General features: G+C 42.8%; 6 protein-coding genes across 12 annotated transcripts in view; 3 read left to right on the top strand and 3 right to left on the bottom strand.

Annotated features, from left to right (window-relative positions):
- Window positions 1–1,186: 1,186 nt before the first annotated feature.
- PCNX4 (pecanex 4) lies at window positions 1,187–17,956 on the bottom strand. 4 transcript variants are annotated; one of them, XM_054828883.1, is made up of 12 exons: window positions 17,429–17,956; window positions 14,670–14,722; window positions 13,290–14,016; window positions 11,470–11,649; window positions 10,864–11,378; window positions 9,937–10,037; window positions 9,664–9,786; window positions 9,060–9,423; window positions 6,193–6,296; window positions 4,692–5,728; window positions 3,700–3,886; window positions 1,187–3,341 (listed from the first exon to the last, which is right to left on the bottom strand). In XM_054828883.1, the coding sequence occupies exons 3-12, from the start codon at window positions 13,976–13,978 to the stop codon at window positions 3,090–3,092; spliced, it is 3,552 nt and encodes a 1,183-aa protein (XP_054684858.1). In that variant the 5' UTR covers window positions 13,979–14,016; window positions 14,670–14,722; window positions 17,429–17,956; the 3' UTR covers window positions 1,187–3,089. The 4 variants fall into 4 exon arrangements, with proteins under 4 accessions (XP_054684858.1, XP_054684859.1, XP_054684857.1 ...); XM_054828884.1 differs by lacking the exon at window positions 17,429–17,956 and adding an exon at window positions 16,671–16,970; XM_054828882.1 differs by having other exon boundaries at window positions 13,290–17,956.
- A 28,484-nt stretch (window positions 17,957–46,440) lies between these two features.
- LRRC9 (leucine rich repeat containing 9) lies at window positions 46,441–85,164 on the bottom strand. The gene is given in 28 exon segments (XM_054827960.1): window positions 46,441–46,532; window positions 47,308–47,475; window positions 47,990–48,173; window positions 52,631–52,670; window positions 56,428–56,567; window positions 56,912–57,018; window positions 58,658–58,790; window positions 59,313–59,435; window positions 60,132–60,145; window positions 60,148–60,348; window positions 60,725–60,871; window positions 60,874–60,901; window positions 66,679–66,810; window positions 69,133–69,165; window positions 69,168–69,263; window positions 69,266–69,322; window positions 69,784–69,852; window positions 69,854–69,904; window positions 71,854–71,975; window positions 72,965–73,110; window positions 74,170–74,308; window positions 75,798–75,914; window positions 76,377–76,561; window positions 78,012–78,134; window positions 79,473–79,669; window positions 81,742–81,810; window positions 84,226–84,366; window positions 84,922–85,164. Coding segments are annotated over 28 exon segments (3,297 nt in total).
- A 27,783-nt stretch (window positions 85,165–112,947) lies between these two features.
- Window positions 112,948–233,315, top strand: RTN1 (reticulon 1). Of its 2 annotated transcripts, XM_054828031.1 has the most exons (9): window positions 112,948–113,539; window positions 180,229–180,966; window positions 185,312–186,094; window positions 227,987–228,194; window positions 229,293–229,431; window positions 230,327–230,396; window positions 230,785–230,831; window positions 230,922–230,980; window positions 232,515–233,315. In XM_054828031.1, exons 1-9 carry the CDS (start codon window positions 113,350–113,352, stop codon window positions 232,555–232,557), a joined length of 2,277 nt encoding a protein of 758 aa, XP_054684006.1. In that variant the 5' UTR covers window positions 112,948–113,349; the 3' UTR covers window positions 232,558–233,315. The 2 variants fall into 2 exon arrangements, with proteins under 2 accessions (XP_054684006.1, XP_054684007.1); XM_054828032.1 differs by lacking the exons at window positions 112,948–113,539; window positions 180,229–180,966; window positions 185,312–186,094 and adding an exon at window positions 216,385–216,749.
- A 43,568-nt stretch (window positions 233,316–276,883) lies between these two features.
- On the bottom strand, window positions 276,884–281,152 carry JKAMP (JNK1/MAPK8 associated membrane protein). Of its 3 annotated transcripts, XM_054828478.1 has the most exons (7): window positions 281,033–281,146; window positions 280,726–280,817; window positions 279,840–279,994; window positions 279,132–279,338; window positions 278,516–278,697; window positions 277,736–277,812; window positions 276,884–277,432 (listed from the first exon to the last, which is right to left on the bottom strand). In XM_054828478.1, exons 1-7 carry the CDS (start codon window positions 281,043–281,045, stop codon window positions 277,214–277,216), a joined length of 945 nt encoding a protein of 314 aa, XP_054684453.1. In that variant the 5' UTR covers window positions 281,046–281,146; the 3' UTR covers window positions 276,884–277,213. The 3 variants fall into 3 exon arrangements, with proteins under 3 accessions (XP_054684453.1, XP_054684454.1, XP_054684451.1); XM_054828479.1 differs by lacking the exon at window positions 280,726–280,817 and having other exon boundaries at window positions 281,033–281,152; XM_054828476.1 differs by having other exon boundaries at window positions 280,726–281,066.
- Window positions 281,153–281,257: 105 nt separating this feature from the next.
- On the top strand, window positions 281,258–285,020 carry L3HYPDH (trans-L-3-hydroxyproline dehydratase). The gene is made up of 5 exons (XM_054828613.1): window positions 281,258–281,831; window positions 282,135–282,304; window positions 282,628–282,750; window positions 283,606–283,747; window positions 284,524–285,020. The coding sequence occupies exons 1-5, from the start codon at window positions 281,288–281,290 to the stop codon at window positions 284,643–284,645; spliced, it is 1,101 nt and encodes a 366-aa protein (XP_054684588.1). The 5' UTR covers window positions 281,258–281,287; the 3' UTR covers window positions 284,646–285,020.
- A 1,441-nt stretch (window positions 285,021–286,461) lies between these two features.
- GPR135 (G protein-coupled receptor 135) overlaps window positions 286,462–288,358 on the top strand; it is a 2,821-nt gene continuing 924 nt past the window's right edge. The window contains exon 1 of the mRNA XM_054828614.1: window positions 286,462–288,337. Coding sequence (XP_054684589.1) covers window positions 286,666–287,946 — 1,281 coding nt within the window. The 5' untranslated portion in view covers window positions 286,462–286,665 and the 3' untranslated portion in view covers window positions 287,947–288,337. The remainder of the gene's footprint in view (window positions 288,338–288,358) is intronic.

Raw genomic sequence — 288,358 nt, forward strand, 5'->3', positions numbered from 1 at the left:
GCATTTCTTTGCTTTTTCTCTAACACAAAAGCACGAGCCTTTGTGCTCAAAGAGAAGGTCACTTCTCTTGCTTGAGTTAAGGACAGCTGCTGCTAGACATGTAAATGCAGACCCACCTTCATGGACTGTGCAATTGCCACCACCAGCAGGAAAAAGAATAAGATGGAAGGAGTGACGGTAGAGATGATGGGCACCAGGTGGTGAGGAAATTCCTCTTTCAGAGAGGAAGTTGTGTTCAAGGAAAAAGCAGAAAGGATACTTTCCAAAAAGGGACGAAGCATTTGCCATTTGAAAACTTTGCCTCCCTAACACTTCGTTCCATTAAACTGATTCCTGTTGCTTTATGGTACACAAATGGGACAGAAGCAGTCTCCAGGACTTCATGTTTTTTGTAAAGGCTCAAAAAAAGGGGGGGTGAAAACCCTTTAGTAAGCACTGACCATTTGTTAGAAAAGTACTTTGAAACCAGTATTGTTAAAAAAGGGTTCTTCTCCAAAGCCGTGATGTCAGTGTCTTATGCTTACCTTTGTGTGATGAACCCGTGATCCGTAAAGCGGGAAGGTGTCAGTAAGAATTACGGCAAAGCTGCTGCGCACACCACGTTAGAGAACAGAGCAGTTCTCCCGCAGTCACACTGGAAATGGGGGGGGCCTGGCCCAAGCTCAGCCCCCGACATTCAATCCAGCACTGGTATTCCATCTGTAATCCAAACAGCTGTATGTACTACACACTTATGAGAGCTGCAGGCAAGACCAGGCTTGAGGGTGCTCTAAATTCCTGATAAATCAGAGAAATGCTCCAAAAGAAACAAGATACAGTTCAGCAGCACACAAAGAAAACACCACACTTCACAGGGCACTCAGCTGCACAGATTTGTGATCCAGAACGAGAGGCTGTAACTGGTGGTTCTGCAAAAACAGAGATAATCTAAAGAGGGTTTACAGAAAATCGTAACATGAATTGGGGTCATACTGCAGCAAAACCCTGAATGTGTGAATGAGTGGGGGCTGTAGGACATGCTGCCTGCCACAGCAGGGACAGGATGTTCCGGCGTTACAGCCCAACTCCACGTTCCTGTGCGCAAACAGGAATTCTGCACATAAACCAGTTCTGTTCCTCCATCTGGTACCACCCAGGATCTCTGCTGGAGAAGGCAGCTGGGAACCAGATGAAGAGAACCAGAGGAAAGTGAGAGAAAAGGATCACCGTTCTCTGCAATTTTTTCTCAACTATTTTATTTGGTTTACAGATGATAAAGGATGAGGGCAGAAATTATAACCATCTTCAAATAGAAGACTACTGCTGCTGCAAAAAAAAAAGGTAATTAAATTTTCTGTGACCACACAGAAGACAAGTAGTAAGAGGCTTTACAATGGGGCAGGGAGGTTTCATTAGATTTACGAAAAAACCCAAACTTTCCAACAGCTGCAAGAACAACAAAGAACTGAACTCCTTGATGAGTTCACCATACTCCTGGTATTGAAAGTTTGAAATCAGATTAAACGTTTGCCAGGAGTAGTTCCTATTGAGAGGGAGCTGAAATCAGTGCTCTCTGAAAGCCCTTCCAGATCTGTTTCCCTGATGCTGCGCTTCCAGATACAGTTCGTGGCCAAGCAAGGTGATTTTAGGTTATCAGCAGTTTGTTATTTACGCTCCTGCGCACCAACCAACCACTTTCTAAAAGCTGCTTCCATTGATGTTCTGCATGAATTTCATCCTGTACCTTAGAGTGTTACACCATGGAGTCTGGCGGTGTTTCCTTGTCGCTTCTGGATTCCACTACAAGGTCTGCATATTTCTTTAAAATCAGTTATGGTCACCGATCAAAAGAAACAGCTAATAGCCAAGTACACAGCACATAGTCCTGTGACAAATTGTACTTAAAGGTGAGGAGTAAAAGTAATAAACATGCTCCAAATTATACACTGGGTGTCCTAAATCAGTACTAATTCAGTTATGGAGCAGATCTGATTTAAATTGATTCTACAGGTTAAAGACAGACAATTACCTACACCCTGCTCGGCATGTGCCAGCAGTAATGACACTGTAACTACACATTTATGTGCTAATGACTGGTGGTAAGGAACAGGATAAACAAGCCACTGGAGAGATGACCCAGACCTGTTTTCAAGGAGACCTGTAATATTGCAAACCAATTGCCAAACTGCAAGGTTAAAAAAAAAAAAAAATTACTTCTGGCACAAGGAGTTGGATTTCTGCCTCCCCTCCATCATCAAGCTCTCACTGTATTTGTGGAAGACTGGTTAGTGATGTGGACATCACTTGCAAACAACATGTGTGCATATATATATATACAAAATATATGGATATTGGAAGAAGGAACTAAAATTTAATCCATTTGGACTTAAATTCCTTCTCTAATTATGCATGTTGACTTTGATCAGTAGGTCACACAGGCTATTAATGTGTCAGAACACATGCTGTTTTATATAAATGCTCTTTGCCCCCCAAACAAGTACTTTGGTAAAAATCCTCCCTTCCGACTTTGCTATAGCATAGCTGGCAACTTACTACAACTAAGGAAGATCAGCTGAAGTCATAACAAATGCTAAAATTGAACTCAGTCCAATATAAAATGGCTGGAATAAAAAAAAATCATATAAATAGTCATATGTACATTTTGGTTACCAACTCTGTGGTTGACGGTACTACAGTGAGCTGTAACCTGACACTGCAAGTCACCTGTCCAACTATTAAAAAGAGAACAAAAATATAAAAAAAAAATCAGAATGCACAAAAAATAGTTAACATCAGAATTACGCTGCTCTTCTCTAAATGGGAGAAGAGAATTTCAGCACCTCCTGGCCTGTCAGCCACACAGGCAATGGTGTCTCACCATTGTGTTCCAGCAGCAAGAAAACAGTTCAAAACTTCCTGCCCGCTGAAGGTTCTGGCCAGCACCATTTCTGTGCAAATTGCGTATGCTGGCTTGGCACTGCCATCCAACGCCATTTCGAGTAAAATCTCACTTGTAGCGTATAAATGTAGCATGAGCATTTCATTCCCAACACGCAGATGGCAAATACAAAAGAATAATAATAGTAATAAAAAAAAGTGCTACAGACATTCTAGAACAGAGGCAGATGCAGAACTTCAGACGAATAAACAGGATAGCCGAGAGGTGGGTCTGCAGCTTGCACCGTAAGGTTTCGCAGGAGAACTGGGTGCGCCTGGATGCTGTAGCGTTCCTCATCATCATTTGTAGCATATAGCAGCTCCCAGGACAGATTTGCCCACTGACCTCGGACAGCTTCATCATTCAGTTTTCCCACTTGTACTAACAATTCCTGAAGAGTGAGGACTCGCCCAGTGTAAATTCCCTTTAAGAACAAACAGATGAAAATGTTCAGTACGTTCTCCGAGCGTTTTGGTTACAAAACACTAAATCAAGCTTTGGGGCTACATGCTATCAATATCGTCCCTTTACAAATGGCAAAGTCTATAAGCCAGTCTCCTCAGTTCAATTCTTCCATCTAGGAAGATAATCAGGGAAATACTGCTGCATCTGAAGAACAATGTGCTGTGATTTTCAACAACAGTCATGTCAGCTCCTCTCTACTACAAACATAAGCTTTGTCTGCACAGCCTTCATGTTTTGGAACACAATTAAAAAGAAAAAAAAACAGTGGAAAAGAAAACCAAACTTTGACTTTGCTTACTAGTGATGTTTCTTCTTACCATGTTTGGGTCATGCCCCAGTGAAAAAAGGTATGGCTTTTCCTGAAGAATTGCTTGCTGCCACTCAAGATCTGATACCAGTCCAATGTACCAATCGTTTTCATATTCTTCCAGATAGTTAATCAGCTCTTTGAAGTTCTCAACTGGACCCAGGCTTGCTTTGTCAACCATAAGTTTAAAAGCATACCTGAAAGGTGCAGAAAGCCATACAGTTAAGTAGCGTGGCAAAGGACAGGAGAAAGAAATTCTCCTTGGGCTACAGGAGGCAGAGAGGGAACAGCAAATGTTACCAAGCACAATCAACTTTGTAAGATACGGCTTGTCAGCTGAGTCACTGGAAGTTGGCAGGGGTATGCTTCTAGCTCACCCAGATGGAAAACACTGAGCTTAAACATCTTTCATTCACCTCAAACACCATTACCGCTGCCTGATAACAGAAAGTGCCAAACATCTAACTCCATCACAGTTCTCTTAGATTAGGGGGACAATAAAAATGGGTTGGTTTGCCCCACTTAACACAGCGTATTTCCAGTGCTGGAGACAGCTGCTGTAGGGACGGGAAGAAGGAAGGAATCTCCAGATCAGTCTTCACCACCGAGGGTTACAGGCAGTATTTATGTAGGAAGAAGCTACAAATATATTTAAATGATATGGTTTTAATAGACTCATAGAATGGTTTGGGTTGGAAGGGACCTTAAAGCCCATCTAGTTCCAACCCCCCTGCCATGGGCAGGGACACCCTCCACTAGCCCAGGTTGCCCAAAGCCCCATCCAACCTGGCCTTGAACACTTCCAGGGATGGGGCATCCACAACTGCTGTGGGCAACCTCTTCCAGTGCCTCACCACCCTCACAGTAAAGAATTTCTTCCTTATATCTCATCTAAATCTACCCTCTTTTAACATGAACTACTCTTAGTGAAGCAATACATACCTTCAAAGGATAGGACTCTTTACATCATTTTTATAATCTGAGGGAATATTTTTCTTTTACCTGAATGCTTTTAATGCAAGTTGGAATAGCTCCGGTTTGCCAGTTAGCCAGTCCAAACCAACAGACCAGGGAATACCACCAGTGTACGCTCTGAACACATGGCTCGGGGCAGGCACAGTGTTATCTAGTCCAAACAGACCAAAACAACATGACAATACTCCATGGATGTACAAGTCTTTCAAAATTTTATCTTTCATAAGGTCTTCAAGTAAATTGGAAGGCTTTTCTTTCAGATGAAAAAAGTCCAGTTGACTCAAAACAAAGTGGTACCATTCTTCTGGAAACCTCTGTCTCATTTCATTGACTTTGGAAGCAGGCACCGGGGCTGTTCTCCATTCTTCAGGGATGCTCAACAGCTCCGAGTAAGAGCAACTAAACTCAACCCGAGATAAAACTTCTTGCTGTTTCCCTTTGTCTACAGCAGGAAGCCCAAGCACAACGGCCCTGTATAATTTCTCTTCTGGTGACATTTCTTGTGGGACATCTTGGCTCTGTGTTTCTACAGATCCTGGAATAGACAGATGTACTTTTGGTGTAGTTCCCAGCTGCCCAGGTTCTTTTCTGTCTTTCATTCTGCCACTGGGTTCAAGATCAAAAATGTCACTGTCGTCAGTCCAATCCTCAATTGTATCGACACTGAAGCTGTCTTCTTCCCTCAGAGGCCTGGATCTCTCTACTGCGCTGCTACGCTGATTTTCTGGAAATAATCCTTTTTTGTTCTTGTCAGCATTGCCAGGGCTTTCCTGCATTTTTGATTTATTATAACAATACTGGACTAGCATCCACACAAGCACTTTAATGAAATCATCTTTCAGGTGCTTTAAATTCTCATGAGAGTCAATTATTCCAGACAACACATTTCTGGCATCAGAATACAGCCGCACAGGTAGAACAGTACAAGGAGTCAAAATGTGTCCAAAATGGCGATTAGGAGAGAGAATCTTTGTGTGCTCCTGATTTTCGAAGGCCATTTCAAAAACTTCATCAACTCTGTGAGCTTCAGCAGCGTGACAAGATGTTTCCTGCAATTCCAGTCCCTAAAGCATAAATGAAAACAATTTGGCTTTAGTCTTCACCAGTACGTATCCTTAAATGCTAGCGAGCTGCTTTCTTGCAACAAAATTGTTCTGAACAAATAAAGGTATGTTCCATTGTCAGTATTTCCACAACTGAACCTACAAATCTAACGAGAGGTAATAGTAATAGCAAAGCACTCACTACAATATTAGACACAGATCAATGTCTTAAAAAAATAAATCTTTGTCCCATACAGATCTTCTTACTAGCCAGCTTATTAAAGATGTTCTGTCGTGAGCAAGATGATAAAAAAAAATCATGTCCGCTAAGCATGGCAGTTGCAAGACTAGTTAACATAGCAATAACTCTCATCTTAAAAAAATTGTGACATCAGGTAAATCAGTTACGTTCTTGAAATGTTATACAGCAAAATGTTTGCATGATTTCAAAACACGAATATGTCAGTCCGTCAGCACACAGTTACCTTAATGTTAACACCACAGTAAGTGAAGCCTTTTTCTAGCACCAGTATCCACATCAGTCTATCCTGAAAACGGCACAAGTAATGTGATCCAGGTAGAGAGAGACCTAGACAAGAAAAAGTCAAAACAAACCCTATGGTATTACCGAGGCATTATATCGATGAAAACCTTTCCTATGTGCCAACGGAGGAATTCAACTGCAAACACAAAATAGTTCTCTGTCAACAAAGTCAGTTAAAACTGGCTAATTAGTACCCTAGAATCTTAAAGGAACAAGCTGCAAAGCTGGATCTTGAAATTGTAGTGCTGTCTTAGAAAAAGCTGTGGAACGCTGGGAAACCCTCACAGAACTGCAGAACTACAACATTCATACTGGACCAGGGTTAGCCAACCCCACCCTCAATTCCCTTTGTAGAGACGACTTTCATGATTCAAGATCATCTTTGGCTGCATTTCCAACTGCGCAGTTCCCACTGGTGTCACCTGGGGATCTAAAATTCTTATGACTGCTGAATACATTAAAGAATCATCATTGAGCACGTGAGTATCTTAATGGTCCCTACCTGCTGTGGAATAGGAAGTTTATTTGTTATGAGAGAAATAAAAATCTAACTCAATAGGATTTGTTACCTACATCACCAGTTCCTAAATTGACTTGTTTGTATTCCAGAATGATTAGAAAATATGCCTTAGGATGCAAAATCCAGAGTGTAAATGATTCTGCTCAAGTGTCAGCTTACCAATGACATAACATCACACCCATTTTACAGACACATAAATAGAGGCAGAGAGGCAAAGATCTACGTTTTCAAGAGCACCTGCTTATCTTTAAAGATTTGTGACTCAGTATCACACACATTGAACACTAACAGTAGATACAGTGGAAATCATCTGTAGTCTTTCTGCAATACCTTTGTGTGTGAGGGGGGGGGAATAAATCTGATTCCACTGTCTTCAGTTTGACATCACCAAAAATACAGCCACAGAAAATAAACTGGAATTTGAAGATCAAGTCCTGAACAACTTCAGATCACACATCAAAGTAATTGGCACTCAAAAATCCCACAATCTGGCTCTCACCGTAAAAATTAGATGAAACTTATGTCCAAAGAAAACGGTATTTTTTCTCTCTTCTACCTATTTCAATAAAAAGTGCAATGCCAAACTTCCTAGCACTGGCGGTTATACTGTATTTCTTTTAAGTTATAGCCTACTGTCAACTTCTCCAATACAACAGTGCTGTTCTTAAACATGACATTTGCTGCCAGCTTATGACCTGCTTCTGCTCTCACTCACGTCCAAGTGATCACTCACTTGCACTGAGAAATTTAGTTTTAGAATGTTGTAAGATGAAATCAGTGAAACCAACCATTAAGCTGTAGTTAAAATTTAAGTAACCTTTTCTATCCCACTGAGCTAATGAAGTGCATTTTCTTGCTAACATTTTGCAAAGATTTTAATTCTTTTCTTGCTAGCTGTTAAAGCTACTAAACCTCCTTTACATAAGAAAAATAAGGTTTTAAATTAAACTAGAGTCACACAAAGTAGTACCTCTTCATTTTGAGCTCATCTGAGACCACCATGTTTTTTCTTGCTTGAAGACATTCATTCACAGATTTTCCCATTAAAGAGGAGACTTTTTTCCCCCTCAAGACTGGTGTTTAAATAATTTAATCTGAGGCATACATGCCACCAGTGTCATGATGGCAATGGAGAAACATTTAAAAAAAAAAGAAAATACATATACATATAAAATAGATATAACAGATGTCTATTATATAATAAAAATATATTTATCATATATATAAAACATACATAGGCTGACGCAGTAGACAAACTGAAGTGTCTGTCTCCTTTAGAGGAAAAAAGCTTCCTTGTTTTATTTTTCTAATACCTCTCTCTACACTAGTACTGTAAGTGCTGCAAATGTTGCCTAGTAAAGCACTTGCATATACTCTCCAAAGTGTGATAAAGATTAACTTCCACTCTCTTTAAATATTAGTTCATTTTTTCTAGTCATAATTCATTTTCCAAGAGGTTTATGCAAATATTTGCCTCTTGTCTAAGGGCAGTGATCTTTTGATTATTAACAAAGACTGTTTCTCAAGAAAATGAGCTTGCAATTTTAACAGCTATTCTATCTCCAGCTGGGAAAAAGACTCAACATTTCTTCACCTCCATTTCTGTAATTCTGTGAAACACCCATCATGATGCCTTTCACAGGTTTCGAGACCACAAGTGCTGTTACAACCCTACCCTGACTGCCTGCACAAGATACGACATTAAGTCTTATCAACTGGTTCTGTTCTCAACTGTTTCCCACTAGCTAGGCTACATTGTGTATTTTACAAACATTCAATCCTTACAAACATTCAATCCTTATTCACATTCCTAATGAACACAGCCAAATTAGCAAAGTCATCTTCTGGATCCTGAGTAATGGCCTGATGCAGAGAAAGACACGTACATACACAACCACAAAGAGCAGTTTGACACACCTCCTCCTCTCCACTCACTGTCAAGAGAACCCCTCAATTTACTGCCTCCAATTAGGTGCAATGAATGCGTACCATCCTTTTTTCTTCAGTATAAAAACGTTAGGATTGATACTGTTTCATCACCATTTCATCTGTCCTTATTTTAAAGATAAAGCAGAATTATTTTCTTACAAGAATGTAACAATTAGAGATGTACAAGAAAGAGAAGAGTAATCACTTTTTCCTCAATCGAACAATCTCTGAATATCAGATTTAAGCCACGTTTCACGGCGTAGGTTAAATCAGATGCTACGTTTCTCCTGTTCTCCAGCAAAATCACGTTTCCTAAAATACTTAGCTACACTCCTTCACAGTGTCGCTAGTGTACCTACCTAGGCTACCGGCTGCTAGGGCAGACTGCAGAGCAACAGCCAGACTTGGAAGCATCTGCTGGTAGTACACAGTATCGGTGCAAACACAGGCTGTAGCACCCACAGGTCCTGGCCAGCTTCGGATAGGCCTAGGAAACCCAATCAAAAATACTGGTAACGTGAAGAGTGGCAGCAAGGGAGAAGAAAGGAGCGCAGAGATGGCGATGAAGGTCAGCAGGATCGGGAAGAAAACAACGTTGAGTGTGATTAAGCTGGCAGCAGATTTACGGCGTTGTTTTTTCTCTGTCCATGACGTCAACAGAATAGCTATGGCAAACTGCAACTTTGAGACAAACTGAAGCAGTCGATCCCGTAGGATACCAACCTGCAAGATACATACAAGCACGTTTATTCGTATCGCGTTATACTCAGCACTGCCAAAGCCGCTTTATCTACAACAATTTTAAGAAAAGGAAGCGTGATTATCATTGACTGGTATTACAGTGTCTATCTTAGTACAGTTATTTAGCTTCTGTTTGCTAAGTCCTGGACTCACTAATAGTGGAAGGCAAGGAAACAAAGACTTTAAGTGAGAACTATCCGCTTAAATTTACATTACAATTACCAGCAAGAGTCTGATTCCTGTATCAAGGCTCCTGTTCCACCAGAGGTCTGGATTAAACACCAACATTTGTGCTATTGACACAACCACTATGTCCAGTAGGGCATTTTCTGTATTCTGCCAGACCTAAAATAGAAATATGTTAGACATACGTTTAAAAAATGTTTTTATTGATCTCTGCTTTCATGACCTGGAAATATTTCTTCCAAGTCACCTTATTACTTATATCATGTAGGAGAGAATTGCTTAGGCTAACGTATTTAAAATTCAAATTACCATCCTAAATATTCTTGTGAATCCAATGCAAACAGACACAGAATGAAGGTTTTGTAGCGAACGGTCTAGTGACAGGAATGCTATCATAGCAAACGGAGACACTGTAATCGAAATAAAAGAATCATTGATTTCCTTTCAAAAACATAATTAAAGTCTACAGAGGTAAGCAGTCTTATTGTGGAACAGAAATCTTAGTGTAAAAAGAGAACTCTTCATTATTACAAACTCCTCTTTGTATAACGCTTCCAGGATATCAAGCAGTGTATTTGCACTAATGGCCCAAGATAACAAACATTTATGTCAAGGCTTAGTTGTTACTTGCTATTACTTTTTCGTTGTTTGTTTCCCCAAGAAAATGGAAATACTCAAATAAGTAAAAATAAACATGGGAATAGCACTCATCAATCCACTTCCCCAAACTGATGCTTCTTTATAAAATTAAATAATTTAGATCAAATTTTGGTTCCCCCAAAGTAGATACATTCGTCCCTAACCTACCAGAAAGGAGACTGTCCCCTTTACTAGGGAGTTGTAAGAACCAAATATTTAGTCAGCTTGAAGACTCTCAACAAACTTTTGTTTCCGAGTACCTTTTAAAAATTCTGAAAGAGCCATGTTTTCAAAAGTGAGTACTGATGTTATAACTAAAATCCTTTAAAAGGCCTTGCTTTGAGCTGGACTTTTTAAAAGCTCAACTTTTTAGGTTTACTCCTAAAAAAAATAAATAAAAATCACTGATCGCTTCCAAATATTCTCAACCAGTGATTTTGACCTCAGTGCACAATTTAGCGAAACATCAACAAATATTTCCAGCTACTTGGTTTTTCTTAGCTCATTCACAGAATCTTGCACATACAGTAATTCTAGTGCTGTTTCAATCTTCCTACAAGCATCATCTAACAAACAACAGACAGTGCGTATTCCTACCTAGTGTTAGTAAAATCCTCCTGACAACACCAACTTTCATTAGCCTTCTTTGCTTCTCCATGAGCACAGTCACAGTCCTGACATCCTTTGGATAAAAGGGGTTTCGGAAGACTCCAAACAAGTACACTCTCTGAATCTCTCTAAGAATCCACATAATTATAAGTAATATGATCAGAACGTAACTCGCTACAGCCTGAGGACTGGCTTTGGAAAATGATGAAAAGCCTGCAAATTGATGCAGCAGGCTAGCTTCTATGAGAGCAAACGTCAACACAGTCAAATAAAAAATAAATTCCCTCCACCCAAATTGTATTCTAAGACCTCTGTGCATATTTTTAGATTTGCTGGAGCCTAAATGGCTGATCATGGTGTGTTTGAAGGCAAAACCAATCTCACTTAGGTTAAGACTCAGTATGAACCCAAATCCAGTCATGAAGAGGATCACACCGAGAGTGCTGGGAATGAAATACGATGCTATTGCTGTTCCAGCAGAAATGAGAAACATTACTAATAACCTGTGAAGGAGAAAATAAAAAAGATTTGCTTGAAAAGAAAAAGGTTATAATCAATATTGATATATTTTACAATTATATAAACAACATTTACTTTGTGTTACTTGACATAGGTGAACCTCCTAGGCCAAACTCCAACAGTTGTTCCATTCCCCATAGAAAAAGTGCGTCAAGTGGGGGCAGAATTCCCATTGCCCACAAGAACGGCAGAAAAAGAAATACGATGTGCAAAATCTGGTTTGTCTGTTCTAGAATGGCTGTGTTGACAGCAAACCTGGATAAAAGAAGAAACGCATTTGACTTCTGTGAAGAAAAAGATAACTGATGTGTGGGAAGACTTTTTGTTTAACTGCTACAGTAAATCCAGAAGTACAAACATTACATATTCAATCTACAAAACCTCAAGTAGTATCTTTTAAAAGGAAAAATAAGGACATACATTTATGCTTGGGGCAGTAATATACTAATTAGAACATCAGAACACAGGCTAATTTTTCATTCAAAAGATTCAAAGCCTTCAGATTACACAGATGAATCAAGTGATGCAAGTCACAACAGTATCAAAACAATTAGGATAATACACTCAAGAAATACTTGTGCAAAAAGAAAGGTTCAAAGGCTCTAAGACCTCAACCATTTAACAACAACAAAAAATACTAAGTATTCTTTCAGAATTAAAAAAGTGAAACTTTATGCAAGTCCAAGACCTAAGATGTAAGCCTTAACACTGAAATAACTGGCACGTTGCCTGTACACCAAAAGATAAACTCTCTTTAGGAATATGAAATGTTATTTTCTACATAACAGCATTAAAATCTTCCTGTAAAAACACAAAGATCAGCGTTAGAAATCTACATAAATTCTAAGCCATCCATAGTTCACCAGCTAGCTAATTAAATTAAAGGTGTACTGCTAAAATATTTGGTTTCTCTCTCCTTCTTACTAAAGAAATTAGTAAGCTTCAGAAGAATTTTGTCAGGAATTTAAAGAATGCCTGAGTTTTCTCCTCAGGAAATTAGAAGAATTTGGGGTCCAAGACCACAAGTATAATTTCCATATCATAACTGAAGATGCAACTAGGGTAAACCATTAACACAGACATCTCCAAGTGCAAAACCAGTAAAATCAAACATGCGCCTTTTTTTTTTTAATGCATTTGAAGTACTCCAACCATAAAATATGTACATGTGACAAAGTGATATAAATATCACCTGACAGGGAGAAAGTAATCTAAAAGCATCTTGCTTTAAGAGATTCTACAAATACTTTAGCTAAGACACTCATCTGAAAAGAAATATAAAAGTCTCCTCTTTGTAGACCGACACAGTTCTTTTGTATTACAAAAAGCATTTAAAAATCTAAGTTCAAAACCCATATAATAAAGATACAGCAACGTTCACATTTGCTTATCCACTCATTAAAACCAAATTTGTGGTCCTTTTTTGCCTGTAATTTATAACCCTCTGTAATCACTTTGTAGAGATTAAATTAGAAAATGTTCCAGGATGAAATCTGGATATAAATCCAGTGCGCCTGAATTGTGCAGTGTTTAGATCTATAGTTCCAGATCAGGAACGTGTTTTTCAAAAACATATCCTTTAAAAGGATGTTGATGCAAATGCTCTTGCACAAAAATACTGAAATTGACACTAGAAGATAATTTTAGCTGTCCCTTACGTAGAAACTGCTTTTCCTAATTTACGTGGAATGCTATAAAAATTTAACAACCACCTTTTATGCACAGTGTAAAGCATAAGTTTTTACCGTACACTCTTCTAGCTTCTTTCTTTGGAGTTCCTACGGGTGATTAGAATCTCAAAATAAATTTCCCTCAGAAGAATCATTTCATCCTTCTCATCAAAAATATAAAGAATAACCATTACTTTTATTAGCCGAATACTGTATTAGGTTTACCTGTGTGCAAGATCCACTGCAATAAAGAGAAAAATATAGAAGGGTCTCATCAGAGCAGTGATTTCGTAAGTATCCAGTGCTTGGAAAGTAGCTGTTTCGGTAGCTGTATTTATGATTAACGAATACTCTCCTATACATATAGTCACCCAGCCAAATACAAAGATCATAACAGTTCCTCCAATGTTGCTATACAGCAAGGTTATTCTGTTTGGCAGCAAATACCAAGTTCCCAGCCCACACAATACCCCTGCCAGAAGGGAATGAAATACAGTGTTGATTATATACTTCTTGCCAGGAATAATAAATTTTACTGTCTCTGAACCTACACAGCTGGAAAATTCAAACTCATCTTCATCTGTCAGGGTATTCTGAATTTGCATTCTTTCTACTCTCACTGTTTTCTGTTTTGCATATAGATTTGTCATCTGAAGAGTAAGTGCAGTAACAAACATCAGTCCTCCTGAAAGTGCTGCAGTATAATAGTCTTTCATAATGCCTAATTGGTACAAAAGTGTTCCCACTCCTCCCAAAACCCATGGTGTCAAGAAAAGAATAATCTGATTCACATATATGTAAGGAGGGGCACAATAGCCTAATTTAAACCGGGGACCTCCCAGCACAGTCTGTGGAAAGCGCTTCAAGAAGAACTCCTGTTTGTAATCATTCAGCAGAGGTACATCTGGACCCATTCTTATTATTCAGGAATGCTGGATGAATATCATTTTTCCTGTAAGAGACCAGAAAGAAAAAACCAGAAACATTACTGAATCTGGAACTTGTAACTTAACCAGGGAAATTCTTTTGTCCTATTTTCATTTACCAAGTTATATTGAAATTCTGACATGTTAGTGTTAACAGACGTCATCCTAAAGCACCCACAGAATCTGCTATAATACAACTACTAAGCAAACACCTAAAATGGAAAAAGACTATTTTAAAATAAAGAATACATCCATGATCTGAAGCTTTAGGTGACAAATAAAACATATAATCTGTTCTTAAGATATGATAAAACCAACTCATCCCCACACCAGAACACCTTCCTAAAAGTGAATTTTTTTCTGTGCTGCATCTTGCCACAGACCTCTAATTCCAATTAATTCTGTCAAGGATATCCATGTACAAAGAGAAGAGTTCGTGATTTCAGTGAATAGCCACATAAGAGCAAGGATACAGTCACACCAAGGTCCCTCTGAAAATCAAAGCCTTATGAAATAAGCTAACTGTAAAAAAATTGTTTTCCACATCAGCATTTTTACTGCCCTCCTACAAAGCCCAGTTGCAGAACAGGATCTCACTGTACTAAGCACTACACAAGACATAAAACAGTTCACTTTCTGCTACCTAAACCACATAAAATAAAAAAAATAAACACAATACTTGTGAGTTGTAGCAGAATTGGCGCATATTCTTCTGTATGTCAATGGAAAAAGCTGAAAAAGGAAAAGATACCTGTAAATATTTAAAACGAATCATCAAATAGAAATCAGATATGAATACTCATTTAGAGAGGATCAGACAATGTAGAAATAATGAATGTATGATAGTAACTATGATATTCAAATATAATTTTATGCTACTAGTCACAAAAGCAAAAATCCATGAATGACAGATAGGAATACTCAAGCTAAGAAACAGGGTGAAAAAGCAGCACAGAAATGCAGTGCCAAAGAACTTAATTAATAATAATTCTAAAAAAGACATGTTGGTGTGCATTAGGAGATGTGAAAGTACTGAAATTCTGACTTTCTTCTACTGAACCTGTATAATCTGATGAATACCTATCTGCCACCATTGCTGGTATAGTCAAAATGAAACACTCAGCTGCCATGGAGTTTCCAAACTACTGCAATCTCTTCCTTCTACAATACCAAATGCTTTTAGATGCTTCTGAGAACAACTTACTCCTCACATTTAAACAGATTATCAGTCACTTGGCTGTACATAGATACTGGTCATCGGGGACTAAGTTAGAAACAGTGCAAAGGAGAGAGATTAAAAGCCATTCATATGCATTATCACGACTGCAAATTCACATTCAGGGTCCACTAGTGAAAATCAAGACCCCACAGGCTCTGTAACTACTCTCCATGTAGGCTGTGGAATTATTATTAAAAATTCCAATTTGGAACAACTTGGAATTCTAGTTTGGAATTTTTACACATAGAATGCTGAAAACAGATAGGTTTTTTTTTTGGTTATACTACTTCAAGCCATTGAAAGTTTCCTAAGGGAAGAAGGTGGCAGCAGTCAGTCTTAATGGAAAAGACACATGTTGACAATGGAGAGGGGAATTCAGTGCCGTCAGCTCAGGAATTTGAAAATATTATGGGGACACACCCAACCAAAAAAATTCCAAATGTAATTAAAAAAAAAAAATCGCAATTTGGCCAATCTTGTTTAGAAAAAGAAACACTGTTTAGAGGGCTACATAGGCATGGAACTAAGTTGCTGCAAAAGTTACAGGCAGTAGAAGATTTATGCGAACATAAATGATACAAGATGAGTTTTAAAAGAAATGGAGAACCAAAAGGTGCATAGTTTTCCTTGAAAAACAGTTTTTGGGCAGCTGTGTTTTTCTGCTCTGAGGAGGACTCTTTTTGTTGCATTTGTGTTTGTCAGTTTATATTGCTAACAAAATGTTAACAAAACATTCCTCTTACAGTTTCTGTGTAAACAATAGACATCTTTGTGTGAGACACAAAAATCTACGCACATAAACAATATCGTTCTACTTGGCTATACTCCAAAATGAGGCAGAAAAAGATGTGGATTTATTTATAAATGAAAATCCCAAGACTTCAGCTCACGAACTACGGAAACCATACCCTCAACTATCCTCCTGGCTTCCAAATTGCCAGGTAGCACATTAGGACTTCAAAGAGGTGCTCATGCGTGTCTCGTTATTTCTGTGCAAAGCCCTAGCAACAAGACTCCACACATTAGCGACTGTTTACAGGACCTGGCTTCAATATACATTCCTAACATACAGGCCTGGCCTGACTTTGACAACTTGCCTGGTTACCCAAACAATCCACACCACAACAGTTTGTCATCACCAGCAGGGATCCACGCGGCTTAGATACTATCATAACAAGGATGGTAACAGGACTTTAACACCATAAAGTCATTTAGCATGTTTCCCCCACCCCAATATTCTATGTCCTTATCACAAAAGGAATCAAAGCAAATCTTGCTCATTCAGGCAGAACCTCACAAGAGGGCGTGAATTTTTGTCTAAATGAACATCATCCTTCAGGGCCACTGATGGTGGATCAGCTCAGTGCGGTTTGGGTTTATTTCAAGCAGATTACAGAAGAACACGTGTACAGCTCTCAGCCATCTAAGCTGCTGAATCACATAAGGCTTAAAAATACTTACCTCAGTGGTCTTCGAGGTCTTTTTGCGTGAGGCTAAGTAACGGTTATAACCCACCTGCTAGCACAGGAGGGAGGAACGCCAGCGCCGGGGGCGCGGGGGATAGCTCCTGTCCAGGCAAATCCACACGCACCCCCCGCCCACCTCTGTGCCCAGACACCTGCACCTCTCCTCCAGGGTTAGATTCAGCTGTGCTGCAGGCCAGCTTCCAACGCAGGAGCCAGACGGCGCAGGCCGATGCCCTCCCGGTGAAGGGGGGACGCGGCTTTCAGGCCAACACGCTCCATCCGGTCACGGGCAGAGCCCCCCCGCGAGCAGGCTGGAAGGCCCGCAGACCTCCCCCGCCCTTCCCGAGAGACCCCTGCACCTCACCGGCCGGGCCGCCACCACGCTTCCTACCCGGCGACCTTTCCCCCTCCCCAGTCTTCTACAGGAACGGAATTTGAAATAACCAAGCGACCAAAAATAAAGCCTCTGCTATTTTCAACTCCGGAGGGGAAAGGGAGCCAGGGTGGGCAAACCCGCGGGGAGCAACGCCAGTCAGGCAGAGCCAGACGGGACGGGCTATCCCCGCAGCGCCGCCTCCCCGCTTCGGGGAGGCCTTAGCGCCTCGCCTGCTCCGGTGAAGGGCCCCACGGCGCCCCGGCTGCTGCCGCCACCGCGGGGTGGGGGGGAGCGGGCAGGTGGGTGCCTGCACCCCTGCGGCGAACGGCCGGGAATAGGCAGCCGCGGTAAAGAGCCTCTACGAGGCGGGCACCTACCTCTGGCCCGGGCTCGGAGCAGGTCAGGGGCTTTGCGGGGCGGGGGGAGAAGGGGAACGGAGCTGAGCCTGCGGCGGGAGGAGGTGGAGGAGGGAGGATGGCGGAGCGCTCCCCCCTCTCCCCCCCCGCCCCAAGGCTGTCCTGAGGGAGCGTGAACGGCGCAGGTCGCAGACAGGCGCTCCTCCCCGCCGGTAGTGCCCCTCCGCTCCGCCGCTGCTGCTGAGGACGGCGGGGAGGGAGAAGGTGGAAGTGGTGGCTAACGGTGGCGAGGAGGCCCAGCCTCGCTGCCGCCGCGGCGGCGGCCCCCTCCCCTCCGCACTCCACCCCTCTCTTCCCTCTCCTCGATCACTGCCGCCATTTTGCCCGCCTGAGGCAGCCGGTGGCGGGGGGACGGTGTGGGGGTCAGCGCTGCCTGTGGGAAATGGCCCTGGCCCGTGAGATGGTGGCGGGGAGCGTTTTTGTGGTGGCGCCGGCACAAGAGCTGCGAGCGGCCGTGAAGGCGAGGGGCTGCTCCAGCTCCCCTGCGGCGGGGCTTACCCCCACGGCACGCCGGTGACCCCCCCCGCCGCCCTGCCCACCCGATCTCCCTCAGCAGTACGGGTTTTTACAGCTGTGCTTTCCACTGTCTTCCCCTGTTGTAAAATTAGGCGGGAGGCATGTCTCTAGCTGTGGCCTGCCAGCACCTTCCCGAAATGAAGAAGAAAAGAGAAGGGTGAAGAAAATCCCTCAGTCCGCAGAGGAGCTGTGGCAAGGCAGCGCAGGCTACCTGTGGCCGCCATCGCCAGCCATGAGCCGGCCTTGTGCAGCCCAGGCCTCCTCTGTCCTCACGGGTCAGTGCCCCGTTCCAGCAGCGCTGCCTTTCGAGGCTGGTCCCTCTTTAGCTGATCAATTCATCACCCAGACATCTTTGGTTTCCTCAAGTTTCTTTCCATCTATCTGAGAGCTGGTATGGAAATGTTAGAAGCTGTTTTTTCATTGGTTTTAAAAGTCGTTTTCATGATCTTCCCACATTAAAAGTGCAAGCCCAACCAAATTAGTCTGTTTCTTTAATTATCATGACATAGAACATTCCATACACAACATCTTAGTATTCTATTAAAACATTTAGCACAAATACTCAACCACAGAATTCTGATGTGATATTAAAATACTTCTAAAAGTTTCCTTAATCTTGAATGTTAATGATCTTTCTCAGTGTATGTATAACTAATTCAAGAAGTCCTAGTCTCAGGTAGAAGCAAATGCATTCTCAGTTTTCTTTTAGGTTAAATAAACTTGAGCATTCACTGGCAAAATGAAATGTAAACCCAAATACTGCAATACTACTTACAGCTTTGAATTACACTCATTAAACATTGATGATATTTAATAGTGAGCATGCTTAATAGAATTTAATAATGCTAAAATGTATAACTCACTGTATTCATTAGAGCACCAGGGCATGCATATATCTACCTCAATAAGTGTTACAACAATCACCATATACATTCTTACAGTTACATCCATTTTGATCTGAATCTATAATAAAATTTAACACACAGGCATCAATTTAATTCTTACCCGAAGCATCAGAACTTTTTGTAGGTGTATTAATCTTTATTTTACAGAGATAATAACAAAGCTGTTTGATTGGGGTATCTGGTGTAAAACCTTGGAAATGCTACCAAAGAAAAATGCTCATTTACTGAGTTTCTTTTGAATGAAGTTCAGTGGCACAAATGATACTGGAGTCCAGCCTGCTGGAAGACAAACAAACTGGGTTTTTTTTTTTGAGGATCCTTGACTTAAGATTTACTCACCCTGTCCTTCAAATAATATCTTTTGCAATCTTATTAAAATTAAGTATTTATATGCCCTATAGATACTCCAAGGTAAATAGCATCTCTGTACAATTCACTAAAGGTTGACAGCAGGTATTCACTTTCTGGTTGACAAGTTTCATCCTGTCCCGGTTTACCAATTCAGTTACGATTTTGTGAAGATGATGATTCTGTTCTGGAATATGTAAATCCTAAATAGCAATGGCAAGGGGGAAGCAGACGTCAGCTTTGTTTCTTTGCAAACTCTGCTGCTTGCGTTTCAAACCTCAGAGATGGCTTCTTGCCTCTCCTCACTTCCTACCACTTCTCCCTTTCTCAGAAGAATAAACCAGAATTTCACTTAGTGCAAACTCCAAGCTGTTTACTGGAGAACAGACCATGCTAATTTATTTCTCTCAAGAGTTCTAAGAATTTTCTTGGTCAGATAAAACCTGCTAACAGCGTAAACTGTCCTGGGGAAATTCTGCCAACCTCCAGCTGTCTTTTGCAGATTATCACACAACATGTAGCTGCAAGCATGTGAACTATCCTACTGAAATTAATAGGACTCCTCATCTGCTTAAAATTAAGATACACGTAAACTATTTGCAGACTTGGAACTTGGCTTTTGGCTTGCTTCTTTTTAATTTGTGAAAGGGCTATTTGTCCTGACTCCCCAAATAATCATTTTGCATATTTCCATATTTTTAATGTTTACTTTGTTTAGAATGATGCAAATATTTTTCTTACTGACCTTTCTCCTCTTTGAAGATAAACCGAAAAAGTGATTTCTGTTTTGGAATGCATCTTTATATACAGCACTAAGAGTAGGAGAAACGGATGCTTTATTGCATTTACTTACTATTAAGGAAGACAGAGCTTGTAGGAATTTTTTTTTTAAAGAGAATTAGTAAAAAAAAAATGGTTACTTTCAAATCAGATCACAAAAGGTATTTATTCTCTTTTTCCTGATGCCCAAGGTTAATTATTGGTATATTGAGATCTGTGAGCTGGCATTCCCAAACAAGATGTCAGAGTGAAATCTGACTCCCTGTTTTACTCAGTCTTTTTGTTCTCCATCCCAGAGCAGACCCATCTGCATTTATCTGTGCAGCTTCCTGGAAAGCTGCGTGTGTGGATGTATGTCATCCACGACTACACGTCTGTGGCTCCCTGAGAAACAACGCCTTTCGACAATATGGCCTGAGGCTGGCAGGAAAACGTGACATACAAAGGAGCTTCCTTCTTTCTGGATGGCTTTATCCCTTTAAAAATAAACTTTATGAAAAGGTACCCTGTTCCTGCATGTGAAAGATACCTGTTTTCCTGAAAGCAAAGGCTTTTGATGACAGGTCTGAGATACCATTAAGAGTTCAAGGGTAACAGTCATCCATGTCATGAGTTTTATCAACTCCCATTCAGCTACCCTTCCTGTATGCCTGCTAAGCACATGCTTCGAATTACTTCAGAGTTGATACCTGGCTATTTATTATGACATTAAAGCAAAATAAAAGTATTTCTTATCAGTTTAGTTTTCTATGTAATATGGTTCGGATTTTATGAGAGCTGTATTCTTCTGATATTGCTGCCAGTGAAGGATAAAACAGTCTGAGTTTGCAGATTTCCTTTTAGTTTGTGTAGGATGTTCTTAAAATCAGGAGCTGCAAGCTGAATTTTTTTTGTTGTTTAACAAAGCAAAGTTTTCCTTTTTTTATCTTCTTTGCATTTAATGCCGAAAATGTCTTGATTATGGAAGCAATCTAGTTAAATATTTTATGTTTTGGGAAAGACTCACTTGCCTTGGAAGTCTCTTTCAATTGCTGTGTTTTAAGAATCTATCACTGATCTGAGGAGAAAGGGACAGAGAAAGAATTACAAATTGCAAATTTGTGTACTACTAGAATCGTAAGTGACAGCCCAGAATTGACTATGGGATATTCAGCATCTTTAGTCTGACAGGGTGCAACAGTCCTGTGGCCATGCAGACTTCACAGTTGTCACTTATACCACAGTCCGTGGCCACGCAGATGTGGTTATAAATGGAGACAGATCATGTGCAAGATGATCCACTCCAGCAACACACAACCCTTTACTGCTGGAGATGGACAATTTGTAGCTGGCATAGCAGTATTAAAGTTTGTATCTTCTACATGCAAGGCAGTGTATCCTATGTCCTTGAGCACTTCACTCAATTGAGAATGGTCATATTCACACATGCTAGCTGTTAAAGACTAGGTTCCACCATCAGGCATCCAACTTTGGAATGACTTAAAAAAAATTCTTGACCCAAAAAATGAACTCAGAGATCTAAGTGAGACATTTGGGCTTTGTGCAAGATTGGGAACAGAGCAAAGTCAGTGTCTCTGGAGGATAGTTTGGTGCTTACTAAGTGGAGAGCTGCCGACGTTAGCCATTAGCAAACATCACTGCAGGAGCAGGGCTGAGCTGCTGTCTTAGTGCATCTGATTTGCAGTTGTGTGTAAAGTGCCTCCATCCACTTGGAACAGTGATGCCCCTGTCAGGGCTGGTACCTGCTTAAGAAGGACTAAAAGGCAGTGGCGGGGTGGCAGGAGCTGCCTTTTGTGCAGTAGGCTAGTGGCTGCCTACCCCAAGAGGAGGGAGGCCAAGGACCTTCTTAGCCTGAAAGAGTCCAACTCACTGTGCCACTCCGTAAAAGATGTCCTAACCATGAGGCTACAGACAAGACTGTGGAAGAGCCAGTATGTGGCCAGATTCTTCTCAATGGTGCCCAGTGACAGGACAAGGGGCAACGGGCACAAACCAGAACACAGGAAGTTCCATTTCAACATGAGGAAAAAACGTTGACCAAGCACTGGAACAGGCTCCCCAGAAAGGTTGTGGAGTCTCCTCTGGAGATGTTCAAAACCTGCCTGGACGCGATCCTGTGCAACCTGCTCTAGGTGATTCTGCTTTAGCAGGGGGGTTGGACTGGATGATATCCAGAGGTCCCGTCCAACCTCGACTGTTCTGTGAATCTGGGATTATCTGCTCTTCTAGTAAATCAGACTAGAGAGGGAGCCTGATCCTATCATCTAAGGACAAGCACTTCCCTTGTGTGCCTGACTTAAAGTATTAATTAGTCCTTACCTGTTGCTTCTAATGATGTCTTCAGAAAAGCAGACCAGCAATGGAAGATCTCAATGTGCAGATTCTTACATGAACTTTCCACAATATTGAGGAGTTCAGCTGTAGTGTCTTGGTATACACCGGAATAATCACTTGCTCCTACAGCACTACAGGCCATTAGGTCTGCTGATGACCCTCCGACTCAGAGAAAAGATTCACTGCCAGCCATCAAAATGCTTCCCAGGAGCAGAGCTGGCCCTTCAGCGCTCTTTTGGGTGGCAGAATTGAATAGTAGGCTTAGATGGCAGAGGAACATTTTGGGTGAACTGGTTGCTCTTGAGAAGAACTTGTGAGCATGCCTCTGTTTAGGCCTGTCCAGGTCTGTCCTAAGTAGTAAAACTATACATATATATATATATACACACACACACACAAATGGTAAAGTACTGTTCTGTGTGGGTGCTCAGCACACTGCAGTACTGTTAATTAAGCTTTGTTAGTTTGATGTCCAGTTTTTCTGACATGGGTTTTGATCTAATTTCGCAGAATTCTAAAACTCTGCCCTTTTTCTTTGTATGTGCAAGTACATTTAAAAAGTATTTTCATAATTTCTTTGTGTCCAGCTTCTCTAATAAGGTTGGACAGATTCTCACAGTTTCTGTTGCTAATATGATTCCTGGCAAATAGAGCAGAAGGTTCAGGAGAACAAAAGAAATGATCTAATTTTAGTAATGGTGCAGACTGAGTCTGTCATTTTTCTCTCTTTTATCCCCCTACCCTTTCTGAATGTCAGAACCTCTCCCAGCACTGCCTCTTTTCAGTTTGAATTGAATTCTTGTTCTTCATCAAGGACTGGGCACGAGGAGTTTTTAGATACTTCTCTGAACAGAAGATGTAGTATCTGAGAGGCTTATCAGTGAATTCTGACTTGTCACAGGTAATTTGCTAAGAACGAACCTCTTCCAGCAGAGCTGGTTTTGCAAATTAGAAAACCTTATATATGAAATTTCACTTAATATGTATGTCATATTTCTATTATCCATTTTAAATCTTAAATTGAAGTTGGAGTCTGCTACAGTATCAAGACAATAAAGGAATTTAGTTTCTGAAAGACAAAGAGAGTCACATTTCGTGTAGTAGGTCTGCTCAGCTTGCAAGGTGCTCAGACCGCTATTCAGTGAAGTTCTTTGGCCTGTGTGTAGTTGAAGTATGAGAACTTCTATAGGAGCCTTAACATAAAATGTATTCTTTCAAAGGCAATGGAAATACTAACATGGTTTAAATTAAATATCTGCTTACAAACTTTGCTAGTTTGGGATCTCAGTGGATTGTTCTAGTGAACAATTATTCTTGTCTTTGTTGATCTTTATTCTTGTACTCCTGTTTTGGATGTGAGAAGGAAACAGGCTGTATCTGCAATTTGGAGGATGGCAATTACAGACATCTGATGTGCAGAACTGGACAAGAAAGCAAAGAGTAAAGAATAATATGGTTTGAAGTGAAAATTATTTGAGCAGTAACAAAATGCGGAGGACATCCTTTCTCAGATGTTAATTTATTGAGTGTACAACAAAAATACCAGTATGGTTAGAAATAAATTACAGATCAACATTTAGAGACATCATATATTACAAAATGAAAAATAGAGCCAGCCTAAAGATTAATTTTGTTCCCAAACAGGTCTATTTCAACAACCATGTCAAACTTGATTAAAAATGTGCAATCATTTTTCAAAATAAGTCCTTCCTTAGTACCTGGCTCCAGTGTGTTTCATTTCATGTCATCTATGTAGAAAGGCACAGGCAAGCATTGCAATTGAAGCTATAAAACCTAAAATCATATTCATGTTAAAATGACTTCCTGTGATTGATGTAACAGACCACACTATTAGTCCTAAAACTGGGCTTTGGAATATACTTCATATGCTTTGGAATAGTGTTTTCATCTGCAGATGCTCAGTAAATAATTAGGCAGACCTCCTCCCCTAACTTACCTGACAGACTTCAAAACTAGGCTGAATGATTTTGAGATGGAAGGAGTATTGCTTCTCAGCTTTGTGTCTTTAGGAATTATATTTACATTGCTTTTTCTGAAATCATTAGGCCTGAAAAAAATGAAAGCTTAAATGTATTCCAGGAACTGGAGCTTAAAAAAGCCCTCTGCCAAATAGGCAAGGTTTGCAATGAAATCTCCCTTATCTCCACCAAGCAGCTCATCGTTTAACCAGGAAATGGAAGGGAAGGACCATTCTCTCTCCATTCCTGTTTTCCATGCACAAAGAGGTTTGCATGGTTCCACCCGCTGCTCAGCTGAACACAGCGTTCAGGACAATGTCCGGTAGCAGCCTGAATGGTGGTGGGGAATGGCAGCACAGCTGTGTGCCTGCCCACCATGGCACAGTCCTCGGTGCCCGTTGCACCATGCAGCGTTAACGTGATTCAACTGCCCCCTTCTTCCTCTCCTGCCACAGTAAGTACTCAGTCTTGCTTATCCCTCATCTCTTTCTGCTCTGGTGCCTGGCTGTTACTCCCATTCCACCTACAGTCATGGAATAGCACAATATTTCTGTTTAAATCAACGTTCCTGAAACGCTTCTCGTCCAGGGGCTGGGTGGAAGACTAGAAATGGACAGGAGGATCTGGGGGTCACTGACAGTTTTCCCCAGAAGAAGGTCAGCTCTCCCAGGCTTCTCTGTTGGGTGTGCTATAACCACCTTCATAGTTCTTTCCTATATCTGGCACGTGTTTGTCACAGGATGATGTTCTGGCTGGGCTAAGGCATCCGTACCCCTTTTGGTGCAGCAGAGCCTGCAGCACAGGCTCAATCACCATTTCAGCCAGCCGTCCCATTGCTATCACATGCAGCTCTTATCAGGGTGCTAATACTGTGGCTAACGATGTCTCTGCTCTTGAGGCACGTTAAGGAATCTGGCATATAGCCCATGGCTAGAGCTCAGATTCTGCAACAATAATGTTTACATTGGCAGGCCTTCGAACAGAAACTCACATTCACTCCAGCTGGCTGGTGTGATTCTAGCAATTAATTCAGCTTTTCCAGTGGCAAGGTTTGTTGATACAGCTTGTTGCTCTTCCTGTTGCAAAACACATCAATAACTTGGAAAAAAAACTGGCTAGACAGTCACAGAATCACAGAAGCGTTGAGGTTGGAAGGGACCTTTGGAAGTCATCTAGTGCAAGCCCTGCTCAGAGCAGGATGAGCAACAGCAGGTTGCTCAGGCCTGCGTCCAGTTGGGTTTTGAGTATCTTCAAGAATGGAGACTCCACAACCTCTCTGGGCAGCCTGTTCCAGTGTTTGACCTCCCAGTAAAAATGTTTTATGTTTAAGTGGCGTTTCCTGTATTTCAATGTGTGTCCATTGACCCTTGTCCTCTCACTGGGCACTACCAAGAAGAGCCTGGCTCTATCTTCTCACTCCTTCATATCAGGTGTTTACCTACATTGATAAGATTCTCCTGAGCTTCTTCAGGCTAAACAGCCCAGCTCCTTCAGCCTCTCCTCATATGTCAGATTCTCCATTCCCTTAACCATCATCGTGGCCCTTTGCTGGACTCAGTCCAGTATGTCCATGTCTCTTGTACTGGAGAGCCCAGGACTGGATGCAGCACTGCAGCTGTGGCCTCACCAGTGCTGAAGAGAGAAGGATCACCTCCCTTGACTTGCTGCAGATGCTTTTCCTAAAGCAGTGCTGGAGGCTGTTGGTCAAAGTCACTTTGCTGGCTCACAGTCAGCTTGTTGTCCACTAGAACCCCCAGGGCCTTTCCTGCAAAGCTGCTTTCCAACCAGTTGGCCTCAGCCTGGATTGGTACTTGGGGTTATTCATCTCTGGGTGCAAGACTTCGCGAATCTCTTTGTTGAACTTCTTGAGATTCCTGTTTGCCAAAGTCTTCGTAAAGAACCATTTGGGAAAGAGCTGGAGGGATGGAAATTTAAGTGTCTCAGGTTCCTGCAAAATCCACATATCGTTAGTTACCAGATTTTTTAACTCATGAGCCTCACATCTATAAGAACAAGTCATCAGCCTGAGGTCTGTAGGCTGTCGCAAATCTGAAGAGGAGAAAAACAATCCATACAATGATTAGCTTTCTAAGTTTATACAGAAAGAGGAACTGCAGGTATTTAATTCTCCGTGTTGTAATCTGAGTCCTAAAATTTTGTATTTATAGCATTTCTGTTTTAACGACAGGAATTCTGCCCCAAAAGAAATGTGTGTAAATGGAATCCTCTTGGTTATGAATAAACCACTTATTTTCCATATATTTATATAACTGAAATTCATAGTTTCCTCTGTATACTATGTTTTTTTCTGTAAGGTTGTTCTTTCCAAAAACAAGGCCTCCCCACCTCTGCCCTCAGCTCACCTGTGGTGAAGAAGTAGAGTGTCCGTGTTGTTTCCCGGGTATACAAAATACAGCGAAATGCTGGCTGTGAAATGTCACCAACTGGAATCACCATTGGATTGCCAAATCTCCTGAATACGTTGAATGTTTTCTTTGCCTTTATCATGTTGCCTGTTAGTTTTGGGGGTAGAAGGGACCTAGAGCCTCATGGAGCAGTCTGATAGAGCTCCTGGTTTCTTCCTTTACTTTTGCCGTTCACACTGGGCAGTCATCAATCCACCACATGGATTTACACCCAACTGTGAAGATTTGTTACTTTGGGCCCTACCCTACCTTGAATCCAGACTTTCCGGTCTATAATGGATGGCTCAGACAGTGCATTAAGGACATCAGGAGCATAATCCTGGTTTCTGGGGAGTCAATAATGAATACGCCTTTGTGTTGGAGGCAGCCTCTTTTTTTCAACCCATTTGGAGGTCAGGAGTACCCAAGCCTGTTCTTTTATCCACACCGAAAAATTGAAGCCCATTGAAAATCCTCTAGCCACCTTCCTTTACCCAAACTCACTGAGTAATTTTTAACAGATAAACAGAGTTTACTTACTTTAAAAATCTACTTATTTGGTTTGAAATTTCTATGCTTTCCTTCACTTTTTATGTTACAAATTTAGCAATAACTCCAAAAAATAGATTTGTCAATTTGTGCAACCATAACAACCACATTATAAAGTGGATATAGCTAGGAAAGGAAGTAGAAATGTTGCTAAAATTCATTTAGGGTATTTACAATTCATCTGCTCACTCCTAACTTCACTGTTGGAGCAGGTCAGGGCAAAGGGTCTTTATGGTATGGTAGGATGAATCTCTTTGGGTTCATGGAGATATTAACGCCTCAGCTCCATTCCCTGCATGGCTGGACGTAGCCCAGTGCCTTGCCTGGGGCTGCCTTTCTGTCTGCGTGCCCTGCAAATACAGCGCGCCACACCTCCCCGCTGGGATGCTTTGATTCACAGGGTGGAAGAATGGGCTTGTGTTTAAGTTACTGGATTGAGATGCTTCCAGGCTAAAAAAAGTGAAAAATTGTTTTCTTTAAATCAACACGGTTTCACCTGACCTTCAGTAAATCTACTAACTTCAGCTTTCCCCCTGCGAATTAGGTACTGTCTGGCTAAGTTGGTTGGAAACCAGGTGGTAGGAGGGAAAACATAATTATTTAGAAAACCCCAAAACAAATCCTGTTTCATAGACAGAGCTCATCTCTTATAAGTAGGTCAGAGTTGTTACAGAAAACAGCGGTAGTCATACTAACGATAGGCTCTGGTTTGTTTAATAGTTCCTGTTAACATTTAAGACTTTTTTTCCCCTTTTAAAATTTCCTTTTTGAAGTCAGATGATTCATGATAATACTTCTGTGGTTAATGTTGACCCAGCATCTCGGCAGCAGCACTGGGAAGCTGTGGTCAACGGTGAATCCAGGTCCTCACGTCTCTGAAGGAAGCACCCATGAACGGGTCCCTGGGATTAAGGAGGAAGCAGAGGTTTTAATGAAGCAGTCTTCATTCTTCGGAGGGGTGAAGGGAGGTAAGGGAAGCTCCTGTTGCTTATGTGATTATTGCTAATTACTGTAATTGAACATCCTCATGACAGGAATATTTGGTGCCTGAGGTAAAGCTTGTTTGCTTCCATTCCTTTTTTTTTTTAACTGTCTCGTGGTGCCCTCTCGAGGTAGGAGCACAGCCTGTTTTATCCACTATTTTACGGCAGCTGGAGCACAAACTGGAAACACAGACCTGGGTGAGGAAGCTGAGAAATTGCTGTTTGCTTTGAAAAACAAATTAAATTTGCTGTAACTCCATACAAAGTCAATGGGTTTTTTTCGGATTCCCATTTAAAGCAGCACACCAATCTCTTTGCCTCCAGCTTTTCCATGAGATCAAGCACTAGAAAGGACAGGAAAAGCATGGAGGATGCTTCTTCGCAGTGCCCTGAGGCCACAAAGGTGCATTCCCCCCCCCCCCCCCCCCCCCCCCCCCGAGCGGGAGCCAGCGGATCATTGCAAGGTTAAAGCCTGTCTGTTTCCACGCAGGAAGGGAACGCGTTTCCCACAACATTCTCTTGTGCCCTTGAAGTTTAGCACAAAATGCATCAGGAAATGATGACGTGTTTGGAAAGTCAAGTGGATTAGGAAACCTTAGGAAGGCCAGCCTTTGGGTTCAAGTCAAATTGAGGGTATTGTGCTTTTGGGGAAGGTCTGTGAGTGAGGTGCCTGTCCCTCTTGGTTGGGGGGAAGCCAAACACCTTGGATGTCATCACCACCTTACTGTGAAGGACTGCAAGCTGTAGGTTTCTCTTTAAAAGTGGCTATTAGTCTTGAAATATCTCGTGCCAGGTGACAGCAGACTGTCCTTCCAAAAATGCCCCATCTTAAATCCAACAAGGAGCAAGGATTGGCAATACGGTGGGTCCTCAAGAGTCAGTGAATTAATCACTTTTGTTTTGGACTGGGATAAGGCTGATGCTGAGTTTTTGGGGCAAAGACAGCCTGTCTGAGATGAGCATGCTATGGCTGCACACTGATTTATTAGTAGTCTCCCTTACTGCTGAGTAGGATATATTTAACCTCACTGTGCAGCCTCTGCTGTTACCTTTTCACAGGATCCTACTGAATCACGCCAGGCTGTTTCTATCTGATCCCATTCAATGCTGGTATGAGGGTTTCAGGAGATTAGACACAGGAGGCAATTGCTGCTGTATTTTGTCAAAGCCTGAGTCCTTTCAGACCTCATGCCCCTTCCAGGTGCCCTAATAGCAACAGTCACTCTGAAGTCTGCTATGTCCATTTGACCAAAACCTCTGTTTCTTTGTTTCCAATGTACTCTCAGAGAGGAGCACAGAGTGCTTGATCTGAAGTTATGTTCAGACCTGGGAGCAAACAGAGGCTGTGGCACCCCATGGAGGTATTTCAGGCAGTACCTGTGCATCCAGGAGGTCCACCAACACGGTGGGCTGATGAATGCAACTCTACTTGGTTGTCTTAGCAAGTGGCGTGGCACCTTTTCTCCTCCTGATAGCACGATAGCTGGGATTTTCTGAGGCACCTGAACCAGTAGGCACCTGGGGAGCAAGATTTTCTCAATGAAGGGGTTTTTGCTCTGATTTTCCTCTGCTGCTATAATAGACTGTGGACTTCATGAGCTAGAGCCCCTCCTCCATCCCGTCTTTTATGTGCCGCTCAGTTTTGGAGTTCGGAAAGCTTTTCATGTGTTGATTTTGTGCCCATACTGGATACATTTTAAAAATACTTTTTTTTTTTTAAACACCTCTGGTTCTCATAGATAACTTTTGATGGGGACAGTTGGAAATAAATGTAAACAAATGCTTAATAACATGCTGAATCTGAAGGCATAAATCCCCTCCACAGAGCTGTAAATTGAAGACTCAAAGCTCCTGTTGTGTTGAAAAGAGGGACTCTTGGGCCCAACAAGGGGTAAGATGTTAATAAAACCTTTGTTCACCTTACAATAGGAAACAGCTAAGTGTGGTTTGGGGTTTCTGCCAAGTTAACCCTAACTTATTCCCATTGTCACAAGTACTGCTAAGAAACCCCTTAACATGTTATTAAAGATAAAGAACGAAAAACAGTTAATACTTTTAATTTTCAATGTTGTATTTAAAGCAAAAGCTTTCATTTTAAAAACATCCTTTATTCCCTTTCCCTGTTGCTAGCCTAGAGGCTTTAAAGACAATTCACATTTTATGTGACATTAACTTTCTTTCTGTGGGGAAAAAACAAAGTTAGCTTAAATGCTCTGAAACTGGCACTGTCTTTAATGTTATTGGAGTCTTATTCTCTTTAAGATGAAAGTGCAGGTGTTCTCAGTCCCCCCGAACACATGCTAACCTGGCTTATTTGATTGTTTCCTTTACTGTGGTCTGTTGGGCTCTGCCCATCCGTGGTCTCTCGCCCTGTTGTTGTCAGCTCCTTGGGGCAGGAACCTTGTGCAGCACATTCAGATCCAGGACTGGACAGAATTGCTATGATAACGTGAATAATAACAACAAAAAGTCATGGAAAAATAAGACAATATTCAATCAGCATTTCAACTTCTTATTTCTTCAGTGAAGAAAGGCAAAAGAGGGACAGCTTCTGTCTACAGCCCTGCCTTTCATTTGCAACTGTGCTGTTAGGACATCAGAGGCTACTCAATACATGGTTTTGGAAACCCTTTGGATGAGTATTAGGTTGTAGGAGGTGTTGTTTTAGGTGCATCTCCATGAGAAGCTGATAGTGGTATGATGATGGGTAGTGTTATCTTGACAACTAGGGAAGAAAGGAAGGAGAGAGGTGGCAGGTGTACCTGGGTCCTCTCTGGTCAGGTTAGGATGTCTTGAGCATGGGAGCCTCAGGGGTCCAGCGGTGTCATGTTTAAAAGCAGGCTGGCAGAATATAGGTGGTGATAGTCACATTTCTTCCAGCCCTCGTACCCTCCTCTGCTCTCCTTTGTGCCACCTACACATCTAAGGAAAGGTGGCATCTTTATTCTGGTAGAATTAACTAATCAAAATACACTGTTGATGATTTCAATTATAAATGTTTCCTCCCATTCTTAAAATGTTTCCACTTGTTTTCTTGGCAGGACTTTGAGGATCTCTCCCGAGAGTTCCTTTCACATAGATATGCACAAAATGAATAGTTTATCTCCAGCTCCTGCTGACTTTCATGAATAATTTGATGTAAAAAGCTAAGTTGGACTTCTGCTGTCTCGGATAACTTGGGAGTACCGGCTTCTAATATTCCAGCCACAGACTGAAACAGACTTTCTAGTTTTAGAGGCCAAGGTGGCCTCACTGGCTTCCACTCACCTCCAACTTCTTCTGGAAATTTCCACTACCTTACTTTTCCCTCCTTTAACTACCTGGCTGCTTCAGGCTCCCCCCACAATGGGAGAGTCTCTGGGGCTTCCAGCTGACAGAACTGCTCTTCTGAATGAAAACTATTTACTTAAACAAAGAAGATTTGGTGGGACAGACGATGGTGATTTTTACTGTTTCTTGTTCACCTGCCCAGGTATATGCCAGAAAATACCGTGGTCACTCCTGAATGTGAGCAGCTTGTTTTATGGGGTGTTTTCATCTGCCCAGTCTCACTGAAGGCAAACAGAATCGCTTCTCTGAGTAATGTCACAGATGTGCCTAAATGACTGCAAGAGACTGAAAGGAGTTGGGAGGAGAAATAATAGCGCTACTTCATCTCGCACAGAGCAGCGCCAACAAAATAATGAAGCTGTATGAATAAAGAACCAACATAATAATCAAGGTCTAACCATTTTTGGAAAATTAGCACTTCTTCCATAACAGTAACGGCTGCTGGGAAAATGGTACAAAATATTAACTGTCAGGTTACGCACACCTTAATCAACATGTGCTGAACCCCACTGATGCATCCTCAAACCTGTCACTTAAGTACTTGTTAAGGCCAATTAAATAAACAAAATTTTAAAGCCTAATAGCATAAACAACATAAATAACATAAAAGAGCCATAATGGTTGAATGGGTGGTTGTTTAGTCCTTCTTGATTTAAAACAGTGAAGTGAAAAATGTTGGAGCCCTTGAAGGTGATTTCGAAGACGAGGAAGTGACTGTGCTACACAAACAGCAATCAGAGACAATTAAGAGAACTGGGACAAGTGCCTCATTCTCTCTGCAGACTGCATGGGAAATTGCGCTTTACATTTCAGTCTCGTTGCATTTCAAATAAGGCCCCCAGCTATGTCATTTTTCAAGTCCAACTCAAATCAAAAGATACTGCTTAAAATCTTCCTATTACTCCAGAAGTGAAAGGAATGATTGTCTATGCTGATGAGCCTGCAAGATTGTCTTGGAAAGAATTTGACAGTTTTGTCTCCCAGTCCCATTATAATGTTATTACTGCCCCTGAAGAAGACTGACAGAGCCTGAATACCGGCGTAAGTACAGGGGTAGTTTAGGATGGCTCTCTGCCGCTGCAGATTTCATGTTGTTTCTCTGCACAGTAGAGAAACTGTGCGCTACGCTGTGCATGTGTTTTCTTTTAAAGCTTAATCTGATGAAGAATCTCAGTGAGACCATATAGTAACAAAAGAGCAGAAAATACAAGCAAGCTGAAAAAAAAACCATAAAAAAATGGGAAGAATGAAAATAGGGAAATTTGCAAATAATTATCCATGTCTAATTATAACCCTATCCCTGTGCAGAATGCACAGCCCATGAGTGGTGCTTTTTCAAGAACTTTCTGGTAAGCATGAAAAGGTTTCAGTACGTAATTCAGAAATTTCCAGACATGCTGAAGTGGCCTCACTTTTGTAGCCTTCTTCGCAAAGACAGGAGTACATTGAGCTTTCAGAGCTCTTATAGCTGCTTTGGTTTGTCATAATATGCTATGGTGCCCAGAAACAAGCACATTAGTTTTTAAATGTGCTTAAATACTGACTTAAGCGACTAAGTTTCCCCTGGTACAAATGCTTGTCTGCATTTGTGTAATACAATAACTTTCGCTGGTGTTTATCCTGTTAGTTGTGAATAAGTAGTAATTGGGAAGTAAGATGAACATACTGAATGAAGTTACTAGAATATCAGTGCTTTTTTATGTGATGCATATGCAAGATAGACTGTTTACTTAAAAAAAACCCCAAACCAGAACAGGGGCTGGAGGAGGGGTTGACAGCAGGGTTGTGCTGTCTCAGGTGCAGTGCTCAGCTCAACGCTTGTGTCTCTGTTTCCACCTTGCTGCAGCCCAGGAGAGCCCAAACCCTCACGATGCCGCAGCCCAGGTGCCACTTGCTTCCCCTGACTCCGTGCCCAGCCACTGCTGTTGCCCCGGCACACGTTGGTATGCAGAGGGATGTGGGGGGACTCTGCGCTTCAGCTGACTACCCGTGCGGTGCCCGGTAAACCTTCCTTTAACCAGCTCTGACTTCTCTGCTCACCATCATGAAAACTGTAAGATGGAGCGGCTGTGTTGTATATGTAGAAGTGATGCAAGCTTTGCCTTACAGCAATTTTGTCAAGGAAGTATCAATGTCAATCTCATCTTCTTTGTGTAAGGCACTTTTTTTCCTTTAAATATTTTTTTAAATGAAAGAGGCTCTAAATGTAAATGTTCAATTATAAAGCTAATTAATAGAAAGTTAGTGTAAGATGTCTCCACTCAGATTCAGTCAACTCTGCATAAACCAGGTCATCTTAGAAAACAAGAACCTAAATCAATTATTTCCAGATTAAAGATTTAAACTTTTACTTTTCACTATATAACAGTTGACTGAGAGATAAATTACGGTTACAATGACAACCTGGTACTTGCTCTCCTCAATCCAGTACATAAGATATCCAGATCTCTGAAAAAACACCCCAATGCCTTGTTGATTTGTGAGAGCTGCAGAGCAAATATGCCCACTGAAATTAAGAGGAATTTGTGAAGGAAACAGACTGCTGCTGAGCCAGGGATTGTAGAAGTCATTGACAAATCTTGATGACCCCAACAAGAAGCCTTTCCCAGTGTGGTGTCAGAAAGCAAGTCCAGCTAGATCATTCACATATGATACTACACAAAAGAAAGAAAAATACTGAAAACCCACATCCATTGCTTTCAGAACCTTACCAAGAGTCATGATGGATAATGTCTCTAGCAGAAATCTCATCCTTTTCAGTGGGACGTCCTTGGAGCACAGTACTACTCAACTAATGATGGCAAGGTTGGGTCCTAACCTGCCTGTTTTAAAGCAGGTTTAGCAAAAATATATTTAGGGGCTAATTCTGGTCATAGTAAAACCAGTGGGAATTCTGTGACTTAGTTTCTGTATTATACAATGTAACTTTTCTTATGTTTTCATGTACCTCAAATATGTAACTCCTAAGGGAAGGAACACATTTTTGTATGTAAAAATGATCTATATAAAAATGCAATGTTTATTATTTTATATTCGCTAGTAACTCTGTATTAATATCTCTGTCTTTTTCTGAAACAGAGCCAAAAGGCCAATGGGAGCAAAACACCAACCTGAGATAGCAGTCTAGCAAGAAAAGCAATGCTGTCATCGCAGAGGGACTTCGAGCAGAAGAAGTGACACTTGCAGTTACTGAGACTGTCAGTCCAAATCCACGTTGCTTTGGTACCCCGGATAAAGATCAGGCCAACTTAAGAGCTGGCGACATGCCATGCAGACAGATGGACAGATTGGTGAGCAACACAGAGACCGTGCAGGAGCATCGTGTGGATTCTGAAGGCAGCGTTCACAGCTGGGAGAATCCAAACAGCTGGCCAGCCTGAATTTTTTAAAAACAATTTCTGTTTTAGGAAATGCCGTGTTGCTTGGTTCTACATGACGTAACATACTGAACAAAGCAGGGATAGAAAGGGGTATTGTTATTTAATATTGGTAAAATTGGCTTGAGCTGCACAAAAAGAAGGAAGTGAAGAAGGGGCATGCCCTCTGAGCCCTGGAGAGACTGAGGATGAGGAACAGTAATGGAATTTCTCTGTGCTTTTCTGTGGCAGTGCAAAACAGATCCCACATGCTGCTGAGCGGAGCAGCAGAGGGAGTGCCAAAGCTGCTTGTTGGGGACGGGGAGGAGAAATCTTGCCTTGGATTCAGAAGCTGGACTTCATCACCAACTCACACTTCAGCCTTCCTCTCCAAAGAGGATCAGTGTCGGGGTAGGGTGCTATGGGAAGACCTCTTTTGCTGGGACAAGAGTAGCATGTACTAGTCAGGATAAACTTGGACTGTTATTACAAACTGGAAAACTGAAATCCAAAGGTGAAAATCTGATGCCAGTGCATTTCGTTTTGAAGAAAATAGTTTAAAGGAGTTTATGTGAATTTAAATATTTAGCTTTACACAGTTTATTTCCTGGCACACCAAACTTTAGATGGTTAAATTAAATTATTCAACTCTAAGTAAAAATGGGGCTGCTGTATAAGAATTTGAATGATTGGTCCCCACACGCATCAGCATCCACTTGACTTGTCATATTTCATCCCTTCTGTTTTCAAAATGGATAGAGTTTTCCCAGGCAGATACTCTATCTGGACTGTATTATATTCTGTCTTCTAATAATCAATCCGTGCTGCATTTCAAACATGACTTTTACTCCATTTTCTGTAATTTGTTCATTATTTCTTTCAAAATCCTGGGTTGCCCCATGTGTTTTGCCAGTGTTGATGCATATTGGGCAGTCAGGTCTAGAGTCATCCCAGGTTACTCCTGTTTGTGTTACTCCTATTGTGAACTCAGCTTATATTTAACTTGGGAATAATTGTCATAAGAGGCCAACAGACCAAAAAAAAAATAATAAATGCATTCAGTGCACTCAATATCATGTCCAGTCACAAACTGGGTTAGAAAGGGACAGGATGAGTGAAGGGACTGATAAAGGGCACAAGTACCTCAGTTTGGAAGCGGTTTAGATTTGCTAAATCAGAAAACTATTACCAACTACAAGCACTGATTTATTGCTGGGTACATCTCTTCTGGTGCACTAAAGTGATAATAGAAGAAATGACACCAGCAGACACCCTTGTTGGTCTTTGGAGAAGAAAGGAGTATATTTACTTATGTGAAACTTTTGTTCTCACGCAGGCATATGATCAGAAGAATGTTGTGAGATCTGAGTGGGGCCGTGCATGTGGCAATTACAAATAACACGGGGAGTGTATTTCGATGGCAAAGAAAAAAGTTTAGAACAGCACCTTTAATAAATACTAGCATATTACATATTTTTTCAAAGTTTATGGAAGAAGAAACACCTTTCCATTAATGCGCTTGCCTAAGACCTTTGTTCTTCTATCAGAGACAACCAGTTCCTATTAATTTTGCACTGAGATGGGCATGCAGCTGCACTTTTTGTGCTTCTACAGATAATGCTTACAAGCTTAATAATAATTATATGCCTACAGTACTTTAAATAAAAGAAATACAGTGAAGGAACATGAAGGGTATAAGGATGCCAGCAAAACAATCGAGTTGTTTATACTTTAGAGTGAAATCTTCATCTGGGGACTTCAACAGTACAGCTAAACCAGCTGACGCATGAACGCTTCTAGTGCCATCTCAGGACAAGACTGTGACATTCTTCCATGGTCTCTATAGTTCCCACATAAAGGTAACATGCACAAAGGCTAGGTGGTGGTTGTGTTGCATTCAGGAGGGCTCTGATTTGGATCATCAGAGGCCCAGGACCACGGCTGTCAGTGTAGACATTATCTAACTGTTGGCCCTCTCATGGCTTGCAAAGATCAAGCGCAGAACATTGTGCACCACCAGCAGAGAGAAAGAAAACATTACCATGACCCCAGCTCTAAGTCAGTGATGTTACAAAGGGGTGAATCTGGATTTAAGTCTGCCTCAGCTTTTTTAAGGTCACTGATTCTCTCTAAAGAAACAAAACAATACACAGACTTGTGTGCGCACAAACACACACACACACTAATTAAAAGAATTAACACAGGACTTAGTTTGTGTTGCAAATCAAGATTCTTGTTAAGTGGAAATTTGCCATATGCTCTCCAACACTAGACACAAAGAAAAGCCATTCCACTAACTTAAATCTCAGTTTTGCTGTAGGATTGGAGTGCATGTTGCTGTCAATTGGCTTGTTTAGTTTAGACTATTAATGTTTATTATGGGGACTGTACACAAAGGTTACTTGGAAGAAATTTTTTGAAACTCTTTTTGTCTCAGGCTGCTGAGCTTTTATTTTGAGGAGAAAGTAAAAGAAATAATAAAATGCAGAGGTGCCAGTGGGCTTAGTGTAAAGACTTGGAGGTTTATATGTCTTCCTCCTCTTTTTTTTTTTTTTAAACAGTCCAATTATGTACCACATAGCAGCAACTGGGCTAACAACAGCCATATGATGGAATAGCTCGTAATCCGGTTGTGGGTCTAGCTCCATGAGACAGACTCCAAGTAGATGAGTTTTAAATCTCCTTAGAATTAAGAAGCGTTTGGCAACCAAATTAATTGTTTTGGAAAAATCCTGCTTTATGGATCATGAAGAGGATAAAAAGGGAAAAAACATGTCATCTGTACTGGTTAGTCAGATGTTCTTTTGGAGTTACAGCGATTTCCTCTCTAATTCCTCTTCTTGTTGACATTCCCGTTAAAAGAATAATGAGTACTATGTTCATTGCCTTAGAGCTACTCATCCCTGTGTACATTACGAAATCTTTGCATTAAGCTACCCAAATGGATTGAATCATATTGTAAGGCAGACAGTAAAAACAATTGCACTCAACTGTAAGCTTGCATAAAAGTGAAGTATAAACTGATACGCTACGATACAAGTGATAATAATTGCTGGTACACTGTACAGTAGTTTGTTTCAAAGAAGTGGTGGGGCCCAGACTCCTGAGAGCATGCATCAATCTGTTTTAGCAGGACTGAATTATTTTAGTCGTTAGATTTTTAATATTTATGTAGTTACCCTTTTACCCATGAGGTTGTGATGCTTTGGAAAAATATGTTATATGTATTATTAATGCCATGTTTAAATAATGGGAGACAATTAAACAATCACTGGATAATAGTTTCCCAGGTGTATTTCTATTTTATATATTTTGTAGATATAGAATGTATTGTCACAGAGGCTACATTACTTAATTACCCAATGCTTTTAAAGTATTTTGGTAAAAATAGGTGTGCAAAAAAAGGTATTATTATTTCACAGGTGGCATAAAAGCGGCTTCATTAAGGAGGCTGGTACTAATAGTCCTTTAATACAGAAAGCCAGGAGATGGTTCTTCACATGGTACATTAAACAGCGAAATATACCAATTTTGACTTGATTTCTATGCTCCTAAACTACCCCACATTCATTTGCTTCAGCTTTAAGCCCTTCCATTCTAGTATTCTCTAGCCCCAGTTACAGAATTGCAGCTTGCTTTTCACCTATCTTCTAACAGTTTAACATAGATGTCTGGGTCCAGTCCATTGTTCCAATTGTATATAGTTTAAAAAGCTCTGCAGTATTTTACTCTTTCCATTATATCTTGGCTTCCCTGAGCGCTCTGCTCGCTGCATTTTGCTTGTACTGGCTCTGTTTTCTAAACCCATTTATGGCTTTTTTTTCTGTACACACTTGTTCATTGGGGAGCTTAAATTGACTTCTCTCCATTCTGTTTCCTTAACTAAAACCGCACCATTAAGGTTGATTGAAGTCTTTTGAAAACACTTCATAAAAAATGAAAGGCCGTAAGAAATTAGGCTACCAGTGTTTGCAAATACCTGTTTTCAGCCAAACTGATGGGAAGGAATAAGAACTGAAATTTAAAAATGCTACTGATATATATGTGTTTGCTACTTATTTTTATAAGACTAGAAAAAGCATGTGTAAAGCATTTTGAGGAATAAAATATTGAGACATTAACAAAATATGCCATGCCATAGCTTTTTATTGCAGAAAGCTTTTCCTCCAAAAAATATCAGGCACAGTTCTGGAGAAAGAACATGGCAGAATGAACAGAAGTATCTGGATCAGTTATTTTCATGATTTTCTTTCTAAAAAAATATATTTTTTATTCTCAAATATTTATCTTCAGAGAATACTGCAAATGATTTCTTTCTCAGAGTAACATTTGAACCATGGAATAACATATTTATCAGGAACAGGAGGAGTTCTTAAGAAATTGCTTTACAAATGTGAGAAAAAGAAAGGTTAATTACATCAGTGAAACTTTGAGTCTCCTTTCAGCACAAAAACATCTGTGCAGTGGTTGAGGATATTAAGTATGTTTTACATTATGTACACATACACTTCATAAACAAAGCAGCCTCATTTCACAAATCGTCCAAAAGAAATAAGGAAAGTCATTCTGAACAGCATGCCGAATTGTCAGGGAAACTTTTATGGACATATGGAAATGCATCTACTTTAAAAAAAGAAATATGAAGAGGGATTTGCACAAAGTTAAAAGCAAAGCAAGTGCTTTAGAATCAAAAGTGATTACATTGAAAATGGCAGCTTACTTGTCAGAGCAGCTGAGACGGCTCACTCACCAAGCAAAATCCTAATCGTTCCAGCTGTTTCCAGGCTCTCCTAATACTGCTGCCTATCATTAAAAAATATAGAGTTTAGAAATGTGGAAAGCCCTAAAAGAAAAATTATTTGATTTTAGTTTATTTTTAGATAATTTTTCAGACAACTGTCAACCATTTTTTATTTACAAGATATAGTACTTGTACGGCTTTTTCTCTTTTCAGAAATATAGATATTCATTCTGACAGTCATCTCACTAAGTGGAGACATCTAAAATGCAGACAACTTTCAGTATAAAACTTATGTTACAGAACAGTAGCAAAAAAAATCTGCATAGTGTGCGTTTTACAGTTTTAATAGACTTTTTCCAACAAAAATAATCTTAATATGGAAAAAAACCAACCACCTAGCCCCAAGATCAAACTCAGGTTTGAATTCAAGATCAAACAAACTTGTAAATGAAAGCTGTTCCCAGACTTTGCCTTTAACATTACGATCCATTTAAGATTTTTGTTCCTTTTTATTTTATAAAAGCAATAGAATAAGCCCGCCAGACTTCAAATGCGGTAGTATTTGATGGTTTACGTGAACACAAATTGTAGTATACTGTATCACTTCCTTTAAGAATTCTCCCGTTAATGGAGGAAAAGAGCAGCGAGATCAACAAGAAAAGTAGCTAAGTACAAGGAGGTCATGCAGCAGCACTGAGTTCTGCAGCAGAGGTACAAGGGAACCCTGTCACTTTCCATCCCATTAAACAAGCTATGAGCTATGTGTTGGACTCGCTGGGATTACCAGCAAACCCCTACCAAGCTGTGTGCTAGCTCTTGCTCACATCCTCTATCAATTATTCAGTTCCTTTTATGCAAATAATGTTTCATAGAAGCAATGGAGATCCATAATGGGAAGAAGAGTAACATCCATTTAGAAGAATTAAATGGTAGATGAAAAGTGTGACACGTTGCAGGCGAAAGCTGTTGAAATGGTGCAGTACCAGTACTTTTGAAACGTCTGCATGCATGCACAGATGGGGAAATTCAAAGTTGTGTTTGCTTTCTTTTGATGATCAACTTTATACAAAATTAAATAAGAAGGCAACAGACAAAGACTCCTGCATTCACAGTTCTGCCCAGGGGACAGTTGCAGAAGCGAGGCCTCTGTAGCAGATCTGTCTGTGTTCTTCAGGCTCTAAGCTTTCATTTTGTATTTTACAGGGAATGTACGCAACAAGCCTGGATGCAAATGGTGTTTATATTAAAGAGAGGCTTCACTGTTCTTTAGAGTCAGCAGTCAGAAAAAAAAATAAGGGCCACTCCTGCATCCTTTTAGCAGGCAAAACATCCCACCGATTTCAGTGCATATATGGGATCAACACTTCTCTGCTGTAGCACCACTACAGTTCACTGCGCCAAATTCAGCAGTGGTGTATGCAGAGGCAGTTCCATTCCTGTCAGTGGAAGTAAGCCTGCTGAGTGAGATTCAACAAAGATCCTCCAAGAAGGCTTGCTTTATTCTGACATTCTTCCCACAGAAGAGACTGATAAGTAAATGCAGCCAAAGAACTGATCATGTCTCTGTTGCGAGTCTTTAAATCCTTGTCTGGGATTTTACTTGAAGGTTTATCCCTCTTCTTGTCCGTAAACTAATTATAGTCTTCCTGCTGAACTGTCTGTAGGCTGTTTGACCACTTATGTCTGGGTCCACACTGGCAAGTTTGGGAGTGGTGATACCCCACTAATGCCTCTTCCACTGCAAAGGTTGTGGTGGAGCTGCTTGTCATGAACATAAACCGCTCAGTGGGGGTAAGAAGACCTCCATCATCAATTAGAGAATCTCATAATAACCTTGAGTTTTATACCAGAAATCCAGCATTTAATATGGCAGCACAGAAATAGGACCACAACCTCAAGGCTTCTATCTCTGTCCTGCTGCAGCCCCTTTGCCACACTTTGCTAGTGCTCCTCTTTGTGTGCAAGGACTGTGACTGTGACTCAAAAGCAAACAAAATGTTATTAAATCTTTCAATTTACTTTGGGAGACAACACCTATATGCTAAGAAACTTCTCACGGCTTGTATCTGTATTTCCTTGAACTCACACGCTCCAGTGTTGTAACTATGTCTTCTAGACACGAAGACATCTCTTCTAAAAGCTTTGTTATGTGAGTGCCCTGTATATTTATGGTGCTTCTGCATTTAACTATCTTTAATTATACTGTTATTCGCAAAGGAAATTTTTTTATAAACAAGGAGAGACTGAAAGTGTGTTTAAATGGAGTGCAGTTAGTCTCCCAAACAGAAATATGCTGCCATTATAAAATTGTACACTTAAAAAGCCCTGGCAATAGGCAAAGGTGGAATTTAAAAACCCTGAAAGAGATGGAAATGTGAAAGAATATTACACACAAGCATAGATAAGTTCAGAGAAATAAAAAGAAGCAAAGCTCCAGGGGGTACACATATATTTCTAATTTCACGTTCTCCACATTGTGCTTTTACAGCCTACCGAAATGAAAGCTATTAACCTGTAACAGGCTGGCAGAGCAATGCTTTCCATCTCAGATGGAGGTAGCATGCCACAGAAGCTCCAAGTCCTGTGGGAAACTTTGGCTGCTTTAAAGCACAGGATATTTCTACTCAGGATTATACAAAGGGCTTTCTGTAGGGTTCAAAATTACACGGAGAGCACAAGAGCAAAAAGCTGCACTGAGCAGTCTCTGCAGAGAGCTATCTGAGCTCACTTGCATCTCTTTCCTCTCCCCTTATCCCTAGTTAAGGCCAGTTGTAAAGTCTTGCATTAAAATTGTTACCTGTGGAGGGCTGGCACTGACCTTGTACAGAGATCAGTCACACAAGGCCCTGAGTACCACATGCTGTGTGAGCAGTCCTACTCTTCTTTTTCCTCCACATACATTACAACCAGTTCATTCATAAGGGGCTATCTTCTGTTTCGTGTTGTTCCTCTGTCTCCATCAGATTCTCTCTCCTTTGGGCTCACCTTAGAGGTACAAAGTATTTTCCCTGACACTACCGTGTCCTTGTTCAGGTTGCTCTGGCTCTCCTGCAATGAACAAACCCGACTGCTAGCAGGTGACAGCCAGGCAGTGATCTTTAGGTGCAATGTGATCCAAGTTGTCTGTACAAAAACCAAACCAGTCACACTCAGACCCACTTCCCTAGATGTCAGGGCTCCAAATGAATCAGAAAGCAAAACGAATCTGACCCAAAGCCTGTGCTGCTTTCACAGACCCCTGTTGAGCTCTGCAACACTGCAAGTGGTCTTTCCTTGCCTTGACATTTCAAGAATGGGATTTAAAGCTTTGATTTATTCTGGTGCAAATCTGCCATAACCCGGCTGAAGTGAAGGAGGGGAGTCTCTGTTACCCTATGTACTCATGGCATGTCTTAGTAGCCCTGAAGTAGGAAATCAGCAGTACAACAAAGACATCTCGTGGCTGTCCGGCAAACCGCATGCGAGACAAAGACGACTTACTAGCCAGAACGGGGATCTGACCACATTGTGAGTGTCTGCAGTCTGGTAACAATCTTCACACTTACTGCCTGCCATCTGCTTGTAAGTATAATTAATAGTAACCCCTCTTTCAAATCACCTAGGAGAAACAAAAAATAATATATAGAAAATGAGTGTAATAATCTTTTGTCAAAATTAAATCATATAATTCATAGAAATTTGATGATGGCTTCCAAATTAAGCATAGAAACTCAAATTATTAAATCAAAAAAACCTCAATAACTGTAGTAGTAATTTAATTTGACCTGATATGAGAAGTGAATGCTATGAAAATTTTATCAAGTCTGGAAGTAAGCTCTTATAATAGAGATAGTACTCTAAAGTCTTCTAAGAACTTACCATGTTACTATGAAATTAAAAAGTTATCAACATTTACTTTTGATATACTTATAATTTTATTAGAAATCAGCAGATATAACATGTTTATAGTTTTGTATACCAGTATATTTTTTAAAACCCTATATAATCCTATACAGTATACCCCAAACCCCATATTTTTAAAAAAAAAAAAATGAAGTGAAATGTATTATTTTTAAAAGAGATGGAATAATACAGTCCATGATTACATTCAGATGTAGTTTCATTGCTATTCCTTGTATCAGTTCACACACATATATATGAGAAAGGCTCTACAGATACATTAAGCGCATCTCTCATAACGAAGTGAAAATTTTTGTGATTATCTAAACTGTATTTCTGAACAGCAAAACAAAATCTTGCCCAGTAAATTTACCAGCATAAAACCCTGATCTGATATGTACTGATGTTGTTTTCTTCCTCATTTCTGCATTAAAATTCATTATACTATAATCCATGATATTTTCCCAGTTTTGTAAGAATAAAGAGTAACTAATTCAGATCATGAAGCTCTTGGAAAAAAGAACGACCCACTGTGTAATAAAGGTGGAGAGATCAGATTCTGCCCTCCATTTTTTCAATACAAATCTGAAGAAATCATATTGAATTCGGACTTCTTGTCGACTACATTCTGAGATTTGATTCCTGATTTATACTAGAGTGAGTGAAAATGGAAGAAGTCAAAGGGATCTCTTTGTGTCCCAAAGGATCCAGATATTCTGCATGTGTGTAAATGGTTGCTTCACTGAATTAAATAATTTCATTACATAATTGATATTTCGTGTCATTCATTATACATTCACAATCACCGTATTAAAATCAAAGTACAAATGGCCAAATTCTCCCTTTGGTAACAGCACTTAAGTCTGTGGAATAATCCTCATGAAGATTTTTTCCTAGAATTTCTTTAATTTCCAGTTGTTTTGACTGTTATGGATGATTTAGCCAGGAGAGGCTAGAAACAATTCCAAGTCAAACCACAGGGACTTTATGTTTTAAAAAATAAATAATAAGACAGCCTGATGCCCAGTCTGTTTCCAAGCAGCGATCCCACCTCCTGGCTAGCTTCCCAGTTATATATGGCGCATGGCATCACATGGTATGGAATATCCTTCTGGCCAGTCCAGGTCAGCTGTCCTGGCTGTGCTCTCCAGCTTCTTGTGCACCTGCCAGGGCGTGAGAAGCTGAAAAGTCCTTGACTTAGTGCAGACACTACAACTACCCAGCAACAACTAAAAACCTCAGTGTGTCATCAACATTATTCTCATCCTAAATCCAAAACACAGCACTATACCAGCTACTAGAAAGAAAATTATCTCAGCCAAAATCAGGACACTACCACTAATATAGATAAGCCAAGGTTTCACCATGTACTTCAGTACATCCCTCTAAAAGCACTTTCATAACTTTTTTTGTTTTATAAAGAAGATGAAATACTGAATTCCCTTAGGATCAGATTTGTAAACATACTTAGGTATTGCTCTGTTAGCCCTGCAAGGCCTAAATATCTTGCTAGTTTTAATCCCACTGAAATTCAGTTATAATATTCCCCATACTAACAGGTGATTCACAAGTGACAAGCAGAGAAATATGCCATTAGTGGTTCATAAACATCCTGTTGCATCTTTTAACTCCAATCTAACTTGTTGATTTCTCTGTATAAGGAGAAATCTTTTAACCCTGTTCCAGTTATGATAACATGAGAACAGTACTGACCTAATACTAGGGAGCATGTGTCCCAGAATGTGACCTGAAAGAACCCGTAAGATAATAACTTATTATCTTATTATCACTCTCATCTACAAGCAGCTGATGGATGGAGTGACCGCCTACTGCTTTGTGCTATCAAAGGATAAAAAGCTAACACTCTTAAAACACAGGTGTTTCCATTCCAGTCCAAATTATCTTTTTTTAATCATCTCTTTTTGGTAGAATTTGCCTTCTATTGAAATATAATTTATAACTATAATATATAAAACTGAACAAAATTAATCCTGGAACATCTTTATATTCAAAAGGGCAAACAAATGTGATATTCTGTTTTGAGCAGGGGACTATAATAGAAACTCCAGTGGTAAAGCAAAGTTGTTTTGCACATTAAGCAAGGATTCAGACTCCTTCTTTTGTACATTAAACGGCACATTACCAGCTCTCTAACAGAATGGGAAAATTCAAGCAAATCCATTTGTTACTTTTTGAAATAAAATGAAGCGAAACTCTATCATTTAAGAGCCGTGCCTTCCTGTGTGGGTTGTTTCTCCTCTGGATCATAACAAAGGAAAAATACACGCGCTTTAAACTTTCAAGATATATTATATTTCAAGATATATTATATTTCAACATATATTATACATAAACTGTACCTGAATAAATTAGTTGGCAGTAAATTTAAGTTACTAATATAAATCACATGCAAGTGTTATGATTAACTAGGTTACACACAAACCTAGGACAAAAAACCCCATCCGTTAACTCCAAGGGTAACTCTCTTAATATGCGTCCACCAGCCACTGAACCTGTGGCCCCATGGCTCATTTTCATACAACAATTCCACATGTTGCAGTGGCTCACCAGCGTAAAGGTGTTAATTGAATGTTACCTGCCCTAAGAATTGTCACGGCTGCACGGTACCTTGAATAGCAGTAGAGCAAAGGACAGTGGGCTAACTTTGGGCATTGAAAGAGCATTGTCAAAAGACCTGAAGCAACCTTACAACTTTTTGGACTCAAGAAATCAGGATCTTCCTTCCTACATAGATACATAGTCACAGTTGAACTTACATTACCATACAAACTAACTCTTTGACTACAAAGATTAAGGAAGAAATACATGGGTTCATATGTTTTCTGGTGATGGAATGCAACTATAAATTTAGCTTAAATGACTCCTGTAGTCTTCCTGCTTTGATGTATCAGTGAATCTTCCTTGAAGTTCAAAAATTAAATACTGATTAAAGACAGATCCTGTACACAGAAATAATGAAAAGTATCACATAACATCTTTCTTGTTTTATTTTTACTTTAGGGTAACCAAGGCAACTCTGCAAACTGATTCCAGAAAGAATTACCTCACTGACTTACACAACTGATTTTGAGGGAATCTCTTCAGGTAGTAAATATCAGTAATCAAGATGGAAATGTAAAAGTCTTAGTGCCAGACCTGTTTGTTCACTGCCCTGTTGTGGAGAAATGTTTGATATGATAAGAAATGTTAATGTAACATTCAGTCACACACTGGCTTGTGCCAGCTGCTGGCAGTCAGTAATAGCAAGATACTGCTGTTTGTATCACAATTATCAGACATATTTAACCACAGAAACAGCTTTACCCTGCATTTCTGCTTCCATACTTAGTATTTTTAATTACTAAACAAAACTAGACTTTATGCAACAGAAAACAAACAAATGAACAAACCAACCAGAAAGTCTTGAGTAGGATTAAGCATGGATTTGGGAGATACCAGCTTATTTCTGTTAAACAGCTGCCTCCATTTTATAGTATAGTCATTGTTCTAATTGAAAAAGTTTAAATTGTTGTCTAGACGTTTTCTTAGATGCACTGGAAGCTTTATCAGAAGAAAGAGAGTAAACACATTATTGGTGGCTCTGGAAACTGAGGTAAAGAAAACACAGCAGCATTTAGAGAAAGAAAAGTAATGTTTGAAGAGAAGTGCTTTGGCTGCACTCCCCTAAGACAGGAAATACACAGCAGCAGTGTTTAGGGCTGGTAAGAGCCTCACCTGCATTTTCTGTCTTGCCCTGATGCAGTTGGCTGGTTCGAGAAGCAGCACTGCGGTGCACCAAATGGTTTAGAAGATTAGTTGCTGCTCCTTTGGCTTGCCTAAGAGCTCTTTCTGCATGGATGCTTCAAAGATTATTTGTTATAATTCCTGGGTTCTTAGACTTATCTGTAACACAAAATGCACATGGATGTGCTCCCTACACAGCCCCACCCCAGCTGCCAATCATCAAGCACTGCACTCATTCTTCTTTTCTTCTTAATTTGCCTCACTAGGACAATGTTACATCATTTCCTTTCAGTTCCTAGCATAGTTAAAACTTTAATTTACAGACTGAAATTGGTTAATAAATTAAAAAAAAAAATAAAACAAACCAACAACAAAACCCCAAAGCTTCTGAAAGCACTGAAAGGCTAATTCTTCTATCAATCACTTAGACTGAATCTGAAGATCCATCCTAGGGTGAAGAACTGACAAAGATATGTATTCCTCCAGAAAATACATTTCCCAGCTCTGGGAAGGTTGTGAGAAAGTTACAGACTTGCAAGATACCCAGGAGAGATAAAAATGTCCTTGTTAAAATGCTTTATATGGCCATATAATATGTAGCATGAACTACATACTATGGAACGCAACTGTGTTAAGTATCCACAAATACGTAATCCTGTTTCTTTATGCTTACTTTCATTTGATATATTTAGTAGAGGCTCTTCAAGTTCATGACCAAATACAAGATCAGAGCCAAATAAATGGTTAATGTTTTCATCTGGATTCCCATTTGTTATTCTGAGAGGATTATGTCTTCTAAACTTTGCTGACAGTGTGAGAAATCCAGAGTCCTCTGGAGAGTTTGTAACTACAAAACCCTTCATAAGAAAAGGAAAAATAAAAATAAAGATTACATATCTCAGTCTTTTTGGTTTTGCAGTAATATAAACAGTAATGATCAACTTTTTGTGAGTAAAGAACTGCAAGATCAGTTCTTCAAATTACTTTTGTGAGCTTAAGATTTGACTGTCGCACTTTCTAGATCAGCTGTCAAACACAGAAGCTATGCAAGTTGTGTACATTAAAAAGCACCAGTAGCTACAAAACTCAAATGTGTGAAACAAAATTCTAACTACTTCAAAGAACAAAGCTACTGTAATGGACTGAAGCTGTTTTCACTGAGAAAGACGGAAACCAATATATTTTCAAATGTAAACCCATTACAGTGGATGGCTGGCAGGAGGCTGATAAAAATTCAGGTTTGGAAGGATCTTTATTTATTTAAAAATACTTAGTAGTTCATAAGTCTCATGTTGTGACCACCACTTCTTGTAGCAACAGACTTAAGGCTGTGTGCCAGCTGTGCTTATTTGTTAATTTTGTTAAAACTGGGTACAGCACAATGACAACGCTGATTGATTGTCTCCTGTAAATCATCTCTAATTCAGCAGTGACAATGTTAAAAGAGATATAATCAATAGCATGAAAAAAGAAAATATTATGTACAGAGTGTTCTGGTGTCTACCTAAAACAGTACTAAATAAAGTGCTAGCCTACTTTCTGTTGGGAAAATCTGTTTTGAAGCTTAAGATCAAAAGCACTTTTTAAGCTTAAACAACACCATACGGTTTCAATTCTTGCTTTCTAACAAGCACTTTAAAAAGCACAACTAAAATGCAACTGACAAACTTGAAAAATCTTTTGTGTTGTTCCACTTGAATGATCTAATGAGAAAATGGCTCAGTTCTGTTGTAGCTAATGAGGTATAACATCTTCACTGAACCTGAATATAAAACAGAGATTTCTCTAAAGCTATAGTCTTAACATGCTTCTATTGCTTTACTCATTCTGCCATGTTTTCATTTAAGTGATGTCCAATGAATAAAAGCACAGGTCAGTTTTGAAATAAAACATTTACACATGAAATCCAAAAGTGCTTTGAACTCTGTATACAAGCATTGTTGCTTCAAGTGGGAAAATGTGTTTCACTAACTTACTAAGGTCCTAGGTCTGCAAACAGAGATATTAATGTAGCCAGAGAGAGATCTGTGATACCAGTTTTTTGACAGATGAAGTTCTGACACAGAACCCAAGCGTACATGGATTTTAACCTATCTGGTTTCAGCAGTGACCTACTATCAATGTGAAGACAGATTTGGCAAAACAGTGAAGATACCACTAACATCAGTATCAAATAATAGCATTTATTCTGGTAGTACCTAGGAGCTAATATCCTGTTAAAGGGCTTTATTTCTACAATAAAATATTTATGCCAAGAAATTTGTACAAGGATACAGTAAGGACATAACCCGTAGGAGTGGGAAGCATAAGACAACAGCAAAGGGTTAGATTCAGTGCATCAAGTAGCATTTGCAGCTCAGCAACAGTTTAGATGTGGTTGGGCATGGTGACAGCATTGTGGCAGTAAAAAAATTAAGGAGACAACTGGAGTAGAATAACCTTGTGGTGTATATGTCTACTGGTAGTGCTTCTTATCTATAAAGCAAAGAGGTTTGAGGAAAAGCTGGACAGGTTGATCAGGATGGGAGAATAAAACATATTGTACTGATGCCTCTCATCATCCTTAGTACATATGTTTCAGATGTGTAAAAGAACTGTTCCTGTGCTCCATAAATATGAAATGGAGACATGCAATGCATGCTTGCACAACACAGAGTGGGAACAGACTCTAGATCTCCTCATTACTCTATTGATCCTTCTGGGGAAACCGATGGTTAAAATGCACACTGCAGTCTTCTGAGCTGGAAGGAAAGAATTCTGTTCATCAAACAAATCTCCAGAGAAGTTTCATGCTGTGATACAGAAAACACAGGTCTGCTGTGGGACAACAAACTCTTTTAGTGAGTGAGGTCTTAGTGATAAACAGAACCACAGAGACAATGAACCTTCTGTTCGTAGGAGACACGTGCTGGGCTAGCCTCCTCTCTGACTCCTTGTTGTTGTTATTGTTATTCTTGTATTTAGGAAACCTAACAGTGAATCTTACTAAAAGTCTCTGTTGCAGTGAATTTATACTGTAAAATGAGATGAGGCACACCCAATGAATGCAGACAGACTGACAGATGGGTGAGCACAAGAAAATAATGAGCAATAAAACTGGTCAGTGTGACAGACAATGGTCATAGCAGATGTCCAACTGTTGTGAAGCTTTCTTTTGGTTTCATAGTCAGAATTTCAGGGCAAGGTCTGGAGGAAAACAAGGTAGCTTGTGCAGGGAACCCCTTCTCAACAAAAGGAGTAGCAAAGGTAGAAGCACGGCGGTGAAAAACAGGTGTTGATGACCAGTAACAGTGGTCAGCTCATGGTATGCAATTGCATCTCAAGGCATTAAGACGTGACCTCACTCTGAACAAGAAGCATGGGGGTAGGCAAGACTGAACCACAGCGATGGAGACAAGTACTTTGATGAGGAGGGACACTGAGAGCTAACACAAAGGAACAGGCTTATGGGCAAAGCAATAAATGAAGAATATTATCTGTGTTAAAGTATTTACAATGGATACAGATGGGACACGATAGTATCCTTCAAGATGAGACAATATGATACTGCGTTATCAAATTATAGCTGAATATAATTATGAAGGTAACTATCAGCAAGAAGAGAAACTGAGATCAGGTGTCAAGAATTCCATTTACCAAGAAAAGATGGACAGAGAAGTTATAATGGTGAATATTGCACTTTGAAATTACAGACTGACACAGCATTGCTGTGATACTGCATTATGTAGTAACATTATGAGGTAAGAGAATTAGGTTCCTCTGAAACTTTTATAAAAAAATTATCAGACACAGATACCCTGTGAAAGTATGGGTACTTCTGTTCTTTCTGGTTGTGTTCCACATGGACATACTTGCATGACACTAGTAATGCATCTTCTTAACCTACGTATGAGGATTTGGTTCATCAAATGTGCACCTGTAAATTTAATTTCTCCCCACGATCTCATTGTACCTGTAGTCTAGACTATCCAAAAGCTGTGTAAGTGCACAGGAGCATGAACTGAGGGTGAACCCTGCTTGAAAAAAATGAGTGGATTTGCTGCAGCGTGGAACTTCAGGGTAAGTATAAGTTACTACTCGGGCTAAATTTCACATTTCTGAACAATAAAATCTATGGTGTCATCTATATCTATAGATAGATGAGCCTGAGATTCTAATGGGTCTTTTATAGTTTTTAAATGTTTGGTTTGTATTGCAATTGCCTATCACAGGCACCTCGATGGAGACATCACAACACCCAAATAGTAGGCATCTTCCTGGCACGATGATAGAAAGAACCTGTTATAGGTTCTCACGCTCATTACATGGTGTGGTGAAGAAAGGGAGCAGATAGTATGTCTTTTATTTTTCCTGACTTTACATAACCTGAGGTTGCCTCAGAGGGTTTAGAAGGGAAATAAAAAAAGTATTTTAATGCTATGATAACCACATTAGGCACACTTCACAGGTGACATGAATATTGTCCTTGGAATTTGAATAACATTTGCTCTACTTGTTCCAGAGGCTGGTAGTCAGCTCTCATCCTCTCTTCTGCATTTACTAGCAGTCAAAACACAAGCAATGAACAGTAGTTCTTCAAAGAACCTTGTGCAAAGAAAATACAAAATAACCCAGAAATGGGGTCCTTGTCCAAGAGGTCAATCTATAGTATCTCGGTGACACCAGTAAATGTCTGAACCAAACTTTACACCAATGCTACTGTCCGAGGAACAGAATCCAAACTGTGCAGAAATGACTATATACATGTGAGCAACATTTTTTCAATTTTAAGTGCTCATGAATAACTGACACTTTGTACTGACAAAGTGGCATGCTGTGGGAAAATTTATAACTTCATCATCAATGTAGCCTGGACCACAGCAGCTTCTCATGGCCCTCAGCACGTTTGAGGATTTGAGTGCACTGTGTGCCCTGCAGAGACATCTATAGGCAACAGCCTTATAGAAGGCCAAGTGTTGAGACACAGGCTGTGCTGCAAACAGAAAAGGCTAGCAATATTTTTCTATTTTAACAGCCAATGTTATTGAAAATGACAGGTGATAAGGTATCTGAAGTGTGGAACATAGTGGTGGGTACTACCTGGTGCTTACTAATACACTGTGAGATGTACTTCTTAATGCCACATTGCACAGGATACAGCTGAGCCTACCACCTTGGTCCCCTTCAGGAGAAAGTCTAGGCCTGCAATTCTAAAGAAGGAAACCCTGGAACAGCAATTTCCCAAGAGGAATCTGTCTGTCTTTTTTTCCTTGTAAAGAGCATGACTATTCTTGCCATTACTGGGTAACATTCAGTTTGCTTGACATTCTCCTACCATTTCATCATCCTTTTCAGAAGCCAGTTCATTTCCCACCCTTTGAAAGTTGGTTTAAAACATGTCATAAGTGCAAAAATATTCTTTTGAGTCAACCACTAAAAACAGAGTGCATGACTGCACCACATGTACTACTGCTCCAACATGCCCTGCTTTCTCTCTCCCCTGTGCTTCTAGCTGTTGCTTTAGACCAGAAACTGCTGGTTTACAGTAAAAGGAAGTTAAGGGGCATTTAGAACTTGGATCTTCCACCTAACATTCAAGGGTCTATTTATGAAAACATGCCCTATGAACTATATTTTCAACTGAAATTTAGAAAGCCACATTTTTTTCTCAAAACTAACAATGAAAAATATATTTTTGTTTCCATTTATGTTTGATGCTATTTTAAAGCTCAGTAGTCCTAAGATACTTAAATACATGAAGCTGAGATCCTACAAACTTTCTTCAAACACTTGGCCCTACTGAGTTCCACTTGTCCTTTTATGGTTACTAGGAAAGCCTTTTCTACTGTGTGAAGGTGTTAGCTGTCTTCTGTCCCATAGCTATGTATTCATAAAATCAGAAAGGCTAGCATCTTCTTTACTGTGTTCTGATAGTTTGTTCCCAGGGATAAAAAAGGCAAACCAATAGTACTACACTGAAAAACATAAGCATTGCTGGAAAAAAAGAAACCTGAAATATCCCTTTGGGACTTTTTCAAGGAGTGATGTGCAAAACAACAAAGATTGCTATCAAGCCATTTTAAAAATAAAATCAAGTATTTCAGAAATCCTTTAACATTGTTTGATCTTTCTTCACAGATCTGACCTGCCTTGGAATATTGAGAGGACAGCCCATCACTGCAACATACTCATGCAAACACATACATTTTAAATTTATCTTGCATCACTATGAAGAACAGTATGCTGAAGAATGAGTGCTGTCTGATCACAGTATGGCTGTGACAGGCACAGTGAGGCAATGTCATCATCACACATACTATGAAGCTTTCAGCCTTAAAACAATAATAGCCGACACTTAGGAATTACCTGGTTATGGAGAAATTCTTAATAGTTTGAATGATTATAGAGTGCAAAAGCAAAATGAGCACAGAAATTTGTCACACTATGACGGAAGCCCACACAACCCTTAATCCATGTGTGCTTCTACCAATGTCCCTTTTCCCCAGACAATCTGAAAACAAATTCATGTTTTTCCCACATTCCAGATGCTGAGCATATGCAAAGAATGAAGACAAGAAGAGCTGAGTGAAGTCTTGAGAAGTATACACACAATAACTAGGTTTTGCAGGATTCTCTGATGCTCTGTCACTGTTACTTTTATAAAACTTGACCAAGGTATAGAGGGAATTCTGCATGGTGACTCTGCAATATTTGTCTGATATGATAAAACTGAATTTCACTATGGGTATTGCCTTATATATATGCAGAAATAAGTAAATGAATCTTGATAGGTCCTGGAAGTTTCAGGAGTGCACAGAAAGAGTGCACAGATGAGAAATGTAAACTGAAAGGTAATTTGAAAATGCTCTTTAGGACACAGGCTGATCTAATGTTGATGGCAAAAGGAAGAAGAAAGAAGTATGACCATCTCCTTCAAAGGATGACAAAAGGACTATCACTTCTGAAATGAGCAAAGGAAAGGAGGTTTAATGGCAGAATGAATGACTGCTTAGGCTACACACAACGTTGCAGAAGAACTTTGGGTGAATATACAAAAGCTTTCTTTATGCTCATAAAAGGTACTGAGCTGGCTGAACTCATTGATTCTAACAAGGGGTTGTGATGGCCATCAGAATACTATACATTGTAAGGCAGCTGAATTTTCACAGGTCAGGTTCAAGGGACTAAAATACTCTCTCAATTTATTCCTCACTATCTGAATATATTCCTAGTTTTGTAATGTTGTACAAATTTAAGTAAAGAATGAAAACAGAATATCAATGATCAATCTGATCAGAGATACATGTACGCACTCCCAGATCAAACCAGCAGCCAGAGACAGTGAGGCGGTTCCCTTACTTAAAATGAAATCCTTTGTAGGAAGGTGGAAGAACTTCAATGTATGCCTAACCAGCTATGCAATAGGATCCAAAGAACAGATGACAGCAGCCTGGTTGTCCTGGTTTTGTCTGGGATAGAGTTAATTTGCTTACTAGCAGTTAGAATACTGCTATGCTTGGATTTAGGATGAGAATAATGTTGATAGCACACTAATATTTTAGTTGTTGTCAAGCAGTCAAGGACTTTTTAGCTTCTCAACTGGCCTGCCGACAAGAAGGCAGGGGGCACCCAAGAAGCTGGGAGGGGGCACAGCCAGGACAGCTGACCCAAACTGGCCAAAGGGATATTCCATACCATATGATGTCATGCTCAGTATATAACTGGGGGAGTTGGCTGGGAGGTGGCATGGCTCAGGAACTAGCTGAGCATCGGCTCCAGGTGGTGAGCAATTGTGCTGTGCATCACTTGTTTTGTATACTTATTATTATTATTTTCTGTCCTATTAAACTGTCTTTATTCTCAACCCATGAATTTTACCTTTTTCTTTTCAATTCTCTCCCCCATCACACTGTGGGGGGATTGAGCGAATGGCTGTGTGGTTGTTTTAGCTGCCTGCTGGGTTAAACCATGACAGTCCTTTTGGTGCCCAATGTGGGGCCCAAAGGGCTGAGATAATGACGGATCTCACCACAGTGTGTTAAAACAAATTATATTAGTTTAATAATTTCCGGTCACAATGCTCTATTATTTGTTCGTATGGTTGTGTCATGTAAATCCTTACTTGCATTATGTATTCCCTACAGTGCTGTTTGTTTACCGTCTCTGGGAGCTGGATGAGGATTTTAATTTTGCCGCACTGTGTAATATCGGCTTACGATAAGATAACATTATTGGCCGTGAGAATAATTTGGTCTGTATATTCAGCATATAAAGCTGGGGGAAGAAGAAGGAAGGGGGCATGTTTGGAGTTACGGCATTTGTCTTCCCAAGTAACTGTTACGTGTGATGGAGCCCTGCTTTCCTGGAGATGGCTGAACACCTGCCTGCCCATGGGAAGCAGTGAATGAATTCCTTGTTTTGCTTTGTTTGCATGTGTGGCTTCTGCTTTACTTATTAAACTGTCTTTATCTCAACACACAAGTTTTCTCAATTTTACTCTTCTGATTCTGTCCCCCATCCCACTGTGGTGGGGGGCAGTGAATGAGTGGCTGTGTGGTGCTTAGTTGCCAGCTGGGGTTAAACCATGACACTGGTATAGTTAGTCTGATGAAGAAATGGCCTAACAAGTTGTTTGCAAAGAACATAGGAAAGAAAAGCCAACTAGATGATGCCAAACATACCATACAAGAGTGTGTAGTGATAGAACAACAGGTAATGGCTTTAAACTGAAAGAGGGTAGATTTAGATTACATACTAGGAAGAAATTCTGCCTGATGAAGGTGGTGAGGCACTGGAAGAAGTTGCCCAGAGAAGCTGTGGAGGCCCCACCCCTGGAAGGGTTCAAGGCCAGGTTGGATGGGGCTTTGGGCAACCTGGGCTAGTGGAGGGTGTCCCTGCCCATGGCAGGGGGGTTGGAACTAGACGATCTTCAAGGTCCTCTCAAACACAAACCATTCTATGAGTCTATGATTCTATGGTATGTGTGCAAAACAAACAAACGACATACTGGGTTTCTTCAAACTAGGAAGGGAAAAAAATAGGGACATCCAAAGCTACTGACATTGAAGACACCTCCTTTCTCCTCAGTGCAGTAAAGGAGAGATAAAAGTATATTTTAAAAAATGATGGTACTTGCTTCCTTTGGCAAGTCTTTGCTGTCCATAGACACGAGAAGCCACTTTTCAGTACAGCTGCTGCCTATTTGTTACCTGATTTGGGAGCTTTTGTCCAGGCAGCATTGATTCAATGTGACTGTAGTTAAGACACAATACCTGTGAAAAGGAAACATAATTAATCAAACAGAATGTTCCTCTGCTAACATATGAGCAAAACTGCCAATTAAATTTTTCTGTTTCAGAAATTTGATCTTTAGAATGACGATTGGTCAGTTTAAAGTGCTTAAAAAAGTTTGGTGCAATTCACTGATTTTGGATCAGATTACTGCAACAACACTGCAAAATTGAAACAGTGGTTGCAATCAGCTTTGCACTGATTGATTGCTGTTGTTACAAAACTCCACAAACAACAGTGTATTAAAGGAGATTAAAGACTATTTTCAATCAAAGGAAATTAGTTTATTATTAAAAAAATAGGAAAGACTGTGTCATGAACCCACCTTGGCATTAGGAAGGAAGATTAAACCACTGAAAGACATGAGATTATTGTTCAGTAAATTCACACTGCAGACATTTCTAAACTGGTCTGCTAACACCAGCTCTACAGCTCAGAATTAACTAAAAAAAGACAAATATGGATTGAGAATAAAAGTAACATGCAAAAGTAAGATAGAAAGGAGATATATAGCATGAGCAGATCCATAACATGCTGGCTTTGGGGTAAGAAATGCAACATGTTTCTATTGAAGAAGCACCCTAATGAAAATCTCACAACAAATTCACAGTTCTTTTTCCAGTAGTAAACAACTACTCTGATACTTGATCTGATTTGATTCTGACACCAAAGGCAAGGGCTTTCACCAGTATGCTCTGTTTGCATCTATATCACATTACTGAAATTGCAGTTCCATAGCTCTTAGGCTGTTTTCATTGCTTTCTAGCAGCACTGGAGCTGCAATTGCTCAGATGGAGTATTCCATTCTCTGCTTACCCCAAGGGCTGCCAAAGCACCACACAGATTGTAAATGTGTACCTCAGCTGCATCAAAGCCTGCTTACAAGGTACTTGTTACTACTTAATGGTAGAAGCAGGATACTCTGTTGGTCAGAGAGACACTCCTCAAGTATTTTTTAGGAATTCATAACTGTGCTGTTGATACATCTCTTCAAGAAACTCAAGGTTTGCAATAAATACCTTAAAAGGCACAGTCAGTGTTATAGTACTGCTCTACAACCTTTTACAACAAAGCCTCTAGGGAATGAATGTCCTTGCAGAAAATAATCCTGACAAAAATGTTTAAATACTTGTATCTGTCCTCACATCTTAAAACAGTCTCTTGAAATGATGAGTCAAACTAAAAGGAGTTACAATTTCTTTAGGAGCAAGACTTACTCAATTCCACTGGAGTATTGACGCTGATATTCCTGGCATGGTGATACTGTTGCTGAAGGCCTTCTAGGCTACCTAGGATCAAAAGATGAAGATCATGGACTGCACCATGAAAATTGTCTTCACATGTTGGATCAGGTAGGGACTTTCACTGACAGATGCAGCATACTGGGAAAGAATAAAATATACATATGTCTCTAAGAAGACAAATACATACATACAACTCATAGAAATACTTTCCTAAAGATAAGCATCAAGGATGATGTTTGCAAACAAGTGTGACTAGCAATGTGTAAAACACTTTTGTTGCAGAACAGTGACTGTCCCACTGTGTGCACATACTACTGTTCAGTTAAGGATGCATTTAATGCAACCAATCACAGGTCATTCTTGCTCTAAATTCCTGCAGATCTACAATGGACAAGGCAGCTTTTTCAGAAATCAGAAGATTGCAGAAGCAGCACTGCACATACATACATGTGTGTTCTCACTTGGGCCGAATTTGTTCTGAAAGGAATCAGATCGGATGGGTTTTGATCAAATAAAATCTCTCTTCTAGATATACTTAGTCTGTAGCCAGTACCCTATCTCTCCTACACACTCTTCTGTCAAACTGTGTGCAGGCAGCACCATTCCCTAAATGAAAAATGGAAGCATCTAGAGAAAGACTATTTCTTCAATGAAACAGTGGAAAGTAACACTTTGTGATGAAAAATTACACTACAGATCAGTCAAGGTAATTTGGCCTACAAATTCTAGGGAATTATTAGGCATATTTGCTAAACACAGATTTTCACACTCTAATCACAATATCAGATGCTACTTTTAATAGATAGTGCATTTCTGAAAATCACTGCACCTGATATCAGAGGTTGTCCAATTTAATTCTTGCATTTCTGTGAAGTTGGAATGTGCCGGTCTATCTGCAATCATGTCAGAGGTGAGTTTGCCTCCAAACAAATCTTTTGCCCTTTCTCCTTCTGTTGGCTCCTGTTAAATGCATTTGAAGCGATGTCTGCTATATTAACGCTGGTCTAGAACTATCACAGTGATATAGGCAAGAAACATTTTACAATTCAATGAATTAAAAAGGTTTTAAATCAAAGTAACTTAAAAAGTGTTATTTTGTCTTTATGTGAGCAGACCGGGGTGACTGTTTTCTTATGGAACAGATTAATGGAGACAGCCTGTGTTCTCTCAGTTTACAGTATAGATTTGTAAGTAGCGTACACTAATTTCAGAGGTGTTAGAAATGATTAAGCTCCCAAATTATAGTTAAAGCCTTGGGAACCCTAGCAATGTGCCAGGACACTATTGTACTAGGTATTATTACAAACAAAGGTAATTTCTTCCCCAAGATGACTAAATAAAGAAAGAAACAGACAATGGAGTATTACGGAGTACATGAAAAGATTACACACATATCAACAAGTCTGATCAGCTAGGTCTTGATTTGTTAAAGAACTGTTTTTAAAAAAGTTAAAGTAATAATCTGCATACAGAATAACTTACTACTGCGATGCCATCTAAGGCTTCGAGAGAGGGAAGATGGACTAAAACAAATAGTTGGTAGTGATCTTGTTTCCAGACTATTCTATTTCTACTCACGTCCAAAATTATCAGATTAGTTAAACCCTAAGCAGAAAAAAGCACAGGTTTATTAATATAACTTTAAAACATCCATATATAGGTGCATTCAAACTTTTCAGCTCCTTCTTCAGCCATCATCTGCATAACTGAGAAATCACTTAACAAAATCCAGATATCTTCATTTAGATTAATAGCACTTTTCAACACTCAAGCCACAAAGCAAGCCCTTAAAGTGAGTGAAAAATATACCAACATTGCCTTAAAAGCTTTTGTGCTCTCATGCAGTTTTACAGAATCTGAACATAAATAAGAATCAGGGCCTCAGTCTCCAATTAGTGTTTGAATCCAAAGTCTATAATACGTACATTAGCATTCCAGGTAAGCTGAAAAGAACTGGAACTGCTGCAGGTGTAATTGTTCGTTATTTGACACGAGTTGCAGAATTATTCCATGGTTTTAGCCTACCTGGTAGAAGTGATGTTTAAGTCTGCAGAATATTTTGAGCCTAATTCAGCCACAGGGTTCAGTACCGCCTTCTCAGGAGTGAGTATCAATCCAAAAATGTTAGACTGGGGTTTTCATCAGTTTGGGTTCCACTTTAAAGATGGATGACTGCAGTACCCACCAGCAGAACCTCCAATTATGTTCAACTATAGCTTCCTCTATACTTGAACAAGTGGGGAAACACTGCATTTCTAATGTAATAAGAAAAAAATTAGTTTTGCAATAGTAAATATTTACCTTTAAATGATGTTCTCTTGGCTGATATAAACAAAGTTATTAGTTATGTATAGCTCTATCAGGGAGTAAGTTTTCTTTAAACCGGCTAATGATGTGATTCTGTTGTTCTCAGTGAAAATGTAATGAGGATGAGACAGATTTTCAAGCACATGTCTTTTGAGGCTGATAAGATGGTTGTTTACACTATGTCTTGTAAGTTTGGTGAGCTTTGAAATTCCTTGAAAAGTAAGCAAGATGCACTAAGTATAAAGTGAGCTGTAATAGAAAAAGGTGACTGATACAGAAGGTCAAACACGTTACAAATGACACAGTTTGTGTTACTGGGTCCAGCCGTAACTAGATCAATTAGATCATTAAACATAAATAGGTACATTTTAATAAGAAATACTTATTCTGCTGGAACATAACTGTTCTGCCTTATTCCCTTTCTTCAGTTCTGCTAAAGATACACTCAGATTTTTTAATATTTGAAAAACTCACTCTGCTGGCAGCGAGTAAAAACTCACCCTCTGTAACATTTCACTACAAAGAAACATTTCTACTGTGTCCCAGCTTAACAGCCTGCATTATCACTACCATAGTAAATACAGTACCATCTAGTGTTGAATTGTAGCTTTCATCTAAAGTGAGTTATGTGAGGTTAAGACAAGACATTATTCCTTCTATTTGTGTGAGATTGTTGTTGTTAAATGATGCCCATCTTAAATGCTCCAATTTTTCCGAGTTGGAAATTCTGAAGAGTGTTGGTCATCCAGATTTAAGACAGTGATCTGTAATTAAACTCAGTATTAGAATTGAAAGAAACTGATCAGTCAATTGATTTGTAAATTAATTTCACCTATGTATTCCGTGCTCAGTTTCTATGTGTACATTTCCTTGGATGCAGGGTGTGATATTTCCCCATTACAAAATCATAGAATCTTTAAGGTTGGAAAAGACCTCTAGGATCATCAAGTCCAACTGTTGTCCCAACACCACCATGTCTACTAAACCACGTACCAAAGTGCCATGTCAACACGTTTTTTGAACACCTCCAGGGATGGTGACTCCACCACCTCTCTGGGCAGCCTGTTCCAATGCCTGACCACTCTTTCAGTGAAGAATTTTTTCCTAATATCTAATCTAAACCTCCCCTGGCAAAACTTGAGACCATTTCCTCTTGTCCTTTTGATGGTTCCTTGGGAGAAGAGACCAACACCCACCTCACTACAACCTCCTTTCAGGCAGTTGTAGAGAGCGATAAGGTCTCCCCTCAGCTTCCTCTTCTCCAGGCTAAACAACCCCAGTTCCCTCAGCCGCTCCTCATAAGACTTGTGCTCCAGTCCCTTTACCAGCTTCGTTGCCCTTCTCTGGACACGCTCCAGCACCTCACCATCCTTCTTGTACTGAGGGGCCCAAAACAGAACACAGTATTTGAGGTGCAGCCTCACCAGAGCCTAGTATAGGGGCACAATCACATCCCTACTCTTGCTGGCCACACTATTCCTGTTCCTATTGCAACAGAGCTACTCTTCTTTAATACATCTCAAAAAAGTTCAGCTTCTCCTCCAAAACCAAGAACTCTATGACCTAAGTATGCCAGCTCCCAAATGTGCCTTTGCAGTTGAGGCTATCTGAACATAGGCATTTTTTTCTTGTCTGCATTAGATCTTAGATAGTTTTGTTCAATTTGAATCCTTCTGCAATACGTGATTATTTTATTGGCTAGTCTGCTTTACACGTCCTCATTCTGCAACAGGACTTTAATGGAAACAGGATTTCAGCCTAACACTAAGGCTGGATATTTAGTCTAGAAGAGGCTGAGTGCAAAGTCAGAGCAGGATTTATCCTAACTTTCTAGATCTTCATGCTTTTTATAAACAAAGTACACTTTTCTCTATACAACAGATTAACAAATTCAGTAATTGTCTTGTTTGAAATATTCTTGAACAGAAACAAATAAATATCGATACCAAACATCTGTTTTGCTGCCCAGGTTGTGAAATGACTGTCTTACAGGATCTGACTTTAGACACCTGGCAGCAAGCTTCCTGTAAAGACAAAACTGCCAGTGATCCTGTCTATAATTTGTACAACTACAACTCCACCTTTCTGATAATACTACAGTATTTAGCCAATCATTGTACAATGAAGAAAAGATAAGATCAGAGTCCCAATCAAAAAATTCAAATTATCCAGTAGTGTATTGAGATTGTATCCAAGACAAATAATCACTTAAATATTCAGTATCATTAGATTGGCTTTGGGGATGACTAAAAAACATTTTTTGGCTATGTTATTTTCCAACATATTTATCATGCCCTTTATGAATCCCTTCTCTCTGATGTCACAAAACATATATGACATATGCTAAAGCATTGATTTTCCTGGCAATTTTTCTAAACATGAATTCCCTTAATGCACACAGAATGAAACGCCACACTTAGCAGCAGAAATGTGTTTTCCTCTAGCTATTCTATATTCTAATAACAAATTGAACTGACAGAGGAGCTTTTAACCTTTCATACTGGGTAGATTAACATGATTTCAGCTGATGGATCAGAACAGGTTAGGATGACCTTGGATATTCCTCCACTGACTCTTGCAGCTTTTTGCTAGCTCTGTTTCCTAAGGAAACAAGGCTAATGTGATTGTGCTATCTGTATATCCATCTGCTAGCCTTACCACTAATTTTTAAATCTATGGGTGAGTTTTGGCCCAATTTGTCAGACAAGCACTACTCGACTTCCTACAAAATCCATGAAAATGAGCAGCTGAATAAGAGGTATAAACTGACAATCCCAGTGAAGGAAAGTCTGCAATACTGGCTCAGCTACAATGACAGACACTAGAGGATCCAGGAGAGACCTGTTGTGGTGGGTTGACCTTGGCTGGATGCCAGGTGCCCACCAAGCCACTCTATCACACCCCTTGTCAGAAGGACAGGGAAAGGAGAAAAATAAGATGGAAAAAAAAAAGATGGAAAAAACTCATGGGTCAAGATATTTTAACTCATGGGTCAAGACAGTTTAATAAAGCAAAAGGCGGCATGTGGAAGCAAAGGAAAAACAAAAGATTTATTCTCTACTTCCCATCAGCAGGTGATGTTCAGCCACTTCCCAGGAAGCAGGGCTTCAGTATGCATAGAGGTTGCTTTGGAAGACAAACGTCATAAATAACAAATACTCCCCCTTCTTCCTCCTTCCTCTCAGCTTTTATTGCTGAACAAAGGTCATATGGTATGGAATATCCCTTTAGTAGGTTTGGGTCAACTGTCCTGGCTGTGTCCACTCCCAAGATCTTGCCCACCTCCAGCCTACTGGTGAGGGGAGGAATGCTGGAGAGACAGCCCTGACGCTGTGCTCAGCACAGTCAGAACACTGGTGTGGGCCAGCACTGTGAGGGCTGCTGTGGGGAAAATTAACTCCAGCTCAGCCAGATCCAATACACCTGTTCTGAATGATCTGAGAAACTCTGAGAGCTGATTAGGCACTGGATAACACAAAGACAAGGCTCCTTCTGAAGGCAAACCAATTTCCTTCAGCACTGCTGCTCAGCAAGTGACTGCTTAATTAGTTTATAATTTTAGGTAGTCTTTCAAGGTGAGAGATAATGTTCAAAGGGTTATTCTCCATGTTTGCTGATTTGAAATTAGACCTACTAGCTTTGTTCTTGCAATCTGTATTTCATATTGATATTTAGTAGTTCTCTATGAAAGTTTTAATCCTGCCTGATCACAGAAATGGATTAGTATAGAGAGTTCAATATGCATGTGGCAAAGCTCATTTGGCTTTAGCCATGAAATATGCCTACGCCTCTAAATTTTAGGGCAGGGTATATTTGAAGGGTCAGTATTTGAAAACCATGTTGCTATATGCATTAGAGAATTTATGTCTATAGAATTTATTAAGAGAACTAATGTTTCAACATGTTTCCACATTATACTTTTGTGACATCAGAAGAAAGTTGGGTTCAAAACTGGTGGAATAAATAAGCTAAGCATAGCTACTGAATTTTATAAGGAAAAATTCTCAGGGCCAATCTCCACTGATCAGGGAGAGAATGCAAAGGAGCTGGTTGCAGTTTCCTGCATCAGTCTGGTTCTCTCATTATCCTTACCACCAGTGTCCTTGCTCCTTAAAAAAATGCTCAATATTCTTGAAGCTGCACTGACACTCTCCTTTGAAATACTTCCAGAGTATTTGGAATTCCTGGAATCCTTAAATAAAGTGAGTAGATTAAGGACTTTGTCTTGCCTTGGGAGGCAATTCTTTAAAAAAACAAGCAAGTGTATCTCATAAGCACGTCCTTTATATGCCCTTGGTGTTTTAAAAAGGGCAATTTTCATATGCCAAAAGCAGTCACAAGCAAAATGAGTGACACAAAAACTTCAGCTAAAAAATATAAAGGCTAGTTAGGAGAGGTTTAAAGTTGCAGAAGGTTAAACACTAAACACTTCATAATTACACACTTTTCCATTTACAGTTAAAAAAATCTTCACCCTTTGAAGTTTACAGACTAAAGCAAATATTCCTGAGCCCAACTGGATCAGGCTATGGCCCTTTTATTCCACTACAGCAGAAGTGAGTGAAAAATAGGAAAAATGATAGCAGTGAGAATAAAACAGTTGTTAGAAACATGGATTGCTGAAAATGAAAACTAAAAATGTCAATGAAAATTTGATGGCTAATATAATCAGAGATCATAATCAGGACCTAATGAAATTCAAGCAATACTATAGGCTTGATCCTGTCTAAGGATTGTAAAATAGTAAATCAGAACACAGAAGAGAAAGTTTCAATGTGTGTTTCTCTCTGCCTTTGGGAAGAACCATGATGAGATACTCATAATTTAAATGGATAAAGAAATACTTTGTATTTCATTAATAACTAAAAAGAATCTAAAACTGGAACTACTCATGTTAACATTTTTAAAGGCATTTTTCAATCAAGGGTATTAATGAACCAGTTGAAGAACTTTCTGAACCACCCATCAATTCACATTATACAAATGACAGTATGCTTAGGAAATTCTAGAAGGTTATAAACAAACAGAAGTTATAGTAGTTTTGAGGATAAATAGGATGACCAGTCAGTTAGCTTGATATCATCCTTACGTAGCACAGAAAGGCTGATATGAAACACAGTAAATAATTAAAAGTTAATGGCCTAATTAATAGCTGTCAGTATAGTGCATTGGAAACAAAAATTATTATTAAATTGCTTTTGATTAAAATTTAAATGTATTGATAAGATTAATAGCTTCTGAGAATGTAATTAAAAAATAATGAAATCCAAAAGTGAAAGTAACTCTTGTTAAATAGACAAAAACTGGCTAAAGGATGGATCTCAAAATCTAACTATAGAAAGAAAATCATCACTTTACAGACTATTTTTATTGATGTTCTGCTCGAAATTCTTTTTCTCAATGACCTAGCAAAAAGAGCAGGAGTCCCTTCCTGGTAAATTAGGTGATGACATAAAGATGTTAGTAAGGTCAGCTTTACACAACAGTTTTATAATGACTACATGGTGGCTCTATTGAAAAAGCACATTTCTGTATAGAACAAGTTGTAAATTATGTAGGAACGGAGAAATTCACACTCACATGATGAAAGACAGTATCTCAGGAACACTGAAAGGACTAGAACTAATGACAGAAAAATAGAAGAATATGAGTTTGTACTGTTGCCACAAGGACACACATCTCAGTTAATATTTAATCGTTGGACTACTGAGTAGGATTAGGCAAGTGGAAAATCATTATCAGTCCAGTGCTGGAAGTTTCTGTATAGTTTTGTAGGAGGCCATACATAAAACCCATGTGGACATAATGAAACATGTTCAGAAAGGAACTAGAATAATGTCATGAGAAACAAAAAACCACGTTATAATGAGACACTCAAGAAGTTCAACCTAACAGTTTCTTTAAGATAAAAAGAAGTGGGATGATTTTGGCTAAATAAGGAAAAGACTTCTGATTCTTTAGAACATCGGGTTCTACTCCTTTAGAACACTGGAAAGAGACAAAACGAGACCCAGTGCATTAAATTTGATAATAGCCAAATTTGTATTAGAAACAAGGTAGACATGATAGAGAGATAGGAAAGGTAGATTCACTGTTACTTGAAACCTTAAAACAAAGACTAAAAGTGGGTTCCATACCAGCAAAACAGTATCAGCAGCAGACATATCTCCATCTGTGGTGGCTGGTTGGGCTTTCTGGTAGGATGCTATTCACTGCAACCTACAGTAACCCTCTGAACTGTTAGGTGACTCACGTCCCCAAACTATTTTTGTTTCTGCACTGTCTATATAAGGAATGTAGGGTGACTATTTCAAATGTGGTTATCTACACTGTAGATAAGCAAAGTTAGGCGAAATTCTTCCTAATCTGAATGGTTTACTGTAAAATCTGCTGTAGCTCAAAAAGAGGCAAGGACAAAACTTCTACCTTCACAGAAACCAGAAAACGAAATGTTTGTTAAAAAAATAGGTGCAGAACTGTTCCTAAAGTTTTCCTCTTCCATAGCACTCGCTATAATTTACAATAAAACAGAACATCAAACCTGGGTCATCTTTGATCCTGCAATATATTGTAATGCTTTTGCAGCTTCTTCATTAGCAACCAGGACTCCATCTACGTTAGTGAGCGCCTTTAACTCACCAATGACACTCACCTGCAATGAGGCAGGTTTGAAGAAATGTATGAAGTGTTACAATTTTTTTGAATTGCCAATATAGTTTACATAGAAGAAGGAGACTTGCATTTCCTTTCTGTTTAGTGTACTGTCATCTCATGGATGTCAAGAGCTAGAATTTTGCTATGATCTTCACCAGAGCCACTGTGTCATCCTTGCTTACATAGTTTGCTAGAAACACATGAGACAAGGTACGTTTGGGCCAGTTTTGATTGTCCTGTTTTTATGTGACACTGATGGTAATAAACTGCTCTGGAGTCACATGGGCTAACTCATAAGTTTACTAATCTTACAAAGCTCACTAATATATAAGATGCATTTGTATTTGTTTTTACAATCGAGGAGTTTCATTTATGACCTATAAACATTACAAAAAACAAAGAAAGCTTCATAGGACATGTGAGAAATGTTTAAAGGATTTAGAGGTGTCACCAAAACCTCAAGACATCACCACAAACTTATTCTATACATACGGCATGTATTAGGCTGCCCACTAATTTAAAATATAATGCACAAAATATACACCTCTCACATAATGAATAACAATGTCAATGGAATATAGATATATTTTGACAGCCAAATAAGCCAAATGCAATCACTTATGAGCTAGATGGTAGAACATCCTCTGAGACGCAGTGTCGTGGTTTAACCCCAGCTTGTAACTAAGCACCACACAGCTGCTTGCTCACTCACCCCCTTACTCCTCAAGGGGATGGGGAGGAGAATGGAAAAAGAACCTTAACGGGTTGAGATAAACACAGTTGAATAGGATAACAAAGGAAGATAACAATAACAACAACAATAATAAATAAAGCAAGTGATGTACTAATGAAATTGCTCACTATCTGCAGAGAAAAAAACCCCAGAAACCACCCAATGCCCAGTCTGTTTCCGAGCAGCGATCCTGCCTCCTGGGTAGCTTCCCCAGTTATATACTGAGCATAACACCATATGGTATGGAATATCCATTTGGTCAGTTGAGGTCATCTGTCCCGGCTGTGTCCCCTCCCAACTTCTTGTGCACCCCCAGCCTACTCGCTGGTGGGGTGGTGTGAGAGGCAGAAAAGGGCTTGGCTCCATGTAAGTGCTGCTCAGCAGTAACAAAAACATCCCTGTGTCATCAACACTGTTTTCAGCACAAATCCAAAACATAGCCCCATACTAGCTACGATGAAGAAAATTAACTCTATCACAGCCAAAACCAGCACAGGCAGTAAGGATTTTGTTTTGCTCTGAACTGAACTACCTAGACATTGTGGTTGGAGGCCTAAGAAACTCTGGAGAGGCACAGGTTTAGTGATGTGTAATACTCAAGAGTTACCATGTTGACACACAGAGCTGATGGCAAAGAACACAGCAAAATTAAAAGTTTACTTTGAAACACCTAAGTCATAACAACAAAGAACCAGAGACCGGAACTGGTAGTTCCCATTATTTCTTTTTATATCTTAGCATGTATTGAAAAGATTCACTGAAGCTTAATTTACAGGCCAAACAGACAAGGCAGCATCTTCTTGAATGCTTCCTGGGTGCCCCAATGGAGTTCTGTTTCTTGTGTGGCTCTGTGGTTCAAATATTTGAGAGAGAGATATTCTATTCAGGTAGTACTCTGTTTGCCTGACTTTGACTTGTACAAAAATAATCTGTTAAACGATCATTAAAAAAACTTTGTAAAGAGTCTTTCAATGCCTCAAATTTGTAAGGTTTAACTCTGCTGATTCTGATGGAGCCCTTTAAATAATGCTAAAATGTACTGATTCAAAGGGAATAAAGAACAGAGAGAAACATTTGTTCCAGAAGCTGGTTGGGCAATAGGAATGAATGAGAGTCAGTAAAAGGGCTGAGTATTGGCTTTTTCACCAAAGCTCTAGCCAACACAGCTGTGCTGCTGCAGACAGATACATGCAGTAACAGAGAGACTAACAGTGTATATGCAATCCCCAAGGCTAGGAACTGTCTCTGCTCCCACCCCTTATTCAGTGCAGCTGAGACAGCAAAATTAAAGCCAGGGCTTGGTTTCTGATATCTGGTGCAGGCCACCAATAAATATAATTCTTAAGGGAAGCAAAAAAGAAAGGAATTATGCCTCAGAGATGTCTCTGAGCAAAAATGCCACATGGCTTATTCACTTGGTTAGGCTGTGACTACAAAAAGAAGTGAAGGCCCTGTGAGAACAAAGATGCCATAAAATGATCATAAGGCTTCTTACATTGCAAGGGCCTTAGAATTAATAAGGTGCAGGCCCAGATTTTAAGTCTTTATAACTGTGGTCATGGTTAGAATGCTTTCCCAGGAATTTCAAGTGCTGCTATGTATCTCATGCCATGGGTTGTGTGTGATGTCAAGACCAAGTAACACTTGGGAGTGTGTTTATGTAAGATGTTTATATCTTCCCTGGACATTTTCAGCTGGTTCCAGCTCAGGCTGAAGAACTCCGGTTTGCTTAATGCCCTCTAATGCTCTCAAGGGTGACGACATGGTTATGGTTTGCATCAAAATATTCCTGACTGGGCTGCAAGACAACACAGGTTTGAAAATAGTTGTATGGCCAAAAGTGTCACAAAAGAAACTTTGGTTAAAGTAATTAGACACATTTAGTCTTTAAACACACTTAACAGGATCCAGTGCCTGGGACTCCCCTTGCTCAGTATTGGCTCTGTTGAGGGAGACCTAGTGCACTGCAACCATGTTACTCTATTTGTTAAAATGAAATGACCATTATAAAGGTCAGATGGTTGATAAAGTGATATCACTGTAATATTGCAATTCAAATTGGAGGCAATATCAACTGGCACCAAAACTGTGGGCTGCTAATAATATCACAGTATTCATGATCCTAGTTTAGTCCCCCATTCTGTTCCCCTGTGTGCATCCTAGCCCAATGCTGCCCTGTGAGCACACCCCACAAGGCAAGAATATTTATGCTAGTAAATGTTCCTTAGAAAAAAAAAGAATTAGAGCTTAATTTCTCACCAGGTTATAAATATTATTTAAGGAAGTAAATTCATTAAAACGGATGATAAGCTTTTGAAGTGTTTTTAAGTCTAGAGATGTCCTGCAGCGCGCTCAGGCTGTTTCCATTCAGATTCAAAACCTAGGCCAAAAAATAGATCAGTAATGAAAATTTTACTGGACATGCAGCCAAATTCTGTAATACTCCATATCTGTCTTTAAAATGAAAAAGCTTCAACTGATGGACTATAAATACTATCCTACTGGTAAATCATAAAAAGAGTATAAAATATTAATCCAAACTAACAGGAAATAGTGAAAAAACAATAAAGGCTATGATACTCTTTTTCACTTATTTGAAGGCTATTTAATCTCTATCTTCTCCCTGAAATAACAGTGACATGGGTAAGATGGGGAGTCAGACAGTCAATCGGTTCACAGGAGAAGGGAACAGATGCTGCCAACACTAAGGAACTGCCAATTCTTCCATTATGGGAGTCCAGTATGGGAAGAGTAGAACTGAGCAGAGACAGGCAACAGCTCCTTAGGAAAAGGCAAAGGGAGAAGAGAATTGCTAGTATCTCATTGCAAACACAGATCACTGGAAAGATGGTACTTTGGTAAAATAAGCAGAGAATTGTTTTTCTCCTCTTTCTTAACATTGCCTCTAAACGAGCTTTAGAAAAGAAAAAGTTTATTTGAAACTGTAAAAAAATGGGATTGAAAAAATAACCATCAAGTATAAGAAATAACACCACTCACAAACTAGAGTTAAAAATGGGACAGTTCAGAAACTATTTCACAGTTTCATGTATCAGATATTTAGCAGGGCTACTTCATCAGAAAAGGCACCTACTGAAGATGCTACACAACAGTTATGCGTATGAATGCAATGTCCGAATTATGCATATAAATGTCCACCTGAAGAAGTGTTTTTCTGTGCAGCTATTATAAAAATATGTATTTCTGAAGCTAAAATCTGTAGCCTGCTACAGTTTTGATGTGTTTTTTTTCCCCAAGCTACATTCTTGTGATGTCAAATCTGACCAAAAGAAAATCTTTTCAAGAACAACTGGCATAATGGCATGAAGTCATGTATTTCATAAAATTCAAAGGAAAGACTGATAGTTTAGGTCATGTCCTATTCTCAGATACATTTTTCTTAAACTGTTTATCATTGAAATTGCTTGCCCTTTACACAATAGGACATGCAATTAGGATTCAGCCCAATAATCGTAATTCACATTGCATAAAAACTGATAGACAGAGGAACACAAGTTTTAGTGTTGTTAAGTAAATGTAAGCAACATCATAATCAAGCCTGAATGGAAACGTTAATTTTTAACTTTTGTGTTTGGATAAGGTCATGGGCTAACCTGAATAACAAAGTAACAACTACATAATAAATTTCTTCTATCGAAAACTTGACAGCAATACTTCACCTGTACCTGATGAAATATTGGCCTTAGTCACTGAAAATGCTGTTCTGCTGGAAACTGGGTTTAATTGCCTCATAATCGAAGCATTGCATAATGTTTTTGCTTGTATGGGTTGTTGTGTACCATACAGAAATCTGGCTAAAGTCAAAAGAATTACACCTATGCACTGAAATTCCTAAAGTCCAAGAATCACAGTAGAGCAGCCTAACACTGGACCATGGGACCAGGCAGATGACTCATCAGTGAATTCGACTCTCTCCTGCCTTTCCCCAAAGCTGAACATCCCACTTCCCCATGCTCTCTTGTTTCTAACAGAGAGAGTAACTCAGAGTCTGAAGTGAGTCCTTCTACTTTGGCAGCAAGTTACGAAGTCAGGTGAGTGAAATAGCAGCATTATATGCTTGTAAAAATGAATAGAAGGAATCAAGGAAAAACTTGTTCAGAATACCAGCTGAGAATAAAATTTTTCTTTTTCTTTTTTTTCTCAAAACTGCACAGAATGGACAGAAGAGAGAATCAACCTTAAATCTGGGGCTTGTCAGGTTGTGTTAGTAGAACAGAATTTAATTTTACCTACTCTTTTTTTTCCTCTTGATCTGTGAAATCCAAAGCTTGCCTTCTAATATCACAGTAGGAAAGCCAAAGTTCATACCACTGTAACGCACTCAAACTCAGCAATGTATTCTGGCAGGACAAGTTCATGGTCAGACACAAACCACTCGCAATGCCAATGGCTGCAGCCACAATTTCTCTGTTCCAAGGAAGCCCACATTTCTAAAGTGGAGGAAGCAGGGTAACGATATAATTGGTTTTTAGCTAACTTTGGTATTGATTTCTGAATGTTAATGGGTTAAAGGTATCTCCTTCCATGAAGATGCATCAGTTTTACTCCTTTCTGCCATTAGACTTTGCCATACGGACTCACGCAGCCTAATAAAGGAGTTTAACTTGGCTGTTTAACATCCTTTGTAGAATAAGGCAGCTGTCAGATTCCAGCATGAAGAATGCAGCCTGTCAAAGACTAGCCTAGATCCTGAGAGCATGGACAGCTCTCCTGCAGTGCTTTCATTGCTGCACTGTCCAAAACTACTTCATCATATTATGGTGTGATCACCTTCCAAATTAGCTTTCATTTCCTCCCTTCTAAGAAGTCATAAACAATCCCTGTTCCTTTATAAAGAGACAGATGTTGCTTCCAGTTAGCATCTGAAAATTTGGAGGGTATATCAGAGTGAACAGGTAAAATTATTACTCAATTCCCACTCCGTTGTCTTGCAAAAAAATATGGTAAAACATAATCTATCACTCAGGGGATACATATGATACAGAGATTTAATCTGGTTACTTAGAGTTTTTCTCAGCAGTACTTATTTTTATTTTGCTTAAAGATAAAGGCTGTGGATTTTAAGGGTGAAGATTTCATCTCTGGTATACGTGTATTGCCTTTTGCAACACTTGCTCAATTCCACTGTACAAAAAGTGGGTATGAAGCTATGTGAAGTTGGCTACTTTTAGTGTGGACTAATGACTAAATAGCAGTGTGGCACAGGTCACTGAACAAGCACAAATATTTATTCAAAGAGGAATCTTCTTGCTTGTTATTGTCTTTGAAAAAATGCACTTCAGCTGAGCAGAGACTGTGTTCTGAGGAATGAAACCTCTTGACACAACCCAAAGTCGAAGAGGAGTTTAGAATGCAAAAGTTCATTTAAAAAAAAGTTAATTTAACCTTAACTTTATGCTAAGTGCCTACAAATACATACCATTGCCAGAAGTAGACACATCATTTTCTAGGCATTTCCATGGCCTGAACACTGAATTAGCTTCTGGGTAGTTGAATTGATGGATGGGATTCATTGCACAAGCTGGCGCAATGCAGACAAGGAAAACTTCTGCAATTATCACTTTCCTTAAGTGAGTGAGAAAAGACACTTCATATTTCTAATTCTAGCTTAGGGATGCTGACAGGATAATACAACAGTTGTGCTTAATGTAATAACAAACAGGATACATCTTGGGTTGGCAAATGAATGCTCTAATATGTATATAATACATATTAATAAAATTATATGGTTTTATATGTATTATGATTCTGGTTTTATGGTTTTTTTATGAAACAAATGTACATTGGCAAAAAAGATTACTTTGTGAAATCTAACACTTGTAGTCAGCTAATACTGAAAGCCAGTGAAATCAGAAATACAAGTAATTTCATAAACAGTGGAACCTGTGAGGCTAGGTATCATTTGGACTTGTGTCTTCCAACTTCTTTCTTCCATATTGCAGTAAACCCAGCTTCCCCAAGCTCCCTATGACACCAAGGCCAAGCAGAAGGTAGTATGTGCAGTGGCAAGTCTCAAGCCATATATATGCTGACAAACTTGCCCTAAGTCCATGCTGACTGCCCTGTTGCCTGGTGCTAAATGAACCCTAGAAAAGCTGAGAAATGTCTCTTTTCTTTGTGGGGAGAAGGAGGTGTCCTAAATCAGGTTAAGATTTCCAGAAAAATTATAAATACTTAATTACCTTTAAGACTTCTAATTTTATTTTTTTTTTCAAATTGGGTTGAAATTTGATTGTTTCCAAGTACTGCAATGAGAGAGTCACACAGCATGACTGTTTTTTCCCTTCTGTGTGCCCTGTCCTGGACATGAATTGACCCAATATATTTGTGTCTTTCCTCACTCATCAAGAAAAAAATCAGACATATCTAAGGATTTCTCACATGAGGACATCTCTCATAGATGCTTCAAACTCCTGCCTGGGAATTACTCCCAGTAGTCTAAGCCCTTTGTGGAGCTTCCTAATACATAGAAATGACACTGGGATGGATTTCAGCAAAGTTTTAGAGCTCCTTTCAAGGCTGCACATGCCACCTCATGGCCATCTGCTGTATTTACAAAATGTCCTTTCTGTAACAGTAATTCTACAAGCCATGCAGCACATATTATACAACATCTTTCCAAACTTTGAATTACCATGCTTGAATGACTTCTCAGGATCATAGCTGGTTTTGCCTTCTGCCTTAGCTTATTGTTTCAGAAACTCTGTTCTGGGACATCCACACATGCTTAGACTGTTACAGAGAAGAAAAGCTTTTTTTTTTTCTGTCAGATCTCTGCAAAGATTAAAGCAAGGGTCAAGTATCTTTATTTGACTGAGATCACCCCTTAAAAATGTACACAAAATTAAGCAGCATGAAAATATAGCCATGAATTACGCTAAGGGATGGCAGGCAGGGAAGGTGAAGAATAATGAGTAAGAAAATAGTTTATAGGGTCATTATTCCAACAGAATGACGGATACAAACAAGAAAATCAGATTGTTAGCTCTGTGGGACAGGGTCCATTTTCCTGTATGCTTATATAGCTTTTAACACCACAAAAAGGAATCTCAGTGGAGCCTCTGCAAACGAGGATGATATAAACAATAATAAAGGGAAACAGGACAATAGATACTTATTTGAAGGTACAATCTTGTCACCCCAAAATGTGATCTTTTTTCAGAGCAAAAAGAGAAGGGCAGGCATCCAAAAGGTTGGAAAGAAGAAAAGGAGAGCAACAGGGACCAAGGAAGAGTTGCCCTGAATTATTTTCCTACTCTCTATTCTTTTTCCTTCATAAGTCAGAATGAAAACTTCCTTACCTGAAATATCTCCATCCTTGGAGACATTCAAAAGCTGTCTGGACATGGTCCTGCGCAGCCTGCTGTAAGTGACCCTGCTTGCTCAGGTGGGTTGGGCCAGGTGACCTCCAGAGGCCCCTTCCAACCTCAACTATTTTGTGAAAATACTACTTCTGTTCATAATTTCTTACTCAGCATGAAATAATATATTCCATCTGCCTGGCTATTTTACAGTCTGGAGATGGAAGGGGTCACCGGGACAGTTTCTAGTGTTATGACTGGTCTGACAACTAGGATCCATGCCAGAGGGACCCTATGTTTAGGGCAGGGCATATAGAGATACCAGAGATAAACGGACTAGGGTTAAATGGAAAAAGGAGGCAGTGATTTAGAGTTAGGATCAGGTTTGCAAGCCAGAACCTGGGATACTGTATTACTAGAACTGAGACTGAAAGAACTGAAACCTCATGCTATGCTTTGTGCTAGCACTGGTAGAAAAAACAAAATAACAGCAAAATAATATTGCATTCAAACAAATACAAATGACAATTATAAAATAAATGGCTGAAGAAACCACTGAGCCAATGAGTTCCACAGGCAGCAAATACAGGTGCTGCAGCTGTTACGGTGGAGACTTCCAAACCAGTCCTACATCAGTCCCAACAAACTCTAGTGGTGGGCACTGATGAGAAGTGGTTAGTGAGAAGAGACAATTTGCCTCAAAAAGAGCAAGGGCAAGGAAAGGACAAGAAGATGATGAGAAAAACTGGAAAGCACTAATCATACCTCTGCCACAGATGGCATAAAGATGTGAAGAAGGAAGCAGAGGTAACACAAAGAAATATAATGAGAACAGAGGAAGAAAATAGAAGAAAGATGAATAGAAAAATGATGAAAGGAGGGAGGAAAAGAAAGCAGCATTTTTCTGCATTCTCTCTTTACTGAACAGCAGCATTCTTCTGTCCACAATGCAGCATACTGTATGCACTTCCAGACCCTGAAAACTATCCTCCAGCATTTGCAGCAGCTGCTTTTCCTTAACTGGCTATTCAGGGTTGCATACGTAAGAGAGAGATTCCATCTTTTCTTATTAAGAAACTACAAAGAGAAGACATAGAGAAAGACTCCAGGTTTTCATTATGCTGTTGCAAAAGCAGGCAAAAGACAAGAACAGACATTCTGACCATATAAAGTTTATACATTGCACAATATTTACTAAGGATAACAGACTATAATTAACAGAAATTCCATAATACTGATGTTCACAGTAATCATGAGATCCCTTGCAAGACTTGTTTTTCCCCTGCCTCTTTATAATCAGTAAGAGCAGTCTCCATGTTCTATATTACATTATAAAAAAAAAAAAATATCTGTTTATTTGCCTCTGGAACCACAAGTCTTGTCTTTCCTGAAGATCCCTAGCAGGAAGGTAGCAATAGCATGACAAGAAAGAGAATAGTACAATAAATGTTGACAGCAGATCCAGAACCCCATACTAATACTATAAAACTGTCGATAACTTATTTTCTTCTTGAAATTCTTTTTCATAAGGATGTTGTTTCTGGTGATTTACAACTTCTTTTTACAGAAATATTTGAAACTTCTCCTTAAATTTCAGCCTCAGAATTTCATCGTGCACTCTAAAGATGTGATTTATTTTCATTCCCATGATATTGTATGATCTGTAGTCCCAGGTACAAAATTGTAATTGAATTATATGACAAGAAGAACTAAACCTGTGTGCAGAAATGCACAGAAGAAAGCACTAAGTTAATAATATTTTCTTCTTGTTTTGCACTGATTTTTTCAGTGCTATCTACATTATTTTCTTCTATTTTCTATTCAGAAGAAAGAATCACAAGCCTCTATCCTGTTTCATTTAATTATAACTTTGTTCTCTCATGTGGAGACAAATAAATTTACCTTATTTTCTTCACATGCTGCATTCAAAGTTAAGCATCAAATATCAACATCTAATCATATGTGACTCACTGTGTTCCTTTTCTCTATATGCACTGTCATATTTAAAATCTGTTCAAATCCTTCTTCACTATGCAAATGAGCAGTTCCACTATACTAAGCACAATCATACATAAAGTGAGCATGCAAGAACCTACAACAGTTTCTGCAGTTAAACTTGAGAAAGAGGAGACAGTCCACTGGCCAGCAAGGAACCTGGGGGCAGAAGCTCACCTGTTCCATGTGGTACACAAGTCAAATCACTTAAAAATATGTGGCCATTTTCTCTGTGCCTGACTAGGAAGACAATAAACTCCCATATTTCCATCTGGTACTATGAGATTCCTTAAAGATTATGGAGTAACGAAACGCCTTAGAAAGAGAACCAATCTAGAAATGCAGTAGGTTCCCCAGTTTTTCAGTCGACTGAAGATTTTCTTAGACAATAAAATACAACAGTCAAAATCATTACTGCAACTAATAAAAATATTGCTCTTTCTCAAAAAGATTCTGTGCTAAGATTGCTCATCCAAAAACCTTTGTTTTGGTTTTCATCCCTGCAAGAGTAATTTATTAATTTCTCCTTGCCAAAACAAAAAGATCCTTGGCTTCAGAAAGTGGCACTAAAAGTAAGCAGAATGTTATTTACAAACAACCTCAAATGGAACCTGTAAGTACAGGACTACCTGCAGCTCTAATAAACATCCCTGAAGACAAAAAGAAGGCATACCTGAGGTGGACAAGCTTGGAGCACTCAAGCAGAAAACTGTCCTTGAAATACTGCCAGTCTAAATTTGAATCTCCCCTTAAATGAGCATCAAGGTTATTCATACAAAGATTATGTAAGCAACTTCTAATGCTTCTTTACAGGTAAAGCTGTGTAGGAACTCAGAATAATCATTATCACTGCTGTTAAACAACATTTGGATAGCTTATTCTTTTACCTTCCTTTTTAAAATAAAGGACTTCATAAATAGGAAATAAAAAAAACAAAGGCAACAAAAAAATCAGTCCTTGTGGATGCAAAGCTTCAGCCTAGAACACCACTAAGAGAAGGAGAGGGGAGAGAGTGTGTTTCCTTTCTCATCAGCTATCTGCAAATGGAGTCTGTGGAGCACTGATGCTTTAAAATACTCCAGATCCTTGTAATAAATTTGTTTTGTTAAAAATTATTAACTTGGAATCATAAGAAACAGGTATGAGTATGAAGTATCTTTAGAAGTTTACCATGGATTATTTGATAAAGCTTCTTCAACGTGAATGTTTCCCACTATTTCCAATTCCATCAACAAGAATAGTGCTACCACATTAAAACTTTTCTTCATTTCCACTTGGAAATCTTTTTAAGTTCTGCCTGGAACAACATAACAGGACAAATAAACATAATTTTTTTTTAAAGCAACAAATATAGATGAACAAATTATTACAGAAAGATTTTTTTTTTTTAAAATCTGAAAGATTACAACTGTGGATATACTGATCATAATATGTGGATATACTGGTCCTATACTGATCCATAACACCCAACTTCATCCACTTCACCCTCAGCGTTGTTCTGTAATCATTAACTTAAAAGAATCACCTCCTCAAGTAAGAGAACATCTTAGTTTGCTATTCAGTATCATAACAATGTCAATCCAAATTGCAGCACTAATGAAATCGTGCTGTACTTGGGTGCAGCGTGAGGCACTGGTATGAAATCCGTGGCAAGTAACAGCAACAAATTTCACAGTATGTTTAAATTCTCCCACACCTCCACCAGTTGTTCCATCCTTGAGATGATCAACAGTCTTCCCCTCTCTTTGTTAACAAGCTTTAAAACAGTACTACTTCTGTATACTATTCAGTATAGTCAAATGCAAAATCTAAATGATTTGATTCTTTTGGGGCCTGATGCATTACAGACTCTTTGTACTACACTGGTAGATAGCAACAGTGTTCATTGGTCTTAGACACAAAACCAGAGCAAGAACTGGCCAGCTGAATGGTATGTGCCTTAGCTGTCCTGCAGAACATCAGAGAGAAAACAGACAGCTTTCTACTCATCAGAAGAGAGCCATCCAATTCTCCCTTCATAAAAATTCTGTAGAATGAGCTTCAGACCCATGCTGGCATCCAACACTAGATCTATGGCATCACTGATATCCTCCACATGCCCTATTATGAAGGATTCTCTGTGTAGACTTTGTGCTGACCATTGCCTTTAGAGTGAATTTGACTCATGAAGTCCTAAGCTAGAATCAAGAATGACAAGAAAAAGAAGCCATTAAAATCACATTGGAATTACAGGGGAAAAAATCCCAACAACAAACAGAAACAAAAAAACCACAGCACTTTGCTGGATCTCTACTGTTTAAAGGCCCAGAAAACTTTTCCAAGCACTGGTCCAATATAACTACTCATCCCAGATATTTTTGTTCAATCCTTTTCCTATTTACTGAGATCACCAGTAATGGCAATGGCAGCATCTGTCTACTACAAGCTGGCCCGGATCCAGTAATTCAGACCACATAAGAGCTGCTACTTTCATGATATTTGCAATAGTCCTAATTTGGACCTTATAAAGAACAAATGTGAGACAGCCTTCAAGTCCTGTCATTAATCTCCTAACCACCAGCCACCATCATACCCAATTATTAATGTCTGAAAATATCAGAATACTCTTCTTGTACAATTCACTAAACATACTCATTCAGTTTTCTGTTCTGGAATGTTATTCTTTTCTCCAGTGCATTTATTTTTTCGAAGAATACCTTTTCAAGACATGTCTTTTCTGTATCTTCATTATCATGAACTGAATTATCGGTTTCCAGCTTCTTAATCCTTAGAGATTTATTACTTGATGTTTTACCCAACATTTGCAGCTTGGCCAATTCACATTCCAGCTGATAAAAAGACCACATTAGGATTCAGAAGCAAGAGGTTACATTAAAGTATAGCAGAAAAATTATCTTATTTGTGTTTCCTCAAAAGATAAGCCCTCTAGATATGTGCTAAAAAGCATATCTGAAAACATCAAAACAGAAAATTATTTTAATAAATTCAAACCCTTGATCGACAATAGAAAAAGCTGAATTACTTGCCAAAGGGACAGCTCTGCTCTGAGCAACCGCACATACTCTTCTGTTGTATACTGGCTCACATCCCAGTCCTATTCATATCAATTAGACCATTGTTTCACCCAGGCAGGACCAATCCCTCAACGTGACTTCATTACGATGCAAGTCTCAGCAATGAAAGGAGAGTTAGAGGGTACAGTTAAAATGGAACTACAGCTTTCCTTCAGATACCTAAGGGCAGGGATCATTTCTCTCCCCGTGTTTGACCACTGTGTGGCATAGCAATTACTCTCTGCTGTGTGGAAGCAAAACTCTTTTTGCATTCTTTTTTAAGAGGTAAATCTTTAGATGCTATACAGCTGAGATTAGGTAAAGCAAGAGAATGAACTTCTCATTCCTTTTGAATAACAAGGAAGGATTTGGCTCCCAAATATAAAATTTCCATAGAACTCTTCTTAAAGAAAGCAACTTACCTCACTCTGCCTACATACCCCAATGTGAATATTATTTAAAATTAACTAACTAGAGGCACTTCTGACAAAGTGATGAGGTGACTGAAGTTCATGTCTGTTTCCTAGATCCAACCTGATCTTCATATGCAAGCAAAGGAGGAAGATATGACCATAAAGGCATGAGCCTGCACTGGCAGTCTTTGGTCTGTGCACCCTTGATCAAAAGAACCTGTTGATTCTTGATCAAAGTTCTTTTAAGGGGCCCTATTTATGTAATCAGCAATATTTTTTCAGTTACTTGTGTATAGACATATGTGCAAAGAGCTCACTCAAAGTGCATTAAAGACCTACTAGGAATGTTCACAAAATGCTGTACAGAAAATCTGTGGCGGGTCTTTTAATTTTAGAATAACTGTGGTTGCATTATGTCACTTACACTGTTCTTAAAGGAAGGGGAACAGGCTAATCAATTGGAAATCAGAAAAAAACCTAAAACAACCAGTAACTTGAGAGCTGGGTGAAAAGAGCTTTAACTTGAGAGCTGGGTGAAAAGAGCTTTCTAATCTGCAAAGATTTTCTGTATCAGAACAAACACAGACCTTTCAGAAATGTTTATAGTATCAACTAGAATAGGCAATAACCATCATAATCTGGGAACTAAGCAGGAAGGTCCTCTGCAGATACCTGTACTGGATGACTAAAAGCAGAAACTTGAAACTCAGTTTACCACATTTGGTGAGTATCTTCTCTAGTCCACTGTTCTGGACTGTATCTCTAAGGCTTCCGTCTTGGTGCAGTTCCATTTAAGAGCCCATTGGTTGAAGCACTCACCTGAGGCTTGAGACACCAGGTTCAAATAATTATGAACGTGGCAGAACTGAAACTGGAAATGGATCCCCTGCAAGTCATTAAGTGTCCTAAAAACTTGGCTGTTGATTATTCTGAAGAAATGAACAATGACATCATACATACAATATATTATTTTCTACTTCCACTCAAAGTGTAGGGATAGCATTTGGAAGAACTTTTCATTACAGATAAAGATGAACCAAGAAAAATTAATAGATTCTCTAATATCTGCTTAGAAACACAGTCATTATTTACATTTCCATTTATAACCAAACAGGCTTGATTTAAACTAAAAGCCCTTTATACTAAAGGCAGTGAAAAATAAAAATAAATATATGCACAAATCCCACTGATACCTATTTTCTGTCTTCTTTGACATGGCTACATCAATGGAAAGGAGTTGGGAGTAAAAAGATGAGCCCTAGGGAGTTCTGACACAGAACTTTCGGATGATGAGGGCTGTGTATATTGGATATGACTCTCAACCATGCAAGTTGGTAGGAAATTTTTATTAGAATGAGAGAAAGATTAAAGCATGTACATAAACCCTTGGTAGTAATCAGAATGTTCATGCTAGAAATGCCAGAGTGGTATCACCTTCCTATTTCTTTCTACTAAGTTCCCACTGAGGTTGACCTCTTGCACATTCTGCAGAGTATGTAAACCCTGTGAATGTTTTAAACAGCACAGTTTTAATCTAATATAGCACTGCAAATGCTGAAGAGCCTGTAGGCTAAGAGGCAGATCATTCAAATGTAAAAACAAATTTGACTGGAGTCTAAACAATGTTGGCCTCTGTTGTAAACTATAGCTTTCTTTTGACATGGAAAGGGAGACTGCATTTCGCCAAAAGGGAATTAGCTTGGAAAGCCTCTGTAAATGATACTGCAATGAAAATAAACTAAGTCCCCCAGCCTCAGTTTCACAGCTGTGCATGAGAAACCTAACAGATCATGCCTCATGTCATGAGTACTCATTAGCTTTTGGCTGCAGCCCATGTCTTGGCCTCAGGATATCATGAGAACTAAATCACTGATGTCAATCATTTCTCTCCATGATGACACTGCAGTTCTTTGCATTGAGATGCCACTAGTCTTTGTAGTGTTCTTGCTAATAATAATAATTTCTGGAAACACTCTACAGCATTTACACTTGCACTTTGTCAGCTGTAATTTCTCAGTCTTTGCCTTCCTTCCCTATCATCGTGCCCAGCTTCAATTTCTCTCTCCTCTTTTTTATGGCTTTGAAAGATCACAGTGATTTGGTCTCATTCATCCCTATCAGTATGTCCTTCTGCTCCAACTACTTTTATCTTGGTATCAGTATCGCCCTCTGCCTTTTTTCATATACTCTCCCAAGGGAAAATGGACTGAGCTGCCGCAATTCCATCTTCCTGTAGGGGCACGAAGAGTCAGGTAATTCAGAAAGCTACATGATCTTTTGCTAGAAAGGGACATTTACACATTTCTTGTTCCTTTAAATGCCAAACTGCTAATCACAGAGCTCTCGCTGGTTCTGGACTAGCCTCCAACTCAAAGGTTAGCATGGGGAGAAACTAATTTTTCATAGGAGCTAATTTGATATATGACAGAATGAGAAAAAGCCAGGATAAAACTTCTCCTGAACAGGAGTTAATCTCTCCAAGTGTGTTGGGTTTGCGTGGCAGGGTTTTGGTGGCGGGGGGGCTACAGGGGTGGCTTCTGTGAGAAGCTGCTAGAAGCTCCCCCTGTGTCTGATAGAGCCAATGCCAGCCGGCTCTAAGATGGGCCCGCCGCTGGCCAAGGCCAAGCCAATCAGCGCCTCTGTGATAACATATTTAAGAAGAAGAAAAACACTTAGAGAGAGAGAGCTTTTGCAGCCGGAGAGAGGAGTGAGATGTAAGAAACTCTCCAGACACCAAGGTCAGTGCAGATGGAGGGGGAGGAGGAGCTCCAGGCGCCGGAGCAGAGATCCCCCTGCAGCCCGTGGTGAAGGCCATGGTGAAGCAGGCTGTCCCCCTGCAGCCCATGGAGGAAGGATGAGGGGGTGTAGAGATTCCACCTGCAGCCCGTGGAGGACCCCACACCGGAGCAGGTGGAGGCACCTGAAGGAGGCTGTGGCCCGTGGGAGGCCCACGCTGGAGCAAGTTCCTGGCCGGACTGGTGGACCCGTGAAGAGGGGAGCCCACGCCAGGGCAGGTTTTGCTGGCAGGACTTGTGACGCCGTGGGGGACCCCACGCTGGAGCAGTTTGCTCCTGAAGGTCTGCACCCCGTGAGAGGGACTCCATGCTGGAGCAGGGGAATGATGAGAGGAGTCCTCCCCCTGAGGATGAAGAAGCAGCAGAAACACCGTGAGATGAACTGACCGTAACCCCCAATCCCCGTCCCCCTGTGCCGCTGAGGGGGGAGGAGGTTGAAGCCGGGAGTGAAGTTGAGCCCGGGAAGATGGGAGGGGTGGGGGGAGGTGTTTTAAGAGTTGATTTTATTTTCTCATTCCTCTACTCTGTTTTGCCTAGTAATAAATTAGATGAATTCCCTCTCTAAGTTTGGTCTGTTTTGCTCGTGACGGTAATTAGTGAGTGATCTCTCCCTGTCCTTATCTCGACCTACAAGCATTTCGTTATGCCTTTTCTCCCCTGTTTGGTGAATGAGGGGAGTGAGAGAGCGGCTCTGGTAGGCACCTGGCCTTCAGCCAGGGTCAACCCACCACAGTCCCCACACCAAGTTATAAAAAAATAAAAATCTAAACATTAAAATAAAAATTACATGGCAACTCTTTACATAATACTGAAGTGCAGACAAAAATCTGCAGTTATAAGAAAACTAAAAAAACCCTTTTTCCTCATCATGAATCTCAGAGGTCTCTGAAAATGACTGATTTAGTTAACTCTGCATATGCAGAAAACCTTGACAGCTAATGAGTTCCAAATAATGTTTCAGCCTTAATTCTTATAAATCAAAGGTTAAAATTTTCCTTTCTGTTGTTCAATACTTCTAGAAGTTAGCTCTATTTATTAGACACATTCTTATACCATACTGTTAAAATACCACAAATTACACAAATTAGAAGAAAAGAAATCATAAGAAGGACACCAGACTCACCTCTGTATTCTTGATCAGGTTATTATTCAACCAAAGTAGATTCAGCTTTGTTAGGGCTTTCAGATTTTAAATCCTGGAAATTTCATTATGATAAAGCTTTTGCAAATTTACACAATTTTTAGACCATCTATTTTCCATTTTCTCAGAAGAGGTATTACTTTGCAGCACTGAACAACGAAACGTCACTCTCTTTTGTCAAGATGTCATAACTTGCACAGAAAATTGTTAGGTAGTTCCAAATAATTTGAGACCACACTCTCTGTGCAGAATTCTGCTGTTTTAGAAAGCTTTTCAATTAAGCCAACAAAGAAAAAGGAGTAGCAGCTACAACGGTTCATGGTAAATGATTGTAAGTTTTTAAATAAAGTTTTATTTTCATTAAAATGTCTTCCTGGAAAGGGTTTCAGTATAATTATTCTAGTTTTAAAAATTATTGTTTCCAATGAGAGACAAAAAAAAAAATCCAACAATAGGCTCTAAATTACAAAAAACCGTACTAAGTAACAGATGTAATTTGAGCTGTACCTACAATGGGATTTTTGGATACTTGAGTAAAAAAGTGCTACATTCTGACTCCTTTGAATAGTGCCTTCTTCCTTGAACAGACAAAAGGAGTATTTGTGGAAAAATATGATTATTATTGTAAGGGACTGGAAATCGTATAAAGGCTAGAAAGAAAACTCATAGTTAACTTACCACTACACAGCATTCAACAATTCATAGATCTTTGAGCAACAGGCAGTACTCTAGGTCTGAAATCTTTTAAATACTTTGGCCAATGAGAATGAGAGTAGCTATATTTGGGAAATGCTTTATGCCTACAATTCTGGGATAACTTGAGAAAAACATCTCCAGTGCTGTTGTTTTCAGTCTCTCTTGATCAATGATCTCATAATACAATCCATTACATGCGTACTGGAAACGGAATGTAACTATCATCTCTTTATGATGTAAAAAACACATTACACAGTAGAATGTCTTACTGCCATTACAGTCAATTAGAGATAGCTGCTTAACATCAGTTGTGTCTTTTAAAACTTCCTGTGCAGCAGAATGTGTTTGCAATTTTGGCCATGTTCAGTATAGAGTGGTTACGTAGCTTTCTCCTGCTCCCAAAGCACATTTGCAAAGTATTACATGAGTGCTTTACATCACACCTCAGAATGCACCTTCAATTTAAAACACAATAATTTGCCATTATGCTAATTTTAATGAAAATTAAAACCTGGAAATCTGTAACTTTATAAGCTAGTCTATGTATAAGTATACATATACACATCCATATACATACATATATGGATGAGGACAGACGGCACGCTTTATCAGTCCTGTAGTTTTCCACTTCTGGAGTGGTTGTATCAAGGAAATATAATAATAAAACCTTTTGGCCAGGAAAAAATAAAAAATTTAACATGGAATTTCATTAAGGGTGAGATTCAGTTTGAGATTAAGACATAAAGCAATAGGTACCCACACGTGTGCCTCTTGCCTAAGCTCTCATTTTAGTCAAGAGATTTAACCAATGCAGCCAGAGGATCCTGGAAAGCCATACAGATGAGAGGAGGTGTTTATGTTATGCTAAATTGACTTATTCTGTAGGTTCCCTTGATTGTATTGAGTAAGGATGGGATTCAGAATATCCGTTGTGATGTCAGAGACCTTAAAGCATCCTACAGCAACTGCTCCAGTAGGGTGCAGTTTTCTGTCTATCCTCTTAGATATGTGCAACGTCTTAGATACCTTGAGGCAAGTAAAATGGCACTAGACAGCTGTATCTATGCAGCTGAATCTTATCCTTGATTTCCACTGACTCTAATGAGAGCCAAGAAATGAAACACATGTGTAGACAACTACCTGCAGACACCTAAATGAAGGTGTCTTAAACTGCAGAATTTTAAAAATTCCAATCAGTTCATAGTAGAGAAATTTCCACTATCTTAATCACCTGATTCTGCACACAACTATCTATTGTCTAGAAAAATGCAAGACTGAGTCAAAACTACAAGATTTATTTTGATCAAATTTATGTAACAAGTTTGTTTCTTATACATGAATATTTCTGCAGGGCATTTCTCAAGAAACAGACAAAGTAGGGAATAGTACCTTAAAAATAATTTACTCTGAAGATACTCTCTTGAGAGATTCTCATTTCTACATCTTAACTACTAACGTGTTTTCCACGGTTCTGAAATGTTCAGATCACACAAACTCTTATTAATGCATGCCCTGTACCACCTTTGGGGCATTCCAGAATGGAGACAATCCTACAGATGGTATCTCTAGAGAAGCAAAACCAATTGTATATTCTAGCAAGGACACTGACATTTATACAAGTACTGAGAGGAGAAAAAAAAAAAAAGCTTAAAACCAAAACCAAATTAGTAACTTACCAGCTCAATTATTTCCACAAGGTTCTGGTTTTGGTTATCACTTGCATCATCTCTTGAGTTCTCAGCAGTTACTAGAATTTCTTAGTATCTTCTTAGAAAAAGTACAGTAATATTACCAGTTGTGTAGCCACCCACATAATATATGTCATGGGATTTCCAAGAACTTTGGAAAGAAGATCTAAATTCCGAACAGACTGAGTTTCAGAATCTGTATTTCTAATGGAATCACAATGGAGATTACAACAGAAGAACACTGAAATTGTCTGGAATACTTTGACTTGTTACTTTTTTTAATTATCTTTTTTAGAGTCTAAAGGTCCAGAAAGTAGTTTACCATAAGCTATTCTGACCACCTCCATAAGGAAAGGTGAGAAATTGCACCCACTAATCCTTGTATTTGACTTGGTAAATTGTATTTGCACAAAGCATTAAGATGCAGTAAAAACTAACCAAGGCTCATAATTCACCAAAAACCTCAAAAAAAGCCCCTCTGCATGTATGAAAAAAGATATTGGAATATAATTGAGTATAAAACCTCTGCTACGTTTTTTTAATCCAACAGCTGCTACAATTAATCTTTAGAACTATCAAATGCTCATTAGTATATGAGTATGATTGTTGCAGCAGTTGTTTTTTTTTTTTCCCTTTTGAAAGCACTTACGTGCTATATTAACCACAGTATGCACACACTACACCCTTAATATACCACATCCCTGCTGCTTTTGAATTTCTGCTACAGTATTTAATGACACCCAGCCCCTCTAGCAAGTAATTTAGGGCAGGAAATGAAAAATATATTTTTCCATTCACAACAGCTAAGGAAATTACATTAGACCTGAATTAGATTTTGGGTGGATGCCCATTCTTCTGGGCTCCATAGAAGAGCTCAGGGAACTGTTCTACCTTGTCTAGAAGGAGCATGGTTTTGTGAACATCTCTTCTGGAGCACTGCCTCCACAGAGAGCTTCTGTATCATAGAATCATAGAATGGTTTGGGTTGGAAGGGACCTCAAAGATCACCTGGTTCCACCCCCCCCCCACTGTGGGCAGGGACACCCTCCACTAGACCAGGTTGCCCAAAGCCCCATCCAACCTGGCTTTGAACACTTCCAGGGATGGGGCATCCACAACCTCTCTGGGCAACCTCTTCCAGTGCCTCACCACCCTCATAGTAGAGAATTTCTTCCCAATATCTAATCTAAATCTCCCCTCTTTCAGTTTAAAGCCATTCCCCCTTGTCCTGTCACTCCATGCCCTTGTAACCAGTCCCTCTCTAGCTTACTTTTAGGCCCCTTTAGGGACTGGAAGGTGTTCTAAGGTCTCCCCAGAGCCTTCTCTTCTCCAGGCTGAACAACCCCAACTCTCTCAGCCTGTCTTCACAGGAGAGGTGCTCCAGCCCTCGGATCATCACATAATACACTCCCACAGTGTAATGCCACCTATTTTCCCACTGCAGCCTAGCCAAGTCCTCAGCCCACAGCAGGGCTGAGCCCTCAAAACTGCCACCCAGAGCGCCGTGTGTGGGAGACCACCTTGCCCCGCCCACTGGTGGGCTGAGAGCCAACCAGAGGTGACTGTGTGATGAGGTAATCCCCTGCCATGGGCCAGGTGGGGCAGAGCACCAGCCAATCAGAGGTTGGGGCGGGACAGACTTGCAGCCGGGACTGCAGCTATGGCGGTTCCCTCAGTGAGAGGAGCCTGCAGGGGTCATTGGCACATCCCACAGGGCTCAGCACCAGTAAGCGCAGTGAAAGGGGACAGTGGAAACTGTGTACTTGCGTGACTTAGCCATGTTAGGCCAACAGTCTGACAGCAACACGCTGGAGACCTTCCTCATCCTTTTTCCAGGCACCTGGCCCAGTGCTGGTGATTAAGCTGCAATGACTTTTCCTCTTGCTTTGTTACTGTGTGAGGTGGTGGAGTGTAGCTGATAAGCTGGTTTGTGAAATGTCAAAAAAAAAGAGGGCTAGAGCATTTTATTCTGGCTCATGTGTCTCCCTTGGTCAGGGAGGGTGTCGTGTATGTGCAGCAGTTTATCTTCAGGGGGCAAACTGTGCCAAACTGCAGCACAGAAGCTTACTGTGGCTTAGCTTAAATCAATTAGAAATGACAGTGTGAGATAAAATAGGCCATTCTTAAACCAAAAGGACTATGTTCACTGAGCCATTTGTACTGGATTAATTTTATCAATTTAAGAACAATTATAATTAAATTAGTATGTTTGGTTGTTTTTGCATGCAGTGACACCAGCTGAATGTTTCCCAGTGGTAGAACTGCTCAGCGGAAAACTGGAAACTGATGGAAATGAATGTCACCAAAGATGTCTGATTTGTGAGTAAGGAGGTTAAATTTATTGAAAATTGCAAAGATTTCTGTTAAAAACTTTGTATTAATGTTTCTTAACATTTTTAATGGAGCGGGAGAAAATTGCTCAAGCAGCTTCTGTGGTTCTACCAACGTGGCTCAATCTGTCTGTAGCTCATTACTTGCACTGCTTTTTCTTGTCACCAGATGGCACTCCAAGCTCACATAAAGCAGGCAGCTTCCTTTTATTTCTACATTGTAAAAGGTGTTCTGGCTTGGTCTTAGACTTCTCTATTCATAGACGCTACATTTCACTTAAAGACAAAAAAAAATTTAAAATTATATATATATACCGCTTCTTTTAGCAGAAGTCTGTGACAAGTCTATGAGTCCAAATTTGCTCTCCTGAATTAATATATGTGCATAATGGAACAATTAGAAATTAAAATTGTTAATGCTCTGAAAACTGTCTACACTTTCTAATTCAAGGAAAAAACCTGAACCAATCATCCACTCTGAGCCTTCTTCAGAGAAATTTTTCATAATTTGCTTAAGGGAAGTGTGTTCTGTTACCTTTATACCACATCCTGCAAGAAAGAGGGTCTTGTTTAGCAAACAATTCCTATTTTTTTTCTTTCTCATTGACAAAGAATCTTAGGGGCAACCTTCTCAGTAAATTAGTTTAGGCAGCTAGGCCAACTGGTACCATTTTGTGACCTGTTTAATATTTTTTAAATGGTAATTGAATGAATTTGCATTAAAACCAGACATTGCATCCAAATTCAGATATTCATTGGTACTATCAGCAGCAAAATGCAACTGCTTTTGTTTCTGAGTGTGTAATGGAATGACTCATTATTGGCAGTGAGGAAAGCCAAATGATCTAATTTGGGTTTAGGGATTTCTGTTTGACTGGAAAGCACTTCTCTCTTACCAAAAGGGAATTATTGTAAAAATCAACATTTTTGTGAAACACTTTGGTCCTTTCTAGGTGACTGAATCATCTCAGAGCAACCTGCTCTGGCAGCCTAAAATCTGTGTGCATAATATTCTTCTTCAACTGCAGCAAACATGCAGGGCAGCATTATAATCATTAACTCAGCTCATTAAGAACTAGCTAATGTTACTGCTAGATAATCTCAGGTTGGTTTATAAAGCCATTAAAATGTATATTTACATGTACAGTATTTAAAAATGTGTGGCAGCAGTTGCTAGGTTTCTCTTTTAATGTAAAGGATTTTCAAACCTATCTCAGACTGAATTAATAATTTCAAGTGTGTTATCTTTCACCTTCTGCTATGGCACATTCTGCTCTAATTCTGCTAAAGCCTTTTGGTATAATTTGAAATTATTTCATAGCATAGTTAAAGCAGCTGTTTAAGTGCTGATGATGCTTTGCTGCTGTATATTTACTTTTGGAATTGTCCTTGTAGTTTTGCTGATTACCATAGAAACTTTTGAAACTGATGTTCATCAGATTCTCATGGATCACTGTGCATCATAGGCATGTGTTTCTGCTTCTGCCTCCTACTGGTGTTGATATTTTTATAGGCTAGTAGATGATTTGGTTTCACTGGCATTGCTAAACAGTGATCATTGTATTTGTTTGTAGAATGGTCTCCATCCTTAAAAAAATATCCTTTGTAACCAATGTACTGCTTTTTGACTGCTTCTGCTTTGTATCACTGGAATATTTTTGACTTCCACTGTGTCATTTATTAATCCAAGTGCTTCTGGTATCGTCTCTGCAAACTGGTGCATATTTAGATGAAATGTCAGATTAAGTGGCAAGAAGCAGTGATGATAGACCTCATGTAAATGAGAGAGATTACATTTTAGAAACCAGTCTTTATGCCTTACGCTTTTAGTATCAGGTACGATATACGAGATAGTTTTGGGGTTGTTTTTTCTACTAATGTTAGTAGTATAAATATTTTGATGTGAAACATGGCTATGGCTTTTGAAGTATTTAAAATAATAGATTTCCCATTAAGCACCTGGGAAATGTCACCCCTTCAGCTGTGATTGGAAGCAGTTAAGTTAGCAGGATAAGCACGGACAGTAGTTGGAAACATGATCTAGTTATACTGATGTCTCCACTTAAATGCAGAGTCCTCACTACCACTGAGGTCAAGAAAAATATTGCTGAGACAAGACTGAGGAAGGCTTCTAGGGTTTGGCCCAGCAGTGGTGATGCATTAAGTGTTTTCACAAGAGTCCCATGAGCTATGGGCACAAATAGGCGTTATTTGGGGACCATTCTGGCATGTATCCCTTGACCTGCAGGATCAAATGGGATAAAAGCGTGTTGTCTCAAGTATGTCACTAGTGACAAACAGTAACAGACAATCCAGACTCATGACTTTAAATGCAAATGGATTAGTGTTTTATCTAAAATAACTCATGAATATCTGAGCTGTGGGTGGACAAGGCCATTTCCCAGCAACTCTGGCTGCATCCTCATGCCACAGAGTGTATGATGCAGAATGGATGTCAGTGCTGTGGGACCCTGCTCTCTCTGCAGCTCACCTGGTTTTATAGACAACTGCTTACCTTTTTTCTACAGTAAATGAACTGAACAGAAGCATATAGATGAATATGTATTTCTGTGCTTTGTATTGTGCTGTATTTTCTCATGGCTTTGGATGACAGGCCATAAAAAACTGAGGAATGAACTCAGATGGGCACTGGGCATGTATATGAAATTCCCTGTGGAACAGGGCAAGCTGCTGCTTAGATATCTGTCAGTAACATGTAGGAAGGAAGACAGTTATCTCAAATGACTTTGTCTTGGGGATAGCTATTGAAAATCTCCTGTAAGGAGATAAAAATTCAAAACCAAACCAATAAAATTTCATTAGCGCTTCTAAAAACAATAGATAAGACATTACTTATAGAATGTTTTATTATTGCAGTAACTTCTTCAGCCAGCTCTGGACCGGATGTCATGCTAACAGACAGAAATGAGCTCAGCATCGATCTATAAATTAGCAGTTGCCTAGTGATTCATGATCCTGGCACACTTCCTTTATGCAAACAAAAAATAGCACTATGCAATAATGGATATATGACAATTTTTTGTTAGGGACATCGCCCCAGGGCTTACAGCAATTTTTGACGTAAATTTTGACAGGGAGAGTAACTTGGTAATGGAAAACATCAATGAAAGCAGGGAATCCTTCAGAAACCATCAGATAGGTACCCACAAAGGAATGTTACTGCAAACACTCTGCAAGGGAAAAAAACCCACACAGACTAAAATCTGGCCCAAAATATATGAAAATAAGTAATGTAGCATAAAATAGAATTTGAAGGGCACATATTAAATGGATTAGAAATTAGCTTAAAAGCAGATCTCAAAATGGGAAAAAATAATTTTCATTATTATTAATCAATTTAATGAAGCTATCTAATAATTTTATTGGCCATCAAAATGGTAACGTAGGTCTCTGCCAGTTAAATCTGTAGACGGCACAGGCTTGCTGAGTAGTAAGTAATGAAGTTACACCTACAAAATGATTTGAATCACCTAATTAAATGTCACAATCCAGCAATATGCACTTCAGTACCGCAAAATGCAAGGTGATACACTGGGGCTACATGGGCTACAGCTACATGATGAGACATCCCAGCTTGAAGTGGTCTGACTCAGGAAAGGGATATAGGGTCATCATAACAAACTGCTTCAACCTGAGCTCTCGTTGTAGTGGTCTACTTAAATTAACTAACATGATCTATGGTTTATGAAGTAGGTGAACAAGGGAATAAGCCAGGGAAGGTTTTTTTCTTTTGTATACAGCATCAATAAAACAGCTTCTGTAACAGTGTGTTCATTTAATGAACTCTAGAGAAGGAGGCCATAAACTTAGCCATGGACTGGAGACCAAACCTGATGACACACTGCTAACAGACCCTCATTGATGAAAGGAACATTGAGGCTGAACTAAATAGTAGTATATAGATACATATGGAAAATTGAAAGTAAATATACCATAGGATGTGGTGTCCTTACAGGCTCACAAAGTTGCAAGGGAAGTAATTTTGGCTCTACTCTGCAGCCCATGTGTACTCCTATAACTCCACTGAATCCCATAGAGTGATGCTAGTTTTGTGCCTGCTGGAGGCCACAACTATTTTATGGTCATATTCTTGCCTGCTATTGTGTTTATTCTACACATGGGGCATTAAACCCACCACCAGAGTAAGTGTGGAAGAATCATTTCAGTCTTATGAGGCATCCTTATGAATCATCTTTTCCCAGAGCCTAGTTACACTGAGATCAAGACCACTAGTTACAAAGTGGTAGGGAGAAGCAAACAAAAATGTTCAAGAGAGTTCTTGAGCATATTCTGCAGTCACACTAATGTCGGTTACCAGAGGTTTCTAGGAAACGTGAACCTCAAAAAGCACCGCAGAAGTAGCACTGGAACATTTTGTCTAATAGCTGGGGCAAAAGATCTGCACTTAAAAGCAACAATGAAATGCAGTGAGGAATTTTCACCTGCTTTTCTTTTCTTGCATTTTTCCATGGTGACTAGCCCATCTCTTTGTCTCTGATGCACAATGGAAATTGAAAACCTGCTGGACTGGAACAAGCACAGTCAGCTTTCCAGGATGAAATAATACCTTAATTGGTTTGTCTGCACGAATGAAAAAGGGCCAAGCCCGATCATCCCAGTCTGAGAGTTATGATGAGAAAAGCATTCTAGATCTGATATCAGCAAATCTTCCTTGAGCTATTTGTATCTTTTGATGAAGACACCTGGTAACATAATTCACAGAACAAGGATACTGTAAGACTTATGTATCAAAACATTGTTTTAAGCACGTAATGGACTTCCTACATAATCACCTTAAGGAAATCTTAAAAATATATTTTTCTTTCTCTTTTATTTCTTTTTTCATCAAACTTTTTTTCCTGAATCACATAAACAGGACTAGCAAGCACCTTGAGAAGTCACCTAATTCACCCCTTTCTCCCAGGCAGAAAGGACTTTTTCCAAACCTTCCCTGTGTACTATTTTTGTTATCTGTTTTTAAAAGCCTCGTGATGGAAATTCCAAAACCAAAGACTGATGGAAAATGTTAATCCCAATGAGCAGAGAAGGTTAGTGAGTGCAAGAGAAAATAGTGGTATGCTCAATGGCACTTTGATATTACATTACATTTTAGATTTTGCTGTGGGAGAGCAAGAACCTGGAGGTTTTTAAGGCTCAGCTGACTGTGTCAGGAGCTTCCATCATTTCTCTGAATTATTTGTACAAGTTTATTTCCCTTTATGTTGCATAAGGAATACATTTCTTGTTTAAATTCCTGAACTGAAGATTGATAGCAGGGAATGGAATGAGTATGCTTTTGACTTCTTATTGTGATACAGGAGAAACCCCTTGATTTATAGTTTTGAACAGGTTAATGTATCAAAAACCTCCAAAACATAAGTAGCAAACCCCTCCAAAACATAAAACCATTTTTGAAATCATCTACAGGGAATCGTATTTAGCTGTCAGTAGGCTCCCACTGTAAAAAAAATACAAGTTATAACACAGTCTAAAGGACTCAAAATTACTCGAAGTATAAAATTAGTATTCTAAGTTAATATTCTGAATGAATAAGTTAATGAAACATCCTAAAGGCTGCTACACATTGTTATACTTTGGGAAAAGGAAGACTGAGAAATGGTCAACTGGTTCTACTCTTCAAAGAAGGACTTAAGGATCTCTGTGTTATAGCTAATTAAAAAAATAAATAAATTGAAGAATTCCTGCCCAATTCTGAGAACCACAATTGATGTATTTCTTTTGAAAAGATGCAGCAAAAATATGCCTTTAATTCTTCTTCTTGTATCTCCATAGGTAAAAATGTTCTAGGGCAAAAAGATTATGCATGAATTTCTGTTATGGAAGTGACTATCTTCTGACAGGTTAAGATACTGATATTGCCAAATCAAAGGAGAATTTTGAGAAGCCCAAGTGACTGAGTCCATCTGAAATGTAGAATGACTCAGTCAATAGATGTGCCAGGCCTGTGGAGCCCCTGAGCATCAAGAGGCTTGACAACTGCCTTCAGTTGCTCTGGGACAGGGATTATGACTTCAGAAGTGCAGCTGAAAGGCTGCACTCACATTTCTGGAAAATTATTTTACCAATATAATTTACCAGTCTTTTTGAGCATATTATAGAAACTGGATAGTAGGGCTCAGGATACTCTTATCGTTTCATTTTTGGAGTGAAGAATGTGTTTTTCTCTTTCTGTGATATTTCTATTGGTTCTGTGACCTCTGGTGTTGAAAATTTCATGTACACACCATTTCCAGACCTGCATCTTACCACCTCTGTAACCATTTGTAGGAGTCACACATGGATCTGAATCTCTTTGCTCTTTCAAATGCAACTGGAAAAAGAACAGGTAGTAAACCTCCCCACCTATCAAAAAAAAAAAAAAAGGAAAAAAAAAAGCAAAAAACCCCACAGAAAACACAAAAACCACACATAGGGGCCACATGGCCTAGTGCCAGTCAACATTCATTCCCAGAGTAGGGTAAATCATGGGTGTGTGTCTCAGTAGAGAATTTCCAGCCAGTACAACCAAGAAGAGGATTTCTTCATTAGGATAAGAAACACAAACACTGATAGCATCAGATGCTTTGCTTCTTGCAGAAAAGAGGAAATCTGGCTCCCCAGAATGTTGATTGTAGTACTGCGTCATATTCTTGACCACATCTTGGCTCAGCTGTGATTCAAATTATTTCTTTCACTAAACTCCTTACAAGAAGCCCACTAGAGAAACAGTAGCAAAGGCTGCTTTGCTATGTACAGCAGTATACTCATGCATGCAGAAAAAGTGCCCTCTGGGATTAAGAGGGAGAGCAGACATAGTAAAGACAGCTGATGAGACTTGTTTCTTGGTTGTGCTTCCCACAGACCGAATTAATTCCAACAGATGAGTAAAAGATGGAAAGACATGCTATTTAGCAGCTTTTTTTTTAATGAACCAGTTCTGTCCTTCAGGATCTAATTTGCTTTCTAGATAAGGCTTATGATGTCTGTGCTTTCAGAAGCAAAGGTGACCAAGTTTCTGTTTCTCCAGTCCAAGGGTTCATGTATTTCCAATACTTGAAGAGAACTAATTCAGATTGATGAATATTTACTTATATAGTCCATACATACCCTCCAGATGATGCAAGACTTCTTTCACTACAGCTCTGGGCAATTAGATGGCACAATAGATTCTACAAAGACAGAGAAAGTAAAGGGAGCACAAAGGGTTGAAATTCATGGGTAAGACCATTATACCAGCATGGTGGAGAACAGTCATGGTTGTGAGACAATAAACAGAGGGAGAACAGAACAGGAGGAGTCTGGGGGGAGCCACTGTAAGAGGAGAAAAGCCAAGATCTAATTGCTTTGCCTACAGTTTATATGTTGAAGGAAGAAAACAGAAAATATTTAATGGAAAATATGGATGGAAGGAAAAAAGAAATCTAGAGAAATATATAAAAAAGAACTTAGCTAATTAGATTAAATTGGCTATGAGTATTAGATAATTTCCTGGAAAATATATGTGAGTAGTTGTTTGTATCGCTTCTCTAAATTTGGGGGAAAAAGGTACATATGATAAATAGTTGTGCTGGAAAAAATTGAGACCTAACACTCTCCTCTTTCACAGCCCAACACACTGGCTTTACTACCACAACACAAGTACTTTCAAAAATTCAAAGCCATGCTGGCAAGTAATTTCTTCCCAATTTTTATGCTGCAATTTGTAATCAATTAAGATGTTTGAAAACAATTAGGAAAACCATGAAGGAGGCTGAAATGCTAGTTCAGGGTCAGTTGTGTACTAAATTTTGCATCAAGTCTGACTTCATAAATACTCAGATATTTAAAAATAATGGGATGCTAAAATGTTCGCTGACTCATGACATCAATGAATAAAGCCACAGAGGAAGTGTATGGTACTGTACTCTAATGGTAGTAACATGTAGTGAATAAAGCCTTAAGGACTGTCTTAGCAAGTTTGGAAGACAAACTCAGAGCCTGCAGACCACAAAAGCAGAGGACAGAGGTTAATTCATTTGTTACTGTTACTTGGCTTTGGTACTGGTCAACCACAAAGGATGCATTAAAAAGGCCACCCAACACCCCAGCAGCTTCTCGCAGTGTGACAGATCTAGGACTGTGCTGCCACAGAGGTAATAAAGACAGGCTTGGGCAGCAGCTTTTCTCTTCCAAAACTCACATTTCTAAGGAAATACTGAACAAAATAGAGGGGAAAGAATGAGAAAGATGTTACATTTGTCAATGATAATGAAACTCTGCATATTGAGCTAGCATCAGGTTAGACCAATTCTTTCTTGCCAGGCAGATTTTATTACTTTTTTAATGGAATTATAAAATGTAATGGAAAATGGGAATAAAAAAATCTAACTTCTATTAGACAGAATGTATATTTAGAACTGATACCTCTCAAAATTTGAGGGGATTAGGTGGGGGGACTGTCACTGGCAGAGTGGTAACACCTGTATGAGATGTTATAATGAAACCGGCCATTGATCAAGGGAAGTGTTCAGCTTTGAAATAAAACAACAAAAGCTCAACTTACTGTTTTGGCAGATATTACAGAAAGTATAATATAGTGCTACCTCAATCAAATCAGTTACAGAGAGCACAGGAGTATCCAGACGATTGCTGCTTCTGCTGCAGGGGAAAGAATGGCCATGCTGATTTTCCTACCCAGATACATCCTGTGAGAGGAAACATCAAACACAGTCCACATTGTCTTGATCTGTTCCACTTAAAGTTATGGTAAAATTAATCTGCTTGCATGACATGTGTCCCTGAGGATTATTTATGAGATTATGGTGTGAGAGACAAATCAGAAATTGGTGATGTGTGGATGGGGAAGCAGCAAACAACATGCAACATGCTCCTAAATTCTGGTTCAATGGTTAAAACATTCACTGCTCACTGACTGCAGTGAGGTCTGGCACTGGTGGTACTCTTGGCAAAACCAAGTTCTTCTTTCTGTCCCTTTCTAATGCCTCTAGACTTTCAGTCACCAAAGGAGATAGAGGTCCAAGTTGGGTAGAAGCCAGGCAGAAAGCAACAGCTTCCTTCAGCATTAGTTTACACACTGTTCTTAGTCTCTAGTCTTCTGGGGTTGCAGCTGGATTCAAAAGATGGTTGTGTGGGTTAGATCCTGTTGCCCCTCTGCCTACTGTTCCACCAGAAGAGGAGGAGATGAGCCAAACTTCTGTTAAGACAGTTGTAACAAATCCAGGCAGCCTCTCCAGCTATTGGGACCTGCCTGCAAAGCTGCAAACCCTGTTCTCCAGCCTCTCCCACAGGACCAAAGTACCACTAGACAGAATCAGTGAGAGGTGATCTTCACCCTTTTGTGCAAAAGGAGTTCTGTCTCTCACCATGCCACCAGAGACAGATGAATGCAGCAAGGGTCAGCTTAGCAGACATGGAACTGATTCATGCATGCCTGAGTTTAGTGCTTGTGATGTGTATCCTCATTTGCTGTGCATGTGTGATGTGGTCTCTCTACACAGTATGCCATCCAGCCGTGACATGCCATTCCTTACTGTGCAGAAGCAATGGCTGCAGCATATCCAGAGGGCTATTTCCATTGCTGGAAAGTCAGAGTTTGAAGCAGGCTGATGCCACCATGCTCCATAAAAGGCAGTCTCCAAAACCAGAGGACACAAATGGCTAAAATTATCACTGTCACAGCAAAGTGCTGAAGTGTAGATTTTGTGCTGTGAGAAGAATTAGCAAGCTAGGTGTGAGGGAGGGAAATGGAGGGGAGGCTTAGTGAGCTGAGGGGCAGGAGAGTGAGAAATGATGGCTGAAAAGAGGAGGCACAGGGGCATGGTGTTCAATGGAGGGATCCTCCCAGTGATGTGCAGGGGGCACATGTGCTGGATATGTGCTGCTCGATGTACTCATAAATGATGTGGAAAATGGAGAACAGTGATGTGACGAGGATTACAAATGATGTGGAATTAGGTTAGTAAAAACAAAAGCTGCCTGCAAAGAGTTGCAAAAGGGACCTTATAAAATTTGAGCAACCGGATAGTGAAACAGTAGATGAAACTCCATGGTGATAAGTGCAAACTACTGCACATGAGGAGAAACAGCCATAACTACAGATACGCACCCATGAGCTCTAAATTAGCTATCACATCTCAGGAAAAAAGATGTCAGAGTCATTGTGGATAATTCAATGAAAATATCAGTTCAATGTTTGGGAGCAATGAAAAAAGCAGACAAAAAGTTAGAAACCACTGAAGGGGGATACAACAAAACATCGCACACTGCAGCAGCAAATCCCCAGTGTACCCACACCTTACATCATACAAGTAGTTTGGCCTCTTCCTAGTTCTTCCTTCACAAAATTTTTTTAAAAATATAATGAGAAAATGCTTAGAGAAGAGTACTTAACATGACTGGCATGGAATAATTTCCATATGAGGAGAGCCTAAATGGAAGTGCTCCCCTTGAGAAGCAGATGACTAAATCACAGAGGTATATAAAATATCAATAAAATACATATTTATAGATAAAATATATATTTATATATAAAAATATATAAAATATGCCACACAAGTTGCATGAATATGTAAATAGGGAACAATAGCCATTATTTCTTACTATACAAGCACATAATGAAATTGTCAGGCAGGTTCAGAACAAATAAAAGGAAGTATTTCTTCAAGCAGCCTATAATTACATTGTGGAACTCATTGCTACAGGATGCCATGGAAGCTAAAAGCATAAATGAATTAAAAATGTGATTAGACAAATTTGTGGATATACCTCCATCAAAGGTTGTTAAACAGAAGGATGCAGTTTCAATATCTGACTCAGGAAATCTTTCAGCAAAGATTGCAGGAAATCTGCAAGGATATATTGAGGAAGGAGGGCAGAGGATTTTCACGCCCTGTGAAAGGGAGTGATTTTTGCTCCTGGTTTCCCCACTCTGTGTACACGTTCTCTAATCAGCTGCAACTGGACCCTCTCAGAGACAGGATCCTGAGCAATCCTTTGGCTTAACTCATTATGGCTCTTTATAATTCTTACTTTATTTCCTTTCTCCTCTCCCTGTATCTGTCTTCAGTTTTTATAACCAAGCCATTGGATTAGCTGACTCTCAGTAGCATAGCTTCTGGCTGTCCAGACTTTACAACCCTTTTTGACTCCTGGGAGCATTGGACAGTTTACCCATGTCTTCTCTTAATGCTCAGCACCTGGCAAAATGGGGAGGATTTTTACTTATCTCCTGGGTACGAGTCATACAGTTTGTTTTCCTTGATGCATCCTATAAGTTTTTGAAGACACCACTAGGCAAGTGTGGGCAGTTGTCTGAAGCGCACAACAGACTGGAGTTACAGTTCTAATTACTGGTGATGTGCTCCTGGAATGACTGTGGTAGTGCAGAGTGACAATAGTTAGTGAGTTGAGCTGGGTTGAAAAAATCTGTATTAGAGCTACTCTTCATGAATGAATTTCTGTCATCTAAAAGAGCACTTAAAGGCACAATTAAAAAATGTGTAAATGATTCAGCTATGGAACAGGATGCAAACATGAATTGGGGGGGAAAAAAAGAGCGACTAGGAAATGGATTCTGGAAATTAATTTTAAAAAATGACCTCTCTCTTGTAAACTGATACATCTGGGAATTGCTCTGCCCTTCCTTCTCCCTATATTCCTATTCTCAATGGGAGGTGGAAATGTTAGTGAGTACATAGAAAAGCAGAGGTTAAGTGAACAGTAACAGGAAAATGAAATGACAGTGGTATATTGAAATGGAAATGGGGATGACCAATTTGATCTGCATATACAGAGACATTACGTCATGAAATCTCTTTTGATTTAACTGTAGTAAAAGCATGTCTGTGATACTGCAGCTAGTTTCAGAAGACTGTTAATAATAAAACCAGAACAAATTACACAAAGTTTAAAACCTTCAGCAAAATGAAAATAGGGAGTGACGTTTGGGAAGCTATGAATATTTCAGCAAACACCAGGGAGGGGGAAAAGTTGTTTAAGCTAAAGTACACTGTTGGCACAAGAACAAATGGCAGTAAACTGGCCATGAATAAATTTAGGCTGGAAATTAGAAGAATTTATCTAGCCCTAAGAGGACTGAATTTTTGGAACAGCTTTCCAGTAGAAATAAGAGGGACAGAACACTCTACCTTATTTTAAAATGGCAGTGAACAGTTTATATGATATTGTTGCCTGAAATAGAAAAGCCAGGAAGTCCCTTATATTTTTGTATTTTAAGCAATTCTGTATTATAAGATGAAGGTATATTTAAGAACATAAACATTTGAAGGGCAGAGGGAGAAAAAGTACTTTCTTGAGAAACTTCCTGAGTGTGGTTATGTAATATTTACTCAAAGGAACTCACAGATGACTCATCATTTGGGTTGTCTAAAATAAGACTGAATAAAGAAGTAATCCAGGTACTTTCATGATGTGCAACGTGCACTGCAGTGGCCAGTGTAATGAACAAGGCGATCTTAATTGGTGCGTCTTCATCATGAGTCATGTTACAGGGCCTTGAAGGTTAAAACCCTGACAAAGATATGATACGCAGGGAGATGGATTACCTGAACATTGCTGAAAAGGAGGAAATAGGACCAAAAGTCATGGCTGTTGGGCTGGGGACTCCTACCTGCTCACCTCAGCTTGCAGGTAAGTGGTGTCAGGTTTCCACGTTGGTATGAGCAGGGTCTGCATCCTAGAGAGAAGCCTGCAGGGAGATATACATTTCAAGAGCAGCTCCAGGACCAACATTTCCAGCTATGTGGTTCAAAATGTCATGAAAGAACCTCAGATTCTGAGACCAGGTGGCTTCAGGGAAGTTCACATAACTAAGGCCCTGACCATGGAAGTCAGCACCTAAAAGATCAGACCTCAGGTATAAGGACCTGATCAGAGGGATGGAGCACCTCTCCTATGAGGACAGGCTGAGAGAGTTGGGATTGTTCAGCCTGGAGAAAAGGCAGCTCCAGGGAGATCTAATTGCAGCTTACCAGTACCTGAAGGGGCCTACAGGAAAAATGGTGAGGGACTGTTTATGAGGGAGTGTAGTGACAGGACAAGGGGTAATGGGTTTAAGCTGAAGGAAGGTCGATTTAGATTAGATGTTAGAAAGAAATTCTTTACTGTTAGAGTAGTGAGGCACTGGAATAGGTTGCCCAGAGAGGTTGTGGATGCCCCATCCCTGGAAGTGTTCGGGGCTAGGTTGGATGAGGCTTTGGGCAATGTGGTCTAGTGGAGGGTGTCCCTGCCCATGGCAGGGGGGTTGGAACTAGATGATCTTTGAGGTCCCTTCCAACCCAAACCATTCTGTGATTCTATGATTCTATGACTAGCCAGAGCAGACTTTAAATTAACTTCCAATTTTAGTTTTATCTTTAAAGAGCTTACTACTTCTCTCTGAAGATGACTTTTTTTAATATTAAGCTGCCATCTAATCTTGTGTGAAGCATGATGTTGGAACGGCTCAAGGATCCCCTGTCCTCTTTCTCAGGCATGCAGGAGTGTTTTCTGTCATCTGAATGCCAAACATAGCAGTGGGTTTTCTGTTTAGAGCTGTGGGAACATTTTTTTCCAGATCAATGGTGAAAGTGATAGTATGGAGACTGGAACACGTGGAAGATACAGTAGGACGGAATAACAGGCCAAAATGTTTTTCTCTTACAACAGCCACCGATGCTGTAGTGCATCTTCAAAATAATAGCCAGGGTCCTTTGTAGTGGGTCACTGGCACTAGGCACAATGCATGTTTTAGAGAGTGTCATTATTACACCAACAGGTAATGGTGTCACAGTGGGGTTTTTAGTGAACTAGAACAGATCTTTAACAGGGGATGAAGATACAAATTCTAACTTCATTGATTGTCTGTTTTAATGGAAAATAAGCCATAGTAAAAGCAGGCATAGTTGGGAAATTAAACTCTCCTAATGAATTTTCTGACTTAAATCCAAACTAAACTTTTGATTCTTTACATTTTCAGACTTGTTCCCATGCATATCAGTAGAAGGTCATTTCATTGTCCTCAGAGAGACCTTTTAATTTGCCCCCTTGACATCTGCATTCCTTGGTAAAATAAATATGCACCGAGGGCATTTAGTATCTGACTGTGCCCATTTACACAACAGATGTCAAGCAGTTACCCTTTATTCTTAATATACAATGAAATTGCTAAAAGCATTGAAATTTTGGGCTGTGTCCAAGATCGATGGATGAATAATTAAAGTAAAAAAGATTTCAAGTTCTCACATTTCTTTTTCATGAACTCACTTGATGTAACTTTCAATACTGGGAATACCAGAGCTGGACAAAACCCCATCAGCAATACTTTCACCACTAAAAATGCAGGTTCAGAATCATGAAATGTCTCCTACTGATTCTGCTGAACTGCTTCAGCTGGGAGATCGAAATGCCAGTCCAGAATCCAAACCACTGTTTTGAGATAGTGTCATTGAAAACATATAACTTTCATAGAAGATATCATATTAACTAAACCTATTTCAAAATTTATTTTATCTAAAATAGTGAACATCTAAAGATTCAGAAGAAAACCCCCGTGTGTCCACTATTAATGAGCACAAAGGCAATTAAGCTAGTAGCTTGATACAGCTGCAAGTAGGGGATGTGAAGAAAGGTCTGAGAAGTCAGAAAAAAACAGAATCACAAATGATTCCTCCCTGCTTCCACAAGGCAAACCTCAACCTGCCTCTTCACAGCTTTTAAGTTTTCAACTCTATATTGAATCATGTGGTAACTTATTATGTGTTCATCTCATTTTAATTTCTCACCCTTGGCGGAGAGTCAGAGTTGCCAAGATTCCCCTCTTCCTCAGAAGCCTCTTCCTTACACAAGAATTGTGTATATGACACAGAGGAATCAATTGTGTCTTCCAGGTTAATTTTGTGAAACCTGTTCTACTAACAGCAGAACAAAGACACTGCTGACCCAAAATACTTTCTATTAGCATCAAATCCTTCCATTTGGAGTTAGCCTTTGTCATGCTGTCCTGGGAGCCCAGTTACCTCACTTTGTGTTTTTTCCTAGGCCTATTTCCAGTTTGCTTTGTTGATTGAGGTCCTAGAGCTTGCAAAGCTCCTGCTGCCTGGCATAGGTGACAGGATTATGGGAACATGCGGTCTTCCCTCCACTTGAAGGGCAGGGTGATCCTTAGGAAGGGATGTAAAACTTCCAAGTGTAAAGCATAGAAAGTATTCAACTTGTTTCACTTGCTTGAAGTTTCTTCCTCAACTCCCCAAGCTGTGTGAAGGGCAAAAGCTTATTTCCTCTTACAGCATCTTTCACTGGCTCTTATCTGTTTCTGTTTTCTTATCTATTTCTCTGCCATGTTCAGTGGTAATGAGTTGATAGGAATTCAGATAAGGAAATTACAATGAACTGGATGTTGTTTTCTTCTTGGGCATGATAAGGACAGATTCTTTATGCCTTACTCTGGGAAATCTTTCCTGCAATGTTCCTTGTGAGTGGCAAAACCCACTTTGTTGTCACAGAGATGAGTTGTAACCTGTAATTCTATTTTCATAAACATAATGTTGATGGCCAAAGTTGTATGTTGATCCATACTAATAACTTTCCAAGGCAGTGATTCATCTCAGTGTTTTGAGGAAGGTAACATTTTCTTCACAATCCAGCAGAGGGCCCTGGATCTGATTTCACCTTTTTTTTTTTTTTTTTTTTTTTTTTTTTTTTTGCAGAAGATGACTTTAATTATACAATGAGGCTGTTCACAGGAAACCAGCAAAGCCCTGTTTTAAGTTCAGGTATTGATTTTTGCAAAAGTTAAGTTACATTAAGAAGAGAACATGCCATAAGTTATAAAAACAAGTAATCAGACTTATTTACTTATCTACCCACTTCACTGCAAAATGTAGAGAATAAAAATGATGATTTTAGGGGTTATTTATATCAGGGATTAATCCTGCCTGGTTTTGTGTTTTCAGCACTGACATCAGCTAGAGTTTGGGGAATGTAGACTTGTGTTCATTGCAAACATTTAATTCACAAAATAAAGCCACAGATAAGTAGAGCTGTTAAGAATTTTCGGGTTGTTCTCTCAAATTTGAATAATGTGATACACAGAATGCACTACAAAGTGATTTTGAAAGGTAAAGCAATAATGTTCCCTTTGAAGTGCTGATATCAAGTGCTAAATGATATATCAATTAAATGCAAAAACAAATCCCAACCCTGCAAATATTATACAAAACCAGCTTCTTTGAAGTCAATGGGACTAATTACAAATATAAAATAGAGCCTGGTTCTACAGCACTTCAGTTAACTGGAGTTTAATTTCATGAATTTAATAAAAAATAGATAAAGGTCTTAGAACAACTGTAGCTTGGCTTCACACTGGCAAAATACAATCCCTGCCTGACTCAGCCATCTATTGGTCTCTAGCACCCAAACACCTCAGAACTGTGTTTAACTTTGCACCACAAAGCATTACCATTCTTATGTCATAGATAAGGTGTGTGGGCACCGAGTGGCAAAGGGATATATTCAGTATTACTGCCTAACTATTATTACAACACCTAACATTTAGGGAGGTAGAGCCAGGTCAAAAGGGCAACTACACACATCCTTTATTTGCTGTCTATTTTGATATAGAGTAGCTGTGCTCAGGGTTGACTGGGTATGAGCCAGCTAATGAACAGGCAATGGATTCTTGCTCAGATAACTTCTTCTCATAAGAAATATTTAAATGAATAATTAGAAATGGGGAGTTCTGAGCCTGATTTTGATTTATGGATTGGCCCCAGTGGCTGCTGTAAAGATGTTCTTGGTTCTCATTTGTATACAAAGCAAGAAAATTAGGTCTGTGCTATAAAAAAAGTGGACGAAAAGGCAAGTATGTTGCTCATTAGGGGAATATAAGTCCCAGCTATCAAGGTAACACTGAGGCAGCTATTGCAATGTTTAGTTTTATCATATGCAGACCTATCTGTCCTCAGACATCTTACATTAAACTTGACCTCTCAGGTTACGTATTAGCACCGTATTTTTAGATGAACCTAGGCATACACATAGATATCCTCATAGCAACTATTAGAAGCATTGCTGATTACCTCTAGGTGACAATTACTTAGAGGTATCTCTGGGCACAAAGCACTGTGTCCATCAAGAATGTGTTCCCTTTCACTGCAGTTTTGTCAATATTTGCATATTACAGCAGTTCTGGGTCTTAGGGATGGTGGCTGAGCCTCTCAGTTACACTATAAGGTGTAATCTCTTCTGTGTTTTAGAAGTGATTGCAGCTCTTATCTCCATGGGCTGATTCTCTGATACCCTCTGTGCCATGCCAAATCCTAAATGAAAGCATATCAGGCCATTTCTGTTTCTTCCAGCATGCAAGCTGTTATCTTTAGCATCTATGCATTTCCCGAGACGTGCAAATGGTACATAATCAACACTCAGAGTCTGATAAATGCATGTACTGTATCAGCATAAATCAGGACTCAAATGCTAACCTCTAATGGACTTGCTGCGGAGCTGTGTAAGTGCACAGAGCACTCTGTGCACAAATGCCTTTGGATGTAATGCAAAGGAATGAAAATTCATAAGGAAAACTGTTTCTGCTTCTCTGGCAGCTGCCTGTACCTTTTGGGTACCAACTGAACTGTCTTATGATAGAAGCAATTCTGGTTAGACCTTTGTCTCATTTTCTTCAGCTTCTCCCAAAAGCAAATCTGTGGATATTTTTATTGTAGTTCATTTTTATTTACTTTTGCTGTTTTACCAGTATCAACACCATTGCCCATATAAACTTCTGGCCACTGTATGATCTGTTTGGAACTCACATAGACTGTCTTGTTTGATACTTTCTTTTCAGCTGGATCATTAACAGTGAAATTAAATAGCACCAGACCTATTGGTGTCAGTCTGAACATTTTTCTCAGTGATGACTGGTCTCTGAAACTGCTCTGCCAGGGCTTGAAGAAGGAAGGCCTGTTCCATGCAGCTGGGAATCTCTGACAGGACAAATTCTAATGCTTCTTCTTTTAATAACCCTGGGCTGGGGTCCCAGGATGAGCACTGTAAACAGAGAAAAAGATTACTGTTCTGAAGATGCTCGTGAACAACACTTGCAATAGCACACAGAGATCCTGCTGCCGCATGGAGGATGTACTTGCAAATAATATCATCAGCCAAGATCATGGATTCAGATGCCGACTCCTGGTCTAGTGCCCTCCAGGACAGGGAGTCATTTCAATAGACATATATTCTAGCAGTGAGTGCAGAGCCTTTCAGACATAGCACTTAGATGGCAATTCAGCTACCAAGCGCTGCTGAAACTAGGCCACTACTGAATGTATCTTGCATATGCAGAGCTCCCACCTACTCACCTGTCTACTCTGCTCAGCTCTCTTTCTCTACAAAGAGGTTGAAGCTGGGTGGAAGTGGGAAACAGGCTGTGTTCATTAGAGGCCTGGTGGGTTTCCTCCTCTCTGACACCTGATACACACACATCCCATGGCTGTGCCTGCTCATGTGGTCAACAGTTTTGCTGTTTAAGCTCCTGTCACTGGATTTCCTTGTAAAACTCCCTTTTCAGAGAAACAGAGGTAATCCTTACTGCTCCTAGAGCAGCTGTGGATGTGGAGGGGGCTGAAGGACAAAGCAGTCAGTCAGGCTTACCCGGGGAAGGCACCACCTTTAATCACATTTCATTACAACTGGAGGGCTAGAGATGCTGAAAGCTCTTGCATGATGTGGGAATTAAAGGGCCAGACAGGGACTTTATATACTGCTGTGGTACGACGAAAGCCAGGCAGACCTCAGAGCAATGAACCATCTGCTAAAGACTGTGGCTGTGAGCTCTGAAAGTGAAGGAAGGTTAAATTACATAATATGCAGTAAAAATGCTACTATTTGGACTCTGGCATTTTTGAAATTGCACTTACTGGCGGCCCTGGTTGAACCAATCTCCTCATTTTACAGCATGTGGTAAGAGATGGCCCTCTCCAGGGGATCATCTTCAGAGCTGCAGTTTTGGACTAGAGTACCTGTCTCATCTCTGCAGTCGTTCACTACAAAGGAGAGCACACCCTACACAGCTGTTTGTCCGGGAAGGCTGTTACTACACCCATACTCAAACTTCTGTCTTTCCTGGTCTTAACCAGTTTTGTTGTTGCTTTCCTGGCACTGGGATGCTTGTGCTTTCAGTAGGAAAATTGGATCTAGGACCCACTTGCTGATGCAGAAACTTACTCCAGGTTACAAAGCAGTGCTGTGGGAGAAGCAGGCAGGTGGATGATGCCTTGAAGCTCTGTAGGAGGTTGGGGTACCTATTTCCAGAGAAGCCTAAAGCATTAACCTTGGCAGTTGTAGCAGTGGGAGGAGTAGATGAAAAGGACCCTGGAGAGGCTGCCTGGCCCTGCTTCATTGCCAGATGCCAGGGGGAGTTGTTATTCTCACCAGGAATCCAGCCTTGCCTTGGGAGTCACGATAACTCTCTGTGCCTTGTAGGGCAGGTGTGCGCCTGATTTACCCCGCAGCATGGCTCCTGGGGTTTCTACCTGGCTGTGCCTGAATGAGATCTGATTGCATGCTGTGGAAGGAAATTCATGCATGCTGGCCAGGCAGTGCTGTCATGCACTCCCAGAGGTTTGCTTGTTTGGGGGAGAGGTTGTGAGACACACGTGGAAACCAGGTGGTCTGCAGTGCAGATGTGGTCAACTGAAAACCAGACCATAGCTGCTACAGTGCTGGAGTCTTTGCTATGGGGTAGGGGGAGGTTGTTTTACTCATCTTTGTTTTCCCAGTTATGTCAAAATCCTCTTTTTTTTTCTTTGCTTTTTCCTATTGAAATTTGTTTATTCTAAAACCTCAAGAATAAAACCTCAAGGAAGAGGAGATGATTTTTTTCTATTGCTGAATCAGTTGATATACCCTGCCAGGTCCTTTGCTCTTTGCCAGTAATGTTACATCTGAGACCAAAAATTCCCTCGAGGTTCAAAGTTACTTTGGCCCAGCAGCATACATCAGCCCAAGAGCACAAAGGACTATAAAGGAAAGAGAAGCAATTTGTGTCTATACATTTTCAGACTTCGTATATTCAAAGACTTATAATGGCCAAAGGGAAGAGTGAGAGAATTAAATACCAATGAGCAGAAATAGATGAGTCCTGTGCAAGTCAGTTTTCAACACAATGCAATACAAACTACTGGGAGCTTTTGTAAATTTGTTGAAAACAGAAAGAAATCACCTTTGTTCCTTTGTGCCGAGTATTACTTAAACTCACACCTCTCCTAAGCACACATTTGATTAAATCTTCATCCATCCTGATCTTCTTGCGGGAATATTAAAAAAGCCTGTAAAATGTCTAGTGACATAACCTTATACATGACAGCCCAGGTTGTGCCAAGTTCAAAGTTGTCTGTACAAGCATGCAAAAATGGATCAATCAAGATTTCTGAGTATCTGTCTTGTCGTTCCAGTTGAGTTTTCTTTCATTCATCCTGGCAAACCAAAGCTTTGCTATCAGAAATGTATGTACCACACCCGTGATGGTGATGGTCAGTCAGAGAAATTGGACCTCTAGTTTCCCACCTGACTTTGCGTGGTGATGAGCAGGGCTGATTGTATTGCATGAGACTGTTCCAGGTCACCTGGGGACTGTACAGAAACTGGTGAAATAAAGCCCTGGGTTGTGCTACAATTGGGATCCCTGAAGCAAAAAACCACTTTTTTGCTTTATTTATCCCTGCTTGTCCCCATTTCTCTTCAATAAGCAGAGCACACAGTCCACATTCTTTCCTGTCTTTTACTATAGTAACGTTGTCTGTTTTCATGCCAGCAGCCTTCAGATCATGATAACCTTTTTGGTCTGTAGAAATGAATCATTCCTAGCGTGTGTGCACACATTCTGATGATGCTGCATTATCAGGAGACCTTTATGATCGCATATTGCTCACACAGCAAAGCTGTCAGGGGCTCGGTGCTCTCACAGGCCTTCTCCTGAGCCCTCCAGTCCATTACCGACTCACAAAAAGTGTCAAAGGGCCACCCCAGAGAGTGATGGACACAAAACTGGAGAGTCTGAACAAGGACGTGTATTAAGATCTATGGGAAGATATATTTTTGAAAACATACTGTATATCATTAACATCATTAATAGTAACTTAAGTCACCAGATTCTTGCCAGAATCATAATCAGACAATATACTGTGCTTGATGTGGTATGTCATGTGTGTGCCAAAGGGGGAACTACAAATTAGGTAAATTTATCTCCATTGCTCATGAGGTGAGCTTTAGGTGTGGGATCAGACAAGGAACTACTGGAGAGAGTCCAGCGGAGGGCTACAAGGATCTCTCATATGAGGAAGTGCTGAGTCTGTTTAGTCTGGAGAAGAGAAGACTGAGAGAGGATCTGATCAGTGCTTATAAATATCTAAAGGGTGGGTGTCAACAGGTTGGGGGCAGACTCTTCTCAGGGGTGCCCAGTGACAGGACAAGGGGCAACCAGCATAAACTGGAACACAGAAAGTTCCATCTCAACATGAGGAAAAAATTCTTTACTTTGAGGCTGACAGAGGACTGGAACAAGCTGCCCAGAGAGGCTGTGGGGTCGTCTTTGGAGATATTCAAAACCTGCCTGGATACAATCCTGTGCAACCTGCTCTAGGTGACCCTGCTTTAGCAGGGAGGTTAGACTGGATGATCTCCAGAGGTCCCTTCCAAACCCTGCCAGTCTGTGATTCTGTGATTTGGCAATACAAACATGATGGCTAAAATCATAAGCTACTGAACTGCAGCAAACACCATCCTATCTTGACATAAATAGATAAAATCCAATGAGCCTGTGTGTATAAGGCGGCTTGAACACACTGGAGGGCATATTTTCACCATTGTTCCAAGAAGATGGTAAATAATGCTTAATTAATAAATACTTTATGTGTGAGTTACAGGAGAGTCAACATTCACAAGGAGGGATTCAGCAGGGCTGCATGCTTCAAGCAGCTTTTTCCTCAATCAAAAAGCTTGAAGCTCGTATCAAAGATACATTTTCTGTCTATCTCAGGAGTATGGATTACCTGGAAATAACTCACAAGTAAAGCTGAATTTGATAGACTATGTTGTGTGACACGTCTGTCATTGTTTTTGCAAAGCAGTGGCTCAATAGGAGATTCCCTGGTAGTCATTACCCTCTGGATAGCCATATTTCAGCCAAGTGGTTTGGAGTAGTTTTCTTGTTCTAGCCCAGATGGTCTTGCATGCTGTGTTAGAGCATATGTTGCCCTGAAAGTAAAATGACCTATATAATAATTGCTGATCTTGAAATAGAGTGCAAAGCATAGCAAGGGGAGAAGTGGGTTTGATGTCATTGTCTTTCAGTAATTAATCACATTAGGGAGCTCACAAGAAGAAAGAAGTTGTTGGTGGTTAGGTTCACACTGTCTGTTGACATCTGCCTCGAGTACTAACTCACCAACCTATAACACAAGTTTTCAAGTGTGGCTACCAGGGCAGGCAGATCCTCAAGAGTCCATAGGACCTCGTGTGTACAAGTGCATTTGACAATGGTGTGTCATGAGTCATGTTTGCAGAAGCTGTCCCACAAGGCACCACAGCTTACAGGGCGGACAGAAGACAGTGCATTTGGTTTATAGCTACTTCTGAAGATTTTTTTTCCAGGGCAATACAGAAACAGCTGTGTGATTTCCCTTTTTAAAGTCAAATTTTGCTAGTATTAGTCTACAGTATCTCCACGCTAGAATTGTACCATGCAGCCCCAATCAGAATGATATCTTATTGTTTAAAATCACACTTGCCACTCAGAGCTTGAGACAACAGAGTTTATCTGAATTCACACCAGTCACTTTACTTCCAGTGTGATTTGCTAATTTTGAGCATGTTGCTCACACTGACACCTTTGGCTGCAGACCTCCAAAAGGACACCCCTGTCCCTGGTCTACCCCACTGTGCTGAGAAGTCCATCTCTGAAGGGCCACAGGGAGCTGACATTGAACAGGATAGACTCAGGCAGCAGCAAGACAGCTTCCACAAATAGATCTAGACTGGAGTGAGGATTAGGGTGGCAATTCCCTGGGAAGATAACACAAATGGAAATGCTGGATGCTACTTCTAAGACTCTTCATCTTGCAGTGTGGGCTTAACCTGAATTCCCCCCCCGGCTTTGCATGGAGAGAGTGGAAACATGGTAAGTTTTCAAACCCAAGCATAAGCATGCTGGAGCTGGAGAGGGTCTGAAGCATACCTGGGGATTCTGTGACATAAAGATCTGTTGCAGCAACAGGCAAAGAGCCAGGGTGGGGTGAAGTCTTCTGGCTGGGGCAATCACTCTTCACTTCATAGCTTGACTTGTCACATCACGAGAGAGGTCCTTCTGCAAGACAGTAAACTCCTTTCTTTGACCTGTCAGTGCCGGAGCTCCATGCAATGCAAGAATGATCCCATACCATTTACCTGACTTTGTCTCCTCATCTGTGAAAGAATGGCAAGGATACTGGTCCCCAGTGCACCTGGGAAGTGTCACAGATCCTGCCCTGTACTTTCACCTTTGCTATATCTCATGCCACTGCTGCTCTCACAAACAGCAAGGATCCCTGACAGTTCACATCACCTCTAAGAACACATTACTTCTGTGAGAAAGTAAGCAAGCAAATACAATGGCACAACACAAAAAAAAAAAAAAAAAAAAAAAAAAGGGCACACAGACACCTGCTGTGAGTTTATTTTGACAAGTGTCATTTAGATGCAATAAGCTGTGATCATCTCTCTGGTGTGGCTGCAAACAGAAAGGAGCCAACTGGGTAAACAAACCCAGGTACTTGGGAGCAGAGTGCGGATTGGGGGGCCAGTGGAGAGAGTGGGGAATGGGGAGCTTTTAGGATGCGCTTCGCCGTGGGCTGTCTTTCCCCTCTCCACCAAGCCTGGAGGTGCAGGAGGAGCTGCGCTGCTCCGTGGGATGCTCTAGAGAGGAGGGGATGCAGAGGAAGGGGGATGCGTGCTGCGTGGGGGAGTGCAGGACAGGAGAGGGGGGCGTGTGCCTGCCTCGAAGGGGGCATTTCTTCCCTTATACACACAAGCCAATGCCTACCCTGCTGAAGCAGTTAAACGGGGGAGAGCAGCAGCCAGGCTGGCAGATTCCTGCCCTGTGATATGCCAGCCACAGGGTGACGCAAGGGCTGGAAGGCTCCAACTAAACAAGCCATTTTCACCTGCGTAATAAGCGCTAGTGGAGATACAGCAACAGCAGCAGCAGCGGCTCCGAGTCTCCGCAGCCGGCCAGACTCCAGCGCGGCCGCAGCACCATCCAGCCCTCAGCGGCCACCGCAGCTTTTTCGGTGGTTCCTGCCACAGCCCGAGAGCCAGAGACCAGCGGCTGCCTTGCAAGCAGCATGTCAGCCCCGCCGGACCCCCAGGACCTGCTGCTGGCAGGCACTGGGGTGCACTGGGCTGCGGATGGAGCGGACCAGTATGCAGCTGGGGCTCCGCTGCGGGATGGAGATGGGGCTCAGCAGCGGGAACAGCTGGTTTTCGGCTCCGCCAGGGAACACCCGCCCGTTGCCATGGCGACTGCATCCCCAGGTAAAAGGCAAGGGGTACTCAGGGATGCTCAACAAAGGGGGCCTGGCAGCAGCATCTCCTGGTTGTCTCATCCCCGTCCCTTCCCTGGTTCGTCTCCCAGCTTGGCTGCTTGGAAACATTACTAACGAGTTAGTGAGTGCGTCTAGGAAAACAGAAAATAATGAGCAATTGCGGCCTTTGCAAATAATCTTTTTTGCTGATGTGGGGGAGGGGGGATGCAAGACCCAGCCAAGTTCCCTAAAGCTCTTTGCAGTTTGATAGGCACTGGACATCCAGATTTCAGTCAAATGTTAGAGGGCATTTTATTTCACCTGACTTGATGGGGCTCTGTCCTCATTTGTTGTACACCTGTACACATCTGGAGTGACAGATCTCAAAGGAGCTACTTCAGATATTCCCCGTGCACCTGGAATTCCTGCATGGCCCCTTCTGTTATTTCCACATGTAGCTTTTAATGGAGTGCCTATTCTGAAGTGTTGTGTATTTTCTGCATGCTTTTGAGACATGTCCATTTAATCATGGACTATTTAGTTGCTGTGTTTTCCTCCTTTTGCCTTTTTAGGTGCATTTCACTTAAGGTGCATTTAGTTCAGCTAGGGTCTGCAGTTCATTGATTTTCATTTTACTTTTGCGATGTACTTGATTTCCCTTGGTTTAGAGTTCATTTCTTTAGTGGATGTATTAAGAGCAGGTGTATATCTGTTAACGAACCCCAGAAGCCTTCAGTGTCCAGTAGCTCCCGGTAGAAATGTTTGGGGAAAAATGACTCTCTTTCTTTCTTGGTGACACTTCCCTACTTTCTTTCCCATTGCTTCCTATCAAAGAACTCAAATAACCAAATAACTGAGCTCTCGGGAAGCTGATGGGTCCTGTCTAGACTCCTCTTCACTGGGAAGTAGATGTTTCCATTATACAGCCTGACAGCATTAAACTTGTCTTGAGTAAGTTGAGGGTCAGGGCTTGGGACTGGAATCGGTCTCCATTATGCAATAGCTGCAGGAGCATTAGGAACTGCATTTTTGGGCTGAGTCCTTTCTAATCCCCTCCAGTCAATCAGCACAAAGAGTAGCTGGCCAGAAACAACACAGTCTGCGTGACTACATGTATTATTCCACTCATACCCATCTGTATGTTTTTTTCAGGGTCTGAGTGTGCAGCTGTGCATGTGTGTGCTCTCAACATGGATGTTTCCCTGGTGCTTTTCTGTCTGCTTGATGCTACTGAGTTCAGTAGTAAAATGGGATCTAACGCCCATCAGCTGATGTGGGAAATGTTTTGCTGTTTTGTAGCTTTGGGCAGGCAGCAAATCTGCTGATGTGCTGCTCATTCGCTGATCTGAGTGGTAGGTTGTGAAACGTGACTTTTTACTGGAGAGAGGCAGATGGCTTGTAATGTAAGGCTGTTCTAGGTGCAGGGGGTGTGTGTGTGAAGAGGGACAGGACTGAGGTCCCCAGGTAGGGTTGCTTCAACAGTATAATGACATGAAGAAGGAGGAAAGGATCTTGCGAGCTTTTGTTATTCACTGATGGATAAAAATATGGCCATGCTGAATCTTAATGTACAGAACAAAGAGGGGTGGTCTCTTAAATTGTGTAAATCCCCTTTAAGTTGAATGACTGTGATACTGCTTACATATAATGAAGGCTTTTTCAGGCTTAACCTGGTCTGTAAATTCAGGCTTATAGAATGCAGAATAGACAGAATGAAAGGAAGAAAGAAAAGGAAAGAAGAAAGAAAAGGAAAAAGAGAAGCAATAAAAATATTTTTTGGCTTTTTGAATCCTCTGCAAAGGGGCTTTAGACATGTTTGTTTGCATGTGTCAAACTCCGGCAAGGTGGAGATAAAGTGAGCAATACAGATCTTTTTTGGTGCTTGCTAGCTGTGGATTGACAGTCTGTCAAATTAGCAATATCGTAAGAGTAGTAATATATTTTAAACATTTCCCATTTTATTCTCCCTATTTAATAAAATAACTGTTATGTGGTGCTGTGTGTGTCTAGCTGACCACAGCAGACAGAGCAGCATCCCAACCAGTGCAGTCCTGCGCACGCAGTCTCCTTTTCTGTTTGTGGCTGCAGCACCTGTATTTCTTTTCCACGTTACCTCAACAGCTACAGCTCCTGATCCTTTCACCAGGGGAAGTAAATAATTTCCCTGTGTGTCCATGTGACTAAATATTCTTAAGTTGCTGAATAAGAGGTGTGTCATATTGCTGAATATCTAAACCTGTCAAGTATTTCAGAAAGTTCTTTAATTCTCCTGCTCAGAGGGGGATTCCTGTGTATTCCTAAGCTGTAGGAATGGACCCAGCGGGAGATACCTAGCTCCAGCAACTTACAACACTGCTATCAACTGCCATAAACTTAAAAGACTCCCTACACAATGGGGTGCCTGGGGACACTTCAGACAAGGAACAATGCATCCAAACAAGAGTGAACCGGACAGTATGTTTTCCAGGTAGTTTCCCAACACATCCCATATCTTCCTCCACACCTCTCAGAGCAGTCTTTTTTTGTGAAAAACATAGTTATGCTCTTTGAGGCAAGAGCAGGGTTTGGAGACTGAGAGATTCTCCCAGCATGAAAATAACTGAAAATAAATGGTGGGAATTTATCACAAGTTGTACAGAAGTTTTCTTATACAACCTAAAAATTTGCAAACTTTCCCTCATCTCAGCTTTTGTTTTAAGTTTGAAAACCAGCCAGGGATTGTTGAAAGGTTCGGGAATATTTTCAAGCTGGCCGTGGGCCCGGCTTTGAGCCAAACTGGCTTTGTGTCAAAACCTTGTGAGTGGTTTCTGAATGATGAAAAGAAATGGATTTCACTCCCCGTTCTTCAGATCAACCAAAATCGGCAATGATTGGGACTGCAGAAAAATTCCCACGAGGAGTGGAATGCTCAGAGATTTCTCAAGAAAAATCAGGGCAATAAGGAGCTGCAGATCCCACATCTGTTTCTCCTCCTGCAGAGCTACAATGAAGATAGACTCCAGTAGCTTCTGGGCAGGGACAAAGCAGTTTCTCTTGCTTTTATATTTGCTGAAAATGCTGTTCTCCCTCAAATGAAGTGTTTCTCTCCTTCCCAAAGATGAATTTGGTTCAGGGTGAGAGGAGCTTGCAGGCAGGTCTTGCAAGGACTGGAGACTGAAGCAGTCCTGAAAGGCTGGTGAGCAGTTGCATGTTGGTGAAGAGAGCCCCATGTCACCCAACACACCATCTGGTCACATATTCTGTTATTTATTTTTATACATCAACAGTGATTAAAATTCCTTGAAAAGAATTATTTCCAAAAATATTACACAGGCTACCAGGCATCTCCCAGGATAAATACATATGGTTTCCTTCAGAGAAATGGCAAAATGTAAGAATGGACTGTACCTCTACAGTGCAGGTGTGCTTAGGGGGAAAGAGGGGAAAAAGGGCGGGAACTCATACAAATGGTGATTCCTGTGTCAGGATCTGGGAAGCTGTATGCAGCCTAGTGCATTTGTGGGTATCTGTAGGGTGATTTACAGGCAGCAGTGGTACAGGCAGCCCCTACATCCATGTAGCTAAGACTGAGAGAGCTGCCAGTGAGCCCTGCCTGCTGATACTCATGCCAGGATGCTCTTTGCCTTCAGGCTGGCCACAGCAGTCAGGACATCCCTGGCAATCCTGACCCATTTCCAGCTGCCTCCAAAGACAGGTCGCAGGTAGGATTCAGCTGCCCAAAGGAGAGGTGGCCAGTGCCACAGGAGATGGCATTAATAACTGGGACGTGTCTATGGGGATACAACGGGATGACAAATATGGCCTATGGGAACCCTTCTGGAACAGCAGCCAGAGGCTGGTTGGGATTCCCCCGGGATGCCTCAGTGGCACAAAAGTCCTATGATTATGGGACTGAACACACCCATGTGGTATGTGCCAGCAAGGCAAGGTGGGGAGGAGGAACTACAAGCTGCTTGGATGAGGCGGATTTGTTGAGAAACAGCCTCTGCCTGCCAAGGAGCAGTGAGATACCAAATCCCAGGAGTGTTTCATGCTCTGCTGGGTGTAGATGTAGCACACAAGACCGTGAGTGGTCCTGGCTTCTGCTGCTCCGTAACAAGGACAGACTCTCTAGGCTCAGTGCTTTTAGTAAAGCCATTTTTAAAAAACCTTTCTAATTCACATGATTCGTAGAGGTCGAGCTTGAAAATGTGTGCTGTTTACCCACATGCTCTCACTATGAACTAACCCACCAACCCCCTGCCAGCAAGGGACTGCAGTGAGGTGCTCCTAGCATAAGCCTGTGTTTGTACTGATAACGCTTCACCTCTAAATCTCGGTTTATTGTTTCTTTCCAGTTACTGGAGAGGGTGAGTTACTGGCAGCTTTACACCTCAACATGAGAGAGGTGTTTAATGGTTTTCAGGCAGCTTGAGAGCCCTGTGGTTCACCTGAGTGGAGAGAAGTGGGTATGAACGTGAATGTCTGCACTGCTTGGGTTTGACACTGACACTTTTCGGAGAATTCAGAGCACGACCAAATGCAGCAGGTTCCCCAGGGCAACTGGGGAACCTGCTGCATTTGGCCTTCCCACCCCTTCCCAAGTATTGCTTTAGCAAGAGGTCCCCCTCCCTAAGCATCCATGGCAATGTACTGCTCAAGGCCATGTGCACTGTAAAGGCCAAGATCCAAAACCTGATTTATTAAGTTGCTGTAGAAGGAGTCTTGATAGGGTGGATTCACTGACCTAAGCATGGGCCACAGGGGAGCCTAAGCAGCTGTTTGGAAATACGTCCTCAACTGTCAGGCAATCTTGCTCAGATTTAGCCAACTGAGGCCAGATTTAGTCTCACTTTGGAAGAGTACATATTCATGCCAATTCTATTATTGACATTTTAGTCTTTCCTGATTTAGAAAATTGAATTTAATTTTTCTGTGTTCCCTTCAAAACCTCTGGCATACTGGTGTGAAGTGAAGGCGATTGAGATCATTTGGTGGAGGCTCTCCCCACTCTCTGGGGTTTTGTGAGTGCAAGCAGATTTTGCAGAAGGATAGAACCACAGTGGATTTCTTCTTGGATCCTTCTGTTCCTGTAATTCTCATGAAGCTTGACAAAGTGGCCATTTTTTCCCAGCTCACAATTAGTCATCTAAAAAAATTCCTATTGAAATACCATCCTTCATTCCCACTCGGGTAAAGTAGGAGCAATGGCTCCTGTTGGGCTCCTCCAGCAAGTGCTCTGCATCTGGGGGTGAAAAGTGCTATTGGAGGTGTATAAAATGTCCTGGTTTAAAATCTGTACAGAGATCTAGTTCTCAGCTCTATACAGATCAAAATGCAGCTGTCTTTGCCCTGTTCCCCAGAGGGATGCAGGTAGCTCCATCCCCGCTTTGACTTCCATGCTGATGAAATTTCTTCAGCCTTCAGGGCTGCAAATGGATTGAGGAAGAGGATGAGGCAGGTGAAAGAGCAGAGTAGTACCAGGGAGGGGGACTCACCTGCCTTATTCTAATCTTCATCGCTCAGTAATGAAATGTTTTATTTATAGGCAAGGAACTGAGGAGGAGAGGCTGGGGAGGAGGAGAACAGCATGGAGGGGAGAGGCTTTGGATATCCCAGTTGCGCCAAGCATTGGGTTTTTTGTGTTGCAGGATTTCCTGGGCTGCAAGTCTCCCCTGGGCTGGGTGGTTCACTGTTCTAAAGGTCCTGGGAGGCACATCTGCCTCCTTTTTTCTGCAGCTCTAGAAATGCCATTCAATGACATGTCTTACACCTTATTTCCCCCTCCAAAACTGTAGTGTGCAGTACATGCACACTCAGCATGTGCCCTCAGTCTGCCTGGTGATAGTGACCGCAGCAAACGCCCGTGTGCTGCCTCTGGCTCAGTCCTCCTGGAGAAGTTTGGGCAGATCCCATAGCTCTGTTTATCATGATTTCATAGACTGTCCCACGAAAGGATGCTGGCCCAACTGTGTGGCCTGGATTGACCCGCGATGCTCAGGACTACCGTTTGGCTCTGCTTTAGGCCCTGAGACCTGATTTGGCCTCAAGACCTACCTATTTCGTGCATGCGTTTTAGCTCAAAGTTCCTGAAATACCCAAGGAGTTGTGCTGCAGGTCCACATCATCAACAGGGAATGGAGGTTTTTAAATGGGTGACTTCTTAGGAATTTGCCTCACATTCCCTCCTAAGTTGTTGGTACCTCTAAAATGGGCCAAGCACACACTAAACCTTTTTCATTTTTAATACTGCATTTATGTCCTTGTGTCTGTTTTTCATGTTGTGTTCTCTTACTGCCAGATCAAGGCTGCTTACAAAATTCTGGGGGTTCTTGTTTTTCTTGGGTTGTTTGTTGTTTTTTTCAAAAGAAAAGAAGGCTATCACATAGCAAACCATGTTTCAAGTAATGAAGCATTATTTGTAATTAGTTTTCTATTTTAGGGAAAGTAAATATACGTGCTGCTGTAGACTTGGCATGATTCAGCACGCAGGAACACACCCCACATGTAGTATTCTGGTTTTTTAAGACACTTCTGATTTATGGTCAGCCTGTTCCTCTAAGAAACCCTGTACCTTCAACAGTGAGAATAAATTCTTGGCACTCACCTGCAAGACAAGACTTGAAATAGAGAGGACCTTAATCACCTATTTCAGTCCTCCTTGTTTCAATAAAGTATTTAAGACCCTAATTATATGGAACATAAGCACATTCTTAAGTGCTTTAAAAAATTAGGATGGTCTTAAGCATGTGCATAAAGGTGAGCATGTGTTTTGCTGAATTTAGGGATAAATGAATTAGAAGATATATCATGGATAAATTGGCTTTATTACCCATTAGACCAGACTGCTTCAGGTCACTTGTCCATAAAATGGAGGCACCAGCACTTATCTATCTCATTACAGCACTGTGAAAATTAACATTTAAAGCCATTGAAAACTTGGAATGAAAATCATTATAATGTTGTTGTTTATTTTGATCTATTGTGTGTGTCCAGGTGAGACTAAAAATTGTTGGAAATTACTATTGCCTTCATAAGGCTGTCTCTTTCAAATATTAAAGTGTTATCTCATAAGCATTGGCTTTATACTTTAATATTCCTTAAAAGTGGGCTTTTCCATCTTTATTTAAATAACAGCTGCTGAAAGAGTTCTTTGAATATTTCTTTCACTGCTGTAATGAGACACCTGCCCTTGATACAGCCTTCAATTATCATGAGATCTCATATCAGAAAAGGTAGCTGGTTCTTCAGAGATTATTTTGACACAATTGCCATTAACAGCTGCAGCATTCCCAACATCTCCTTCGTGTAGCAGTGACTCCCATCCCGGATGCAGTGCTGCAGCGGGGCGTTTGCTTGGGTACAGGTGAGGATGAAGCGCGGGAGGATGCTCATGGGAGGATGCTTTTTGCGCCGGAGTGACTCTGCAGAACCGCAGAGTTATGTCAGCTCAAAGCTTTACTTTGCCATTCAGAACATGAATTATGTCTTATTTTTCAGCAGTGCTGAATTTATTAACTGCAGCTGATTTATTGTTGGTAGCTTTAAAGACATTGAAGGGCTTGTTAACCATAGCCAGTAAAAAGCAAATGTATGGGGCAGCCTTGTCAGGCTGGAAGCCTTCCTGCTCCCAGCCCCTGGGGATCTTGTGCTTCTCTTGTCTCTGGGGTTTTTTTCTGTGCAAATATCAGCCCGTGTCTTGAGTGCACATGCAGGCATCCCTGGGTGAACCCCATGGCTGAGGAGGAGGAACCATGGTGTCAGGGCACGGCCTCTGGTCATGGGGCTGGACAGGAGCTCCTCGCTGCTAGATCTGAATAACATCCCCAACCAAAGAGCCTGAAAATCCTCACCCTGTGCAGCCTCTGCAGCACAGCTGTGCAGAGAGGCACTGCAGACAGCCCGAGCTGTCAGAGTTTGTACTGATTTTCTTCTGCTGGGCCTGGCCCCTGCTCCTAAAAGCACTTGAGGGTACCTGTAAAGGAATTGGAGATACAGACTGCATTTATGGCTTGCAATCAGCGAGGGAGTTTTGCCTTTTTCAGGCCTAATCGTGCCCATCAACTTGGAGATAGCAAGGCTGACGCAGGGAAGATGCCTACACCCACCAAAAGACAGCATTTTGCATGCCAGGGAGGTGGGGACCCCCTCACACCATATAGGTCCCAACACGCACATAGCCAGCAGAGCAGCTTTGCTTGGAAATGCTGTTAATCCCAAGCTCATTGGCAGGGCAAAGGGCTAGATCCTGAGCAAAGCCTAAAAGTCACTCTAAGTCTGCCACCACTGTGTGGGTGTTCACCCACATTTGGGTCAGTGGCATCCCCCTCCCTGTGCAAGGAACGTGCACCGAGGCCACAGCCAGGGTGGGAGCTGAAAACCTGCAGCAGGCAGACCCGGAGGTCACAGCGTCTCGCCTCCGCTCTGATCTACGGAGCAGCATCCCCTTGTGCTTTGTGGGAGGGTGTAATGAGGTTTCATGGGTCCCATCTCTCCAGTGACTACTGATGTACAGGGGGGTCTGAATGCCAATAAGTCTTAATTAGGTCTTTCCCTTGATGTCCTTAATTTAGAGGCAAAAGAGATGCACTTGCTGCTCATATGCGTAGGACATGTTTTGCATTTCAGGATATTTTCATTCCTGTTGACTTCAGCAATGAAGCGCAATGCAACACACTGGAAATTAAATGTGCACTTCAGCTGAACAGGAGGCTTAACTGCTCTGTGTGCAGGTGTAGCTGTATGGTATGAACAGTAATCACATGTTATTTGCAGACTGATTGTAGTAAAAAGGGAAATGCCTTCTCCCATCCCTTATAAAAGTTATAAAAACATGTATGCCAATTTTGCTCACCATTTTTTCATCTTCTGGTTAGTGCTTATCTCTGTCTTAGGACGTGCCATGTTTGTCACTTTGCTGATTTTTTCGTTCCTTTTTATTACAAAGGTTTATATCTTCGGTAAACATCATTGACCAAATAGATGCTCTAAACTGCAATATTGCTGTGCACTAAACTTTAATTGAGACAGTTGCCTTTGACGTGGGGCTGACCTAAGCCTAAGGCTGATTCCTCTCTTTTGCAGCTTTTGCAGTTCTTTAAAAAAGTCATAATGCAGCATTCACGTTTCTCTACTGCTGTTTTCTGTACTGCTCTAGCAAAAGTATCACTGTGGTTGAATATAGAATTGATTTCTCAGAGCCTCCTGGTTATCCTGAAAGTCTGTGTATATAATCTGTGATTCTCGGACTGTAATTAGTTTGTAGGAAAGGCGTTGGGCCCAAAGGTGCAGCTCCAAGATGATGAGTGAGAATCAGAAGTCCCAGAGGAGTCAACCTCTTCTGAACATGTTGTTTATGAAAGAAAATAAGATTTTGGATCCTCTGTGCAGTAGCTCTGTTTATCACTTTCACTAAGCAGAAATCCTTATATCAAAACGGCTGGTAAGTGGCATCTTGGTTACAGGCAAAATAGGATTTTTACATCACTGAACAATTTGGAGTAGATCTTTAGTAGGTGGTATCTAATTCTCTACTTAAAAAGTTTCGTGTGTGTGTAACATGGGTATGTTGCATACAGGATTGAAAAGTCAAGCAGGCAAATAATTGGTCGCATGCACAGATGTGGAGTCACTGACTAAAAAGTGGGTTACTTTCATATGGGTGAAATAGGAACTCTCCCTTTGAAAATGCGCACCTGTCTCCGCTGATGCCAGGAAAAAGGACCAAAGTTCCTGAAATATCAATTTTTTGAGAAACTTGCCTTCAGACAAGAAAATCTTTCAACAAGAGATACACAGATTAAAATAATATTTAAAAAATAGTCAAAATATTAGAAAGCAGTGTATATATTTTCAAATTATTCCCAAATCAATTCATATGTTTCCCCTGATTTGGTTGGCAGCAGTTTAGAAATGTACTGTATCCACATTTGGTTTTATAGTAGGACATTTATTCCAAATACACATAAATTTAAATTCTGGCCTGCAAAGTTCTCTATTCTATTTTAGAATTGCCATGTCATGCACATTTTTTTTTTTTCTTTTCTTTTTCCTGCTCTAAAAAATACCACTGGAAATTACGGTGGATCATCTGAGCAGCTATCATAGTAAAAGCCAGTTGCCATTTTTGGAATTTTTTTTTTCTTCCAAAGTCTTTCTGACATTAGCCTTTATAATTCAGTTGCTGTGTGGTAGAAGTTCAGGTCAGAGCTAAGGAGACAGGCTTGGGGATTTATGCTGTGTAAAATATATGCAATCTGCTCTCACTTTGAACGTGGTAAACAGACCATGTATAATCCCTGGAATATTTGGTAGATCTGCCAGGCCATGAAGATGGCATTTATAATATTCGTCTAGCTCCATGTACTTTTACATGGTTGTCCGTCCCTATGCCATCCAAACTCTATTCAAAAGCAACCTGAGGAGAGAGGGCTGAACAAAGAGTGAGAAGAAAATATATCATTCCTGGTAGGAGATTTCAGAGTTTGGGCTTCTTTTTTCCCCCCCTCTCTCTCTGCTGTTGCTTTTTAATGAATCGTTCTTGTAACCTAGTTTAAATCGAGCATCTAGCATGCTAGATGTTTTGAAGATGAATCATACTGTGCAATGCACTTATGCATATCTGCTGTGCAAGTACATTGTCAGCTTGTATTTGATAACCTACCAGCAAACAAGATTTTTTTTCCGGAAGCTTGGGATACTAGCATCGTTCTCCAAGTGAGAATAATGCAACCACTGTTAATAAATCAACCTGGGTCCGAGGATGTTTCACCACTTTCACTGCCTCCTTGATTAGCATTATCCTCAGAGGTATAAATTAAAGAGGAAAATATATAATCTGGGAAGCTTTCCAGCATCATCTTTGAAAATGTGAGCTCAATGCTTTGCTGAGGTTTCTTTGGTGGAGGAATGCTAATAGCAATGCTGAAGATGTGCTCTGATTGCACCCTAAAGAGTAGGAAAGTGCACAGAATAGCTTCGTTTCTTTCTCCTTTGTCATCAAGATAATTTCTAATGTGATCTGCACAGGATGAATCTCAAACTGTTTCTACACAGTTCTGTGAACTGGTCCCAGAAGTGCAGCTTTGGTCGCTCCCTTTTCTACTACTTGTTCTCTTAGTCTGACATCTGCATAAAATATGTTACATGTTTTCCCATCTCAGCCTGCAGATAATTGCCTGCAGCTGCTAGCAGCGAGTGGACATGGTCCCTCTGCTATATCGGTCAAAGCCTGAGCTTCAGCAATAAGGATTTCAGGAATTTCTTCTGACTGTTCCTACAAGGTATCATCACAGCTGGGTGGTAACTCCTGACGCCTTCCTCCTTGCCAAGGCAGGAAAAATGTGCTGCAGAATGTGCTGATTTGCAAAAAAAATGTTTCACGGGGAGGGTTTGATTTTAGTGAAGTTCCAGCTGTTCTAAATGGGCAGAAAAGGGATTTTTCAGCATATCAGCAACATCTTGGAAATGGAAATGTCACATCCTCCAGCATTTTCTTAGGGGTCAGTTTTCCCCTTTCCCTGCTCATAACCCACTTGTGTCTTTGGTATTTACTGGAACTAGGAGTTTAGCAAGACTGTAGTACTTGGAGACTTGCTTTATAATGTCTCTGGGTTTCTATTTGCTTTCTCTTGGCCAGCTCTCTGCCAACATCATCCTTTGCTTTCCAAGAGACAGTGAAAGGTGCAGAATGCAAGACTAAGCTCGTGCTCCTCAGGTTGCATTTTGGGGAGGTGTAAGGAAGTAGATGCCTTTATTACTATTTTGCTGATGGGACAACTGATGGACAATGGAGTAAAGGGTCTTACAAATAGTCCCAGCAGCTGCATTTGAACTAGGTCTGGGTCTGCTGAGGCCCAGGCTGCTCCAAACGGGTCTCAGCTTTATCATCAGTGACTCAGTTTGTGGGGCCTCTCAGGCTGAGACTCCAAAAAGTCATTGCTCTCTCCTGAAAAATGTAGGACAGCTATTTTTACTTAGGTGCATGAAGATAGCTGGTTTTTTTCCGCCTGCTTTTCACTTTTAAACTCATATTAAGGATTCTTAGTTATGTTTTGTAAAGGCATTCACCCTTCCAGCTGAACAACATAGAGGGAATACCATGTGTTATTTGTAGTCTCTACTGACATTGCTAAATTTGCTGAAGCAACGTGTTTCAACATTTCCAAACATTTTTCCCGTGGAGCTTTCTCTTCCATAGAAAGGTTTTCTGTTTCCGCTTGATTTGAGATGAAAAGAAAATTGAAAATAATATGAAATTTTCCCAGGGGACAGAATTTCTTTTGCAATAGCTCCACTTTCAGCTAACATCAGGAAAAACATAAACAACCGCAGTCAGTATGCTTAATTTCAACCCTGCATTTACAACTTATTCTTTGTCGTTGCTGTCTGAAGATCAACGACATCAACACACTTTACTCTCAGCTTGAAAATACCCATTAAATCTGAGAGCTAGTGCACTAGCAAGTAGGATTTGTTAGCACCTATTTATTGCACTCACCAGGAGTGTGACCTGGGTTCTCTGTCACTGGTGAAAATAAGTTGCCTCCTGGTCCAGCCCATCTAATTGCTGCTGAACTATAATACCAAGCAGGTTCCTCTCTCTTTATGGAAGATGACTTTGCCACCACCTATCAGCTTTCCCCAACCTAGCAGCTGCCCAGTGTCCTTGGATTCAAACAATTATATAGTGCTCTCCCATTACTCACTTAAAAATGTTACTTGCCTACTGGTGCCGAGCAAGGAAAGCCAGTGAAGATAGCAAATCTGACTCATTCTTCGTAGGCTCTATAAAAGATAACCTTTTTTTTAAATGCCCTCTGCTTCTCTGTGTGATCAGGAAAGTAGTGCAGGCTCCTCTGTCAGCGAGAAGTGAAGACTTTAGAAGCCATCAGGTTCCCTCTCCTGACCTTGCACTTGGAGGTGCAATGGTGACTGCTTCCTCAGCCTTGCTGTGCTGTGTGTTTTATTCAGCATTTTAGAAGAAAACCGGGCTGTTCCAGAAGTTTTCAATCAATTTCAGACCCATTTAGCTGGATGGCGGCAACTGCCAGAGCAGGTAAGATCTAAGGTTTCCAAGGAGTCCTCTGCTCCTGCCTGCACCCAGCACCAGATGCCCCAGGCTTTTGTGGCCTTTCGAAATGAAAAAGCTAGATGTGAGCAAAACACCATGTTGCCTGCAGTGTTGCTTGCTCAGGTTTCTGGTCACAACTTCTCTGCTGTGCCAGGTACAAGCCAGTTCTGAGAAGATGTGTTAGAGGAACTGGTTTCTAACCTCGTCCAACAAAGTGGAGAGGGAAAGGGGTGTTTGCTCCCGGTGCCTGGAGCAAACAGACAGGAGAAATGAGCTACACTAAAAGTCAGTGTAGGCACAAGGACAAAATGGTATAAATTGGACAGGAGCATTCAGGCTAGGGAGGAGAGGAAGTCACGATGGAGAGAAAAATGAATAGCAAGAAGAAGAAATCCAGGCTACTCTCAAGGGTTTGGATTTCTGAAGTGATGGATATCTCATCAGTTTATGGAGGAAATTAGGTAATGTGATGCTTGTAGTGGTAGGGAGGTTAAGCTTAGAAGCTCAGCAGGTGCCTTCTGGTCCACTTCTCCTGTGTTCATGAGCTCTGGAGGCAGACTTTCCTAGCAAAACCATCTCCCCCCACTCTTTGTTTAGTTGGCACTATTAACATAATTTCTTTTTAAAAAAGATTTTGAATGCATTTTACTTTTTCAATTATTTCATTTACTCAACTGGAAGGGCACAAAATTGCCATTCTTCAAGGCAGAGACAAATTTGTTCAACCTTTCACCATGCCCGGAGGGCTGCTGTGCCACAGCGGGACCCAGTGTGCTGGCTTTGCTCTCCATACCCTTGGAGACTGGCTGACCTCTCCCAGCTCCTACATCTTGCACTGGGAAGCTACAAGGAAGACCATGAAAACTCAGAATGATCTTGGCCATCCGTATAAATGGTCTGAATAAATAGGAAGGGTTTCAGCAGGGACAGGTTATTTCCTCAGGAAGAGCCAACTTCATAAACACAGGATAGGAAACCACAGATGAGTCCAGCAGAGAAGGACTGGGGTGTTGAGGGTCACAAGCCAAATGCAAGCCACAGTAGGCTGCAAAGTTTGTGCTGTTTTGCTGTTGCTAACCAGCAAATGCCATGCTGAGATATGGTGACGTGGGTTTTGTGTGCATGATGCAGCAAATGGCCTGGGGAGGAGTGTGGTGTCCAGTCTGGAGCACAACACTTCAGGAGCAATGCAGAAAGTCATGCAATGCAGAGGAGAGCAACCAAGGTGATCAGATGTCTGGGAAACATGATCGAGGAGGAAAGATTTAAAGAACTAGGTTTGTTTCAGCTAAAGGAGAGAATCGCCGGGGTACAGAAAAAGAGCAGTCTTTAAGTACACGAAAGCCCAAGTGAAGAGCCTGAGTTAACCTGATCTTCAGGTCCATGGTGGGCAGGAATGGATGTGGCTTCAGTTGAAACATAAGAGATTCAGATTAGTCATTTGGAAAAAGCTTTCAGAGATGTAGACATGTTGGACAGACAAACACGGGTTGCTGGGGGGTGGGGTGGCTGCAGCTCCATTGCTGGAGGGCTGTATGGGCAGTGCAGAGGGACATCGCCCAGATGATGTAGGAAGTGGTACTGCTGCCTGAGGCCAGTGATGAGCTAGGTGATGTCTTTCAGCCTTTCTGGCCCTATTTTTGGAGGACTTTATAAGCTGGCGTGAGGGATGGCAGCACGAAATACATTAATTTCTTCTTTTCTCATCTTAGTTTAGTCCCTGTTCTGTTCAAACCAGCAGCTTCTTCTGTTACCCTTTGAAAGTGTGCACCAACCATGAGTCACAGAAAAGTAGGAATGGCTGATATTTTTGTATTTCAGTGTCTTGTGATGGTAATGATTTATTTTTTTAAAGAAAAATAGCTTTTTGTTTGTTTTGCAGGAAAAGCCATGCTTTCCTTGAGGGGGCGAATTGACTCCTGCAGACAAACCTAAACATAGCATTCAATGGCTTAAGTTGGACTAACAGAGCAATCTTCAGCATAAAAGAGTAATAAAAAGGATTTTTAATAAATGCAGGCTTGGCAGGGACAAGTTATAGAAGATGAAGTGTGCAGTGATAGTTGGAGATTGACAGCATAGTGCCTGCATCCAAGGAAGTAGGAAAGGGAAAAAGATACAGCAAGTACAGGCATATTAATTTGATCTAATTAGTATTGTTAAGAACATTAAGGTAAAAGAAAAATGGGAAAAATGCATGATTGATTTATAAATGTGGACTGTGAAGACAATCATGATAGTTTACTTTAGTAAGATACCGATTGTTTTCTGACTGGGTTTCAGTGAAGTGTAAAACCCAGTACTACATGGAAAACTGGTGGCTGAGCTGGAGAAGGTGGAGGGCAATACAGCCACGGCGTGCTGCGAGTCACCTAAAGAGCAGACAGCTTATGCTGAAAGCAAAATGCTCAGGCAGCGCAGGTGCTGCTGGCGAGGCTCCTCAGTCAGTCTTGGTGCCCCATCTTATTAAACACCTTTGTAAAATATTTGGTACCAAAAGCCAGAGCAGACTATGGGAGTATGCTGGGAGTCAGGGCAAGAGGTATCTGGAGCATCTTACAGGGGAAGCTGCCTCAGCTGGGTAGTTGTGAGCTGTAGAAATACACCCTGACACCCTGCAAGGGTGTTTGGGGTGTGTTTGTTGAGGTGTATCCTCTCTGGAGTGAGGTTGTAATGCCTTTGTACAGCTGCTGGTTCAGCTTCTGCTTTGACCTTGGGATCGCCACTGTCATTCAGTGCCATGGGTAACTGCACTGGTTGTGTGCAGAGTCACTATTGCCCTCTGATGAAATGGTGAAAGCAGTAAGAATGACATCAGAGAAAAAAAAAAGAAATGTTAAATATTTGACACTTGGTTTCAAAGTTTTCCAAAACAAAAATACATTTGTTTGGGAAAAGTATTAATTGGACAAAAAATTTACTGAAATTACCTTTTCCAGCCAATTCTTTTAACTGGATTTTCTGACCTTCTCAAAGGCTGAGGAAATAATCAAAGAAAGTAGTTTTGAGAAGTGTAGCACCTCTTCCCAGCTGTGTTAATATCAATGAGCAAACAGTGTTTCCTCAGACCAACTCATGAACCAAATTTGGAAATTATTCCCTTTGTATTTGGGTACTATAGACTGAACATGAATATTTGAAATGTGAGCTGTACTGCTTAATTGTAGCCTCTTATGAGTCACATGATTATTTAACGAGCATCCTTGATTGGGAGAATGAGCAAACACATCTTTTATACATACTTGATTGTGCCAGTTTCAGTGCTTATTTTCTCTTGATGCTGATACATACACGTTTGTCATTGGCCTTGGCAAACATTTCTTTGCCAAAAAAATAATTTCTCAAGCATTGACAGAAAATGAGATATGGATTTACCTAATATAAAATCATATAAACTTGTAACAGCCACTGAAGAATGTTTGTGTCATCCCCTCTACCAAAATTAAGAACATAACACTGAGATTCACTTGTGAGATATTTGGGTGGCAGCTTTGTATGTGTCCAGCTGTGGAAAATTTATTAGGTGAAGTCGGAACCAGCTTCACAAAAGGCCGATTCAATTGCTTTCTTAGTTCTGCTGTAAATTAGAGACTTGGGGGTTTTTTTCATTTCTTGTATGTTTAGGTTTCTCCTGGGTGTTAGTGTGGCTGTAATTCTCACCTCAGAACAAGAGTGGGTGTTGCAGCTCCAATATACTTGCTCCAATGCCACATCTTCTCCTGGTCTCTGGGTCTCGTCCTGCATGCAGCATTAATGGGGAATCACAAGGTCCACAAAAGATCACCGTGCAAGGACACTGGTAGTTTTATCATTTGTGGTACGCCATTGCAATAATTTTTCAAAAAAGTTTGTTTATTAAGTTTGGGGAAAAAAGACTTTATCTTTCCTGACAATCTCATTAAAGCATTCAGCTACCACAGAGTTCAGAAGAGCCTTCTCTGAAGTACCTTTTCATTGGATTTAAAACTCTGTTTCATCAATATAAAATACAACATATGTGATCTTCCTTCTGCTCAGCAGCAAAGGCTGCTGCTGATGTAACATAGAGTCAGTGAGCTGCCTGGATTGAAAAATAATCTCCATTTTTCATGCTGTAAAGGTCAGTACAGCTGCAACAGTCCAGGATACCTGACCTACTTGATCCCTGAGGTTACAGATATTTTTAATATGGTACAAAGGTGAGAGTTTATCTGTTTGGATAGTGACTCCACGGGTACAACACACTCATTTTCTATCCCAGCAAAGATTCCTCCAAACATTGACGATTATTTCCCAATTCAAGTGAATTTTGTAAATTCATCTTGGTGGCATGAATATTTCCAAAATTCCTTGGTCTATGTGTTGGTTTAAATTATTAAGAAGCTGTCCTTTCAAACCCCACTGCCAAGCCAGTCACAACCCCTTGAACCACAAACATAATAAAAGGCAAATTCTTTCCAAAAACACAATACTGTTTGTTGAATAGATTCTACTCACTGGCCAAAGGAATGACAGATTAAGTAAGAAAAAAGGGAAAGAAATAGTAGGCTTGGGAATCCGAAGCTGAGCATGGATAAACAAGAGGGGATCGTGACAGTCTTTCAGCATGCAGATAGCACACATTTGAGAAGAAAAACTTGAGAATGTTTTGGAAAACATCTGGAAGGAGCAGTGCTGGAAGGTTGTTTCCTTTTTGATTGGACTAGTATTTTTCTTATAAAATATGAAGACCCAGTTTTCATATTTGTCAATATTTACAGACCTTTGCATGTAAGGAGAAAAATAAGGTCTCAGATAGAACTCTGTGCATGCTTAAAATAAGCTGGATATTCTGTGCTTTGCTGACTCAACCTAAATGGCCTGAGAATTTGAAGTGCTGGGAACACCTAACTCCTTTTTCAGTTGTTGGCATCTGAGAATGCTACAGCCCTATTATAGAAAGGATTTTATTTAGAGGAGCAAACTGCAGGCACCCATGATTAGAAAATTTTAGCTTATGTTCCTACCACAGCAAAATCTTGCTGCTGAGCATTGACTGGAATCAGCTTTCTTAGTTTCTGCTTGTTGCTGGTGATGCAGTGAAAGGTTTGCTGCTTGAGAGATTCAGGCCCCTGTCTAATATTGCAGAGCAGGGAAAAGCTCAAAGAAATAAAAGGAGGCAAAGAAGAGAAAGAGTGTATGAAAATTGGCCATTGCTGGATATTTCGTTATTATATGTTTTCAACTGTAAACATACACGTTCCCGCATCAACCACTCTGATAAGCAGAGGACAAAATCTATTTTTTAAATAGCTCCCTAGATTTTTGTTATATGGCTTTGCGGTAACATTGTTTTCCACGCTTATAAGGGGACGTATTCATTTTATATAACCTTGAATAGCTTCAATTAGCAGTGAATGTGTTTCATACCAAATGTTTGGGGTTTCTTTCACAAATCAATGGTCTCAAACTTATGTTTGTAAGACATGCCATTGAAGTGGTGTTGAACTGTGGGTATTTTTTCATTTAATTGTATGCAAGATTGGGAAGAACTTCCATCCAGTTTGAAATTCAAATGCTGGAGTTTGAGTGGGACTATTATCTAACGTCACTATCCCATGGGGTAAAAATACAATTTCTGAGGAATTTGGAGAAGTTCTTCTTCCATTTTCTACCTGGGGCCTTTCCATGGAGATCTCTGGAAGATATCCTGAGGATCCTCCAATCCAAGTGATGCTCCCATCCAGCTGGACATCACCTTTGTAACACAAGATGCTGCTGCATTTCAAGAACCCCCAGGTGCAACACCACCCGCTGAGAGCCTGATATTATGGGGAGCAGGGGAGAGGATGTGGCATGGTTGTGGGTGTGTGATACCCAGGAGGGCTCCAGACTCTGCTGTCCTGTTCCAGCCCTGAGTCACCCTACTCATCACAGACCTGGTCCTCCCCTGGTGACATGTGGATCACTGAAAGAAGGCCAAAAATCTATGTTATGGGGCACTGAAAGCAAATCACTTCTTACACAGGGAGTGAATAGAACTTTTTAGGGTCCTTCTTAGGATTTTACTGGACTTTATTAATTTAAAATTCATGAGAATTTTGCTAGCATAATCTGAATAATGCATTTATTCATGCAAACATACATGTGTACATTGCAAACACATGGTGCAATTGTCTTGTCAGAATGATGTGCAAAGATTCTGGTGGTGAGTGGGTTATGCTACGTGAGCTGTACTAGCAAGACCAAAGCCAGTGAGTCGAGAAGAGATTATTCCTTCTATTCAGCCAAAGGAAAATATTGAGCAACCTGAGCTAGCTTTGAAATACCCCTACTTTGAGCAGGAGTTGGACTGGAGACCTCCAGAGGTCCTGTTCAGCCTGAATATTTCTGTGATTCTGTGACTTTCAAGCCTCTGTTATATCACCTTTTTCTCTGCTGTGCTTCTACCTACTATTCCTGACCACTTCCACCTGTTATCCCATTATAAATATAAAGGTGATTAGGGCTATTTTAAAAGCTAGCTGCTGGCCCTCAAGGAACTTCTGTACCAACAAAGGTCTTGGGTTTCTTCTCAAGCCCAGCTGGGTGTCTTGTTGCTCTGCTGAGTAAGTCCCTTCTCTCTTTCTGGATCACAGACTGAATTAATGAATTAAAAATATATGTATTTGTGCAGGTCAGCCTGAGAAGGAATTTTCAGTTTCCTCAGGAAAACAAAAAATAAACAAAAAGTCATTTTTATTAAATCCCAGGTGTTCAATTTTTTCCCTGCCAATTCCTTTCACTTCACTTTGGAAACTATTTACTATTTTTATGAAAAGTCAGCTTTGGCAAAAGACACTGTTTGAACATAAACAAACTGCAGTGCAATTTGCCACAACCAATGTGCAGTAAATGCAAGTCTTTTCAACAAAATCTTTTTTCTTAGCTAAAATTACTGTCTGAATTTGGCAGAAACTTCCAACCATTAGGGTTGATCAAGTCTGATCTTCCACCAAATGAGCTAGTGAGCCCCCATATCTCACCCATCTTCAATCCTGGCAGTGCAGCAGGGAGATCCCATATCCCATATTTGTGCTACAAACTCCAGTTTTTAGCAGAGTAAAGCGGAGATTTGCACTGGTGAAGATGCTGCTGGTTTCAAGGAGGAATAAGCTGGCATGGAGTGTTTCCTTGTTTTATAGGAATGAAAAGCTGGACTGAAGCTAAGGAGAAAGGTGAAGGCAGTGATGAGTTTTCTGTTAGGCAATTTGAGCAACTGAAATGGGGACAACCACCCATCATCCCAAGTGCTAACATGTTCAAGACCTGCGTGGATGGCTTTTTTCCTGTCTTTCTCTCTCTTTTCCTGATACTCAGAGATGAATAACGGTTGTCTCTTGGAGCTAGCACTTTTTGCCGGTAGCGTTTTGTGTGGATGGGTGGTGATAATAGAATAAAGGCAAGGTAGTGACAAAAGTGCTGCTGTTTGCTCACAGGCTGTGTTATCAGCTCACGGGTGGAAAACTCGATTAACGCTTGAGAAATCTTGATTTCTCCAGAGGACAAGGTGTTTGGCCACGAATCTGCTCTCTCTGAGGGTTACTCCAGTTGCACAGTGGTGGGACCCAGCTCATACCGGCTGGTTTGGACCAAGGCAAAGGGAGGAGACCAAGTCTTTGGGGCTGCCACATCTCTCCTGCTGTGGGTTGGCTTGTCTATTCTCTGGTTTAATTTCCATGAGCAATGTGCACTTCTCCTGCTGTTCTGCTCACCATGGGGTCGTTACAACATTTTAGCAAGGCAGGAAAGAAAAAAGAAGCACCATTATCTATCTCAGCTAGTAGCTGCTTGCATGAGGGGAGCTAAGCGGGCGTGCTGGACCCCAAAGGTGCTGTGCGTGAGATGGTGTGATGCAGACTGTCCTTTCGCTGTCAAGTACTGACTTTGCGTTCCTCAGGCCTTGACTAGCTCAGGAGAAACTCCCTCTGGCAAATGCTGTGATAAGAGGACAAGGTGCAGAGTGTGATGTGGGGTCGGTATTCCCAGGGAGCCTGGCCCCAGCAGAAATGCTGCAGTGCAGATGTGAGTGCTGCAGATGATATGGAGAGAGAAGCAGGATCTCCAGATACAGAGAGAACGGGAAAGTGGTAAGAGAGATGTCACTGAGATGTCGGGGCAGTTGAGACCAGGCAGTAGCAAGCAGTGCAGTATGGATGAGCCATCTGTCCGTCCATCCCGGGCAGCGCCACACTCTGTGGAGGTGCTGTCTTGGCCTTGTGAGCTGAGCTTATGCAATGATCTGCCTGTCTGGACAAAATAAGCCTCTCAGAAGGACTGAGTAGCTGAGGCTTAATACTGTGCTGCTGTGGTGATGCAATGTGTTCTTGGGCAATGCAGATGTGCCCAAGGACAAGTTGGACATTTTCCACCATCCAGTTTGCAAAGAGTGAATGGGTTTGAGAAGACAGCCAGCCTCCTGCTTGTAATGGTAACTGGTCTGTAGAAGGTTTGGGAAATAAGAGGAGGTCCTGGTATGGAGGATTGCATGGAGCTTGTAGGTCAAGTGGAGGATGGGAATGGCACACAAAGCTTTGTAGGACAGAGGGATAAAGGTATGCCAGAAACCTCTACTGTGCTTTGCTGTTGGTTTATACAAGCCATGAGGTATAACATTTCACTCTTGAGTGCAGTTTTCCAGAAGTCAAGCTGTGCTCCTGAGTCTTAATTTCATAAATAACCTAATACAGTCTGCCCCAAACATAATCTGCTGTGCTATTTTTCTGCACAAAATAGAGTATTTTCTAATGGCAGAAACTCCAGCAACCCTTAATTGGGTGGAGTGGAAGAAAACATGTATTTGAATCCTGAACAAAATATGAAGCCTATTGTTAAGCTCTAAATGTGTTTTGAAAGGAGGTTTAAATAAAGCAGAAATATTTACCACAGATATTTACCACCTCTTTTTGCACAAGACTGCATCTCTCTTGTTTCCTTTAAAAATCTCTACTGGAGTTCCTCCAGTAAGACCAATAACATCCATAACATCTCTGCCACCCCCACATGGGCCGTGCCTTGCTGTAAGTACCAAGGATGATGTGTGGGGTGGCAGACCCAGACCCTTGGCCACTGTAAACCAGCAGAGCTCCACTGAGGTCTCATTTCTGGTTCTTTGAGTTCAGGCGGGGCATGGATTTGCAAAGGCCTATTCTGAAAGCCTCTGCCCCTAGCCTGTCCTTGGGAAGGGTAGATCTGATCCCTCACAGTTCACACACTGTTAACTTTTCCCTACTACATTCCTATCTCGATTTTTCCAAGAAGATACTTGGCAATTGCTTGGAAGACTTTTGGTCCCCCCTTTCTGTTTTCTTCGGATTGCAGGCATGGAAAACTGTGTACACAATATACTAAATACTTTTATTAATTTCACACTGTTTATGAGCTACTCTGTCTCCTGACCTGTCGCGGCAGCAGATTAAGCTGGAGTTGACCTTTGTCTAATCTGCAAATTGAGAAATTTGTCGGCCGTATCCCTTAGTTATGAAACTGGGATTATTCCAGCAAGGTTAAAATCTGAAGGCCATCAACTGCTCTGGCTGAGCTCGTCACCAGCTGGGAGCAGGAATACATTTCCCCCTACTGTAAAATTAGCTGGGTGCATTGTGGGAGAGTGTTTACCATCTCTTTTAAATGCTGCACTTAAAGCCAGGATGTTCTTTGTTTATGTTCTGAGTAGGAAAATAAAGCCCCTGGCACCATGCTCTGTTACGGTAGGAGTTAATATGTGGTTTTGTATCCAGGCCATTTCCAAGGAGATGTGATGTTTGCAGGTCATCCCTAGCATCCGAGCTTGTCCTACTTGCAAGCAATCTTGCAGTTCTGCTTCTGCTGGGGACTGTCACTTTATCAGGCTCGTTTTTTCCTCCCTTTCTCTTCTGAGCATCAGCTGGAGATCCCTTCATATGCTCCTGTAACTCCCCGCATAGGAAGCGAGTCACAGGGTCTCCGTCAGCGCCTTCCTGCTGGCTGGCAAAGCCCCAGTGTCAGACAGCCCTCTTCTCCACCAGCCCGTCACAGCAGGCCTCTCTGACACCACGACAGTGTGTCTGAGATGCCTTCCTCTTCTCTCTTTTCCATCTGTCTCTTGGGGAAAAGCACAAAGAGCATCGTTATCTGCTGTGACAGGCAGGGTTATGCCGAGGAGAGCTCCTCTCAGAAAGCAGATGGGACAAATTGAGAGTGGACAGGAAGATGCGCTAAACAAATCTGGACCAACTAGTGCGTTGGGCAGGTAGTAGGGAGGACATGTGTGCCAGGAATGGAGAGGTAACAACCATCCACAGGCCTGATTTTTGGCTGTTAGAAGCCAATAAAGCTCCCGTGCAGGAGATCAAGGAACTCAGGGACATGGTTGTATGCTTCATATTTACTGCTGTCTCTACTGAATGAACCCCCCCGCCCCAGATCATCCTGTACAATGCTATTTCCCTTATGGGAGTGACTTCAGCTGAATACACGTGCTGTTGACTAGGATGTCAGGATTTCCTCTGCAACTGTGAACACGGTGTGTGTGGCCTCTCTGGCCCATCCAGGCAGGCACCTGGGGCTCAAGAAATAGTTAAATGGATCTATAAGATAAACTAGGGAAAGTAAACGGCCCTTGAGGCCTGTGAGGAAGTTTCAGAAATATTTCTGCTGCTTTCTTTGATTTGTTCAAAAGAGGAATTGGCTGCTGTTTCTGTGTTTAGAAATATACTGTGGAAAGGTGCCTCCTCCAGAAGATAGTGAACTGTGCAAGGGGGGCTCATGCTGGGATGCTGAAATTGAGGGCAAAACCCCACTCCAGCAGGCAGAGCTGCAGTCCTGGAGAAGCGTGATTTTCCTGATGCTCTCCCCTGTCCCTGCTCTTATGTGAAGCCAAGGAGAGTCCCAGGTTGGTACATGGCAATGCCTCGTAGCATGCACAGGGTCACTGACCTGGAAATCTCCGTGGGCATCAAAAACCATCCCTGTAAATAGAGCAAGGGACTGTTTTCCCTGTCCGTAATGGGGAAAGCTCCTGGAGGTGTTTGAAAAACACATTATATTTGCCATAACTTTGTGTTGATATTTTCAGCAACATTTTTCATGTTGTTTGCTCCCAGAAGCCCAAATCTCCAGGTATTTGTTGCTCAGAAAATGGAAATTCTTTCATCTAGGACTGTTGAAAGCACACAGAAACACAGTGTGGGACAGGGAGAGGAAAGGTGGTCAGAAACCCCATCGAGAAGGGGGACGGTCTTGCCAGAACAATTTCTATGTCATCTGATTGCAACTTTTTCGTGTTTGGAAGGAAAAACAAAACACTTTAACCCAACTCAAAGTCCAGCCTGGAATGGCTTCTTTTATTTGCTATGTTATTAGGTGCTTATCTCCATCCCTGTTAGCCTGTGAGCCCCTGATAACGACCATTATGTGTCTGACTGCCTGTGACACATCTGACTGCCTCTCCATCACTGCAACGCACAAGTAGGATACTGCAACAAGCGGACTTCAAAGGTCTGCTGGGGTTCAGCCCTTATTGCCCCAACCTGCTCTGGAGCCAAAGGGTTATAGCAGCCTATAGCCACCCCTCAGCCTTCTGTTTTGTGTGTCTCTTTATAAATAGCCAGGCATCTTAAGGCAGACAGGGAAACCCTGCTGGGATGCTGCTATTTTTGCAGTCCTCTGGATTTGAAGCATTTGCTTTGCAGTTCACCTTTTAAAGGACAAAAATACTGATGAGCCCAAGATAAGGCTGGCTCTTGGCCATCCTCAGGAGCCCTGTCTGGTGTCAATCATGAAAATCTTGCAAGAAGGATTAACGTATGCCGGGGCTGCTGCTCTCTGTGCAAATGGATCTGATCCCCTCACAGAGCCCAGACCTGGGCATAGGTGCCTGCCTGTGTAAATGAGCCTGTTTTATTCTCTGTGCACTGCTCCTGTTAAGGTTAATGGGAAGGTGTTCTTAAAGAAATTTTTAAAATACCTTTTTAAATGGAGTCAATTTTAGATCAACTGTTTGTCATTGTGTTTTGGGCTGTTTTTCTGCCATTCAGTGTAAAGGGGTGTAGATAGGAAAGGACTTGCCCCTGTGTGGTTATAATCCTGCTAACTTTAAAGCATGTCCATTGTAGAGTTTGCTGGAGGGGTGTGGGGAGTTATATGAGACAAGGACTCCATCAAACACAAAATCAGAACAGCTGATGATGAAACAAAGGGAGGAGGTTTTTTCCACTCTTTTCAGTTGAAAAAGTGTATTTTCCAGCAGAAGTTCTGCCAGATCCTCTGCAACTTGCAAGGACCTGAACAGCTGTAATAAAAAAAAGAACAGTGGAAATGTCTTATAATTTTGTTGTGTTTTTGCCCTAGTTGTGCCTTTTGATGGCCATTCTTGTTGTGGTGGGAGTTTCATTGCAGCTCAGGGAACTGCATAGCAGGGCCGAGCTTTATGGTCCCAGCACTGCTTTCCTCCTCCATCCACTTCATTGCATGCTGTGTCTTTGCAGGTGGCAGACCCCGACTGCTGACTTTGTGTGGGGCTTGTGAGGGTTTCCAGAGATGCCTGAGATGTTTAACTAGCAGCTTTTCTAGACAGCTGAGCACGCCAGGCACTTTATTCACATCTCTAGTGGCAAACACCCTCAACTGCTGTACTGGGGGACGGGAAGGGAAGGCTTGGTGGGTCAAACCTGACCCCCCACCACCCCAGCCCAGGTCTGAGAGGACAGAAAATTTCCTGAACCGTTCAGAGACAGTGAGTGGTCAGTGGCAGGCACAAGCATGAAGGCAACGGTGTGGGGAAGTGAAGCCTCCATTTACCCGTCAGAAGAGATCAACCCAGCAGGCTTGCCTGCCTCAGCGAGATGCAGGGATGACCTCTGCGTCTGCAGCTCGTGCAATATTTATGCAGCTGATCTGGTAAATGGCATGGTTTTTACTCTTTGTTAGGTGGATGAGTGCTCCTCAGTCTCTCAGCTGTCCCAGCTCTGTCCCTCCAGAGAGCTCTGTGGCTGCCTAAAGAGAGATTGTGAAGCATCATTTCCACAGCCCTGTGCATATTAAGTAGGTTGCAGAGAGCTCACACACAAATAAGTGCTGGTTTGGGAACACACAGGTTAGCAATGTTGCGGCTTGATAAAACCTGTGCAGGGGCAAAGAGATGCAAGTATTAGTGAAACTGTGCAGCGAGCCTGTTTAACCACCAAGGAAGGAGGGATCCACGGTGAAGAGTGACAGCCCTTCCCTAAAGCAGAGAAAATACCTGAGAAAAGAGGAAAGTATGGCAATGAGGACAAAATCTGAGGCCTTTGCCTCCAAGCCATGATCTGCAGCAGCCCAAGGTGGGCTCAGGACTCAGGTGTCCCCTGGGAGCCCAGGCCACTACAGTCCCTGACCTGCTGTCTGCCCTGCAGGGAGGAGGAGGAGGAGGAGGAAGAGGAGAAAGAGAAGAAGGAGGAGGAGGAAGAAAGGAGGACTTCCCTGCAACGTAGTGGGAGGTGTGGGGGGGCTCTTCTCCCAGGGGATGTCCCCAAAAGGTCTTATTTCACCAATGCAACGTGCCTCTTGTGCTTCCCCTTTACTGTGCTGCACTGAAACCTCAGCTACATGCTAATGCTCAATCCCAGGCTGCTTTCTGTGTTGGCGTCAGCAGGAAATTAATCTCTGCCCTGTGCCAAGTGTGGATGTGTGGGAGAGCCCCTGCCTTCACTCACTGGGCAGAGACTGAACTGCTAATTAGGAGCCCAGGCCGAGGCTGTCAGGACCACCCTGAAGGGGATTTGGAGACAAGCCGTGCATTAATTCTGGTGCTGTTAAAGCAGTGGAAGTAAGTACCTGGGCCTGACACAAGACACCTGTTTGCATCTTAATCTTGGAGCTGGGTGTCTCGCCGTTGCCTCTCCACCTCTTCTAAGATTTCCAAGCTGTGCCACTCTAGCATGCTGCATGCTGCACCCAGCATGTTTAAAGCCAGCTTTCACCCATGGAGAAACTCTGGAGGATATGCGGTGGTTAGTAAAGTGACATACAGAGACCATGCCTCTCCAAATGATGCCTTTAACATTGCACTCTTAAGGGGAGTTCAAGGAAGCGTGCTAGATTTTTACTTCTACTTATTGCTATTCACCCATGAAAAAAGAGCAACTATGGGCCACAAACCAGTTATGTGCATATGCACTTTCCCATTTTTTGCAACGTGTTTTCTTCACCTGACAGCTGTAGTGCACATAATGTTCCTACAATAACAAATTGTTGGAAGGTATTGAATTCCAAGCCTGCTAGGTAGTAACTTTCTCTGGCAGAGGGAAGAGCCCCTTGTCAGCAGCACATGGAGAAATGATGTTGAAGAGTTTCTCTCCAGTGAACAGAGCCCTCCGAACCAGAACCCTTATGTAATTATGTGGGTTTTTTTGACTCCAGATCCTAAGAAACTCTCTCTTTAATAGTATGTTTCTGGCTAGTTCGTTCATCTGTGAATTTCCCTGGCAGGTAGCATATAAATAGCTCTGAGGCACAAGCGATCCACGAGTTCTTTTCAGAATACAGTATTGAGTCATTTTAAAGCCTCCTACTGTAGCTCCTTTAAAGATGAACTCATTATTTTAAGTGTAAGATTTCTGCCCGAGAAAGAATGAGAAAATCCTGGCTTAAGTTGTCCTTCCAACAAAGTACCTTGTTTAAAAACCAATAAAGAATAAAATCACATGTGAGTTGGCCAGTGAAGTGAGCAGGCAACATCTGCCCATCCCTGCCATGGGTTGTTCTGTTCATCACCAAGAGGCTATACTGCTTTCTAGAGCCAGGAATAGAAACCAGCGTTCCTTATTCCCAGGAGCCCTTTGCCATGTAGGGCAGAGCAATCCAGCTGGATCCCTCCGGCCATCCTTGCTGCCTGACCCCAGACACCATTCGGCTTTCAGTAATTAGGACAGAATTAGGGCAAGATCCCTGGGGATGGAGGCTGCTGGAGCAGGGCTTGCACAGAGGGCAGAGCTCATCTATATATTGAGCTGAGCCTCCTTTCCCACCTGGAAATTTTGTCCAAAGAGAATTAGGGGATTTGATACACTTGTATGGGCCTGGCATCCCAGCAGGTTATAACAACAGCTCTGTCATTGCCCCTGGATATCTACAAATATCAGATGTGTCTACAGTGAGTATTCAGATAAATACCTGCTGTCGGTGCACTGGGTATCCAAAGCTTCCACTGACAGAGGCTTATAAACTAAAGCAAGTAGGAAAACCAAAAAGAGATCATTTCTCTAGCACCACTGCCCATGGAGTGCAGTGTTAGTTGCCCGAGGCACAATACAACATGGCTATGGTGCTGACTGCACACATGAGATGAATAACATATTTCGATGAAACAGTAGGACACCTCTTAAACAGACCAAACTGTAGTGACCTGCTATGGAAACCGCCCAAGACGCTTCTTCCCTTGTGCAAAATATCACTACACTGCTCATACATAGAGTAGTTAAGGGCTGTTTTCATATGGATGTACCCCAGCACAATTTTCAAGGGGTGGATTAGGATTTACTTCCCCATTAAGTCAGACCAACATCCTCTTTTTGGGGAGGGGCAGCTCTGAGATTATATGTAAGTCTGAAGTGGGATATGTGATCAGATTAAGCCTGTGATGGGGGTTTTAATAGGATACCTGGGTGCAATTTTCCTTTCTTTTGTCATCAGAACATGCCTGACTGCCCTGCCCAGAGCAGCTATCTCCTTTGCTAGAGGCATTGTGCACACACATACTGGAATTAGTACTGTGTCTTCAGTCCATCTTCCTGCAACGTGGCATCCAAATTCTACCCTCGGCATGAAGTGCAGTAGTGGCCTGTCCCTCCTGTGCGGTCAAAGGAACACACGCAAATCCTGTAAACCATAAACATCTGTAACTTCTCTTAAAGCTCAAGGTGAACATTAAAAATAGCCATTTGATGCCTGAGACTTTTGATGCATCTTTAGCATGTGGTTCTGCTGACATAAGCCATGTGAGTCACATATGCCATCAGCACTCTGCAGCTTCCCAGTGCACTTTTAGGGGTTCTTCCTGGTGCACTCCTGTCACTGCTCTTTCACTGCCACATCTGCTGTGAGCCAGGGACTGAGCCAGGGGCCACAGAGCAGCAAGATGCAAAGGCGATGTTCACAGGGACGCAGTTTACCTGGGGCTTGTGGGCTGGGACTGACACCGTAAGTGGGAATAATCTGTTGACGATCAGATGCCCTGTGGTGTGTTACAGATGGACAATGACATGCTAAAGTCTGTAGTCTTAACGGCTGCTGATGTCCTGATAAAGTAAAATATCAATGTAAAAAAAAAGTTCCTTCTTAAGAACCAAGTGAATAGATTTGAATCCATGTATTATTGAAAAGGGCATAAGCAATGTGCTGTCTCTCCTACAGAGACACCCTAATGCATTAGTGCATTGCTCGGGAGGTTACACAACTCAAACTCACAGTTACCTTCCTGGTGAGTTAACGTACCCAGGATAGCTGAAAATACATTGGGATTTGCTGTGCATGACTGTGGGCACTTGGGATACAGCAGAGATGAGATGGAGGTGCAGGCAGATGAGCATGTGGCCTTCTCCACTCACCACAGCAGCTTAATGTGAAGAGAGGGAAAAAAAAAGCAAAGCTAAAGATCGGTTGCATTTTATGGATGGAGGATTACTGGTGGAAGGAGATGGTCCTTCATGGATTTAAATCAGAAGAAAACATTACATGATTTAATTTGACATCCTGCAGAACTCATGCTTAAAGATTTCATCTTATGGCGCTATGGTAAGGTCAAATTCACTCTGTGAGTAATTACCATGGAAGTAAGTGTGTGTTTCTGTGCATGTCCCTATTTGAAAGGGATGGGAAATAGAAGCAGCCTTTACATTTCTTCCTAGTGTTTGGTATATTTGAAATAAGCAGCCCCCCTTATTTTGTATGATTCTTCAGCATTTTCATATGGATCATAATGCACACATGATGCTTCTTCCCATCGCACGTGTGGAAGTATCAGGGCCAACTGAATAAACAGATGGAGAAATTAAGTTGGGTGCCCAAAGCCACACACCTCTCCCAAAACCAGACCTGCATTGTGTGCAGGCTGCCTGACCCCATCCCTCTCTTCTGTACCATGCGCAAGAGTGAAAACACATGGAGACATTTTTTCAAGTCCTCTTCTGCTCTGTGGCTCAAAGCTGGAAATGATTTCACAGAACTTCTTTTACTCTTCTTTGACAACTTCTGTGTTTAAAAATAAAGCGGTTAGGATACTGTGATACAGCAGCACTCACAAGTGTTTGCTTAAGTTCTGATCAAGTGCTAGGTAGATCGTCCGGACCCCAGTGCACCAATATGAAAGCGATGCTTCTCTTCATTTTTACAAGGATAATAGGGGTATTTGCTATTCATAATCTGCTGCTAGTTATTCTCATCATCAGCTGAAGGAGACGACATCATACGAGTTAATTGTTTAGTTCCACAGTGACTAATGAGTAGTGTATATATTCCAAACTAACCATTTGCCATAGCTCCACAGGAGAGAGAGTATTAAGTGTTCAGTGACAATGTGCAAACAATGAACATATTTATAGAATGCAGAACTGAGGGACAATAAAAAGGCCTAGGTTTCTGGGTAATTTATTCAGAACTAACAATAAGATAGTAAAGGAGATCCAGATTAAAAACGTACGTATGCCATTTGGGAACTCAAATGAAATTCCCAGCTTTTCAAAAGTTCAAGCCTTTGACAGGTCCTATTGAAAACAGCGGGAGGACATCTGTGAAAGATGTGTCTGTTCAGTGTCTGGTTAAAAGCGATCCAGCCTTTTTGTCTGGCACTTGTGTCACAGTTCCCTCCTAAGCAAATGTCTTGCTAACATGTTTTCAGCAAGGCAGTGCTTGATTCTTATGTCCAGCCCTCAGAAAATTTCAGGTGAGGACACCCAGAAAATGTCTGCCTTATTATTATCATATCTAACTTATAACATCAATCAAGGTCAAGGCACCATTAAGATTGGCACTCTATGGACATGTAGTAAGAGAGATCCTTCCTCTGAGGTGCACATAACCAAAATAGTAAATGGTCCCAGTTACACTGATATGGCTTCGTGTTCCCCATTTCTCCTTCAGTTTCTGCCTCTGTCTTCTCAGACTGTAGCCGTTTGGGGCAAGGCTATCTTCTTTGCTCGGCATATAGGAGTATGTCACCATTGGGACTCCTAGGGTTTATTGAAATTCAAATAATTAGGAATAATAGTACGTGCACTAGAGTTAATGTATTGTGTGCCTGTGTGCAAGTGCATGTGTTTTTCTAGACTTAAGGTACCGTTGCACCAGATGTGCACCAGAGTGGCAGATTACATTTTAAGAGCGTTTCTCTTTGGAAGCTATGGCTGGAAAGTCAGGCTTGTCTATTTGACAAAAACTATTTTGAACCTATTTTGAGGACCCTACACTTATGTATCCTAAGAACAGTGTCATGTGGAGACAGGTGAAGTTCTTATATCCTATTGGCACTGCATGAGACGATAAACCCACCTGCAATGCACAGCGGCTGAGCATGAGTGGGAAGCAGTTGTATCTCCTTACCTGGATCAGCAACAACTGTTGCTACTGCTTCACCTCTCCTTTTAGTGAGCACAACAGAGCCTTTGAAGAGCTCTTGAAATTCCCACCTTGCTTTTTAGGAGACAGGCAAGGGTTTCCAGGCTGACTTTTTAAAGGGGTATCTCATTGTAATTGTCTGTTAAATCTAGGTTACTAGAGGTGAGTTTCATTGACCCCTCAACACAGTGGTCAAAGGACGTTCTCGCACTTGACGGAGAATGGCAGCCATTGACTTCAAGTAGAAGAATAAATGAATTACTTGGGTGATTGGTTTCTTTCTTTCTTTTAAACATCCTTATAGTGACAAGGTTTAGTGTGCTAAACTCCCTTGGCGTTACTAACTTGCTTTTTCTTTCCCTATCCTTAAAAAAAGCCCCAAGCAGATATAGCTAATGCTGTGTCGCATCCCACGCACTCGTGTTGCTCCTGCAGTCTGTTGCTTTTTCAGATTCACACACACATTAGCATTTGCAAGCGCCACTATTGCTTTGCAGTAAACAGTGCTCATGCCTCTCTCATAAGAGGATCCAGATGTCTTTCTGTCAGGATGGTGCATTTATTTTTAGATTTTTCTGCCTATTGCTGCATACATTGGATTTTCTTTGCTTTTGTGTATAACCCTTGGTCCTCATCACAGACATTGCATTCTGGGGTGAGGACAGTGATGGGGAGTGAAAGATATTTGTCTTCCAAAAAAAAAGTTTTATTTTCATTCTCCTGATTCCATCAGGTCCCCACAGACAGGTCTATGCTGTGAATGCTTTTCCCATACAGCTAAGTCTGCCTTTATCAGCCATGTGCTCTTTGATTGCACATGTATGTGCAGGTATTTGCTGGCCTTTGGAAGCTGAATAAGAAAAGGATTTTATTTGTTCAGTAGCTGAAATGAAAAAAAAAAAAGACTTTCAGCTTACTTTTTTTTAGCAAAGGAAGGAACAATCTGGATGAAGGAAGGGGTCAAACTCCTTTTGTTGGGAAAGAAGTAATAAGTGAATCCTGATCACACTGAAGACTGGTGGAGTTCCTAGTGAGTGCAATGACCAGAATATCATCCTGTGAAGTTTTACCGCAAGTTCAGTGAGAGCTGGAAACGTGTGCGTGGATTAGGAAATGCGTTTACTCTTCCTTCCCCTTCAGCCCAATCTTTTTGTCATTATTAACACCTCAAACTTGGCCATCAGAGCCATAACAGTGTTGCAGCCATGACAGCCTGAGGAACATCAGGCAGAACTGGTAAGGAGAGATAACTTCTAATGGACCAGCTAATATTGATGGGGAAGACACAACGATCTCAGGCACAAGTGCTTCCTTGTGTCTCCTTCTGTTTGCCAGAGGCCTGTCTACAGCATCGAGAGCATTCAGAATGAGGATTTGCATCTTCAAGGCACAAAGTTCCTGCTGACCAGGATGAAGGACCATCTCCTCAAACTCAGCAGAGAGTGATTGCTATAAGTGAGCTATTTTGTTGCACTCCTGGGGAGAGACCTTTTTTACTTTTCACGTGGTTTCTCAAATCAGGAGGCTAATTGGGTTCAGATGGCTAGTGGGAGCAGATTCACAAGCAGCCTCTCTTTCCCCTGTTTTGCTGTAGTAAAGGAAAGGAAAGTGCTTTTAGCAATCAGAAGGATTTTCTTAATCCTGCTAGGAGACATGTGTGGGAACTATATCTTCCTTAGCCCCTCTGGTGTGTCTTCACGGAGGTCTGGAGTTTTCACAAAACAGTGGAAAGTCTAGTGAAATAGTAAAAGTGATAGCATTATAAAAAAAGCCACCTGAATGGTGCCATTGTGTGTATACTTGAATGAGTTATAAATACATGTTTATGAATGTACCAGCATAATGCTGTCTAAATGAAGATCAGGCCAAAAGGTGGTTGCAGAGTGGAGTCACTCAAGGACATTGGTTTCACACATGAGGCAACTGCAGAAAGGGAAAGAGAGATAAAAATATGTCCTTATTACTACATTGCTTACTACAGGCAACCACATGAAAACCTCCAGTGAAAGCTCTGTGCAGCTGTTAGGGTTATATATGATCCAGTCATTGCATGGAAAAAGGCTTTTAAACTACCTACCATGTGAATGCAAACGCCCCATTATACACCCTACTATGTACGCCCTGTGTGCTCTTCAATCCCAGCAGTATCAAAAGGGCACGTCTCACTCCTCCCAAGCTGCTTCTCTTGGCCCTGGCACCCTACATGTCTCAGTGCTTGCCATGGGATCAGCCATGTCACCAGCACATCTCCTGCCTGACTTGGACCCTCCGTCTCCTCTTTCCCTCCCTCCATAATTTCTTGCAGGAGGGAAACCATCTACTGGAGATTGATATTTCACTGTCTTTTTTTAAAGTTGCATGGAGAGGAGAAGCAAGAGGGTGATTTGATTTTTTTATAATCTTTCACCCTTTTTTCTACTTTATAACCTTGATCTGCAGGAGAGTTCTTGTAGGAAGAGAACAGGAGGACTACGATGTCCAGTACCGGACTTTTATCAAGGGGAGTTAGACTGACCTGTAATGCAGTGAATTTTTATTTGGAAAATATTTATTGTCACTACCCAGGGCCAGTGTTTTCTGTCCTGCACAGGCAGTGACTCAGCTGATCTCATGCATGTTGAAGAGCAGGGGCTAAATGGGGATTGGATTTAGCATGTCCTGCTGTATCAGCTGTCAGCTGGTACACATGGTTTCCATAAGCTCACAACTTACCAAAACATATGCCTGGAGCTGGGCAGAGGATTCATGTCTGATCTGTCACTGAATTGTTAGTTTGCAGATGGAGATGCTGTTGAGGTAGCATGGCCTTGGGTGAAGATTTATAACAGGACAAGTGCCAAAACTACCAAAAACGGGGAGCCGAAGTTTTCAGTGTAGCACTTGTGGATGGAGCTGTTGACAGCCAAATACTTTAGCAGATACACTGATCCCCTTTGCTAAGTCCTGTCATCACTTGCTGAGCTAAAGCAGAGTGAGTTAACCTGCTGTGAATGGCCCTCTCCTACATACCCCCCTACTGCACATTGTACCTTAGCTACATACTCGTTCTTAGTATAGACTCGCATCTTCATGTCTTAAAATACGAAAGCTTTTGCCAGTGCATTTGAAATGCCAAAGTTAGGACTCCATCCACCACCCTAAGTTTTCTTTGAACTGTCCCACGCAGAAGAAATTTGCCCCATTTCCCCGTGCTAGAGCATCAGCACTACCACTTGTGCTGCATTTGGAGAACAGACTCCGGGCCCCACAAGGACCCAGGGGGAACAGGTAGGAAGGACAGGGTTCTGGGGTGGTGCAAGCCATACAAAGGCATGCTGCCTTCTGCACTTACCAGGAGAAGCAGCTTCTTTAATGCCTGAAGACTGACTACAAAACTCAGTATTTCCCCCCAACAGTTACAGAGCACAGAAGTTTCAAAGCTAAAATTTGGAAAATAAAAATGCATCTTAGATCAGTTTTTTAATTTATTTTTGCTTTCTTAAGTGGTATTGAGGATTACCACATTTGGTTACATAATAACTTCTCTCAGCCTGAGCTTTTTAGCAGTTAATTAGTCAGGGATTTGGGGGAAAAGATATCTAAACTGTTGAATATTTGCTTACTTGTCCACAAATGTGCTCTATTTTCTTGTAGCTGCTGTTTCTGAAAGCCTCAAGAAAAATTTCTTTGAAAAATTGGAAAAATCCATGACATCATTTTTGGTTTTTATTTTCTCTATCTTTATTCAGTGACCAAGAGTAGGGAGGGTATGAGAAGCTAACACACTGTTAGCAAGGAGAACACCAGTGCTGGTGCCAGCAGGTTATGCAGAGCCTCTTCCACCCAGCCAAAGAGATTCAGGTTCTTCTTTTTCTTGAACTGCATTTCCCTCACTGTGTGTCACAGGCAAAACACTTTTGTAACCCTCAGCATGACTCCAAAGTTGCTCATAGCTGAGGAGTACGAGAGTTCTGCTTCATTCAGTGCCTGAGATCAAACCCATCCAGGTTGTTAACACCAGTCTCCAAGCAACAACCTACTCCAGCTGGGTAGGCAGAGCCTTTTAAAGCTGTTGTTTCCTAACCAGATTTGTAAAACCTTTGACTGCTTCAAGATCTGCAGGTGAACTGTGCAATATAGAGGCTTGTTTATTTACTAATATCTCCCACCAAAACCCTCATCACAAGGAGAGGAAAAATTACTGGGATGCCTTGGCTCAGAAGGGAAACCAAACTGAGAGCTGAAAATAGAGGATATACACTGACGATATAGGTTATCTATAGATACATCTTTAAAAGCATAGCTGCGTTGTTTCAGCCCAGTATATAATCTGTTGAGATGTTCCCTATCCTTTGGAAGATATCTTTGCTTCTTTCTCCATCCCTCTCCTTTCTCTATGCTAAAAAGGGTCACAGAGCATCTTTATCCCTAATACAGATATCACTGAAGGAGCACTTACAACTTTACGGGCTTCCCTTCTTATTTTTGCCTTCAGACACCAGCTCACAGCAGAGTGATGAGTGGGTGCTAATTATGAAGAACTACATTTCAACAACAGAGCCTTACTGCTGGTGAATACAGAAAAATTGCTCATTAGAGCAGCATGATATTTAGTCAGATTGGCTTCCCTAGACATTAACATTCTGGCATTAATGCAGACTGGCAGTGTAATACTTGAATAAAATGATCTCAAGGTAATATACGCAGAAGGACTTGTACAACTGTTGTCCAACCTGCAAGGTTTGCTAGGCATTTCGGCCGGGGGCTCCTACATGCTGCTCCTGCAAAAAGCCCCATCCTTGGTAACTCACATATACAATTTCTTGGTGGTCTTTTAAAAGGCATGGTACATCATGCATGTGATTTTTTTCAATGGAATGAAACATGCAGTGCTTGATTATTTTCCCAGACATCCAACTTTTAACTACATTGTTTGATATGACTGTGCTGCATCCATGATGCAGGTGGCATGGCTATCTGCTTGATGGCTCTCTGTGCACAGCGAGGTGTGTGCAATGTTGAAGCCACCCTGTAAAATGCATTGTTTGTACCTGTTGCACAGAATAACATTATAAAGGAAGCTCAGCAAAAGCTCTTTGAACACAAAAACACCCTGGAATCTTTAGGTACCTTGCTTTAATGCAGGGAGACCGTGGGTTCATAGAAGACTTTAGCACCAAGGTTTTCCCATGTAGTTTTATAAGCAGCAAACACAAAGGCTGCAGTTTGAGTTCATAATGCTGCAAGCAGAGGGGCTTCTGCTTGCACATGGCTCCCTGGTCCTCCCTCCACAGCAGCAGGGGCATCTCCAGCTCAGCTTCCTGCTTGGCTCTGCAGAGCTACCTGTATCTCCAAAGCTGCATGGGGAGAGCCAGCGGCTCTACTGGGTGCACAGGCTGGTGTCTGTGTCTGTGCAGCCACGTGAGCTGCTGCTGCAGAAGCCATAACCACAGGGAATTCCTCGATCCCATGTGCTACCCACTTCCACCTCTGAGCTTACATCACAAATAGCTGCTCCAGTGGGCTAATGTGATACAAACATACACAGAAAGGACATAACCGTTCAGTGGACAGCAGTACTCATCTATCCACGCATATGCTAGAGCTTTCTCTTCTGCAGCCCTCTGGGCTCCCCTTTGACTTGAACACCAGCTTTTGCTAATTAGCTCAGCTTTATCTAATTAGCACCCAAATGGGAGTGCCTCCCTCAGCTGCCTCTGAGCTTGCAAAGAGCCTAGAGCTAAGGATTTATGTGGAGGGGTAGTGGGAGTTCTTTTTTGGGGTTTGTGTGGTGTGTCCTGAGCTCTATGTACTGGGAAGATGTGTGAATGTGTCCTTGTACTGGTGTTGCTGTTGGTTGATACAGGAACTGGACAGTACCTGCACCAAAATGTCACTGTCTTGTCTAACCTATTTCTTTCCTGTGAGTGGTGTTTGTGGTTGGTGGGTTTTTTGTTTTGGTTTGGTTTTTTTTTTAAATAATGGTCATGGTATTTTGACCATAGTTTGCCTTGGGAAATAGAATGTGTCCTACATCCATATCTATTTTAAGATGCTGCTCTGTTGCCTACTACCAGCTGGGGATATGGCTAGAAGGAGTAATGGTTTCATGTTATAAGAGGAAACACTGGATGTTTCTAGGGAGCCTGTAACTGTGAGATCCTATAGATGTTTATAACCCAGAATGTTATGCTCTTAGGGATAGTGCTTATCTCACCTGACTTTAGTATTTTAAAAATTGGCATTCTGATTTAACTTAGTTGATTAAGATCTATTTGCAGACAATGGAGAATGAGGCACACCCAGAAAGCAAATTAGTGTGTTTCCAATATCTGTATTAACTTCAGAAGAATTTCCTTTTTCTTTGTGTCAGTTCTGCTCAGACTTACTTGGGGTTTGGGGGACAAGGGGAGACTATCTTAATGATAAGAAAATTTGTGCTTAATGCAGAGCAATAAAAAGGAATTGGGATTTATCCCTCTAGATTGTTTAGGCACTCTTCATGACTGCCCCTCTGCTGAAATCAAGACAGCCTGACAGAGCAGTGAAGTTTGTGAGGAGCAAACATTGCTTCAAGCCACAGTGTATCTGCATGATTTCCTTTTTCACAGTGTTGTGCAAAGGGGAGACTGAAGTGAGCTCCCAGTTTGTTGCAGTAGGTGATGAATACTGGCAGTACAATCACATTAACCTTTATCATATTGTAAGAGTCTGTGTGGGGTTGATGCTTAGAGCTGCAACTGCTCAAGTCCTCCTGATTGGTGTAACCAGAAGCAGTTTAATGGTGGTGGTGCACACCTGTGTTCAGGTACGTGCTTAGTAAAGGTTGTTGTGAGTGAGAACTCATGCAGAGCAGATCAGCCCTGCTCTTACTAAGGAAGTGCTTACAGGACCCAGTCCTTTACTGATGGAAACCTATTAACTACGGTGGTCTGTCCAGATTAAAGTAACTGAAGGTTATGTGCATTTTCTTAAAAATTAAGAGCCAGCCAGAACCACTGTCAGAAAAGCCTGAGGAGGAATTTCAGCTGGGTGGAAGCAAAGAAGATTTGGGAGCAGGAACACGTACAGATCCCTCTCTTAACATTGTGCATCTTGCGTTTGTACCTGTGAGGGTCTCTTAGTGCACAGCTGTCCAGTTCAAACACTGGGTCATTACCAACCTGACTGCTTAGTTGTGTTCTCACATGTGTGGTTTTTTGGGTGGGCTGATTAGCATGGTTTTAGCTAAATCCCAGTTTAAGAAGGAATGTGGGTCAGAACTGGTTCCAGATGGGAGTCCAGGTGTCTGGCTCCACCCTGTGTGTGCATTTGCCCCATCCCAGAAGGTTTTGTGTCCCCAGACACCTCTGGGTGCACAGCTTAGGTGATGTGCTTTACAAATGCTGCTCTGCTGCATGGCATGGTGCTTGTGTTCACAGATGCAACACTCAGCCCACCAAAAAAACAAATAAACCCCCACCAAACAACAGCAAAAACAAAACTAAAACTTTATGGCCAGAGATGAGTCAAGAGGAATCCCAGGGCTGTGTGGTGTCCCCGGACTTGTTTTTTGGGTTTGGTGGTTTTTTTGTTGTTGTTAGTTTGGTTTTTTTTTTTAGCACTGTGGCCTGCATAAAAAGAGGGAAAAGAGTACATAACTGTGTCCCTTTAGCTCTGGTAAACCTGGCATAAGTTGTTCCATGTTTAAAGGTGGGTTTTCTCCGAAGTGCTTCTCTTTTGATTAAACAGCTCTCTGCTTTGCAAGAGCTGGATGGTTGGTGGGTCAGACCTGATTGTGAGAAACTGCAGTGTGAGATTGCTGCTCCAGTGCTAGGTCTGAAGGTGAAAAATGCCCCCCCATTTCCCTTGCTCCTATTTACCTGAATATCTGGTGGCCCCAGCTGTTTCTCTGCCTGCACTGACAGACAAACCCGTCTTCCTGGATTTAAGCCAATGCACTGGAAATAATGGGGAAAGATCATACTGGTTTTAGTGAGCTTGTCCTGGTGAGTAGAGAGGGTAGAGGCTAGAGAGGAATGCCACAAGTGAATTTGGGCCAGGCAAGGTGATTTGGAGAGGAGGCAGCCAATATGTGTATTGGTGGTGTCCTGTGCTACATCAAGTTCGTTGTGAGTTAAAGAAAGTAACAACCCTGTGTCTGTCCAGCGTGCGCCATTCACTTATTACCAGGTAACACTTGGTGCTCTCAACAGTCTTTCACAGTGTTCAGTGGTTCTTCTGTTTGGTTTTTTTTTTTTCCTTTCTTCTGGGGGGGTCCAAAACCACTTGTAAACCTGAAGCTCACCTCTGAGACTGAAAAGGAGGAGAACTTTCTCAGTCAGAGTTTTCCATCCACTTTCATCTAATATTTAAGACTCAGCATAAAATTTACAGTTTATGCAGTAGTACTAGGGAGTGAATTTTGTATTGATTTAAAAATTAGTCATTTTTAGCTTACTACTTTATGCATCAGAAGATGGCCTTAACTTCAGTAAGAATGCTGTATATTATTAATATAAATCATTAATTTATTCTTGGCATTGGGGTAGTAAAAGCACTTAATTTGTTGCCCTGTCCTTAAAGTTGGACAAGTGAGATCTTAATAAAATTGTGATGAGGAGCAAAGCCATTTTGGAACAGAGCTGTGGTCGCACCCTTGTTTTCCTCAAACACCTTTTCCTTTGGGAGTCACTTGCATCTCCAATTGGGTCAGCACAGCAGTGGTGCATTTGGAGGTGCTGGATTTGCCCACTGGAAGCTGTAGGTCTGATTTTGGCACCCAGGCAACCTGTAAGGAGACTGTGAAACCCAAATGGTTGATTAAGCAACTGATTTGGGTTGAGGAAAAGGGATGAGGTGGGGATCTCACCTTGCCTGGGACATGGGCGCCTTACCCTCGTGTTTAGGAGGGCTGGAAACAATCCACACCCCAGTGGGGTAAGTGCAAGAGCCTGTGTGCAGCTAGTTGGAGATGGAAAGTGCTAGTGCTTCAGGCAGGCCTCCAAGGCAAAGGACCTCAATTTCAGTCCCTGTTCATATGCTGGTTTATTTATGAGCTATTAAAGATGTATAAAGTGATTTTTGGAGCAAGCAGTGGAGCCTGTTTGTGTCTCTGCTTCCAAGTGCATGGTCTGACTGACTGGTTACAGACTCCTGCGTGGTGGTGTGGGGTTTTTTTGTGTGAAATCCTCCCGTGTTGGACACCATAGTTGTTCTGTTGACATAAAAATTGAAATTTTGTAGGATATAGTTTAGTTAAAGCAATGAGCAACACCACATATAGTTTGTTTGGTTTTTTTAAACTGCAAGGAAATGCATCCTGTTAAATCACCGCCCTCTCTGTGCAGGGTGTTTCATGTGATGCTTTCCACCAGAATTGCTGGTAGTTGTGTTCATGCTGACTGGAGATGGCTCGATCTCTTCTGCTAGCTTTGTGGCCAAGAGACGCTCACTAATTTAAGGGCACTTTTGGTTCAAATTTTCCTTGCAAAAGAACAGCAATTTCAGCAGTAGATGCCTATTCCTCTAAAATTATTTTGTTGCTCTTAGCCTGCTTGCTTACAGAATCCTGACAATTAGTTTCTGTTCCACTGGTTAGCAAATGCAGCTAAAAGCCAAATGTAAACAGAGGACCTGCCACATCTGAGGAGCATACTTGTTCTCTGGCAGGAATGTAATTTACACAAATGTGTGATGTTGTAGCAAAGCTACCTTTAAAAAAAACAAACCCAACCACTTCACGGGCATCATGATTATTCTGAGTTATTTGCTGGGGTATGTTGTTGCACAGATATTGAGGTGTGACTTCTGAGTTGGACTGATAGTGCTTTCAACTATGCTGTACTTCGTGATGTTAGTTCAAGAAATACAGCATCATGACAAATGGCATTGTTTTAAAGGCTTGAGGAATGCACTGCACAAAATACCGATGAACTCTGCGCCTTAGAAAAGGCATTTTGTAAATTGGTCTTTTAAAGTCTTTTCAGTCTGCTGCAGGATCCTTAGCATCACTTACAGCTGGGCATATGATATCTGGAGAAGTGCTGCAGATGTGCCATTGGGAACAGCCAACAACAGATCATTTTAAGCTCTTAAATATATGAGGGTGCACAAGGCAAATAAATCATATTACCATCATGTGATTTTTATTGTTGTAAAAGCAATTGTAGTACAAGTTACGGTAATCCCTGGCGTTCTGCTCCAAAACCCCTTGAAGACTGCATAATGGCTCCACTGAATTTTAGCAGCCTTTGAATCAGGTTTCCCATTGTAGGACGGTAGTGATCAAAACCTGGTGCTCCAAAGCTATCTTCAGAAATCTCTCTCACTGCTGTCTTCCTATTCTCCTGGCGGTTACAAACACTGACACAACCAGCATTTAGAAAGTTTTCTTAGATCTACTGATGAAAAGGACTGTCTAAGAGCTAGAAATTATTATTCTGCCATCACAAGTCGGGTTAGTGGGTTACAAAGTCTGTGCTACAGTGAGGAGCTTGCTGCCTTGGATGTCTGCAAGAACCCGTTCACCTCCACTTTTCAGCTATGATGATGGAGCTTTCCTTCTGGGGTCACTCTTTGACCATGCTCAATAAACCCGTCTCCATTGCTGCTGCTTTGTCTAAATGCAAGAGCAGTGACCTAAAAGAGGATTTTAAATTTTAAAACTTGCCTTTTTGAAGACCTTGGGTCTATTCTGAACATGGTGCCGCAATAGATATGCGCAAACCCCTGGCAGTGTTTGCTCTGTGGCTGTAAAGAGTCCTCCTGCTGAGTGCAGCCACTTGTGCACACCAGTGAAGGGACACATAGAAGGCACCCATTGTGTGGGGTGAGTGGTGACTTGAGATGGCCATTCACTTCCTTGAGCTCCCAGTGTGACTTTAGGCCTATCACTTAAATTTTAAATCTCATGGTTTCCCACCTGTAAAATGGGAAGAGTAACTACTTTGCTGGCCCTGGCCAGGGTCACTCTCTCCAGCAAGGATGCTCTGCCCAGTGAGGGCAGCACCAGATTGCTGGTGAGGAAGCAGATTGGAGACTGTCCCTGCGCTGACATGCCCGGAATGCTCCATGGCTTAGGAAACGGGGATACAAACCTGCATATGGTGGGTTGACCCTGGCTGGGGGCCAGGTGCCCACCAGAGCTGCTCTCTCACTCCCCTCATTCACCAAACAGGGGAGAAAAGGCATAACGAAAAGCTTATGGGTCGAGATAAGGACAGGGAGAGATCACTCACTAATTATCGTCACGAGCAAAACAGACCGAACTTAGAGAGGGAATTCATCTAATTTATTACCAAGCAAAACAGAGTAGAGGAATGAGAAAATAAAATCAACTCTTAAAACACCTCCCCCCACCCCTCCCATCTTCTCGGGCTCAACTTCACTCCCGGCTTCAACCTTCCCCCCCCTCAGCGGCACAAGGGGGCAGGGAATGGGGGTTGCGGTCAGTTCAGCACACATTGTCTCTGCTGCTTCTTCATCCTCAGGGGGAGGACTCCTCTCCTCGTTCCCCTGCTCCAATGTGGAGTCCCTCTCACGGGAGACAGTCCTTCATGAACTGCTCCAACGTGAGTGCTTCCCACGGGCTGCAGTCCTTCATGAACTGCTCCAGCATGGGTCTCTGCCACGGGGTGCAGACCTTCAGGAGCAAACTGCTCCAGCATGGGTCCCCCACGGAGTCACAAGTCCTGCCAGCAAACCTGCCCTGGCGTGGGCTCCGCTCTCCACAGGTCCTGCCAGGAGCTTGCTCCAGCATGGGCTTCCCACAGGGTCACAGCCTCCTTCAGGTGCCTCCACCTGCTCCGGCGTGGGGTCCTCCACGGGCTGCAGGTGGAATCTCTGCACCCCCTCATCCTTCCTCCATGGGCTGCAGGGGGACAGCCTGCCTCACCATGGTCTCTGCTCCGGTGTCTGGAGCACCTCCTCCCCCTCAATCTGCACTGACCTTGGTGTCTGGAGAGTTTCTTACATCTTCTCACTCCTCTCTCCGGCTGCAAAAGCTCTAAGTGTTTTTTTTCCCTGAAATATGTTATCACAGAGGCGCTGATTGGCTTGGCCTTGGCCAGCGGCGGGTCTGTCTTGGAGCCGGCTGGCATTGGCTCTGTCAGACACAGGGGAAGCTTCTAGCAGCTTCTCACAGAAGCCACCCCTGTAGCCCCCCCGCTACCAAAACCCTGCCATGCAAACCCAACACACTGCAGCACTGCCTTGTAGAGCTGCTACTTTCCACAAACCTGGCTGTGGTTCTCTTGTATTGTGCAGTGCTTGAGCAGTTTGTGTGCAGCGTGGACTGCATTGCTGTCTGTATTTCCTTCACTGAGCAGCAGGCTGTTAGCTTTTTTTTTTTTAAACTGACTTTCTTGCTAGTGTTGCCTGTGACTTGGTGAAACCTAGAAGTGCATTTTCCAATTTAATTGTTCTGACAAAGCCCATTATTGGCTGATTGGGGAGCTCCCATCCTGCACTTAGCAGAGATGCAGCATTGATTCAGTGTGGGTCTTTCTGAGGCTGAATTAAGAGCAGTGTGCCTCTGCTTGCAAGCAGCAATTCCTCACCTTGTTTAATAATGTCTATGGGAAAATTCCCAGCCCTGAGCATAGGCTTCCTCTCTGCCTGTGTGCTGTTCAGATCATCCCAGAGAGTCTTGTAGCTAGAATATGCCTTTGTACCATTTCTGGGATAATTCCTGTAGAAATTTATTAATTCTTCCCCTGTTTTGTTCCTATAGGGGATGAAGGTGACCTGACTGAAAGCTTTAGCTAAGTAGAAACAATTCAGACTGGCTTCACTGAATTTTCAGTTAGGTCTCAAATATGTGAATACCTGCAAAACTGGGATCTCCTTTCTGAAAATCACTATAGGTAAAAATACAGTTCATAGTGGGCCTTGGCTCTCAGTTTGCTGCAATCATGCAGCTGGGTGTGGAGAGCAGTTTAGGTGTATGGGGAATGGCCCATGATCAGCTAAATACTGTGCTGAGCCATGCCCCTACAGAGATACCCAAACCTATATAGCATCTGCCTTTTTATGTTAGAGTCCTGCTGGTTAGGTAGCTCTGCACGAAATATATCCCCAACCTGTGTGCACTGCAAGCAGAGATGATGAGGGCTGCTGCTTTGGAGGACAGTATAGATGAGATGATGTTGTGACTAGTTCTTTATTTACAGCTTCTCAGAGCACAGCAGACAGCATGTAATTAGAGCAATTGGCTCTGATGTTAGAGAAAGAGAAGACAACCTTGTCAATCAGTGTGTCAGAAAGGCAAGAAAGTACATGTCTGATGGGCTCTAGAGAGAGGAGATGATGCTTTTGGAGAGGGAAGCAGGATGTATTTGCATCTTGCTTTCATTATGGATGGAAGATAAAGAATTGCATTAATGGGAAGGTATTGAACAGCCACTAACTGAAGCTTTTTAAGCTGAAAGGGTTAGGAAGAGAATTGGCCAAAGAGATTTTTGGTAATGGGGAATGCTGAATTTGAACCCACTCTGTAACACAGAAGATAGAAAGGACTGGGGAGTAAAGCAAACATGGTGGTGGTACTTGTAAATAAAGTAAATTAAGCAGGATTAGCCTTCAGTCAAATTGAGGGAGTGCTCTGGCAACCCATGGAGGAGGTCACAAACTTGCTCTGAATTTTTGCAGGCAATCCCTGTCTCAGTCTTGTTCTTAGTCCTGTAGAGATTGGAGAGCTGCCTCTGCTCTGGAGACAGCTTCATGGGTTCACATCCTGATGGCTGTGTTCCTGTGCTCAGCTGGTTTGCAGCTACTGCATTTAGCAGGTCTCTATTTGGCTGGCTGCTTCTGCAGGCTTTTTGTTTAGGATTTGTCAGCAGCAGAGGTGGTGTTGAACACAAAGACCCATGGATGCCTTGGAGTGTGAGGTTAGTGGAAAACATTCTGTTGATGGGCCTGGTGATCTCTTGAGCAAGAGGGCAGTGAAAATGAAAAAAAAAAAAAAGTTTTTATTGAGGCCTGCTAGGTGAAGAAATAGCCAGATGGCTCAGATAACGTTAGAGCAAGGAAGCTTTTTGGGAGGGCTGGGAACTGAAAAGGGAAGAGCCTGAGTAGGATTGATTTATAGACAGTAAAGACCTCAGTTTAGCTTGTGAGTCACAGCTTTTTCTATTTGCTATGGCTTAGCAAAGCATGGGCTTGTATTCTGGCTGCTCCCATGTTTTATGTTAAACATGCAATTAAGAGGTCTGAGTAAGAACCTGTGGGCTCTGCAGAAGCAAGCAAGTTGGTGCAGAGGTGGAAAAATCCAGCACAAAGGTTGGAAGCAAGTGCAGGGCAACACAGACTGAGGACTGCAGCCCATGTCCACCTGATCTTCCAGCCAGGGGTGCCACAAAACACTGAAGGCTTCCTGGGGTCTGAGCTTAGCATTGCACCTGTCCTGAGTTAAATAATCTCGATGGGGAAAATGGGCTTCAATTCCATGGTTTGAAGTGCTGAAATCTGGGGACGGTGATAAAATAGGCAGCACGCAGAAGATGAGAGTAGTGGGACAGGGAGCTTGCAAGTAAACCCAGAGATTAGGTGCCCAGCAGGGCTGAGGGCCTGATTCCCAATTGCCTGTGCCCTGGATTTCATAAGGATGGTGAAATTCCTGGAGGTGGGCCAAGCTGATTTAGCCCCTCCTGAAGTCTAGGACATGAAAGCTGGCAAGAAAGACAGCCCACAGCTTGCTGGTTCTGGTACAATGCAGGGTGGTGGGAGACCCCAGCCAGCTGCTGTTGGCTTGGAACAGAATATAGTCTGGGTGCTGATGAAATACTGTCCAATATGATGGTTTATCCTGACATGTATTTAATAAAATCTGGCTGTAAATGTTACATTGATCCCCTTTGCCCTCTGGTGCAAATGCGATGGAAAGGAGCAGGGGCAGGGGAGTGTCAACAACCCCAGTGCAGCAGTGGATGATCTCCCTGCATCTCCAGGCATGCAGTGAAGGTGACAGCAGGTGATGTCCCCTTGAGGTGAATGTCCTCCCTCTAAACCCTGCAGAGCTGTGTGGGTGCATGCAGCTTGATTTGAGGGGCAGGGGCCAGGCAAGCAGCCCCCACTGCTGCCTCCATGCTGCGTCCTCCTTGTCCGAGAGCTAGTAAAGGCGACTTCTCCTCCGCGCGCCTGGGGAGGTGATGCTGGGGTTGCTGGGCCCTTCCCTGCAAATTAGGCTTGTGCCTTTGCCAGAAATGACATCATTTGTTAGGCAGATTTCTTCATTAAGAAGCTTTCTAATCTCAGACATGAGCGACACAGAAACCTTCCCCGCCCCTCGAGCACTGAGAAAGCCGAGCTGCATTGCCAGTCTCTGCAGTACATTTTGCTTATTTATCATTCATGGCATAGTGTTTGTTTTATGACAAATGAACTTAATCATGATTTTCACAGTGGAATACACGGGAAAATACCCAGGATAACCATAGCTGCAGGTACAGAAAACCAAACTTAATTTAGAAAGGATATACAGCAGCAGTCCAAGCAGCTGAAGAATTAAATTCATTTAATAAAAAGACTCTGCTATATATAATTCTTTATGCTGGAACAATAGCCCCGTGAGATAGGATGGTGCTCAGATTCTGCATTAAACTTTTTTCTTGTATGCTTAATGCTGAACCAAATCATTATCATTATTTGTTTCTGAAAAGTGCATTCAGGTGTTGGGAATATTTTTTCCCCCAGTGTTGCAAAGTGGAGGAGGGTAGGAATTGCTGATCATTTATTAATGCTCTCCATTGTGGTCTTAATCTCAAGCAGATGGGCCAGGATGCTCTGGCTAAAATTCAATGTGAACATGCCGACTTGCACAGAGCTTTCCGCTTCAAGTACAGCGATGCAGGGACTGGACCAGGGCACTGAGTGTGGTCATCCAGAAATGTGATTCCAGAAATTTTAGAGGCTGAGAGTTAATCACTTCAGCTTGGGAGAGAAAGGGGTATGCGTGTAGGTGTGTGTGCACACACATTTCTAATCCTTATCAGTATTTTTCTTCCTCTCATGATACCAGAGCAGAAATTTTGATGGTTGAACCAAGAAGAACAATGCTTCAGAAACTAGCCTACTGCTGTCAGTGTATTTTCGTGCTACTCTAGCTGAACAAAATAATGTGAGCTGTCTGCACTGCACTAAAATGCATTTCACTATGTAGAAACATCATTAAAGAGTGGCTTAAAGTGCATAGCACTAAAGAAGAATTTAGGACAGAAAATAGAAGAAACTTCCCAGACCGTGGCACAAGGCATCGTAGACTCGCCATAAGATTTAGTGTCAGGGTGTGAAAAGCTTTCCTTAGGAGACTAGAGATAGTAATTTGTTCAGTCTAGCAAAATGAAAGCTCCTAGGGAATGATTGCTTCCTATAAATATTTTCAAGGGACAAAAGCCAATGCTGACAGAAGAACTAATGGATGTAGGTTGGTGATGAATAAATTTAGGCTGGAAATTTAGGAAGCTCCTAAACACCAGCGAAGTCATGTTGTTGACCAGTTTTCTAACGGATGTGAGGAGTCAAAAGTCAAATTGCTTTTTAGGACAGAGGTTGATGTCCTGAAAATGGCTCTGTGATAGTGTTTACTATCAGGGAAGAGGATGGCTCTACTTAGCGGTCCAAACATTCCCCATTTTCAGCTTTACATTTTGATGAAAACTGACTACTTTTCCCATGAAGTGTCCTTAAAATGTGTTGGAAAGCAGCAGGCTGCTGTGTGACTGAGCAGCTTGGCTCCAAAAGTCCAACTCCTTGGTTTAAAGGTGTTGTAGCTGGAGATAAATAGGACGGCCTTGTCTCAAGACCCCAAAAAGTGCAGTCAAGAAGCGAGGTCATGGAGATGCAAGTCATGGTGGGGCTGGAGAGGGCAGGAGCATAGAGTGTATCACCCTGTGGTGTGCAAGCCCTACCCCCTTGCACATCTGGAAGGCATTTACCCTGCTTCCATTATTACCTTTGAACAAGCTGCCATTCCCTTCCAGCAACATGGGTAACTGAACTCCTGCCAAGTGCTGATAGGAAATAGATTTATTTTTGAGGGCTGAAGTGCTGGTGAGCAGAAGGGACCTTCAGCCATTTCCAAGGCTGGCAGCAAGCCTCAGATCCGAGATATTCAGACTCTTTCTTTAGGTGCGGTATCAAGGCAGACTGTGTTTGAAAGTCTGCAACAAAGATCTCTCCCACATCTTAAATCCATAAGGGTTTTGTTTCTGTGTTGTCCATGCTCTGCATGGCTTTGCATGGGATGGATGACAGAGTACCACCACGTGAGAGACTGATTCCCATCTGGACACTTGTGTATTCTTCACTTTCTGCACATGCATGATCCGTTGAATTCACCAAGAGTATGTTCCTCCAACCCTCAAGCAGCACTTCTGCATCTTCACGGCCTCTGCTGCTGAGCCACAGCCCTTCCTGGAGTTCAGCACTGCTGCTGCCATGTTTCCACCCAGCTTCACCCTCCTGATGTCTCCCTGCATCTCTGGCACATTCCTCTGGCCATGAGACACAGCCCAACCTGCTAACTTCATTAAAGCCACCTCTGCTGCAGTCAGGACCTCTGGGGCTCCAGTCCCAGAGGAATGGACCAAAATTGGGAAACCTACAAATTTTTAAGCAAGAGTCTATATTTTTTGAAAGAGCAGTGAAGGGATTTGGGAGCCTCACATCAATTTAATGAGTGTAAACTGTGCATGTACTCAGACTCTGATGCACATTGCCGATATTTTTAGTGTCTGGACTCTCAGGAGGATGCATCTGTCAGCCCAACTGCTATAAGAGGCAGCTGAGTAAAGTCGGATTGCAGATGGACAAAAGTCTTATTTTTGTTTTACCTCTCATGAACGTGAAGCCTCCAATGCCATCGTAAAAAATGCATCAATGTCCTACTTCATACACTTCCAGGTGAATAAGACTGCATAATTTAGGTAATCAGTAAAATATAGCAGCCAAAGGGAAGGAACGTGTGGGTAAACAGATAATCAAAAGATAGTTGTGTGAGTACTGCCAAACCTTGTTTTAGCTCCTGTGCCTCAGCTCATGGTTGTCCCCAGACACCTCCCAGGGAGGCGGACAGATGTTTTTCAAAGCAGGCTTAATGTATGGTATGGTATATAGTATCATCAAATTGCACGTGGCCTGGAGGGGGTGCTGGGGGTGGGTGGGTAGAAATGGCTTTGTGCATCTCCATGTACTGCTAGTCCATGTAGTCACTCTCCCACCATGGAGTTAGAGCAGCCTTGAGGCAGGGCTAAGTTATGCCAGGCTCAAGCAGCCCTAAGGGGAAGAAACTGGAGCTGATCTTTCCTCAGACTCAATTCCTGCCTGCCTTGTTGCCCTACCCAAGGAGGGATCAGTAGCTTATACAAACTTCTGGGTTCTTTCTCCTATAACTGGATAAATTGACCTCAGCTGATGCTTATAGCGAGGGGCAGAGCAGCTGTAATGTGCATGGAACAGGACACTACAGCTTATTTGACTGATTCAAGCACAGAGATGACACTGGGGGGAAGGCTCAGCCTTAAATCAGCACATTTCTGCCTCAGACTAATCCCCTCCCTGCCCAGTGTTTCCTGCTGCAGCCATGTTAGCCAGCAATATCCCAGCCCTGCTGATGAGGATGGCAGCACAACAGCACAGAGCAAAGCGTCCTGCCTCCCTGCTCCTTCCAGCAGCAGGTCTACTCCACCCAAGGTCCTCAGACCTGATGTGGAACAAAATTAGCATCAGACTGGTGCTGCTGAATCTGTTGCAGGCTATCGTTCAGCGGACTGGTGCCAAGGATGTGGGTTCGCCATGGTGCAAGAAGGAGCTGCCTTGGTCCAGGCAGCAGGAGCTGCACAACAGCTCACATGTTGACCATGTTGTTCCTCTGCCTTCACACATGTATTGCTCCTCATGCTGTTTGCTGCCCCAGACTGGAAAAGCTCCTTCCCTGCAGGAAGTCAGATAAAATGCCTGAGCAATACAGGGCTTGCAACCAGCACCTTCTTGTTCACTCCCAAACATCCTCTTCTTCGGGGCTGTGTGTGCCTCTGAGAATAGCTCCTTGCCACAGCCTCCTCCGCAGGAACAGTTATTTATTCATAGGCATTGGGTTTGCTCTGATAGTCTTTCCGAATTTATTCTAAAAAGAGATTTGCCTTGTGCCTGGGAAGTGCCTGGCCCTTCCTCCAAAATGGAAGCGAGAAAAGCTTTTAGTGTGTCTTTGTACGTAGTTAAAAATAGTGTCCCAGAAATGTATGATGGATAAACTTGAATGAGGGAAGCGTAGATCAAATGTAGTAACCTTCAGACTGTACACACAGACAGGTATGTGTGTCTATCCTAGCACTTCTAAAATTTCTTCTATCTCTTCTCAGCCATTTCATACTTCAGCCTCTGCTTTCTTCTCTACCTCTCTTGTTCTTTGTTCCCATGACTTTTTAAATTCTTCTGCATCATTTGTCTTTCATTTAATTCTCACTCTGCTCTGCCTACTTCTCTCCACATCAGTGCCCTTTTGCCCTTCTGCTTTCCACCCTGCTCCCACACCACCCTATCTTTTCCCTCTTTCCCAGTACCTCTCCCTCTTCCTAGCACTGAGCTCTCTTCCCCATTCTCCCTCTTGTCTCTGCATCCTTTTTGCTTCCTTTCTCAGCTGTTTCCTTCTCATCATCACAACCCAAAAATCTGTTGGGGATGCTCTGCCTATGTAGCCCCTGGGGCAGGCAGGTGATAAAGATCTCTGGTGCAGTTTAGCCACCTGGTACAGAGATGGCCAAAACCTGTGTGTCAGCTTACAGGCTGACTTGAAAGCTAGCTGAAAGATGCAGAGATTGGGTAAACTGGGCTGGGGGATGAAGCGTGTTGCATCAAGGTGACCACCTGTGGTTAGGATGGAAAAAGCCATTTTTGGTCTCCCCTTCAAAGACCAATCTGACCTTGGTCTGCAGTTTGGGTGAGACCCACCTGGACATACCTTAAGGCAGGTCCAGGCAGGAGATAGAGGCTCTCGATCCCCAAAGGCAGGGGCCTGACCTGAGTTGCGAGCACAGCCTTCGGCTTGGGAACAGGGATGGCAGCCCAGGGAGATGTTTCATTGCATCCCGGATGTGCAGACAGAAATATCTCACAGGAATGACTGCTTACACTTGTCAAAAGCCAGCATACAATCCTTAAGCCTTTATCTGATGTATTTAAGTGGATGAAAACACTAAAGATGAAGAGTCTGCCCATATGTTGTGAGTGCCTTACGGTGACAGACCTGAATGTTTATCCACACGAAGGCCCTTTCACACTGCGAAACAGTGTTAAATGGCTTCAGGGTAAGTGGAAGTCGAGCCAGTGAGGGTATAAATAGCCTGTTGGAAATACTCTTCATGCAGTCTCCCATCCTCATCTTCCCCTATCTCTCCTGTTTCCGTTTTTTAAAGGAGGAAAACATTGCTTATTGTCTTTGGGCTATTTCAGATCAGGCTGGGAGCTGCATGGACCTCAGAAGCCCTTTTTGTGTTACAGCCCCATGGCTGATGTGGACATCTGCTGGCCTCATGGGCAGTAAGAGATGCAGCACCCGAGCCATGTGGCATTTGGATAAGAAGACATCAAATGCTATTTTAAACTTCCTGAAAGTCCTAATTTATTGTGGAAAGCCATTGCCTAATAAATTAGTTGTATTTAACTGCTGAAACCCACTTTTCCTCTTGGAAGAGGAGTTTAGTGGAAGAATGTAGTGACTTGTGTTTTAGAGCCATGTGCAGCGTGGTTCTTCTTCCATCCAGTCCTCTCTGTCCATCCTGGCTTAATTTCATGTTTGCTAAGGAATGTGCACTGTTCTAACATTCAACATCAGAAAAATGTTGATGGTTCTTTTTAGTAAAAGGGAAATGTTCAGAAAGGCTTACTGCAAAATTTAATCTCTGCAGGGTGATACTCTAAATTCTTGTGAACAGTGGAGGGGAAAGGGGCTCAGATTTTCCTTGTTTGCTTGGCCTAACAAAAGTACCTATTGCCTGCATTTAAATTAGAGCATATTTTGTTCAGTCACTTCTGGAAAATATGTAAGCAAGTTGCTGTGAAGAAGCAGCTTTAAAGAGCAGCTGCTTTGAACAAGCTGGGCCAGGTGGAAGTGGGGTGCACGTTGCTTTTTGAACTCCACAGCTCAGTGCTGTAACTGATAGAGCTGGGAAAAGATAGGGCATGGTTAATCCACCGCCTGATCATCTGCTGTTGGGAGCTACATGGAATGGAAAGCTGTGCAGGCGAAGATGGCTCTTACCCCTGCTGCACAACTCTTTCCAATATATGGGATTTTGGGACAGTGATTTCTAATACTACTCAATAGGACGTTACTATAGCAACTATACAATGTGGTGAATAATTTCATGGGCTTAAATCCAAAATGCTGGGAGCTAAGATGGGTCTGAACGTGATTTAGGACTGCGAACTTCGGTCATGTGGGTGCTATGCTGAAGTGATTTGACTTGGGAAGATGTTAGAGAAGAAGATAAAAGGTCCTTCTCCGCCTCTGAAGGGAGGTGCAGCTGGGGTGGGGTAGGGAAAATGAAGGCCACCCTGCAGAGTTCCCTTGCATGCACCATGTTGCACGTGCTTCCATGAGGGGCCCTGACACACAGCCTTTTCCTTTGATACTTGAAGTTTGCTGTAAACCAGATCTGACATTTAGCTTCAGGTCAAATGAAATTGATTTGACCTAGAATGATTTTTATTGGTTTGTTTTTGTGTTTCACTTAAAAAAAAAAAAAAAATCTGTTACAGCTCAGTTCCAAGCAGAATTACTTCCCTTTAATTTTCTCTCTTGCCAAACTGAAGAGTCTCTTATTTGCCCAGATTTCATCTGAAGTGCTAATGTACAAGAGGCAAAATTGGGCTATCGACAGTGGTGCCAGAAAAAGACATCTGGAACACCCTCCCAGGGCGGAGCTGGAGTTCATTCCCTGCTAAGGCCTATCCAGATGTGCTGTAATGGGGAAACGGTGTATGGGCACATACACACACCCTGTGCTACTCCTCTGCCCTTTTCCATCAAACTTGGACATGTAACCTAATTTTATATCTTCAAGCCATTGCTCTTTTTTCCCTCCCATCCTCTAAGACTGTGACTAATTCCCTCCCTTCACTTATACTGGTACCTTGAGACTATTTATAGACTGTGATCCTGTTCTCCCCCTCCCTTCCCCCTTCCATAGAACATAAATTTATCTCTGCTATTCCCTCCTCCAGACTGGTCCCAGGTGTCTTGCTCTCCAGTGCCTATGCCACCAGCATCTTCTATAGCTTTTCTGCATCTTTCTGTACTTTTCCTAAATGAAGAAAACAAACCAGAAAAATACATTGCTGCTCGTTCATCTGTGCCAGAGGACAAGCTACATATAAATAGTGGGAATCTTTTCTCCCTTCCCATCCCTGTATGGGACCACCTTTGTTTTACATTACAGGGTTAGCCTATGAGCTCTTATTTCTTTTGCTGTCTGTTCATGGGCTGCCTCTTGCCTCCTTTAGTGTCCTGCCTGGGTACTTAGTCATGCTCATTCTGCCGCACTGCATACACCCTTGCAGTCTGGGCTTCTGCCCAAAGGAAATATGCTGCATCCCTGAGCATAGCATTATCTGCGGATGCGTTTACACTACCCTGGCTGAGGTTTTTAATGCAAAGAATGATTAGCCAGTATCTGATACTGCATGTGAAGAACTCACTCCAGGACATCTTAGTGTCTTAATGCCCTTGTTATCTCTTGGTCCATTTGACTGATTTCCTGTACATGTGTTATGAGTTGATACCAGAGAGGGCTGAATGCCAAAAACAGAAGAGAAAGTGAAGTTTCCCATACTTGCTACTTTTCCTTTGCTTCCTAACACCAAGCTTAGAGCCAAGGCAGCTATTAGATTTTTTTTTTTTTAATTTTTTTTTTTTTAAGCACACCCTAATGCTTAATCCTAGCTAGTAGTTGTGCTCTTCCAACTGCCCTCTGGCTCACTCACTGTGGTAGACTCTCAAAATGGGCTTTTCCCGGAGGACATATTGCTTCATTTGCCCTGAAGTTTTCTGGATATCCCCTTCTGTCTTTGGAAACACAGCAGAAAAACTGCTTGCCATATTTGTTTTTTTCTCTTTAGCTATGTTTATCATTTTGGCACAAACCTGTATGTGAATTAGCAATATCTGCAGAGATGTCCTGTTCAGAACTTGATCTAGAAGCTGCTTTCTTCTCAGATGAAGCACTCTACCTGGTCTATCTGCTGGCATTGAAAGCTTCTTGTTTGCAATCATAGCTGCAAGTCTGACTGTCGTGTAGCTGTTTTTCCAAATGTAGCTCGTGCTAGAGCCTGAATCAGGAGAGTTGCTCTGGAGGTCATGTATTTATCCTGTCTCCCAAAGCAGGAGCACCTCTACTGATAGCATTCAAGAATTAGTTGTGTAACTACTCTTAAAAACCTTCAGTATTTAGGATCTGAAACCTCCCTGGGCTGAACAGGAAACTATTTCAGTGCTTTCTGCCTCTTCTAAGGTCAGGATGGCAGCAAAGTCAGAGATTTTCAGGTTTGGAGTCTTGGATGTTTCACGGGAGGAAGGGTCATTCTTTGGAGGAAAACAGACCTCCCTGTGATTGAAAAGCTGAGTTTTCTTTGCAGCTTTTAATAGAAATCTTCCAGCAGATGTGAGTGAGGCAGTGGTGTGCAATGGCTGCTCCACAACAACTGCTTCAGCAGCGTCGTCGGCACACGGATGGGAGACCAGGCAGAGGAGAGGAGCAAAGGAAGAGGTCTCTGCTTCTGCCTTTCACTGCAGCTTCCACAGTTACCTGGCAGCTGACCCTTCCCGTGTGGCAGAGACTCTGGGAAAGCTGCACGAGGCATCATGATCTGGGTAATTATCCCCAGTTTTTCACTTGTGAAGCCAAGAGCCAGGCTGTGCTGCTGAATGCAGAGAGAGTGCCTGTCAGAGAGGTTGGTCCTGACGCTGCTGTCAAGCTGCTGCCCCCCTCCTGCTTTAATAACACACAATAATTCGAGCAAATGGTTGGTTTGAATCAAGGTTGCTCCACCAAAATTTCAAAAGCTTTCAGTAGTGCAGCCTTTGCTGTCTTTAAACCTGCAGAAGACTGTGATTTAGCCACCAACTCTGACTGCGGGGAGCTGGGTCCCCTTGCAAACAGCAGAGGCATGACTGTGCCTTGGCTTTCCTCCGCTCTTCCAGAAGAGTGGTGATCAGCTGCTGCCTGCCTTGGAGCAAAGCAATTGCCCTTATCCCTGCCAGCTGCAGCAGGACAGAAGAAAGGGCCAGAGCCAAAAGTACTCATGTCCTAGGTTTCCTTATCCCAGGAAACAGTGAGTGAGTCTGCAGTGCTGTCCACAAGGCTGCCTGCACGGTGTGCACGTATAGAGGGGAGAGGAGCTGCTCCTTTCCCCCCAGCTTGGGGGTATCCAGGGGTGAGGAGCTCGTGGGTGACATCCAAAGTGTCTGTGAAAGGTGCTCAAAGACAAGCCAGCCTGTTGATCAGGCCCCAGCTCACCACAGAGGTCCCACATCACCCTTGCAAACCTTCAGGCTTTGGAAATGAAAAGAGATGGAGAGCTGCCGAGTGAGGAAGGAGCTGGAGCTTCTCCTGGGCCTTCAGGGAGGGGGGCAGTCCAACTAACCTGTGTTCCTTGAAATCTTAATCATGCCTCTGCTCAAAGTACAGACTTCAGACTTGCTGGCTGGTCTCCTGGGTGGGCGAATATTTTTGGTGTTACATATTCAGAGTCAGGAGCTGGAGGGGTTTGTAGTTGTATCGGTTCTTCACTAAAGTAGAGTGAAGGGTGGGATAAGTCTCTAAAAACATCCTTCAGGGAAGTAAGATGTCTAGGGAGGATTTTTTTCTGTCTCTGCTTGGAGTAAACTCATCTTTTACAGGAGAAGAGACATAGTAGCAGGTAAATAAAGGAGAGACCTTGAAGGCAAGGACATTTATAGCATTAGTTATAGCACATATGGCCCGATCCTCCTTAAGCAGAAGCTGGAGCCAGCACGTTGATGCTGATTTATGACTGCAGTGGCTCTGCCCCACATTCTGCACTACTTTGAGAAGTTTAACTTTTAATATACTGGGAAAGGTGTTTTGAAAAGTTTGAAAACTTTTTGATTGACTTTCAGATGTACCCTTGGTGCACCCACCTTCTAGAAACAGAGAGAAATTACTTAACATGCAAAGAAAACACATTAGTGCTTGGATCAGAGCCTGCTGCCTCACCTGCCTCAGCAGGACCTCCTCGTTTCTCTCTTTTTTAATTTTTTTTTTAAATCTTTTCTGACACTGTTCATATTTCCTCACTCCTCCTTGATGTTATATATTCTGGATACTACTTGGTGCTATACAGGGTATTTTCTCCTAATGTTTCTATTGCTGCCAGTAAAGGCAGTCACCAGGAGACAGCGTATGCTGGTCTTCCAGACTTTTCTGGTGCAGGTTGTGTTGTGATAGGAAAATCTTGGGTGAAAAGAGAGTTAGATGTTGATTTTTGAGCTGTGTCTCTTTGCCTGCGTCAGCCTCGCGCCACTGTGTCCTCTCTGACCTAGATTTTCCTGCTGTCCCTTGGGCATTAGATTTGATCCTGACTTGTGGCTGGTAATGTCTTGTCTTCAGACTCTATTTCTTGGCTCTCATAGTTCCTTCCCTGGTGACAACTTTATGCAGGTGTAACTCTAGTGTCTTTGGTGGAGTCACTCCTGACAGCTGGTTTTCTCCCTGAATTACTGTGCCTGACACATTGCTGTAGGTGTTATGCGTTGTCACAAAATTAATTTTCCTCTTGAGAGCCCTCAGTGATTTCAGCTGAACTTCATTGCAATTGTCGCTCTGTCTCCCTGGAAGATTCATGCTGCTGGGGTGGCTTTGACCTTGGGGGATGGGGAGCTAAGCCTAAGTGCAAGGCCACCCTTTCTTCCCTTTTTTCTCATTTTTTCATAGCTGGATTTCCATGCGATGTTGCAGTCGGGTATGAGTGGCATAGAGAAAACTCAGCAGTCCCTCCAGATGTGTATCAAACTCTTACTCAAAGACTCACATTTCAGCAGAAGCCTGTCTCCAACACTGGTCCCTGCTGCTGAGCCCTCTCTTCCCAGGTGTGGAAGAGCCTGGAGCTGTAGGGCAATGATTTCTGTCCCGAGTTTATCGCAGCATCAAAAGCAGCTGGCATTGGCATTTCTCCCTTTTCCAGGCTGAGTTTGAATCTGCAGCTGTGTGGCTGTGGATTGCCTTACAGCAATCATGCGAAGCTGAATTTTTAAGTAACTGGGACTCAGAAAAGGTAGGGATGGGTGTGCAGGAGGTGCCTGTGGCAGAGCCCCGGGATGGAGGCTGGGCAGGGGCTGAGGGTGTTTCTGCAGGCGATATTGAAAGACAACCTGGTCTGAGTTTGGAGAGTGACCGACTGCTTTATAGCAGTCTGGGGGTAAAAACAGTGAATAGCTGAAGTTCCTAAATCATATTTGAGATGGGATTTAGGTATTTTAGAACAATAAAGACAAATGAGACTCAGCCAAATGCATCCAGATTTTGTGATGAGATACTTTGGTGTCTAGTGCTCTAAAGGGAGTTGGGCCCTGTTTCAAGTCATTGAAAATCATGATCTAGGTGCTAATTCACTTAGTGCTTGGAGTAGTTTTGTCATGGGACTTGGTGGAGTAGGATCATTCCAGGGGAAATGTGACTACAGTGAAATAAGCATGAATTATTCTCATAAACTGGGTTAAATTATCCTTACCAAAGTGCATTTAATAGCATTTTAGGCAGTACCTTAGTGTCGCTGAACCCTACTGACCAGTCATGTTACTGATGATACTGTCATAGGAGTGAAAACCTGCTTTTTTTCCTGAACCAGATTTATGTTAAAACTTAATAAATGATATTTGTATCCTTTTCTGATAATTATTAACATCTGCTGCAGCTACACCTCTAGCAGAAGCATTAGCAACTTTATGTGTGGTTTAAACAGTTCTTGTGCTCCTCTCAAGGCACTTTTTTCAATGTTCATTATTTTTCATGCTGTCTAGAGTACTGGGGAGGGCTGTCATGGACCTTATACCAGGGTTTTACTGCCAGGTCAAATTGGAGCTCTCTGAGAATATTTATTGAAGCAGAAAGCCTGGAGGGCATATGAGGGTGGGAAGTGCTGAATCATTTACTATGGGTTCACTTTGCACAGCAGCTTGTTGGCTTTGGGGAACCTGCTGAGCATCCCCTGTCAGATGCCCTGAGCTCTGTGGATGTCCATGGGAGATGAGGATATTCAGCATTACCAAACCAAGCCCTGCTCCTCTGTTTGACCTGACTTGGTTTGGGGTGTACCACGACACTCACAGTGCCTATTCAGCAGCAACAAAAAGGTGGACCCTGGTACTTTTTCAGAGCAGCGCTGGCAGGGAGGTGATAGCTGTTGTGGCATAGAGTCCATGATAAAGTAAATACGCTGTTAATAGCCTGCCAGGATGATGGTGCCGGCAGCGCAGTGCATCCTGCGTTCCCCAGAGTGGATCTGTTTTAATCTTATTGAAAGCTCATCAGTGTTTCCTACATATCCCTCCTGCAGAAGGGGCTGTAGCACTCAGCAGCTGAGCCAGGGTCTGATTTAAGTCCACAAGGTTTTCAGAAGAAATCAGAAGTCAGCTGGGGCAACAGAAGAAAAGCCCAGGCAGGGTCTTGGGAAGCCACATGGAAGGACCACTCTTCTGTGTAAAATGATGGTGACCTGACACCAGATGCTGGGAGGAGTGTCTCAACCAGGCAGCCCCCAAACTGAATCTCCCAAAAATGTTAGGGCCTCTGGGGGCTAGATCCTGAAAGCAATTTGTCCCTCCTCCAGCCTCTGTGCATACAAGGAGGTGGTGAGTTCCTAAAGGATGCTCATCCTCAGCAGCCAAGGTTTTCTGGGAGCTGGGATCCCAGCTGACCTTCACCCCCACATATATTTGGCACATGGAGGATGGAAATGCAGGAGCCCTGGAGCGCCTGCTTACACTAGACAGCTGAAGTGCTGGAGGCTGTAATAACTCATATCCTCTGCAAATTGACCTGGAGGAGGGGTTTTACATGCATCAAGGCATATTGTTAATTTGTTTGAATTTAGGACTTGCTTTCCATCTCAGGCAGGATGAATCAGAAGTCATGCCAATGAAGTCAATGGAGTAACAGGAGTGTACAGAGAATTAAGGCTCGTTTTTTCACCCTGTCCTTTTGCCTTCCTACCTGTGCAGGAGACAGCATCTGCCTCTCTGCATCGCAATGTTTCCTCTGGCTGCTGCAGGAAGGGGAAGGATGAATAACTTGCACAGCTGATGCACTGACTCACAGCTGTCCCCAGGAGCTAAGGTGCAGAGCTGTCAGCTGCTCTGAGACAGCGGGAAGCGGCCTTCTTGCTGTTCTGAGTTTCCCCAACACATTCATGACCCATGCGGAGAACCGGGGTGAGATAATAATAGAATAAAAGCATGTATCCCTCTGATACATCCAGTTTTCTTAGAGCATCTATTGTGCAAAGGAATCCCAAAATGACTTTTGGAGTATGGCCATTCATGTTCGCAAACACTGTGACTTGTGGAGTTATATCTTTCATGCAATCAGGATGAGGACAATTCTGGAGGAAAAGAAGTTGCTAACCTGTAAAAGTGGGTTTGTAAATCCTGAGCTAAAACAAAGAGCACCATCTCCTGGCAGCTGGGAATAGCTGGCACTGCTGCCAGGGATGCACGCCTAGTGCAGTTTCTCTTGCAACCAGCTTGCTGCTCTCTGCACCTAACCTAAAGCATCTGGAGGTAGGATAGCTCAGGGCTGACAGCTGGCTCTGGCTATTGAGAAAGGCTAATCCAGGGGAGACTGAGAGCTGATTTAGTGGGGTTATCCACAGCACAGTGATGCCTGCACTTGGCATGAGGGGTCTGAGAAGTTTGGGTTTCAAGCTCCACTTGAGTTGACACACAAGTGCTCAAGTACTTTTGAGGTTTGCGTGGATGTTGAAGTGTCTGGGGTTAAAAAGTTCATGGAGAAAGGTCTTGTAAAATCAAGAGCTTGGCTCCCAAGAGGTACACTCAAATATCCCTGGGGGTACCCAGCCTACTTTGAAGCACTGTGTAATTTGGCACGGGGCTGAGAGATGCCTCTGCCACTCGTACAAGCTGCCCTCGCTGCCACTGGGAGTGGTACCAGCAAAGGATGCTTGGAAATCTGTGGACTTTCCTGAGGTTTGAGTTGTACTTGAAATCAAGTAGAAAGGAAGAAATAGCTTAGTCTGGTTATACGAAGACAGGGTGTGCTTTGAATTTGGAGATAGACTTGGGACAGCTGTTCCATGTGGGTACTGTAATGAGATGTGGAAGAGTGATAAAACACTGAACATCTGTGTAAAGATGTAGAAGACTACAGATGAGAACATAGTATGGCAATATGAGTTTTAAAAAGGAAGGTAACTGAGTTGGGAAACTACAAAGAAACAATGAGACATCATGTATCAGGCTCAAAAGAATAGGTAAAAGTCTTCCCCGTTCCCTGCCCTCCCCGCCCCCCCGCCTTTTTAAGGATAAGTTAGGAATAAAAAGAAGCCAAGGTCAAGCACAGGCTTGTTGCTAGTGGCTGATGGCAAAATTGTCAATTTGGTATAGAAAAGGCAGGACTGTTTAATAGCTACTTTTGTTGTGTATTTGCAAGAAAGCAGGAAGATGCATCTATCTGATGGTCATGGATGAATGATAAAAATGAAGGAGAGGCTGGAACGTAAGCTGCTGATGCACTGGGAAACAAGTTGTGTGCTGATCATCAGAGGGGACTCCAAGCTGTGGTTTTATCTCCAGATACAGATGTTTGAATGGTGGCAAGGTCTGGGCAATGGGACTCTCCTGCATCACTGTCGGGCACAATGGGAGGCCATGATGGCTCCTTGGATTTAGACAGTCAGCCTTGCTATGAAATCAGCCTTGCTAGAGGAGAGCGTGATTATAAAAAGCTTGGCAAAGTGCTCAACCACCTCATTGAACCTTTAAGACAATATAGGATATCTTTTTAAGAGCCAGGCTTGAGTGAGTGCTGAAGGGAAGTCACTGCATATCCCTGAGCTCTGCGGTCTTGGATCAGAGCAAAGTCGCTGTGCTGGAAAATGCTCGTCACTCAGTTTTGGCCTCTTTGTTATCTAAAATCTCTGAGTGACACCCAAAGGGCCAAGGTACTGGGAGTGACATGTGGCCTGAGAGACCCTCTAGCATCACTGGGGGCCAGGTGAACAAGAGTACTCCCCTTGTTTATAGGACTTTGCTCATTTTTATCTCTAGTCCATAAATTACTGAAGGTCAGGGACTGTCCAAACAGGACAAGGTGGATCTTGTTGCCAGGAGGCTGTGACCTGCGTGCTCATGGGAGAGAGTTGGGAAGGCCCTGCTCCTGGTAGCTAGCAGCCCTGCAGCACTGGGGTAGCCATTAATGACTCCTGAGGCTCAGTATCCAAAGCAAAAGTCAGAGCCGACTATTTAAAAGACTTACAGGAATTTGCTGGAAGCGGCTTGCTCACACTATTCTGCTTTTGTCTGAAAAGGTCGCTGAAACCTTCATTCCTCCAGTTGCAACCAAAGATCCTTCCTCTTCTCAGTGCAGCTCCAGGCTGTAAAAATAGCATCATCTAATTAAAGATTAGTTCCCTCTCTCCTCTTCTGAAAAATTAATAATTCTGACCGAATCACTGACACACAATAAATACTGAGTCTCACATTGCGGGGTTGCCAGCTGTTCTGCAGAACTAAAATTTCCTGTCCTTCTGTGTCAGTCTGTCTGTGCCATTGAAGGTCACCAGAGTTGCTTGTGAAGATTAAGAAAGGCAGGTTAACGTGGAAACTGGTTATTTCACTGAAAAATGAACACTATATTCTGAACTGATTAAGTTTAAGAAGACTGAGCATACTGTAGTTGAGAAAAAAAATCAGTTTTATTTAAATTAGCTCTTTTTCTTGTCTATTATGCTCAGCTAACTTTTTGTTTCCTTTTTCAGTGTGCTGCAGCAGTTCAGCTTGCATTGATCCAAATTGAGCTTCAGCTGCCTTTCTTAAATTAAGAATTACTCTGCATGGAACCAATGATTTCTAAATTATTTCCTGTGTCAATTGCTAAATAACTCTAAATCCAACGCTGTAGGAGAGGATTTCTGGAGCATTCACTTACTTATTCTGAGGAAACAAAACAGTCATTTTCAAATCTTTTTTTTCTTTACAGTTGATGAAAACACATGTAACTTGCTGAGCATCTCAGCTGTGCTCAAAATGACTGAATCAGACCCATTACTTCTTAACTGGTCACAAGAAGTGAAATTACTTCCCGAGGGCTTGTATTACAAGAAAGCATGACTGCTGCTCTCAGGCACTGAATAGCTTTGCTTTACCTGAATTGGCAGGCACGTTTTGGGGCATATTTGAGGGAAATCCAGATTTAAAAAAACCCAACCCTTTGTAACAAGGGTAAATTCAGATCTGATACTGCCATCCGTTACCAGTGCTATTCAAGGCTTCTCCTTCCCACGGATATTGAACTAAATAAACTTAAAGTCAGAGAGGGCATTGCTTAATCACCAGGCTCTGAATACGCTATTCTTCAGCAAAAATCTGCTCAGCTGTTATAGGTTTCCATGTCTTTAATAGCCAGGCTAATAGCTGATAGATTCACACTTCCCAAATAAGAGGCAGTTTTACCAATGGCTTTAAATAATTCTCTGTGGAAACAGAAAGTTGCATTAAATCCTAGTAATTAGGCAATTTCAGCTGTCTTCAGTGCTTTTGACTTTGTGGTTGCCTTGAGAGTTGGGATCCTTCTATGTCCTGCCAATATGAATCCTCTCTATTCACATATGCACATGGACAGGTTCACACACCCTTTAACTCTTTGTCTTCCTCCTGAACCCCAGTAAGAAATGCATTTTCTGGTTTCATCGTTATTTGCAAAACCACTGCAGAAAAGAAGAAAAAAGGTCTATGATTAACAATAAGTCCATTTTAAATCAGCTCTTGTGTTAACATCCACTACAGCATTGAGTTTGTACTATTTGAAAATGTGAAGTGATGTTTCTGTCGATGACTATTTCAGGGTTATTTTTTTCTTTCTGCTGATGAATAACATAAAGAATAGGGTGATATTTTCCCGGGCTCTCTTTATCACAGTAGATCTCCCGCAAGCTCTTCTGGCTTGCTATAACTCTTGCTGCGAAGCACCTGACACAAATGCATTAGAAACCCTTTCACTGCTCTATTGATCAGCATTACTAAGTGCTGCAAATGCATGTGCATCTGGCTGCCATAAACTGTAGACAAAGCAGAAATGAAAGCTGCAAACAGCATCCATGAATATTGGTTTGACAGCAACTTCAGTCTCCTTTGACTACGTTTGTGCTCCCTCTTTACTAGCAATAGTGGGATGTTTGTAGAAATGGATTTTTGCTCACGGATGGTGTTGTGATGGTGTATTTTTCATGAGCACCCAGAGCAGAAAATATTGCACAGCCATCTTGAGCTTGTCCAAAGCCTCTCAGAATCAATGGGACTTTTCTAGTGAATTCATTGGGCTTTGGATCGGGCCCAGCAGGCACCAAGGAATCATCTAATGAAAGAGCAGCCCTGAAACCCCATGATTTAGACAGCCACTCACCCAGCACAAATAGTAAATTACAAACACCAGATACTGGCAGCAACAGGCACGAATAGTCTGTAGTCAGCAATTCACAGCCTGAAATATGTTGGCATAAACAATGCATCAGATAATTCCAGCTAACCAACACATTTGTGAAAATCCAAGCCTGTTTATGGACAATTTTCAAAAAGGCAAGTTCAGCAAAAAAAAAAAAAAAGGCAAGAAAAAGAACCTATCCCTTTTTTGCTTACTGATCATTTAGAAATGTGTTTTGGGTATGAGTTGTCCTTGTGAGGCACTGGATGACCTCAGGTAGGACCTGATGTGAGTGCTGGGCAGCCCAGATTAGCTCTTATTCCACTTTGGTTTCACTGTTGTTTTCTGCTTAGGCTCCATTCTCACATACCTTTGCTGATGAAACTGAGTCATTTGGAGCAGCGAGGATGAGAGCTGCCTGCAGAGAGTTACAAAAGGATCTTGCAGCCCTGAGTGAGCTGGCAGGAAAATAGAAGGTGAAACTTAGAGTAGGTAAATGTAAAATTGCATAGATAGAGAGGAAAAAAAGTCCCGAATTGACATGTGTAGGAAAAATCTTTGCAGTGACCATCACCACTCTGAAACAAGATCTTGGCTTGATCATAAATATTTCTATGAAAAGTTCTATGCAGTGCTCCATAGTGGTGAGAAGAGCAAACTGAAGGCTGGGAATGACTGGGAATGGTGATGATAATTTTTCACCTGCTAGCTGCAGCACCCCTTGCTCTGTGCTCTCATGTGCAAAAGCAGCTGCCATGAATCCCTGGCCATGGGCCTTCAGGGTGTGGGGATGGAGCTGCTGTCAGCATCGTGTGTGCAGTAGCAGATTAGCGGGGAGGGCTGGTGGGGGACCAGCAGCGCCCAAAGTCAGTGAGGATGAACACACAGGAGCAGGGAGCATAGGCAGGATGAAAAGCAAGGTGTGGCATTTTTGGGTTGCTTTTTCCCTATGCTACCAGGGTTTCCCTTGTAAAAGGAGGAGCATGCCGTTCCCACCCTAAATGTGGCCCAGGGAAGAGAAGTTGCTTGCAAGTCATCATAGCACTAAGTGATGCAAAAATACGGTGAGGGAAATGGTCATTTTGCCTTCATGCACGTCAAATCCAGCAAGGTTGTGCAGTAAAATAAAGCCTGCAGCTACACACTGAACAGTGTTAAGGGGAAAAAAATTGCTTCAGGGCTCACTAAATGGGCTGCATGTGCCTAACGCATGGAGGGCTGTGGAAAAAAATAGTTGTGATGGTATTTAGAGATTATATCATTATGTATGTGCAAGGAGAAAGAAAATAACCAAATGCAAGTAGCTCAGGAGCTTTCATGTTCACATTTCCCAGTTTCTGGCTTTGCAGCTGCAGCAACGTCCCTTTAATATTACTGTTAAGTTTTCATTGTGCATAGTAGCCCAGGACACGGCACATGTGGAGCAGGTGAGGAGCCCCACATCCCTTGCAGGGTGACGAGCAGAAGTCGGAGAAAGCCGGCCAGCCTCTGCGATGCAGCATGCATCAGCGCACAAGTGGTTAACAGGGTACCGCCCTCCTATAGGCACCAGCTCCTACAGACACAAGCTTTGTTCCTCTACATCCCTGTTCCCTCAGCCCCTATAAAATTTTGTTTCCCCACCTCCCTCATGGGGGATCTCACTGTTCCTGTGGTCGAGCTGTGCTTTATATTAATGCTGCAAATAGAGAGTGGCCATTGTTTGTAATTTAATTAGTGTCATCCCCAGGAACTTAACGCATGACAGAGGGAATTAGAGGCAGTGTATGAAAATGATGCATGGGCGTGGGTAGAGGTTTAACCACTTTCATGCTGACATGCTTTGTAGATAATGCATACAGGATACATCTTTCTGGACATGTGGAAATCACTAAATGGGGATGTTTAGTCTCTGCCCTGGTGTTTCACAAATTTAGAGTGGCTACTGTTAAAAGAAAATGAAATCTAAAGCTGTCTACCAATTTTCCATCTCAATTTCTGTCCAGCAGAAATTTTTTCTTAATGAAAAGTTTCCTTTGGGTGAAACTCCTCCATTTCTCTGTATTAAAAAAAAATATATATATAACTTTTTGCTAAGGATTGTTTTTGTATTAAACATTAGATTTCTTTTTTAGAATATTGGATGGTGAGCCCGAGTCAGATTTTGAGGGAGGTTGTGGGATTGCCATCACTTGAGATTTTTATGCACAGGCTGGGCAAATGTTGGCTGGTAACTCTTAGCAGCTATCAGGATTGTAATAGCTGTTTTAAGATACAACAGCAGCTGGAAGCCTCATCTGACAGATGTGCCACTATGTTGGCCAAAGGTATAGTAAAAGACAGTCCCGAAGAGCTTGCAAGCGAAGCCCAGGCTGGTGCAGAAACCAAAAATTGGTGGGGAGTGAGTACGGCTTAGCAGAAAGATTGATGCATGCAGGCACTTCACGGTGCATCATTTTTGTGTCTTTGCTTTAGGTGTCACAGCCTCATCACACCTCTTTGACTACGGCTCCACTGCCAACGGGGGCGACAGCTCCTTCTACACTTCTCTGATCTCGGATGTCCACTACACCACCCCGCGGGACTCCACCTACTTCACGGGCATTTATCAGCAAGAAAACAGCCCCATTCCCTGCTCGGGCAGCACAGAAGGGTTTAACACTCTGGGGCATCCTGTTCAAGATGTGACTGGGTTTGAATCCCGTGGCTTGTTTAGCTCAGATTCAGGAATAGAGATGACTCCTGCAGAGTCTACTGAAGTTGATAAAACCTTAGCAGATCCCATGAAAGTAGAAGCTTATAAATACATGGACATAAGTAGATCAGAAGAAATAAAATACCAGGAAAAGCATGACCCTGACTCAGAAGATGAAAGCCCAGGCCTTATTGATAAGTACCGGGGAATACCCACCAGGTCCAGCCACACTGCTGAACCTCAGCAGACGGCTTTGGAGAGCACGAAGGCAGCCAAAGAGCAAAACCTACTTGAAGACACAAAGTCTGGAGATCAGCACAGTGCCTCTGTGGTTACAGCCCCTGTCAAGATCACGCTCACCGAGATAGAAAGCGCTGGGGAAGCTGCCAGCAAAGAGTCAAGCCCGACTCAGCCGGAGACCGGACTGAAGCCGAGCCACGAGGTGGTACCAACGGTGACGGTCTCGGAGCCAGAAGATGACAGCCCGGGGTCTGTCACACCACCGTCCTCTGGCACAGGTAATGCTGCTGCATGACACTGGTTTTTTTTGATATTCAGTGGTTGCAAATGTAGCCCTGCACATTGGATAATTACTATGGGTTTGTGGGCTAGGTCTAAGGGAGTGTGAGCAGACATTAACGGGTCTCCATGGCTGGAGGTGTTTCTGCTCTGCTTGGGCACCACTTTACATTGCCAAACTGACGGCGATGCGAACGGTGTTGCCCATCACTAATGCACTGGTCAGGATGGGCTGCCCTTTCCGTATGGAATGAAGGGAAGACAAGGCTGGGGATCCACAGAAATAAGTTGCTGAGACCCGCTCAGGAGCACAGCTGGGGTCTTGCCAAGAGCCTTGCTGAGCCTGGTCTCCACGAGGATCTGTCCTCGAGGGGAAGTTGTGAGCTGGTGGGTGTCATTGGGGGTATCGTCAGCCAGGTGACGGTTTGGGCTGGATCCCGGTGATTTTAGGGTCTCTTGGACAACCTGGCTGGCTACACTTCCCAGGGAAAATGAGGTGTGTGGGACCAGGGCGCTGCAAATGGCTGGGTTCATTATTTTAAAATTTTAATGGCTGTTTTAACACCTCTTTGCTCTTGCAGAGAATAAGGTTAAATTGTTAAAAAAAAGTGCTGTTTCCAAGAGGAAGTGCTGCTTATAGAAAGTGCTGAGAAGGGAAATGCTGTCACCTCATTTACAATGGGGACTGGAGGGACAAAGGGTGATTTCTATTGGGGGGGGCACCAAAATCCATTGAGTATATATTGTCTCATAACTGCATTAGTACATAATATCTATTCCTCATCTTCCCTGTTATACACTGCTAAAATATGAAAGCAGTATAGTATTTTAAAAAGGAATAAAGTTCTGTGACAGGAAACAGAATTTTTAGACTTGAAATTAAATTCCAACATCCTGGATCAAAACCCATTGACAACAAACATTTGACATTTGACAAAGAACATCCCCAAGGTGAAATTTCCACTGCTTTGATGGCATCTAGAAGCATTTAAAAATCAACTGGAATTTCCTTAAAATGGCAGTCTGGGACTTCCATCCACACTACCTACCCTTAGAGAAATACCTCGTTCCTATCCAAAAGTAAGTGTGCATTTATACACTTTCACACACAAAAAAAGAGATAGGAAGAGTCCACCGCAGCTGGGAGTTTATCCTACCTGCACCAGCCAGAAACTTTAGATAATAAATAGACTTTAGAGTCCCATTTTTCTTCTTTTATTTGACTGGGTGACGTCACACGCTACTTCTGAGACATGCCATTTCTTATCAATTTACACTTTTTACACTACAAGGTAATTAAGAACTTCAGGCACTAATTGTTATTTATTCAGTCCTTGGTGACTGCTCAAGGCTGACTCCATGACACTTGATAACTATATCCCATCATAACAGCTGAATAGTGTGTGGCTGACCCTCACAGCTGCTGCCTTACTGGGAGGCACTGGTGTGGCTGGTGTAATTGCCGGCATGGAAATATTCCTCTCCGTGGGCAAAGCTGATCCCCAGCACTGCCCGAACAGCCCTGGGAGGTCCCACCGCCTTGCATCGAGGTGCTGGAAAGCCAGAAGCACTGCTTATCTGTCACACTAAGGAAAGAAGCAGGCATCATCTTTTAGGGGCTGGCTCCCACAGGGTGTTTTGTCTGGACTTCCCCCCTTTCCTGCAGCCAGGGACACACTGCGCTCAGAGTGCGTGTTCATAAGCAAGGAAGAAATGTAAAACCTGCCCTTACTATTTCTACCCAGTGACCCAGCAAAGTCGTCGCTCTGAGATACCCCTCAAGCATCCTGGCAAAGCCCCCAGTTCCCCCCTGCTTGGATCAGGACTTTTGAAAATGGTTTGCTTTTAATTACTGGCCATCATCTTTCTGGGGAAGAAAGATGTGGTCTATTCACACGCTGCAGTGGTGCTGAAAGGCAGTGGCTATTTATATGCTTCCCCGTGCCAGCGGTAAATATGACACACTGCTGCTGGTCACAAAGGACTTTTTTGTTCGCAAGGTAAATGCCATGGCTCAGAGTTACAAACTGCCAGCACGGGCAGGAGCGGGGTGAAGCCGAGGGACGGCGTGTTGCTGCGCTACGAGGGCTGGCGGTCACATGCCTGTTTGGATGCGTGCCGAATTAAGTCATCGCTGAGGGAGAAAATGCTTACATGCGGTAATGCAGGAGAGTGGCGCAGCTCACGCAGGCTTCCTGCAGCCTGAGGAAAAGGATGCACAGATTCCTGCTTGATGTGTCCAATTCAACAGAAACTTCCCAGCATCTGGACAGGAGCATGTCATAACAGTCCCAAACACCTTAATCCTGTCTGCGGCCGTACTCCGGGTTGCAGAAGGACTTTCTCATGCAAGAGGGATGTGTTACAAACGAGCTGTTTTGTCGGAGGAACTGCAGACATGACAACAATATGTGCTCAAAGCTGCCGATGACAGGTGTATTGGCAGATGCACAAACCAAAACTGCTTGGAGGGGTGTGGGGAGGTTGTTTTGCTTGCTCATCTCCCAGCAGGATGTCATGACTCAGGTGCTATCACTAAAATCTCCCCCTTTACCTGATTCATCTTGGGGATGGCATATGATGAGGAAGAAATCAGCTACGCTATTGCCATGAGAAATTAAGTCTGGAAATAGGCAGAAATAGTGGTTTTGTCCCAGGTCACATCTGATACTATCTCTTTCCCACCCTCTGTTATAAAGGATCTTCCAGAGGTGGCCAACGCAGCTGGGTGGGCTCAGGGGACTGATGCCAGTGGCTGCACCCAAAGCAGGGCTGGGCTGAAGGCAAATACCCACTGGGAGCTGGTACAGGTCAGCTCGGGGCTCCCCTCACCTGCAACCAAGGGGCTGGAAACCTCCCCCTGCTCCGCTGCAGTCCCCAGATGTGCAGATTCGTGGTGTCCTGCCATGGGCCTCTTTATCAGCATCAGCAGGAGGAAACTTGGGGGTCTCTTTTCCTGACGGCTTTCTTGAACCCTAACCGCCTGCAATGCCACTTGGTGACCCCTGTCACATTAATAATGATATAAAATCAGTGAATGAGCACTCAGGAGTCCAGAGGACAAATTTCTATGTGTGCTTGATGGCTGTTCCAATGTTCCTCAAAAGGGAGAGTCTTGCATGCGGTGGCAGCTGTCTCTGGGTCAGTGAAGTGCTAGGTGGGAACAGCCGATCAGGAAGCAGCAGTGGCCAGGCGCTGGCAGGGGATCTGGTGCAAACTGCTGCTGTGGTCCTGGTCGCCCTTGGCACAGACAGGCTCAGCTGGCCCGGCTGGCCTTACTGCTGCTGCACCAGGTGTGGTCTGAGTTTGAGGCTGGCTGATGCGAATGATAGAGTGAAGCCTGTACCCCATACGGCGACTCAAGGCAGCTGCTGATGCACCCCATGCTACCTCTGTTCCCTCTTATCGTGAACACTTTACAGGCAATTTTACCTTCTTTGTTATTTCACTACAAAATCCCATGTGGTAAAGGGATATACAGGGAGGTAAAACAAGTTGGAAGTCTGGTGCTGGGTTCCCTTCTAGTACAGGATGTGGGCTCCTTGCTAATCCTGGGTGATCAGCCAGCCTTTTCAACTGCTCATTTTCACTCTTTGAGCATTTTCACTCTTCTTCCAGTGTGAGCTAGAAAATGCAGAGAAGTTCGTATCAAATTTTGGATGACAAGTTGGTCAGTCATTATTTTAGTTAAAGTAGTTCTTAACAATATTAAGAATTACAGTAAAAAAATTAGTTCCATTCTTGGACCCAACTAAAATAAAAGCAAACAGAATTCACCACCCACTTCCTTAAAAAAATAAAATAAAATTTTAAAAGTCTGGAAAAGTTTCTGACCTGGAACTTTTCACAGCTGAAAGTTAAAGTTTGACAAAATTACTAGTAACTACACATGGGTTGCTATGATCACCAGTGTCAGGAACCCACCAGCCCTGTGTGCGTGTTTGTCCCCAGAACAGACCCATATCTGTCGGTGACAGTCAGATGCTGTCACATGTGGCCTGAGCCCATGCTCCTCATGACTGGTGATTTGCTTGGTGAAAACCATATTGCTGAGCCACTGGCCAAGTGCTGCCCAGCATAGCCTTGTGTCTCAACTTTTTCCTCAGTAAATGATGCTAATGATACTTCTTTTATAACAAGTATGTGCATGGGAAACACTCCATAAGGGCAAGCTGTTATTACTGTTAGTCATCCCAGACAGGGGGACTTTCTGCCCGTGTTACCAGCCCTGCTAGAGGGATCCATGCTGGCGTAAAATCTATTGTGTTTGTTGCCTAAGCAGCCAGAAAATCTCATTCTTAAAATTTTTTTTCTTTTTTTTTCCCCTTTCTTTCTGGGTGGCAGAACCGTCCGGCTCAGAGTCGCAGGGCAAAGGCAGCCTGTCGGAGGATGAACTCATCAGTGCCATCAAGGAAGCAAAAAGCTTTTCCTTTGAGACCCCAGAGGTGCAGCGGTCACCAACCCTTTCTGCTGAGAAGAGAGACCAGCGGGTCAAACCTGGGCGCCCTGCCGTCTCCTCACCCCTGGATAATGAAGCCAGCAGTGCCGAGTCGGGGGACTCAGAGATCGAGCTGGTCTCGGAGGACCCGCTGGCTGCTGAGGAGGTGCTGCACTCCAACTACATGACCTTCAGCCACATCGGAGGGCCCCCTCCATCGCCAGCCTCCCCCTCCATCCAGTACAGCATCCTGCGGGAGGAGCGGGAGGCTGAGCTCGACAGCGAGCTCATCATCGAGTCCTGCGATGCCTCATCGGCCTCCGAAGAGAGCCCAAAGAGGGAGCAGGACTCCCCTCTGATGAAGCCCATGGTCATGGACATTATCAAGGAAGAGAATGGCTCACGCACTGATGCCTCAGACTACGAAGCAAGTAAAACAACAGAGAGCAGGATGAACAGGGAAAACCTGGCAGAGTCAGCGTCCTACCTGAAATGCTCCTTTGTTGCACCAAAAGTAGGTGCTGAGCCCCCGACCTCCGCCGTCAGCACCGAGGAGCTGAAGGAAAGAATAATCCTGAAGAAACCCATTGAAGAAACTGTTGTTAACCAAAGCAAAGTGTCTTCCAAGGACTCTGGCAAAAGAAGTCCATTGGCTTCACCCCTACTGCCGTTTTTAAATAAGCAGAAAGGTAAATGCAGATGTTTATGTTGTTTTATGCAGTGCTGCTGAGAAGGGGGAGGAGGGAGAAGTGTCTGTTCCTTGCAGGGGAGATGTTAGTAGTGCCGAGCAGGGGGGAGCTGCTGGCACTGGATAACCTCAGCTTGAAGCTGGGCACACCTATGACAATGCATACATCATCTCTGACCTTCCTATTCTCTTCTTTTTCTCCTTTTCCTTTCCCTTAGGAAAAAAAAAATACCAGCAACAATAATTTTTAGGCTTAAGCATATAGATACTGGATCAAGCAGGAACCCCAGTAACATAAGGCTGATTTGTACATCAGGCATCCGGAGGACAAAGAGCAACAAGTGATCATTTGTCCTTTGAAATAGTCCCTGCCTTGCCCCAGGAAAGTGGTGCAATCAGGGAGGTGGTCCTGCCTCTCCCAGAAATGTGAGGATAATGGTTCTGAGGATATATTTAGGAAAAAAAGAAGGATTTGGAGGAGGAGAGGGGTTGGGTTTGGTAGGTCTGGATGTTTCTAAAGCTGGTGCAGCTTAAATGAATCTCTCTCACCCTCCATCCTGAATAATGAGGGTTTTGTGTACGCTTCCAGGCTGATGCAGGGAGGTGGGTGGCTTGGGGGTGCTCAACCCAGCTCTGCATGCCTTGAGGGGCATCTGGTGTGCCCCTCTGAAAGCCCCTTCCCTAATCCGGCTCTGGGAGGGGGAAGGGCAGGACACTTCCATGGTACTTGGAGCTCAAGGGCACTTGTCTCCCCATAGGATCCTTTCAGAGCCAGTGTGGAGCCAGCCAGGATCGGGCTTGCTGTGCCAGGCATGGAGGTCTGACCAGACTCACCAAACCTCTAGAGCCAGCACCAGCTCCTGGTCTGGGCTAAACCCTGAGGACCAAGGGCTAGCACATGGTCACTGTGCACTGACACTGCTGGGGGTCCCTGCAGTCTGTAACTGGCTTACTTCACAAGGCGCACAAGAGAAAAAGGCATTTTATTCTTTGCAAGATGCCAGCTCTAAATAGCCAGGATCTCTGTGCGCCTCTGGCATTGTAGGCTGGCGTGGGAGGGAGGGATATGGTGCTGCCCCACACCTGCCCTGCTCCCCCTCTGCCGTCTCCTTCAGCTGGGCAGCGGCTGCCCGCGGCTCTTCTGTCAGATGCGGGTTTGCAATTCCGAGAGCTGTTGCTTCCTTGTAAAGAGCTGGATAGAGATGGAGGGGGGGCCAACTCCACCCCTGCTGCTTAGAGAGCAGCTTTTTCTTCCGTCCGCACTTGTGCAGACATTTGACCACATGATGGCCTGGAGATGTGGCAGACACGTTTAAGTGGCACAGTTTTACAACTGATTTATCTAGTGCTGTGGACCCAAGCGTGAAAGTCTAATAAGGAAACAGCCTGAACGTGCACGATGTGCTGAGGACTGCAAGATCTGCAGTGCAACAAAATATGTTAATACTGATATTCTTAGTGGTAATGAACTAATGACATTAATAGGCTGAATAAGAAACATATCATTATTGCTAAGTATGTTTTCCTGCCAGATTCTCAGAGCTTGCAACATCACGCTGTGCATCAATTAGCTCTCTCATGGGTAGGAAGAGCTGTAACCATTTCTCTCTCCCTTCCCAAATTCCCCTTTTGCAGGACCGGCCCAGGCCCTGCCCAAACCCTAGAAGCTGCAGAGCTGATTGAATTTACCTTACATACTATTACTGCAGTGTTTGGTATTGGGTCTTTGCAACCACATTGTGTTCTGTGTGCTGTTCTGGGCACAATTTGTTGTTGGATTCGGGGAAAGTAGTTGGGGAATACCACATGGGTAGTCGCCTGTCACTCAATTTTGAGATTTCAGGCCGGCCCCGTTACAATTTGTAGTCCCCCTTGATCGTATTCAGATTTTTTTGGCCTAACTTTTGTGTCTCATTTAATTTATGTCATTGCCTAAACTGATGCTAGCAGAGGCTTGTTCTCATAGGACGGTTGGAGAAAATCCCCATGTGCATAAGCAGACTTTCTCCCTGAGTCGCAGTGTGTCTGTGTGTCCTGTCTGTATTCCCGTAGGACAGTAGTGGCAGGAATGTTTCCTCCAGCACAGACACAAGACAGCCAATTACTATTTGGCAGTGCGTGGAGGACTATTTCAGTATGTGCTTTTCTCCCTTGAGACGTTCCAGTATCTCAGGCAAGGAAAACAAAAACATAAAGCCTCTCAAGGAGATTATTGCTAAAACTTGTGTAACTTTTTAAAGCTGATTTCAAGATATGGGGAGGTGGCCTTAAGATAAGAAAATATGGATGATAGTGGGGTCCAGTTTACGCTGCCTTCCAGTCATGGGTATTTGCTGTATGTGCACTGTGTCTGGGCACTAGTTAAATTTTTAAGTTGAAGGTAGAGTGTGGGGCTCTCCTTTTCACCTGGGGAAGGAGCACTTGTCCCTCACTTGGAGAATTCACGTCAAATCCTTCAGAGGTTTTTCAGCTATCAGAGGTGAACTGGGGGATGTGTTAAGTGGCTTGGTGGAACCAGAGCATCCCCCATGGGTCCTCCCAGGCTCCGTCAGCCTGGAGCCACATCGGGTGGTAGGGAAATGAGAGCACATCCAAGGAGACAGAGCCTGCCTTCATAGCATCAACTTGAGGTCTTGGCAGAGCTTTCCATCACAGCATCATATATGTGTCATACACCAACTTAGATGCACCTGGCAGGCATTTGGCATTTGCTGCACTCAGCCAAAGTGACAAGAATAGAGGTAGATGTGGCAGTGCTGCACAACAGAGGTGCAGCAGAACGATGTCACCCAAAGCAAGAACAGTATCATCATTCATTAAGAGAATTATCTTAATTATAGTTATCTATCATTAAGAGAATACCAACAAGATGCAACTATGTACTTTTAAAAAGACAGAAAACAAACCCCTTCATTGTTTCCTGTTAACCTCCTTGTTACATGTCACCTTGGAAGTGTTATGCTACCACTGCACGTCCTTATTAAGACAGAATGATGATGTTCACAGAGTCCAGGTGGGGACTGATCCCCCTATGGCCTTGGCAAGTCCCACCTAAGTTCAGGTCACTGCTAGCCCAGCATTTCTGGAGATTCATAGGAAAGCGATGGATCAAATGAAGCTGTTCGACATGCCTGGCTGTGTTTTTGACACTCAGCTGTAAATCTTTCTGTGGCCCTTGGCCAGCTCACAGCAAGGTATATGTAATTTAAAAATAGCCAGCCATCAGTTTCACATTAAGTGTTAACTATTTCAAAGCATCATACTGTAATACCACCAAGGAGCCTTTTACTCATATCCATGGCATTAAATATACTTTGCATGGCCCATCAAAAGGGTTTGCCCTGGGCTGGCAAGACAAAAGTTGATTTTGAGTGCAGACTCCAGGAAATACATGAAGGAACTGTACAAAGTGAAAGCCCAACCCCAGGAACAGTCTTGCTGATCCTGTTGCTGCCAGCCCACAGCTTAATCCCTTAGGGACCTTTCTGGTGTGTCTGCTAGGCATGCTGAAATCACGGCCGCTCCCCTAAACAACAAGGTGGAGCACAGCAAGTGGATGTGTGGTTTGCGCAGTGATAACATCTCTGCTTAACGTCTGTTGCCATCCAGTGGCAATAACAAAAATGGGCAGGGACTTCCTACCTCCATTTTACTGGAGCTGACTATCACAATTTGAAAGAGCGGAGCTATTCCCATGCCGCTAATTGATAAGCAGCCTCGCTTGCTTTTCCGCACGGTCAGAAAGATCACATCGCTTGCTGCAACACAAGCTTTGTTTTGGCCAGTGCTGTGCAGTTGCTACCTATATTAGTGTTACTAATTCCCTTGCCTCCTGTGGATCAAAGAGGGGAAGGCAGAGCTGTAGCAAGACATCTGCTGTTCGGCTGTCACTGCCTCCATGTCTCTACCGGCATCTCCTCCCAGAGATGGACGCAGCCCTTACACAACAGGGCTTAGAGCCCCTTTGGCTGTAGCTCTGCAGAAAGGAGGTTGTCAGCTTAGTTTCTTTTTTTTTTTTTTTAAATATTCAGCCACAGAGAAGGAAGATGAGATGCGTTCGTGTTTTCCAGTAGCCAGAGCAAGGAATGCAGATTTTTAGGTTTGTTCTAAGAAAACCCTTTCTTGCAACAGATTTTCACAAACTTTGGAAAATAATACAACTGATTGGTATGGTGCTGTGACATTGCATAGCCCAGGTGACATCCAAGCTGGGCTTGCACGTGGCTTGGGCATGCAGGAAATTTCAGAAAAGACCTGCTGTCCTGGAAACATGCCTCTTTTGGCCTGGGGCTGTTTGCAAGAAGCCCAAAAGAAGCCTGGACCAAGGCAGGCTGGGAAGGAGCATTTTGGCTGAGTCCTCTCCTGTCTTCTCTTGACGTGCCTGTTGGAGGTCTCTGCCAGGGTGGCCTGGTTTACCACATGCTGGTGTCCCACAGTCTGATGACCTGGTCCTGGGCAGAGATTTCCCTTATGCTGGGACATCATGTCTCTCTCCAGCCTCTTCTTCAATGACAATACCAGGAGATAACTTCTGCTTCATCCATTTAATGAAAGGTGCAGCAGCTCATTACCTTTCAGATCAGATGTCTAAGCTCAGGTTAAAAAAAAAGAAAAATATGTAGACATTTATAGTAATGTTTGCTTTCCTTTTTATTTTATGGTGAGATTTAGCACAGGAAAAGGAAAACCCAGGCCCGGGGCTGTGGGATCATGCTGTCACTCACATGCTAGATGTCACAACTGGCAGGACCTGCTGGAAATGCAGTCAAATGATTTAAAATGCTTTATTCTGCAGCACAGTCCTATGCCACCCTGCTATGGGGCATCCAGATTTTTATGCCTTATGGAAGGCTTTTGTAGCATTAATGTGGTTAGTCCCCTAGAAGAGTGTGTCCTTACTGCAAACCCTTTGTGGCTGCTGTGGCTCTAAGTACCCGTGAGGGACACTGAGGTTCATGGCCAGTGGCCCAGTGTCTGTCAGGCAGTGTCACAAGCTGCAGTCAGGACCATTTCTGGTTTTGGGGTGACACTGGCAAATGCCCTGGATTGAAGAACATTTCCCCTCCTCCCTGGTGCCTCTGGTGCTGTCCCATGGTTTCCAGGGCTGTCACGCAGTAGACAAGCACAAAGCAGTGTGGGCTTTTCGCCTTTAACCTCTCACTGTGTCCACCTCTGGTGCCACAGAGAAGCTGATTTTACACAGTTTCTCAAGGAGATGGTTTTGCAGCAGAGATCTGGGAGAGACCTTAAGTTATTGGAAATGTTTTTTGTTCAGCAAAACATCATCTGCATTGCATTAGCACATCCCTGCTGTTGGAGGTGTCGCTAGTGAGGAATTTTTCCGCGGGAAGGGGATGTTTGGGAGCGTGATTTAGCATTCCGAGGCTCATTTCTCGTCTGTGTGCTTTCACCAGGCTGGCTCTGCAATCAGCAGCAAGCCAGACCGCGGCATAAGCATACGGTAATGTTAGTTTAATATTTTAGTGCCATCTGCTGTAAGTGCCTCCACACTCCGGTCCATCTGTTTTGTGTGCTTCAGTTTGCTTTTTATGGGGCTCCGGTAGCTTTGCATCCTTTGGAAAGTCCCTGCTTGGAAAAGGTGTGGGGGAGAGGGATGTCCTGCCTGGGGCTGGAGTGTCTTCACCTTGTGATGCTGTAGGGTAAAACCTGCTCGGACAAGTAAACATGTGAATCGAGACCTGCAATTGCCACAAAATCTTGGAGTAGACTGGTGAACCTCTGTGCACTTGCCTCCCACAAGGAAAAATTTAGGTGGGAAGGGACCTGTGGAGGTCTCTGGCCTGACTTCTTGCTCAAAGCAGTTCGGTCAGTTTGCTCAGGGCCTTGTCTACTCATCCGTCTTCCCAGCAAAGTCAGAGGTGTGGGGGTAGCTGAGAGCTGGAGCCTGCAAATCCTGGTCAGGCCGTGATGCTGCCTCAGCACCAGGAGCTGCAGGCACACTGCAGAGCAGGGTAGAGGAGCAATACCACGCAATGTAGCTTCATACAGAGTGGGCTGGCAGGAACTTCACAAGGTCCAGAGAGCCCATCTCCTGGCCTGCAGCCAGGATCCCTGGTAGAGCACTCTTGACAGATGCTTGTGACTCGTTTGGAAAGGCCTCTGTTGGCAGATCCTCCACTAACTCCCAGGCATCTATTGAAAACAGTTGCCATTCTTCCATCCTTCTTTACTTTAGGCTAAGCAATTCTAGCTTCTTCAGTTTTTCCTCTCTGGTCATGTTCTTGAGCTGTCTGAACCATCTTGTTCCCTTCATTCTTTTTTATCACTGGTTGAATCCTTCTTGAAGAGAACTCGAGAGGGTGCTTGCATGGAGGCTGTCCCATGCTGATGATGGGTTACTTGCCTGCCCTGCAGGCTAGGACTGGGCTCATAGAGCCCACTGCAGCAGCATGACATTGACTTCTATTGCTGCAAGAGGGATCTCTTCCATATTGCTTGTAAATGTCTATTCAGGCTTCTGTAGCAGGTTGCGCTGACCCATCTTTCCCTACTTGGACTCATTTGACTCTGTTAATTTTCTGCAGGATAACAGGAATGGAGTAATTTTTGAAGGGCTGGGGAAGCCCAGTGGAAAAAAATGAAGGTAACTGTGATAATATTGCCCGCTTCTGAAAAATGGAGAATTTCAATTACTTCCTTCTCAGACGGTTGAATGCCAGATGAAGTGGCCTTGCTCGGTTAATGCAGAGCAGATGAATCGAGGGGGACAGGTGTTTTCCAAGAACCTTGAGCAGGTATTGAGTGCAAGATACCCTGCAGACATGACTTACAGCTTTTCCAGAAATCTTCTGGACTTTTCCCCTAAGCAAAATGGTTTCTTTTTCTCCTAGGCTGTCTGACCCCACAGCCCACTTTTGTTCACAAATCTCCTCATACTCTGCTGTATGGAGGGCCCTTCCTCAGTCTGCCCTCTTTAGGAATGGATAACGTGCACTCTCAGTTGAAAACCAGTGAAAAAAAGCTTAAGTATAGAGGGTCTTAGAGGAAGAAATGACACCTGCATTGCTAAACCCCATGCTGGGGAAACACCTGGAGCACTGGCAAGCAGTCTGTTGTCCAGGCCAGTCTTCTCCTTCCATACCTCTACTTGACCGCCCTTATGTGAGGTCAGGGATGAATGTAAGAGTAAGGTGGTGGGCAGGAGAGAATGCAGCTGTGGCACGCTTCAGCCCACTCTTGTCTCTCCGCTCTGATGTGTGCTCTTCCTTGGCTTTGTGGCCTAGCAACCCAAAGTTAAGGAAAAAAATGGCTAATTAGCCAAAAGTGGCCAATAAAGAGTAAGAAAACAGTATTAAAGGGTCTGGGGCATGCAGAACTGCAGCCAAGTGTGAGGGATGATTTTCTTACTGTGAATAGTTTCATACCAAGGATTCACCTTTCTGCAGTATATTCTTGATATTTTGGGAGGTTTTGCAGTAGACTGGTAGACCAAGAGGTCTTGACTTCCAGCTACTTCACAATTCTGCTTTTTCTCCATTTAAAGAATCTAAAAAATTACTCTGAACACATGATAGGGTGTAAGCAGCGAGCTGTGATGAAATGGACTCCGCAGACATATTCAGATGGCCTCATTTTGCAGGGTCTTACTCCAGAGACAGTAGAGTCCCAGACACCTTCTCCAGCCACTGTGACTGGAGGAGTTTCCCCATCGCTTCTTCACTGTGGGCCAAGCAGTTGGAAATGTTTCTGCCTTTGCAGAAGGATCTGACCTGCTCCCTCATTTCTGGCCAGTTAACGCAATTCAGGTGCCACATGACAGCTTGTTATAACTGTCAAGCTGTGACAGCTCAACCGAAGCTGAGCTGGAGAAACCTGGAGACGTGTAGGTCATGGTGGTGGAAATGAGAAGTGTGTGCAGCGGCAGGTTTGTGCTGTACACGATGTACATTCCACTCCTCCTAGGCTGTTTTTTCTCAGGGAGGGAGGAGTGAGTTTGGCACTTTCTGGCCTCAGGAGTGGTTGCAGGGTCTCTGCAGAGGGGATGAGGAGAGTTGATAGATGGTCAGATGCTGGCTCTGGAGTTCTCCCTGGAGTCCTGGTCTGGTGGGAGCATAGCAGGGTCTCCTAAGTGAGGAGAGGTCACTTAGAGGAGATATCTGAGCCCTGGAAAGGATCAGAGCAAGGCAAAGAACAGGGCATTTTCGCTCCTCTCTTCAAATGATGGTTTGCTTGGGCAGTGGCTGGGATCAGTAACCACCAAGTGCAATGATGCCCTCTCATGATGAGCACCAGCACATATACCAGAGTATGACCTTGATATGACCTTCAGAAATGTCTCAGTAAATCTCATGCCCATCAGATCACAAACTGTGTTGCCCATAGCCTAAGCATTTGGCCCATTTCATCTCTGACATCTGTTTCCTCCCCTGATTTTTGGCTATACTCATGAAAATTACTCCCAGTGTGTTGGGTAAGGTCAAACTTTTAACACGTAAGCGTCAAAGCATCTTAAACACAGTGGCTGGATGCTCAGAGGTCATTTTAAAATTGGACATAGCTTAATGTAGGAGGATCATACATCTTCTGTTGGGACTGGAATCCACTCCACTGCCTGTGAATTAAGTACAGGGCTATAAAAATTTATAGGCCTTATCCTTCTGTTTTCATGTATCTTCCCTTTAAGAGCAAAGGACTGCCTGCCTCTGAAGAGTTGTCATAAGTAATAGCACTCAAGCAGAAGTGTACAGACCTTTCTGATAGATATGACACAGGATGTTGTTTATAAAATGTTTCTGCCAGGTCAAGATTATCTTGTGACCAGTAAAAACAAACAAACAAAAAGCTACTTGTTTGACTGTATACAGGTGCCTGATGGTTATGTCAAACGTCTAAATATCAAAGCCATGAAAGGCAAAGTCTAAGCCAAGCACAGAGAGTTGGTGGGTGTCTGTATACAAACAGGAACCTGCTGAGAGGAGGTCCGAAGAAGAAAGATGTGCAATGTGTGAAGACCTTTCTCTGCCAGCTGGGCTGCACAAACCCACCACTCCGCTCATGACTGATTCTTCTGTTCATACGGACAAACCTCAATTGCAGAATCACTCACAGTTTAAGCATGCTTTAAAAGCCAAAATCTTGACACGGTGTTCCTTTCGGTGTCCTTTGGTGTCAACGAACAATGACTTAGCTTTCAGGAAAGGCTGTGACACTGATGATCTGATGGTAGCCAGTTTTTCCCAGATGCCTAGATATAGCAATGCTTTGCCTGGATACTCCTGGCAGATCTCAGAAATGTTTTATTAACAGAGAAATCTAACACCTATTGATAGCTTTTCTGTAGCTGACACAATATATAGTAAGGAGAGATGTTTATTCTGGGCTTACAGAAAAAGACACACACCCTTCCCCCCAAAACTCGTATATCATGAAGGAGAAAAGTTATACTGCCTGCAAGGCTTTTCCATAAATGATGTTAAAGACCTTTCTCCAAGTTTTTAGCTCAGAAGGCACTTAAAGAAGCTTATATACTATCACACAAATTAGGTGAAGGAAAATTCAAAACATTTTGGTTTTATTAACACAGAATCTTTTGCCTCTTAATGCAGTCTTCTCATAAATGTGGTGTTTTGCAGGGAACTTCTGGAATATTTTGTTTTCTGATTTGCTAGAAATGCTTCTTCTGAACCTCTGCAATGCACTGTGAGCTTGGAATCATGGGGTTTCACCAGTTTCATTGATTAATTCAAATGAAGAGTTTGGACTTATTTCAAGTCAGACTTAAATTTATGATTAAGGCCTGGTGATATAAAATACATCTCTAGTTCTCAAGGAGAGGTGAAATACAAACTTTTGAACATCTCTGCCTGTTTCAGGCTAACTCTAATTCTTCAGCTGTTAAGCAGAATAAGGGCTTCCCGGAGTACCACTATTTGTGTCTGGTAGATAGCAGGAGATTAAAATTAACATATTTGACTGTAGTAAAGTGGGGGCGTGCGACAGGAGATCTCCACTGGGAATAAAACCTGGAGGTGAGTATTGATTTTACTGGTGTTTTTCCTTAGCTACTGAGAGTGCACTGCTGATTGGGACATAATATCAATAGTGACTGAAAAGGGGATTTATCTTTTTTTCTTTTCCTTGGGAGGCTGCTGTGTTCGTGTCAGTTCAGAACAATATAGAAAATAAGGGACATGCAATGATCCAGCAATTCAAAGGGCTTGATCACCCCCCTGAAGAAAGGGAGGTCTGGTGTTATTGTCACTTTGACTCTTAATCTTACCTTGATTACCACATTCTTTTATTTTATTCCTCTGCAGTATTTTTTTTTCTAACTCTCTTGACCTTTACCCAACTTGGGCAATTTTGCCTACTTTTTTTTCCAGAGGTATCTCAGATATCCTTTCTTCCCCCTCTGGCTCTGACAGCAGCTCAGTGGCTATATGGGAACTGCAGCAGTGAGAGGTCATTTCGGTGTTTCGCTTTCCTGGCATTTCATTTGTGTGTGAGGAATACAAACCAGTATGGAAAAAAGTAATGCTACAAGAGAACAGGTCGGTTTGGATGGCAATAATCTTCTACCTCCCCGCCTGTGGTGGGGACATTTGGTGGTGTCAAGGTTGCTTAAATCAACTCTAGCAATGAAAGTGAAGGTTTGTCATTTTGGTAGTGATACTAGATTTCACAAGTGCTATGTGTTTATGAAAATTTGGCATACAAAGATCCCAGTGCTTCTGAAATAGGTGTTTCTCCATTCAAGAGGACCGAGTATTTGTTTCCCACATATTCAGGGCTCAGAAGACACAAAGCACGAGCGTTTTGAAAGCCACATTATGTGGCAGTGAATATTTTGAGGGGAAAATCTGTGCCAGTTGGGTTGCTTTTAGGTGAAAGGCTCTTTACTTTCCCAGAAGTCTCATTTTAGGGTTTATCTTCCTTGCAGCTTCAACTTGCCTCACAGATCTATGCACTGAAACCCCTTTCATATCACTTGCTTTCCCAACTGGTACCATGTGATTTTATGTGGAATTGGTGATCTCTTCCAAAGGTTTTAGCTAGCATTGGAGTTTGCTTCATATCACAGCTCCCCGTAGGAGTCTTCTGTAACATGGGCACTGATGAGGTCCACCGGGGTGCTGCCAGTTCTCCAGCACTTTCCTGCAATTCTGTAACATCACTGGAAAAGAGGTACAGCTTTCTCACAGTTCATATGAAAATAATCCACAACTCAGTTCATTAGAGTGCAAACTGCTGTGAGAGGTGACCTCAGGAGTCCTCTAGAGCTGGGGTAACTTGAGAGGCACAAAAAGGACATAGATAATCAGTATTACCTTCGCAAAAAGCTGTATCTTAGAAAGCGAAGGCTTCCAAGGCAGCAAATTCAGCTTGCATTAAGGATTTGACATTAGACCATTCAGATTGCCAGGTAAACTGGGAATCTCAGTGAAGAGTGTCCCCTTTCAAACTGGATCCTAAAGAATAATTTGCCAGGGAAACAGCTCTTGGTGTTGCTACATCAGCTGGCTAGATGGAAACACTGTTGGAGCAGCACCTTTCATGAAAGTAAGCAAAGTCTATTTTTTTTAAATTGCTTCTTATCTTTTGAATAGAAGCTGCAATGAGATTGCAGAATTTAAGGGGGAAAAAAAAATGCAGATTTCTGAGGTCCGATACCACCCGTGGCCTGGCTGGTATCAACCCTCTGCCTTGCTTGATGTTACTTGGGATCCACAGTGGTTTAAGATCAAAATCCAGCCTCTGACAATCCCAGAGACACTGTTTTCACAGCAACTCATTTAAAAGCAGCCTAGGATCTGTGCTCACTCAGTGAGTGCTGTTGGCAGAGGCAGGCATTGTACAGGCAGGGTTTTTTGCTCTCTTTTAGGGATATAGAGAGTTCCTTACAGAGACAGGGGAGTTATACCTCCTAATGAAATGCTGATAACATCCACAAAACAAGGTCTGTATCTGGGCAACCAGCAAGGAGCTGGGTATGAGAGCTTACAGAAAAGCCAGCAGAGATGAATAGTCAGGATTTCTGAAGGTTACTTTGTCAGCTAATGTACCATTGAAACAAGAGCAGCTATGCTTACTTGCTTAGGTTAAGTGCAAGAGCTTTTTCAAAGAATGGAAGTTACTTCCCAAACCGAGAGAATGGGCTGCCTTTGCTGTGCATCTCAGATGCCTTTGCTGCTGCTGCTGCTGAAACAGCAAGCCCATGTGTACCCTTAGCTGAAAGCAAAAGGTTTCCTGCCCCAACCAGGGAGTCATAAAATGACTGGGATTTAATAAAAGCCATAGGAGTAATTGTGCCTTCTGAAATGAGCACTCACCTATACACTGTATTTGCACAGACAGCTGGATATTATGTGCTGACTCTGCTGCCTGGTGCTCTCAGACATGGCAAAGAGGGTCAGAAGTTGTGTGTGCAGTTATGTCTGATGTTCCAGAGAAACAGCCCTTGGTCCTTGCAGGGAAATGGTCTGAGTAGTGCCATTTTGGGATACTGAAAAAAAGATGGTTCAATCACAGTGACAGGACTACTAGAAGCAGTGCACCTACAGGTTTTATCCATGGTGAGAGCCCCACTTTTCTCAGCACTGCAGGTTGGCAGCGAGGGACAGCAAAACAGTCCAAAACAGGCAAAGTGAGAAAGATGATATTGTCATCTTACAGATGGGATGCTGAAGCACATGCACATCCATCTTAAAGCCCCTTTGTCTCAAAAAGCCAATGAAAAAGGGACTGAGATTGACTAATTTATCATATGATTAATTGACTTGTTGGGTGTGATGAATTGATTTCACTGCAGTAACACTAGGAATACACAATGGAACCGGGAAATGACCCCAGGTTTTTCTGAATCCTGGTTTGTGAGAGTATCCTTATTGCCTGGTTATTGACCCTTGCATCCAATAGATGTCTGTAAAAAAAATAGCAGATTTCTCCATCATTCAAAGTGGCAGTGAGCAGGAGCAGCAATGCTCATGGATTAAGCAGAATCGTTAGCAGCACACCATTTCTATCAAAGGGGTGATTTCCATATATATAGCTATATTTCCATATAGCTATGGCAATGTGCTTTCTACTTGTAGATCTTGCTCCTCCAGCAGCAATGAAGGGGAGATTATGTTGGAATTAAGTTTAAATGGAGAAAAGGGCCAAAGAACTGATCCTACTAAGTGCCAAAGTGGCTTTGACACATGCTTAACGGTGCTGAATTATTCATTGAGCTGGCCGGGCAAACTGACATTGCAAAGGGAAATGAATGAGGGTACTGGAGAGAAAATGCCAAAGGATTGTCAGCCAAATGCCCCAGTGTCACAGATTTCATGGAGGATCTGGTCTGGGATCTCACCCCTTAAGTGCTGGTTGCTGCTGCGTGCAAGCCCTTGGTAAAGGAAAGAGTGAATATTTTGGCCATGCACACAGGTGTGACTTTGGTGGTGCTTGTGGGGCTAGGTTAGCTCAATTTGTGATGGGAGACCTTCCCTTTGAGGGCAGGTACTGCAAAGTGCTGAGAATGGCCAGCAGGCAGCAGTCTAGGGCCAGAGACATTGATGGGGCAGCTGTGATATAGCAGGTAGAGCCACGAAGTCTGAAAGATTAACCCTTGTCAACCAAATCTGTCTGGAGAACATGCCATCTCCTCTTATTCCCTTTAAAAGTGTCTTGCTTTCTTCTGGTCCTGCTCCCAGTGGTGTTTTGAGGGAAGGGAGGGAGCTGAAGCCTCGCCTTTAGCGTGGTTAGGATCTGACCCTCTTCTCAGGGACAGTCTGAACAGAGGCATTGCCTTTGCAGTATTTACTGCACTACAACTCACAGCAGTAGCTAAGAGGAATGTCTGGGATGAGCAGTAGCTATCTAACACATGCTTGATGCTACGTGGGGGGGAGCTGAAAAGATCAATGTGATAATCCTGGGCTCACAGGCCTGGCAATTCTGTGGTTTGAGTCCTGCCTGGGGAGCGGAATTGTTTCCTGGCACCTCTCTGTCTGCTAAGACTAGAAATGTTGCCTCAAACACCATGTAAGTGGCTCTGCTACATATAGCCAAGCTCTCCCGGGTATTCTGTAAGAAAATATTCAGAGCACTTGGCTTCAGCTCCTGTTTTTGTTGTTGCTCTGATTTGGAGATGCTGGCAGCTGAGATTTTCAGGATTTATTCAGATGCAATCTTTGCTTTTGCCCTGTAGGCAAGGGTGGAGTTCAGATCTGCAGTTTCTATTCATGGATTTGAGTCAGGCATAGATATGTATCATACCTATATGTATCATTCTATTCCTAAACCTTTCCCCTCCTGCTTGCTTTGTGCTTGCTCAATAGAGAGTTCCTGGTGCTGCTAAATGGATTTTTTGCAGAGAAAGCGAGGGGACAATCATGCAGCAGAAACACGGACAGCAGGAACTGTCTGGGCCTTCACAAAGCCAATATCAGCATGTCCAGCTGTGCTCAGCTGCATCCAAATACCACATCCTTGGTTTCTTTGGGCTCCTGCAGAGTCCAGTGCTCCTTCCTGTTTCCAGAGCCGAAAGCAAAGCAAGCTCCTATGCCATCCCCACCAGAGCTGAGCCCCACTCACACCCGGGGGTAAGACCATCCCATCCACTTCCAGCAAATGCCACAAAACAATTGTGACAGTTGGGGTTCATAACTGACCCTTCTCTAAAGATGTCCCTGCTGGGGCATGCTGTGGTGAGCCCTGAGGTCCTTAGTCCCCATCGCTCAGGACAGGGACTCGTTGGAAGGACTCACAGCCCCCACGCAACCTGTGTTCAGGTTTCCTTGGGATCTCACATCCAGGTCAAGCCAGGTGTGACCAGGCACGTGGGCCAAGTTATCATCTCATCCCTATCAGCACTGGCTCTGGAAAATGAAGTACAAACAAGGAAGCATGCACAAAGCATGTGCATCCTAAAACACTGAGGTTTGTGTTTTCCCGGGATCGGTTCTCCCTTCCTCAGCGACAGATCCTAAGAAATGGAGAGAGTCCATCTCTGTTAGCTTATCTTGGGTGATCACCACTGAAGGGAAAGAGGTTTGAAAAATCAAATCACTGAGGAAGGTTCTGCCACACACTTTGGGTTTGTGCAGTTTTTTAAAACAAAATTTAACTGCAGGGGTTTGACTCTTTCCAGAAAGGTGAGAATGCAACATGCTTTTGGCTGTCATTCCCGTAGGATTTCGCTTTTGCTGACCAAAGTGAAGAGTCTGTAAAATGCTGAGGCACCCCCTGTGCATCCTTTTAGCGTATTTCAAACCAAAATAGGGAGAGAGAGGATGTAAATATTTACTGGAATTGTGTATCAGAGAGCACCCAGGGATACACATTTGGATAATCTGCATTGCAAGAGACATCAGGGGAATAGCAGATGACTTTGAAAGGCTGTAGTGCTAGACGTGTTTCTTAACACACACAAATTGCTCCCTGATTTCATAAGGAAAAAGAAATCTCTGTGCTGATTATTGGTTTTAGATCTTATTTTAGTTGTAGTGCCTGGAGACCCAGTCAAGATTAGGATCTTTTGTTAGCCAAGATACAAGTATGCAGTAAGGTCCTCTCCTTGGACAGTTTGCAGGATGAATTTTAGTCTAAGAAGGATGGTTTAATGCATGAAACCAGGAAATTCCACCATTTTGTTTTGGCTGAGGGTCAGCCCTACTTTGCCTGGTGCCCACTCCATTTTTCAGTCCCTCAAATCCCCTCGCCATGGTGTTACCCTTCGGGTGGAGGGGTGGGTGAAAAGGGAAGGGAGAGGGGAGACAAGCAAGGGGGCTGGGGTCTGCTCTGCTTTGTTCCCAAACTTTTTCCTTAATTGGATCCATTTGGGAGGTGAGAATTGGTAAACTCTTGTGCCGGGGAGTCGCTACATGCCCGGCAATGTCAGTCAGCCCCACATACCCCAACTGCACCTGTTCCATCACGAAGAGGAAAGGTGAGGAAATGTGTCTAATATTTGCTTTATAAACCAGACATACCGAAGCCTGCCCACCTCCATTGAAAGATGAGTCTCTCCTCCTCTTCAGGAACTGTTTTGGCCCATTACTTGTAGGCAACATGAACAGGTGACGTTATTGCCAACCCTACCCTTGCACATGTTTGCTGCATGGTAAGATGGGGCTGCCTTTACACCACAGGTCTCTCATCAGTCTCATTCATAGCTGCCCCATTCCCGTTATATTGCACTCAGGTTTAAATACAGCTCATGGAGAAGAATGCAGTGGGATTGGTAGGAGATGAAGCTCAGCCAGTCTGTGTGAGCGCATGATTCCTCCTGCCGCGTACTATAAATGATGCTTCTGCTGTACATTAGAGGAACGGAACTATGTAAGGGCCGGAGGACTGCATGGTCTCCTTTAATTATTCATCATTAGCAGTAGCTATTATTATTTAAAAGCTGCCCTTCTTGGCCTGAAACATTGACTGGTAGCCTGCTTCTTTCCTTGATGGCTACCACCCGACACCCTGCTGCACTTGCTCTTGAAGTGGGCCAGGGCAAAGGTCTTCTCCATCAAGTCCAGCTCCAACCCATAGCTGTCTCGCAGTAACACCAGACCTCCTGGAATCTCCTTTAAGGGCTCCTCCTTGCAGTAATTCATACCAAGCCAGCCAGTGCTCTGCTCCTTGTGTTGGTCCCAAGTGTGTGCTGGGTTTCCCTTGCTGTGCTCCATCGATATCCCCCCGAGCCTGACTCACACGTGCGTACGATACATTCAAGGGAAGAGTTCCTACCGGCAGTGCCAGCACGCCTTACTATTATCTCCATTTCTCCCGGAGAGGCACAGGCCTTGTTTACTCTTCTTTTAATAACACAGATGGTTTTAATAGTTCTCTGCCTTCGCCCCCAGTTCTTTCTCCTTGTCTGTAGTCTGTTTAATGCTTCCTTCTAAGTGATGGCTTTGTCACTTAATCTCATTAAAACTTCTCTTCATTGAACTCCGTGAGCTGCTTATCAGACCGTAAGCCTAATCTCCCATTTGTAATTAATTTGTTCTGTGCCTCCTACAATTTGGCATCATTAGATAATGGCATCACTCTCAAGGTCACTGATACACACCACGAGGTAAACACCCGTGGCTCCAGCACTAGCTGCCCTGCTAGCCTCCTCCTTCCTCCTCTCTTTGCCACACTGCTTGATTTTATTGACAGCTTTCTCCCTTTCCCTCAGCCAATTTCTGACGCATTTCAGATGCTTCCTGTCCAGCGTGTGCGGCTATGTGAGTCTGCAGATCAATATCCTGCGCTGTCTTAGAGGCAAATGCTTTTCTGATGTCCTCCAGACTTGTCTGCACTAGTTTTCCACTTGCCTTCCAGTTCATTCCTATTCGGTCCAAGAATTTAGGTGCACTGTTCTTCTTTTGCTGACTTACATCTTTGTAAAACTTGCAGAGCCCTGTCCTCACAGGCTCAGGGTTGGGAATGGGATACAGGAGCCTTTCACCATTGGGCTCAGTGGACATTCAATGGCTCGCTCATCAATGGCATAGGTAGAAACAAGCCACAAATCACTATAATGATTTGATGTCCATATTTTTTAAAAAAGCAAAAAATCCTGAATTATCACAGTTCATGGTACCAACCAGTACCAACCAGTACCACCAGGCAGTTCCTGTTGGTGGGATGAAGAAAGCACTAAGCAGAGATGAAACCCAAACCAGTGCTTCCCCACTCCCTGCAGGTCCTGCCAGGATGCTGCTACTCAGCGCTTCCTCAGACTTTGTCTCCAGCCTGTGTATAAAGGTGTTTGCAGGGCCCTGCCCTGTCTGGGTCTGCTGGCTTGAAGCCCCGTTTTAGCAGTGAATTTCACAGGCTAGAAAAGGCAAGAATGATACCTTTGGCGATACTGCCACTTGCTCATTGGGATTTGCTGGCATAGGGCTGTCTGGGACCTTTGCAGGCTCTGGAAATAGGGTCAGTCCTGGTCCAAGCTAAATCCCTTCATTTTCCCCATTAGATTTATTTTCATCTCACATATTTCCCTGTTTGGATGCAGTATCTAACAAACTCGAGTTGATTTGACCCATTCTTTCAACTTTTGCTGTTTTCTCCCTGAAAGCTATCTACTAAACTTAAGTAACAGATGCACACAGAGCTGCCATTAGATCATAGGTATCGGTATTCAATACAGTATTGATCACAGTATTCAGAAATTCAGCGTTCAGACAGCTACAGAGAACAGCTCCAAATCCATTACACAGAGCTGCGGGGAGGAAATCTCACAAGCACTGAAACCTCAGGATTTTTAACTCACTAGAGACTGCAACTATATTTTCTAATTGGCAGTTTTTATAACTGTGCCTAATTTTTCTTGCCCAGTAGTCAAGAAAGAAAAAAAAAAATCTACTGGTGAGAAGTTCTGCTGCCTTTTGGGAGAAGGCAGGCTGTGGTAAAACAGATATATATTTTTCTGAGGGGGGTAAATGCAGGAAGGATATTTTGCATTTGCTTACGTAATGGCTGCACATACATCAGCCCTGCTACCTTGCTGGGAGCTGGCAAAAGGCAACCGGGTAGATCCAGCTCAGTCGCTCGAGAGCAGCTGTGCGGAGCAGCTGCGTTCAAGTCTCCGAGTGCAACGTTTTGGGTAAGAAGCAGCTCTTACCTGAGGATATATGGTAATTACTCCCATTGAAACGTGCCTGGCTCAGCAGCAAGAAGATGTATTTGCAACACGCTTGCAAGCTGTTAGGAAGTGCATGTTTTGTTTGAATGCAGTGATGCCTCAAGATGCTAGTTTAAAGGCCAGGAGAACTTTGTGGTTATAGTCAAAAATAAGTTTCTGCTCAAATGACATGTTGATAAGAGCAACTGACTGACAGACAGGCTGACTTCTCCTGAGATCAGAACTGGGTTTGGAACAACAGATAAACCTTCCATTTTCCTAAACAATCCGTATTTCCTAAACCATCCTTGTTTTGGCCTCTCTCTGCGATACACTCCTCCAAAACATGCTGAAAACATCTTTTTAATCCGTTTATATAACTCCCTTTGTATGCTGCACTGACATTCTCTGTGCTCACACAATCACTACACCAATGTGATCAACAAAAGAACAAAAATCATTTTATTCAGCGCATACTCCATTTCCTCTGAGAATGAGCCGAAATTCGGTTTCATTCAGCTGTGATGCTCTTGGACCCTGGTCCCTAAAAACAATATTGCAGCACTAAATATCAACTATCTATTATCAAAAGGGTTTTTTTTAAAATTTCAGGGTTTTTTTATTTTTAATGATCCATTTGTCTCTTCAGACTCAGGAGCAGGCAGTGAGATAGCTGTGATTTGCAGCCACAGGCTGCCCGCTCCCTCCTCTGCTTCCATGGAAACATGTGTTGGATGAGACAAAACCAGGCATAGATTTAAAGTACCTGATTTCCAAAATATTTGCTTTTTCTTGTAAGGAATCCTTTACCTCCTGTTTCTACAAAACTCTGGGTAAGGAGGAAATCCCTTTAGGGAGAGGCAACTTTTTGAGGTGCCTGGCTGGCATTGCTGCAGGGGTTGAAAGCATCCTTCCTGAGCACGTGCTCAGGGGTGAAATGCATGAGGCAGGGCAGAGACAACGGGTTTCGGAGCTGATGTCATTATGGCAGCAGCATTTGGGGTAAGGAGGGTTCAGCTTTAATGTAACCCCTTTGCTTTAGCTTCATCTCCTCCCTGGGGAGGTGAAGATCATACCCTCCTTTACATTTCGGGACCCCAAAGATACCCAATTTGCTCATGTAATAGCTCTGTGTGTCTGCTGAGCAGCCTCTCTCCGCCCTGGGTCATGGTAAATCCAGATTATTTGCAGTTTGAGGGCAAAACGAGGGAGGGCTGGGGAAAGGGCAGCAGCTCAAACCAACCTGCATGGCATAGGCAGGGCTCAGCACAGCTTTTTGGGTGGCCGCTGTGTTTTGTATGGGGAATTGATTCAGAAAGAAAGAACTTTTAGGAGAAAATGGACAGCCACCAGCTCTTCCTGTATCTCTCATGCAGCAGGGCATGCTAGAAGGGCTGTCACCTCTCAGGGACACCAGGTTGCTCTGCTGCTGGAGGCCGAGCTGGAAACCCACTGCCGCAGGCATGTCTGCACAGGGCCTGATCCTGCTGCGGGAGCCAGGTCCTGCTGTGGTGGTCTGGTTTGCAGGAGCTGAGCCTGACCCGTGGCAGCCGCACGCTTGGTATCTTCTACTTGACCCCTGTTTGTTGGTGAGAGGGGAAAAAAGGCTCTTAGATGTGGTGCCTCTGATAAGACGCTGAGGCAAACGAGTTGCTGGGTGGTACTTATGCAGATGTCTTTCCTGCATGGAAAAGAAATGTATTTTATCTTCCATCACTTGCAAAGCATTCAAATTTTGGAGGATGCTTCTGTCTGTGGCAGCCTAAGCACAAAGCAGGGCAGAAACCTTCTTTTCCAAAACAAACCCTGAGCCAAGCCCTTTCAGCTGCAGCACAGCCTCCCATTTCAGTGGCCAGGAAGCCCATCCATCCTTGGCCTCTTAACAAAGCCCTGTCTCAGGCATCAAGAGGTATAAATAAATGTCACTCCATGCTGTCTGATGGTTCCACAAGATTCATGCTAATCAGAGCCCTTCATTAATTATTTAGCTTCAGGGAAATGTGCCAAAGGGTTCTGACACTTCAGATGTGCAAAGTAATTGCCACATTTACTTCCCAGCTAATGGGGAGGACAAAATAAATTGTACTGGGCTGAGTAGGTATGCGTGGGTGGGTGAGGGAGGGGGGACCAGGACCTTCCTGCCCTTGCATGTGGTTTCATGTGTACCCCATAGCCCACAGAGCTTCACTGTGTCTCAAAGAGCTCAGGGTTGTCCCCCTGCATCGCGGCGTGGGCTGGGCATGTCACATATGCTCAGCCACAGTCACCTCCATCATCCTCTCTGTGCCTGTCTCCGTGCATCACGCCTCCCTTTGCTTTCTGCCTGCTCCGGGGTTGCTCTGACTCCTCAAGCGAGCATGGGGGCTGATGGTTAGTTTGCTCCAAGTTGCCAGAGCAGGATTGGATCCCGTGTTGCAAGTGGTGCGGAGCTGCACCCTGCGCGCAGGGCTGTGCTCCTCCCTGTTTGCCGAAGCATGTGGTGACAAGCAGCAGCTCTCCCTGCTCCAAAATAAGTAGGTCTTGACTGCAGGTTTGCAACCTGAGGAAAACAAACAAATGCAAAGCAGCGTAGCTATATTTATCTGAAACTTAGAAGCTGTGGCTCATAGGAAACTTTGATCACTTTAAATGTCAGGCAACCTGGGAAAAAAAGGGAGAAAAAAAAGCATAGTTAAAAAGCAAATGTTTTGGAAAAGGTAAGAGCTGCTGCTTCCAAAATGAGGTACAATCCCTTCTCTTCTAGCCCAGTACTAGACATCCTAATCTAGAGGGCTGATGTCTCTCAGCTTCAAGCTGGGGGTACTCAGAGGCTGAGGTTTCCAAAGCCTGGACCAGCAGGACCCAGACACCTGCCTGGCGTTCAGCAACAGCTTGTCATGTCTCCCATACCCGTGAAAGATGAAGTTCATCCAAAACAAAATATGGCATTTGGGTTTGGGTTTACTTTGTTTCCACATGCAAAGATTGTGGTTTTCTTGAATTTATCGTCATTTAAAATTAATGTCATGCCATTATGTTTTATCTCTGATTCAATTGCAAGAAATTAATTTTAAGTATCTGGCATATGAAAAGCAAGAGCTTTAGATGGGACACAGGGATATCGTGCTTGGGTTCCTGGACATTTTTATTAAGAATGAGGTATCTGATACAGTACGAAGGCGTATGTGGTGGTACCTGTCTCAGGGAGTTTCAGGAAAGCCCCATATACTTAAACGTTTGCAAGGAGCGAAACACTAAGGGAAAGCAGTTCAGACCTTTTACAATGCTTGCCCAGACCTATTTTTACTATTCTCTTCAGAATTCCCCAGTTTCTGCTAAAGCCAGACCTGTTGCAAGGGAATTCACTATTCATGAAGAAAATGTAGTATGCTGTCCTTCCACCTCGCGTTGTTCATGCGCAGTGCTCTAGGATAACAGCTATTTCTGTACCTCTGCAAATCTACGCTGTTACTCTGAAATTACTGCTACTTCTATCACATACACATGCTATCCGTTATTGAAGCAGAGTGGTTATATGTACTGTGATATAAGGAAAACATTTTCCCTTGTTCAGTTTTGTCCAGTGAACTTTCATGCTGCTTATTAATTGATGAAGGTGGCAAAATAGTTCCATTTTACATATATATATATATTTATTCAAATTCACTCTATACCTCCTATTATATATTCATGCTCATCCCAGAGCAGAGGGCTAGCCTTCCTTTGCAGAAGCAATCAGGAAAGTGTGCCTTACGGTGTTTAACAATATCGTCAGGGAAATCTGAATTCCTTAGGCCTTTTAGTTTGGTTTTCTAAATGTGAAATAATTTGCTGATCTATCTTTAGTCCTTTGGCCTTCAGAATGGGAAATGAAATTGTCTTTTCTCAGATACTCGATGTCAGCATCCAAATCAGGACTTTCTCATTGTCTGCAGAGAGGGGGAGTGAGGATACATGATATTCAAGTACTCAGAGATGGAATCTGTTTTTTAGAGAGAAACTCATTTCCACAAATTCAGTGGGTTTATCTGCCTTCTGCATTTTTTTCTTCTCCTTTTCTTCTTTTTGCATCTGTATGCATAAGATACCTAGTTTTAGGGATGACTGATGTTAAGTTCCTAATGAGCTTCATTGCATATTTTGCTGATTTGGTGCTGGAAGCTTGCTTGACCTTGCTTATGGTATCTTCCATAAGATATATACATATGATCCATCCTTCCTTCTTCCCTCTGCCCCATGTGAGGGGATGTGCTGTGGCAGGGCCAGCCCCCCTAGTATTTAAACCATTACTGCTTTTCTGTGTAGCTCTTCTTCCAGCCGATGTCCCAAAATGCCCCACAAAACCATTTTCCCTACTCATTTCCCCAGCAAACACAACTCTGACCACTTTCCAGGCAACACTTCTGGCACATCATTTCCTGATCTAATTTTTCTAATTACCCTAGAGGCCCATAATAACATTTAAAAATCAGAGTGCTGCTTCACTGTCCAAAGCATTTCTCTAGCCAGTGTTCATATTGGCTCTCACCAGAGCCCCGCTCATATTCTCTCTCTGCTTTCCATTCCTGTCTTACACACCAGTATTTTATGTCCTTCATTTCTCCTTTTGTTGTTTGGGGTTTTTTTTCCCCTTGGACAGTACTAACACACTCCTCATTCATCAGCCCTTCGTGCCACACAGCACTGTTAGCGTTGCTGCAATAAGGAGCCACGCTCTCTGCCTCCTCCATCACATTTGCAAGCGCTGTAGGATGCATTTGCTCAGGGCAGGAGCAGGTGCTTTCTAACTTCCTCCCCCTGACCTGTCCCTCCTTCCTCTACAACCTCAGCCAAGGTTTTTTCCATATTAGCAGCCGACTTCCCAGATCAAGAATGATGTAGAGCTGTAGCTCAGCGAGCATCATCCCTCCCTTTGCAGAGAGCATTTTGGTACCCAGTTGTCTTGCATCCATGAAGCAGGCGGTTGTGGCTATTGCATCCAGCAGTGTATTAGTGATCTGTTGCTGTTTTCCAGGGAAAGATGGGGTTGCCATGACAATTGTGTGTTGGTCGAGCTGGTGTGTGCATGGCCACAGCATCTGCACACCTCCGCCACTAATGCATTTATTCTCCCAGCCTCCCCATGCAGTGGGGGCAGTGGTGGGGGATGCAACGATGTCCATGCCGAGATGCTCAAAGTAGCTCTCCAGCATGGTGCAGAGGGGTGAGCAGCTCAGTGACTGCTCAGTGACTCTCCTCCCCAAAGAAAATGACATTTGTTTGAATTGGGGCTAGGGAAAGGGGCCTGGTCTGCAGTATGTCACTCTGCACCTTCTCTCACCCACCTGGTTTGGGCTGGCAGGAGGAGCGCTGGGTACAAGGAGCTGAGGAGCCAGCAGAAATGCTGCAAACTAGAGCGCATTTACAAGCACCCCTGACTGCCTGTGAGAATCCCAGCCTGAATCAGAGGCTTGTGACACTGCTGCAAAAGAAGCCTTGGTCTCCTGAGTCTCTGCCCGCAGGCTGTCGGTTTAATTTGCAGTCGCGTTTGCACAATTTGCAGTTGCATTTTGCACTTGAACAGAGTGTCCCAGACCCTGCTTCGGCACCTGGAGCTTCAAAACTTGGGCCTGATCCCAGTAGGGCAGGAGCTGGAGGCAGCCCCTGTAAGCTGGAAGCAGGCCTCCAGACATTTTTGTAGGCACATCTTTCCTGGGGGCTGCACCGGAGCTGCCTCAGCCCAGGACCTGGATGTGTGGAGGAGCAAAGGGCAAGACTTGACAGGGCAGGATGTGGCTAGTGCTGCTGTGTGGCAGAGCTGGGTTGGTGTGGCCCTTTGCCTGGGCTTGCAGCAGGGCTGCTGTCTGTGCACCACCACACCGCGTGCCTGCATGCTTGTACCTGTGCGGTCCCTTATTTCTGCCTCTCACTGCCTCATCCTCCCAGCAAAGCTGCTTGGAGGGGCTGTGCCTGCCAGCATCATGGGGTGAGAGCCAGTGAGATGAGTTGCTCCAGGGTCATCTCCTCTGCCCCCAGCACAGGACCTTGCCCAGGCAGGGACAGGGGTCCTGGTGGTCACCCATGGGGTGAAGTCCAGGCCTCGTTTCCCCAGCTCAGGCACTCGCTGCCAGACCTTGCTTCGAGAGTTTGCTAAAAGTGTGTCTTCTTCATCCTTTCTGGGCATGCTTGGCCAAAGAAGAGGCTCCTCTGTCTCCCAACATCCTTGCCCAGCACCAGGCAGGATTTCACCATTTCCAAGAGCAATGCAATCCCAATTCATCTTTATGATCTTGCTTGACCTTCACTGGTCTAAGAATGACAGCCAGTAACACCTGCCTGCAACTTGCATTGCAAAAATGCATGAGGCTCCTTTGTTAGAGCAGCAGATGTTGTGCTGGGTGCTGCAGAAACAAAGCTTGAAAAGCAGATGATGCCCCAAATTTAAGTAGACCAAGCAGATCTAGAGACCTAAGAGAGATGATTCCCAAGGTCATGTAGGAAGCCTGTGGCAGACCCAGGGATTGAACATAGATCTCCTGAGTCCCAGCCACACTGTGGTCTCTGGACTGTCTTCTCTTTTGTCTTCCAGTCCATTAGGAAGATCAGTTAATGAAATGGAATTAATAATGCCAGCTGCAGCACCAGCAATGCTGTAAGGGAGACAAATTTAGCAGCATAGGCTTAAAAGCAGCAGGATTGAAAATGGGGGTAGGCTGCAAGCGCCATAAGAGCCTGCTCTAATGGGGGAATGCAGTAGGTCAGCCAGAGTTTTAGGGTCTCATCAGCTTTACTGATCAAATCTTAAAGGAGAAATGAAGATGTACCAACTTCCTCCCCCAAAGGAGAGAAACACCCGATTTTAAGGTTCCCAGCAATTGCAAAAAGTAGTCCCACTGGAAAGAATCAAAAGACTTTTCTAGGTCAGTGGCAGGAATAGAGCCTTCATTTCTATGATCCTCATGGTTCAAAAATAACATTAAAGAACTAAGAGAAATTAGCCACTGCTGAAAAGCTAGGAGTAAATCAAAATTGATTCTTATGTGTTAGACGTGCTGTTTCCTGCAGTTGTCAGTGAGCTGAAACATCAGTGCAGAAGTGCAAGCCATCTCTGGGATGGCTGGTGAAGAGGATCTGTGCCAGGTTCGCCGAGGGACTGCACATCAGCGGTTCAAAAACTGAAACGGAAAATTGTATTTTAACAATAACCCCAAATCTAAGGACTTCCCCCAAATGGCTCATTTACTAGGATTCAAACAAAGGCCACCTCATGCTCAGGGAGGAAAAGAAGTGCAAAGTGTGTCTCACCTGATTCTTTCACCCACTCATTTGACTCATGTCACATGGCTGTTGCCGAAGACCTTATGATAATCTCAGACTTTGAGCAAAAATGGGAATGAAGAACATTTCTGCTGAGCAGAAAGTGAAACAGAGGCAGCAGAACAGCAGCTTAGCAACATATCTCAAAACACATTTCTTGTCCCTGCGAACAACCCCAATATTTTGACTGATCATTTAAAAACCCCTCATAAACCCAGGCATTTCAAGGCTTCTAAAAGAAATCTCAGGGAAGCTGGAACATTATGTGACATTCTAGGACATAGGGGTTTCTTTTGTTATGAGTATTTGGCTCCATATTGTCTTTTTTACCAGCTTATTGATTCCTTTTGTGGTCTAAAGACCTGAGGAAAAAAGTAATTAATCTTGTAAGAGAAAAGACCATGGGCCTAGGGCAAAAGACAGTGAGGACAGAGCTGTCTGTGTACCACCTAGACTGTGAATACTGATGGACCTGAAATAGCCGTCAGCATCTTCCAGCTCGTGGCCTTTTCACCTGAGCTACCTCTGAGCAGATTTGCAGCCCAGAAAATGTGTTGTGCAAGAATGAGTGCAAGACAGTGGGAAGCATGAGAGGAGAGCCAGGATCTGGCCCATCCCTCTGCTATTGACAGCCTCCTCACGAAAATGTAATTGCTGGCTGCCCTTGGCTTGGAGTACTCAGGCAAAAATTCCCCGTTGCTCTTTAGAGCTTTGAGACATATTAATGCAACTTTTAAAATAGCATCTCCTCTATTTTTGTTGCTAATGCTAAGAGTAAATTAGCTTAGAAGAAAAAAACAATCATCTCCCTTAATGCTATTGTTCTCCTAAAGTGCTAAATGTCAGGATCTTACAGCACCACGTTGCAGATCTGGCGCTGCCCTCAATGTGTCCCACGAAGCGTTGACGTGGAGTGATGCAGAGCGCTGTTCTGAAAAAGATAATCAGTCCAAAGTGTCTTCAAAGTCACTGCACTTAGAGCAGAACTGGCAATAGTTTCAGCTCTATCTTTGAATTTGTTATCATTAAATATTCTTTGAAACCAACGCTGATTTCCACCCTGCCCTCCAGCAGGATTGTTAAGGGACAGCCCTGAAGTTTAGGGCCATACGTGATCCTTCCCGTGGTAGAACAGCGGGTACTTCTGAGCTCCGATGGACTGTTATGTCAATTCAAGTATATTTACTTAAAAAGCTGTAAATGTTGCTGACTCTGCCCTCATCAGAGCTCATCAGCAGTGCACAGGCAGGCTGGATCACCGTGGAAGTGGGAGGACCTCTGGAGGGAAGCAAGGTGGGGCTGGAGAGCTAGTACTGACACGGGGCTTGCAGTGTCCCTGTAAGCAGCACAACCCTGGTGGCCCACGCACCAGGGCAGGGTGCCTGTGTCCTTTGCTGAGCCACACCTCATCCAGGAGTCCCTGGATGTAAAGAAATGAGGCAGACAGCAGTACCCTACTCACTTGTTAACTTGGCCAGAGGTTTCCCTCAATGGGAGGTTAGGATGGGCTGAAAGCAACCAGGTGACTTTATTTTACTAAGTCCTTACCCCACACATCCTACATACATGGGTCATTATCTCCAGCAGAGCTACTTAACAGGCAAATACTGATGAGCCCACTTGGCTTGTGGCTATGCCATCAACACTGAGCTTTAGGTGACCTCAGTAAAACATCTTAAGATCTATAATAATTTTAGTAACATCCTGCAGCAGAAGGAGGCTTCCCATGGGCAGTGCTCTAAAGGGAAGGGGAGCAAATTTCACTTACTGCTTTTCATCCTGCTTCCAGTCATCGTCACAGGAAAACTCTCTTCCAACACTGCAGTATCCTATGGTTGATGCCAAGATCTCTGACCTGTGCATATCTCACCCTTTTAAGATCCAGGCAGCTTATTTGTGCCTTCCAGTCTGCTCAGTAAATGTTTACTTGGTGGTCTTGGTTTAGTTCTGCTGCAAAGAAGTAGTCCTCACCCTCAATCTATTGACAGCCAACTGCTTAGTCTTAATTCTGGCTCACTACTTACTGAATGCATAATTTCAACTCTCATTGTAGAAATGCATTTTTTATTAATTGCTATTTTAGTCTTGGATCCACCTAGTGCTGGTTGGGATTTTGTTAAACTTTTTGTGCAAGTCTATGTAGACACACAGACAGCGTTAATGCCAGGTACTGCCTCTGTCCCTCACCTGACTCGGCTCCTAAGATGAGTGCACACTGCAAGACTTTCTTAGCCCATTTGCATTTTCTAAGTATGTTCATCTCACAGTTCCAGTTCCATTCTGTTTCTGACACAAATGCATTGTTCTTGTTACTGGTGGTAACGTGATGGGTTCTGGTGCCCATGAATTAAAATAGCTCTGGAAGTAGCGTGGGACAGTCCAATCACATGGGCCACGTCTGAAGAGACATTTTTCCAAAGGGAAGTAAGAATTTAAGCAGGAAAACTGATGGTATGGTTCATTTTGGTAGCCTGGGGAAAGAGATGGAGACCTGAAGTCTGGGGCAAGAAAAATCCCTACCAACAATGAAGGAAAGGAGAAATCATCAGTGTTTCATACAACACTGGGATGTTAAATGTACATGGACCACTCTTCTGTCCAGAGTTTTTTATATCTGACTGAGAAATGTGGGTTACAGTGAGACTGAGCAGAGATTTTGTGTCTTCTCACTGCTGTGTGGTATTGGGCACTGGTGGTATGCACCCAATAGCCATGAGTTTCACTGATGCACTAGGTTTGAGGTCTCTTTGGCTTTTTTTCGGGAACTCCAGGATTTAGGAGTTTCATGTAGATGATGGCTCTGTTTAATATACACTGCTTGTAAATACATCATGTTATGGATTGGAGCTGGGAACCCCATCGCAGAGCTGCAAACTGTGTGCCGGGCAAAACGTATCAATACAGATATTTTCTGTTCTTGCAAAGGGTCTAAACCAATCAGTCCATGCTGAGAAATCATCCTTTGCCAACCTATTTCTTCCTATTTTTAACAAAGCCAGGAAGAACATAAAATCAAGACTTGTAACATTGTTTATAGATGGTTTAATCTTACTCTATGCAATGACAATTGAAGCCTGTTCTGCACCAATTAGTTAATTATTTCCCTGTTAGAGGACTGAAGATGCTGGATTGAAGCCTAGAGCAAGTCTTTTGGGGTATTTCAAATCCGGTTTTGAAACATGAACAGTAGCTGTTGGCCTCTGTAATCCCAGGAGGGTTTCCTAGGTAAAGGTTAAGATCACACTGTGCTGAATCTCTCCTTAAATTTTGGCTTTCTTCTATGAGATGAGTTACCTGAGGGAAGGATAAGTGACCTACTGCTGCAGGTTGGAGGAGATCTCTGTTAACTCAGGCATTAAAGACCGTTTGGTTTTGGAGCCAAAAGAACAGAGAAGTTGTATACGTGACCCACGTGTCTGTTTCCATATAAAAAAGCTAAACTCAGTATAACATGGCTAAAGTAAAATTATTTAATAAACTAGCAGGATCTAAAAGATTAAATACAGCCTCAGAGCTGAGAAGTCCCCCCAGTTGGGATCATTCTGCCAACGATGACTGGACCAAGTCTGATATGCTGTATCTCAGGTCACTCTTCAGTGAAATGGGGTGACTTTTGGGGGAGTTTCTTTGTCATTAATAACCACCCCAAAATCTGAAAAGCCAAACAGGTTGGGTGGATGTAGAGCATTTTCTTTCCCAGTATTTGCCAAGAACAGCCATTGCTTAGTTGTGATATCTCTGCGAGGCTACTTATAGTGGTTTATTGATGGGGAAACTGAGGCAGAAGCAGTGTCTTACTGGGGGAGGAGTGTTGGGGTTGGTGTTAAAATTCAGCCATTAGTGGGCTCAGAGTACAGAGAGCCCATACTTTTTCACAAATTGGCCTGTAAACCTGCACTCTTACTCCTTAAATCCTGGTTCATGCAGCATTTTGAGCAGCGAGAGGAGGCAGCGCTCAAACCCTGCACACCGTAACCTGGGTGCAGCTTGCGGTGCTCAGCATCCTGGTGTAGCAGGGCTTGGTTTGAGGGGCTGGGGGGGGCTGCGTGGGTCACTCCGTGCCTGTGGGTGCTCATGCCTGCAGGGGGAGAAGGATGATCCCCGGTGGTGTGGGTACTCTGCAATTTTCTTCTGTTTCTGGAGTAGTTTTGAAAAAAAATAGCAAAATGAGGGTTGCTCTGTTGGGGTTGGATCCTGACCTTGGTTTTCTCCTGCCTACTCCCCGACCTCACCCAGCTGGGCAGAGGAGAGGGGGGCATCAAAACGTGGAGGGGTTGGGTGAAATTTGGCCCTCACAAAATAAATGAAAACACCAGATTTCATCACTCAAGAAATTTCTGGAACATGAATAGTCACAACCATACAGCCACATAGGAAACGCTGCTCACCCCCCCCATCCCCCCCCCCCTCCACCCACACCCAATTTGTTTTTATTTCTTTGCCGTCAGGTTGCCTTAACCATTTCGATGGCTTAGGAGGCTAAGCCGCCGAGTGCAAGCTTTTGATTTGAAAGGGGACCGCATCCCCTTTTCAAAGGAGCCTGCTCCCTAGGGCAACCACATCACACTGCTGATTTGCTGCAGTGGAGACCGCAGCGCGTACAATATGCCCTCCCCCCTCCGCCTGTGCTGCTTACAGCATCAGTCCGGAGCCGAGCGGGGAGACGGGAGCGATACCCGCTAACCCACCCATGCTCGGGAATGCCTGACTGGTAACGCAGTGCCTCCGACGAAAGGACCGGCAATTCCTCAGCCCTCCGAGATGCAAGCCAGTGCCGATTCCACCAAGATGGACTGTCTTTGGAGCAACTGGAAATGTCAGGGTATTATATCTATTCTAGTGTTGCATGCTAGAAGGACTGCATGTCAGAGGAGGCGAAGGCAGGATCCATCCATTTTTGCATTGTTCACCTGTGGGCCTTTGCATGCTGTTTTATCTCCCTCCCCGTGAAGCTTTTCTTTGGGGGTAATTTAAGAAAGAAAGATAAAAAGCCCTTAATTCTGTTCTTTGAATGTATTTCTCCTATCTCCAGCTGTGTCACCCTGAAAGCATCCAGGATACGGGACCTTGCTTCCCACCTTACAGCTCATTCCCAAAGCATCCGCCCTTGCTGTTAGTGGTGTCATTTCTCATCCCTGACTTTCTCCGTCGGGCTGCCGCTGGCATAATTTCATACCTTTTGGGCTTTAGGAAAGCCGGGCAATGGTAAATTTGTGCCTGCTCGGGCTCGCGAGGGTTCAAGGCGGTGGCATTGGGTGCCTCAGTGCCTCCTGCCCACGGACACACCCAATGTGAGGGCTTAGCCTAGCGTCGACACAAAGAAAACGCAGCTTTGGCAAGAAGTGCGATAGCACCGAGGCGGCCGCGGCATAGCCACCCACTTCGTACTTTGCTGTAGGATTGCTTTAAAAAAAAAAAAAAAATTAATCCTTTCGTTGTGCTTTCAAGCATTCCTCCCAGCCGTTCAGGGGAAAAATATTGCTATGATGTTGTCTTGCTGCCGAGTAGGTGAGGGGAACAATAGCATCTCCCTTTTGGGTTTATTTTCAGCTTATTTTGAGCGGGTCGGTGTCTGCGCTGGGTGGGGCTGGCTACCTTCGCAGGCGCCTCGGACAGCTTTTCAGCCATTTTTAGTCAGCTTCACACTTCCCAGCCAGCATCCAGCCTTTGTTTTGATAAAAGACAGTCTCTGTGACGCTGCTCGGTGGACAGATTAGAGGGAGAAAAGCTAGCGGCTGATCCTGCCGGGCAGGCTGCTGTCTGCTTCGGGCAGGCTTTGTTTGAATGTATTTTTTAATTTTAAGGTGTGTGTTTATGCTGAATAGACAGTACATGATGTTAATGCTCACAACAGGGTCCCTGGGAGAGAGATTACTCTATAGCATCATCTCATTAGAGGGTCCAGGATGCTTGCGGACATAGTTTCTTAAACGCAGCTCAATGTAACAGAAGCCAGATAACCTTCCTAAAGTGTTTTTTGGGTAGGGAGAATATCTTTCAGACACTTGTCTCTAGGGATCTTGATATTTTTGCAGTCTTAATTCAGCACCAAATTGTATTTATAGTCTGAGGGGTTTTTTAGGGAAGACGAGTAGCTGGAAAGTAAACAGATGCACCTGTTAAATGCCAACCTCCAGCAGCTCAGGCTTTCCATACCTTAATCAAGGGCTTGGGTTTTCTACAGGATTGCATGATTCGTTAAGCTTACATGAGAGAGCCACAACCAAACTTCAGGGTTTTTTATCTGAGCTTTGCAGATAAACTTCCTTGTTAGGTGGGGTTTGGGTTTTCTGTTTGTTTTGTTTCCAAAGAGGCTCGATATTTTGCAGATCCTTATAAAAACATTAATTTGCTGAGTCAGATTGCTAAACCACCTGTATTTAGAGGCAAACTAAATATTTTCCCTCTTTATCAGAAAAAATAATATTTTTGCATAAATTAAAAAGAGGGGAATAACAACAGGCATGCTGCTATTGTTTAATTAATAATTAATAATAATAGTGGGCTTTCTCTCCTTCTGTGCTCTCCTTTTTGAAACTGAGGTAGATTTGCTGAAAATGAAATGACACAATATGTCCCATGCTGATTTGAAAAAAAACCCAGATCTGAAAAAAATCAACGCAGCTAAAAAAAAAAATCACTTGCCTCACTTCCACATCATTTACATATCCTTTTCTTTTTCTTGGGTGGTGATTTATGATTCAAAAATGATTCTGCAGAAATTATAGAATATTATTTCTGTCAGCAAAATTCTTTGATCAGTCCAAGATAAAATAGAAGAAATTTAAAATTCAGAAGAATGAAGACTAAAGACTTGATCCATTGATTTTTTTAGTATCTATTATTCATGTAGTATCTGTCTCAACCCAGAATATCAGTTTTGTGCAAACCTGGAATTGCATAATTTTGCCAGCTTCATTATCAATGGAATTATGGTTCCTCTCTGAAAACTCTGGAATATGTCTGTGAACATAACAGATGCAGACACAAACCTCAGTAAATACAGTGCATATTTTTGCTGAAGTTATGGAGATACAACATTGAGGTTAACATAAGTTTTAATTAATAAACAGTCAAGCCTGTAACTAGCTGTATTGTTGGTTTGCTCCTATAATTGGTGTAAAACCGGGTGGGGATCTTGAGAAGCTTTGCCCCACTAAATCAATGTACTGTTATTTTCCTTGCAATGAAGCAATCGATGCTGCTGCATACATTTAGAAATATTGCAATGTGTTTTACCTATCCATTCTGCAGGTACAGCATGATTATGTCAATGGTAGATCATGATACAGCCCCTCGGGGGAGCGGGAGAGTAATTTGCCCCTGCCGTGCATATGCTTCATTCAAAATATTGTCATAGGTGGCTTTGGGGAATTGCAGTCGGCTTCCACACCCAAGTCATCCTTCGCACTGGAAGGTGATGCATTTGAAGTAGGCTGGGATGGAGCCATGCATAATGCATGAGTGTGCAGAGAAACGTCTCCGACTGGGCACACTGGATGATGTGGGCCTTCATGTAACAACATATAGCCAGTGCCAGCCGCGTGACGCATCACAGTGCGCAGGTCCCAGAGGGGAGCTGCTGGATGAGGTGTGCCTCCAGGTTCAGGTGGTGGAGCAGGGCTCTGTGCCTTCCCCAGGGACCCGGCCCAGCACGGCAGGACTGATGCCCATGCCTTGCTAGGGAGATTTCTTTGGATTAGGAAGGTCTTTGCACCCCAGCTTGGTGGAGCTATTTTATGTCATACACTGGTCCCTGTGAGTATTCCCTCTTCCACTATTTCTTCTACATGCCAGCTCTTGGATGGTCCTAAGTGACACACTTGTTCCTGAAGCTTCAACCTCCCACAAGACTTATTAAAAAAGAAAATCTGAAAGATCCAGAGAAAAAGGCCCGTGAACTGTTCATAGAAATTGTCCTAAATGTTATCCACCTTATAACTTAATATGGAAAATGACTGCAGACTTCATCAAATCCATCTAGCTGACATAACTCCACTGGGACTGAAGATATTGAGTAGCATTTTCTTGGCAGCTGTTTCCAGAGAACCAGCTTCCTTGCTTAATTGATATATCAATTGGTTTCCAAAGTGTGCTGAGAAGCTACACCAACTATTCATGGCAACGTTCCTCACTTTAAGACTGATAAAAAGTTCAATGGCAATAATATGGATGGATGCTATTAACCTATAATCTTATTGACAGTGAAGTCTAACTACAGCTATTGTCATGAGAATATAACTTCAGCCAGTCAGTACCTTCAGTGCTTTCCTGAAAGTATTGTGGGCTGGACTCTCAGCTGGGAGAGAGTTGTCCACTTGTCTTGTTCAAATGAGCTTGCTGTCTTTTCAGCAGCTAAAGATCTGTCCCAGTAGTTGGTTCTTATGTTGGACCTTGGTAGAGCTAAAATCCTGGAACCAATTCATCATCTGATGTAACCAGTTTACCTAATAGTTTCACAAAACTACACTAACTTATGAGGAGTTGACTTCCTAATTTCACAGTTGATTTCCTGTGAAATTTGAATGAAATTTGTCAAGACTTTTTTTCCACTTTCAGATTTGCTTTCATTTTTTTGTTGCTGCTGCAGAAATTGTATCAGTCCTTCACAGTACATTCCTGTTGATGGCAATACAACTGCAAGATCAAGAGCTTAGAGGACAAACTCTCTTAGACGAGCTTCACACTGACTGCCAGCCATCCCAACAAACACCTTGACTTAGATGGTATAAAAAAAATCAGTGAGATTTCAATAGTTCTGCCAAAATGTGCTCTGCACACCTGCTGTGCCATGTCTGAATGTAGGTTTTTTTTGTTTTCTTTTAAGAATAGATGGACAATATTCTTTCATTGCCAGAACAAGGAGAAAATCCCCCAAGAATGAGGTTATTTTAAGGTATTCCCTGAGGAGTAATTTAAACTCTGGCGAGAGGGTGATGATGAGGCAATAGCTGAAGGCAACACTGGAGGGCTGCTTTTGCTTTCATTAGGTCTCTGGGAAGTGAGGCTTTTTTTGGTATCAGAAGGGAAGATCTCTCCACATCATATTTAATTCTCACAAATAACATAGGTCTGAGCCATTCATTCTGAAAACCTGCAGATTTTCAAATGTTTGGGTAGAGTTGGGAAGGGTCTAGGTCTGTTATTTTGGTCCAGGAGTATCTCAGGAATATCTTAACATTTCCATAGCATTAGGTGTGTTCAGGGACTCTGCTTGATCTCCTTCATTTCTGCTCGCTTCAGGTGAGAGAAACAACATCCTCCCTAGAAATTGGCCAAGGCAGGTAGTGATATGGTTTGATGAGCAGGAGGTGTGTGGAGGCTTTCTCCTGCTGGTATTTTAAATCCTGGTCTTAAAGCATCTCTCATGTGAAAATGGTAATAACAACATCAAAATAATAATGATAATGTTAATGATGTTAATGATAATAATAATACAATAGACTTGTGTGCGGGATGGTTGTAGGGCTGATTTTTTTATTGCTAATCCTCTTCTGTCTACCCAAGTGCACTCTAGTGCCTCACATAAGGCAACGAGTCAATACTGGTTTGCTCACATCTTGATCTTGCAGATGGAGTGTTACATGGAGGGCATCCTATATCAAGATTTTCCTTTTCCCTGGTCCTATTCCTGTTCTCATCAGAGTTTGGGGACCAAGAAGGTCTGGACTTTCAAGTTGAGTCTTGGGGCAGGTGGATGATAAAGATATAAAGCTGAACTGAGGACAGGAAGTTAATGAATAGTGTACAAGAGGTAGAAGAAGTATGGAGAAATTCTTCAAGGCTGGAGGTAAAAGATAAGGAGAGATGCCTTCTGTCTTGGCTCTGCTGTTGATCACAGCAGTCTCCTGAAGGCACCAGACTGCTCATTAAGTGCTGTATCCATCTGTATTGCATTTGAATCAGATCTGTTGTGGGGAAGGGAGCAATGACCACATTGGATCCCTCACTGGAGAGAAGAGGGAAAGCCTGGTCCTGCAGCCTGTGGTTAAAGCAGCAAACTGGAATTGCTTTGAGTGTGAGCAATATTTACTTCTATTCAAAGACTTACAGCTTTGTTGCATTTGTTGTCAAATATTGTTGCGACAATGCTATAAACAAGATTGCCTTTCTTAAATTATGTTTCCTGATCTTTTCCCTTCCAGTAGGTCGGAGAAATTACTTATGAAGTCATTGTGAAGTCAGAATATTACGCTGTGTACAGAATTAAAGGGTGTGTGTAGACAGGTTTTTCTCACTTCTCATTAATACTAATATTACATAGGGAATGAAGCTGTACAACCCATTGATTTTACCTCCTAAGGAGGCCCAGTGGGACTGCCATTGTGGTGAGGGCAGCTCGATCACATCTAAGGGTCTTACTAGTACACTGAAGAGAATATAACCTTTTACTCAATCATCAAGACCCATGGGCCTCATTTGAAGGCTGGATCCAAGGGGTTTGCACATACTTATTATACTAACTTCAATGTAAATGCTGCTTGATGCATGTTCATTTTTCATACACTTGTTGCAATAGAGGAAAAACTTGCAAAGTCAGAAGGAGAGAACAGAGATTTTCAGAGGAAGGGAGGGAAAAGCTGTGGGAGATGTGAATTGTCCATTCTGTGCTCAATTGATCTTCATTAACTTTCATCTTAAAATGCTTTCTTTGACGCATGGAGTGGAAAGATCCCCGTTTCTCTTACAAAAGATTTTTCAAAAACATAACCATGCAGGAGTCTGAAGGTGTGAGGACGTTTTAGCTACAAGTTGGTTTGGATCCTCTATTCTCCCTCTGGGATCTCCACTCAGGAGCGTTGGGCTGCAGCAGCCCCACACCACGGTGCTTCTGGGGACCGTGTAAACCACCAAAGCCCAATCCTCATGTTTCAGCCAGGTCCTGAGGAGAATGGATTCAGGAGCATCACTACTTAGTCTCAAGTTGTTCACCCCTTGCCTCCAGCACTGCCCCTTCCAGCACCCAGGTCTGTCTTCTGGCTTTTTTTGATGCCAAATATGGAGGAGCAGAAACATTTTCTGCTGAAAGGCATGAGAGCTGGGAGAGCTTTCAGGCACTGTGCTCAGGAGCAGTTCCTTGCTGGCACAAGCATTGCATGCTGCTGCTGTTGCTTATATTTGTGAGGTTACTTTTAGCTTGCCTAGCTAACATGGGTATTTACCAGCTACTCATACTAACAAGTGGTTGTTTGTATCATAGAATTTACCTTTGTGCATTGTCTGGGGGTTGGCTCCAAATGGAGGACACACATTAGTTTAATGGTATGAAGTTACACCATAAAGTCTAGCTAAGACACAGATTTGGCACCCTTGAAAACTTTTTCTCTCAGCTAGAAGGCTACTTGAATAACATTTTACAAGTTCTGCTGTCAGTTAAAAAACATGGGCAGGTGATACTTTCAGATAAACCGCTCATCAGACAAGCTTCTCCCAGAAAATTCTTCAAAGGCAGTTGCAGTGACCTGTATCACTGCTGTCTTAGAGTTGGCTGGCAAGTCCCCCTTAATAAATACAAATACTTTTGAGTCTGAGGCAGTTCTGGCAAAACCCAGAGTCTTTTTATACCTCCACAAATGAGCCAGAGGTCTGATGTGTTGTACTGGAGAGTGCAAAGTGACCGGTGCTGCTTCCCTCCTTTCAGGAGGCTAAAAGGAGATCATGGAAGGCTACAGCTGAACAGCTTCTGCATGTTAATGGACATGATCAGGATTTTACAGTTGGGATTTTCAAAACAGAAGGAACCCAAACCTCAGTGAGGCCAAGGCTGATTTCAGTGCCTATTTTCCAAACCCTGTTTGCAAATCCTAGCTGCAAACCTTAGGTGGTTTGGCTCTCAGAAGTGTGTCTTGCTTAGCCGGGCAGATTGACCCAGTGTCTAACTGCATGCACATCACATATCGACAGGCTCATGTGGCACCAGCCTCCTGCTTCATGCATATTCAGCGTGCATTGCTCAGAATCATGCCATTGTAGTCAGGTCTGGGCAGTGCCGCGCGCACACACACACGCGCAGACACAATGTCTGCACAAACCCAGCAGTTGCAGGACCCTTCACCACACTAGGACCTTTTATTCTTTCCCTAAAGACTGACCAAAGCACTTAATTATTATGTCATTAACTCATGCTGTGAAGGATCCTCTCTCCTTTAATTTATCTGGGGAACGCTATACCTGCATAAGAGCTGGACTCAAAGCCTGGCTGAGCGTGGAGCCAGCGCGTGCTGGCGAGTGGCTCTGCAGAGGTGTGTGTGCGAAGGTGTGTGCTCCAGCTCAGCTCCTGGCCCTGCCGTCCTCATACTCACTGTGTCCCCATGTCAGCATGCAAAGGAAGGGGTGCAGGCAGAAACAGGCAGCTACCCTTCATCAGAGACTCAGGCCACCATTTATATTTTGTGACCTGTTGAAGGGCAGTAAACCTATGGGGTCAGTGAGTGTTTGAGGGAGTTTTTTGCTGTCTGAATCAGTTTTATATGAATATAGAATGAGATGAAAGTCAAAGCAGACATATAAATGTGGCAGACAACCTCATCTTTCACTTTCATTCCTGTTCAGAATAAAAACTCGAGTGTGGAGAGAGTTGATGCAGCCAGCCCTGGGTTCACCTGATGGTGAAGGAGCAGATACCTCATTACTTTGCCTCTTGGTATCTGCAATGCCAGACGCCGATGTGACAAGTACTTTTGCTCTGGTGTAAACAGTTACAGGAGAAAATGGCACCCCGAGGAAGCCAGGCAAAGGATTCCAGCTAGAGGGTTCTGCATCGGGTGTGCCTCTGTTCGCTTTTAAGGGAGATTTGTTTATGTAAGGAAATGTAGAACAAAAATAATATAAAAAGCCTTGGAGGTGACTGAAACTGTGACTGAAGGAGCAAACATAGCTCTAATACATAGCTCACGTGTTTTCAGCAGCATCTAAATTCCAGGGGAACCAATACATCTCAAATCCCTGAGGCCTGTTGGCAAAAAATGTCCTGTCTCCGGAGAAGCCCATGGACCATGGATGGACCCCACAAATCTCCACTGACTCCCCTTCTCCCCCTTCCCTGCCCAAGGAGCTGTCAGGTTCACCTCCGTTCTGCACGGCGGTTTGGCTCACCCCCTTCTCCCTAAGGGAGAGGAGGAGGAATGGCTGGGGGAGCAGCAAATCCTACCCAACAGCTGGACACAGCAGCAGTGCCACAGCTCCCCATCCCTGCGAGGGAGATGACAAGAAGGCAGATTTGGTTCCTGCCCTTGAAAATCCTAACTGACCTACTGCAGGCTGTGGGTGGGGGGGTTGTGTTCCCAGGCTGGACATGGGCACGGGGACAGCCACGTAAAAGTCATTCAACTCATCTCCCTCCTCTGTGCTGAGATTTTCCACCTAGCAGTTGGCACATATTTTTTCCATGCACATGGGAATATTTGCCTCAGGTCTAAAAGGCACAGGATCCCTCTCTCCCAAGTCTCATTTGGCTGGAGAAAGAGGCCAGCTGCCTTTTCATGTCCTCTCCCGTGCATGCACATATCCCCAGAACTGTGTCATTTGGCCTCTGTCCATCTTGCTTTGAGTGTGGCAAGGCTTTCCTTACCTGATCCAGCTTAGTAAATATCCCAGTCATTTCATGGCAGAAAGGGGCACGTTTCAGGATATACAGCCTCCTGGTCAAGTCTGTTTTGAATTATTCAGCATCTTCCTTGTGGAGGGCAATGAGAAAATGCAGTTTGGCATCTCTGCATGAGAATAGAGCCCACTTCCAGTCTGCAGGAATATGAGGCAGAAGATCCTAGAAAGAAAGAGAGAGGGCTTAGTTGCTCATTTTGGGTTTATCATCAATTCACATTAACTCAGGGAACTCTACTGAGGTGGGCTTTTATATTTTTTGGCTCAGCTCATTTCTTTGCCTGTCTACTGCTTACATCCCAGGTAGTGTTTTTCCCTGGTGTGTAGCCTTTTTCTTTCATCAGCAGATGATGTTCCACGTACAGCATCCTGAGCTAGCTCACCTGTGCTCATTTCATTTAACATGAAGGTATTGTGTGATAGAAAATTTGAGTATCTCAAAAAGTGAAATTTGCATAAATGTCCAATACTGTCCTCTGACAGAGGAATTTTTAAGCACAAAAATGATGGGGCTGTGAATACTACCTCCTGTCCAAATGCTCGCTGGTGAAAGTACACCAGTTACTGTGCTGTGCTGCAGAATTTTGACTGAAAAATAGTATGAAAAATGGTAAAAACTGCACATTTGTGTTCTGGATGCCATTTTGTAAGGATGATTTGCAAGTCACATACTCCAGCACCTCAACACTGCGAGCAACTGGTGGAGCTCCAGCTGCCTGCATCAACACAGCGGAGTCTGCTGCTAAACTCCCTGACATAGGTGCACGCTCTAAGTTGTAACTGCATTTTGGAGCATTCCCTAGTCCATGCCCCTGGGTTTCTGCAGGAAGGAGACCTGGGCATGTATCTGGAAAGACTCTGGCCTGGTCCCTAATGCGTTAACTCAGCACCCAGGACCCCAGCATGTACCGCCAAGATCCCTATCCCTTGGCTTCCATGCAGTCCATAGCTCTATTCATGCGTGCTCATGACCACAGGTCCAGCGCTGAACACTGACACTTAAAACCATGAAAGACTTATTATATTGTGTGTATTGATGGAGAATATAGTAGGATGTGAATGTTGCATGAAGAGAAAAGAGCTCAGTAATACTATAGCAATTTTTGCATTCAAGCCCATCACTTTGAAAAGCAATGCTAATATGTGTAATAGTAATGAGTAATATAGCTCATTGACTCACGGCAAACATGCTTTGGTGACTCACGATTTTTGGAGATTAGATGATAAGAAATACGAGGCTGGATTAATTTTGTTTCTTTTCGTATTTGTGATTTTTTTTTTGGACAGATTGCATTTTTCCTGAATTTACTCTTTGTTCAGAATGATTTGACAAGTGGCATCTATGAAATCTGTTTGGCTGGTGGTGTGTTCAAGCTGTTCATGAGGACTTGTGCAGTGTGTGAAATTAAAGCTGTTTTGTTTAGATTGTCATGAGCATGTTCTTTGGCTGGATGAAGAGTCCTCTCAGAAACAGATTATCAGTGTAAAGAAATTAAATTCACCTTTGTGGACTGGATAGTCAGCAATCATTTCATAACATTTTGCTTTTATAGTGGCTATTCCTGATGGTAAGATTGTTTGCTGGAGGGGTTGGAATAAACTATACAAATTTGGTGAAAAACACTGTCAAAATTAACTGCTTTACAAATGTAAAAATATATTAGTTGAAAATGGTTTTCTGCACTTGCTTTGTTCTAACTAACGCTTTCCATGGATCTAGACAAGGAAAGTTCTCTAACAAGCATAAAGTTTGGCCTTTTTTTTAATATTTCTGAGACGGTTGGATTTGCAGTAGCAAAAGGGATTTATTCTGTATTTTAAGGTCCCGTCTGAAAAATGTTTTCTTACCCATGTAACTATTAGGCAGTGGTAAAACCAGGAGTCTGTTCCTATCTCAAGACTTAGCAAATAACAAAATCATATTGTCAAAATTTTGAATGGGAAAGTGGTTTATTGTGGCTAACCCCAAACTTTCTCATTCATTTATCAATAACCAAAACTTGAAAATGCTTTGATCAAGCATTTGGCATTTGGACTTTAACCAGGGGGAAAAAAAAAAACAAACTAGTTTCCAGATTAGCTAAATGCAAGTTAGGGTAAAAACGTCCATATAACCCTAGCAACAACACAAACCCCAGCTTGCATTTCCCTTGCTGCTGCAAGAGACCCACCATGCTGCGGTTGGAGATATTGTTGGATATATGTGTCTGTCTAACCCAGACACAGATGCATGAAATACAAGGGTTTCAAGTAGGTCATCAGTTGTCGTTTCCTCAGCAAGTTGCTGAAGTCACATCACTGCTTCTGTTGAGGAGTTCCCGTTGATGCTGATGTGAGCAGGAGCATCACTCCTCCCTTTTCCCTCCTGCAGGTGCTCCAAGCATTGCAGTAGCCATGGTGGCCATCCTCGATGCCCTTCCAGCTCTTGCCTTTAACGTGTTGATCTTCTCTCCCCAGCTATCGACCTCTTGTACTGGCGTGACATCAAGCAGACAGGGATCATGTTCGGCAGCCTCCTGTTGCTGCTCTTCTCCCTGACCCAGTTCAGCGTCGTCAGTGTGGTGGCCTACCTGGCCCTCGCCGGCCTCTCGGCCACCATTAGCTTCAGAATCTACAAATCCGTCCTACAGGCTGTGCAGAAGACGGACGAGGGCCACCCCTTCAAGTGAGTGCTTTGCAGTCATGGCCAGGGGCCGTTTATTTTGCAAAGGATCCATTCCCAGTGGCAATTCACGTTTCTTTAGCTGCTGCTTTTATACTGGATAAAATTCTTTTCTTGCTCATAACAGGGGAAGTAATTTTTTCTGTTGTCCAGTGTCTCAAGAGCTGTAAGGCTGTATTGAAAAAACCACAAAAAAACCCACAAAAGCCATCGTCCTCTGAGACATGAGAATTTTTTTCCTGAAATTCTAAAGATCCAGAAAATGTTAAGCAAACAGAGAAAAAGAGTTTCATTGGAGCTAATGATAATACAGTATCTCTGCAAGCAGGAAGATCATTATTTCTGAGCACACTCTATTTGGCGTAGAGGGAAACTATTCATATCTTTTCTCCAGCACTGCTTGGCTGTGATGTGGCAATCCATTACCTTAGGTGATGGTACCAGAGCCAATGCCGGTGCCCTCCCCACCCTCTGCAGGGTCTGAGTGGTTTGCTCCAGGGAAACAGCAATTCTTTCTCCTCTGCTGTGCCAACAAGTTGGTAAACCAGGTCTTGTTGGGGTGCTGCTCCTTCTGTTCCACTTGGGTTGGCTCTGAGACGCGACTCATGACATGGGCATAGCTCAGAGAGAGGCGCAGGGCAGGTGTAGGGATGGAGGAGAGAGAAGGGGGTGTCGATGCTGAAGGTGACACGTGGCCAGACCACAGATTTTGTTCCTCCAGAAGCTGCCAGCTGGAGGAGATGTCCCCTTCTGTGGCAGCAGTGTTGCACAGAAATTTGTGGGGAAACCCTTCCAGCTATGATTTGCATCCCCCTTCAGGTGGAGTAAAGAGAGAAATTCCATCAAAACCAGGCTCTGCATGGGGAGAGAGCAAGGCTGGAGGCAGCCAGCCTCAGTGCAGCCCACAATTGCCCAGGGAGATGGGTCATGCAAGGCAAAGACAGTGTGTGCTGGTGGCTCTGTGCCTGCAGGAAGGGGGACACGTTGCTCCAATGCAAAGAAATGAGGTCTGGGGAGGAGGGAGTGATGGGGCTGACAGGCACGAGTGTGAACGGCAGGTGAACTTCCCTGGGTTTGTAACTGGACCTGTGTTTCTGGCAGAGCCTACTTGGAGATGGAAATGAATCTTTCACAGGACCAGATTCAGAAATACACAGACTGCCTCCAGCTATACGTCAACAGCACAGTCAAAGAGCTGAGGAGACTCTTCCTTGTTCAGGACCTTGTGGATTCTTTAAAAGTAGGATTGCTTTAAATATTTTTAACCCATCTCTAGAGGATCAATCTACATTTCAAAGTACTGCTTCCCATGTTGACAGTGTCTTCACAAAACCTATTTTTGTGTAGCTCTAAATATAAAAGTTGCTCTCCTTTTTGATTTCCAAACTGCTTGTTTCTAGCAGTTTAGAGGTTTGCCAATCTGCATTTGAATTTATTGATATGTAATATAGGAATTATAAAAGTTGCAGGATGAGCTTAGCTTCACTGCAGTTCTAGAAGCATCTCTGCGTTATGCTTTCTATGGCTTTGCCACAAAATAGTGTGTTCCCCTCTAATGCCTCTGTTAATCTGGATTTCCTCTAATAGTGGCATTTACTGCTATGGAGGAAGGTCTTCTTTCCCTCCCTGCTGAGATAATTATTTATTTTCAGCCTTACACCCAAGTAGGTGTTCTTCAGAGCGAAGGGAAGATCGTTAAGAGAGCAGACATGGGTTAGGCTCCTAATTACTAAAGATTTTTAGAAAAATGTACCCATCTCCTAGCCTCCAGAGTTTTCAGTCACTGGGATTATCACTGTGGGGCTGTGATTAACCTGTGTGGGATGACCCCTGCCATCACCAAAATTGGATGCAGAAATCTGCCTGTGCCATGCTCAATGCAGAGTCCTAAATGTATGCAATTAAGCCCTAAATATACGTGAAAGCTCAGCTAAGATGGTGAGAAGCAGTGAACAGCAGAATGGAGAAAGGGGTTTATACACCCAGAAAAAGTACCTAGTTCCTAATGTGCCTTACTTAACAAGTCCCCTTACACATTAGAAAAGGCTAATGTGCTATTATGTTAGCTAGTTAAGTGAACTAATTTCTTCTTATGCTGACACTGGAGGTGATGTAATGATCCATCTTTAATTTAGTTTGCAGTACTAATGTGGCTGCTGACTTACGTGGGAGCCCTCTTCAATGGCTTGACTCTTCTGATAATGGGTAAAAATCAACATTTCTTTTAAAATCTACTTTTAACTTTAACTCCCTCATAATTTCTGCTTAGACAAAACAGCCTATCCTCGTTGTGCCTTCCCCACAGTTAAACTACCAACTTTTATTTCCCTTTCCAGTAAATATTCATTATTCCTGTAAATTGTCCCTCCTGCTAGAACTAATTTGTGTTTCATGGTTTTGCAGCTACTAGTCCCAAAGCAATGGGAAATTCCATATTTGGGAGGTTTGAGCAAAGTTCATTTTTAATACAAAAATCCCTGGTGGATCAGCTGACCAAGTGGCATGATATGCGTTTGTCGCTGTTTGAAGTAGGTCTCTTCTCTGGAGGAATCTGATCAGCAGGAATATAACTGTGTGCTCTTTTTCTCCTCAGCTGTGGTGTCTATGTTTACTTTCCCCGTTGTATATGACAAGTACCAGGTAAGTCTGCCTACACGGTGTGGTTTGGGTGTCTGGGTGGTTCTGCCTTGTCAATGCTTGATTGACTTGGTCTCATTTTGCTCTTTGCAGGCACAGATTGATCAATACTTGGGACTGGTGCGGACCCACATAAACACTGTTGTGGCAAAGTGAGTTCAGCAGCAGACTTGACCAGAAGTCTTGCTGTGAGGTTGCGGTGCACTGGGGGTGGCTAAAAGCTGGGTGGTCCTGGGGACAACATGCCCTGTGGATGATGTTCTCCCCAGCTCCTGGCATGCAGGAGCCTGCAGGCGGGCAGATCCCTGGAGGAACACAGTCCTCAGCTGGGTGTAGACTGAGGCAGAGCTGTGACCCTACATCCTTCCCTCTCCTGCCATTTGGGGGAGCTGCGGACAGAGCAGCCCAACCAGGGACTCATGTCCATACTTTTACCTGGCCAAGACAAACAGGAAGGAATGTGTTAACTCTTTTTCCCACTGACTACCCCAAGCCTGGGTTTTTGCATTCAGGGACTTTGTCCTTTAGCATTAATAATATCATTAATGGACAAAGTGGCAATTAGAACACCACTGTCTTACAGAAAGAAAATACCTGGAAGCACCATGATCTTGAGTGTTTCAAACCACCATGGAATGGATGGAAGACCTGGATGAAATTTTTGATGCAGTCTGCTCTAGTTCCTAAAGTGCTGCCTGTATCAAAAGCTTTTGTGGGTTCCCTAAGGGCATGGCGAGGGTCTAAGCATAGTTCTCAACACTTGAGAACTGATGAAGCAGAATGGCTGGACTGGAAGGTAGATCCATACATCTCAGCAGTTTGTATCCGTAGCTTTGCAAAAGTTGGCTGAATAACAAGTATCCAATGGAAGGTTACAAAATGGTGAGGTACAGAGAGCAGGTGACCCACAAGGAGTTGCTGAGGAAACTGGGCTTGTTTAGCCTGGCAAGGAGGGAGGTAAGGAGTGATTTCATAGCAGCTTAAAAGTTCTTGATGGGAAGTTACAAGATGATAGAGCCAAACTCTTCTCAGTAGTGGCAGATGTTATAACAAGGAGCAACAACATAAATCCAGTTTAGGAGGTTGATGTTGGACATTAGGAGAACCTTTTTCACTAGGAGATCAGGACAGCACTGGAGCAGGCTACACAAGTAGGTGCCAGAACCCCCTTCCTTGGAAGCTTTCAAGATGCAGCAAGGCAAAGCTGTGGCCAACCTGATTTAGCATTGGGGATAGTCCTGCCTCACATAGGAAGTTGATTCAAAGACTTCCAGGGATCCTTTCCAGCCAATATTTGTGTGATTCTGCAAAACCCTTAGCCTTGGGCAGGACTAAAAGTCTGTACTGAAAATTCTTTGTTTAAATTTCATTCCTGGCTTCCAATAGACAATAGACCAATAGATAACGGACCATGGTAGAATAATGAAGTGGGGGGAATATCACTGACCATATCCCATGGGTTACATGAACCATCATGCCACTGGGCATTTACAACTAGGGACCTTTGAGAACACATAGCTGGGCATCACCCCATTTGCTTATTGGACTCTGGTCCACCTGTTATGACAACACGCTGAACGTAAGCTAAAGAGATTACACGTGGATAAGACGCCAAGTGGGGATCCACTGGAATGGAATAGCTGTCTGACCATATAATCCTCCTTTTTTTTTCTTCTTTATTTCTAGGATTCAAGCTAAAATCCCAGGTGCTAAGAGAAAGGCAGAGTAAAGCAGACTTCAAGAATTCGTCAACTACAGTAGTGAATAACAGGGGGAATCTGGAGTGAAACAGCTCTGTTCTTACACTTTACTGCAAATTTATCGTTCTTTTTTTTCTTGACACCATAATCTTAGAAACATAAACTCGGAAGCAGTGCTTTTCCCCTGCTGCTTCTGCACTTAGAATATTTGCAATCACTTGTGTCAAGCACTAAAGTATAGTAAAGAGAAAAGTGTACTAGATGTGTTTTTTTGTGTTGCTTATAAAGTGCATGATGGTGAGAGCCTAAATAATATTGACCTTTTTTATTTTATTTTTTTAGTGTTTTTCCTTCTTCTATTGGCATTGCTTCTATAACTTTTAATGTTACATGTGGCTAGGGGCTTTCCTGCTTAGCGCACTGATGCAATAGTTAAAATTGCTTCTACGTCACTGGGTTGCTGGTTGGATTCATCTTTATTAACTATATAGAATTGTAGACTGATGTTTTAGTGTTTTCCAGCACAAATAAAATAAACAGTAATCGGTACTTATGGTAATCAGTTTTGTATAACTCAAAAAAATGAAAATAAAACCCAGTACTTTTGTCGTAAGGGATTGACAGGCTGATTTACATGTATGGTAACTGGAAAGTTCCAGCATGTTAAATTTATTACAATTTGTATTACATTCTCTGTAGTTCCTAATGGACTTAATTATGGACTCTGAATATTTGCACTTATGTACTTGATACCGAATGCAGAAATAAATGTTACTAAATGTAAAAAGTTCTCCCTCTTGTTGCCACTGGGATTATCTTGACATATGGAAACTAGACACATACCATGCAAAAAGAAGCATTTTCTCTCTCTCTCCTCCCTGAGATCCACACACACTTTGCCCTTACAAAATCACGCAGTCCGACGAGATCATCTGTAGTACGTAGCTCATCTATCAGGTTCACATCTTGATGAGTACAGAAATAAAAGAAAGAGTATGTGGGTCCAACAGGTTAATTTTGAAAATGAGCACATTTAATGTCCCATCCCACTGGTCCCATAAATGTGTTCTTCCCAAGCACCACCAATGCAGTTCTATCCCAGACTGGCCTTTTGCAATGCCAAACCTTAAGCAGGATTTCAAGGCTACATCTCTTGTATACCTGGAAATCAAACAAAATAAACCTTCTGACAGAGTCCAAATATTCTTAAGAGCCTAAATCAATAGAGATCAAGAACCCATTCTTGTCTCCTCCAGCATGACCCTCTCTCAAAACCCACAGCCATCCACTCCAGGCCCTCATTGCCCTGACACACACCTCTCTAACCTATACCCTTCACTTCTCTCTTTTCTCACACCTGATCTTCCAACCCAACTCCCAGACTCCTTGCAGCCATCCTCATTTTCCGTATATTTGGCAGTAACAGCCTGCAAATGGGCAAGTGTTGCTGAGCAGTTGGGGTGGGTTAATCTTGTGTGTGGAACCGAGTTGGAAGACCATGCTGCTGTGCACCAGAAGCAGAGGACTTTAGCCAGGGCTTGGATTGCTTGTGCTGCCCATGGCCACCATCACCTTACGGGGATCACAGCAGCATTTTCCATGACACCTTTGTACATGGAAATTTGGAAAAAGCCATCATGCCCAAAGCTCCCATGAGCCTTGTTTGCAAACCTCTGCTAACTCACAGTCCTGCTATACAACTTGCAATGACAGAGCCCTTGTGCATATAAGGAGTGAAAGCTTCTGATGACCTTACTGTTCCCTGGTAAGTCTCATTCCACTATGGGGAGGGGTTATACCTCCATCTTTTTTGGTTTTCAAACAAGTGAGGGAAAAGAACAACTCTGAGCTTTATGTTTTAAAATATTTTAGTGTGATTACAGTAGAAAGCTAAAGGTACCACAATGACTCACAGGCTGAGCTGTGTTCTGAGGTACACAGGCTGTAAAGCCCTTTTGTTTCTGATCTTCATTTGCATTCAAAGTGAAGAGCAGCTGTAGACACGCTTGGCTGGTAAAAGCTGTAAATTTGTGAGGGTTTCTAGGTAGGTGAAACCTGGGAAGCAGCTCACGCTGCCTGGGTAAAATTGGGGTGGTGGTGAGCTTTAAACCATTGTTGTCTCTTCAATATGTTCCTTTCCAGATGAACCTGGACATCACACCACATCACTAGTGCTTCAGGAGTCAGATTGCCCCCCTGTTGTCTCCAAAGGCTGTTTAAACAAGATATGCAAGAGTATGGATGTTTTGAAGACCCATCTAACCAAGTGAGGTTGTTCAGGTGGTTGTAATTAGGTGTGTGCTAAATACCTTGCCCAAGCAATGTCTTTCAGCCTCTGTCTCTGTCTCGTTTGAGATGCTGATGCTCCCTTTCTGGAGAAGAAGCTGAGAGGTTTCTAAAGTGGATGTCTCAGCTGGGAGGATTGTTTAGATGCAAGGACAGGTCTGGACCAGGCTTTTCCACGGCTGGGAACTGGCTGGCTAATGTAAAGAAGACAGCTGTGTTTTGATCTGCTCAACATGGTGCTGCCTTTCAAGGAAGATAACAGGTCTACCTGCTGTGCTTTGAAAGCCAGCCCAAATGACTGCGCTACTTTGAACTGAAACCAGTTGAACTCTGTCTCGGGGACATGAAATCAGGAGTGGCGTGCTAGTGGGATAAAAAATTTTGTTACAATATCTACGTGTACAAATGTGTCTCTTTTAGGCTCTATGGCTTTAAAATATCTTCTCCATGGTTTCACCTGTACCTTCCAGAAACATTATAAGCCAGCTCCTAAACTGCTGCCTGTTAAGGAGAGGTTCAATAGTTACTGAAGAGCTCTGTCAGTGCTCTATGTCACTTGAATATCTGTGTACCTTGAAATGAATACTCCATTGGTAGTTTGATGTCAAATGTGAATACTCTCTAACATTGTTGGGTTTGATTCTCTGCTTCTTGGTGCCTCAGCAGTATCCCACTCTTCCTCTAGCCTATATTTGCCCTGAGCTTACTGATCTCTTTTATGCTTCCTCTGCTCTTTAACATTAAGCCAGTGAGAGTAGGATCATAAAACACATCAGTGTCAGGAAAGCCTTGGATTTGGAAGGAGATAAGAATGATATAATATTCTATGAGCAGCTAATCCAATTAAAGAGAGTACGTCTTCTTCCCCATAGCTTTTGCTATCTCCCTGCACGCTTTCAGATGGCAGCTGGCTCCCATCCCTGTCCTGGTGGGTTACAAGTCAGTCAACTGTAAGCTTATCAGCCTTTCCTTCTCCATATGGGCCCAGGGAAATATGTGGCGAGCCCATGTGTTTGCCCAGTGCAGCTTTGCAAACACCAAGTGTGATGTATTTCTTCCTGGCTCTTAATACATTCTTTTCTTAGGCACAGAATTAAAAGATGCTTCATCAGTGAACTTGCATGCGAGCTTCCCGGGAAGCCAGGAATCAGTGGAGTGAGGCTGCTGGCATGAAGGAGCCTGGTAAGACTGGCTGGCACGTGCAGCCACTGCGGGACATATGGTATTTGGATAAGGGTGAGACATATCCACTGATAAAAGAGCCAATAGCTGCACTGCCTGAAAACAGAAGGAGGAATGGTTTCTATGCATTTCTGCCAGGCTTTCTTGCTGCTCAGCGCCTTTACAGGAGAGACTGGCAAACCCCTGCTCTCTGCCATGGTAGGGGAAAGATACTGAGGGCAGATGATCCTTCTCCACAGGTACCTGTGGAAATGGGAGGTGACTGTAAGTAGGTACGTGGGATTGACCTGCTTCTCTTAATTTCCTTGTCTTTGGTGTTTGCTCGTAAGTGAACAGTCAGCTCACCGTCTGTTAGTGCTCTCCTCAGGTCAGCATGTAATCCAATTGACTGCAGGCTAGCAAGTCAGCTGCCTATGACTTGCCACTTCTACCACTCTACTTTCTTCTTTGTGTAGGTAGCTGTTATTGGGGGAGGATGAGCTCTGTAGAGCCAGAAAGGGCACCTGAGCCCCCTGAACCTGTTGCAAGCCCAGCTATCTTCACCGCCTCTGTAGCTCCCCTAGAAAGAATGCTAATTCTACAAGTATGCCAGATTTATAATCCAGAGGATGTGACTGTGTGTGTGCAAGGCAAGGTAAAGTTACATGGGCAGGCAAGCGTGTGGGTAGACTTGTTCTGTGTACTGCTCTGGCAAGCCCCCGTTGACTGGGATGTGCCCATCTCTGCATTGCCCGTGTTCTCGTTTTCCCTTTCACTTCTGCTCTGCCTCAGCCACAATGCCGGGTGATGCTGAAGGGACCAGGATCAAAGAGGATGGGATAGATCTGCAGAAGGAGTCTATCTAAGAAAAGCAAAAAGCAAAGTAGCCCTGTGCTGTCATGCTTTCACTGCTTGTCCCTCCCATCTGTCCCTTAACTACCATGTCAGACTCCTTTCTCATGTTCACTGAGTATCAAAGTGATTCAGCCTCAAGGTTGCAATTGATGCCTCCTCATGGCTCTTTTTGTTTAAGATGAAAAAATAATTCAGTCCAGTGAAGCTAATTGTCATTCACAGTAAGGCACGCTCTGCATATATTTCCCTTTATGAGGGAGCTGTAAAGAGGATATAAGTTACATTTTTACTTCTTTTGTACAGCCCTCTAATTTAACTAAAGTGATGTAAAGTAGCCCAGACCTGTCAAAAAATGTCTATAATGTTTTATAGAGGTGACAAAAAAACCCACCAAACCCACCAACAAAAGAACCCATCCAGGCAGTGGAGTGACTTGAATAGCAGATGTCTTTACACAAAATATCCTTCATTTGCCAAGTTAGACATGAGGCCTAATTTCATTTCTCCTAATTTCACAGTTGCTTGCTTGGAGAAACCACCATCCACCCAATTATTAGCATGTTACACTGAGTGAAAAAGTATCACCTTCAGCACAGGCTAAATGGGATCACTGAACGATTACCAGCAGAACATCAGCTTAACTTGTCAGTTATCAGAAAATTTGCAGCACTGAATTAGGAAGCTGTGGGGCTGTAACCTTCTCAGGTTACAGAGAGGAAGCACCTCTTTTATTCCTTCTAGTCAGAAATTTTGAAGTCCTGGAAAGCTTTCTCAGCGCTCTCTCTACTTGAAAACTAGACAATTTACAACTTTTTCAGCTGAAATATAGAGCTGTGATGAACTACAGAAAGCCAAACTATCAAAAAGTATACTCCAATTTTTCATGTCAGCTTAAAAAAAAAAACTTAAGGAGTATAAAATTCCGATAGTAGTATTGTCACTTTCGAACACCAGACTTTCAGAAATAAGATTAAATTTTAATTCTGACATCAGGATAAAATCAAGAATCTCTCTTAGTCTCAAGTATTTTATCTCGCCCACTTTCCCAACAGCAATCACAAGTCTGTGACTCACATACTATACCAATAGTGCAAATTAAAAGAAAACATGGTTTCTACTGCCATTTAGCCAAAGGTACTCCTACAGCTCTCCAGTCACAAGAGACTTGAGTAAGTCTAGAGTGAAATGCTGTGGTCTCTGTTATGCAGGATGAACTATGGTATCACAACTTAAGTTTTGCAAAAGAAATCAGACAGAGAAGCTGCTGTAGAGTCATGTACCTGGAGTCTCTGATATGGTGCCATGAGAGAAATTATGAGTGAACCAGATAAAACTTTGATTAATAGAAGATTTTGAGGTGATCTTCAGGAGCAGATGGTAATTGGTAGCATTAAAAGGAGAAGTCGATACTGAAGTTTCCCAAATGTCAGCCATATTTCAACTTTTCAAACATAAAATGAAAATAAATAAAATACCCCAGATGCAGAGGATGGTAATGAGCTTTGCTAAAGATACAAAGTGGTGAAGTATCGGAAGAGACCATTGGGATGCCATATGGAAGGAACTGGATAATCTTGAAGCCCATGAGCAATAAAAATCAGATGAAATTTTGTATCACAAATGCAAAGTTATGTCATGTCCTGGATTGATAACAGAAAATTCTCTTGTTGGCTAGAAGGTGGCTGGTTAGGAAAAAATATTGATGAGTAAACCCTGATCGAACACAGTATGAAAGTGCTCAGTGGGGTAAAGAAGTGCTATTAGGGGTGTCCAAGGGAATGTAGGAGCCATTGCAGGAATGGAGTCCAGAAGAGTTTGGCTTCGTTACTCTAGCAAAATGAAGGCGGGAAAGAGGGAATTTAGTTGCTCTTTCCGCATATATTAGGGGTAAACACCAGGAAGGCTAAAAGCTGTTTAAGCTGGTGCTTAATTAAGCTGCTTAATGATGACACAGGAAAAAAATTTACATTCTGTGGTTTTGATTTGGAAATTAAAATTTATTATTGTTCAGTGAAATTAACACTAGCTCCCAATTACTAATTAGAAACAAGCACTGTGAATCTAAGAATCATTCAAGGTAGGAAACAGATTATGTACAATGCCAATTGCCTTTTTGATAAAATAAGCAGACGGCAATTCCCCATGTGGCTCTTTTTGTGCTGAAAATGAGTTTACAAGAGATGATTGCAGGAAATCGCACACTTTTTTTTCCCCCCAGCAAATATTGCACTAGTGCATTAACTATTAGAGAGTCTCTGTGTTTGTTTATTTAGCAGGAAGATAATATGACAGATGCTCATGTGATATAGACCAGTAGATCAACTGAAGTCAGAGCAGCTCTCTCCAGATCATATGAACTCAAAATTTGGCCCATTCTCCTTAGGAAGAAAAGATTTCCCTCATAATTTATTGTTAACTACTAATTTTGTGACCCCAAGAACCGCATTCAAGGCTCAGCAGAGACATCCAGGCACCAGTGATGCCATCGTTAGACTGGTAAAAAAATTTTAAAGGCTTGTCAATTCTTGCAAATGCAGACAGGGCTTCATGCCTCCTCTGGTTTCCTGGGAGTTAGGAAGATGCTATAAAGACAGACTAGTCCATGTCAGCCTCTATGAATCCTGATTGCTGTGACATAATTTTGTCTTCAGAGAAAAGGGTAACCAGATTATATTCAGGTTGTGATGGACAGGTTAAGAGAAATGAGTGCAAAAAACCAAAAAGTTTTTTTCTAGCATAAGTAAATGGAGGGGGGGGCGGGGGAGAATCTACTGGAATTCCCTTCTTAGTTTTTACTGTAACAAACTTGTCAGGAAGCAGATGATTTATGAGAGATGTCAATTTTCATTCATGTTGAACACGTATTTCCTTTATCCATGTTCTGACTGTGAGTTGTAGTAAAAGGAAGGAGGGAGAAGCTCCTCCTGGATAAAATTACCCCTGCTTGTTCAGACCTAATACCCTGGTAGCTCTTGTAAGCTGGTGCTGCATTGCCCAGCTACTCTCACCATAAGGCTAGGCAGGGATTTGACTTTGCCCATGTGGTGATCAATGCAGTAGCTAGATTTATTTCTGATACAGAGCAGCAATAAATTTCTAGAAGTATGGAGCTAGAAATCAAAGTATATCTTAGCTTAAATGTCCTTTGCAACTCTGCAAAAGTGTTTTAATTTCTAGTGAAGCCCTGTCTTGAAATATCTGCTGGTATCCTGGTTTTTGGTTGGGATAGAGTTAATTTTCACAAGAAGCTGGGAGGGGACACAGCCAGGACAGCCGACCCAAACTAGCCAGAGGGATATTCCATACCATGACATCATGCTCACTATATAAGGGGAGAGCTGGTTGGGGAGGAGGAGACAGGCTGGGCATCGTGTTCTGGGCAGTGAACAAATTGTATTGTGTATCACCCGCCTTGTATAATCTTTTATAAGTATTGTTATTGTTAGGTTCCTCTTCCTTTGCTGTCCTAGTAAACTGCCTTATCCCAAATCATGAGTTTTACCTTTTTCTTCCAATTTTCTTTTTCCTCTGGGGCAGAGTGAGCAAGCGGCTGTGTGGTGCTTAGTGGCTGGGGCTAAACCATGACAGATGGAAAAGAAGTTACTATTTCACATCAGAAGTCCTGTTTTTGAGGCTGTTTTAGCAGAAAAAAATGGTTATGTTTCATAAGAAAACTGGAAAATTACTTTTATTTTTCCATTAAAATCTGTAATTCCACTGATAATTTTTACAAAGCTATCTGTACTGCCACAACAGTGAGACCATAATTTAAAAAAAAAAAACAAAACAAAACACAGAAACAATGGGTGAATTTTCTACCTAGAAATGCTTAATTGCTTGAAAAGGAAACAACCTATATTTTTTCCTCAAGTATAATTTCCACTTGAGGGGCTAAATTCACCAAGAGAATTGAGAACTTGCCCCCAGATATAGAAATCAATTTGTTTACTTGGCCCAAAGGTGCCTGGATTTCAGTCAGGTACAAAACTGCCTGTGCTCTGCAACCACTGAGTTCATTGAGGCTTGACTCCTGCTTACAACTTAAGAAGATTTTCAGAAAAAGAGAGTCCTTCTCTTCTTCCTAACAAAGTTTTATGTTGTACTTATGTGTTGGGTTTGCGTGGCAGGGTTTTGGTGGCGGGGGGGGCTACAGGGGTGGCTTCTGTGAGAAGCTGCTAGAAGCTCCCCCTGTGTCTGATAGAGCCAATGCCAGCCGGCTCTAAGACAGGCCCGCCGCTGGCCAAGGCCAAGCCAATCAGCGCCTCTGTGATAACATATTTAAGAAGAAGAAAAACACTTAGAGAGAGAGAGCTTTTGCAGCCGGAGAGAGGAGTGAGAAGATGTAAGAAACTCTCCAGACGCCAAGGTCAGTGCAGATGGAGGGGGAGGAGGAGCTCCAGGCGCCGGAGCAGAGATCCCCCTGCAGCCCGTGGTGAAGGCCATGGTGAGGCAGGCTGTCCCCCTGCAGCCCATGGAGGAAGGATGAGGGGGTGTAGAGATTCCACCTGCAGCCCGTGGAGGACCCCACACCGGAGCAGGTGGAGGCACCTGAAGGAGGCTGCGGCCCGTGGGAAGCCCACGCTGGAGCAAGTTCCTGGCCGGACCGGTGGACCCGTGCAGAGGGGAGCCCACGCCAGGGCAGGTTTGCTGGCAGGACTTGTGACCCCGTGGGGGACCCCACGCTGGAGCAGTTTGCTCCTGAAGGTCTGCAACCCGTGAGAGGGATTCCATGCTGGAGCAGGGGAACGATGAGAGGAGTCCTCCCCCTGAGGATGAAGAAGCGGCAGAAAACACCGTGAGATGAACTGACCGTAACCCCCACTCCCCGTCCCCCTGTGCCGCTGAGGGGGGAGGAGGTTGAAGCCGGGAGTGAAGTTGAGCCCGGGAAGATGGGAGGGGTGGGGGGAAGTGTTTTGAGAGTTGATTTTATTTTCTCATTCTTCTACTCTGTTTTGCCTAGTAATAAATTAGATGAATTCCCTCTCTAAGTTCAGTCTGTTTTGCTCGTGATGGTAATTAGTGAGTGATCTCTCCCTGTCCTTATCTCGACCTACAAGCATTTTGTTGTGCCTTTTCTCCCCTGTCTAGTGAATGAGGGGAGTGAGAGAGCGGCTCTGGTGGGCACCTGGCCTCCAGCCAGGGTCAACCCACCACAAGTTAACAAATTGACTGTCACGCAATGAACAGATGACTTTTTTTTAAGCAACATAGGATAGATCTTATTCTAGTCCAGGGATTACTATGTTCACCCACATAATGGTATTCTGTCTGCAGTGAAATGAAGACATGGATCCATCTACTTTGGGGGTTAACTGGAGATACTTTGCATACTCAAACTGCAGAAGAGCGTTACCACAGTCTACAAGGCAGCAGACACTGATCACCCCCATCTCCTGCACACATCAGGAGGAGAGGAGGATGCTCATCTCGCTTGGGATCAGGTCCTGTGTGTGCACCCAACATACAGGATTAACAGCAGATCATTTAACACGTGGCTGTTCTTGGCATAGTTCAATTTCCAAAGCAATTTCTCAGAGTGTTGGAGGTGAAGGATGGCACCACCTTTGCTGATTGTCCCTTGCTGAGCCATAAATCAATACTGATTGTGAACGAAGAAGGTCTCCAGTAATAGCTTTGGCAAGGTGGCAGCGGCCATAAATATGTAGGAAAGAAAGGGGCCATTCTCCTAACAAGCTGGTTATCTCCAGAGGAAAGTTGCAGCACTTTTTATTAGACTTTTTTAGATAATTTAAAAAGAGGTGATGTTATCCTGCTGATTATTTGTCTGTATGAGCTTAGTTCACACAGAAATAATCAGCAGTGCCACCTGATATTCCCTCAATCAATCACTATTTTATCTTCAATTTTGAATAGAGGATATTTGTTCTTAGAGCCCCTGTTTTTGCAATGATAACTGTAAAACACAGATGACTGCATTTAAAAAGATACATGGGAAAGCTTCAAAATGCAACTCAGCTGCAGCCTTCAAGCTTGGAGAAGCAAATAAAGAATCTAAGCTTTACTAATAATATTATTAAATCTTGCATGTTTTGAAAGGCTGAGATGCCAGCGTAGTCTCCAAGGCCAGAAATTGTCAAGTTTAACTGCTAGGACCTAAAAGTCCTCTATGCACTGTGTTTTGTGAGAAGACCATTTCACGTGTTGGCCAAGACTCTTCTAGGTTTATTGTAATACTTTGATCTAATCTGACATGATTCATTGCCTGTGACAGAGGAAAGCCTCGAACCAGAAGCAGAGGTTGCAACAATGAAGAAAACTCCTAATAAATCATTTGCTCCCCAAAAATGACTTCTACAAGGAATGACAACCCGGCTGTTGTCCCCATGGATGTGATGTGGGGAAGGCACTGAGGTCTTCTCCTGCCCGAAGCTTCACTTGGATGCCTGTCCACATCACGACCTCCTCATCAGCACCTCTGGGGGGCTGGCATGGGGTGGGGGCTACATCCCTTGTAACCCTGGGAGGTCTATCAGGGGGACAGACCCAGCCTGAGCCCCTGGCAGGTCTGTCCCTCTGCCCTGGGGTGTGGCCCTGGGCCCTCAGAGCCTGGTTGCCTGGTAACAGTGAGGCCTGGCCCAGCCACCATGCTGAGGTCCAGCCCGGCCGCCGTGTTGAGGCCTGCTCCGTCCACCACAGCACTCTCGTCCTCTGCAGTGGCGCCGGCTGCCCTCAGCCGCCTGCAGAGCCTGGGTGAGTATGCGCAGGGCTGGGGGGCTGCTGAGGTGCCTCCTGCCCCAGCGCTGGGAGGGAGGGCTGCTCTCACTAGGGACAACGTCCCGCCAGCCCTGGGCAGGCAGAAGCAAGGAAAGATGCAAACCTTGTATTGTACATATATTTTCTACTGTGGGAATGTGTGGAGTGAGAGCTTAATGGGGTATTATTTTGCTTTACCGTTTTTTGCTGGTTTAAATATCTGCCTAAGAAAATATGGCTAACGTTATCCCCATGGCTGCAGTGGCCATGGACTGTCTTTTCCTGTTTACCTGCAGCCTGGTTTACTGGCGTTAATGTAGAAGACATAGAATCCGAAGGGAAGAGTCATTACAAGTGTTTGGTGGGGAAGGGCCATGTGTAGGCCATGTGTTTCTAAATGAGATGGCTGCCATGGTTATTAATGCATTTCCTCCTTGTCTTTTTGGTTTTACTGTCACATATGGGGCCATCTGGTTCCTCTGTGGGACTCCCAAGACTTTTTGGCAAGCACATAATTAAAGATGTCTAGGGTTTTTCCTCTTCAAGCCTTTGTACTACATCTTATTTCTGGAACCCTGCTTAAAAAAAGAGTTTTCATGGACCACTGCAGTCTGTACCTGCAACACAAACCTCCTCGCTATCACCAGTCCTGACATTGTAGGGCAGCGTTGAGAAAAATCCCCCTTCACCTACCTGTCTGGTGGCACATTAAGAAAGCAAATGCACTTTGCACAGTGGTTCAGGTGCTGTGGCAGGTGGTGCGAGACAGATGCTTGTGGTCCCCTCAGCCTCTGAAGCAAGCATGTGGCATAGTATCTGAAAGCAGAAAGAAATTTTAAATATGCTCAAAACACAAATTCATTCCTTTTAGGTCTTGAGAGGTTAGAAGCCCTTGAATTGTCTTGAATGTTAATTGTTTTCCTGGGCAATATCAGGCAAGAACCTACTTATGGAGCTGTTGAGCCTTCTTGGAAGATAAATGTGACCTATAGAATCACATTTATCACAGTGTCTCTTGTAAGAAATACAGCTTGCTTTCAGGGTAGCTGGATAGATTACGGAGATGCAAAACTGGACCAATTCAGCAATCAGCAACTTAGTACGAAGGCCTTCGTGAAGGAGATGAAGCAATGACTAAAAACAAAATAAATTTGCTTTAGAAGGAAAGATTAATCATCATGCAAGAGGAGGATTGCTTCAAGTGTGAGCAAGGAAATTGAGCTACGAGTAATAAAGTTAGCCAGAGAAAAAGCACCACATAAACTGAGTACCGGGAGATACATTTCAAACAAGTTTTATCTGGCTCTAAAATACTCCTCTTTGAGAGGCAGGGGCAGACATGCATTAAGGCTGAGCAGTCTCAAGGGATGGATTCCACGCTGGGGGACACTGCCTCTGGTTATCATTTCAAATTTTCCAATTTCAAAACATTCAAAAATTTCCATTGCTGTCAAATCTGTTTAACTGTAATGGAAAGTTATTCTTGTCTAACAAAACTGGTTTCTTATAAATAGCGAGGATTGGGCACAGCTTGTGGTTATAGACATATATCACAAAATATTCACTTCGGGAGGCCTCAGCTGTCAGACTAAGGACTGTATGGAACTATGGCCTGAGCTTCCCTCTTAGCTTTGAGATTGGTTGCAGGGCATTCTCTCAACCGCTTAGTTTCAAAGGCTGTACAGTTACGATGTCTCTCAAAAAGCTTGTAACTTAGAAGTCAGAAAAAGGCATACACAGATGAGACGAATGGCTTGGGGTGATGTAAACTGTAGCATGAGATCTAAAATTATGTGGAAACACTTCACCAGTAAATGTCTGTGGTCTCAGTACTCTCTCTCCCAGCCACTGTCAGGCTGCACTTCATCCCATGCCCAAAGGAACCAGGGGGGTTGAGGAGGGATTTCAGGTGGGATAAAGCAGTGACTTTATAGTTTTTGAGAATGTGGTGTGCAAGTAACGATCTGCTGTGCAGGGAGGATGAACTGATGCTGTTCTGGAGCCAGAAGTTTGTGCCTGTGGCACTGAGAGTGGCCAGAAGGGACAGAAGAAGGATAGCTGACATTTTTCACATACGTTACCTTGATTTTTATGCCACTTCTAAAAGACTTAAAGGTTTGACTGGGAGAAGAGTTTTGGCAGTGAAGAGAGTGGCACAAAAGGCTGAATTTCAGAGCAGCATGTAGGAAAAAATGGCAAGACTTTTCAAGGGGATCTTTTTTTTTAAAAAAATAAAAACCTCTATTTGGGAAACCTATACTTCACTAAGGGCATTTAGTGGCATTAATTTTGGTTTAATAACAGGCATAGGAGGAAACTGAAAATATCTGAAAACTTTATTGCAACTTTTTTCTGAAGGAGATGTTTTAGCTAGGAAATAGAGATTTTGAGAGAGCAAGTCTAAGCACAAAAGAGGAGAGAAAAATCAAATAGATAAAAAGAAATCAAGAGGGGGTCTGGACAAGAAAAGACCTGAGAGACTGGAAAAAAATGCTTCATAAGCAGAACTTAAATTAGATTTTAACATGAATTTTCATCTGTGTACAATGTCACATAAATTTTATTATGTTTCTGAGGAAAATAGCTCATAGTTTTGTTGATCTTAAGGTGTAAAAGATGTGATGTCAGACTGCTGCTCTTAAAAGAATTGTCTGGAATTACTACTAATTGGTGAAGCTGGGACTAATTCTGCAAATTATGCCACCCTCTCTGCTAGTTGCTGCATATATGGGCTTCGTTTCTGACATCTCTCCTGCTGAGAGTTCACAGAAGATGCTGTACTGGTAGGTGATCATCATCAGGCCTGAAGATGGGCAGGTGGGGCAGAGGTAGCGGCTGCTCCTGGCCTTTGTTCCCACCAACTCTGGATAAAGATCCTAGTGGAATGAGACAGCTGTCAGTTTTCAAACAAGTTAGTAGGTCAAATTAAAACCAGAGCTCTCTGCTGGCTCATTGCCTTGTCTTCACTACAAATTCACTTATGGTTGGATTAAGAATTTTTTTTTTCTTTCTTTTTCCCCCCATGAGAATTTAGTCTCTGTTACAAAATCAGGGTATAAAAAAAAATTTCATGCCACTGTAACAGGTACAATAATCTTTTGGATGAATTCAAATCCTTGCAATTCTTATTCCAGCTCAAGCTAAATTAAACTTTAAAATACAAAAAGTAGCTTCTGGAGTAATGTAAATCTCACTTCAGGCTTTGATGAATCCGGATTAGTATTTTTGCTTGGAAAGAGACATAATGAAGCCATGACTGCTTGGAAAAATTCTGAAGATTAGCTACACCCTGCTTAAAGGGAAATTATTTTGATCCACAGCTTCTACTTCAGTTTAATGACCTCTGTAAACGTCTCTGAATGACTCTTTTAAATGATTCATTCTGCAGAATTGATTTTGGAAGCATTTTGTGACTGAAAATTTTACCAGGTCCTGTGGACTTCATATGCCACTTGTGCATCTGCCTTTTCTGTGCACGAGGAGGAGTGTGAAAGATGCTGACCTACTTTAGAACAAGGCAAAACAGGTTTAGCAAATAGTTTAAAAATAAATCCTTCTCTTTCAGAATCATTATTGCAGAATAATAGAGCAATATTTGAAGCTTTAAAACCATAAATTTTAATTTTATTGTATTTTTCATTTAGAAAAACACTTGAAAAATGAAGACTCTGTATTCAGTGGGGAAATTGTGCAGAGTCTTGAAGATACTATTGCTGCTATTAAGAAATTGGTAAGAAAAATCTAATATTTAGTTTTAAGTATATGGGAAAGAGTTAGTTGGTAACCATGAAATCAGTCTTTTATGGTTGTAATATTTGAAGTGTTCTCTTATGTGAGTTGTAATATACCGAGAGAGAGAGGCAGTTTGGAGTGAAGTGGATGGATGCTTGCATGCACTTTGCTGCCTGCAGAAGTTTGGCTATAATAGAACAAACCAACCTGAGTAGTATAAATCACACAGCTGATCCAAGCCATAACCCACCTGCTGGTCTTTTAATGGGAGAACAGGGGATGCCATTTATAATAGGGACTAGTGAAGTGTGAAGCATGCTCAGACTTCTGTTGAAGTAAAAAGAGGAAGGGTTTTATGCTCAGCAGAGTTGAGTATAAAACTTCAGGATTGAAGTTTTATTCCCAACTCTATTGTGTCTTCATGGTTTGCTTTTGTGCAAGAAGTGTAAGCTCTGAACCTGCAGTGACTTGGTAGGACCATCACAAAAATCACCTGAAGGCAAAAGTCTACTTGTATATTGGTTTTTTTTGGTGCAAGGGAGAAAGATAACGCTTTCCTCTTCGGGCTGCTGTGAGGATACACCCACTAATGCTGGTGCGTTCAGCAGATGGTAGAGAGTTCAGCAGGCAAGTGGTTTGACCTCTGACTAGGTGCAAGGGATTTTTTTAACAAGTTGTCTTTCCTTGAAACAATTGCATTGTGTGTGATAATAAGAGACCTTACAGCAATTATGAACTGTGGATGGCTGTTCATAGGTAGCTAACTTCTGCTGTAAGACCTCTGAAACCATTAAAGCCAGAATGGCTTCAAACAGAAGGTATTTTAAAAGTATCTCCATAATGTATTTGTCTAGGTAGGTGTAAATCTTGTAAAATTTTCTCCTTCAGTAGGCCTCTGAATCATCTATTTCAGACCAGCCCTGCATAAGTCTATCAGATGAGTGTTTTATGTAATGTGCTGAAATCATAAAGTTGTTTTCTTTTTCACTGCTTCAGCTAATTGAGGATGTAACTCATATGAAATTAAAACCTTTTACACATTTATTTTACACCTCTAAATATTTCATCCTCCCAAGGAAATGAGAGTAATTTACATGCGTGCATATAGAATTTGCTCTGTAGACAGTAAAATTCAACAGTATCTTTTCTTCCCACAGTGTCTCAGCTGGTGATTGTAACTGCTAGGAAAACTGAAGGAGAAAGATAGGACTGGTTTTATGCATCAGTTGTGATGCCAGAGTGAACGTCCATTTAAGAACTGATTTCTTTTCCAGGCATTCAGGGCTTCATCAACCCACCTACAATTCTCAGTCATACAAATTTGGGGATGCAGTTGTTTGAGGGCTTCTCCCACAATCAGTTCAGTCTGGTTTCTCTTGCTCCACCGTCACTCTATCCATCTCATTGCATTAACCATGAACCAGAAGATGACTCAAGGCCAGCTAGAATTCCCCTTCTTCAGTACAGCTTCAGGGCACAGGCAAATGAGGCTCTTCTGTTGCTTAAATAACACCTTTCATGCACAATGGCAGAAGCTGACAGCTAAGACCTTCCCTGCCAGCCCAGCTTTTGTAGCAGAGATGAACAGCTTCCTGAAGATTGTTAACAGTCAGAAGCCAACAGTTCCTGGAGAACTGTCCAGGTTCAGCTACCTTTAAAACAAGTTACTTGTTATTTTGAAGAGTGAAAGAAAGGAGGAAAGAGAGCAAGTATGAGCAAGGGGAATGATGTCTCTAGGCATGGAAAATATCCAGCATCAACTAAGTAAAAAAAAAAAAAAAAAGGAAGAGTGGTTTTGTAAGGAAGATGTGTTTTTTCATCTCTTGTATTACTTTGTTCTCATTTGTGGATTTTTTTAATTGTCAGGAAGAAATTCGAAGGCATACCCTTGAATGCCTAGAAGAGGAGACTATAAAAAACAGCAATCTTCGCTTCAGAATCCAGAATTTTCCCAGAGAGATTATTGCAGAAATGACAGGTAGTACCGACTTAACCAGCTCTGAGGAAAAAAAAAAAAGATAATTGAATTTTCTATGCATTTAAAAAATTTGAAGTAGTCTATAAAATAAATCTTACTGCTAAAGGTAAATCACTTTCAATAATAACTTGTTAAAGAAAGAAGATAGGTATTGGCTGATGTATGATGCTGTGAGGGATTATTCTCTCACATAAGAGTGTAAATGAGAGATATCTTCGCTGAAGACCGTGCACAAGCGCTAGAGGAATGACTGGAGAACTGCAGCATTCAGTTCTGATCCCAGCCTGCCACAGCCTTTCTCTGATACTTGAGATGGAGCACTTGAGTGCTCTGTGCTGCAAGTTCTCTCTTTGTGAAGTAGGGATAATAATGCTTATCTGATGTGACGTTGCTTTTGGGTGGGGTTTATCTGACCAAATGCTTATCAACTGACTCTTTTAGACAGTAAAGAGAAAGACGCACTTTGAGGCATGGTTCATCTCACCCTAGAAAGATATTTAAAGCAAGTCAGAAGAATCATGAATTTGAAGTACTTCTTTCTCTCCACTGGCTATGAAGGGAGGCTAAAGCATTAGTATTAACATAAATGTAGATGAAAATAAAGTTTGAGCTCTCTTTTTTTTTTCTCAGGTATGGCTTCACTTTTAAGATGATCAAGGCATATTCTGCTATCACCTTTCTGTTTGCACTGTAGTCACAAAGCAAAGCAGTCAGGGAGTTGATCTAGATGAATGTTAGGATTTCATCTTTTTGGGAGAAGCAAGGAAGTTGCAGTTCTTTATCTGGCTAACCATGAGGCTGCATGATTGTTAGTGGTAGCACAGGAAGAGGAGGAGGAGGAGGGATGGAAACGTGGCAGGGTGGCCATGGAGAGCAGGACTGCTGCTTGTGGAGTACTACAAAGTTAGATCAGCTTCAGGTTCATCATAAAACAGCAACCAGAGCTTTTCTTTTCTATTTTTTCTTTTTTTTTTTTCCTTTCTGTTTCAGCTACATTCTATGTTTGTTGATTACTTACTCATAACAAGTGTCCTCCCTCACCTTCTCTCTGCCTATAGCACGTGGTTGCTGTGCAGTTAGTCGGTTGTTTATACTAGCTGCTCCCATTCTGCACTGCCTAAGTGTTTTTGCGTGGGTGGATGTACACTAATGTGCCTGTTATCTCAGAAGCTGGAAAGGTGCTGTAGTACAACGCCCCTGCGCAGAGGAGCTTTATGCACAGCGCCTCTTCATGCAAGCTCTTCACTTCCCTACAGCAGTGGCTCATCTGGGAGAAATGCTATTGAATTTCAAGCCAGGTGATCCTGCTCCTTGTCCCCGGCTGCCAGAGCTGGTTGAGAAGAAGATTTTTGGGGACAAAGAAGTAATTTTTTGTTAGCTTGCTATATGTCTAGGGAATTTCCTAGGCATATAGTATGAAAAAGAGAAATTGTTCTGTGAGAACTCAGCGGGCTTCTTCTCGTTGATAAATGCAGATGAGTCAGTGAAAATGTGATATGACTAAACTACTGAAAAAAGTATGTGATTTCAGGGATGTTAGTGTCTTAGAATCACAGCTATTCCTTACCAGGTGACAGTAATAGTAGCGAATTAAAGATTATGGATCAATCCCTTAATGCATTACCTCATATATACCTTTCTATAGTTAAGAGGCTTCTGCATGTTTTGTATTTATTTTTTAGCTCTTGTTACTGCTGCACGTGAATCTAGTGCTGCTGAGATAAATCAACTGCAGTCTGCATTGAAAAGCGTTGCTGATGAAATCGAATTACTGGATGAGAAGCAAACGCTTTGTGAAAGACAGAATGCTGCACTGTGGTACGTATTCATTCGAACAAGGAAAACCATACTGGCGAGATGATTAAGGAGAACTGAAATGTTATCGAAACACAGTGAGTAGTGCTTGTCCCTCACCCCTGCAGCTAGCCACAAATGTTCCTAGGCAACTCTCTGCTGCAGCAGCAAGCCTGATTTTTAAGCTCTTGTTTCTTGAACAGCAGAGCCTGCCTGCTGCAGCCTGCCCTCCGATAAGCTAGCTTAGGGAAAACTCTCTGCAGCTTTGCTTCTCACACTGCCAGGCAGAGTTTTTTCTTTCAACTATTAATGTTAAGGAACTACTACAAGCAAAAATCATAGTTTTCAGTTAAAAAAACAACTGTGGAAGGAACTCTGAATCAGTAACTGTGCTAGAGATCTATCTTCCTCTTCAAGAGTTACCCCAAGAGGATACAGAGACTTGTAAGATAGTTGTTTTCTCCGTGCCAGATTTCATGTTACTGTCACCTTCTGCCATGCTGCTAGAGCTGTTCAAAAATAAATCACAATGCATTTTCTTAGGTGAAGCCAGCTTTCTTCATTCTTTTAGTGCTTGCAAGCAGCCCTTCCATTTTTAATGAAACTTGTGGAAAATAATCACATCAGAAAAAGCAAAACTTTGGAAAAGTTATAATACAAATAACTGAAAGCCGTTTCATTGGAATGCAAGGTCGTAGATCATCTTCATCAGAGGTACCCGTGCATGTCATGCTTTATAGTATTTATAATGCTATAGTAGACTGAGTTGCCAATGTATGGATAGGCAAGTATTCATTTCAGTGAACATCTGAACCAAGTCTTTGATCTGAATGAATGGTAGGAAATATAATTTTCATCTATTGTTTTTTTCCAGTGAGGAACAAGAATACTTGCGGACACAGTATAAAGAAAGAGTAGACTTGCTGAATGAAAGGATGGCAATGAAAGTTAACACAAATATTCTCTTAACTGAGACTTGTGATAAAACAAGAGATACAGAAAGAGAAATAATCAAGGCAAAAGCAGCATTAGCAGAATTAAAAGAAAAAATAGCTGAAAAAATGAGTAAACTTGAGAAAGAGAAAGAAGAATGTGATAAAAAGGTAAGGGTTTTGAAATGTACTTCACAGTTTTACTGATAGTTATATAGTGCCAAAACCAAAATGACCTTAGAAATTATTCCAGATGTTGTATTTTGCTTTTGCATATGGAGCTAACATATGTCTCCACAGCAGCCAAACAGAAAAGCGACTGTTTTGCCGTTGGGTGCGCACATGGTGTTTTGACTTCTGTATACGTGTGCTTATGTGAGTGGGGTGTACATACAAACACACACAAACGTGCACACCACAAAATTACACGGTATATGAAGTTTGTTTTCTAGCAGCACATCTCAGAATGGCATGTCTGTATTGGTGCTTCTTACTGACTATGGGACAAATAATCATATACTGGGAATTCAGACCCTCTAGGCAAACTGCTTAAAATAAAGGTACCTATATTTTCCAGCATGCTCTGAGATAAGGTTTTACTGTTTTTTATATTCTGCCCTACTTTCAGTTGTGTATATTTTGTATCCTTTCTGAATGAGAACATAAAAACCAGATGATCAGATTAAAAGAAAACTTCCTAGTAGAAAATATGGTATAATTAGGTTCCTACACTAGAATAAATCACATGAAATTTTGACAGATCAGGTCCTAATTTGCATGTTATATTAATTAATTATTGCTTCTTTTTCTTATAGACTTCCGTAATTTGGTACATAGCTGTGGTTTTTGCAGAAAATTATTTTCTGCCAGTCTAAATTTTGTGCTCATTTAATTTTGGAATGCTTCAGATGTTTTAATATAGATTTTTAAATAGTGCACAGTACATTGTTGAGGATTAATTAATTGTATAATTTTTTACTGTAGAAGAGAGAAATGGAAAAAATCCTTGATAGACAGGAGGCAAAAACTTGTGAGAAAAAGCAGGAATTTGAAAACTTGAATAGAAAGCTTTTGGACCTACAGCATTTGATAAATCTGAATTCAGCGGTAAGTTATATACAAAATTGGTTTAGTTCATTAATACAAAGATCAAAATGCAATTTCATAATTGGTCAAAGTGAGGGGAATTTATAGAGAAATGCAGTCCTTACCTTTAAAGAAGAAAAATAAGCTTGCATGATGTCTAAATGACTGACATTATTAACTGTTAATTACTTGGTTATAAAGTCACTTTCAAAAATAGAAGGTTCATATAGCCTGTTTATACTAGCTTAATGAAATAGTTGAGTAATGTCTGCTGATCAATCTATTTATCAGGACATTCCTATAGGGAACATTAAAAAAAAAAAAAAGTCAGTAAGAGGATGACTTAGACCCCAATCCTGCACATGCCTCTGGTAGAGCTAGCTGAAGGACTAGCTGAAAAAGAGAAATGACAATCAACAGATATTTAGTGGATGTGAACTATGATATAAGGGGAAAAAATAGGAAGACATGTAGGAAAGAAGACTCTGTTCAAATATTATGAAAGAGTTTGTACAGGGAAAGTGTTTGTAGAAAGTAAAATAAGCCAGGAGACTAAGTTACGCTGAACTGCCTGGGAATGCACTCAGCAGTGTAAGTCACTCCACTCTGGTGGACATGGCAATTTTAAGGAGGCTCAGGATCTGGAACATCAAAGCTAACAGAGCTAAAAGACAGCCAGGCTTTCTCTGTCTGCCACCTATTTCATATTGTCTTCAGGTTCAACCCTGCCTGCTACAACTACTTTTGTGTAGGGATAACTTACCAAAGTAAGGAAAGATCAGTGTCTTCACCAGTGTCTTTTATGATTTCTTGCAGAGTTAACTCAAACTATGCGCATTCAGTTTAACATCAGCCCTACTGAAAGCAACCATAGTACAAAACTAATACGTGTGTAATGAGTTGAGAGAAATTGAGATGTTTTACATCATTTTCTGCCCTAGTCTTGCCAACTTCTGTTAGCACTGCTGCCTTCCCAGTAAAAGTCCTTTCTGTCTCAATGAGTGTCATGTTAGTAAAAATTCCAGAATTGTGCCTGAGTTAACAGATTTCATAGGTTGTTTTTTTTAAAGTTTGTTTTCATTATCAACCTGCATTGATTTTTTTTTTTTAACTCTTTCGGTGATTAAATACAATAAATACTACTGTTTTCTCAGTATTCTTTCTTTGCAGGCTGTAGTAATTTTGACTCTGAAATCTCAGAGTGGCTAAAAAATAGCAGTCTCATGCTGATGTTATGAAATCTTAAAAAAAAAAAAAAAAAAGGACCAGTGGCAATAAGGGGATTCATTATCTGCTGTTTTGGAAACTTCGTATGTTTTGACGTAGTCTGTTATATTTTTTTATAGGCTATATGTAATGAGGAAATTCTCATAGCAAAACTGAAAGAAAAAAGCAAGCAACTGGAAGAAACCCTGGAATTAAAAAAGACAGAGATGCTGGCACTCTCAGAAAAGAAGTAAGAATTATTAAACTATTTGATTTGATCTTTTTGCTGAACCTGCATCGATGTTTTCTGGGGGAATTTTTCCCCAATATTTAAGAAGAACCAGTCAAATTCTATAAAGTATGTGAATTATTTAATGGGAGTCTTTCTGTTGGCTTCAGTGGGCATAAAGACTTGGAGGACAGCTGGGGTTAATCTAAATTAGCTATCAGGGAACAAATATTCACAAACAGTGCCCTTTTGACTGGATTTATACTGTTTTCCTAACAATTATGCATGGTAGGAGAGCCAGTCATTACTCCCTGCACATGCTATCATCTTCCTATCAACTGGAATACTTATATTTGCTAGGGCAGAGAGACTTCTGTGTGTTACCTGAGGTGCAAAGCATCACAAATGATGTGACTGGGCAAAATAATCTGAATGTTATTGGGCCTGTGTGGTGGGTTGACCCTGGCTGGAGGCCAGGTGCCCACCAGAGCCGCTCTCTCACTCCCCTCATTCACCAAACAGGGGAGAAAAGGCATAACAAAATGCTTGTAGGTCGAGATAAGGACAGGGAGAGATCACTCGCTAGTTGTTGTCATGAGCAAAACAGACCGAACTTAGAGAGGGAATTCATCTAATTTATTACTAGGCAAAACAGAGTAGAGGAATGAGAAAATAAAATCAACTCTTAAAACACCTCCCCCCACCCCTCCCATCTGCCCAGGCTCAACTTCACTCCCAGCTTCAACCTTCCCCCCCTCAGCGGCACAGGGGGACGGGGAGTGGGGGTTACGGTCAGTTCATCTCACGGTGTTTCTGCCGCTTCTTCATCCTCAGGGGGAGGACTCCTCTCATCGTTCCCCTGCTCCAGCATGGAGTCCCTCTCACGGGTTGCAGACCTTCAGGAGCAAACTGCTCCAGCGTGGGGGTCCCCCACGGGGTCACAAGTCCTGCCAGCAAACCTGCCCTGGCGTGGGCTTCCCTCTCCACGGGTCCACCGGTCCAGCCAGGAACTTGCTCCAGCGTGGGCTTCCCACGGGCCGCAGCCTCCTTCAGGTGCCTCCACCTGCTCCGGCGTGGGGTCCTCCACGGGCTGCAGGTGGAATCGCTACGCCCCCTCATCCTTCCTCCATGGGCTGCAGGGGGACAGCCTGCCTCACCATGGCCTTCACCACGGGCTGCAGGGGGATGTCTGCTCCGGTGCCTGGAGCTCCTCCTCCCCCTCCATCTGCACTGACCTTGGTGTCCAGAGAGTTTCTTACATCTTCTCACTCCTCTCTCCGGCTGCAAAAGCTCTCTCTCTCTAAGTGTTTTTCTTCTTCTTAAATATGTTATCACAGAGGCGCTGATTGGCTTGGCCTTGGCCAGCGGCGGGCCCGTCTTGGAGCCGGCTGGCATTGGCTCTATCAGACACAGGGGGAGCTTCTAGCAGCTTCTCACAGAAGCCACCCCTGTAGCCCCCCCGCTACCAAAACCTTGCCACTCAAACCCAACACAGCCTGTGTTACACCCATGGAGCTCAATGTAGAGATCCTCAATTTAGCATTATCCAGGCTAGCTCCGTAGCTGCTTCTCTTCTGACTCTGCCATAGGCCTTCTGAAGGGTTATATGACAGAAGTGATGGGGAAGAAAATTGAGACTTCTGGTGATTCAAACTTCTCGTTTGAACCCATTTCCCTTTACAAGCTGAGCTAAGAATCCCTACACAGAAGAAAATAGGAGTTCTAGGAAACTTGGATAAAATTATTGCTCTGAACTCTACAATTTTTCTTGATGGCAGAACTAATTCATTAATGTCTTCATGAAATTACTGTTGCCATTAATTAACAATGTAATTACTGTAAAAAATGAGCTGCAGCCAGCATCCGGCAGTGTTCCTTGATCCTGTAGGCAGTTATAAATTGCTTATCTTTACTCTCCTGAGTATTAACTTCAGTAGAAATATTTGTGCTAAGGAAGTTGACCATACTTGTGTTTCAAGGGTCCAAATAGTTATGATCTGGTGGTGACCACAGAGCTGTAGACCATGGTGAATTTCACAGCCTAAGCGTAACAGAAGCATTGTCTTTCTGTTCCTTTTGTGCTCTGTTTTTATAGCTGCTCAGTGCTGTGAAGGTCTTTATTTTAGAGTGTTTGTCCTTCATAACTCATTCTACTATTTGATGTAACAGATAAGTTAAACAATTGAGTTAAAGTATCTGGTCAATGTTTTTTTCCTTCACAGTGTTTGGCACATGCTCTCCAAGCCTGGTCAATATGGATTTCTGGTTCTATATTTGCTTGCTATAAGACTACTAGGATGCTGGGGCTTTCTATTCCTCTTTTTTTCTTTTTGATATCCTTTCCTTCTCTGTATTATGTTTCTTTCTTCAAACACTTCTTTAGGTAGGCTTATGCTTCTTGCATGACTCCTGGTTTGTATAGAAGATACAAAAAGGAAGTGAGTACCCCTTGTTCTGATGGCATCCTGTAAAACATACAAATGCACAATGTTCATCAGAAGCAAGAAGGATAAATCTATGCTCAAACTTTCCCATTTTAACTTGTGGACCTGTTGCTGGTGGGACTCATCTACCTGAAATGCTATCTTCTCTCTCCTTGTGTACTTTTTCTATCAGTTTGTCGACAGAAAATATTGCCTTTCCCCACAAGCCTTCCTTGACTTGTATTTTAAGATCTTACAGTAGAAAGCCTACTAGTTTTGTACTTCCTTACCTTTTTTGCAGATTTTATTCTCATCAGGTATATTAGAGGGAGGTAATGAATAAGGATAATAATCTGAATGGAATAGAGCTCAAATGTATGTATTCACATAGCTTAGGTTCACCTGAAGGGCCTGAGAATAAGAATGTATAATTTTTAACAGTTTCAAGAATATTTTTTTGTTAATACTCTCCTAAATATGTCTGCATTCACTTTGTTTAATAGAATTCAGCTTGATTCTGAGTTACTGCTTTTACAATCAAAAATTCCCCAAGAAAAGGAGGATTTCAATAAGGAACTTGAAAAGGTAAGAGAGACATTTTTGTTCTGACTCAGAGTTTTTACTAGACCTTGTCACAAAGTGTGACATGTGAGGTGCTTTAGGTCCTTTGAATTGTGTATGCCTCTGTGCTTCATGAGTGTGAACAGGGAAAAGGGGCACAAACATTTGCAGGAAATGTGGCCTTTGCCTTCTACTCGGGCTTTGGAGGTCATGCTGGAGGTAGGGGCAAGATCTGCTCTTCAACTGATGGGCTGATGTTGAAAGACTTAAGGGGCACTGAGAGGTGGGGTGAGATTCAGTGTGTGGTCTTGTGTGCTGGGATGCAGGGGAACAGAGAGAAAAGAGGCTAGGATGTTGATTTGGGAGGGAGTATATATGCAATAAGAGATTGGGGCAGACAAGATGTATGTAGGAGGATTGTGAGGAGATTTGTGAACAAAGACGTGGTTGGGCTCCTGGTCTGGAAAGCTGAGTGGACATTGTCTTAAACACTAACAGGCTTGGGGCATTGACCACCTCTCTAGTGTTTGACCACCCTCTCGGTACAGAAATGCTTCCTAATGTCCAGTCTAAACCTCCCCTGATGCAGCTTTGAACCATTCCCACATGTTCTATCACTGGTTATCAGGGAGAAGAGATCAGCACCACCCTCTCTACTGCCTCCTTTTTTCCAAACTAGACAAGCCAAAAGTCCTTAGCCACTCCCCATAGGATATTCCTTCCAGCTCCTTCACCAGTTTTGTTGCCATTCTCTGGACACATTCAAGGACCTTCACATCCTTCTTAAATTGTGGGGCTCAGAACTGCACACAGTATTCAACGTGAGGCTGCACCAACACTGAATACAGTGGGATAATCACCTCTTTTGACTGACTGGTTTTGCTGTGTTTGATGCACCCCAGGATGGGGTTTGTCCTCTTGGCTCCCAGGGCACACTGCTAACTCATACTGAGCTGCTGCTGACCAGCACCCACAATCCCTTTCTGCAGGGCTGCTCTCCAGCCACTCCTCTCCCAATTCATACTTGTGCCTGGCATTACTCCGTCCCAGGTACAGAATCTGGCATTTGGACTTGTTAAATTTCATCCCATTAATCATAGCCCAATACTCCAATCTATCTAGACCCCTCTGCAAGGCCTCCTGTCTCTCAAGATGAGGGGTATCATCAGCAAACTTGCTAATGGTGCATTCAATTCCTGCATTGAGATCGTTGATAAATATATTGAACAGAACTGGCCCTAGAATGGAACCCTGAGGAACCCCACTGGTGACCAGTTGCCAGCCAGATGTAGCCCCATTCACTACAGTGCTTTGAGCTCTGCCCTTCAGCCAGTTCTTCACCCAGTGCACAATGAACCCACTCATCCCATGGCTGGACAACTTGTCCAAAAGGATGCTGTGAGGGACAATATCAAAAGTCTTACTAAAATCCAGAAAAACTACATTCACCACTCTCCCTTTATCCACTGGGCAGGTGACTTTATCATAGAAGGATATCAAATAAATTAAACAGGACTTTCCTTTTGTGAACCCATGTTGACTGTGCCTGATGATTGCATTATTCTTTAAATGCCTTTCAATAGTACCCAGTAAAATCTTCTCCATAATTTTTCCAGGAACTGAGGTTAGACTAACAGATCTGTAGTTCCCTGGGTCTTCCCTATGCCCTTTCTGTAGATTGGAATTACATTAGCTAGCTTCCAGTGAGCAGGGACCTCCCCAGACTCCCAGGACCTTTGGTAGGTGATCGAAAGGGGTCCTGCCATAGTATCTGCTAGCTTCTTCGCTACTCTGGGATGAATCCCATCAGGCCGCATGGACTTGTGAACGTTCAGCTGACACAGGTGGTCCCTTACAATTTCAGAGTTTGCAAATGGAAACTCACTGTTCCCACACTCGTGGTCCTCTGACTCAGGGGACCAAGCAGCCCAAGGTCTATCAGTATTATTAAAGACTAAGGCAAAAAATGTGGTGAATGCCTCTGCTTTTTCTTCATTTGTATTAGTCAGATGGACCATCTTCAACAAGTATCGGTCCAATGTTTTCTTTAGACCTTCTCTTGCTATTAATGTATTTTAAAAAAGCCCTTTTTGTTATCTGAAACAACACTAGCCAGTTTCAACTCTAATTGAGCTTTAGCCTTTCATGTCTTCTCCCTGCATAAATGAACCAGAGCTCTGTACTCTTCCTTCAAAGCCTGACCTTGCTTCCAGAGATCATGCAATTTCTTTTTCCTCTTGAGCTCCACAAGGAGTTTCCTGTTCAGCCATACCCATATATGTTCAGGTATCCATATATGTTCAGATATCCGTATGTTAATTACATACATGCTGTGAATCTTGACTCGTAAAGTTTGATTTTTATTAAAGGCACTATAGCATTATAGAATGTTATTGTAAGGTAAAACAGAGACAGAAATAATATTAAGCTAACATCTGTGTTATTTCTAGACTAAGGAAGATCTACACAATGCTAAATGCCTGAATAAAAAACTTAAATTAGAAAATAAAGCTGTGCGCCAGAAGTATGAACAAGTACTGGAAGAAGAAAAACACTGGGCTATAAAAAGGGCTGAGATAGTGGTAAAGTAGGTTTCACCTGTCAGCTTTTGAATACAGATTTTTTCATTTTGTGATTTTTATGACAGACTTTTCTTGCTACGTAGTGAGATCACGTTTCTGAGGAAGTAACTTATTTCTTTCTTCTTCTGGTAGATCGGGGAATTTATCTGTTCTGTTGGATGAAAAGCTTGCAGTTCTGGCAAATTATATGATGGAAAAGAAAAACTTAGAGAAGGAAATTGAAAATCTTGAAGACAGCCTACTGTATGTCATCTTTCAGTATTGACAATAGTAAATGGTCTCAGTATTGTTTACTCAGGAATTCAGCTGGTTTAAGAGATTCTGAAATGTAACATTCAATAGGGAACTTAAATGGGTTTATGAACTATACTAGTAGCAGGCTGATAAGAAGCTTCATACAACAATGAGGTTAGCTGCCAGTTACCCTAATTTAACCTGCAGTTTCTTATCACCAAGCAATGAACATACAAATAATGAAGGATATTGAAGCAGTGCAGAATGTAGAACTTCACAGTTGTGACTGTGAACTCCATACTGTGGTACCACATCTTGGGCCAAGCTTCTACCCTTTTATGGTGGTATCTGAGAAAATCTGCTTTTACTCAGATAAACCTAAGTAAGCACAGATTTGCCCTGTGCGTGGAAGTGCTCTGAAAAAATAAATCTTTGGCTTGTGTAGTCTAAGCAGAACAGGTGTCCTGTGCCCTATGTAGTGAGGTATGGCTGGGAGGAGTGTGGCCAAAGCACTGCAGCTCTCTGTTAGCCTGTAGTTGCTGGAAGAGATTTGGGATTTTGCTGCCATAGGTGAGAGCAGACCAGCGTGTACTGATCCCAGATAAACTGCATTGGACCCAGTTCACCTATTTGCTAGAGAATCAGGAGATCAAGGCTTTATGTTGTACACTAATAATAAAATTCTGTCATGTAAGAAGGGTAATCCTGACAAAAGAGAGCACTATGGATTTTGTCTCTGCTGGAGCATTGTCCTTTGCAAGAGAAAGTAAAAAGGTTCAACCAGTTAATCTTATGTCCCCCAAACCTAGCAGAGCCAAATATTTGCACACATGCTGTGTTTTGAGTGACACCAATTGTCCTGGTTCTGCACAACATTTTCACAGTGTGGCACTGAAGGGGCTGTGTTCCTAGGGTCTTCCTGTTACCTAAATCCTTCTTGGGAATGTTTTGTTAATATGGAATTGCCCTACTTATGGATATAATTATAACTAAAAAGTAAGAAAATAATCGCTCCCCTCCCTTTTCATATTGAATAAGAAAACATACAATAGATTTATTCTGCTTTGTAGGAAAAGTAGTACATTCCTATCTTGATAGGATCAGTGTCTGCGTCTTTCCTGACAAAGGAGATATTTTTGCCATGTAAATGTGGGATGCAAAAAATAAGACCATGAGATAGCCACACTGCTAAAAAGGAGGTAGAGGAGGTAGCCACACACCACTAAAGAGGCGGAAAACTTGTAATGAAGTGCAGTGGAGTTTACAGTTCAAAACTAAATTAACAAGATAATGAGGTGAAATAATCATTGTATGATATCTTGATGCTAATTGGATATCTACACTAATGATAGCAAAGGAAAAGGTTCTATGAGGTTTTTCCCAGAGTCAATCAGCTCTTAATTTCAGACTCTTAAACTAGACTACATGGAACTGTGCAAAATGCATCACAGCTCTGATCTCTTAGAAAACCTGATTGAAAAATCCCCTTTCCCCAGTCCCTGTCCCCGTACTTTCTGGGGTTTTTATTTTATGTTTGTACATAATTATCTTGTTCTGTGAATTTTCACTAGCTTCACAACATCCCTGTACATCAAACTGAAAATAATTTCAGTGTACATCACACAGACTCCCAGTCACTTTAACAGGGCCACCAAACTGGAAATCCAAAATAAGATCTCTTTAAATTTTTATTTTCTCTAAAAGTAATGTGCAATGTATTCAGAATCTCACCAATCACCTTACAAGATTGACTGATTGTTTATTTTAATGAGCAATTTCAAATGAAGTCTATCGGGTTTCATTCAAAGAGGGCAATCTTCAAGTGATTAAACCCACTGAACTGAGAAATCCACTGAACCACAGTCAATGTGGTTTTGGAAAGTATGGAATAGAAGTAATAAGACTTTTCAGGGGTATCTAAGAATTATTTGGGACACATTCTGCTACTATTAAAGTGTCTTGCAGTGCTGGCTCCATACATTCAGCTTTGCATTTGGAACAGTAAAACCTTTGGAGAAAGCCCCATACTATCTCTTTGTAAATCCTCCTAGGGTTTGAAGTGGGTGCTTCTCACCACCTTTGTGTCTTGAAGGAGTGAGAATCACTGGTTGCACGCTACCAACCATTTTATTGTATTAAACTCTCCTAGCATGTGTTGAATACATATAAATACATATAAAGTTCATGCATCTTAGTATTTACCATATATAATATACTAGAAATTCAAATAAATTGATTTGTCCATCTGGCCAGAAGTTCTACTTCTGAAAATGCTCTTTCGTAGTACTTGCTACTAATACATTAGAGTAATTGTTCATTTCTGAAACATCTGTTCTTGTGTTTTGCATTTGTTTATTGTTTCTGGCTTGAAAAAAATTACCCCTGGATTTGCCTTGGTCCCTAACAAGAGCCTCTTAATTTTAAACTAATGTTCTCAACTTGAGAAACAACAATGTGTAATTCACAGCTATGGTTGAACACTATAACATGTATAAGTTTTTGATATGTGACCCACAGGTACCACATTGCCTCTTTCCAACTAGTGTAAGTGCTTAGCTTTTTTTCCCCCAGAAATACAAGGAAGAGCTATGCAGAAAAGTTGGCATCTCTAAAGCAAGATTTGAAGACAGAAAATAAGACGAGGTAGGATAAACTAGAAAGTGTGCATTGTATCTTTAAAACAAAGCAGCAAATAATTGAATTACTGCATCTTGTTGTTGCTGCTACTATATGAGAGATATAAAACAAAAGCCTTACTATGTAAATAGTCAGCGATATAATGGTAAATAAAAGGGCATCTCCTAAAGTATACCCGTGGTTTCATTTGAATGTTATTGCTATACTGCCAAGTGAACTTATATGGTAAGTGGCTTTTAATCATTATGACAGTAAATGTTCTACTTTAATTTATAAGCTATTTGGGATTTTTCCAGGCTATGTACACTTATATAAATTGTAAAACCAGGGTGTGTGTGTGTGGGGGGGGGGGAGGGTGGTGGTGGGTAGGGTGTGTTATTTATTTTGATTAATTTCAATTAATGTTCATTGGTAGCTGATCCTGTGCTTTTGATGTCAATGGGAACTCTGTCATTGAATTCAACTCAGTTCCCTGCAGTATCAAGCACCTGCAGCTCCAGCTAGGAAGTATGGGAGATTTGTGTGCTAAGCACCTTTCAGAATCAGGTCATCAGAATGCTGGGATCTGGCGTTCCAGCTGTCATATAGATAAACCCTTTGATAGAGTCAGTAAGAATGAGATATCCTTGCATTTTCAGGTATTTAATCTTTCTTCCTTGGGCTTAATCTTTCTTCCTTGGACTTATATAATTTTGCTAGTTTAGCAGTGTCTTCTAATGAATCTGTCTTTTTAGGAAACCTTTGGAGAGAATTGTAAGGAGCATGTTACACAAAGGCCACAAAAAAACTAAGGGTTATTTTTTCTATATTCAGAACATCTGCCATGAAGTTTGCATCGCTCTTCATATAGGCTCACATGTCTACCCACAGTGGTGTGTGGTACCTATAAAAAAGCCTGGAGTAGGATAAATTAAAGTGAATAATTGTAGCTGGATTTAGAGTGATAGAAAGCATTCCTGCTAGTTTTGAGTTTCTCAGCAACTGCCAGATTTTAATTAAAGCTTTTGGGGTTCTGCTCATACTGTTTGTCTAAACGGTGTGTCTGGTACTTGTGGTGTCTGTTTTGTGTGTCTGGTTCTTGAGGTGCTATCATTCCATGACAATATGGAGATACCTTCTTTTCAGAGCATTAAGACCTATGTACTTCATAGGGTGTTGTGGGTTTTTTTCTTCCTTGTATGTGAGATCTCTGATGGGATTTTTACCTCCTCTTCATTATCTGCAAGAAAAAAAAGTGGATTCAGAAAGTGCTTAGCACCCTACAGTTGATAGGATACTCTCCAAAATAAACCCGTTGTCTGCTCAGCTACTTCACATTAGCTCCGCAGCTCTCACTTACCATTTAATTATTTTGCAAAGAGATCTGGATATTTCTTGATCATCTAGTCCAGTCTGGTTCTCCCTTGAATATTACATTGTACTTTTGTCTTCAAAAAACCAATCATGCTCAATCCCAAAACCCCATTGTTGCTTTTCCCTCTTACTTGCATTAAGATGTCATTCTAAAATCTTGTTCTTTTGATGCCTAAGAGTAGTTTTTTCTGACTTCCAGTCTGCTTTTTCACATAGACAGATAGCGTCTTTTTGGTTTTGTACCCGTGTTGTCTTTTGTCTTTTTCATAGTTTACAAACTCTAGGGTTTTATGAATATGAAATCTTTTCCCTCTAAGCCTTCCAATTTGCTAAGCTAAATTAACCAAATTATTTGATTCAGACTTATGATAACTAATTTTAGGCACTTAACAGAGGCACTTAAATGAGACTAGTCACCTTAAGACTCCTTCCCCTTGTTTGGTACAGAGAGGCACTTTAAAAGGTTTTAATGTCTTTTTATGCATCTCCTTGATTCTGTCAGGATCCCAGACTCCTGTCTGAACCACTTTAACTGTAATCCTGAAGTTACAGGAGATATGTTTGGTTCTTCCAGTCTCTTACATTAGTCTTGCAGAGCCTCCGATAATGCTGTGTCTCCCTTTTCTGTTTGTCTCCCAATTTCAACTTACTTCTGCTTATGTATCTGTCACCAGAGTAATGCTTCAGTGGGAGCTGCTGTACTTTGCAAAGCAGAGAAAACTCTTTTTCTCAGAGGAGGAGAATATAAACAGAAAAGTGAATGAAAGAATAGAGGCTGGTAAAAAAAGGCATGCTGAACTACTTGTGGAGGTATGTTAAATGGTAGATATTATAACCCATTACATCCAGTGTTACGATATGTTCATGCTGTACATAATCAGAGTACACTGATACCTAAGCAAGTAACCTCCAAGGGCCAATTCTTTGTAAGTTATTAAACATGATATCAGGTCTAAAGATCTTCAGTATCTAAAGGTCTAAATATCTCCATTCTTGGAGATATTCAAAAGCCATTTGGACATGGTCCTGGGCAACTTGCTCTAAGTGGTCCTGCTTGAGCAGGGAAGTTGGACAAGATGACCTCCAGAGGTCCCTTCCAACCTCAACCATTCTGTGATTCTGTGTTCTGACCTTAACTCCTATTAATAGCAATTTAAAAGCAATTATTTATCCTAGCAGATGTTGTGTTTTAAATGGAGATTGCTCTCATTTTGCTTATTTCTGAGTGGTCCACATAGACATTATGTATTTCAGAAATCACTGACCTTCATTTTGCTTTCCATTATGAGATTGAAGACCTTGAGAAAGAGCTTTTTCAGTCTGAAAATCAAATCAAAGCCCTGAGTGAAGAAGCAAGTAAGAGGGAAAATGATTACAGGAATTATATACAGGATTTTGATAACAAAATAAAATGTCTGGAGGTAAGTTTTGTTGTTCTTTTTATTAACCTTAGGAAGATTTCTGATGGATGAATTGGCAGTGTTTGTTGCACCTCATTGCAGCTATGCTTATTGGAGCTCTGCTTAAATTTGACCTGTCAGTAATTGTTTCAAGAAAATTCTGTACTTTTCAGGTTGGGTTTCTTCCTTTTTTTATTTTTTATTTTTTTTTTAATGCTCAAAAGCACTTAAGACCCTCAGATTGAGACACTGGAATCAATAAACACCCATATATGTATACACACATATATATATATTCACGTACATATGGGCATCTATGTCAAAACAATGCAGTGATGGTGTTTCTCAGAAGGGATGCCTCCCATTTTAAAATAAAAATATGCACAGAACTAGATTCAGTTCTGAGATGCATCCAGTTTAGCTTTGTAGTGAGCCTCCCAATGTGTAACCAGTTAATGTAGAATGTGTTTCATCATTTTTGGGTAAACGGGCCAACATTCATGGAAATACGACAGCTTGATTTTAGACACTGGTCAAATTCTCCTCTAAATTATTGTTGTTGTAAATCTATTGGAGTGATTGATGGTGTACAAGATATAAGCCAAGGCTTCTTAGTGTCAGTGTTCTTTATAACACTGATGAGGTTTCTTCCCAAAGTAAGTAGGACACTGAAATGCTGCATATGAACTATGCAGAGCTTTCAAAGATTTCAAGCGCTTCTTCGATCTTTGGTGTATAGCATGTGCTCTGTCCTCAGGGAAACTGCCTGACTCTTGGTCAGCAGTCTGATTTGAGATAGGATAAATCAGGTGCCAGGAGTGTAGGAAATATCCTGCCCCATCCCTGGAAGTGTTCAAGGCCTGGTCTAGTGGAGGGTGTCCCTGCCCGTGGCAGGGGGTTTGGAATTAGATGATCTTTAAGGTCTCTTCCAACCCAGACCATTCTACAATTCCATGATCCTCTTTCTGAGTCTGACCTTAGAAAGGTAGATTTACAGAAGGCCTTGAAGATCTTTCTCGTTTTGCTGGTAGAGATGTTATGCTCCCATGTCCCTCAAGACAGTTATGGACATGTAACTGCTCAAGGTTCCCTAAAAATCCAGGCTGAGACTGTCAGTGCAAAGTAAACAGTTGTGCTGAATTCATTCTCATGCTCTTTCTGGCAGTTGAGGTACACAGAATATACAAAAGAGATACTAAATATACCTTGACACTTTCTCTGTCTTTTCTTTATTATGATCCATTCTAAAAGAGTTTTTCCTCACCTAATATAGTACTGATGAAACTGTTATCAGAGGGTTGCCCTTTCCTTTGTAATCTGGACAGAGCCAGGCTGAAACATAATTGTAACTGTTTATTTTCATTCAGTGACACACTCTAACATTTTCTCCTTTTTTAATTGTTTTCCTGCTTTGTTTGAATTTCCTACCATTTTGATGAAACAATTAAACTTCGCTTTTTTTTCTTCCCCATTTTGCTTTTAGAGTTTTCAGCATATTCTTGCACTTGCTCTCCGCTATTTTCATCTCCAGAATGAATCTGTCTGAATGCTGTCTTAAGGATGTAGTCTGTGTAAGGGGAATAAATTCCTTTGTAAGAGTCATGTCAGATCAGGTTCATTCTGTTCTGTCTGGAGCATCATAGTGATGCATGATATCAAAGTAGTCCATAGAAATAAGACTCAGATCACCTTTCTTTCACCACCTTCTTCACATACCTGTTTCTGCCAAGGGAGCCATTTTGGTTTTTCTGCTCTGTATTTTCCATTTTTTTTCATTCATTTTACCCATCCTTCTGCTACAGTCCTTAAAAAAACAGTACATCTTATGAGCATATCCAAGCATCTATACTTTGAGGTTTTCTCATATTTCTAGTCTTTGATCACAGGAGTGGGTATGACTTACCTGACTTCAGAGTCTCAGAGGGAACAAAACCATGTAGTGCAGCGTTTGAGATTAATGTCCTGTAAAGGAGCGAGTTCGGAGTCCTGGTGTTACTTTCCATCCTGGACCCAGTTTCATTTCTTTGTATGGCTTTATTTCCTGGGTATCATCTTGTCTCTCTCTCAACATTGTTCTTCAGGTCTCCCAGTCTATATAGGTTGTGCCTATTTTCCCTTTCTGTGTTTTTACCTATTGCAGCAAAAAAAAAGAAAGAAATGTATTTTTCCACTGAAAAGTCATTTAACTTGTGACTCATGTTCCTTTGGCCCTAACCAAGATGAGATTCCACTATGCTGAGAGATGCACGTGCATTGAATTAGACTTCTTTTTTTTGCTTTAAAACCGAAGGTCAGACTTTTTTAAAGCTACGGAATAAGACAGAGAAAGATTAAAATGTACAGATTTGTAATGGTATTTAGGTGATGATCTGCTTAGCCTTTAAGAGCTAATAGTTCTTCTTCCCTGTGTTGATGTAACAGAGTACAAAGATTCCCTGGCTGGTAAGTCTGTGCAGCCCTGTTACAGGGGGATGTACAGATCAGATCCAGGAGCATTGTAGTTACATTTGTATTAAACAAATATTAGTATGATTGAAAAGATATGCTTTTGATTGGGCATGGAGCAACAATGTGAGACAGGTCAAGCCACAGAAGGACATGCTGATAGGAAAGGATGTGGAATAACACAAAAACTCTCCATATTTGTGGTAAGACAAATGTTTAAGTTTGTTTTGCTTCACTGATGGGTAAGTAGGATCAAACGCTTAGTATATTAATGCCAGCATTGGAGAAGTAACATCTCAGGCAAGGGAAGGGAGGGAACCAGTTAGCAAGTGTACCTGGAGAACTCAGATGCCTTCAGATCATCTGAGTCTAATGAAATTCACTTTCAGGTAGTTAAGTAGCTGAAGCCATTTCAGAGCTATTCATGATTATATTTAAGTGCACATGAAGAATTGGTGAGTGAAGCTCAAATCAACGTCAGTTCCCAAAATAGCCATACTGGGTAAGACAACGTTGGTCCTACCAGGATCCTGTCTTCTGCAGTGATCAATAGTCCCGCTTGGAGAAGTAATGTAGGAACAGTCAGATATAGAATGACCCTTCTTCTGTGTAATTTCTGTGATAAATGAAGTGTCAGGAACTTCCTTGGATGGAAATGGTATCTGCATTTAATAGCTTTTGATGGAATTTTATGCTATGCTGGATCTTCAGTGCAATATTCTCCTATCACTGGTTGATTCTTTTAGCTCATATATACATTTATCCTCCATAAAAACCTATAACATATAATATATTTAATAAGGACAAGAATTTTCTTTTGTTTTAAACCTGCTGTCTCAAGTTTATTGGCATCTTGCAGTTCTTGTGTTATGAGAAACAGTGAATAACTGTTGTCTGCTCATCTTCTCCAGCAAAGGTGTGTGACTTTACACACCTTTGTTGTGTGTCTCTTCAGTTGTCTCCTTTCCAGGCTGATGAATCTGAGGTACAAAACCAGATGGAAAATCATCCTAGGTAATAGTTACCCACGCTTTACTGACCAAAGAGAAAAATGATCCCTGTTAGTTTGCGGGAGATCTGCTCTCAGACTGGAATTAATCTGTAATTTCCTTCATGACTCAAGTGACAGGATAGAGTGAATGCTTATCATATCTGCAGATGACAAACACGCTAAGAGTGGGAGCACGCTCTGCAGGGCAGAACTAGAATTCAGAACTATTTTAGCAAGTTAGAGAAGTAATTCTGGGGAAAAAAGGTCATACTACTACTAATAAAAAAATCCACATTTTTGCATTTAGCTAAAAACAGTTGCCTGTAGAAATCCATCATCAGGGAGGTGTTTAGGCAGTGGTAAATAGGACTAAAGCTGACAAGTTGAACAGAAGTCAACAAAGATTTGGAGTAATGGAAAAGGCAACTGTCAAACCAGTCTGCATAGAGGCAGAGAGCCTGGCAAAGCTTATGATCCAAGTTTTCCACTCTACCTGTTTTTTGTAGGACACAGCTAGAGTACAGTGTCTGGCACTGATCACCTCATTTAAGGAGGATGTAGATTATTTTGAGGTCCAAGAGGAGCTAAGTAAAGATGATCGGAAAGAAAAGATGTGCAGACTTTCCATGTTAAATAGGTAAATCTAACAGAAGACATGGTAGTAACTACTGAACAAATAAAAATTGATAGCAAGGTGATAAGCTTTTCTCCTTATCTGCTTATTGAGACAAATAATGAGGAACAGAATAGATGTAACTTAAGTTAGGCCCTAAGAAAGCATTGACAGCAGAAATAGTAAAACGACGGAATCAGTTGTCTGAGACATGGTAACTCTACCACTAGGGCTTTTAAGGACAAATCAAACATCTGTCATGGGTACTTAGGTCTAATTGATTCTGCTGTACAGCAGAGACAGGGACTAAGATGACCTTTTGGGATCACTTCCAGTATTCTTTTTTCTGGGTTTTGGGGTTTTTTGGGGGGGTGGGGGTGGGGGGTGTGTGTGTGTGTTTCCCCCTCTGGATATGTTGAATTATCTGTGCATTAAATGCTGCTTAGATAGATTATTGATTAATATTTAGTTTCATTAAAGAATGACATCAAAACTGCAACTGAAAATCTGCTTAAAAAAGAACAAGAATTAAACACAAACAGGCTAAGCTTGGAAGAAACCCAGAGAGAAACAGAACAGAAGTATACAAAATATGAAGAACTGAGGAAATCATTTTTAGGTAAGTGTTAAGTAGCTCCTCTACATAGTGGGGCTTTCTCTTGCTGTTTCCAAAACCAGTGTGCCATAGCCCTTTGTCTGCTTGTGGCTCAGGTGATCTGTGAAATAAGTATAAGCTGAGCTCTTCGCAATACCTAGACTCTGTAGACATGACCATAACATAAATATGAAGCATTTTTTTAAAAATGCCAGGTAAGTTAAACAGATCACTTAGTGATAGAACCTACTTTTATTTACAACAGCTTAACTTTAATGTTCAGTCATGACACTGTCTAAAAACCCTTTCCTTGCTTTGTAGAAAAGAAAGATGAAGAGGTACAAGTCAAAAAAGCCATTCAGCAGTCAATCAAAACTACTGGGAAGCTCAGGGAGGACACGGTAATAACTTGAAATTTAGCTGTACTACTTCTGCAAATTTTCCACCACCAGCTTTACTTCCTCCCAGTAAAAACCAGGCACCCATGGAGACTGGGACTGTGGGAGGCAATACCTTCTTTGTTGCTGTGCTCCCATCTGAGGGATGCCTCAGACCTCAGCTCAGCCTGTATCCCAGCATTTGTATCAAGCTGCCCTTGTGCTTGATTTTGCATTCCTTAGGCACGTGAGCAAGTCAAAAAGAAGCTGGTGAACTAAGGTCATTTGTGACTCTGCTTCTATTGAGATGCTTGCTACTGCTAGGGCAGGAATTTCTGCCACCTCAGTAACTCGTATTTGAAAAACCTTTCTGTATCCTTGCCTCTTCACCTGTATTTCCCATTTCTGACTTCAGGCATCCAATCAGCACCAGTATGAGGAGAGAGAAACTTGTCTAGCTGTGGGGGTAGTTGCAGTGGCTCAAAATGTCTGAAGTATGCTGCATCTACTGCTCCCAGACAGAGTGTCCCCGCAGAGCTCTCACAGTCACTCTGCCTGTCGGCCACCCTCAGACCTGCTACAGCTGATGGGCCTGAGTGCGGGCACCACAGTGCACGTCAGACCTGCTGTGCCTGCTCTGGCCATTTCTATGGTCCATACACAACCAGTCCCAGTATGTACTGGGGCCAGTTGCTTAGGGCAGCCTGGCCAGAGCTTGCTTCAGCTGGGCTGTACGTCCCAGGCAAAAAATCAAATTGGTGTTGCTTTCTGTTTCTCTGCCAGAACAAAACTTTGAGGTGATAAAGGAACATGGTCACGCTTTCTGCTGTTAATAGGAAGAATTAAAGTGTCTTTAGTCACTGAGAAGCATAAGACAAACTCATTAAACTACATAAAGGACTCTCTTATGATGCTGATCAGGATTTGTGCCCAAGTGGTCTGGTAACGGGCAAATGTCCCTGAGGAGCTCCACAGAAGCCACACCAACACAGAAATTGTCTCTGTTCAGAGAAGGTAGACTTGTTTCTCCAACCATTTAAGAAAAGGAATAGCACAACAAACAGTTGTGTACACCTGAGCCTCCAAGTGACAAAGTGATGCTCCTGCCATTGGGTGGCCCTGCAGCAGGTCACTTCATGACACAGCTGGTTCCTTTCTTGTGGACCATAAGCAATCGCTTCCCTACTCTCTGCCTCTTCCTTCTCGTTGGTAGGAGGCCATAGGTACCTGTCTCAGATGGTACTTTGAAATGTTTAAATGAAAGCTGCCACATAACAAAAACTCTTTTCACTTCATTTAATTTAAAAAATCCTATATAAAGATCAGTTAGCAGTGCAGAGTTTATTATTAACAGCTGGAGCTGAGGAACAAATTGCGGATCAAGCGTGATGCTGCAGCTGGCCAGTTGAAAAAACACACAGAGAGTATGAAGCTGCTAGAACGGGACATCTATGAGATCAACAGGAAACTTGAAATTGTGAACATCGAGAACTGCAGATTCAAATTAGTGAGTATATTGAAACTTGACAGTGTTCCTTCTCAGTATGAAGTTGGCCATTTTTCATTTCACGGAGAACTAGCGGTGGAAGATGATGAAACATAAACAGCACAGGGCAAACCTGGCCTTTTGAATGGATGTGTGGGGTTGTGTTTAATTTGGAAGAAAACAAAGAGGAAAATCCAAGGGCAAGGCATCTCCCTGAGGCGTAATCAATACTGTGTATCTTCTGCATTCAGTCAGGGACTGTAGGAAGACGCTTTCCTGCCACATGAAGAAGGCTGAGACAAACATGAGACATAGAATGGGCCAGTGCAATTTGGAATATATGCTTTTGAAAATATCCTGTATGCCTTTCAGGCCCCAGGCTACCAGCGTAGTAGAACCTACTTCCCCGTAAAACACATGAAGGATCCTAAAAGTGGTCTTATTGCCACCTGTTACCAGGCTGCCATTTGGACCTGAACCCACATTTGTGCGGCCATGGGGACTAAATTTCTGAGACGATCTGAACCCTGTGCGCTGTTTGCTGCCTGCAAGCGCAGAGCTCTACTGCTGCAAGGGCAGCTGCCTGGTCTGCGCGTGCTAGCACTGCGGATGCCAGGTATGAGCTACTCTGCAGCTCTAGGTAATTATACCCTTATGGAAACAAATGCTTCCCTCAGGAAGACTCTTGGTTACAAACATCCCTCTCTTCATGTTCAGTTCACTAACAGAAGCCGAGAAGCTCTGATTTTTCTGATGCCTATATTGCACCAGGGAATGCTGTTTATTGTGCCTGACCTGGGCCACCTAACCCATCTCAGCCAAACCTAGGACAGCACAAGCTGGGTGCTGGTAGAGCTGAGCCAATGTGAATGAGTCCCTCCAATTTTGGGGGAGTTTCCCTGTTTGCATACGACCTGTGCCGTTCTGGCTGTCCTCAGCGTCCTCATCCAGTTTATTTGGTAGCATAGACATAGTTGCTTCTGTTGATTTTGGCAACTGTTAAAATTTGTTCAACAAGATGAAATGGATGTTGTTGTTGAAAGAAAGTGCATCCACAGGAATACATTGACCTTTGTATTTCTGTAAGCTAAAACTCAGTTTATTCTTCCTGACCTCTATAGAAACAGTGAAACTGGAAATAATTTAGAAGAATTTAGAAAAATTATTGTTGTAACTATTTTTTTCACAGTTCAATGCACAAATAAAAGAAGATATTTTTGCAATTAATTCTGAAGCAGAAAAGCACAAGTCAGCCACAGTCAAAATCCTGAATGACCTAGCAGAGCTTCATGGTAATAAGTTAATAATGATTTCAAAACAAAAAAATGACTTTTTTTTAATGAATATCTTTCAGTCCTTATGTCTTTTTTTAGCACAGCAACCTACCACATTTTAACTATTGACTCTCTTGCAGATCTTCTTCTGAAGGGATGGTCAGAGGAGAGCCTTATTCAAAAGGTGAATTTCAATTTTCTATCGTAATATTTTGTACAAATATATTTCACTTAATGTGTAAAAAAAAAAATCATATTGCAAATAAGGCACTACAGTCTTTGAAGTGATACGGGGCAAAGTATTAAACCTATGTTATCCAGCATTGTATAAAAGTCCTGACTATAAAAATAATTTTTCCCAATATTGTTCCTTTTGCTGGTCTTATGTTCAATTCCTTCTTAAACTTGTTCAGTCTCTCTGTATCATCTAATACATTGTTGCTGTTTTACATTCAGGTCATCAGCCTTTTAATACTTTTCCAGGTGGGGACAACTTTCATTTTGAACAGGAATTAAACCAAACTATCATGTAAGAAAGTTTTTCACCAGTTATTCCATTAGAAAAGCAAACTTTGCTTTTTTCACTCAAGAACGGGGTAGTTAATGAAAAATCTCTGCAGCTTCCTGCAGGGCTACAGGTCTGGTGGCCAGTCAAGCTGTAGGAAAACAACATAAACAAAACAAGTTTCCTAACATTTTGTGAGGTGTTTGGTTTTTTTCTTTTTAAGACAAAGAAATTCTACCCTGTGTCGTTACAGGAATTTCTGGAGAATGAGCAGGAAATATTGAATGCAATGACAGTGCTAACAACAAAAATTCAACAACGAGAAGAAAAGATTGGTGATATTAATAGCAGGCTACAAAATAAGCTGGAAGGACTGGATTTGCTGTTTGTCAAAAAATCTAGAATGGATGATCGCTGCAAGATAGACTAAACTTTTTCTTTTGCACTTTTTTTTAAATCCCACAATATGTTAATTCTTAGCAGTTTGTGGTAAAACACAACTCTGCTGCAGATTGAGACCTAGCAGTACATTTATCAGAAGAACTAGATGTGCTTTATAACACAGCGTGGGGATCATTGTCTTTCATTTCCACTTTCTAAAGGGCTGTGATAACAACAGTGAGGGGGCTGTAAAATAGTCTGAGAATCACTGATCTTTCCAGAACTATATGTTTGCTTTTCCACAAAGGATAAATAAAACTAACAGACCCCCAACTCCCGCAGCTTGTAGTTGCATGGTTATCACTATAGGACTATACGGTTAATTAATGTTTGTGTTCTCTAGAATTTTACACATGGGGAATTTGTACTGCTGTTTCCATTTAAAGGAACAATATTCTATACTGCTGTCTTGGAGAGGGGTGATATTACACAGGGGCCCTAGGTGCATACAAATCACTTGCTTTAGGGCTTCCTTTTAACTCAAACCTATAGATATCTGCTTTACTTGTTGGTTTACATGGGTCTTATTTGTAATGAGCCACAGGTTTGGTCACTGTATGACCATGTCTTCTTACAGAATGTGGTTTTTATACATACTAAAGCTGGAAGGTTATAGCATACAGACTGCTTCCAAATCATTGGGTCTGGATAATGTGATAGGAAACCAGGGAGAGGAATGATGAATTTGGAGAGGAAGGGAATGTCCCTGGAAGGAAGTCACGCAGAGCAGGGAAGGATGGTGAACATACAGCAGAAGAAAATCCTGCTTCATCTGAAGACCAGCATCAGTATTATTTTCTGTGTGAAATGTGCAGGGCAGATTTCTTCACAAGGAGCCTGCACAAGAACATTGCTTGGTCATTCCAAACTGTGTGTATTTATCTAGCTGTGGCTACCTAACTCTTTGGCTGGCATTACATTTAATTTTTTTTTTTATGGTAGTGAGAAAAGATGATAAAAAGAGTTTATTAGTTTGTATTTTACATTCCAGGTATTGCTGAAGGCTAAAGCCCTGGAGGCCAGCAGGAAGGTCAGTGTTTGGGTATGCCATGCGAGGGCCCTGGGCTGCCCTGCCTTCCTGTGAGCACTGCTTTTAATAGAGGCCTTCATTGTGCAGCCTTCAAAATTAACACGATTCTCTAGACCTAGCAAAAGATGTACTCTTCTACAGCTCACGTTACCTGGGAGTTGTTGTTACTTTCCTTTTTAAAAACAAGATATAGCCTAACATTTAAACCCAATACATATAGCCCATCGACAGAAATGCCCAGAAAATATACAGTTCTCCGTACTGCACCTTTGCACATGGCTTTTCCTGCAAGATGCTGCCCTGGCTGCTCACACGTCTACTGTGCCTGTATGGATGTGACAGCTGTGCAAATGTAGACATAAACCTGTGTTTAGGACATTTTAAAGAAAAAAAAATGCCTATAACTCAGTTAGTTATGGAACTTTTAACACGAGTTTTAAACCCATACTTTCACAACTGCCCTCTAGATTAGTATGTCTGCAAATTACATATTGTACTTAGCAGTGTAGACAGAATTTGATTTTTCCTTAAGGAGATCAATTACTTCCTTAATCCCTAAATAAAAACCTTACTTCTGCATGCAAGACCCGGTTTGTTTGTACACTGTTTTTAGAAGCAGTGAACCTGTCAATTGACATTTCACAGAAAAAAAAGCTATCAGAAAAGGCGTATCAGATGTAATGAAATCAAACCTTCTATGGAGAAAGAGGAGAGCGACACCTCGAGGCAGCCAGGCTGAGATGACATGCCTGAAAGCCCCCAAGTCCTTAGCGCTGTTGATAGGTAATAGAATAAAAAAAGACATTACTTAAATATAGAAATATACAGTTATTTGCATGGCTACAGTCAATAATCCATACAGTAGGAAGAGTTTAAGTTGAGAAGATCTTCCTATTACTCATCTCTCTGTGTTTAGACCTTCAGCACTGCTCTGCATCTTCTAGACCCTCTATAGCACCAAGTTACTGGTAACTAATATGCAGGATATATGCTTTGGGTATCTTCCTCTACAATACAGAGAGAAGACTAGTGTGTCAGTGTGTATTTGGCTTCAACAAGGCCAAAACCTCACTTCTGAGCAGCCTAGGAAGTTTTAGCAATTCTTATCAAGGTGTTCACATAAAGATTTTGATGAATGTAGAGCAGAGATAACGGCATCTCTTTAAGGAATGAGAAAGCTACTGTTGTATAATCATCTCCAGGAAGAGGTCTCCATATATGAAATACACAGAACATAAACTATAGAGAACTTCACAATATTTTCTCTCCTTCCTAGTAGTCAGACTAAAGCAGCATGACGAATAAATTTTTTTATGGAAGGAAGATGAAAGTCTGTTTCCACTGGTGAGGGATGGGAGCTAGAGTAGGTGATGGAAAACCAAGCTCTATGGTATAGTCAAGCTCTATTTGTTTTATAGAAAGTCTGCTGAAAACTGGGCTCTATTGTTTTATTCAAAAACCACCTCAAATAGTGTATTGGGAAATAAACATATACAAGCAAACCGCTGTGCTAGAATGTGTCACAAGCTTTTTATACAGATTGACAGTGATAAATAGACACAAAGACATTCCCTTCAATCTATACCAGATACTTACAAAGAATACAAAAGTGCAGCTTTTTCATATTATACAGTCTTACTCAGAGGTGTTTCACCTAGTCTTGTATATAAATAATTTCTTTTAAACCAGAGGTTTCCAAATTGTAACAAGCACTAAAATTGCTGAATCCAGATCATTAGGACAGCATTGTTGGCATGGGCTCCTTTTAATGTCCATTTCCACCTTCTGAGAGTATGCGAGATGGCTCGGTGTACTTTGCTGTCAGTAAGTAGAAGAGGGCAGGTGCAGGTACCAAGGCAAGCAACGGCAGGTCCTGCTCAAGCTTATCCAGTTTGGAAATGGAGATGATTCCGTAGGCATGAAGTAACCAGTGGCTGAAGAGGACAACAAGCCTTTTCTTCCTGACAAGAAGATCCTTGAAAGACTTGCAAAATAAACACAATATCCTGTTAGCATTCAGCCTGTCACCTAGTACCTGATGTTTAAGAGCTGCACAGAGACTGTATGAGGCCTCCTGGGTTTGAGCCCTTCCAGCACATAACGCAGTTTCTCAGTGCACCACGAGAGGAAAGTCTCACAAGGGCTTTCTCCAGCTAAGAGGAGAAGTCATAAAGGAAGAGGCTTAAATGCAGAATACACTGCTGAGAAAGGGCAAGAGACAAAGTGGTCTCTGCTCATTCAAGTGTTTTGTGTTATGAGTTTTAACACAGGAAACAGGTTTACCTACCTCCACTTCAGAAGCAGACATGTACACAGCCAGCGTAACCAAAGACAACACCAGTATGATGTAAGGAAATGCATAATCTAAAGGCAGACATTGAACACATTAGTGGGAAAAAGAATGCATTATATACATTTCAGCAGAGAGAGTTTTTCCATATATAGCCATGGGCATGAAGTAAACTAAGCTACTATAGCCCACCTCTTATTGTCCCATCAAACATGCACAGTGGCAAGCGTCAGCCAAGCACAACTATTCAACACTTCTGCCTTAGGTTTTCAAACTTTTTCTAGTATTTCTAGGTGGAGTTACTGTACACTTAAATCACTAATTGAAAAAGGCAGCTAATGAGAAAAGTAGTCAGGCTGAGTGGGGATTTTGTGGCACCCGTCCCCTTCATGTGACAAGTATGCTGGAAGCTAAACCAAAAATAGCTGATCTCCCCAAACTTATACTTTAATCCATCTCTGAAATCAGACAAACTCTACCTTAGCAGAAAGTGGAACTAACTCCCTCTGAAGTAACTCTCTCTCGTACCCACTCTGTTCCCTTTCTGGGAAAGACACAGCCTCTAGCACCACCGGCAGAGGCAAAGCAGTGTTGGGCAGGAGCCTGGTTAGGACAGGGCAGAAATGAGAAACCTTTTCAGTAAGACTCCTCCCAGTAACCTTAAGCAATGTCCTTATTCTCAAAGCAAAAGGAGCATCATGTCCCTTCCGTCCCTCCCCTAAGTCAGTTGTTTGTGTTTGTAAGTGTGTGTGTTAGTGTTATTAGGAGAGAACTCACAGAGCAGGCCTCCTCCAACGGCCTGAAGCACAGTGAGGATAGGGAAGAAGTAAAGTGCTGCATAAATGCTTTTAAATCGATCTGACTTTCCTAAACCACAAGCAATTTTCTTAACCAGAAGAGGCCGAAGTAGCATCATCAACACAAGACAGAAGGCATAATATATAAACACAATGGTGTACCTAGGAAAAAAAAAAAAGATAAATTCCTTAAAACGTGCAGTCTGTTTTCTCCTGCAGACTCAACTCAGAACCTGGCAATTTGGGGTTAGAACCAAAGAATTCCAAAGAATTTACAATCAAAGTACATAAACACAGAGCGACGGGCTCACTTTTCCTAGGGGAAATGGTCAAGACACAGCAAAAGGGAATAAAAATGAAGTCTTATGCTTCATAGCTGAATAGCCTAGACTATGCCACCTTCTTTGGTGAGTCAGAAAGTTGTTAGATGTTCCACACATAAAACAGCTGAATGCATGAAAAGACTTCAGGGGATTCATATTCATTGGTCTGAGTTATATCTGAACACTTTTTGCAGCTCTGAGAAGAGGCCCGGACAGAAACACGCTGGTATAAAAGGAAGGGACAGACAGAAGTACAAAAGCCTTTACACTCACAGGGGATAGACTGCTTCGTGAGTGCAGTGCACTGTGGTGATGTAGTCGGGACTTGGGTTGTAAAGCATCGTGTACCAGTCTGAAAGCTTCTTCACCTTGCAGGAGCGGATATGCAGAGAGCCGACGGGATCACTGACAAGCAGCGTAACAATTGCTGCAACACTGCACTCAAACAAAGCAGTGATGTGCTGCAACAAGGCGCTGGAACTGTGGAAGGAGAGAGAGATTTAGTACTATTTTGCTAACTCTATAGGAAATCTAAATGCCGACTGAAACGTAGAGGCCCATGCAGTACAGAACCTTCTAGAGAGTCAATATCCACTGTGACCAAGGTTATTTACAATCTCAGATGATTTAGTGTGTAAAATGTGATTGAACAACATTCCAGCTTCTTAAACGAAAGCTCTCTCTTAAACTCTCGCCCACTACTGGGAAACCCAATCCAGCCCGAATTGCCAGACAGACTTGGCACCACCACATTAAAGAGCAAAGACCATGCCCTGAGGTCAGTGACTGGCAAGAAGGACCTGCAGGACTCTTACATTTGTAAATAAACCCCCTCCAGCTGCCCAAAGCTTACTTGCTACTGTATCAGCTCAACCAACAGCATGAACTGCTGGACAGTTCAATTCAGCATTTTAGATCTGATACTCATGGATATGAGATTTCCATTTTTAAATAACTTATCTGAAGAAGGGGTATACGAACCTCTTTTTTCCTGAATACCATTCAATAAAGAACCAGTGTAAAACCAGGGGAAGCATGGCCATGAAGCCAAGGTACAGCCAGTCATAGCGGTCCGGAGATCCCATACATTCCCGGCAGATTTTGTTGTCATCAGTTCTTTGACCTCTAGGACATACCTACAAAAAGCAGAGATTGTATTTACAAAGTATCTGAGTACCAATAACGAACCATTGCAGTTCCTGGAAAAACAGCTTGAAGTAGTACTGGGGCAAGAAACGTATCAGATTTTTAAAGAGATGAAACATTAACCTCAGCAATTTCTCAGCTTACACTGGCCTTGCTCTCTCCCGCCCTTATTTCTTAATACAAACAAACGTGAAGCATGTTGAAAAGACTTCATCCAAGACTCCTTTTTCCTCTCCCACTGTCACATCACCTCCCTTTCATTGCTAAGCTCAGTCACCAGGCCGCTCACTACCACTGACCCCCAGAGTTTCTCGCTCCTCCTTCATACCACCCTCCCTGGATCTTGCTCTCCCTCAGTACTCCAATAAAATCAGTGGGCAGAGTGATTTCAGTACAGCACTCTGTACCGCCCCGTTCTGTTCCAGCTTTTGCAAGACCCCCTCCTCAGCTCCGGTTTAGCACCCAGCCTTCAGCACCTCCTTCGGGGAACGTTTCACTGAGCAGCTCCTGCTTTCGGTAAGAGAGCTCTGCCCGCCCTCTGCAGCCCTCAGCTCCACCTGATCTCCAAGTCACCTCGGGACTGGGCTGCGGAGCTGCTTCCAGCAGGATCCTCATCAGCCTCCGGGGCAGTCCGGCCCGCGCTGCCGATGCCGGGCCCAGCCCGGGAGGGAGCGGGACCATCGCCCCTCCCCAGGCCGAGCCTCGCCCGCGCCACACTTACCCCGCAGTCCCCGTAGGTCTCCACGGAGCCGTTGACCGACAGGACGGTCCTGCCGCAGTACAGCCCGAGGCAGGCGGGCTGGATGTCCACAGCTGCGGGGAGATCGCACCCCGCGTTACCGTGGCGCTGCGATCCGATCCGATCCGACCTGTCCCGCCTCGCACACCGCGGCCCCCCCGCAGCCGAGAGGCACCGAGCGCCACCCCCGGCCCGCTCCAGCCGCCGACAACTCCCCTCCTCCATCCGCACTCACTCCCATCCCCAGCCTGGTACCGCCGGGCCCCCTGCCCGGCCCGCCCCATCCTACCGGAGAGGAACATCCCGGTAACCCGGCAACAGACCCTCCGGCTCCGCCGAGCTACTTCCGTACGCGCCACTTCCGCTTCCGACGCGGGGACAAGCTCCAGCCTTCCGGACAATGTGGGCGTGGTCACCGCAAAGGGGCGGGGCCGCTCTGCCCGTGGGTGAGGCCATACGCAGGGGCGGGAATGCTCCGCCTTGGGGGCGTGGCCCTCCGGGGGGGCGTGCCCCGCGTAGTCTCCGCCCCGCCGGGGCGCGGGCGATGGCGGCGGAGGGTGGTGGCGGCGGCGGCGGCGGCGGCGCGGGGCGGCGGTTGCCGCCGCACTCGCCCTCGGGCTTGGTGCTGCAGACGGTGGAGATGCACACGGGCGGCGAGCCGCTGCGCATCATCCCGCGACTGGAGATGGCGGAGGAGGCGGTGGCAGAGGGGCTGTCACTGCTGTCGCTGCGGCGGGAGGTGGCGGCCACGGAGGACCACGTGCGGCGGGCGCTGATGCATGAGCCGCGGGGCCACGCCGGCATGTACGGGGCGGTGGTGGTGCGCAATGGGGCGGCTGCCGCAGGTGCCCACCTGGCGGCCCTCTTCCTGCACGGCGCCGGCTACAGCACTATGTGTGGCCATGCCGTCCTGGCCCTCGGCCGCTTCGCCCTCGACTACGGGCTGGTGGCGGCACCCAGCTGCCCCGAGACTGCTGTCCGCCTGCACTGTCCCTGCGGGCCCGTCACCGCCTTCGTCCCCTGGGACGGCCACCGCAGCGGCAACCCTGTCCGCTTCCACAGTGTGCCTGCCTTTGCTGCTGCCACCGGTAGGGACCGGGCCTGCCACGCTGGTTTTGGGGCAGGGGCTGGTGGTGGCTGTGCCAGGGTGGGGGCTGGCGGCCTGGCTGAAGGGCATCTGTCAAATCTGTCCCCAATTCTGATGTCCCTCAGAGGCAGGATGACATCATTGGGGGTGGCATAAGGCATCACATTCCGCTCTCTGGCATGAGAGCACCCAAGTCGTTTTCCTTGTCCCCCACGTTGCATGCAGCTCAGTTCTTTTGCTCCATATGCAAGCCCATGGCTCAGCACGGTTCCCCCTCCTCACCATCCTCCCTTTCATTGCTCAGACTTGGCCATCGATGTCCCTGGTCATGGGAAGGTGATGGTCGACATTGGCTATGGTGGCACTTTCTACGCCTTTCTCAGTGCTGAGCAGCTGGGCCTTGATGTGTGCTCTTCGAAGACCAGAGATCTCGTCAATGCGGCAAGCGCAGTGACGGAAGCGGTGAAGAAACAGGTATGGTGGAACGCTGCGGTACCCCAGTGTGTTTCCTTTAGGGTGACTGCACCATAGCAAGGCCCTTTATTCCCCCTGAGATGCTCAGGATGGGAGGGAGTCCCATCCTTCCAGCCCCATGTTGAATTTCAGAGTCTTCCTCCAGCCTCACAAGGACATGAGTTCCTGCTGCTGCATCCATCTCTGTTACTGGAGAAGCAGAGGTGGAAATGCAACAGTGAGGCCTTGTCCCCTTCCTCTGGTCTCTCGAGGAAGCTGTGCTGCATGTACTGCTGAGTGCCAGCTGCTGCACGTGTTGGTGAGCCTGTCTGTGCTGTTCCCAGTTCAAGCTTCGTCACCCTGAAAGCGAAGACCTGGCCTTCCTCTACGGCACCATACTGACGGATGGGAAAGATGCCTTTAGTGAGGAGCCCACCACCAACATCTGTGTGTTTGCAGATGAACAGGTACAGAAATGGGCTCTTCCCAGACACACAAGGCACCACCTTTTTCCCTTCTTACATCCACTGCAGAGACAAGGGAGGGTTCTGCTTCTCGGTTTGGGCAGTGATGATTGCTTCTGCTGCAGTGATGTCTCTGAAGAGCTGAGTGTCATGTAACACATGCTCGTTTAGTTCCTAACAACAGAAATACTTCTGCACATCTTAGATGGTGGCATTTTAAAAAGGTTCTTACCCATGTCCCATAGGTAGGAATTTCCCAGGAGTTCAGGGGCTGAGGCAGGATCCCCACATAGTGCATGTCCTTAAAGTCCAAATCTAGGGAACAGTTGCTGGGGATGAACAGAGCAAGAGAGAAATGAGGGGATGTAAATATCTATCCTTGTCTGCAGTGGATAAGGTATCACATAAATAGCAGGGGAAGTTTCAGTTGGGCTTACCAGCATGGGGACAGATCACCTCGGAAGCTGGCCAACGTTGTGCTTTTGGAGGTTTTAAAAACCAGGCTGGCCAGCAGCTCTTGCTTTATGCTGGAGGATGGGGAAGGTGGCCTCTGTCCCTCTCAGTCCTTTTGCTATGATGCTGGGAAGCTTTCAAGTGCTCCCTAAATAGCCTCAATATTTGTTACATCATTCATCCCTACAAGTTTGCCAAAGCTGATCACAATCCAAAAGTACCCCAAACCTGCTTATTTTGTCTTCTCATATGTGATGTATCCAGATTCTGTACAAAATCCTGGGCTAGAGGGGTTTCTCCCAAGTGCAGTATAAAGGTGGCAAAGAGAACTGAGGGGAGCAATATGGTTTTCTATTAAAAAACCTCAAAATACTAGAGCTGGTTCATCTTCTCTTCTGAATATAGGTTGACCGAAGTCCGACAGGTTCGGGTGTGACAGCTCGCATCGCCTTGCAGTACCATAAGGGGCTCATCCAGCTGAACCAGACCAGAACCTTTCGGAGCAGCACCACGGGGTCCTTCTTCACTGGGAAAGCAGTGAAGGCAAGTGGCTTGTGCTGGACTTTCCTTCTGTCTTGAGGACTGCTGGAAAAGTGCTGTTGCCTTGGCTCAGTGGAGAAGCAGAAAAGCCTTTCTGTGCCTGGGAAAGGACGTATGGAAGGAGGGAGGTGCCTGGGGGTCTTGCCTTCCCACAGCCTCACGCTTCAGGATTTTTCATTAGAGAAGCAAGTAACATTGTTCTGTTGCATGGCTTCCCTGCAAATCCTCTCTCAGCCATCAGGAAAGGACTGGGGTGAGAAACACCTCTGATGCAGAGGTAGATAAATCAGTCTGGTCCACTCACAGTGGCAGCTAAGGGTGAATTCCTGGTTTAGTCCCCTCTTCCCTGCTCAAAGGCTGAGCGCATTTTTGGACATGTAGAAGCTGGGTCTGTACATCCAGGTTTCCAGGCCCAGGTCTGGTCCCATGGGATCTGACAGCACGTGGCTGTAAAGGTTTGGATGTGCCCCAGGGAGCTCTTGTTTTTTGGGTGCCAAGCGGCCGCCAGCGTGTCGGCCTCCTTTAAGGCAAACTCATGCTGTGGCAATGCAGGGGCTCGTGAGCTCAGAGCAGGGCCAGCAGCAGTTGTGCAAGTGTGGAGCTCGTGCAGGCAAGGTGAGGCAGTAAAAGGGCTACTGCACGCTTTGGGATGTACCTGGGCAGGGTCGTGCTGGGTGAGGGGTGACTCTGCGTAAGCGCCAGGTAGCGCTGGCATCTCATGGGGTTGGGAGAGCAGAGAACCTCCTGTCACCTCTGTCCTGATCCTAATCCCTCTGCAGGAAGCCAAGTTTGGGGACTACAACGCTGTCATTGTGGAAGTCTCAGGAGAAGCCTTTTACACCGGTACAGCCACTTTCACTGTTGAAGAGGAGGATCCACTGAAATATGGCTTCTTCTTCAAGTGACCCAAGCCACGGGACAGTGGCAAAGTCTCACTGATGGTGCTGTGCTTCTGCCCACGCATTTCTGTTCTGCTTCTTCACACGGCTCATTGCAATATGCCAGAGCAACAGAAACAGCCTTTGGTGGTGTGACAGTATCAGCTGTGTTTCAAGATAACAGGCCATGTTCCCCTGTTGTGATTAGCATATTGGGTGCAACGTGATTAGCATATATGGGCTGCTCTGAGAAGCCGTAATCTTTTTCTTCTTTTTTTCCAATAATTATTCTCAGAAAACAGAGCTGATCTTGGAGACCTGTCTTCAGATTTATGTGCCTTCTCTACGTCTGCGAATTACTAATCTCAAAGCCAGATTCCTATTAAATGCCAGCTGAAAACACTGCCTTTTTCCTCTTTTTTCATTCCCAGAGCTCATTTCCAGAGCTCATTTCCAGGATTCTGCTGAGTGTGTCATGGCTGTTGGTTGGATTGCCTGCTCTTCCTCGATGCCTCCCGCTCAGACTGCTGTGCTGCTCTGTCTCATGCCCCAGCTTCCCTGGCCTATCCTGCTCAGGCCTGTCCACCCCCTGTCCACACCCCACACCCCCCCCCCCCCCCCCCCCCCCCCCCCCCCCCCGTTCCTCCCTGCACTCGCTTCAGCCCTGCCAGAGCCCTCCTGCATCCTGGGGTTGGATGCAGGGATTTGCTCAAACTTCCTACTGTCCCCATTTCGTGTCTACTACGAGGTGTTGTTTCCCTAAACCTTCCTCTCTTGCTTAGCTTGGACCATTGGCTGCAAATACCCCGTGGTTAACTTTCAACAGGAGCAGCTGTATTCGAAGGTCTGAGCCATTATGACCTTCGATTGCTAATTATTTACTGATGATTTGCAGAGCGCAGTCAATGTTTGTTTTGCAGAATCCCTCCAGGGAAGATTGCTGGTGGAAAAACCAAACCAAGCCCTGGGCTGTAGGCAAGCATTTGCAGTGACAGCAGCAGAGCTTCAGACCATTTGTGGTCTGTAATTTCCACTCTGTCTCTGGACAAAATGGTGTTTGTTTATTGAAGATGCTCCTTGTTAAAATGAGACATGAAAAAGAGAGTGATCATGTCCCAGTAGGTCATGCAGCAGAAGGGAGCAAGTCGCACTGAAGAGCTTCCAAAAGGTTGGCATGGAAAAGCCTGAGAGGAATTTCTTCTGTCAAACTGAAAATTTTAACTTTGGAATGGGAAGGAACAGAAATCCCCTTGGTCAGAGAACGGCTGCGTTGCCAATGGAGGTTTTTTAGGCTGGTGTCTCGGGCTTTTGTTCCCAGCTTTCCTGTAACCCCCAGATAAATCCCATACACCCTGTGGTCTGGGGGAGCAAGAAGTGACACGTACATCGTCTGTGCTTGCAGGAGCAAACTCCTCCACGTGTTTCTAGCTTCTGGGCATCTCCCTTGTGATCGGCATCTCCCTTGTGATCAGCCTCCCAGCGTGGCTCCCAGGGAAAAGCAGGGACAGCAAGTCACGCAGCCCAGCAGAGAAAGGTTGGAAGCTCTTTGGCCATTAATTGGGTTGCAGCCTTCATTATCTATTCACTATCCCAATCCCTAAGAAATTTTTGATGTAGGGGCAGGCAGCTCCAGCATAGCTCCTGCTGCCCATGTGGGGGTCTCTGGCCTAACCCCTCTGCTTGTGAGACCTCAGCCCGGGGTGTCTGGGGGTAGCTGGCCCCTGCCCCCTCATGAGGGGAGAGGGGCTGTGAGAGGAGAGGGGCCCTGGGGACCCATCCCCGACTGTGGGATGGGGGTGATGCCGGTGTGGGGTGAGGGGGGTCCCTGTCCTCATGCCAGCCGTAATGGCCGGGGTCTCCCGGCCCCGCTGCGCGGTTGTGGGGGCGCCGCTCCCCCGCTCTCGGGCCGCGGGGCGGGCCGGGCCGGGCCGGTTCCCCGGGCAACGGCGGCCGGGCGACGTCAGCGGCTGGCGGGGCCGGAGGCCCGGCGCGGGCGGGGAGCTCGGCGGGCGGGCAGCGCCTCTGCAGCCGCGGCGCGGGCCGGGGCATGAGGCTGCGCATGGAGCCGGCGGCGGCCGTGCCGGGCAACCTCTCCCGCGGCGGCGGCAATGAGAGCGGCGGGGCGGCGGCGGGGTGGTCTGCGGCGGCGGGGTGGTCTGCGGCGGCGCTGGCCTCGCAGGCGCTGGCGCTGCTGCTCATCTTCGCCCTCTCGGCGCTGGGCAACGGGGCGGTGGTGCTGGTGATCGCCCGGCACCGGCAGCTCCGCACGGTCACCAACGCCTTCGTGTTGTCGCTGTCGCTGTCGGAGCTGCTGGGCGCCCTGCTCTGCCTGCCCCTGACCTTCCTCAGCCTCCTCAGCCGCCCGCCCGGCGCCTGGCTCTTCGGGCAGCGCCTCTGCTTGGCCAGCGCCGCCCTCCACGCTGGGCTGGGCATCGCCGCCACCCTCACCATGGCCCTGCTCTCCTTCGACCGCTACTGCGCCATCGTCCGCCAGCCCCGACACAAGATGGGCCGCCGCCGTGCCGCTCAGCTCCTGGCCGCTGTCTGGCTGGCCGCCCTGGCTCTGGCCGGACCCTGGTACGGGCTGGCGGGCGAGGGGCAGCGAGAGGCCCGGCCCGGGGCCTACCGCTGCGTCTACGTGCTGCCCTGGGGCTCCTCCCGGCTGGGCCCACCCTACGGCGCGGCCCTCATCGTGCTCTGCTACCTCCTGCCCTTTGCCCTCATGTGCTTCTGCCACTACAACATCTGTCGGGCCGTGCGGCTGGCCGAGAGCCGCGTACGGCCCCTCACCACCTATGGACACCTGCTGCGGGCCTACGGGGAGATGCGCACAGCCACCACCGTCCTCATCATGATTGTCTCCATCATCTGCTGCTGGGGGCCCTACTGCATCCTGGGGCTGGCTGCTGCTGCTGGCCGCCTGCCCTTCTCGCCTACCATGGACGCCGTAGCCAGCGGGATGGCTTGGGCCAACGGCGCCATCAACCCCCTCATCTACGCTGCTCGGAACCCCAACATCTCCGTCCTGCTGCGGCGCAGCCGTGAGGGCGGCTACAGGACTAGGAACAACGTGGCGGCCTACCTCTCAGTCTCAGCCCGCCAGCCGGAGCCCCGGAGCCGGGCTGACCGCGTCCGAGAGCGCTACGTCAACCGGCACAGTGGCCCCCCAGGCAGTGCCCCGTCCTCCTCCAGCCCAGCGAGCGGGGGAGAGGTGGCCATGTGGGCCTGCAAGAACCCCGCTGTACTCTTCTGTCGCGATGGGCAACCGGACACCATCTCTGAGGCTGCCTTACAGGCCAAAGCAGACACCGTCGACACCAGCCTCTGAAGAGATGGGGGTCCAGGATGGAGGCATCAGGCCCCGGGGCCGTCTCCCTGCGGAAATGCGGAGAGCCCCGGCACTTGGAGCCCTTTGCAGCCAGACTACCATGGAATTGGAGAGATGGGACTGTGTGAGCCATGGTATGGGTTCTCCATTGTGTGAGCTCTGGTTTGGCGACCCAGTCTGTGAGCAGCGAGAGCTCCACAGGGAAAGGAAGGCCCCCATTCCCTTTCAGCAGGCCTGACACACTGGTGATAGCCGCTGAGCCCAGCCAGTGCAAGAGCTTGACTGCAAGAACAAACCAGTGTTTGCTCCAGTCCTGCAGAAAGTGCCACAGTGAATCTAAGAGACAGACACAGAAATACAGCCCAAACTGACTGTGTGAGCTGTTTGTTAAGTAAGTGCCAAAAAAGCAATT

This window comes from Grus americana, chromosome 5 (assembly GCF_028858705.1).
Source record: "Grus americana isolate bGruAme1 chromosome 5, bGruAme1.mat, whole genome shotgun sequence".
Classification (NCBI taxonomy): domain Eukaryota; kingdom Metazoa; phylum Chordata; class Aves; order Gruiformes; family Gruidae; genus Grus; species Grus americana.

What these genes read in the sequence shown, in the direction of transcription:
- PCNX4 (XM_054828883.1), bottom strand. Translation starts at nt 13,978, where the DNA reads ATGGGTCCAGATGTACCTCTGCTGAATGATTACAAACAGGAGTTCTTC. An exon ending in CCTAGCAGCCGGTAGCCTAG is followed by an intron (nt 6,297 to 9,059) that starts GTAGGTACACTA and finishes TTTCTTGTCTAG; the next exon opens with GTCTCTCTCTACCTGGATCA. An exon ending in ACTGTGGTGTTAACATTAAG is followed by an intron (nt 5,729 to 6,192) that starts GTAACTGTGTGC and finishes TTTATGCTTTAG; the next exon opens with GGACTGGAATTGCAGGAAAC.
- RTN1 (XM_054828031.1), top strand. Translation starts at nt 113,350, where the DNA reads ATGTCAGCCCCGCCGGACCCCCAGGACCTGCTGCTGGCAGGCACTGGG. An exon ending in ACCACCGTCCTCTGGCACAG is followed by an intron (nt 180,967 to 185,311) that starts GTAATGCTGCTG and finishes TCTGGGTGGCAG; the next exon opens with AACCGTCCGGCTCAGAGTCG. An exon ending in ATAAACACTGTTGTGGCAAA is followed by an intron (nt 230,981 to 232,514) that starts GTGAGTTCAGCA and finishes CTTTATTTCTAG; the next exon opens with GATTCAAGCTAAAATCCCAG.
- JKAMP (XM_054828476.1), bottom strand. Translation starts at nt 280,968, where the DNA reads ATGGAGGAGGGGAGTTGTCGGCGGCTGGAGCGGGCCGGGGGTGGCGCT. An exon ending in AGACCTACGGGGACTGCGGG is followed by an intron (nt 279,995 to 280,725) that starts GTAAGTGTGGCG and finishes TGCTTTTTGTAG; the next exon opens with GTATGTCCTAGAGGTCAAAG. An exon ending in CACGAAGCAGTCTATCCCCT is followed by an intron (nt 278,698 to 279,131) that starts GTGAGTGTAAAG and finishes TTTTTTTCCTAG; the next exon opens with GTACACCATTGTGTTTATAT.
- L3HYPDH (XM_054828613.1), top strand. Translation starts at nt 281,288, where the DNA reads ATGGCGGCGGAGGGTGGTGGCGGCGGCGGCGGCGGCGGCGCGGGGCGG. An exon ending in CGGAAGCGGTGAAGAAACAG is followed by an intron (nt 282,305 to 282,627) that starts GTATGGTGGAAC and finishes TGCTGTTCCCAG; the next exon opens with TTCAAGCTTCGTCACCCTGA. An exon ending in GTGTGTTTGCAGATGAACAG is followed by an intron (nt 282,751 to 283,605) that starts GTACAGAAATGG and finishes TTCTGAATATAG; the next exon opens with GTTGACCGAAGTCCGACAGG.